At 51.2% G+C, this 247,731-nt stretch overlaps 4 protein-coding genes and 1 long non-coding RNA gene across 19 annotated transcripts; 2 read left to right on the top strand and 3 right to left on the bottom strand.

The window, feature by feature from the left end:
* Positions 1-25,994: 25,994 nt before the first annotated feature.
* On the top strand, positions 25,995-44,282 carry TXNL4A (thioredoxin like 4A). Of its 2 annotated transcripts, XM_054460432.2 has the most exons (4): positions 26,201-26,337; positions 27,817-27,965; positions 37,362-37,465; positions 41,196-44,282. In XM_054460432.2, the coding sequence occupies exons 2-4, from the start codon at positions 27,930-27,932 to the stop codon at positions 41,365-41,367; spliced, it is 312 nt and encodes a 103-aa protein (XP_054316407.1). In that variant the 5' UTR covers positions 26,201-26,337; positions 27,817-27,929; the 3' UTR covers positions 41,368-44,282. The 2 variants fall into 2 exon arrangements, with proteins under 2 accessions (XP_054316406.1, XP_054316407.1); XM_054460431.2 differs by lacking the exon at positions 27,817-27,965 and having other exon boundaries at positions 25,995-26,337.
* Positions 44,283-44,284: 2 nt separating this feature from the next.
* On the bottom strand, positions 44,285-50,223 carry HSBP1L1 (heat shock factor binding protein 1 like 1). Its single transcript, XM_054460433.2, has 4 exons — positions 49,978-50,223; positions 48,282-48,348; positions 46,725-46,819; positions 44,285-44,651 (listed from the first exon to the last, which is right to left on the bottom strand). Exons 1-4 carry the CDS (start codon positions 50,026-50,028, stop codon positions 44,640-44,642), a joined length of 225 nt encoding a protein of 74 aa, XP_054316408.1. The 5' UTR covers positions 50,029-50,223; the 3' UTR covers positions 44,285-44,639.
* Positions 50,224-58,338: 8,115 nt separating this feature from the next.
* Positions 58,339-61,586, bottom strand: LOC134738469 (uncharacterized). Its single transcript, XR_010124208.1, has 2 exons — positions 61,314-61,586; positions 58,339-61,117 (listed from the first exon to the last, which is right to left on the bottom strand). It is a non-coding gene; the product is annotated as an uncharacterized LOC134738469 (long non-coding RNA).
* Positions 61,587-62,672: 1,086 nt separating this feature from the next.
* Positions 62,673-115,139, top strand: SLC66A2 (solute carrier family 66 member 2). Of its 13 annotated transcripts, none has more exons than XM_054460417.2 (7): positions 62,673-62,746; positions 63,332-63,633; positions 71,183-71,316; positions 80,664-80,717; positions 93,129-93,345; positions 113,353-113,604; positions 113,805-115,139. In XM_054460417.2, exons 2-6 carry the CDS (start codon positions 63,431-63,433, stop codon positions 113,558-113,560), a joined length of 816 nt encoding a protein of 271 aa, XP_054316392.1. In that variant the 5' UTR covers positions 62,673-62,746; positions 63,332-63,430; the 3' UTR covers positions 113,561-113,604; positions 113,805-115,139. The 13 variants fall into 13 exon arrangements, 12 of the variants coding, with proteins under 12 accessions (XP_054316392.1, XP_054316398.1, XP_063509953.1 ...); XM_063653884.1 differs by lacking the exon at positions 62,673-62,746 and adding exons at positions 67,164-67,238; positions 70,935-70,998 and having other exon boundaries at positions 63,113-63,633; positions 113,353-115,139; XM_054460427.2 differs by lacking the exons at positions 62,673-62,746; positions 80,664-80,717 and adding exons at positions 67,164-67,238; positions 70,935-70,998 and having other exon boundaries at positions 63,120-63,633.
* A 2,381-nt stretch (positions 115,140-117,520) lies between these two features.
* KCNG2 (potassium voltage-gated channel modifier subfamily G member 2) lies at positions 117,521-223,365 on the bottom strand. Of its 2 annotated transcripts, XM_054461366.2 has the most exons (4): positions 223,296-223,365; positions 165,771-165,844; positions 157,796-158,473; positions 117,521-118,579 (listed from the first exon to the last, which is right to left on the bottom strand). In XM_054461366.2, the coding sequence occupies exons 3-4, from the start codon at positions 158,426-158,428 to the stop codon at positions 117,803-117,805; spliced, it is 1,410 nt and encodes a 469-aa protein (XP_054317341.2). In that variant the 5' UTR covers positions 158,429-158,473; positions 165,771-165,844; positions 223,296-223,365; the 3' UTR covers positions 117,521-117,802. The 2 variants fall into 2 exon arrangements, with proteins under 2 accessions (XP_054317341.2, XP_063509935.1); XM_063653865.1 differs by lacking the exons at positions 165,771-165,844; positions 223,296-223,365 and adding an exon at positions 194,770-200,037 and having other exon boundaries at positions 117,528-118,579.
* Positions 223,366-247,731: the final 24,366 nt, after the last annotated feature.

Genomic DNA, 247,731 nt, shown 5'->3' with positions numbered 1-247,731 from the left:
TTTAAAAGGGAAACAGAGCATAAAAGTTCAGAAAATTTGCAGCCTGATCAATGAAGTAGAAAAGAAAAGTCCATTTTTTTTAGGAGAAATTCAAGCTGGCTGTAGAAATCTGCATAAGTAACAAGGAGCCAAATGTTAGTCCCCAAGACAATGGGGAAAATGTCTCCAGGGCACGTCATAGGTCTTCATGGCGGCCTCTGCCATCACAGACCCAGAAGCCAAGGAGGAAAAAATGGTTTTGTGGGCTGGGCCCAGGGTCCCCTTGCTGTGTGCAGCCTAGGGACTTGGTGCCCTGTGTCCCAGCCACTCCAGCTGTGGCAGAAAGGGGCCAACATACAGCTTGGGCTGTGACTTCAGAGGCTGGAAGCCACAAACCTTGGCAGTTTCCATGTGGTGTTGAGCCTGTGAGCACACAGAAGTCAAGAACTGAAGTTTGGGAACCTCTGCCTAGATTTCAGAAGATGTGTGGAAACGCCTGGATGTCCAGTCAGAAGATGTGTGGAAACGCCTGGACGTCCAGTCAGAAGATGATGTGTGGAAACGCCTGGACGTCCAGTCAGAAGATGATGTGTGGAAACGCCTGGACGTCCAGTCAGAAGATGATGTGTGGAAACGCCTGGACGTCCAGTCAGAAGATGATGTGTGGAAACGCCTGGACGTCCAGTCAGAAGATGATGTGTGGAAACGCCTGGACGTCCAGTCAGAAGATGATGTGTGGAAACGCCTGGACGTCCAGTCAGAAGATGTGTGGAAACGCCTGGACGTCCAGTCAGAAGATGCGTGGAAACGCCTGGACGTCCAGTCAGAAGATGTGTGGAAACGCCTGGATGTCCAGTCAGAAGTTTGCTGCAGGGGCTGGGCGCTCATGGAGAACCTCTGCTAGGGCCGTGCAGATGGGAAATGTGGGGTCGGAGCCCCCACACAGAGTCCCTACTGGGGTACTGCCTAGTGGAACTGTGAGAAGAGGGCCACAATCCTCCAGACCCGAGAATGGTAGATCCACTGACAGTTTGCACCATGCACCTGGAAAACTAAACATGGCATGTAGCAGACACTCAACGCCAGCCCATAAAAGCAGCCTGGAGGGAGGCTGTACCCTGCAAAGCCACCAGGGTGGAGCTGCCCAAGACCATGGGAACCCACCTCTTGCATCAGTGTGACCTGGATGTGAGACCCGAAGTCAAAGGAGATCATTTTGGAGCCTTAATATTTGACTGCCCCACTGGATTTCAGACTTGCCTGGGCCCTGTAACCCCTTTGTTTTGGCCAGTTTCTCCCATTTGGAACGGCTGTATTTACCCAATACCTGTACCCTCATTGTGTATAGGAAGTAACTAGCTTGTTTTGATTTTACAGGCTCATAGGTAGAAAGGACTTGCCGTGTCTCTGAAGAGACTTTGGACTACAGACTTTTGGGGTAATTCTGAAATGAGTTAAGACTTTGGGGGACTGTTGGGAAGGCATGATTGGTTTTGAAATGTGAGGATATGAGATTTGGAGGGGCTGGGGAAGAATGATATGGCTTGGCTGTGTCCCCACCGAAATCTCAACATGAATTGTATCTCCCAGAATTCCTACATGTTGTGGGAGGGACCCAGGGGGAGGTAATTGAATCATGGGGGCTGGTCTTTCCTCTGCTAGTCTCAGGATAGTGAATAAGTCTCTTGAGAGCTGATGGGTTTATCAGGGCCTTCTGCTTTTGCTTCTTCCTCATTTTGTCTTGCTGCCACCATGTAAGAAGTGCCTTTCACCTCCCTGCCTGTTTCTGAGACCCGCCCCTGCTATGTGGAAATGTAAGTCTAATTAAGCCTTTTTGTTGTTGTTGTTCCTAGTTTCAGATACGTCTTTATCAGCAGCATGAAAACGAACTAATACAGTCCTTCCCAAAGATGCCCACACATGAAATCCCGGACCCTTGTATAATATTAAACAGTAGGCTGGGTGCAGTGGCTCACGCCTGTAATCCCAACACTTTGGGAGGCTGAGGTGGGTGGATCACGAGGTGAGGAGTTCGAGACCAGCCTGACCAAAATGGTGAAACCCCGTCTCTACTATAAATACAAAAAAAATAAAAAATTAGCCGGGCGTGGTGGCGCATGCCTATAATCCCAGCTTCTTGGGAGGCTGAGGCAGGAGAATCGCTTGAACCTGGGAGGTGGAGGTTGCAGTGAGTTGAGATCGCGCCACTGCACTCCAGCCTGGGTGACAGAGTGAGACTCCGTCTCAAAAATAATAATAATAAAATATTTAACGGGGCCAGGCGTGGTGGCTCACGCCTGTAATCCCAGCACTTTGAGAGGCCGAGGCGGGCGGATCATGAGGTCAGGAGATCGAGACCATCCTGGCTAACATGATGAAACCCCGTCTCTACTAAAAATACAAAAAATTAGCCGGGCATGGTGGCAGGCACCTATAGTCCCAGCTACTCAGGAGATTGAGGCAGGAGAATGGCGTGAACCCGGGAGGCGGAGCTTGCAGTGAGCCAAGATCGCGCACCACTGCGCTCCAGCCTGGGGGACAGAGCCAGACTCCATCTCAAAAAAAAAAAATTTAATGGAAGTAATCTGCAAATTTGTGGACTAACGGGATGTATAAACCAATAGACCCTGTAAAGAGGGTTGTCTAAGATACTGGCCAGGACCTACTGTGTCTCTAATTTTTCAAAACTCTATTTGCCAGAAAGATTCTTCCTACGCAGCATGTAAAGTTCCAAATGGTACTGTGGATAACTAGACTATGTATGGATATCCTTATCCTAAAGATATTACCATTAGATACAGGGAAGGCAACCTTATAAGGCCTGGACTAAATCTAGCTGAAACCCTCATAAACCACAACATAAAACCATCCCTTCAGGCAACAGGGCTTTACTTTCTCTATCGCTCCTGGGTACACTTAATCCTCCCCAGGCACTGGAGGGGAGCAGGCACTATAGTGGCGGTGGTGCCCAATGTGTTATTTTTAAACCCTACTGACACGGTAGCATTGTCAGGTAACATCCCTAATGTGGCCTCTTTTCTGGAAAGTGCATTCTCTCACACACCAAAACGGAAGGTCGCTTATCTCTATGCCATTATATGGAGATTTAACAGAAAAAACTTAAAAGGACATGCACACGAGAATCCTATATTAGAAAAACCAGGAATAGGACATGCAGTAGCCAAAGGCCTGTCTTGGTTTGGCGGTGTCCCCTTCTTAAGAAAATCAGTGCTTAATGTTTCTATCAGAAAGGCCGGGCGTGGTGGCTCACGCCTGTAATCCCAGCACTTTGGGAGGTCGAGGCGGGCGTATCACGAGGTCAGGAGATTGAGACCATCCTGACTAACATGGTGAAACCCCGTCTCTACTAAAAATACAAAAAAAAAATTAGCCAGGGGTGATGGCGGGCGCCTGTAGTCCCAGCTACTCTGGAGGCTGAGGCAGGAGAATCCCTTGAACCCGGGAGGCGGAGCTTGCAGTGAGCTGAGGTCGCGCCATTGCACTCCAGCCTGGGCGACAGAGCGAGACTCCGTCTCAAAAAAAAAAAAATATATATATATATATATATGTATTTCTATCAGAATTGTTGGGGAAACCAGCCCCACACTACCTGGTGGGTACCCCGAATCCAGCAGAGACAAAGGAGTTAGAAAGAGACAGAGTAAGAGTTTAAAAGGCGGGTCCAGAGCTCTTTAGCTCCACCTAATTTATTGGTTTACAAGCTCTTTGTTCTTAGGGCAGATGGGAGGGGGAGGAAGGGATGAGGAAAAGGATTAATCAGTGAAGGAGAACTTGTTAGTCACTCAATAAGATGTTTAGCAGTCTCGGGTTCTGTGAATTTCCTCGAGCAAAGGCGTGTGTCTAAACTACTTAAGATCTTTAACTTATCGGGACTGAAATAGGTGGGTGTGGGTTTCAGGAGGAGCCAAGATGTTTGATTATACTCCATTGCTTCAAGGGAGTGTTATCTCCCTGAGCCACCTGTGGAATGCCGTTGAGCGGTTGTGCTCTCCGGGCATAAAGACATGAAGGCAATAAGGAGACTTTTCTCCTCAGAGGCCGCCCATGGCTCCCCATGGGTGTCTCACACAGGGGAGACCAACTCATCTGGCGCCCCAGAAACTCTTTCCCACAATATTGCAGCAAGGGTGGAAGGCAACTGTTGCAGCCATAAAGGCACGACAATCCAAAATTCTGTAGCCTCAGTAGTGATGCAAAATAAACTCTCAATGTCCTTACAGCTGAAGTAGTGGGCGCCTGCGCACTCTTAAATAAAACATGCTGTTTCTGGATCAACACTTCCAGTCAGGTAGAGAAAAATTTACGAGTCCTTAAAAACCAAATTAAAATCACTAACAGATTAAGGGAAAATGCAAACTCCAGTCCTAGTTGGCTACAATCCCTTTTCAATAAATTCGAGTCTTGGTTTTGGACCTGGTTAGCTCCCCTACGAAAACCTCTTTTCCCTATATGTTTTATATTAGTGTTTGGCTCTTGCATACTCAATGCTGTAACCCAAATTGTTTCCTTTCCCGAGGAGCTAACAAGCACCAAATGGTAATGCAAATAAAACCACACATGGATGTGCCTTTCTTCCCAGGACCCTTAAACCAACCCCAGGAGGAACCCTAGCTGTTCTTCCCCCACACAATGCCCCTTTCCAGCAGGAAGTAGCCAAAAAAAAAAAAGCAATGCCCAACCTCGAGTCCCTGGAGAGCCCCCCAGCCTAAGGGTCAGAGCCTCATCCCCACATAAAATAGAAAGCAGCCTAGGGTGGGGGGAAATCAGGCTGCAGGAACCAATAAGGGAACTAGCACGTGGCGTTGTTCCTGGAGACATGCCCATGGCTACACAGATCGAAAAACCTCCACTTGGATAAAATCTTGCACAAACCTCCAACTCACTCAAATAAGGGAACAAGGCTGGGCATAAAAATGCCTTCGTCCTTTGTATAGACAGTGGGCTCCCAGGAAGATGTTTCTTCTCGTTTTGGGGCATGAGCACAGTGGGCTTCGGTGGGTTCCAGTGGACACTCTCCTTTCCTTTGTTTGGACTGTACGTCTGCCCTCTATGAATCATCACTTCAGCCTCTGGTTGGTCCCAGGCTGGGCTGTCACTTCAGCTCCTAATAGGTCCTGGGCCAGGCTAAGCAGCCTCTGTGAATCATCGCTTCATCTTCTAATTGGTGCCGGGCCAAGCTTTCCAACAGGTCCTGGGCCAAGGTCCTGGGCCAAGCTGAGTCACGTGTTCTCGAAGACAGCCTGCAGACTAAGCACCTTTCTTCCCCTTTCCAGTGCATAGAGAACCCAGAACGGGACTCATAGTGGCCACCCCATTCAGGACCCCCTCTCTGCTGGCAGAGAGCTTTCTTCTTTCGCTTATTAAACCTTCGCCCCAACTTCACCTTTGTGTCTGTACTCCTTAATCTTCTTGAAGGTAAAACAAAAGTCCAGTTATTATCTCAAACAACAAAAACTGTTACATCTTGGTGCATTGTGTAATAACTGGTCACAGCAGGAGCCAGGCAGAGGCCATCTCCCAAACAGACAGAAAATACCTGAAGCTGGTGATCAGCAGCCTGCTGATAAGACCTCAGGGGTTGGGTGAGTGGGCTCACGCATGGCACCAAGAGGCAAAATGGTGGAGTTTAACTGGTGTATGACCTTCCTCCAGGAACACTCAACTGATAAGGGAAAAATGCCTCAAGTGAGCATGCGTACAATTTCAGTAAACACTGTGCACACAGCCCCTCCCAAGCTCTGGCAGGACACCATGCAAGTGGACAGCCGGCTCCAAGGGAAGAATCAAGGGAGAAGAAACACAAAACCCCATAAAATGCCAAATCAAGGGTCAGACGGGACACTGATCTCTCAAGTTGCCTAGCGGGCCCTCTTCCAAGTGTACTTTACTTTCTTTCATTCTTGCTCTAAAACTTTGTAATAAACTCTCACTCTTGCTCTAAATCTGGCCTTGGTCTCTATCTCTGCCTTAAAACTACTTCTTCCCCTCAGCCAAATTCTTTACTCCAAGGAGGCAAGAATAAAGTTGCTGCAGACCCATAAAAACTTGCCACTGATAACGGCCCTGTTGGTGTCCTGTCCTGACAAACTTGAGAGGATCCACAGGCAGGGGCCTCCCAACAACAGGAGTGCACAGCTGAGCAGGTGTGTCATTAACCACCTGAATCTTGTGAAGTCGGAGGATAAACACCCCATGAAATATGGAAAAGTCGAAATGTTTACAGCTTTGCTTTTGCCCAACAGAGCGATAACTCAGGCACTGATGTTTCCTGACTGCTGTCTGCATTTTCCTCCTACCATTCCATCTGAGCTGCTAAAACAGTGAAAGGCATTTTCTTCTTGTAAGATGATTGCTTAATTTACCAAAAAAAAAGAGTATTACTTTCATTGAAATTGCCTTCAACAGACTCAAGGCTCTAAATACAGGATTGTCTTCCTTTAAAGCCCCTGGAAAATTGAGACCTAGAAAGAAAAATAAAGTAGGCCAGGCGCGGTGGCTTACACCTGTAATCCCAGCACTTTGGGAGGCTGAGGAGGGCGGATCACGAGGTCTAGGAGCTGGAGACCAGCCTGGCCAATATGGTGACACCTCGTCTCTACTAAAAATACAAAAATTAGCCGGGCGTGGTGGCTCGTGCCTGTAATCCCAGCTACTTGGGAGGCTGAGGCAGAAGAATCGCTTGAACGCAGGAGGCGGAGGTTGCAGTGAGCCAAGATCGTGCCACTGCACTCCAGCCTGGGGGATAGAGCAAGAATCCATCTCAAAAGAAAGAAAGAAAGAAGAATAAAGTAGAATGAACTTCCAACTGCTTCTTTCAAAGGAAAGTGAGACAGACTCATACAGTCCCAGGAGATGGATGTGACACCTCTGTACCACTCAGAATTGCCCGAAGTGGGGTGGGGTGGGGGAGAATGGGGGGAAGCACTCAGGTAAAAACACAAAGAGGGTGAACTTAATGCGGAGAAGACAGGAAGGGGGAGAGGAAGGGAACGTCATGAATATTAAAAACGGAACATAAAAACAATGCAACCAATTAAAATATTGTTTAGAGACAGACAAAAAGAGATACAATAAAGATGGGGTGAGAGAAGAAAAGATGACAAAAAGAGAGGACCAGGCATGAGAAGAGGAAGAGGAGAGTGCGGAGGAGGCTGCTTGCCTGCTGTGGGATGGATGGCAGGGGCACTTCCCCAGACTCACTTTTCTCAAATGTAAAACTAACCAGCCTTGTGCCACGGATGTGAAGATAGCCCCATAGAACTTAAAGAGCAGACCATAACTTCCAATGAATGAGAGCTACTAACATTTACATCTGAAAAACAATTTGGATATTTACCCAAGTCTCCAACGAACAAAGTCACACTGAAGCTGGAGAGCACATTCATAACACCCGGAAAAACTTTTTTTTTTTGAGACTCCATCTCCCAGGCTGGAGTGCAGAGGTGCAGTCATGGCTCATTACAACCCAGACTCCTGGGTTCAAGCGATCCTCCTGTCTCAGCCCCTCTGAGTAGCTGGGACCACAGGCATGTGCTGCCACACCCAGCTGATTTTGTATTTTTTGTACAGATGGGGGTCTTACTATGTTGCCCAGGCTGTGAGGAGGGCAAAAATCACCTGGTGACCATTGAACAGGCCCCAGAGACAAATCTTCTTACCTGGGCAATTCAGAAGGGAGCAGAGACCACCTGGTGACCATCAAACAGGCCATCTGGAGGCAAAACTCCTTATCTGGGGAATTTAGAAGTAATCAAACTTCCCTAGTATCTAAAGACGGCATCTGATTATGATACAGGAACTAAAAAGAAATCATTTAGGCAGTTGGTGAGGGTGAGGGAAGAGAGACACCCTCTCATATTGTTTATTTAGGCCGTTAGTGAGGGTGAGGGAAGAGAGAGACCCTCTCATATTGTTTTATATTGTTTTATACTCAGTACCTGTTTAAAAAAAAAACCAAGGAAGTGAAATCAAAGACAGGCAGCCCGGCGCCAGGCCCAAAACCAGGCCTGGGCCTGCCTGGCCTAAACCTAGTAGTTAAAAATCAACTCTTGACTTAGAACCCGATGTTACCCATAGATTTCAGGCATTGTACAGAAGAACACTGTGAAACTCCCTGCTCTGTTCTGTTTCTCTCCGACTCTCTCTGCATGACACCCCTGTTACGTATACCCTAGATTGCTCAATCAATCACGATCCTTTCATATGAAATCTCTAGTGTTGTGAGCCCTTAAAAAGGACAGAAATTGTGCATTCGGGGACCTCGGATTTTGAGACAGTAGCTTGCCGATGCTCCCAGCTGAATAAAGCGCTTCCTTCTACAACTCGGTGTCTGAGAGGTTTTGTCTGCGGCTCGTCCTGCTACAAGGGTAAGAGAGTCCTCAGTAAGGCTTTCCTTTTAACAAAAAGCAGCCCCCAAATTATTTCTTTTCTAACAAAGAGCAGCTCATAAAATCGAGCTGCAGACACAGATAAGCCAGCTGGAAGCCTGCATAGGTGAATGCCGGCAGCTGTGCCAATAGAAAAGGGATACCTGGAAGCCAAGTATGTTCAACATGGAGGTTCCCCTTCCTAAAAAAGCAGGCAACGTGGGGCCTGGCAGGTAGAGACCTCATTTGCATAAAAAGATTTGCATAATAAAAGGATGAGTTGGCCGCTTCTTCCAGTGCTATGTAAATGCCACACCTGGTCCAACCAATCCTCTGTGCCTATGTAAATCAGACACCGCCTTCTCAAGCTCATCTATAAAACCATCTCGTTGCGAAGGGGGAAATCCTCTCAGAACCCCCCTCACTCTGCACAAGGGAACTTTTCTCTTTTGCCTATTAAACTCCCGCTCTGAAACTCACTCGTTGTGTGTCTACGTCCTCAATTTCCTTGACGTGAGGCAACAAAACTCAGGTATTACCCCAGACAAATGACACCACTTCAATTCCAGGCCTCTTTCAACTTTTATAAGTAAATAAAATTTCTAAACATCTCTGGAGTGCCACGCTGAAACTCAGTTTACAACCCTGAGCTCCAGCCTTAAGGTCCATAAATGCTCCTACGGAAAATCCACCACTGGGCACTCAGTCCTCTCTCTGAGGCGCCCCACTGCACTCTGTTGCAGCATTCTTCCTAATAAACTTTCCTTTTTTTTTTGAGACAGAGTCTCACTCTGTCACCCAGGCTGGAGTGCAATGGCATGATCTTGGCTCACTGCAACCTCTGCCTCCTGGGTTCAAGCGATTCTCCTGCTTCAGCCTCCCAAGTAGCTAGGACTACAGGCACCTGCCACCACACCCGGCTAATTTTCATATTTTTAGTAGAGACGGGGTTTCACCATATTGGCCAGGCTGGTCTCGAACTCCTGATCTCGTGATCCGCCCGCCTCAGCCTCCCAAAGTGCTGGGATTACAGGCATGAGCCACCATGCCCAGCCTTGTTTATTTTTTAGAGACAAGGTCTATGTTGCCCAGGCTGGCCTCAAACCCCCAAGGTCAAGCGGTCCTCTTGCCTCAGCCTCCTGAGTACTTGGGACTACAAAATTGTGTCCCCACACTAGATAAAGCTGTTTTTGGAAAGTGCTTCTTCCTAGATATTTTTTCTTATTCTTTTTCTTTTTTCTTTTTTGAAACAGAGTCTTGCTCTGTCATCCAGGCTGGAGTGCAGTGGTGCAATCTTGGCTAACTGCAACCTCTGCCTCCCGGTTCAAGCAATTCTCCTGCCTCAGCCTCCCAAGTAGCTGGGATTACAGGCACGCACCATCATGCTGGCTAATTCTTGTACTTTTAGTAGAGACAGGGTTTTGCCATGTTGGCCAGGCTGGTCTTGAACTTCTGACCTCAAGTGATCTGCCCGCCTCAGCCTCCCAAAGTGTTGGGATTACAGATGTGAGCCACTGTGCGTGGCCAACATTTTTCAATATGGAGTTAAATAGCAAATAACACTGAGAAGCTCTGCTGTAAGCTCCCAGGAAAACTATTTTCCATATTCATTTATCCAGTAGGATTCTCTGTTACTAGGACAGAGAATGTATATTATTATTTTGTTCCTGAAAAACATATCCTAAAATAAAGGGTGCACATGTAGACATTTTAAATAATACAAAATGCATACCTACATAGGCACTGCCCACCCTAAGAAAGACAGCATAAGCAGCTGAGACACTCTTAACCTCTAATTCAATGGCTGTCATCTGGGGGCAATTTTTCTTCCCCCAGGGGAACTTGCCAAGTCTACAGACAGCCTGGTTGTCATCACAGGGACGGGCCACCACTGGCTTCTGGTGGGTGGCGGCCAGGGCCGCTGCTCAACACCCTTTGAGTCCAGAATGCCCCACTGGCCTCAGGTGTCACCAGGGCCTTCCCACTGCGTGCTGGTCCCCCAGGAGATCATCACAATCTCACGAGACTCTCGTGTTAACCAGCCCTTGCCCTTCCTCACAGTTCTACTGCACGTCTGTGTCTCTAGGTCACGTTTGGCTTTGCCTGTGTTTGAACTTCACACAAGTGGGCTCATTCAGTCCAGCCCTCTTAGCACTGCAGCTCTTTAGCTATGTCTAACCTTTTTAGCCAATTCATCCTGTTTCTAATGTTAGTTATCCTGATTTTCATTTCTGGGAGTTTCCCTGGCTTCTGTTCTGGACTCTTCAATAATTCTGATGCTTTCTCCTCCTCACTGCTTTGCACTCCTTTAAACACAGACGCACTCCTACTCTGGGTCTGATCATCTCAGGACCAGCAGCCGCTGTGCACTCGATGTTTTGTTTGTGGTTTCTTGGGACTCTGCTCAAGGCTCGTTTTCTCTGGTGATTTTCTCATGAGTTCTCAGAGCGTGCACATTCACTTCTGCATGGGTCAAAGCTAAAGTTCTAAATTCAATGTGTACACAGAGGAGTTCCATTGACCTGCCCACCCACCCCTTTCACGAAGCCGAGGGCCTGGCACTTACTTTCCTCTTCAACCAGCAAAGTAACTCAGAGCTCCTGCTGCAAGGAAGTGCGAATCCCCCGCCCAGATCGCTGGGATTTCTCAGGAACATGTCTCTGCCCTTCCACCCAGGCTCAGACAGGGAGCACTCAGTGCCTGCTTCAGGTTTCTGGCTTGAGAGATGCAGCCCCCTTCCTACCCACAGGTAAGGTGGGAGAGGCACCCACCTCTACCTACCTTTCTCTGAAGGGAGGGTTTCCCTGAGTTCATGCACTGAGAGCCACGCTCCCAGAGTCCAGGCTTTGGGTGGTGGTGTCAGGCCTCAGGCTGCCCTCAGGGCAGGCACATCAAACACCTGGCAGGCAACAGCCCTGGGGGAAACATAAGCCTTAGGGAATCCCTCTACTTACCTGCCAACCCTGCCCCCAAGGAATCCCTTAACTTTCCTTCCATGAGTCACTTAAGCCCCTTTCCTTTATGAATTACCTATTCTCAGGTGTTTCTTCATAGCAACATGAGAATGAACGAATACACCGTCTCCAATAAAATAATGCTTCTTAAAAGTAACTTTTAAAATATTTCTCCTGCTGTCCTAGAAATCACTGACCATGTAATCAGCCAGGTTCTGGAAACAGAAATTCCTAGCAGTTAATATTAACAACAAAAAAAAATTATAACTGAAGAGACAAGGAAAAGGAAAGAGAAAGAAGCTGTGGAAGGAAAATAGAATTTCAAGACCCCAAACTCACAATTCCAAAGGAAAACCAAGCTTGGGAACTAAGTCATGCAAAAACTGCTTCTCCTTTTGTTCCCAAAGAGACAGCTGTGATTTCACATGCTTGCCCTCCGGGTCCAGGCAGCAGGCACACACCCTGAAGTCACCTGGTGGGGTGTCACACTGCACAGGACCTTTGCTGGACACACCTTGAAGTACCCCTCAGGCCATTGCTGGGCCCATGGGCTCTTGAGGATGTAGCCAGCTGGATGGACATCCTAGGCCTATCCCAGCCACCCAGCGCTGGACCTGAGGAAATGTCCTCCACAGAGGATGAAATATGATGATGACCACCCAGGGGCCAAGACAGCAGAGAAAGCTGCACTCAGTGCGTGAGCCTAGCCAGGCTGAAGCTGGACAGACATGCCCATCTCCCAGGACAGCTCAAGGGTGACCAACTGGACAACAGGCCCCCTTCCCAGCAGTGGGCGTTCCTACTTGGACTCACCTGAGGACATCCTGGCCTCCCTCCCTGCCATCTTCCTGTCCCTCACCTGTTGCTGGAGGGTTCAAGAGGGTCTACCAATGCCTGTGAGATGCCAGCCACAGCTGGTGTCCAGGTTTTTGGCACCATAGTGAGAAAGAATTCAGGGCCGAGTCAATGAAGTGAAAAGCCAGGAGCTTTTATTGCAAAGCGAAAGCACACACTTAGGACGGAAGCCGTGCACAAAGGAGTTTGGGTTTCTAACTTTATGTGCCCTTCTAATTAGGGGGTGGAATAATCATGTGGTTTTCTAGGGAAAAGGCGGAGATTTCCTAGAATGGGGGTGCCATCCATTTTCATATTAATATGGGCATGCTCAGAGCTGCCATACGCCCAGCCTCATTTTAAAAATTGGTTCTTCTTACTCTGCAAAATTAATGGCTGAGTAATCATTCTTGGCAATCTCAATACCAGATTTGTTGGTGACAATGAAAGCCTTGAGGGACAAGGCCTTTTCTACATGAGTTTGGACTCTATAGGCAACTCTTCAGTGGCTTTTTGTTTTTAGCATTTTACTCACATCCTTACTTGGTGAACTGAACTGTAGATTGTGCCATACTTAACCCCTCTGCTTTCCCATTACCCTAGGAGGGCAGCCTGGATTTGGTGGAAAGTATTCTTATCAGCATGCACCTAGACACGAGGACCTAACAGATTAAGATGTGCCACAGGGCTTGCAGATTCCTTGACCATCTGTTTGCTGGTTCAGGACTGTTGAAATCTGTACTGTTTGCGTGTTTTGTGAGGCTTCTCCAGTCGCATGGTAGCAGGCAAGAGAGAATGAGAGCTACATGAAAGGGTTTCCCGTTATAAACCATCAGATCTTGTGAGATTTGTTCACTACCAGGAGAAAAGTACGGCGAAAAACTGCCCCCATGATTCAATTATCTCCCTCCAGATCCCTCCCAAAACACATGGAAATTATGAAAGCTATAATTCAAGATGAGATTTGGGTGGGGACACAGCCAAACAATACCATTCCATCCCTGGCCCCTCCCAAATCTCATGTCCTCATATTTCAAAAGCAATAATGCCTTCCCAACAGTGCCCCAAAGTCCTTTTAGCATTAACTCAAAAGTTCACAGTCCAAACTCTTATCTGAGACACAGCAAGTCCCTTCTGCCTATGAGCCTGTAAAATCAAAAGTAAGTTAGTTACTTCCTAGATACAATGGGGGTATAGTCATTGAGTAAATACAGCCATTCGAAATTAGAGAAATTAGCCAAAACGAAGGGACTAAAGGCCCATGCAAGCCTGAAATCCAGTGGGGCAGTCATTAAACCTTAAAGTTCCAAAATGACCTCCTTTGACACCATGTCTCATATCCAGGTCACACTAATGCAAAAGGTGGGCTTCCATGGCCTTGGGCAGCTCTGCCCTGTGGCTTTGCAGGGTATACCCCACTCTTGGCTGCTTTCATGGGCTGGAGTTGAGTGTCTGTGGCTCTTCCAGGGCCACAGAGCAAGCTGTTGATGGATCTACCAGTCTGGGGTTTGGAGGACAGTGGCCCTCTTCTCACAACTCCACTAGGCAGTGCCCTAGTGAGGACTCTGTGTGGGGGCTTCAACTTCACATTTTTCTTCTGCACTGCCCTAGCAGAGGTTCTCCATAAGGGCCCCAGCCCTGCAGCAAACTCCTGCCTGGACATCCATGCATTTCCATACATCCTCTGAAATCTAGGCAGAGGTTCCCAAACCTCAATTCTTGACTTCTGTGCACCCACAGGCTCCACATCACGTGGAAGCTGCCAAGGCTTAGAGCTTCCATTCTTTGAAGCCACAACCCAAGCTGTACCTTGGCCCCTTTTAGCCATGGCTGGAGTGGCTGGGACACAGGGCACCAAGTCCCTACTAGACTGCACACAGCAGGGGGCCCCTGGGCCAGGCACAAAAAACATTTTTTCCTACTAGGCCTCCAGGCCTGTGATGGGAGGGCTGCCATGAATGTCTCTGACATGCCCTGGAGACATTTTCGCATTGTCTTGGTGACTAACATTTGGCTCCTTGCTCACGCCTGTAATTCCAGCACTTTGGGAGGCCAAGGCAGGCAGATCACTTGAGATCAGGAGTTCGAGATCAGCCTGGCCAACATGGTGAAACCCCGTCTCTACTAAAAATACAAAAATTAGCTGGGAGTGGAGTCAGGCACTTGTAATCCCAGCCACTCAGGAGGCTGAGGCAGGAGAATCACTTGAACCCAAGAAGGGTGGTTGCGGTGAGCCGAGATCATGCCACTGCACTCCAGCCTAGGTGACAGAGGGAGACTCCGTCTCAAAAAAACAAAACAAACAAACAAAAAATTTGGCTCCTCATTACTTATGCAAATTTCTGCAACTGGCTTGAATTTCTCCACAGAAAATGGGTTTTCCTTTTCTATCTCATCGTTAGACTGCACATTTTCTGGACTTTTATGCTCTGTTTCCCTTCAAAAACTTAATCCTTTTAACAGCACCCAAGCCACCTCTTGAATGCTTTTCTTTACTTAGAAATTTCCTGCCAGATACCTAAATCATCTCCCTCAAGTTCAAAGTTTCACAGATGTCTAGGACAGGGGCAAAATGCCACCAGTCTCTTTGCTAAAACATAGCAAGAATCACCTTTATTCTAGTTCCCAACAAGTTCCTTCTCTCCATCTGAGACCACCTCAGCCTGGATTTCATTGTCCGTATCATTATCAGCATTTTGGTCAAATCCATTCAACAAGTCTTTAGGGAGTTCCAAACTTTCCCACATGTTCCTGTCTTCTTCTGAGCCCTCCAAACTGTTCCGACCTCTACCTGTTACCCAGTTCCAAAGTTACTTCCACATTTTTGGGTGTCTTTACAACACCACCCCACTCTACTGGTACCAAATTACTGTATTACTCCGTTTTCACACTACTGATAAAGACACACCCAAGACTGGGTAATTTATTAAGAAAAAGAGGTTTAATGGGCTTACAGTTTCACATGGCTGGGGAGGCCTCACAATCATGGTGGAAGGGGAAAGGAATATCTTACATGGCAGCAAGCAAGAGAGAATGGGAGCCAAGCAATAGGGATTTCCCCTTATAAAGTCATCAGATCTCATGAGACTTACTCACTACCATGAGAACAGCATGAGGGAAACTGCCCCCCATAATTCAATTATCTCCCACTGGGTCCCTCCCACAACATGTGAGAATTATGGGAGCTACAATTTAAGATAAGATTTGGGTGGGGACACAGCCAAACCATATCATATGTTTTTAAGTGTTTTGGGTTTTATGGTCATTTTCTGGATTGGGGCTGGTTCAAATGCTGCTCTTTTAGCTGTGGCGTCAGCCAGTTGGTTACCCTGAACTTCTGTGGTGTTTAATTTACAGTGCCCTGGGATTTTTATGGTTGCCAACTATTTTGGTTGTAGAATAGCTTTTTTTTTTTTTTTTTTTTGAGATGGAGTCTCACTCTTGTCACCCAGGGTGGAGTGCAGTGGCGTAATCTCGGCTCACTGTAACCTCCACCTCCCAGGTTCAAGCAATTCTCCTGCCTCAACCTCCCAAGTAGCTGGGATTACAGGCACCCGCCACCATGCCTGGCTAATTTTTGTATTTTTAGTAGAGACGGGGTTTCACCATGTCAGCCAGGTTGGTCTTGAACTCCTGACCTCATGTGATCCACCTGCCTCAGCCTCCCAAAGTGCTGGGATTACAGGCGTGAGTCACTGCACCCGGCCTAGAATAGCTTCTAACAGCTCTGATACTTGTTGTACATTTTTTATGGGTTGCCCTGAGGAGGCTAAATATCCTCTGTCTTTCCATAGCATCCCAAAGTCATGCAAACCCCAAAAGCATAGCAGCTGTCAGTATAAATGTTTGCAGCCTTGTATTTTGCCAATTGACAAGCTCGGGTCAGGGCAATCAACTCGGCCACTTGAGATGATCTGGCTTCGGGAACAGGACCGGGTTTAATTACCTCTAGTAAGGAAACCATAGCATATCCTGCTCCAAAATTTCCAACCTCTCCTCTTAAATAAGACCCATCTGTATACCATTCTATTTTAGCACGATCCAGTGGCATCTCTTGTAGGTCTGTCCTGGGGTGAGAAGTCAGTCAGTCATCAGAACACAGTCCCGAGGGGTCCTGTTGGAAGGGCCTGGCAACAGAGTAGCCAGATTAAGATTATTATACTGGAAGTAGTAATATTGGAAGATGGTACAAGCAAAATTTGATAAGAGGCTAACCGGTTGACAGACACACGTTGAGTATGATGAGAGTTTAGAAGGGTCTCAGGAGAATGTGGCACAGAAATGGTTAAGGGGGGAACCCATAATTATTTCTTCAACAGACTTGTACAGAAGGGCCATGGTTGCTATTGCTCTCACACAAGGAGGCAGCCCGTGTGCCACCGGGTCCAGGTGTTGGCTAAAATAGCCTATAGGTCTCTGATGATCACCGTGTTTCTGGATCAGTACCCTGGATGCAGTACCTCCAGTTCTGTGTATGGAAAGGGAGAAAAGCAGTTTGTAGTTTGGGTGCCCTAAGGCTGGGGCATTAGTTACAATTTCCTTTATTTGTTGTACAGCTGATTGTCCCTCAGGACTCCACAAGGCAGGATCAGGTTGTTCATTTTTTAGGTATGCATAGAGAAGTTGAGCCATAAGGAAGAAATTTGGTATCCAGTTTCTTTTTTTTTTTTTTTTGAGACAGAGTCTCGCTCTGTCGTTCAGGCTGGAGTGCAGTGGTGCGATCTCGGCTCACTGCAAGCTCTGCCTCCCGGGTCCACACCATTCTCCTGCCTCAGCCTCCAGAGTAGCTGGGACTACAGGCGCTGCCACCACACCTGGCTAATTTTTTTGTATTTTTAGTAGAGAGGGGGTTTCACCGTGTTAGCCAGGATGGTTTCGATCTTCTGCCATCGTGATCCTCCCGCCTCAGCCTCCCAAAGTGCTGGGATTACAGGCCTGAGCCACCGCGCCTGTCCACTGGTATCCAGTTTCTACAATAGCCAGCCAGGACCCAAAATCCTCTAAATTGTTTATTAGTGACAGACATTAGGAAAGCTAAAATTCCTCTCACTCTGTCAGGGTTAATACTCAGTACTTTGACTGAGATAATATGCCTCCAAATGCTTAACTTGCAGCAAGCATAGCTGAAGTTTGTCTTTGGACACTTTGTGTCCCTTGGTGGCTGTTTGAGTAAATATAGACTATCTTCCTGGGAGGAAGATAGTGTGTCTGAACAAAGGAGAAGGTCATCTACATACTGAATGAGTGTTGAGCCCTGGGGAAACATTAAATCCTCTAAATCAGCTTTTAATATTTGGGACTTTGTGTATAAGTGGGACTTTGTGTATACCCTTGAGGCATTACTGTCCACATATATTGCCCTTCTTTCCAAGTAAAGGTAAACAAATACTGGCTGTCTGGATCTACAGGAATACTAAAGAAGGCACTGCAGAGATCTGCAACTGAGAAATACTGGCTGATAGTGGGTGTAGTTGATACAAGGATATGTGGGTTGGGGATTATTGGGTGTCTGGGTATTGTGATATTATTTATTGCCCTCAAGTCCTGTACAAATCTCCATCCCCTCCTGCTTTTTTGTTTTTGTTTTTGTTTTACAAGGAATATGGGGCTGTTGCAGGGGCTCGTGCAGGGAATAGTTGAGCCCCTTTTTCAGTTAATCTTGTATGACAGGGGCGATTCCATCTGTAGCTTCCTGTCGGAGAGGATACTGTTTGAGGTTGGGTAGGGGGTTCTTCAGGTTTATCTCTACCTTTATTGGAGTAGCTGAGAATATTTTCCCTATATCTGTATTTGACTGAGACTATAAGTGGGAAGGGACATCCTTAAGCAAATGCTCCACTTCTGGAGTTAACAGGAAGACTGGGGAAGCTAAAAGGAGTTTTACTGTTTTCTGCTCTTTATTCCAATGTTCTCTCTTCTCTTCTAGTATTTCCTTTTCTGTCTCATTTCCCTTCCCCAGTCACAAAATGGTGTCTTAACATTACTAGTACTAAATTGTGGTACATTGTCAGGACTTGTTTTTTCTTTGTGAGATGGAGTCTCCCTCTGTCGCCCAGGCTGGAGTGCAGTGGCACAGTCTTGGCTCACTGCAACCTCCACCTCCTGGGTTCAAGTGATTTTCCTGCCTCAGCCTCCCAAGTAGCTGGGATTACAGGCATGCGCTACCACGCCCGGCTAATTTTTGTATTTTTACTAGAGACGAGGTTTCACCATGTTGGCCTGGCTGATCTCCAACTCCTAACTTCAAGTGAGCCACCTGCCTCGGCCTCCCAAAGTGCTGGGATTACAGGCATGAGTGACTGCGTCTGGCTGTCAGGATGTTTTCTAAGTTGATATTGTTGGTCCCTGGCTCCAATTCTAGAAGAAGTTCACCTTTCGATGAAAAAGAGATATGAGCATTATGCATGTTGAGATCACAGCCCAAAAGATTGACGGGGCTGCAGGGCACATTAGAAATACATGGGACCAACAGAGCATGTCACACTTAGAGCCCATGGTGGGGCATCTGAACCCAAAGAAATGTTAAGGTATAGGTTTAGACTTAAAACATGAGATAGTTTTATTAGACATACCCACCATGTTAATTCTTTCATTACTCTGAAGTATGGGGTTTCTAAATTAGGTGGGATTTATAACAGATATAGCCACTCCTGTGTCAAATTCAGGCAGTTGTAAGCTCATGGTTTATCATTATATCAATCTCTCTCAATTTGTCAGGATAGAATATTTGGAGCAGTGAAACCCTGTGCTTTCTCAGAGCACCCTAGTCTTCCTGAGCTGCATTTTCTTGTCTTTTCTTTCATTTCAGCCTAATGCAATCCCTCTTAAGGTGTCCTGGCCGTTTTTGTTTGTTTGTTTGTTTGTTTTTTTTGAGTCAGCGTTTCGCTCTGTCGCCCAGGCTGGAGTGCCGTGGCGCGACCTGGGCTCACTGCAAGCTCCGCCAACTAGGTTCACGCCATTCTCCTGCCTCAGCCTCCCAAGTAGCTGGGACTACAGGCGCCCGACACCATGCCCGGCTAATTTTTTTTGCGTTTTTAGTAGAGAAGGGGTTTCACCGTGTTAGCCAGGATGGTCTCGATCTCCTGACCTCCTGATCCGCCCGCCTCAGCCTCCCAAAGTTCTGGGATTACAGGCGTGAGCCACCGCGCCCGGCCAGTGTCCTGGTCTTTTACACTAGTAACAGACCGGGAGGGAAGAGTCCTCAGACCTAAGAGCTTAAAATCTTTCTGGGGCTGAGAGGTTTGAAAAGTTAATTGCTTTAACTGTAAATGCATAACTTGGGTAATCTTCTGTTTTTCCTTTTTATCACAGTGCAGGATAATTGGTCAGCTAACTATTTCATTAGTTCTGGCTGTGGCCCAATTTATCATGTGGCATTTTCTAAGGGTGGGTAAATCATCACCTAGTCTAATAAATTTGCATTTAATAATGTAGCATTTTTATTGTTTTCATAGCAATCAGCTCACATCCTGCAATATTGTCTAAAAGTTTTATCAAAACATGTGAAATAATCTAAAACCGATTCCTTTGTGCTCTGGCAGCATTGTTGGATTTTACTCCAATCCACAACCCTTTGGGACACTGAAGGAATGCTATTTAACAGAACAGTCATTCGTTCACGAGCATCTTTGCATCTGTCTTCAGGATTTGGGGCTGGCTGATTTAGCCTTCCTGGGCCTTTAGAGATCAGGTCTGCTACAATGTCTGACCACTGTGCCTTTTCTAGCCACTTAGCTTTAGCTTCTGAGACCAGTATGTGGACCAGCTGATAAAGGTCTGAATGACCCGGGTCATAGGTTCTGATAATGAGCTCAAACTCTTGGGCAAACCCAATTGGATCTTTATGGGAGGCAGGAAATTCTTTATGCCTCGCAACTCAGCGGTTAACCAGGGTTGACAGACAATCACAGGGGTTCCCCTCACTGTTAACAGTTGTTCCCGAAACGGGTTCATCATGAGAGAAGTCCCTATGGTGTCCCCCTTTTCCACGTCTTCCAGATGAAAGGCTGCCACTGGGGTTACCAGAGAAACGGCAGGAAGCAGGGTCTTGGAAGTTAGATTCCCTACGGCCTTCGGTTCAGTGAGTGGCAGGCAAGGAGGAGAAGAGGGTAGATTGGAACCTGAAGGAAAAGGAGGGGAGAGGTCTGGTCCAGGAAGTCCAGAGGGGTCAGGGTAGAGTGGGGGTGTAGGTGGAGGTAGGGGAGGCACTAAGGGGGAAGTAAGGGATTTGGAGGATTTCTTTAAGAGAGATAAAAGATTAGAGAGTTCTGGACTGGCAGTTCTAAGTTGTTTGTTGGCTTCCTGTAGGGAGGTAAGGTGACCTTTCCCCCGGGGAGGATTTCTTTAAGAGAGATAAAAGATTAGAGAGTTCTCGACTGGCAGTTCTAAGTTGTTTGTTGGCTTCCTGTAGGGAGATGAGGTGATCTTTCCCCGGCTCGCTACTCTCCAGGTACCATGAAAGTAGCTCTCCCATTCCGGTTTCTTAGTTTTTGTGCCCACATTTTCCATTCTGGTTCGCGGGTACACTAAATTGGGCATCTCAAAAGATCCCCATTTAGGCCATTGTAACTTAGAACCTACTTTGGTTATAGTGGTCCACTTGGTTAAATATTTGCATGACGATTTGCCTTAAGTATTTTGCATGTACCTGGCTGGAGTTTCTAAAGGTGGAACTTTATGTTCCTCAGCTGCTGGGGTTTTAGCTAATTTAGAGGCCTCATTCCCCATAATTTAAGGTTCCCCTTCGGATTCAACCAAGTTGGGATGTGTGTGAGACCCAAAGTGTGCTGCCTGGGGACCTGGCTCTTCAGGGCCATTATTCCTTGAACCACTTCAGTCCATCCTTGTCGCGGTCACCTGGTAAAGTGTGTCAGGGGCTCCAGGTGTGGGAAGGGTCAGCTCCTTATATGCACCCACCAGATGAGATTAGACCTTAAGTATGTTCTTCTGGGGAGAAAACCAGCTCAGAGCTGCTGTACATCTTAAGGAGCTTTCCTCCCAGACACCCTCACGTGATTCTCAGTTGCCTAAGAATGCCCCGAAAGGCTGAGGGGAGTAAAGTGCTCTTATTTCTTTAGAGAATTCCACACTCATAAGCTAGAGGGTTTGAAGTTGGTCAAATCCGGTAGCTGAAAGGACTGAAACACACACACAATCCAAGAAGACGGAAACAACAAACAGCTAGGCAAAACTAACAGTGATCATGCAAATTATATGATTTCTGAGCACTCAAGTGTAAGCAGAAATTAACACCAGCGGGTTGTTCATGCTAACTTTAGTCATTTAAAAAGAATTTGCAAGACAAAATCCCAAACCAGTTCCTTACCTAGTGATAGGAGCCCAAGCTGAAGAGTGCTCTCCACAGATGCAGAAGCAGACAGGCTGCCTTCCTTGATGGAAGCGAGTGGAAAATCCAGGAAAAAAGGAGATTTTTTTTTTTTAAACAGCAAATAAACCTCTGACCCCCAACTGAAAAACACTGGAAGATCAGGGATCCCTGGAAAAAAGAGGTCCAAGACTTCAGCAAATTGTCCTACTGGTTTGGGCTACAAGGTGCCCAGACCAGTACCAAGCACCAATAGGAGAGCTGCTGCAGGCTGGGCCACCTTCACCCAGGTTCCCTTAGTGGTTACCACATGTCAGTCGACAAAAATGATGAGACCAGTCTCGATCATTCCAGGAGGCTTATCTGCCAAAGGTAAGGACTCGTGCCTGGGAGACAGGTCTACGCCTTTTTCCAAAGATTATTTCGAGGGCTCCAAATTTAAAGGGGAAAGGGTGGGATATTGAGAAGTACACAAATCTCACATAAGAGGAGGGTAGGGAAAAAGTCATTCGTGCCTTTGGTTCAGTGAATTTGCATTTTTTTTTTTTTTTTTTTTTTACATAAGATGACATAGACAAATGGGGCAGAGGAATCTGCATTATTACATAAGGTAACAAACAAAACATAACAAAAGGGCAGGGGAACAATCAGATATGCATTTGTATCTGGTAGGCAGGGGGGTGACTGCATCTGTAAAGACAAGCTATCGATTTACATAACCATGGCGAAATTTTAACAGGAACACCTTAGGGTAGAAATCTTGGAGCTCACCAGGAATTTCCTTGTGGGCAAAATATGGGGGAGGCGTGTAGGTTTTCATCTTGCAGCCCTCTTATTTAGGAACCAAAAGGGGAGGCAGGTTTGCCCGACCCAGTTCCCAGCTTAACTTTTCCCTTTGGCTTAATGAGTTTGGGGTCGCAAGATTTATTTTCCTTTCACAGTATGTAAGCCCTGGGTCTGGGGGTGATGGTTGGGAATCCACCATCTTGTCTCACCACTGCCAGAGACACAGGTGTGGCTTCCGTTCATAAGTCCCTATTAAATGTTTCTGTCTAAAGAACTAGATTTGCCAGTCCCTTTCTTTGACGTCTCAGCTTCCTCTGACTTTGGGGCAGATTTGTATAAGCCTGGCCACTGAGGAACAATCACTAACCATTAGGAAAATGCAAATCAAAACCACAATATCATTTTATACCTACCAGTATGACCATAATACAAGGCTGTGAAAGGAAAGTATCTTGGGTCCCTTCAACCTGCCTCCCCTTCTAGTCAGTCATCCCTCTGCTCACTGAGACAGATGCACAGCTGACTGTTTCCTTTGGAAAGGCTGATCAGAAACTCACAAGAATGCAACTGTTCATCTCTCACATATCTGTGACCTGGAAGCCCCCTTCCCGCTGTGAGTCTTCCCGCCCTTGCTTCAATTGTCCCGCCTTTCCAGACTGAACCGATGTTCTTCTTACATATATTGATTGATGTCTCATGCCTCCCCAAAATGTATAAAACTAAGCTGTGCCCCGACCACCTCGGGCACATATCATCAGGACCTCCTGAGGCAGTGTCACGGATGCGTCCTCAACCTTGGAAAAATAAACTTTCTAAATTAATTGAGACCTGTCTCAGATTTTTGGGGTTCACGAGGCACATAAATAACAAGTATGGGCAAGAATGTGGAAAAATTGAAACCCTCACACATTCCTGGTGAGAATGTAAAATGGTGTAGCCAATTTGGAAAACAATTTAGCAATACTTAAAAATGTTAAACAGTTACCACATGAAAACTTAAGTCCACACAAAAGCTTGTACATGAATGTTCATAGCAGCATTACTCATAATAGTCAAAAAATGCAAACAACCCAAATGTCAATCAACTGATGGATAAAATGTAGTATATCCATATAAAGGAATAGTTTTAAATTTTATTTAATGAAATATTCATCAGCAATTAAAAAGAACTAGCTGCTGATGTCTGCTGTAATATGGACCTTGAGAACATTATGTTAAATGAAAGCAGTCACAAAAGACTCCATATTTTGTGTTTCCATGTATATGAAATGTCTAGAACAGGTAAATCTATAGAGGCAGAAAATAGTGATTGCCAGGGGCTGAGGGAATGGGAGGGAAATGGGAAATGAATGTTAATGGGTACAGGGTTTCTTTTTGGGGTGATAACATTCTCCTAAAATTAGATTGTGGTATTGGTTCCACAACACTGAAAAACCATCTCACCTTAAATTGGTGAATTTTATAGTACATGGATCAGATCTCAACAAAAGTTTTTATTAAAGAAAAGATTTATCTGGAGATGGATAGTGGTGATGGTTGCATAATATGAATGTACTTAATGTCCTTAAAAATTAAGGCGATAAATCTTGTTATAAGTAACACAATAAAAAATGAGTTTCAATAAATTATTTGGGGACATTTGAGTCTTATGCCTTAGCTTGGAACAACTCTCCTGTGAATAAAATGCTTGCGATGTGTTAAGCAACTGTGTTTGTATCTGAAATGAGTGACTACCAAAATGACGGTAAGGAATTTTTTGGAAGGCAAAAGCCTGACCTTAGTAAGGGCTCAGATTTCTCCAGTGTGTACCTTGTGCCAATGAAGTACAGGAGATTTTGTTTTATCATCCCATCTCACGGATGAGGAAACTGAAGTTTGTTGAGATAACTTATGCAAGGCACAGATGAACCTGAACACACTTTTATGTAACTAAAACCCTCACTGTTAACCACTATGCTTATATTCTGTGCCTCTCTGCTTTATTCAATTATAAAATGAAAGAGATTTAGATGATCTCTAATATCCTACCAACCTGAAATTCTTGTTTCATTACAATAAAGCATTTCGTATATAATTGGGAAATAATTCTGTATTATGTAAAAAGCTTAATCTGGCAGTGAGCTGCACTTGTGATTCTAATATTTAAATTGTGGGTGCATATTATCAAAGCACCTTATGGTGCTGTGTCCCAGAGGAAACCAAACTGGAACCCATTTCAATCCCCATGCCAGCAGGCTCCTCAGACTGTAGTTCTCACCATGCCACAGCCCATCTGAGAGACACCACAGCATCTGCACACTGATTTGTTGTTGTTTTTGAGATGGAGTCTCACTCTGTCACCCAGGCTGGAGTGAAGTGGTGCGATCTCAGCTCACTGCAACCTCCACCCCCTGGGTTCAAGCGATTCTCCTGCCTCAGCCTCCCGAGTAGCTGGGATTATAGGCGGGCGCCACCATGCCCAGGTAATTTTTTTTATTTTTAGTAGAGACGGGGTTTCACCATGTTGGCCAGACTGGTCTTGAACTCCCGACCACAGGCGATCCGCCGGTCTCGGCCTCCCAAAGTGCTGGGATTACAGGCGTGAGCCACCGCGCCCGGGCGTGATTTGTTTTAAATTTGTCATCCAAAGGATCACCAGGATAGCTAGATAGTAGACAAGAGTTTTACTATCAATATCAGTTTGCAAACCAGGGAGTCTCTAGCATGAACCCAAAGTGCTCTCAGAAGAACAGAGGTTAGAGATTTTATTTTAAAAAGAGAAATATTAACTTATTTCTCTTTGAGAAAGTTCATTGGCACTAGTAAGGGTTTGGGGAGCTCTGACTGGTGAGCGAAGCCAGGGGGCCAGATAAGTCCTGGAGGTGGAAGTTATGCTGAAGCTATGGAATAAAACTGGCTTCAGGTCGGGCGCGGTGGCTTCTTCCCGTAATTTCAGCGCTTTGGGAGGCCGAGGCGGGCGGATCACTTGAGGTCAGGAGTTCAAGACCAGCCTGGCCAACATGGTGAAACCCCGTCTCTACTAAGTACAAAAAAACACTAGCCGGGCTGAAGCCTGTAGTCCCAGCTTATGGGGAGGCTGAAGCAGGAGGAGCGCTTGAACCCGGGAGGCGGAGGCTGCAGTGGGCCAAGATCACGTCACTGCACGTCTCAAAAAAACAAAAATTTTTTTTCTTTATAAAAAGACAAATAAAAAAACCTGGTTTCAGGTTACAACAGGCAGCTCAGCAGCCGGCCGGATGGTGACATTCCTCAAGGACGGCCTGCCCAGTGCTTCCTCCCTACCCCGCCGCTCGACTCTGCTGTGGTTGGGTATGGCAACAACGACACATTTTTATGATCAAGTTTCACAAACGACACACATGAACTGTCTTAGTAACACACAGAAACAAGCACCAGAAAGGAAGAAAACGAGCCGCAGTGCCGGGCATTCCGGGCCTTTCTGGACGTCCCCATCCGTGGCTGGAGGACAGCCCGGGCGGCGGCGGGCGGCCTCGGGGCGGGTGCGTGGGGGCAGGGCACGGCCAGCCCGGGGCTTCTCAGGACCACCAGGCCGCCTGGACGCTGGGGAGGAACCCCCACTCCGACGGCTGCTAAGACGAAACCAACCGCGCTCCACGGTGGCCAGGTCGCCGCCGCTCCACCCGGCCAACTACACGCTCGCGCGGCGCCTATACGCACATGCCGTCAGCACGCACGGCGCTAGCGCGCGCATGCCGTCAGCACGCACGGCGTCGGTGCGTGCGCGCCGAGACGTTCCGCCGGGTGGCAGTCCCCTCGGAGTTTGCGGGTGCGGGCGGGACCGGGTTTCGTCCGCGGGCCCGGGGGCGGCGGGGGCCGCGGAGTGAGGGGCCGGCTGAGCCCACCTCGCTGGGCCCTCCCTGGCGCCCCGCGTTGGGCGGCGGCGAGCGCGCGGGCCGCCATGTCGTACATGCTCCCGCACCTGCACAACGGCTGGCAGGTGGACCAGGCCATCCTCTCGGAGGAGGACCGCGTGGTCGTCATCCGCTTCGGCCACGACTGGGACCCTACGTGCATGAAGATGGACGAGGTCCTGTACAGCATCGCCGAGAAGGTAGCGCGCCGGACCCTCCCGCCCTGCTGGCTGTGCTTCCGCAGCTGCCCCGCGCCTCTGCCCTGCCGGCGTCGCCTGGGGGCGCGAGCCGTTCCCCGAGGAGGGGCCGCGGCGCAGTCGTTCAGCCGATTCCTGCCCTCGCTGCGGGCGAGCGCTCTCGGGGACTGTGCCGGCGTTTCATGCCTTTTTCTGCGGGGAGCTCTTGTAGTTTTTCATATTTTAAAGGGTTTATGATCCCCCTCCTCTCAAATGAATTAATTATTTCTGTTGATAAGGCGTTTTTCCCAAACTTACAGTTCAGTGAACAAAATACACTTGCAGGTTTTATTGAGAGCGCGGATCCTTAATTTAAAAGGATGTCTTTTTTTGGTACTTTATTTATTTGTTGTATGCATAAAGCAGGACTTTCATGTTAATAGCATAAGAAATCCTGTTTTTCTGTGGGTATTGTTTTCTTTATCCCACCACGCTTTTTGTAAGTCATGCGGTTTACAGCTTAGAGTGATTAAGATGCAGTAAACATCAGGAGAAAACAGAAATATGCTTTGTTAGAACTAGTTTTCTGAATTTCTAATAGTACACTGAGTGGTCTTGGCATTTATTTGCTGACAATAAAAGTTGTAGGACACTATTTTATAACCAGGTTTCATTCTTTTTTTGTGGTTCCTCATAGCAATTTTAAGATGACTTTTATTTGGGTTTTGCAGCTGTAGCAATAGGGCACAGGGCACAAATACTAGGGTGTTAATAAAATATTTGCCATATTTTCCGTAAGTAATTTGAGAGATTATTCCTTTTAATGAAGAGTAAAAGTAACATTGAAGTTATCTTTTCTTTCACAGATGCTAAAGTAGGCCTGGGTTAAAATAACTCCTTTGAGTAAAGAATAACAGATGTAAGGACATATTTTATATTCAGGAAAGGAAAGACTATCTGGCCTGCCATTTATTAATTTTTGCTATTTCTTATTTAGTAGGAGAGGCATGAAGTTAGGAAATGTTGTTATATTTTAGTTATTACAAGAATCCCTTGGAGTGCTTACTAGAATGCATCTGTGATTCTGATTCTATGGGTATGGGGTGAAGTCCAGCAATGGCTTTTTAAAGAAGCCCCTCAGGGAATTCTGATGTGACTTGTGTCACCTTCCATGGGGTCAGGGACAGGTGGAGTAGCTTTAGTACCAGCCATCTCGCAGCCTCTTCCTCCTGGACACCAGGACACTGAGGACTTGAGGAGGTACCTAGGGAATTCAGGGGAGCAGCAGTTCTCTCCCACACTGGGGGTTCTGCCAGCCAGGGATTAGCGATGAGAGAGGCAGTGCCAACACATCAGTTTGTTATTGCTTGAGCTGTAGTGGACAAGGGCAGATACTGGAAATCCAGCGAAGAATTGACTGAGAGCAGTTTCCCAATAAGTAAATCACTGCTGTATTGACTTTGAGTTATGAATTCTAGAATCTTTCACTGTTCTACATTGCAGGTGGTGGCATAAACATCAGGTGGTGTTCAGATCCTGCTGCCGGCAGCTCGAGGCTAGGATGGCTGGAGATGTGAGGGCCTTTGTCTCATCACATCCGAGCAGAGCTCAGCAAGATGCTCTTAGCTAGGAAACAGATTTTATGTGTTAATGTAAGTGTTTAGGGTCTTTGCCAGATTTGCTTTTTTTTTTCCAATTCCTTTATGTCCAATTTCTTTGTTATTACAGAATGAATCACTGTATCACTAGTGGACACACATAGTGGACACACACTTAAGGACAGTTGAAATGGGCTCACTTTGGGGCATTTTTTTGGTCTTTTAAAATAGTCTGATTTTTGTTTTTGTCCACAAATTTAGATAGCTTTATTAATAAACTTTTAATGCAAATATTATAATATAGTTATTAAAAGTGCAAACCTAGGCCAGGCGCAGTAGTTCACGTCAGTAGTTCAGTAAAGCACTTTGGGAGGCCATTGTAGGCAGATCACTTGAGCCCAGGAATTCGAGACCAGCCTGGACAATATGGTGAAACCTCTTCTCTACTAAAAGTACAAATGCCGGGCGTGGTGGCACGTGCCTGTAGTCCCAGCTACTTGGGAGGCTGAGGTGGGAGAATCACCTGAGCCCGGGAAGTCAAGACTGCAGTGAGCCATGATTACACCACTGAACTCCAGCTTGGGCAACAGGAGTGAGACCCTGTCTCGAAAAAAAAAGTGCACACCTGAAATGCATTGAAAGAATATTCATGTTTTATTTTCTTCTTAGTCTATGGGCAAATATGACTTCCTAATTCTGGAAGCCCTTTTTGGAGAAGCTCAACAGAAATTTTTGAAATATAAGGTTTTAGTATAAAGAACAATATAACTATTTAAAAATTTTCCTGTGCAGAAATGGCAGATAATGGGGACTCTTCCTTATCTTGTTCTGAGTCCTGTCTGGATATCCCAGCTGTTTTAAAGTAAGAAACAGTTGCAAATGTTCAGGCTGGACTTGATATGATTTTTCCTAGATGTGTTGTATAGATTTGCTGCTTCCACAGGGCTCACTTGACTTCATGCGGGATTAGAACTGAGCTGTAAACTTCAGGAAGAAAATCAGTCTGGAAACAGCTATGCTTAAAAGATTTCACAGATGCCTAGAGTTTGCTAATAAGTGTGGGGCAATTCATTTGATAAAGTGATAATAATAAATAAAGTGTTCATCAGGCCCTGTATCCCACGCCTGTGGGAGGCCGAGGTGGGTGGTTCCCTTGAGCCCAGGAGTTCGAGAACAGCCCGGGTAACATGGTGAAACCTTGTCTATACAAAAAATGAAAACATTAGCTGGGCGTTGTGGCATGCGCCTGTGGTCCCAGCTACTCGGTAGGCCGAGGTGGGAGGATATGAGTCCAGGAGTTCAAGGCTGCGACAAGCTATGATTGCGCCACTGCATGCCAGCCTGGGTGACAGAGTGAGACCGTGTCTCAAAAACAAAAAAAGTTTTCTATTTAGCAGCTGATTTTATGCAGTTTTGAAGCGAGATAATTTCATGTACCTTTGAGCTGTCTCTCCATTTTGTAGGAACACCGTCACAGGAGACAATTTCATGTACCTTTGAGCTGTCTCTCCATTTTGTAGGAACACTGTCACGGGCGACAATTTCATGTACCTTTGAGCTGTCTCTCCATTTTGTAGGAACACTGTCACGGGCGACAATTTCATGTACCTTTGAGCTGTCTCTCCATTTTGTAGGAACACTGTCACGGGCGACAATTTCATGGACCTTTGAGCTGTCTTTCCGTTTCGTAGGAACACCATCACAGGAGACAATTTCATGGACCTTTGAGCTGTCTCTCCATTTTGTAGGAACACCGTCACGGGAGACAATTTCATGGACCTTTGAGCTGTCTCTCCATTTTGTAGGAACACCGTCACGGGAGACAATTTCATGGACCTTTGAGCTGTCTCTCCATTTTGTAGGAACACCGTCACGGGAGACAATTTCATGGACCTTTGAGCTGTCTCTCCATTTTGTAGGAACACCGTCACGGGAGACAATTTCATGGACCTTTGAGCTGTCTCTCCATTTTGTAGGAACACCGTCACGGGAGACAATTTCATGGACCTTTGAGCTGTCTTTCCATTTTGTAGGAACACCGTCACGGGAGACAATTTCATGGACCTTTGAGCTGTCTTTCCATTTTGTAGGAACACTCTCACGGGAGACAATTTCATGGACCTTTGAGCGTCTTTCCATTTTGTAGGAACACCGTCACGGGAGACAATTTCATGGACCTTTGAGCTGTCTTTCCATTTTGTAGGAACACCGTCACGGGAGACAATTTCATGGACCTTTGAGCTGTCTTTCCGTTTTGTAGGAACACTGTCACGGGCGACAATTTCATGTACCTTTGAGCTGTCTTTCCGTTTCGTAGGAACACTGTCACGGGCGACAATTTCATGTACCTTTGAGCTGCCTTTCCGTTTTGTAGGAGCACTGTCACAGGAGACAATTTCATGTACCTTTGAGCTGTCTGTCCATTTTGTAGGAGCACTGTCACAGGAGACGATTTCATGTACCTTTGAGCTGTCTTTCCATTTTGTAGGAACACTCAAACAGCAGTGCTGGGGGTTCACTGTTACCTGAATCCCATGATGGGTGAGAAGACTGAATGGGACTTACTTTTTGTGTTAAAAAGCCCACGCAGATAGAGTTTAAAATAGCCTCAGTGAGCTGGGCATTGTGGCACATGCCTGTAACCCCAGCTACTCAGGAGGCTAAGACGGAAGATGAGCTCAGGAGGTCAAGGCTGCAGTAAGCTATCATTGTGCCATTGCACTCCACCCTGGGTGACAGAGCGAGACCCCATCTCTAAAAACAAAAAAATTCCTCAGTAGTATTATTGACTCATGATAGCACATTTTTTGTTTGTTTGTTTGAGACAAGAGTCTTCTTGTGTTGTCCAGGCTGGAGTGCAGTGACATGATCTTGGCTCACTGCAACCTCAGCCTCCCGAGTAGCTGGGACTACAGGCCTGTACCACCACCACACCCTGCTAATTTTTGTATTTTTGGTAGAGATGGGGTTTTGCCATATTGGCCAGGCTGGTCTCAAACTCCTGTCCTCAAGTGAGCCAATCACCTCAGCCTCCCAAAATTCTGGGATTACAAGTGTAAGCCACCATGCCTGGCCCATGATAGTACATTCTAATAAATTGTGTATAAGGCAGATACATATTTATGGAACTTCATAGCAGCCATATTAGGGGGTGTATCTTAAGTATCACATTAAGGATCACAGAATGCCCATCGAACCGGTGAGAGTCAACACTAAGCTAGATGAGGAATCTTGTAGAAACAAACAATGGATATTTTTGGTGTTTCCTCTGGATTTTTGTCTCTGCATAAAAAACAGCCTTGTAGCTAGCCACAAGGTATGAGGGGTGGTGTTGAGTGGTGGTTGAGGGCGCAGACTCTAGCTAGGCTCTTGGCACTTCATTAATGCATGAGCGTTACGAACTTGGCCCTGTGCGTCATCTTACCTGTAAAAAGGGGATACTTGTGCCTAACTCATAGGGCTGTAGTGGGATTAATAAAGGTTTCTAGAGCACTCCTGTCACATAGGCAGTAATGCCACTGTTGTAACTGTGATTACTTCTCTCACATTACTAAGTTTGCAAGTTATTGTGAGAGCTGATTAAGGCAAACATTAATTTTAGAAAGTCAGGTTGTTCCGTTTTTTTTATGGCTTTGACATGAATTACCTAAAAATGTAAAAATCAACACTTCAGAAATTTGTTGTGCTAATCAACTTCCCAGAACACTTTTTCCGGAATTTTAGGTGTTTTCTTAGCTGGTTGAGGGACTCCATACAAAAGTGTAGAACAGTGGTTGGTATCATGTGCCAGCCTTTGGCCATGTGTTTTGCAGAGTTATTTCATTGTAACTTGGCAGGTGGACTTAGAGGCATGTGGAAGAACTGCTGAGCACTGTAATTGCTGACTTGCCTAAAGGAAAAGCATGCTTATGAGGTGTGTCGGCAACAGAGTTGGAAAAGATACTTACAATTGTAGGCAATCGAAGAATGTAAAAACAATTTGAGGCCAGCGCATGGCTTACACCTGTAATCCCAGCAGTTTGGGAAGCCGAGGTGGGCGGATCGTCTGAGGTCAGGAGTTCAAGACCAGCTTGGCCAACATGGTGAAACCCCATCTCTACTGAAAATACAAAACTTAGCCAGATGTGGTGGTGGGCGCCTGTAATCCCAGCTACTTGGGAGGCTGAGGTGGGAGGATCTCTTGAGGCTGAGAGACAGAGGTTGCAGTGAGCCGAGATCACGCCACTGCACTCCAGCCTAGGTGACAAAGTAAGATCCCATCTAAAAAAGAAAAGAAAAAGCTGCCTTTGTTGAGGAAGTCACGGGATGACTTGGCAGAGCAGTGTGGCCGCACTCACCCAGCTCCTCCTCCAAGCGCTTGGTTACCGTGGAAATGTCGCCACCAGCAGATGCTGCTGGATGTTTGCTGATGTTTGCCCTCAGCTCGTGCTCCTCCAGTCACCCCACAGATGCCATTTCACCAAGAAAAGAGGGGGGTGGGAGACTGGGGAGCTCCCCTCTGCCTGCCCCTTCCAGCCTCTCCTATCTCAACTCCCAAGTCCCATAGTAACTTCCCTCTCTCTCCATAGCCTCGACTTTTGAAAGTTGTCCACACTGAGGTCCTCTGTTCCTCAGTCCTTCAGCCCCTGCAGTGTCCCTGTCCCATATCGTCCCCTCTGGCAGCCTCTCTGAGGCACTCGGCACAGCTCCCCGGAGTCTCCTGCCTTGGTTTCTGAGACTGCCTCCTTGGCGTCCCTTTCCTGCCCCCAACTCTACAGTGGGCTTCTGCGCTCACTCCCAAGCCTTTCCTGGCACCTGCCACCCTGGCTGGGGTCACTGCTGGATGTAGGTGGCGGCGGTAAGGTAGCTCTCTCCAGCCCAGACTCCATTGTATGCTCCAGGCCAGTCACTACCTGGAGGGCCTTTTTCTCTGGATGTCCCTTAGTTTTCTCAAACTCAGTATGTACAAAACTGAACTCTTCAATTCTTGCTTTCTTAGAAATAAATACATGGCCCAGACTCTCAAGCGGAAAAGGTCCTCTGTGGGCCAGTCCACTTGCGCGTCCGTCCCCACCATCCTGCACCTCTGCTTCCTTGCCCTGATGCTGGATCTGAGACCTGGCTGCTGTTCTTGTGTCTTTCTCTTTACACATGGAATTCTCTAAGGACATATTTTTCCCTGCCACCCCGTGACCACGCCACCGCCCCTGTCTCCTGTGGGTAGGCTGATTCTGTCATCCAGAGTTCCGGCTTTGGAGCCAGACAGAGTGCATCTCCACCGTGCCCCTTCCCCGTGCGGCTGGGCATCACTCACGTGACCTTTCCGAGCCTGAATTCCATCACCTAAAACATCAGTGACATCTATTTAGAGGTGTTGAAAGAATTAGAATCCATGAGAGAGAAGTGCCTCATACATAGTACATTCTCAAATGTTCGTGAAACTTACCTGTGGTGAAATCAGAGGATGTTTAAGTTCTCGTGGCACGTGAGCTTTATGTGGTAGTTTGCTTCTGTTAGCATTCACGGGGTTAGATGCAGTGGGCCGGAGCTTGAAGGCAAAAGGAGAGTCACATTTGTATCTTTACAGTTACTCAGTTGCCCTCTGATTATTGTTGCTGTTGTTACTTTGAGAAGGAGCCTTGCTCTGTCCTTCAGGCTGGAGTGCAGTGGCATAATCTCAGCTCACTGCAATCTCCACATCCTGGGTTCAAGTGATTCTCCTGCCTCAGCCTCCCAAGTAGCTGGGATTACAGGCGTGCACCGCCACACCCAGCTAATTTTTGTGTTTTTAGTAGAGACACGGTTGCACCACATTGGCCAGGTTGGTCTCGAACTCCTGACCTCAAGTGATCCGCCCGCCTCAGCCTCCCAAAGTGCTGGGATTACAGGCGTGAGCCACCTCTCCCAGCCCTGCACTCTATTAAATGCCTACAAATTATTAAAAACCACAGATGGTTATAATATTTACTATTTTTTACATGCAAGAAAAGAGATGATAAAAAGTGTTGTGACCTTTCTTTTTTCTTAAATACACAATTTACAACTCTGTCCAAATGATATTTCAAGTAATTTATTATTTGCATGGTGATTCCGTAAGTTAATGTAATGTTACCGGTATTTATTGTATCTGTCCCTGAGCAAGGCATTGAAGGGATGATAATGAAATATTATTTTGACTTTCCTAATGCCTGTGACCATTTATTTTGTTGGTGTATTTATTTTAGCTTCTGTAGGGAAGTATTTTGTGTTTAAGTCAAATCAAAAGACAGTTTATTAGTTTACCATGAAAATAAAGCTGGATTCTGGCAACCTGACCAACACATTCTCACTGTGGACACTGCAGGAAACTAGAGTTTCAGAAATGGGCATTGTCAGAGTGACCGGACTCAGAGGGGCCCATGTGTAACGCAGGCATCACTTCGGGGTTTTGAAAGCACATGGATGGCGAGGCGCACGCTCCTGCAGTGGGCCCTGTGCTGGAGTTCTGATACGGTTTTCTTCACCAAAGCTGAAGGGCAGTGGAGTCTTTGTGAAGTGTGGGCTTTCCCACTCCCCCTCTCCCCGCCCTGCTCCATGGTTTACATTTCCATCTTAATTTTTTAAAAATATTTCCCAAAGTAGAGAATATAGTGAACCCCTCTGTTCCTATTGTTCCCCTTCAACAATTGTTGGTATTTTGCTGGTCTTGTGTTATCTAACCCCTCATTTTTTTAGGCTGTGTGTTTCATGCAAATCCCAGATATCATTATTTCACCTGTAAGTTACAGTCAGGTTGTAAAGATTTAGTTTTATATGAAGAAATGTTGTGCATATCCCATTGATTTCCCGTGACTGCTGTGAGAGGACACTGCAAGCTGAGGGGCTTAAAACAACAGAAACTTCTCTCACAATTCTGGATACCAGAAGTCCAGATCGAGGTGTTTTCCAGGCTGGGCTCTCTCTGAAACCTGCCAAGGAGAGTCCTCATGCTTCTCCCAGCTTCTGGTGCTGCCAGCAGCCTCTTGGAGCTCCTAGGCCTGTAGACATCTCTGCAGTCCTTGGTGCCCCCAGAGCCTCCTGTCGCTGTGTCTTCATGTGGCCATTTTCCTGTAAGGACACCAGTCACACCAGATTAGGGGCCCACCTACTCCAGTATGACCTCATCTTACCTTAACTAATTACGCCTGCAGTACTGTTTCCAAATAAGCTGTGCTGTCAGTTTGGGGGTTTAGGACTTCAACTGTTTTGGGGACACAGTTTAACTCGTAACACACATAAGTGGCTACAAGCTTCTAAAGGGCATTGAGTTAGTATTTATAAAGAGCCTTTAAAATGTCATATCCTTTGTTCCAGAATTTTAGGAATTTGTCCTTAGGAAATAATGAAGTATGTATACAAATTTAAGGGGGAAAATGTTCACAGATGAATAATATTAATGAACAATCAGAGAGTAACGGAAGAATGGTGTAGGAGGCTCTTCTCGCATTGCTATAAAGAAATACATGAGACCGGGTAACTTATGAGAAAATAGGTTTAATTGACTCACAGTTCTGCAGGCTGTACAGGAAGTGTGGTACTGGCTTTGCTTCTGGGGAGGCCTCAGGACCTTCCAATCATGGCAGAAGGCAAAGGGGAACAGGCATGTCACACGGTGAAAGCTGGGGCGGAGTGTCACACACTTGAACAACCTCAGCTCACTACCCTGAGGACAGCACCAAGAGGATGACGCTCAACTATTGATGAGAAATTCACCCCATAATCCAGTCGCCTCCCCCCAGGCCCCACCTGCAGCACTGGGAGTTAGTTTCAACCTGAGATTTGGGCAGGGACAAATATCCAAACTGTATCAAATGGTAAAGTAATGGCATAGCCATTTGATGAATCACGCAGCCATAGAAGTTTGCCATTTTTGGAAAGTAGGTAATGTATGTAAAAGAATGCTCATAACTGGCCGGTGCGGTGGCTCACGCCTGTAATCCCAGCACTTTGGGAGGCCGAGGTGGGTGGATCACCTGAGGTCAGGAGTTTGAGATCAGCCTGGCCAATATGGTGAAACCTTGTCTCTACTAAAAATAAAAAAATTAGCCAGATGCGGTGGCACACACCTGTAATCCCAGCTACACGAGAGGCTGAGGCTGGAGAATAGCTTGAACCTGGGAGGTGGAGGTTGCAGTGAGCCAAGATCATGCCACTGCACTCCAGACCGGGCGACAGATCGAGACTCCATTTCAAAAAAAAAGAAAAGAATGCTCATAATTAAAGCAGGATACAAAATATTGTAGTACGATCACAATATGACCATATTTTGCTATGTCTGAACAGAAATAGTATGAACAAATTAAAAAATATATATCTATAAGAAAGAGGGGAAAGAATATAGTAAAAGTATTGCCAGGCGTGGTGGCTCACGCCTGTAATCGCAGCACTTTGGGAGGCCAAGGCAGGCGTATCACTTGAGTCCAGGCGTTCAAGACCAGCCCGGGCAACATGGCAAAACCCTGTCTCTACAAAAAATACAAAAATTAGCCAGGTATGATGGTACATGCCTGTAGTCCCAGCTGCTTGGGAGGCTGATATGGGGGGATCGCTTGAGCTCAGGAGGCAGAGGTTGCAGTGGCCAAGATCTTGTCACTGCACTCCAGCCTGGGCAGCGGAACCAGACCCTGTCTCCGGAAAAAAGGTAACAGCAGTCACCCCTGGGTGTTGGGGGTGTTGGGATTGGAGGTGATCTTATTTTCTTTTTATTTTTCTGACTTTTCTAAATCTCTGATAAACTTGCAATTAAAGAAAAAATAACAGAAAATGTGTTACCTGCAGTATTATTGGGGGTACTATTAGTATTTGCAAGTGTTCAGACCTAATTGCGGGGAAATGATGGCGGGATTCTACAGGCATATTTTAGAGCAGTTGTGAGATGCATGTAACTATTTGTAAAGGTTCATATAGATGATTACTAGATCAGCATAAATAATATGTCTGTGGACGTTTTCTGCAGGACTTTCATAACTTGTTACCTGAGTGAAATTTAATTCCTAGGCGATTCTGGGAGATGGTAAAGTGAGGCGGAAGGATCCAGTGGCCAATTCCTGAACTATTCTGGGAAACGGTGGCGTGAGGCGGAAGGAACTGGTGGCCAAGGTCCCAGTAGTGTCACATGATCTTCCCACGTGCCCGCTGCATGGGGAAAAAACGTTGAAGAATTAGTTTGAAAATTGCCCTGTTGGCCGGGAGTGATGGCTCACTCCTGTAATCCCAGCACTTTGGGAGGCTGAGGTGGGAGGATAGCTTGAGCCTGGGAGGTCGAGGCTGCAGTGAGCTGATTGCACCATTGCACTCTGGTCTGGATGACAGAGTGAGACCCTGTCTCAAAAAAAAAAAACAAAAATTGCCCTAATCCACACAAATTCTTGGTTTTGTTTTTATAAATGTGCTTCTATAAAGTGAAAGCCAAAGTGTTCTGTTATTTCAGTTTTTTTTTTAATCTCCTTTTAGGTTAAAAATTTTGCAGTTATTTATCTTGTGGATATTACAGAAGTACCTGACTTCAACAAAATGTATGAGTTATACGATCCATGTACTGTCATGTTTTTCTTCAGGTATGTTATCTTAAAGTTGTTATTGAAATTGAATATTGTCAGTTTGGAAGCTTAATGTAATCAAGATCTCTTTAGATTATTTTATTTTGAAGGAAGTTGGTTGTACAGTCATGTCCCAAAATCGTTTGTATCACCAGGCAATCAGTGTGAATCTTTTAAATAATTTTCAAAGTAACAATTCTAGTTTTAGCATTTACTCAATAACAAATTACCCTTTTGAAATAACTTTGCGGGGAAACCTAGGTGAAGTGTAATTCAATGAAAGACGTTGTTACTGATATTTTAGATACCTGGAACTATAATCTGTTCATCAAAAATGTGTTGTAAAATCACAAATTTAGGCCGGGCATGGTGGCTCAAAGCGCCTGTAATCCCAGCACTTTGGGAGGCTGAGGTGGGTGGATCACAAGGTCAGGAGTTCGAGACCAGCTGGGCTAAGATGGTGAAACTGAGTCTCTACTAAAAATACAAAATTAGCCGGGCGTGGTGGTGCATGCCTGTAATCCTAGCTACTGGGAGGCTGAGGCAGGAGAATCGCTTGAACCCAGGAGGTGGAGGTTGCAGTGAGCTGAGATCACGCCACTGCACTCCAGCCTAGGCAACAAGAGCAAAACTCCGTCTCAAAAAAAAAAACACCAAAAACCTAATTTATTAAATATGTTATCATCAACTTCGGTGTCCTTTTTTATATCCAAGAGGAACACCTGAACTGAATTACTTTGCTTATAAATACAAGATTATTTTATCAGCTCAAAGATTTCATTATGGAAATTTAATGGGGAAAGAAATCACCATCTGATGCTGTTTTTACTTGTTTAGTTACCATAGAGGTTGGTGAATTAGCTACATGAGCATTAGACCATTCTCCAAAAGTGGAGCCTCCTACTTGGTAAGGAAGGTCAGGTGGGTTGTATAGGGTATGTATTAGTTTTATATTCTTTGTAACAAATTAGCACACATTGAGCAGCTTAAATCACCCCGCTTTTCTGAGCTCACAGCTCTGTAAGTCAGACATCCAGGCAGGGCCCGCTGGATTCCTGCTCAGGGTCTCACAAGGTCTGAACCATGGGCTGGGTGCTTATCTGGAGTGTTTGAGGGGCTTGTTTGGGTTGTGGGCCGAGTCCGGTTCTTTGTGGTGGTGGATCTGAGATCTGCTTCCTTGCTGCTGTTACCTGAGGCCACTCTGCTGCTAGAGACCCCGTCACCCTCAAAGCCAGCATTGGCATGCCGGCACATTGAGATCTTTTCACACAGGTTCTCTGACTTCCTGAAAAGTTCTGCCTGAGAAAATGCTCTGGTTTTAGAGGACTGTGATTAGATTAGACTTGCCCAAATAATCCAGGATAATCACCTTGTTTTATTTATTTATTGAGATGGAGTCTCACTCTCACCCAGGGTGGAGTGCAGTGGCACCATCACAGCAACCTTGAACTCCTGGCTTTGAGCCATCCTCCTGCCTCAGGCTGCCAACGCGTGAGGCACTGCCGCGGTTCTGGGCGTCGGGATACGCTCCCCTGGACATACCCTTGGCTTCCTAGGTGCCTCCTGTTAGGTCAAGAAGATCTATGAGGTGCACCCTGCATTTCTTGTGAAACTTTTGATCTTTCCTAGGTTTCAGCAAAGATTGCGGGGCTGACCTTCATCCTTTTCTCTACTGTGCGTTCAGCAGCCATTTCTGAATTTCAGCACCTTTGGCCATCCGGAGAGGCTAAAGAATTTATTCCTTTTGTTAACAGTTCTTAACACTAATTTGCCTCTTTCCTCTCTTGAAGGCAGCACCTCCGAGACTTTGCTTGGAAGTTTCCGCAGCTAAATATCCCAAGTGTGTTGCTTTTGAGCTCTGATTTCCTATAACTGCGGACCCCGTGTCCCTGTTCCTCGGCCACTCTGTAACGGGGTCCCCTTTTCTCCGTTTCCCAGTAACACACTCCTCACTTCCTTCCAGGCCCACACCAGGCATTCCTGAAGTCCATATTTCTGTGAACAGCCTGTTCGAGGCAATAGAGGCCTTTTCTATTTTGCCCCTCAAAATTCTTCAGGTGAGAACAGGGAGGGCCGTCTTAGGTCTCTGTCCCCTACAGTGTGCAGCGGAGGCCAGCCTGGGGCTGGAGATGCTGTGAGGGGCAAGGAGGCTGCAGGCAACAGCCTTGGGTGGTGGCAGTAGCCTACTTAGTGTAGTTTGATGTTTTTAGGACTGATGCTGTACTCAGAAAAGGAGATGAAACTTCCTTCTGCTGTTTCTGTGATTTAGAATTTTAAGACAAACGGTACTTCAGTTAACTTATGCACCAAACATGTATCAGGTTTGTGGTCTAGTGGTGGGGCCTAATGTCAGATAAGACAGGATTCCCACTCTCATAGGACGTTGTCTGATAGAAACAGCTGAGTAAATTAGCAGGGGGTACTGAAGAAGTGAAAGGAGGCAGGTGTTTCTGAGATGTAAATACCGAAGAAGTACACCCAAGTCAGATAGGGCTGCGGGGAGGGTGCTACGGGCAGCCCCCAGTCAGCGTAGAAGGAGCTTGGTGCATGCTGCATGCTGCAGCATGGAAAATGAGAGGGCGGCCAGAGGTGGGCTCCAGACCCTGATTAGATTTGCCTCTCCTGAACCAGAGACTTCACGGGGAATACTTTCTACGGAATAGTAGGTGGAAGCCAAATGCATGATCTTGTGGAAGTGAACGTTAAAAAACAGTCTTCAGGTGGGGCATGCCTGCAGCCCAGCCACTCTGCAGGCCGGAGTGGGACTGGAGCCAGGGGTTCGAGTCTGGCCTTAGCAACATAGATCGCATCTCTAAGAAAAGTAATCAGGCTGGCACAGTGGCTCACGTTTGTAATCCCAGCACTTTGGGAGGCCGAGGTGGGAGGATCACTTGAGGCCATGAGTTTGAGACCAGCCTGGCCAAGATGGGGACATCCCATCTCTACGAAAAACTAGAAATTTATCTGGGTGTGGTGGCTGATGCCTGTGGTCCCAGTTACTTAGAGGGCTGAGGTGCGAGGATCATCTGGGCCAGGAGGTTGATTTTGCCGCTATGCCGTAGCCCAGATGACAGTGAGACCCCGTCTCAAAAAGAAACTTCAACAAACCAGGATAAATTTCTGCCAGCACAACAAAGGGTTAATATCATTATCTTGTAAAGTGCACATAAGTATTCATGAGGAAAAGAACTAGTCTCTTGAAAGATAAGTAAAGAATTGTCTACTTCCCTAACCATAAACATGCAAAATGTCATCTTCATTTCATAGTTGAAGGGCTTTTCATACAATTTATATCATTGCTCATAAGAGCACCGTGAAAAACTTACACATTGCTTTTATCAGGTAAATTAGTACAAATTAGACGGGGGTCTTGTTTTGTTATCCATGTTGATCTCGGACTCTGGGCCTCAAGTGATCCTCCTGCCTCGGCCTCCCAAAGAGTTGGGATTACAGGCATGAGCCACTGCGCCTGCCCTCCTTTGGCCTTTTAATTTCCCCTTAGAATAATTGTCCTAAATAAATACAGAAAAATGCAGGAAAGAACGTGGTGGACAATGCATTGCATTTTTAAAAACACATTTAGGTGCTTCCTGTATTCGCCTGCATCATGGCTACACTCTCGATTTTACGCGTTCTTCAGTGACGTTAACAAGAGCTTGTAACAGTGGGAAAAATACGGCATTGTTTTCAAGGAATTCTTTTTTAAAGAGACTTTTATGAGAATGGATGCCCTTGTTTCTCTTTGCAGGAACAAGCACATCATGATTGACTTGGGGACTGGCAACAACAACAAGATTAACTGGGCCATGGAGGACAAGCAGGAGATGGTGGACATCATCGAGACCGTGTACCGCGGGGCCCGCAAAGGCCGCGGCCTGGTGGTGTCCCCCAAGGACTACTCCACCAAGTACCGCTACTGAGGCGCCCTCAGTCTGCGCGGATAGATGTCGTGGAGCCCTTTTTGTGTGGAAACGTTTTAAGCTATTTAAAGCCTTTGGAAAATACAGGAAGCTCCAGGGCTGGAGGACCTCTGAGATGGAATTGATTACATGGTCTTAACTCACCGAAATAAACAAGCACGTGGTGAGAGGAGCAGGCCTACTTGTTTGTTCTCAGGAAACTTAATGAATAGGTTACTGATTTTCCTAGTCAAAGTTAATTCTTATCCTTGGAGTAAAACGAAGGTGTTTATCCTGTGAGGTTGTGCATTTTGCATACTTGATTAGTTTGCTGGGGCTGCGGTGACAGCATGGCACGAGCTGGGCCTTAACAGAGATGTATGCTCTCATAGCTTTGCAGGCAGAGGGTCCGAGATCAGGACGTCGCAGGGTGGGTTACTACTGAGGCCGTGAGGGGAATCCGCTCAGGCCTCTCCCTGGCTTCTGGGGGCTGCTGGTAGTCTTTTCAGTTCCTTGTTGTGTGGATGCTTCGCCCCATCTCTGCCTTCACCTGTGTCCTCCCTGTGTGGGTGCTGGTGTCCAAAATTTCCCCTTTTCGTAATGACACCATCTGTGTTGGATTCGGGCCCACCCTGCTCCAGCATGGCCTAATCTTAACTAATTACATTTGCAAGGATCTTATGTCCACAAAAGTCACAGTCTGAGGTGCTGGGGGTTAGGACTTCAATATATAAATTTTGCGGTTACACAGTTCAATCCATGACAGAATCCAAAGGCTTACTCTTACTCTGGTTATAAAAACAGTACAATAAAATATTGTTTATAGCCTTCCCTGTAAGGAATAGGAGAGCTATTTTTTATTCTTCCCAAGATTGTATTTGATGTAAACATATTTTCTGTAGAAGCCATGGCCCTTCAGTTCATATAGTTAGAAAATTTCCTTATTGGCCAGGCACGATGGCTCACACCTGTAATCCCAACACTTTGGGAGGCCACGACGGGCAGATCAGGAAGTCAGGAGTTCGAGACCAGCCTGGCCAACATGGTGAAATCCCGTCTCTACTAAAAATACAAAAATTAGCTGGGCATGGTGGCGCGTGCCTGTAATCCCAGCTACTTGGAAGGCTGAGGCAGGAGAATTGCTTGAACCCGGGAGGTGGAGGTTTCAGTGAGCCAAGATTGCACCACTGCACGCCAGCCTGGGCAACAGAGCAAGACTCCGTCTCAAAAAAAGAAAAGAAAGAAAATGTCCTTATTACAGTCTCAGGTTTCTCTAGCCCTCTCTCATCCTAGCAGTGTGGATGATTGGTTGGGATCTTCGTGTCCCATCTCAGCACACTCACGCTCTGAAGTGAAATTGAGGAAGGGCAGGGATGGGGGCACCTGAGCACACCCTGGGCCCTCTGACCTCAGACCCTGGCTCTGCCCCACCAAGTGACCTTGGGCAGGGTACCTTCTCTGAGCTTCCGTTTCCTCCTTGGTAAAGGCGGATAATAGTGTCTGCCCTGCAGAGATTTGAACTTGGAAGCACATGGTGCCTACTGGGCACAGGAGTGGTGCACAGGGCTCACTGCTGTCGGGAGATTGATTGCTGTTGTGGAAACAGGAGGGTACTTACAGAATGAAGCACATTTTTTACATACACTACAAATGAGTGTGTGCTTTTTAAATGGATTTAAAATTCAAATGCAAATCTGCAGTTTAATCTCCCAAGTGCTGATTTTTCCATCTATAAAGTAGGAGAGTGTAACACCGCATCAGAGTGAGGGGCTAGGGAGAGCGTGTATGGGACCTCGAGTACCTGGCATGTAACAGACACTCAGTGTTACACTCCTGATATTTCTCCGGAGCAGGTGAAACAGACGGCCAGGAAGCACACGAAAAGACACTCAACATCACTGCTTGTTAAGGAAATGCAAATCAAAACCACAGTGAGACGCCACTTCACACCCACGAGTTCGGCTAGATACAAAAAGTAGATCACAACAAGCGTCTGCAAGGATGTGGAGAAATTGGAACCCTCACATACTGCTGGTGGCAAAGTGGTAACACAGGCAGGCAGGTCGTCAAAAAGTTAAACATGGGCCGGGTGCAGGTGTCTCAAGCCTGTAATCCCAGCACTTTGGAAGGCTGAGACAGGCAGATTGCTTGAGCCCAGGAGTTCACGACCAGCCTGGGCAACCTGGTGAGACCCTGTCTCTACAAGAAATACAGAACAATTAGCTGGGCATGGTGGTGCGTGCCTGTGGGCCCAGCTACTCGGGGGGCTGAGGCAGGAGGATCACTTAAGCCCCGGAGGTCAAGGCTGCAGTGAGCCATGGCTGTGCCACTGCGCTGCAGCCTGGGCAACTGAGCAAGACCCTGTCTCAAAAAAAAGAAAAGATAAACATGGTGTTACCGTTTGACCCAGCAGTTTCATACCCAGGAGAATTGAACGCATATGTCCACATAGAAACTATACACAGAAGCCAAAATGTGGAAACCCACGTGTCCATCAACAGATGAATGGTTAAACAAAATGTCCATCCATAGAATGGAATATTATTCAGTCATAAACAGAATGAAGTACTGACACATGCCACAACGCGGGTGAACGTTGAAATCAGTAGGTTAAGTGAAAAGCCGGTTACCACATACTGTGCAATTCCATTTATACGGAATTTCTAGAATAGGCACATCCATAGAGACATTAGTGGTTGCTTAAGACTGGGAGGAAGGGGGAAATAGGAGGTGACAGCTAATGGGCAGTTTTATTTTTGACGTAATGAAAATGTGCTTACATAAGCTGAGCAGGCATAAAAAGAAAAAGTGCCCTAAGATTGTGATAATGGTACAATTCTGTCAATTGCATCATTGGTGGATGATGTGTGAATTATGTCTCTTATGATAACAGCTTTACTGGCGTTACCAGAAAAAGATAAAACAATTACATTCCACATTTGTAAGTTTATTGTATTTATTGTAAATGTGTTGCATATTGTATTAGTCTGCCCAGGACTGCCATAACAAAATACTTCAGATTGGGTGGTTTAAACAACAGAAACTTGTCTTTTCACAGTTGTCTTTTCTGGAAGTCCCAGATCAAGGTGCTGGTCCGTGTGATTTCTGGGGAGGGCTCTCCTTGGCTTTCCGATGGCCCCCTTCTCTGATGCAGGCGCGGGGGAGAGCAGGCGAGCCCCTGGCGTCTCTTCTCAGAAGGACGAATCCTGCTGGATGAGGGCCCCACCCTCAGGACCCATGTAACCTTAATGACTTCTGTAGAGGCCCCATCTCCAAATACAGACATGCTGCAGTTAGGTCTTCAGCTATTTAGGGAGACATAAACGTTCAGGCCGTAACTCCTATCAGGTGTATTAAGTATGTTCACCCCTGATTTTAATAACGTTCTCACTGGTGCTTTGTGGCTGCAGTACAGTTGAAATCATAATGATTTAGACTCTGTATTTCAAGTTTATCTCATTATGTACCTACCGTCTACCTTGCCCTGACCTAAGTGCTTCTTTGCAATTTTCTCACATCCTTACAACCACTTACCAGGTAGATATTTGGCAGAGAAGAAAACTAAAGCTTAGATTTCCCCAGGTTACAGCCAGCAACAGAGGATAAGATTTGAAACCAAGGCCTGCATGGCTGCCAAGCCTTGCCTCGTCTGTGGCACTCTGGTGCTTTAATCAAGTTGGATTAACTAGTGGCTCTCTGGGTACCTAGTGAATTCTATTTCCCATCTTCCCAGGATGGCTTCTAGGCAAAGTCCAGAAATTACTTGTGGCAGCTAATGCAGGCGACAAGCCCCTAGGTACAGAATAACCAAGTCCCCTAGAGAAACTGGCAACGTGTACACAAAGAAGTAGACAAAAATAGTGCAGCATTGTTTGGAAACAATATTAGTCAAATATAAAGTAAATCATCAAGACTATTAGGCAGCAGTTAGCGACTGACCTAAAGCCACACGTGTCGACATGAATCTCAGTACTGAACAAAAAAGCAAGGGGCAGAAGACTCCAATAGAGTATGGGGCCACTGACACACTGCTGTAAGACTTTCAGAATAAACATCTGAAGGTTATGATGCCAGTGTGTCTGCAGGAAACTTGGTTAGGTGTCTGGGGGAAGACTGCCTCTGCTCTGAGCTCACGCAGAGAAGGGATGAGGACTTCAGTCCACCAGCAGAATCGGAGCACTGCCACCTCTGCCTACCTGAACAGACCACACCCAAAAATTACAATGCAGGGTGAATTCATGGCTCACCAGCTTTCTGACCTGGAGGTTCAGAGGATCCCTGGGGAGGCATCCGCATGGACGCAGGTGGGAGGACCTGCTCAACGTGGGCGCTATTCTGCATTGTTTTTTCTTTTTTTCTTTTTTTTTTTTTTAAGACGTTGTCTCGCTCTGTCGCCCAGGCCGGAGTGCCGTGGCGCAATCTCAGCTCACTGCAAGCTCCGCCTCCCGGCTTCAGGGCATTCTCCCGCCTCAGCCTCCCGAGTAGCTGGGACCACAGGTGCCTGCCACCACGCCCGGGTAATTTTTTTTTTTTTTTTGTATTTTTAGTAGAGACGGGGTTTCACCATTCACAGGATGGTCTCGATCTCCTGACCTCGTGATCCGCCCGCCTCAGCCTCCCAAAGTGCTGGGATTACAGGCTGAGCCACCGTGCCTGGCCTCTGAATCATTTTTTCTATGTCATTTTTACTAATGGCCTTAAACATGCCTCTGATCCTAGCATTCTTTTGTGGCATGTTTACATTCAGCATCAGAAGCTGTGAGAATGCCTACAGCGCCCTGATGAGGTTCGGGTGGCACTGGGTGGCCTGAGATACCCTGCAGAGGAGGCACTTTGGAAGGCCGAGGCGGGCGGATCACGAGGTCAGGAGTTCGAGACCAGCCTGGCCAACAAGGTGAAACTCCGTCTCTACTAAAAATACAAAAATTAGCTGGGTGTGGCCGGGCGTGGTGGCTCACGCCTGTAATCCCAGCACTGGGAGGCCAAGGTGGGTGGATCACCTGAGGTTGGGAGTTTGAGACCAGCCTGGCCAACACAGTGAAACCTCATCTGTACTAAAAATACAAAAATTAGCTGGACGTGGTGGTGCATGTCTGTAGTCCCAGCTACCTGGGAGGCTGAGGCAGGAGAATGGCTTGAACTCGGGAGGTGGAGTTTGCAGTGAGCCAAGATCATGCCATTGCACTCCAGCCTGGGCAACAGAGCAAGACTCCACCTCAAAAAAAGAAATGAGCATTTGGAAATTTATTCTCCTGAGCAGTTTTCATGCAGCACAGAGGCAGCAGTTCCCATAGTGAACAAATATGGGATTGTATGTTTCAAGAGGAAAGCGGTCAAAAGATATGCAAACGGTTGACATAGTTTCCTAATAACCTTACCATTTGTTCTTTAATAGAATTTTCAATGCCAGCTTGCACCATTAAGTCATTGACATTCTTCTGTAAGTCCTCAATGCGATTTCCCATTTCTTCCAGTACAGCGTTAAGGAGCTCTGCGTAGAGCTGGAGTCCAGAGCCGCCGAAGCACAGCCAGGATGTCCTCAGAGAGCCCACCTCCCATGGCACCTGCCATCACTGTGCTCATGGCAAAGCCATGGCAGATGCAACTTTTGAAAAGAGGGAACCAACGACAGGCCTAGTGTCCATGCAAATCAGCTTCTTTCCCTGAGTTTTCCTCAGTGTGTCCCTTTAACCTTTAAACCGTGAGCTTAGAAAACGTGGCTCCCCTTGCTTGGACATGGATTTGGGGACAGGAGATTGTCTGGTATATTTTAGTCAAACTCTGGGTGTGTAAAAATAAATATAATGGAAATTAACTCTTTTTTGTTTGTTCGTAGGGTCTTGCTCTTCCCCCAGGCTGGAGTGCAGCGGTGTGATCACAGCTCACTGCAGCCCTGAACTCCTGGGCTCAAGCCATCCTTCTGCCTCAGCCTCTTGAGTAGGTGGGACTATAGACTACCACCCAGCTGAAATTAACTCTTTAAAAAACTAACATTCGTATGGTTTAATTTTATGTTTAAGACTCATTTTTGTTCTGTGGGAGCCCATTTACAAAATCAAAAGTTGCAAGCACACAGTATTTAAGGAATATATTTAATTGTGTAGCATGAGCTCAAATTGGGCAAGTCTTGGGGCAGTTGTGACCCTTATCTAGATTTGCTCCAACTCCAAAAAAAATTCTATTCTCATTCTGTTTGATTTCATGTTTCTAAGACAAAACAGTGAGTTGATGAAGTTAAACTAAACAAAACAAAGTTTGGGAGAGCCGTATCTCGGATCCTGTGCTTCAGTGTTATGTTCTGTGGGGTCTATGGTCTAGGGTGCACTGTCCGGTTGGGGACTGATGGAAGCCCCACTGGGAAGTGTTACATGTTTGTGTTTTTGTCTTTTATACTTGCTGCACAAGACATCCTGTGTTGCCAGTCAAGCAAGAGGTAGAGCTTTTTTTTTTTTTTTTTTTTTTTTTTTGAGACGGACTCTCGCTCTGTCACCCAGGCTGGAGTGCAGTGGCGCGATCTCGGCTCACTGCAAGCTCCGCCTCCCGGGTTCATGCCATTCTCCTGCCTCAGCCTCCTGAGTAGTTGGGACTACAGGCACCAGCCACCACGCCTGCCACATTTTTTGTATTTTTAGTAGAGACGGGGTTTCACTGTGCTAGCCAGGATGGTCTCAATCTCCTGACCTTGTGATCCGCCCGCCTTGGCCTCCCAAAGTGCTGGATTACAGGCGTGAGCCACTGTGCCCAGCAGGAGGTAGAGCTTTTGCTACAGGTGAGGGGTAATTAACACATCAGGAAGCCACATAAAAGCACAGAAGTAAATACTGGGAAATCCTAAGTAAATTATTACCTACTACTAGCAGACAACAAAAAGATACTCCATGATAATCTACCAGTCCGAAAGAATCACAGCATTTGTTAAAGGTAGAAAAGGATATTTCTGAGGTTTAATGTTGCAGTCAGAGCTTGAAAATGTTCCTGAAGTTCCTGAAATAGATTTTCTGCCTGAAAAAATAAACCGTAAGACAATTGAATAAATATTTACTGTTGGCATATGAGTTGTTTTTTTTTTTTTCTGAGACGAAGTGTTCCTTTGTTGCCCAGGCTGGAATGCAATGGCGCAATCTCAGCTCACTACAACCTCCGCCTCCTGGATTCAAGTGATTCTCCCACCGCAGCCTCCAAGTAGCTGGGATTACAAGCGTGTGCCACCACGCCCAGCTAATTTTTTTACTTTTAGTAGAGACGGAGTTTCACCATGTTGGCCAGGCTGGTCTTGAACTCATGGCCTCAGGTGATCTGCCCACCCTGACCTCCCAAAGTGCTGGGATCACAGGCATGAGCCACCACACCTGGCCCACATATGACATTTTAAATATCATGGGATAAGCCCATCCATAAGTCTGTTGACTTCTGACAAAGGTGCTAAGGCCTTTGGATTCAGAGGGAAAGGAAAGTCTTTTCAACAAGCAGCCCGGGAACCATGAGAGGGCCACGTGCAGACAGGGCAGGGACCCATCCCCCTCCTCACACCACACACCATGAATGCAGGAGGATCACACACCTTGGCCCAGAGCCAAGAGCATAAAGCATGCAGAAGAGGACGCAGGACAAAATCTCGTGACCCTGCGCTCCTCAAGAATTCTTATGAAATTACTTACCAGGTCATACAGAAATATCACCATTGCTACTGAAAGCGTTTCCTGTTTATATACTGCTTTGTAGTTTACAGACTGACGTCCCACACCATTCATGGTGTAATCTACTCCTTACCCTGCAACTGTGTCCAGGGTGAGATGAGAACAGTGAGGCTGAGAAGCACAAAATTCTCCCAGCTGGGGGTTCAAGATCCCAGTGAGCCCCACGTACCGTGGTGTGAATCTAGAATCCCGTGGACATAGGAAGAGGCCCCGCCTCTGAACCATGCCAGGGCTTTCCACCTTTGTCAGGAAATTTACGTTGGGGCTTGCACAACGCCCAACACATTCCTTCAAATTCCAGGTCTCTTCCTCATAGCCAGTCCTCTTGTGGGCCTGGAACTCTCTTGGCAAGTAGGAAGGGCGGGGGGCGGGAGAATTTCCGGGAAGAGGCCGGAGCCCTGGGCGCTGCGACACTCGTGGGTCCCCTTTCGGGCACCCTTTGGCCCAGCTGTTTCCCCACCGACCTCGACCTCAATGCCCCCCAGTACTGCAGGGCTCCCCCCAGGACCTCAGGGCCCCCCGAGGACCGCAGGGTCCCCCAGGACAGCAGGGTTCCCCCTTGCACCTCAGGCCCCCCCAGGACCGCAGGGTCCCCAGGTCTTCAGGGCCCCCCCAGGACCACAGGCCTCCCAGGCACTCAGGACTCCTCAGGACCACAGGACTCCTCAGGACCGCAGGCCCCCCAGGAGCTCTGGGCCCCACGAAGACCGCAGGGCACCCCCAGCACCGCAGGCTCCCCCCCCCAGGACCTCAAAACCCCCCAGAACCGCAGGGGCGCCCCCAGCACCGCAGGCTCCCCCCCAGGACCTCAAAACCCCCCAGAACCGCAGGGGCGCCCCCAGCACCGCAGGCTCCCCCCCCAGGGCCTCAAAGCCCCCCAGAACCGCAGGGGCGCCCCCAGCCAGAGAGAAGCAGGAGTGGGGGAGGGGCTCACCGCGTCCCGCAGCGCGCGCCCGCCGGGGGCTTCAGGGCCCCGCACGTCCATGTGGACCGCGGGCCGGGGGCGTCAGGGGGGGTCCCGTGGGCCGCGCGGACCCGGCGCGAGGTGGCGACAGCTAAGCTCCGCGATTCCTGCGTGGGCCGCCGGGAGGCCTCGGGCGGAGCGCGCTGCGTTCCAGGGCGGAGGCGGAGCCGGAGCCGGAGCAGAGAAGGCGGGCGCTGCAGCTGCAGGGACGCGATGTCACTGAGGGGCCGCCTCGGAGGACTGGTCCGCGCCCCCAGGCTGCGTGGCTTCCCGAGCCGAGCCGAGGCCCCGGGACGGCCTCGGCGGAGCCGCCTTACTCAAGAGGGCCTGTGGGCGCCACCGGCCACCTACACCCCCAAAATGCTCCGCACGGGCAATGCATGGGCCTCGGTCACCCCTGCTGCGTTTTTCAGAGACGGGGGCTCGCTCTGTGGCCCAGGCTGGGGTGCGGTGGCGACTATGGCTCCCCGCAGCCTCGACTTCTCGAGCCCAAGCGATCCTCCTGCCTCGGCCAGGCCAGTAGCTGGGACCACGGGCGCGCGCCACCAGGTCCGGCTAATCTTTTTTATTTTTTGTAGAGACCAGATCTTACTATGTTGCCCAGGCTGGTCTCGAATTCCTGGGCACAAGTGATCCTCCTGCCTCGGCCTCCCAAAGTGCTGGGACCGCAGGCCTGGGCCACCACGCCGGGCCTTCCCTGGCCTCTTTCACACACCTGGGTTGTGGCTCGTCACCTTGTGGGTGACCTCCCAGGACGGTGTTTTAGGGTCACCGGTCTTGTTGCCGTGTCTGTACCCCTGTGCAGCGCTGTGGGAACAGGGCTGTGTCTGGTCACCGCAACATCCCTAGGGCACAGCCCAGTGACCACACCTGGAAGCTCTGGTGTCTAAATTGCGGATAAATAAAACACAGCCACCCAGCATCACCGCTGTGGCGTGACGGTTCCCACCAGGTTACTTCAGGGCGGATGCCTGTGGCCTGAACCCCAAAGCCAGGCGGTGAGTCCAGGCCACGGTGCCCAGCGAGGAGGAGCAGGTGTCCCTGAGAACCCAAACAGCCTGGAGGGGATGTGAGAACCAGCACAGAGAGCAGGCCCATCACACAGACGGCGCAAAGAGGCAGAAAATTAGCTCAAAAGCAGCTTAGGGACAGAAGCACGCTCATCTCTAGAGTTGTCCTGCTGCCCACGAGTGCCCCACATGTGAGTCCTAAAAAACTCACCTACTCACCAAGCTGGACTCTGCCCAGTCATTCTTTGGTCTCTCAGCAACTCCCACTTTAGGGTAAGGTTTTAAATGTGATTCTCGGTTTTTCTCATTACAACAGGTCATCAGGAAAACACAAACCAAAACCACAATGAGCTCCCACTGCACCCCACCAGCATGGCTAGAATCAGAGAGACAAACGTTAAGTCCGTGAAGCGTGTGGGGATTGTGGCCGCGCACCCAGCCGGTGGGCTGTGAAAGGCTGCAGTGCTGTGAAAAAGTCGGGTGGGTCCTCAAAAGTGAAGCAGTTTCCACAGGGCCCAGCCGCGCCACCCCTAGGCATATACCGAAAGAAACGAGCGCGAGTGCACCAATTCTACTGCAGCATCAGTAATGCTCAAAAGGTGGAAACCACCCAAACGTCCACCTCTGATAAGTGGGTAACAAAATGCAGATGATAGAATATTCCTCAGCCACACAAAGGAGTGAGGCGCTGACGCACGCTACGAAGCAGGTGGGCCTCAGCAACAACGCTGGGTGGCAGAGGCCAGGCGTGAAGACCCTGAGTGGTAAGTCCATGCGCGTGGAGAGTGGGAACAAGGTCACGAAAACGGAAAGTTGACTGCTGTTGGTGGGGGCTGCAGGGACGAGGGAGAGTGCGGAGAGACTTAGGAGATCTGGGGTTTCTTTGTGGCGGGACAAAAATGTTCTAAAATTAGATCGTAAGAAGGTTTCACAACCCTGTGAATATACTCAAAACTGTTGAATTATGCCCTTTAAATGGGTGGATTTTGTGGTATGTAAATTACATTTCAATGAAGCTGTTAAAATAATTTTTTAAAAGCATGGCCATTTTGCCACTTTTTGTGTGCTTTTAGCATCCTCCTCTTTTTTTCTGTCTCTGAGAGAGGCTGAGATACAACTTAGTTGTAGGGGCCAGTGTGGACGGCTGAGAAAGACGCGGTGTGGGTGGAAAGTGGCTGCTGTACTGTGGCTCCCGGCCCACTCCCGGGACCATTCTGGCCTAAGGAATCCTGCCGGGCGGCTTCTGGCTTCTCAGGAAAGCCAGTGTGGGTGGCTGCTGAGGAGGAGGAGGCGGGGCCAGAAGATGCCACAGTACAGGATGGATGGCCTGCACCCAGGAAAGCCTGCCTGGCATGGGAGGCAAGGAGTACAAGCCGGTGGTGTTTCCATCAGAAGCACACCTCAGTGTCAAGAACCAGAAGTCGCTCAAGCTAACTTAAGGGAAAAGCAGGAAATCACGCCTGTAGAGAAGAGGCAGACTGGTGTCAGCGGGCTGGTGTCAGCCCCTCCAGGCTCTTCAGAGAGTGCTCATCTCTGGAAGCGGAAGGAGATGGGCAGTGGTGCCCCACGGCAGGGCCACGACAGGGTTCCTCATCAGCCCACAGACAGCTTTCCTAACCACAGAGAGCTAAATGAGCAGGGAGCCAGTCAGACTGCCCTCCTTCCTCCCTTCCAGAAAGTTCTAGAACGTCCACTCTTCCCTTACTCTGCAGGCACTGAGCTCCCAGAAGCTTTACTCCAGGGACAGCCCAGCATCAAGCTCACGGCTTCAGGGGACGGCTCCCTCGTGGTGGGGGCAGGCGCAGACCCAAGGGCTTTCAGTGTCTCCAGGGCGGGGCTGCTCCTTGGCTGCTGCTCCCCCCTTATTCGGGCAGAGCAGGGGCCACAGAGCTCTTGACAGCACTGAGCTCACCAGTGATAAAGTACTTCGGACACCCGTGAAGGCAGACTGGCGTTGGGACTTTGGAGAGCTCGTGGGCACCCCGTGGAACCCGTTATCTCCAGATGTTGACTGGCTGACTCTGGGTGCAGGTTCAAGCTGGGCACCCTGTCCTCACGGGCTATGCGTTCCTAACCACAGACAGCTAAACGAGCAGGGAGCCCCAGCGGCCCACACGAGCCTGGAACTGGCCATGCAGAAGACGAGACGAGCCTGCCTCTGACCTGGGAACGCCTCTCTCCTCTGCAGCCGGCATCGGCCAGGCTCATATTGGGCCGTCCCTCCAGCCCTGGCTGCTTTTTCAGGTCAGGCTTCTGGGACAGCCCGAGTAGGACCACCCAGCATTGCTGCACACAGCAGCCCTAGGCCTCACCGAAATAGGCCGGGTGGTCTGGGGAGATGACAGGACTGTCTTTCTTTTTTTTGGGGGGATTGGGTCTTGCTGTGTTACCCAGGCTGGAGTGCAGTGGTGCAATCATAGCTCACTGTAGCCTTGAACTGGGCTCAAGGGATCCTCCTGCCTCAGCCTCCTGGGTAGGTGGGACTACAGAGGCACACCACCATGCCCGGCTACTATTTTTTATTATTTTTCTAGAGACAGGGATCTCCCTATGTTGCCAGGGCTGGTCTCAAACTCCTGGGCTCAAGTGATCCTCCCACCTCGGCCCCGCAAAACGCTGGACTTACAGGAATGAGGCCACACTGGCCAAGGACGGGCTTTCGAGCAAAGCTCTTCAGCTGGATCTGATGGAGACAACACAGTGAAGGGGTGGGTTGCCCCTCCACACCTGTGGGTGTTTCTCGTTAGGTGGAACGAGAGACTTGGAAAAGAAAGAGACACAAAAGTATAGAGAAACAAAAAGGGGGTCCAGGGGACCGGCGTTCAGCATACAGAGGATCCACGCCGGCACCGGCCTCTGAGTTCCCTTAGTATTTATTGATCATTATCGGGCATGGCAGGATAATAGGATAATAGTGGAGAGAAGGTCAGAAGGTAAATACGTGAACAAATGTCTCTGCATCATAAACAAGGTAAAGAAAAAAGTGCTGTGCTTTTGATGTGCATATACATAAACATCTCAATGCCTTAAGGAGCAGTATTGCTGCCAGCATGTCTCACCTCCATCCCTAAGGCGGTTTTCCCCTATCTCAGTAGATGGAATATACAATCGGCTTTACACCGAGACATTCCATTGCCCAGGGACGAGCAGGAGACAGAAGCCTTCCTCTTATCTCAACTGCAAAGAGACGTTCCTTCCTCTTTTACTAATCCTCCTCAGCAAAGACCCTTTACGGGTGTCGGGCTGGGGGACAGTCAGGTCTTTCCCTTCCCATGAGGCCATATTTCAGACTATCACATGGGGAGAAACCTTGGACAATACCTGGCTTTCCTAGGCAGAGGTCCCTGCGGCCTTCCGCAGTGTTTTGTGTCTCTGAGTACTTGAGATTAGGGAGTGGTTTGAGGTTAGGGAGTGGTGATGACTCTTAACAAGCATGCTGCCTTCAAGCATTTGTTTAACAAAGCATACCCTGCACAGCCCTTAATCCATTTAACCCTGAGTTGACACAGCACGTGTTTCAGGGAGCACAGAGTTGGCGGTAGGGTTACAGATTAACTGCATCTCAAGACAGAAGAATTTTTCTTAGTACAGAACAAAATGGCCCTCTGCTCAAATTCTAGAATGCCAGTATGGACTGCGGGTCTTCAAAGTGGTCTCCTCTACCTTAGGAACACAGCAAGAAAATGACGTGCATTCTTGATTTCACAGCTACTGGAGGAGTCATTGGCCAGATCGGCCTAGCAGTTGTTTCTTTTTGACCCGATAAAATTATTTTTAGAATAGCTCTCAGTTTTCCTGCTCATGTTTGGCTTAGGATAAATATAGAAATTGTGCCTTCCTCAGCATATGCTGCCTGGGTGGCGCATGAACTGACAAAAGAGAAACTGCTGAGCACTAGCCCAGGATGAATAATTGACCATGGGAATCTAAATATTAAAGAATATTAATATGTATTCTGAAGTTACAGAAATTAGCCAGTGTTTCCCTGGTGTGAGGACAGACAATTGGGAAGAAAACAGTCTGGGTAAGACTGAAATAGCTAATTACGAGAGCAAAGATGCAGACCACAAGAGCAGAATGTAGATATGAAACAAAGCTTTAAATTAGAAAACCAAAGTTTTATTTTGGATAGTTGAAAACATCCCAGTTCAACCAAGTGTAGGATGCAGCTGTCTTTATGAAGCATGGGTGCCCATGGAGGTGCCCAGTTGCCCCTCGGATCCAGTGTGAATGGCCTTGTTTCTAAGGCCTTAAATCTAAGATGCTGCTGATTTTAGGGTGCACTGTTATTACCAAGAAAGGGAGAAATGCTGCCAATTAAACTGTTAAGTTCAGTTTTTATTTTACACTGATTGAAAGAGCTCTTTTATAATTATTGATGCTGGTTGATGGATACATGCGTTTCATTGTGTTACTCTCTTTTGTGTTTGAAAAGTTGTATTTAAAAACTATATAAAAGGAGTTCTTTTGGGTATAGATTTGGGTATACAGATCTGAGTAAAGACTGTTGCTCCTTTCTTTTTTTGAGACAGGGTCTTGCTCTGTTGCCCAGGCTGGAGTGCAATGGCACAATTACGACTCACTGCAGCCTTGACCTCCTGGGCTCAGGTGATCCTCCCACCTCAGACCCCTGAGTAGCTGGGACTACAGATGCACACCACTGTTCCCCACTAATTTTTGTATTTTTAGTAGAGATGGGGGTCTCACTATGTTGACCAGGCTGGTCTTGAACTCCTGAGCTCAAGGGATCCACCCACCTGAGCCTCCCAAAGTCTTGGGATTATAGGTGTGAGCCACCACACCTGGCCCGCTCTGTTTTATTTATTCTAAAATAATTGCAGTATTTTCATAAGTTTAATTTTCATTGTTAATGCAATATCAACCAACTATTTTCTAATTCCACTAATTATTTACTATGCAATTCTGGCCGTGTTTGAGTAAGTGGTCTTTCCAAGAAGTCATGATTGTGGGTAATGAGGACCTCCTGGACTGTGTAGCTTTTGTGGGTGTGAATTTTAAAACAGTGGCTCTCAAATATGGCTACACATCAGAACTTCTGGGGAAGGCTTAGAAGGCTTACCTGACTGGCACAGTCCCCTTTATCAGTGCTCTGCGGGTGGGCCTGTGCACTTGAGCATTTGTGGTTTTAAAGCCGCCCAGAGGTTTCAGTGTGTGACCAAGTGGCTTAAGCTGTGGAATGTAATAGTTTTAGACCAGTGGTGGGGAGGGCAGCACAATGGAGGTATTTTACATCAGAAAAGTCCCGGCTCCTCCCACTGTCCCTTGTGACATTTTGTCCACAAGTTGTAATCACCCAGTACATTGTTACTTTATGGCTTTAAACAGTCGTCTTTAGACCAATTAAGAATAACGAGGTGGTTCACGCCTATAATCCCAGCACTCTGCAAGACTGAGATGGGTGGATTACCTGAGGACAGGAGTTCGAGACCAGCCCGGCGAACATGGCGAAACCCCGTCTCTACTAAAAATACAAAAAATTATAGGCCGGGCGCGGTGGCTCACGTCTGTAATCCCAGCATTTTGGAAGGCCAAGGTGGGCGGATCACGAGGTCAGGAGATCGAGACCATCCTGGCTAACACGGTGAAACCCCATCTCTACTAAAAATACAAAAAATTAGCCGGGCGTGGTGGCGGGCGCCTGTAGTTCCAGCTACCTGGGAGGCTGAGGCAGGAGAATGGCGTGAACCCAGGAGGCGGATCTTGCAGTGAGCTGATATTGTGCCACTGCACTCCAGCCTGGGCGACAGAGTGAGACTCCATCTCAAAAAAAAAAAAAAAAAAATTAGCTGGGCATGGTGGCATGTCCTTGTAAGCCAAGCTATTCAGGAAGCTGAGGCAGAATTGCTTGACCCGGGAGGCGGAGGTTGCAGTGAGCTGAGATTGCGCCATTGCACTCCAGCGTGGGCAACAAGAGCAAAACTCGTCTCAAAAAAAAAAAAAAGAAAAGAAAAACAAGAGACATTAATTCTCTTCATTTATTCTGCCTCTGATGCTTTTCCTTTCCTGATGTAGGTCTAAGCTTCTGACCTGTATCATCTTCCTTGTCTCTTCTCTAACATTTCTCACAGGGCAGGTCTACTGGCAATACATTCCCTCAGTTTTTGTTTTTCTGAAAAAGTCTTTATTTTTCCTGCACCTTAAGGATACTTTTGCTATATGGAATTCTAGGTGGGCAGATTTTTTTTTTTCAATTGCAACACTTTAAGGATTTCACGGCCAGGCGCGGTGGCTCACGCCTATAATCCCAGCACTTTGGGAGGCCGAGGCAGGCAGATCATGAGGTCAGGAGATCGAGACCATCCTGGCTAACACTGTGAAACCCCATCTCTACTAAAAATACAAAAAAATTAGCCGGATGTGGTGGCGGGTGCCTGTAGTCCCAGCTACTCGGGAGGCTGAGGCAGGAGAATGGTGTGAACCTGGGAGGCAGAGCTTGTAGTGAGCCGAGATTGCGCCACTACACTCCAGCCTGAACAACAGAGCGAGACTCTGTCTAAAAAAAAAAAAAAAAAGATTTCACTCCACCCTTTTCTTATCTGCATGATTTCTAACAAGAAGTCCACTGTCATTTTTATTCATATTCCTCTTGTTAACTTAAAAAATCACACAACACTGCATTTAGAAAAGGAGACATCCCACAAGACCAGACACAGGCCCTTCAGAGGAGGAGAGGGTGGGGCAGGAGCTTTATGCTGACTTGGTTGGCTAAACATACTTAACAGGTTACACGATGAGCTATGAATATTCATGAAGGGGGTCTTGCCATATGTATCATATGACCCGTGTTCACTTTGGGGTGGAGGTGTAACATTTAAATGTATTACAGTTAGTCCTTATACATCAAAAGGTCTTTCTAAGACCCAAAGGCACTTGGTGCACAGAGTTTTTAAACCAGCCGGGACCAGCCATGGTCAGTGGTCTCTTACCAAGAGTTACTGAAATCTGTCTCGTCTTGTCAGAGGTGTAGCTGTGGCTGGTGGAGGAGGGTTCAGTCAGGCAGGTTTATTCAGTTTGAATGTGACAAGCCTAGGTGTGGTTTTTGTTTTGTTTTGCTTTATGTTTTTTGTTATTTGTCCCGATGGATGTTCTGTATGTTTCCTGGATCTATGGTTTGGTGTCTGTCATTAATTTGGGGACATTCTTGCCATTCCACCATTTCTCCTGCCCCTTCTTCTCTTTCCTCCTTCTGATTCTCCCATTGTACCAATCATATCCTTTGATGTTGTTCTCGGATGGTGTCTTCTGTTGGTGTATTAGGCTGTTCTTGCATTGCTATAAAGAAATACCTGAGACAGAGTAATTTATAAAGAGAAGAGGTTTAATTGGCTCACAGTTCTTGCAGGCCATACCAGCATGGCACCAGCATCTGCTCAGCTTCTTGGGGGCCTCAGGGAACTTTTACTCATGGCGGAAGGCAAAGTGGGAGCAGGCATTTCACATGGTAAAAGCAGGAGCCGGAGAGAGAGAGTGAGGGGGTGGGTAGGTGCCAGACACTTTAAAGAAAAACAGATCTCGGGCAGGCGCGGTGGCTCATGCCTATAATCGCAGCACTTTGGGAGGCCGAGGTGGGTGGATCACAAGGTCAGGAGTTTGAGACCATCCTGGTCAACATGTTGAAACCCCATCTCTACTAAAAATACAATAAATTAGACAGGCATAGTGGCGCAAGCCTGTAATCCCAGCTACTTGGGAGACTGAGGCACAAGAATCACTTAAACCCAGGAGGTTGCAGTGAGCTGAGACTGTGCTGTGCCACTGCACTCCAGTCTGGGCAACAGAACGAGACTCCGTCTCAAAACAAAAACAAAAACAGATCTCACGTGAACTCAGAGTGAGAGCTTACTCATCACAAGGGGATGAAGGGATGGCGTAAGCCATTCATGAGGGACCCGCCCCCATGATCCAAACACCCCCTGCCAAGCCCCACCTCCAAAACTGGTGATTATAACTCAACATGAGATTTGGTGGGGACACACCCTCAAACTAGATCAGTTGATTTTTTTTTCATCCCCTTTTCTCCTTGCATTTCAGTTTGGGAAGTTTCTGTTGACTTATCTTCATATTCACTGATTCTTTCCTTCATTCTGTCTAGTCAACTAATGAGCATTCTTTATTTCCATTGTGTGTTTTTGACTTCTAGCATTTTTTTTTATTATTGTTTCCATCTCTGCTGACATTACCTATCTGGTCTTGCATGTTGTCTAATTTTTCTGCTAAAGCCAGTTTATCCAGGAGTTTCTGCTGTGGGTGAGCAGCTCTCAGGTGCTGTCTCTCCCTGGATGTGCCTGTCTCTTCAGAGCAGGGTGCCAGTTTGTCTGGCAGCCTTAGTTCTCTGATAGGCCCATGAAAGGCTGCTGGTTTGCCGTGTGCCCTGCTATTCTTTGCTGTAAGAATGGGGGTGGTGACTGCCAAGCATGTCACATGACACCAGTTGAACTTGCAGAACTTCTGAGCCAGGCTCCTTAAGTGAGACTTCCAATCCACCTTCTGTATAGGTTTCCTTAAAAAATGGGGTGCGCGACCAGCAAGGTGGCTCACTCCTGTAATCCCAGCACTTTGGGAGGCCTAGGTGAGAGGATCATTTGAAGCCAGGAGTTCAAAGACCAAACTGGCCAACATAGTGAGTCCCCCGTCTCTATAAAATAAATAAATAAAAAAAAAAAAGAAATAGGCTGAGTGAGAAACAGTGGCTCCAGTCTTCCTCTGATGTCCCAGCTCTCAGAACAAAGTTGCTTTGTTTGCTTTTCCTTTTATAAGCACCATGTGTTAGGCAACTTCTTAAGTGGTTCCCCGGGTATTCATGCTCCTACGTGACACCCTAATCTGCACTGGGCCAGCCCAGTGACCTGTTTCTCATGAGCAGAGCCTGGAAAGCATGAGGCACAGCTCTGCTTCCTCTGTGTCACAGCTCTGATCTTGTCAGTCACTCATTGGCTCCTGCAACAAATGACCACAGCTAAGTGGCTTTTACAACAGCAGAAGTTTATTCCTTCACAGCTCTGGAGGCCAGAAGTCCAAAATCACTTTTAATGTGCTGAAATCAAGGCATTGGCAGGGCCAGGCTCCCTCGCATGGCTCCTGGGGAGAATCTGCTCCTTGTTTCTGGAGCCTCTGGTGGCTCCGGCGTTACTTGGCTTGTGACTGCATCACGCCCACTTTCAAGGCCCCATCTTCCCATGGCCCTTTCTTCTGTGTGGCACCAAATTTCCTTCTGCCTCCCTCTTACAAAGATGCATGTGGCCAGGCACGCTGGCTCATGCCTGTCATCCCAGCACTTTGAGAGGCCAAGGCGGGAGGATCGCTTGAGGCCAGGAGTTCAAGACCAGCCTGGCCAACACAGAGACCCTGTCTCTGTTGTATTTATTTATTTTTGAGATAGGGTCTCACTTTGTCACCTAGGCTAGAGTGCAGTGGTGCGATCCTGGCTCACTGCTGCCTCAATCTCCTGGCCTCAAGCAATCCTTCCACCTCAGGAGTAGCTGGGACTACAGGTGCACACTACCATGCCCAGATAATTTTTCTATCTTTTGTAGAGACGAGGTCTCGCCATGTTGCTCAGGCTGGTCTCGAACTCCTGGGCTCAAGAGATTTACCCACCTCAGGCTCCCAAAGTGCTGGGATTACAGGTGTGAGCCACAGTGTTTAGGGCCCACCTGGATGATCCAGAACAATCTCTCTATCTTAAGATCCTTAATGACATTCGAAAAAAAAATTGTTTTCCCATACGAGGTAATATTTACAGGTTGCCTGGATTAGGACTTGATGGCTTTAGAAGGGCCATTTTCCAGCTGTGCATGGCTTGGTCGGCTTCTCGTTTGCAGGAAGCTATGTGACAAGCGCAGCACCTGCAATGAGCTGTGATTGGCTGATGTAGACTGGGGGTGGGAGCTCGGACCCCCGGCAGGTGGTGTTCGAAAAGATACAAACTCACTCTGCGGTCACCAACTCACCTTTCGGGGTGCCTCTGAGGTGTGAGGCCTGTGGGGTGAGGTCCGAGCATGCCGGATTTTGTCCACTGAGCCGGGCTCCTGGAGGTTCCAGGCTGCTGGCACAATTTGCCCCATATGTCTCCACAGCCTCTGGATTTAAGATAACCGAGGCTAGCGTCTGGGACCCCAGTGCTCCAGTGAGGGTCAAGGAAGCCCGGAGCTTACTCCAACCTCCAGGGCAGAGAGGACAGATGATCCCAAAGGCTGCTGGGCTCAGGATAGGGCGCGGCTGAGCAGGGGCAGCTGCTTTTTTTCTCCCGGGCTTCCTGCTGTGCCTTTTACTCACCTCTACGGTCCTGGTGCTGGGGCTCCTCAGCGCTGGCTTAAAGAAGTCCCAACGTCAGCCTGGGGGCGCAAGGCAGGAGCGCCCTGTTTCCTCGATCGTTGCGGATTTGCTCCTAGTTAGGTGGTGACTGTCCTTATGATCCCCCATAAAACCAGTCGGGCAGGGGGCAGGGGGCCGGGCTCGTGGAGAAGAGGCCGCGGCTGGCGGGGAAGCAACCCTCAGCGTGGACCCCTCAACCTCGCGGCTCGCGCCTTACCCGTGCACCCCTCACCTCACGCCCCCGCGCCCCTCACCCGCGCGCCCCTCACCCCTCACCCGCCCGCCCCTCACCCTACACACACCCGCCCGTCACTCACACACCCTTCACCCCTCACCCCCACCCGCGCGCCCATCACCCCTCACCCACGCACCCCTCACCCCTCACTCGCGCGTTCCTCACTCTTCACCCGCGCGCCCCTCATCCACGCGCCCCCCGCCCTCAGTCCTCACACGCGCGGGCCAAGAGGGTCCTGGGCGAGGGCAGCTCCCCGCGGGCGGGTGCGGGGCTCGGAGTTGGCTTGGCCTGCGAGGCCGGCAGCAGGGCCCGGGCTCCACGCACGCCTGGCTCCCGAGTCTGTCTTGAGGCTCAGGAGCTGCCTTTTCTGCAAATAGGCGCCCAACGGGTCAGCCCGGAGAACTGCACGGGGATGGGGAGAGGCCGCCCCGCGTTTCTGCAGCGACAGCGACCACGGCCCGGTGGTGACGGGCCACGGTGACGGCCCCGGCGCATCTGCTCGTGGGGCGCTTGCATCGGAGCGGAGACCCGCGGGGGTCGCTCCGTTTCCCGAGACCCCGGCCGCCTCCGGGCGCTGCAAACTCCGAGCCGGGTCCCCGGGTCTCCTGGGTCAGGACAGAGCTGGATGAGACTCGCCCCCGGGCGCCCCACATTCAGGACACGCGTGAGCGGGGCTTCCGGACCCTGCGCCCCCAGCCCTCCAGGACGACGCCCTCCGCTTGGATGGCCGCGCGCCGGGACAGCTGGAGACGGGTTAACGTGGGCGCCAGGCCTGAGGGGCCGGCCCCACCGGGCTGGTATTTCCCGACCGGGCGGGAGCAGGCACTCGCCCCCGCCGCCCGGACAGCCCCGCCTCGGCCCGCCCGGACAGCCCCGCCTCGGCCCGCCCGGACAGCCCCGCCTCGGCCCGCCCGGACAGCCCCGCCTCGGCCCGCCCGGACAGCCCCGCCTCGGCCCGCCCGGACAGCCCCGCCTCGGCCCGCCCGGACAGCCCCGCCTCGGCCCGCCCGGACAGCCCCGCCTCGGCCCGCCCGGCCCCGCGCGCTCTAGGACCCTGCGGCGCCGCCCCACAGCTCGGGCGTGGGCGGGGCCCGGCATTGTGACGTCACGGGGCGGGGTTTCCCGGCGCCTGAGCGGACGGACGCTGAGACGCGCGCTGGTAAGCGGCGCGGGGACGCGGGGCGCGGGGCGCGGGGCTGGGGGCGCAGGTAAGCGGCGCGGGGCGGCTTAGGGCTGCCGACAACGCAGGGCCGGGGCAGTTGGTCGCGGCCTCCAGTCCCCCGGCTTGGTCCTGTGGGGTCCCCGGCCCGGCACCTCCTCCCGCGAGCCGTGCGCCCCCATCCTGGGCCTGCGCCCCCTTCCCCCGAGCCGTGCGCCCCCATGCTAGGCCCCGTGACCCTCCCCCGAACCGTGCGCTCCCATCCTGGGCCCTGCGCCCCCTCCCCCGACCCCATCCCCGACCCGGCGCGTGGACCCCCGCCGGCTAAGCTCAGCCGGGCGGTGACCCCAGGGGCTTCGCTCGTCCTCGACCCCGGCCCTGGGACCCCTCCCCAGCCCCCGCCGGGAGCGTCTCGGGACCCCCAGACACCCCCACGTCCCAGGCAGGGGCCGCGCCTCGCGCGCCCCGGGCCCGGGTCGCCCTCGCTCTGCCTCGGGTCCTGCGGCCGGCGCGGGTCAGGTCGGGTCCGTCCGCGCCGCCCCAGCCTCCTTGGGCGGAACTCGAGCAGCTCCCCGCTCCCCGCAGGCCCCGAGGCCGCAGGAGCCCGCGGAGCGGCGATGAGCAGGCGACCGGTGGCCCGCGGGGCGCGGAGCCCGTGACAGCCTCGGCCAGGCGGGCGCTGCGATGGAGGCCGAGGGCCTGGACTGGCTCCTGGTGCCACTGCACCAGCTGGTGTCCTGGGGCGCGGCCGCGGCCATGGTCTTCGGAGGGGTGGTGCCCTACGTCCCGCAGTATCGGGACATTCGCAGGACGCAGAACGCCGACGGCTTCTCTACCTACGTGTGCCTGGTGCTGCTGGTGGCCAACATTTTGCGGATACTCTTCTGGTAAGTTGGGGGCTTGCTTTCCTGGGCTGCGCCCAGAGAAGAGGGTTTCTCCTTTGGGGTTTCTGGTTGAGGCCGGGGGAGCAGCAGGGTCCACACCTCCCGGCTGGGCCAGCGTCCCGCTCTGCCGTGGATGGGGTACGTGGCTGCAGGCGAGTCACTTCTTAGGGTGAGATTATTTTTCCAGAAAAACGGTGGGGTTGGAGCACAGAATCTCAGAGAAAATCTCCAGATCCGCCTCCTCGCATAATGTCCCACGTGGGTACTTAGCAGGGACCTCTCAGCTGGGCACTGGCCTAGGCCTGCCTGTGGAGAGGAGCCATTCCTGCCCGCCTTTTTCATATTGTATAGTTTTTCTTTATTGTTTTGAGAGAGGGTCTTGCTCTGTGGTCCAGGCTGAAGTGCATGATGTCATGACAGCTCACTGCAGTCTCCAGGTTCCTGGGCTCAGGTGATCCTCCCATCTCAGCCTCCCGAGTAGCTGGGACCACAGGCGCACCACCACACCGGGCTAATTGTTTTTTGTATTTTTTGTAGAGACGGGGGAGTGGGGCGGGGGGGGGGGGGTCTCACTTGTTGCCCAGGCTGGTCTCGAACTTCTGGCCTCAAGCATTCCTCCCCACTGGGTCTCTGAAAGGGCTGGGATTACAGGCCGGAGCCACGGCGCCTGGCCTGCCTTATTTAAATAGGAAGTCACTCTCTGGAGACTGTCTTGTTCCTCTCAGACCGACTTCCTCTTTGTATTTGTATTAGGCTAAGGAAATTGAAATTAATTTTAACAGTTGTTGAAGCCAGACGTAATTGGGAGAGTGAGTTTTCAGAGGAAATGAAGAGGTCTCATAGCTGCATTCTAAGGCCAAAAACGTCTGGAATTTTTCTTTCTTCCGGGTGATCCCAGCCTCTCTGTCCGGGCAGATTGGAAGGTGTCTGCTGCTCTTCCTATGAAGAGGGCCTGGTGGAGTGGTGGAGAGAAGGAGTCCAGGCAGCTGGTGTCAAGAACTCTGCTTCTGACTCTGGTCACTGAGTAATCACGTACCTGCTTCTTTGCCTGTTAGTTTTGGTTTTTTTTTTTTGAGACAGAGTCTCGCTCTGTCGCCAGGCTGGATGGAATGCAGTGGTACAATCTCGGCTCACTGCAGCCTCTGCCTCCTGGGTTCAAGTGATTCTCCTGCCTCAGCCTCCTGAGTAGCTGGGACTGCAGGCACCCGCCACCATACCCAGGTAATTTTTGTATTTTTAGTAGAGACCAGGTTTCACCATGTTGACCAGGATGGTCTCGATCTCTTGACCTCATGATCCACCCGCCTTGACCTCCCAAAGTGCTGGGATTACAGGCGTGAGCCACCGCGCCTGGCCCGCCTGTTAGTTTTTAAGTCAACCTTATTGAGGTGTGATTTGCATTCCATGAAATACACCCCTTTCGTGTCCATTTGATGAGTTCTGATGCTGGGGTGTCCCCTGTGTTCATGAGCTGGGGTGCTCCCTGCTCCGTGGCCTTCATCCCAGCCCTGGCCATGGGCAGCCATTGGTCCGCGTGTCCCTGGGTGTTAGTTTTGCCCCTGCCAGGGATTTTTAGGTGAGCGAGTGGGTTGGCTGCCTCTTCCCCAGAGCTGTCTCCGAGGCAGGGAGGTTTGTCCCCTGCAGCAACCTCGGAGGAGGATTTTGGGTCCGAGTCCTGTCTCGAGGTTTGTCTCTGGGCCAGCATCTGAGGGAGGTTCAGGGGTGCTCATTTTGGAGACTCCTTCCTTCTTTCCCATCTCCTGCTGTGGAGACAGTGGCTGGCGGTGCTGAAGTGGCCTCAGTGAGCGTAAGATTGACTGGAAGTAGGTTTCTAATTGTCTAATGCTGTTGTTTACTTTGAGTGCATGTTGTGGGGGTTGGGGAGACGCTGGTCGGCAGGCCACCTGCTACAGCCCCAGTTCACATGTGTGTGTTGTGAAGGAGCATTGCACTCATCTTTAGGGTTATAGAATAAATTTTCTCCAAAATAATAGAGGAAAATTGCCTGAGAGTGGATAACCATATGGGAAAGAAGTTCCACTTAGAGGTTTCCCTCCCCAGTATGCTCATAGTTCAAAGTTGCTAAAAGAAAATAAATTAGGTTGGGCACGGTGGCCCGCTCCTATAATTCCAGCACTTTTGGAGGCTGGGGTGGGAGGATCACTCGAGGCCAGGAGTTCAAGACCAACCAACGCAACATAGCAAGACCCTGACTCTACAAAAAATTGAAACATTAGCTTAGGTATGGGGGCATTACCTGTAGTCCTAGCTACTTGGGAGGCTGTGAAAGGAGGATCACTTAAGCCCAGGAATTCGAGGCTGCAGTGAGCTGTACTCCAGTCTGGCCAACAGAGAGAGACCCTGTCTCAAAAAAAAGAAAGAAAAGAATCTATCTAATGTCCATCTCAGTATCTGGTTTGGAGAAGTCAGAGATTAACCCAGTTTCCTGGTACCATCTTGTCATTGCCTCATGACCTAACTGGCACTTGACGTGAGGTTTGAAGCTGGGACTGGGAGTTCTTGCTTACAGGCCTTCGAGAGACACTTGAGCTCTTTCTTTGTGGAGCACAGGGCAGCCTTCCAGGGAATTCTGAACTTTGTCCATGGGTCTCTTCATAGAATCAACATCCTGGGCTGTCCTGGTCATGCATGGCTTCTGTGACCACTGAGTGCACACGCAGTTCCCCAGCGTGTTCCAGAAGATGGTGGGATGAAAGTGGGGAGAGCAGAGGGCGCTGGTCCCTGCTGGGCGTCCCTCCAGCCTGAGGATGCGCCATCCCTGCACTCCACACAGCGAAGCCCACCTCCCTACCTACCGCACATCCTCTTGTGCCCACCGGGTCCCCAGGTCCTGCTGTGCAGAGGGGGATGATGACTCCTTCTTTCTCTCTGGGGAGCCTCTTGTGACCCCCACTCCTGGCTTCCCCTCTCCAGGCTTTGTAGGTTCACAGCCTCTTTGATTTCATGGTTTGTAGGGCAGAGGATTTGTGCTTTAGCAGAAGTGACACGCGGGATGCATCACACACGACCCCAGCTCCACGCATGCGCACGCACACTTGGTGTTTGGGTTGGGGGTGGTGGGAGCGGGAGAGCAGAGGTAGGGCTGGGGCAGGCTCCGGTGAGAAGGGGCCGGGATGGGGGCGGAGAGCAGAGGTGGGGCTGGGCTGGGCTCTGGTGAGAAGGGGCCGGAGGGAGAGCAGAGGTGGGGCTGGGGCAGGCTCTGGTGAGAAGGGGCGGGGGTCTGGTGAGAAGGGGCCGGGGGGAGTGGGTGGGGGGGAAAGCAGAGGTGGGGCTGGGCTGGGCTGGGCTCTGGTGAGAAGGGCCGGGGTCCGCCAGCATAGTGGTGGAGTTAGTATCTTCATGCTTCCAAAGCTGCTGGGGCATGGTCCTCAGCTCCAGTCCCTCTGGGCAGCCCCCCGTTGGGGATTTGGGGTGCATGGCATATGGGGCTCTGCAGTCCTGCAGGGGCTGCTTTAACAGTACAAACCCAGGGATTCTGAAACATAGGTCACTCATGTTTTTGTTTCTTACAGTCCTTACTACCATTTTGCAAAACCAGCATTCAGCAGATCACACTCTGTGGAATGCCAACGTGCAGGATTTGGCAGGTTGGTGCCAGAAGCCAGGAGAAGGGCTAAATGATGCCTCATAGCTGGTGTTTGCTGGCTGTGCGTATGTGGAGGAAAAGCAGAGAGGCCAGGCGGGGATCAGGCCACACTGGGCTGCAGGGCCCTGGGAGCCTCAGCTCCACCCACAATAGCACCCAGGCTGGAGCACTCTTAGATGGAGGAATGAAAACATTGTATCAGAGAGGTCATAACATTTTGTTACTAAAGGTGATAGCTTTAGTGGTGCCTAAGAGTAGATACAAAGCTACAAAGCTTCTCTTCTGCTGGATTTTTTTTTTTTTTTTTTAAGACAAGAGTCTGGCTCTGTTGCCCAGGCTGGAGTGTAGTGGCACAATCTTTGCTCACTGCACCCTCCGCCTCCTGGGTTCAAGCAGTTCCCTGCCTCAGCCTTTCAAATAGCTGGGATTACAGGTGCCCGCTGCCACGCCCAGCTAATTTTTGTATTTTTAGTAGAGACGGGGTTTCACCATATTGGCCAGGCTGGTCTTGAACTCCTGACCTTGTGATCCACCTGCCTCGGCCTCCCAAAGTGCTGGGATTACAGGTGTGAGCCACTGTGCCCAGCCCTGCTTGAGTTTTTCTGTGAGATTTTGGAACATGGAGAAGTTTTTCTGTGGGCCTGGTCAGTTATGGGGCACTCTCTATACTGTCTCTCCCTGTGGATGGGCACCTGGGCATGATCACCTGCAGAGCCTACCTTAGACGAGGTATCTTGGTGCTTCCTGAGGAGCAGGCTCCTGCACCCCACACGTGGGCCGCCTGGCACCTGCTGTGAGAAGAGGCATGGGAGTCACGCCCTCGGGCAGGAGAGGAAACGTGCTCTCCTGAGTTCATGGCCAGCACAGACTGTTATCACTAAAGGAAGAAAAAGTTAAGTTGAGAAGTAAATGTGGCATCTATTTTAATTAGCTTTTAAAATTACTAATGCTGCTGGATTCTGTTTCGTTTTCATTTTGTTCCTTGTGCATCTTTTGTGGAACACTGTGCTTTTTGAGATTTTGTGTTTTTCTTTGTCTTCACCCTAAAATTAGTTTACTCTTCACCTCCGGGCACCCTCTCACTTCATTTTAAAAGGCCTCATTCTTAACTGTGCATATCGAGTTTCTCTAGATTTGATTTTTGATGTGTGGATTATGGGAAAGCTCAAACTTTGATTTGCCCGCCTCCTCCTTCGTCTGGTCATTCACTGCTTCTGTTAAACATTTTAAAAAATGCAGGTGGCCTTTCACACAGAGTGGCCAAAATGGCTCACGTGCAGCCTCATTGCTGGAGGTGAACGTGGTGTGAAGCGGCCTCCGTGTGTCCCAGGGGACTGGCCTATTTTAGATGCCTGCCCAGCGTCACCTCCTCAGCCTCAGGTCTCTGTGGGTGGGTTGACCGGCACCCAGGCCGCTTGGTAGCCAGTGGAGAACGGCCCTGGAAGTGATGGTGAGCTTGGCTGTATCCTCCAGCCTTGGGGGTTGCGATCTGTGCTTTATAGTGCAGAGGCTGAGGCCTGGAGGGGGCCGGTGTGGGGGCTGGAGCCAGCCTGTGGGCAGAGTGCCCGTGCCCCCTGCACTCCTGCTCCTACAGTGTCCCTGCACCTCCGGCCTGTGCCTCAGGCCCAGAAAACCCCGTTCAAGCTGCCTCTTTGCTGCCAGCCGTCCTCTAGGACCGGGCCCATCACCCTCCCTTCCTCTCTTTGCCTCTTAGTCTTGCCTTGTGTGTTTCTCAGAGGCTTCCTAGGGAAGCATCCAGTGAGGCAAGGGGATCGTGGTGGCCCCTGTTGACCTGGGTGATATTCCTGGAGCTACAGCTTGTGTGCCTGCCTGCCTGGCCCCCTGTCCACCCTGGGCCGGTGCTGCTGGCCTGGGTGAGATGCAGCTTGTCTGCCTGCCTGCCTGCCTGGCCCCCTGTCCACCCTGGGCCGTGGCTGCTGACCTGGGTGAGATGCAGCTTGTCTGCCTGCCTGCCTGCCTGGCCCCCTGTCCACCCTGGGCCGTGGCTGCTGACCTGGGTGAGATGCAGCTTGTCTGCCTGCCTGCCTGCCTGGCCCCCTGTCCACCCTGGGCCGTGGCTGCTGACCTGGGTGAGATGCAGCTTGTCTGCCTGCCTGCCTGCCTGGCCCCCTGTCCACCCTGGGCCGTGGCTGCTGACCTGGGTGAGATGCAGCTTGTCTGCTTGCCTGCCTGGCCCCCTGTCTGCCCCAGGCCTGGGCTGCTGTTTTCTCTGCCCTTCCCTCTGTTCCCTGAGTCTCTGTGACCTCAGGCAGCCCCTCCCTCTGCTGAAAAGCTCCCAGGAGACAGGGAAGGGCCTCGGCTCTGGAGCCAGCACACAGGGAATCAGCATGGCCACCCTCTGAGGACGGCATCCTGGCTCCCTGTCCTCCCAGGAGAACGTCTGTGGCTTTTTCCTGGTTGCTGTGGGAGCCTCACCTGCAAGTGGAACCTTCTCACCTGCTGAGGGGGCTGCGGGGTTCCCCCTGTTCCTGTTCTGTTGATAAGGGGGGGCTGTGGGGTTCCCCCTGCTTCTGCTCTGTGTTGATAAGGGGGTGCTAAGGGGCCTATGGGGTTCCCCCTCCTGCTCTGAGTTGATAAGGGGGTGCTGAGGGGGCTGCAGAGTTCCCCCTTCTTCTGCTTCGTGTTGTTAAGGGGGTGCTGCGTGGGAGCTGGAGAGAGGTGGGGGCTGTGGTGGTTGTTGCTAGGTCTTCCAGTTTTTCAGAAGTTGGGAAATTAGGCTGTTATGTAGGATCTCCTGACTTTGACATGTTGGTGACCAGTTCAAGTTTTGAAAATTCCCTTCAGGCCAAACTGCAGGCTGAGATTCCCACCCTGGAACAGTCAGGGGTTGGGGCTTTCTATGAGTGCGTTCCACACACAGCCCAGCCTTGGAGGTGGTGGCTCTGCAGGCACGTGTCCCAGCTCTGTGGTGACTCTGGGGAGGCAGAGACCGCAGGGCCTGCCAGTCATTGGCCTGTGGTTCTGCCCTGCAGAGGCTCCTAGCTGAGCTGATGAGATGCTCAACCCTGGTCAAAAGTCAGCAAGAAGGCCTGGGAGCCTGCAGCTAGAGGAGCACGGGGCCGGGGAGGCCTGGGGGTGGGGGTGGTGTAGAGCCTTGGCTGTCTTCTCTTCTGTGGGAGTGTGTGTGCATGTGGAAATTTCGCGTCTGGCCCACCAGCTGCTCTGCACACTGTCCCCACCTTCCCCAGGCAGGAAGCAGGGCTGCTGTGAGCTAGAAACTGGGCTTCTTGCCTGGTGGCAACCCGGAGGCTGCAGGGAGGGCCTGGGGCACCTGGGCTGAGCTGTGGGAGGGGACTCAGGACCACCAGACCCGGGTACCAGTGCCTGGGCCACTGGTTCTGGGGAGCGCCAGATGTGCTGAGGGGTCCCGAGTCAGGCTGTATGGGGGTCTTACGGCCCCTCCCTGGAGCCCCACCCCACCTGGAGTCTGGGAGATGGGCAACAGGTGCCTGGGCACTGTGGTGTTCGCCAACCCCGGGCTCCTTCCCCGGGATGCCGCTTGGGGCCTGGGAGAGGCGGAGTGGGTGGGCAGTCTTTCCTGCTGCAGGTTCAGGACTGGGTGAGGCAGCGTGGGTGGGCCTCCCTTCTGACCCGGGTCTTTCCTGCTGCAGGTTCAGGACTGGGAGAGGCGGCATGGGTGGGCCTCCCTCCTGACACAGGGTCTTTCCTGCTGCAGGTTCGGGACCAGGAGAGGCGGCATGGGTGGGCCTTCCTCCTGACCCAGGTGTCTCCCGCTGCAGGTTCGGGACTGGGAGAGGCGGTGTGGGTGGGCCTGACACAGGGTCTCTCCTGCTGCAGGTTCAGGACTGGGAGGGGCGGCATGGGTGGGCCTCCCTCCTGACCTGGGTCTCTCCCGCTGCAGGTTCAGGACTGGGAGAGGTGGCATGGGTGGACCTCCCTCCTGACACAGCGTCTCTCCCGCAGGTTTGGAAGGCGCTTTGAGTCCCCGCTGCTGTGGCAGAGCGCCATCATGATCCTGACCATGCTGCTGATGCTGAAGCTGTGCACCGAGGTCCGTGTGGCCAACGAGCTCAACGCCAGGCGCCGCTCCTTTGCAGGTTGGTGGCCGGCGCTTTGGAATAAAGTCCCAGGGAATCAGGGCGTAGGTGACTGTGGTGAAACAAAAGCCACTCTAATCTGTCCTGATCCAAGCGGCTTTCATTTCACCAACTGGTGCTGTTAGCGCCAACTGATAGACTTTAGTTAAACAGTTTATGACTTGAAACAATTCAAGATACTGGTTTCTTCACTGGAAGTTGGGTGAGGCCTTAACACATCTTCACGGTTCCTCTTGGCTGTGAGCGCCATCCCAGACGGTTTCTGTGTCAGAACAAGAAGTGCTCATCTGTGCCTGGCCCATCAGGTCAGATGGTGCCAGGTCAGGCGTTTCGTCTCTGTGTGCGTGGCCTGTACACAAAACACACCCTTTCAGTTTTGCTGTGACTCACGGCCTACCTTAGCCAGGGTCTTCCTCACAGACCTTGTTAAACAGACCCAGAGTCACCCCGCAGGGTCAGGCAACCCCTTTATCCGAAGCACACTGCAGGGTTGACAGCTGGGCAGGACCAATTACATGCTTAGCACACACGGCTCCTTAACCTTTGGCAGCTTAGAAAATAGAAAATACTTCTTCCAGTTTTTGCCTATTGCACAGTTTGTTCCAGTCTGAACTCTGTTTGAACATGCAGGCTGGCGGCTTCTTGTGTGCAAGAGGGTTAAATCCTTCCTTTTGTTTTTCTTTTAATTACTAAATCTAAGACAGCGCTCACTTTGGCTTTGAGAGAGAGATTGATCTCAGCTATCGCTTGGAGAAGAGTATCTTCCCAGAGGTTGTTTAGTTTGGGGCTTCTGTGGATTTGAGCTCTTGCCGGGGAGTTGTGTCTCTGTGTTTCTATTCCTGACACTATTTCTTCCTGTTGGAGAGGATTCCCACCTCTGCCTTTTTGTCTGCTTCTGTTTCTAGACTGAGGTGAATGTGTGCTGCTTTCAGCCTCTGTAGAAACCAGACCAGCCTCCAGCCAGTGTGACCTGGGCCAGTTAGTGTCATTGTGGCCACAAAGATGAGCGCCAGCGTCTTTTCTGCAGTGTTCTGTTCTTCCTCCCCATTCACACCATTCTCCTCTCCTCTGAGTCTCTGCTCTGTTCCCTTCTATTGTGATTTGGGTTTGAAATTACACCAGAGATAGTGCTGAGGATACCACAGATCTTGCCTAGAAAGCAGGCTTTTAAGAACCGGCCAGATTCCCCGCATGAGGAGCTGCGGTTTTACATTTCTGCTTAGGTGACTCGGTCTTGCTCCCCGCAGGGCTTTGCTCCTTCTCTGGACCTGAGCTCCTCATGGCATGTTCCCTGCCCCTTTGAACCTCAGTATTTAACTTGGAACAAGAATGTTGTCACTGTGGGAGGGCCGGCTGGCCGAGAGAACGGTTTGTGCCTAAGATGCCCAATGCGTTGCTGGGTGTTTCTGCTGTCCTCGGGCTCTGGACATTTGTGCCTAAGATGCCCAGTGCGTTGCCGGGTGTTTCTGCTGTCCTCGGGCTCTGGACATTTGTGCCTAAGATGCCCAGTGCGTTGCTGGGTGTTTCTGCCGTCCTCGGGCTCTGACATGAGGCCAGACCTTGTGACCTTGTTGACGATGGCTTGATGCGAGGTCCCAGAGACGGCACGTTGTGAGTGTCTAGGCAGAGCAGCCAGCGTGGGGTTTAATGTGAGTGTGTGTCGGAACACTGGGATACCCCCAGAAGCGGCATCGTAAGCTCCCCACCCGCATTCATTTTACCAGCAGGTGCAGGTTCAGGCTCATCTCATCAGAGGAGCGTTGGATAAGAAGGGAGTGGGATGGTAGATGCCTGGCGTTCTGTGTCACTTCTTCCAAAGGAGTACTTCTCTTCTGGTTACCCAGGATGAGTTAAAAATGTGAGTCCCAGTTTCCAGAGCTAGGCCTGGAATCTGAATTTTAAACACCCTCTGTGGGTGGGCAGAATAATGGCCCCCGGAGACGTCCGTGCCCTGATCCTGGGAACCTGTGACGTGCCACTGTACATGGTAGAGAGACTCTTGAGGGGGCTGGGCCTGGATTGTCCGGTGGCCTAACCTAATCCCAGGAGTCCTCAGACGTGAACAAGGGCTGCACAGGAGATGGTCAGGTGCTGGAGCTGAGGGCCTGGCTCTCTGCCATGGGTCAGCCATCGCTTTACAGGCAGCAGAGCCCCCGACCACAGGGAGCTGAGTTCTGCCCGTACTTGAATGAGTTGGAGACACAGCGTTGGTTTTAGTCCAGGAGACCACTGGGCCTCTGGCCTCCAGAATTAAGATAATCAGCCTGCGTTGTGGCTGCCATGTTTGCGGTACCTTGTTACGGAGGTGATAGGAAGCCGGGGCACCCTTTCCTCAAGGCCTGGAGTATTTGGGAAGCAGTCTCGGGCTGCCGCGAGGGGTTGAGGGCCGGGCTCCTCGGGTCAGCCTGGGTGACCTGTGCCTGCCCTCCCCCGGGGAGGACTGAGAACCAAGCTGCATGACTCCTGGGACCCAAATGACCTCAAGTGGGAAATCCCCTCCTGAGCTCTGTGTCCTGGGGTGTAGCTGTGTGTGTGAAAGAATTCTCAAGATGTACATCTGCAGCACTCTTAATATTGGAGTCCGGTTTGAGTTTATACATGTCCATGTCCCCTTGGTGGACAGGCCCAGGCCTGTTCCTACAGGGCGCCTTGATGAAAGGTGTGGGCTCATGTCCTCTCATCTGCCAGGAGAGGGGAGGCAAGGCAGGAACATCACTGGAGTTCAGACTGAAAGCTCTGGCTTCTGGCCATCCGATCTGTAGCTCCTGCAGCACAGCCGTGCCAAGCAAGGTGGCCAGCCTCGTCTTCCTGTCAGGGGCGTCACCTTGAAGGGAAGGTTGTTGGCTCTGAACATGTTGCGTTTTTTTGTTTGTTTGTTTGTTTTTTTAAGCTTTTAAGTTCAGGGGTACATGTGCAGGTTTGTTATATAGGTAAATTGCTTGTCACAGGGGTTTAGTGTACAGATTATTTCTCTAAGTCCTGAACTCCTGACCTCAAGTGACCCACCCACCTTGGCCTCCCAAAGTGCCGGCATTACAGGCGTGACCCACTGCGCCCGGCCAGTGTACAGATGATTTCATCACCCAGGTGTTAAGCCTAGTACCCATTGGTTATTTTTCCTAGTCCTCTCCCTCCTCCTGCTCTCCACCCCCCGACAGGCCCTAGTGGCTGTTGTTCCCCTCTATGTGTCCATGTGTTCTCATCATTTAGTTCCCACTTATACATGAGAACATGCGGCATTTGGTTTTCTGTTCCTGTGTTAGTTTGCTAAGGATGATGGCCTCCAGCTCCATCCATGTTCCTCTAAAGGATATGATCTTGTTCTCTTTTATGGCTGCATAGTATTCCATGGTGTATACGTACCACATTTTCTTCATCCAGAAGAAAATCTAGATGATTTTCATTGATGGGCATTTAGGTTAATTCCAAGTCTTTGCTCGTGTGAATAGTGCTGCAGTGAACATATGTGTGCCTGTGTCTATAGTAGAATGATTTATATTCCTGGGGTTTATACCGAGTAATGGGATTGTTGGGTTGAATGGTATTTCTGGTCTTTGAGGAATCACCACACCGTCTTCTGCAATGGTTGAACTAATTTACACTCCCACCAACAGTATGTAAGTGTTCCTTTTTCTTCACAACCCCACCAGCATCTGTTATTTTTTTTTATTAATAGCCATTCTGACTGGTATGAGATGGCATCTCATTGTGGTTTTGATTTGCGTTTCTCTAATGATCAGTAATGTTGAGCTTTTTTTCATATGCTTGTTGGCCGCATGTGTGTCTTCTTTTGAAAAGTGTTCATGTCCTTTGCCCACTTTTTAATGGGATTATTCATTTTTTTCTTGTAAATCTAAGTTCTTTATAGTTGCTGGATACTAGACCTTTGTCAAATGCATAGTTTGCAAAAATTTTCTCCCATCTGTAGGTTGTTTGCTCTGTTGATAGTTTCTTTTGCTATGCAGAAGCTCTTTAGTTTAATTAGATCCCATTTGTCAATTACTGCTTTTGCCAAGCACATTCTTGAGCCTCACCCTGAGGGTGAGGACATGCCAAGGGGGACCATGGGCCTTGAGAGGCACAATTCTTGGCAGACCGATGAGGACATGAAAATAACTTATGAGGAAATGTTTGAATAGCTGCATTTCACTGTGCTCATGGATAGTCAGACGACCTAATAAAATAAAAGCAGAAATGTTTTCCAGCTATCTTTTATAGGGATTTTAAGTTTTGAAGGTCACAAATTCAGTTTGAAAGTTAATATAAAAGAAACATAAGTGGTATTAAGAAAGAGTAGGTTACTTAAAAAATTAGATACATAATTTGTTGTCTGATTATAAAGAACAGTGCATGCTCATTTGGGGAAGACAGAATATAAAGTAAAACAGCTTCTGGCCGGGCGCAGCGGCTCACGCCTGTAATCCCAGCACTTTGAGAGGTTGAGGTGGGCGGATCATGAGGTCGGGAGTTTGAGACCAGCCTGGCCAACAGGTGAAACCCCGTCTCTACTAAAGATACAAAAAATTAGCTGGGCATGATGGCGCATGCCTGTAATCCCAGCTACTCAGAAGGCTGAGGTGGGAGAATCGCTTGAACCCTGAATGTGGAGGTTGCGGTGAACCAAAATTGGGCCATTGCATTCCAGCCTGGGCCACAGGGCGAGACTCCATCTTAAAAAACAAAACAAAACAAAACAAAACAAAAAGGCTTCTGCCCTACCCTCCAGAGGTGACTACTTTGAACGTCGTGGCATGCTTTCCAAGTCTCTTCCTTTTTTCTTCTATAGTCTCCTTTCACAAAATTGGCATAATTTTCAAAATTACCATCAGACTTTAAAAAGAAACCCTCATTCCACTGAGATGTTTTCCCAAGCCCTTGTCGCTGTGAGTCAGGGTCGGGGCCCCTCACTGGAGGGAGATGCCCCACAGGGCCCTGAGTGCCCAGCCTGAGGAAGGCAGGGCTGGCATCAGCACGGTGCCACCCATGGGCAGAGCTGAGCCTCTTCGGCCAGCCCATGGCTGACTGGTTGGGAGTGAGTGCACACCTGTCTCTCGTGTGCTGGGTTATTTCTTTTTACCTTTCACTTTGCATTATGGAGAATTTCAAGTGTTTACCAAGTAGGTAGGGTGGTATAAAGCCCTGAGGGTGATTGGACCCACAGTTGCATTCCGGTCTCCTTCCTGCAGGTTTTTCTTTTTTTTTTTTTTTTTGAGACAGGGTCTCACTCTGTTGCCCAGGCTGGAGTGCGGTGGTGTTATCAAAGCTCATCACTGCCTTGAATTCCTGGGTTCAAGCCGAGCGATCCTCCCACCTCAGCCTCCCAAAGCGTTGGGATTACAGGTGTGAGCCCCTGTGCCTGGCAGTATATACATTTTTGTTGTTTAAAAATCCGTGGGTTCTCCCTTAGCTCCTTTCAACTTTGCCTGTGGTCTGTATTAGCGGCATCAGCGCCACCTGCATTTTAACAAGATTGCTGAGTACTCCTGCAGGCTGAGTTTTGGAAAGCCCTACAGTGGAGATGGCACTCCTGGTGTTTCCTCGTGTCTTTATGTCCTTGGGATGTGGACAAAGACAAGGTGTTCTGTCCTTGGGTCTTTCTATGAAAGAGCATTTTAAAAAGATAGTGGACCCCGAGGCCTGATCGGATCCAGGTTTGGTTCTTGTGTTTCGCAGGATGGTTGCGTCGTTCCATCGGAGGCGCGTGTGGTCAGCGGCCACTGTGGGGCTCATGCTGAGGCCGTCAGCTCATCAGGGGCTGCAGGATGTTTGTTGTCTGTTAGCTGGAGCTCCTCTGCAGAGAAATGGGCGGGTAACCATTGTTCAGCTATCCACAAGTATAATTTATAAAGGAAATGCGGGTCTCTCTCTTTACCAGTTTTCAAAGTTGGTTCCCTAGCATCTTGCAATGACGAGTGCATGTTTCTGAGTCATTCTGAACATGTGAGTTGGATGTTTGGTGTGTTATTGGATTATTACGCTTGTTAACGCTCCAGTTGTTCCCTCTGGCCGGGGAGCTGCGTCAGGTGCTGCTGGGTCCTTTCGACCCAGCATGAGGGGTCTCATTTCTACACAGGATCCTGGTATAACAGGATGCTCATGTGGCGGCTACATCTCCTGCCCCAGACCTAGAATCTGTCATTTCTCCAAGGAGCTCTGGTATCTGGGACACAGTGTTTGGAGACCACAACCTAGGCATGTGTGAGGGTTGGCCTACAGGTTGATTTTTTGGCTTTTTCAGTGGATGGAGCTAGGGAGTTTTTTTGGTGAGGTGAAATACTTCATGAGTGGACACCAATTCCTTCCATTTGACTTCAAACCTCTAGGCTTGGCCGCGTCGCTTAGCCTGAGCTCTGCCTCCCTTCTGTCCCGTAGCAACTCCCTTCCTCAGGGACCCCACAAATAATGGAATGTGGCATCCTCATGCCTCCCTTAACCCTTTCTGTGCACGGCAGTCTGAGGGTCACCATGCTAGCGCCGGCCTCCCGGTCACTGAAAACGTTTGTTTTATTGGGGGTGGGGGTTTATATGCTCAGAATTGCACATCCTCAGGACACTTCCCGCTGGGGACGGAGGTCAGGTCGCTGCTGCATGTTACGTCACCAGGAAACAAACGCACCTTGTCAGGGGTACACCAGCAACTGGATACACGGGGTCATTTGTTTCATTTTAAATATTGCTTTTATAAAGTTTAACTTTGTTTTATCAGGTACTTTTTTCCCTTTAAGTTCCTCTTAGGGGTTATTTGAGAAATAATTGTCTGTGGCTCAAAGTCAGGTGGTTGAATTTACTTGAAATTTGTCCCAAATCTCAACACTCAGAGTTCCAAGCTGGAGGCCAGGGAGAGGGAGTGGCTGCTGGTTAGTCAAGGGTTTCTTTTTGGGGTGCTGAAGATGTCCTAAAATTAGATAGTGATGGTGTTTGCACAACTGTGGATATCCTAAAAACCATTGAATTGTACACTTTAAACAGGTGGGTTAGTTATAGTTCAAGAAAGCTGGAAAATGTGTTGTATGTAGGGGTCATGTGCCATCTTGCATGCATTTTCAGGGGTTTATTGAGATTCTTGGACGTCACATTAGGAATCCCTGTATCTGTCTGTGTACCTCCCATTGTGAGCTCGCCTGGGCCACTGTGATTATGTGCTCTTCCCTGGTCCCAGGCTGGCTGGCACCTCCCTGTCACTATCACCCCTGCACTCCCCATACACGCCGTACCGACAGGGTACAGTGCAAACCTTTCTTCATGTGCCAACAGCAGCGGTCTCCAGTGGTGACATGGACCAAAGTCCCAGGAAGCAGGTGATGGCCTTTGTGGCCCAGCCAGCCTCCTTCCTGCTGGCCATGTGGGACCATAACTTGTCCTGTCTCTCTTGTTCCAGTCTCTTTGGCTATTCCACAAGTCACCCTAAATCTTAGGACTTGGAAGGACAACGATTATTTTGCTTGTGAGTGCATTTTGGGCAGAGCTTGGCAAGAACAGCTGGTCTCTGCTGTCCTCAGTAGCATCTGGGGAGGCTCAAAGGCTAGGGCTGCAGCCCTTGAAGCTCATTCTCTTGCTTTTTCTCTCTCTCTCTCTCCCTCACTCGCTCTTTGGCATGGCTGGTGCTGGCCATCTGCTGGGACCTCCATCCAGGCTCTGCAGGGACGCCCACCAAGGCCTCCTCATGCGACCTGGGCTTCCTCACAACATGGCGGCCAGGTCCCAAGGGGGAGCTTCCTGGGAAGGCAGGTGGAAGCTGTATCTTTTTTATGACCTAAGTCTTGGAAATCGCAGCATTGCTTCTGTGGACTGGAGTGGTCACAAGCCCACCCGTGATCAAGGGGAGAAGACACTGACACCACCTCCTGATGCCGAGTGTCGAGGAAAAGGAAAATGTTGGTGGGCCTTTTTTGGATCCTGAGTGCCTGGTCTGGAGGACGTGTTCAGCACAGATTTGTGGAAGTGTGTGACTGTTGAAAATGTTCCTGGCAGCTCTCTCAGCGTCAGAACTCTGCATTCCGTCCTACACAAACGTGGATCTGATCACACTGCTTTCCAGGCAAGGAGCCTCAGGTAGCTTGAGGCTGTGCTCAGGACACAGCCCGGTGTGGGACGTGACTCTGCAGCCTGAACCATGCCTTCTTCCTCAGCCTGCCGGCTGGCTGCCTCCCACCATTGCCTGTTCACAGTCACACCTGGATATGAGAAGGGAAACAGTGTGGACCGAGCAGTCCTGCCTTGGGTGGTCCCTCCCTCCCTCCCAACCCTTGAGGATCTTGGTCTTTAGAAGAGGCACCCGTGGAGAGGGATGTTGTCTAAATCAAAGCAACAGAGAGGACGAGCTGAGGGACCCATAGAATCCAAGAGGGAGTGCTGGGGGAGGCTGGGGGAGGAGAGGAGACTGCACTTTGTATGCTGCATTGGTTTATGAAACCCTCAAATTTGGTAGAAATATTGCAGTTCCTGCCTTGTGAGTGGAACAACACTCTAAGTCCAAGTAGCAGAGGGCAGAGGTCAGAGGTCATCTCATATTTGCTTTTAGCTGTTCACTTGCAAAATTTCCGTTTTGAGTCTACATTGCCTGGGGCAGGCAAACACAACCTTTGATCCTACTTCTGCTTTCTGATCCCAGGACTCATTTGAGTCTCTTGTTTATCAACTGTCTTCAATCCCAAACCCCATGGGCCTTCCCAGGAGCCACCTAGAGGCCACACTGTTTTCCAGGACCTTGGCTGCTGTCTTGTTCTGGGGCTGCGCAGATAGGGAGGTTGGCTTATAACCTGTCATTGCCAGTGCTGGGCCCTGGAGGGTGCTGGGTCCCTGTCACATTGTCCCTGTGTCCGTGTCTGTGCAGAGGTGCTTGTCAAGTGCACGTGTGGAACCAGCTGTCCTTTTACAGCAGAGTGTACTCTGAAAACAGCTTTATCCGGCAGCCTTCTGAAGGGTTTTGACCTGGGGCAGCTATATTGCAACCGAAGCTTGCCTACAGATGAGTTTCTAGGAAAAGGGAAGCAGGATCTGCCTGGCTGCTTCCCATCAGCACAGCACGCTTGTGGTGGGCTCCATGCTGCCTTTCTCCTGAGAGATTAAATGGAAATGTGGTAACTTTCAATTTTTGGCTCAATTTTTCTCCCATTCTCCCCATTCACTTTTTTATGATATTGGAAGAGGTTAGGTTTGCAGAAAAATGGTTCAGAAAGTGGGTTTTCTAATGCACAAAAACCAAAATCTTGTGATCTTTCTGTTCTTGTTTTTTTTTTTTAAAGAAATGCAAAAAGTTCTGGGAACACAGCTGTTTACCCATGTTAAAACCAGTCTGTTTCTATCTTTTTCCCCTTTCTGTTTCTGTCTGCCTTTTTAACGTGTAGCTGCAGATAGCAAGGATGAAGAAGTCAAGGTCGCCCCCAGGCGGTCCTTCCTGGGTATGTACCCTGCGCGTGCACTGCCCGCAGCACGTTCCTTTTGCTTCATTCCTGCAGCTGTACTTCCTCCTGTCGTTGCTTCCATCCGTGCATGTGCGTGCATCATCTTTACCAAGCGTGGCCGAGTCTACAGCAAACTAATCAACCCCTAGCTCTGTTGTTTTCAAGCATGAAGTAGTTATTAGAAGCCTGTCCATGCTCTTCTTTGTGTGGGGAGATGGGGGTGGGAAGGGGAAGAGGGAGGGAGACAGGAAGGGAGGAGAAAAATTTAGATGACAAATTTTGGACTTTGTTAAATTTATTCCAAAATATTTTATCCTTTTTGATGCTATTGTAAATGGAATTGTTTTCTTAATTTCAGTTCTGCTTCTTCATTGCTACTTTATAGAAATGTAATTGATCATTGCATGTTGATCTTGTATCATGCAATTCTGCTGAACTGGTTTGTTCTAAGAGTTGTTTAGTAGATTCTCTATATATAATTCTGTCATTTGCAAATAGAGATAGTTTTAATTCTTCCTTACCAATTTAGTTGCTTTTATTTCTTTTTATTGTTTATCCTGGTTATAAGCGGTGAGAGTGGATGTACCTATCTTATTCTTCATTTTAGTGAGAAAGCATTCCATCTTTCATCACTAAGTAGATGTTAGTTAATGGATTTTCCATAGTTGCCCTTCATTAGGTTAAGGCAGTCCCTTTTATTCGAGTTTGTTGGGTGTTTTTATAATAAAAGTTAGAGTTTGCCAAATGCTTTTTGTGTCTGTTGAGATGATCATGTGGGTTTTGTTTTTTATTCTACTATGATGATGTACTACATTGATTGATTTTTCTGTGTTGAACCAACTTTGCATTCTTGGGATAAATCCATGTGGTCACGGTGTCTAACACTTTTTATCTGTTGCTGGATTTTATTTGCTAGTATTGTATTGGGGATTTTTTGTATCTGTATTCGTAAGACATAATGGTCTGTAGTTTTCTTGTGATGACTTTGTCCAGATTTAGTATTAGGATAATACTGGCCTTATAAAATAAGTTGGGAAATGTTTCCCTCCTTTTCTATCTTTTTAGAGTTTGCAGAGGGTTGATACTAATTCCTCTTTAAATATTTTTAAAGTTATCCAGTGAAGCCATCTGGGCTTGGGCTTTTCTTTGTGGGAAGTTTTAAAGTTACGAATTCAATCTCTTGTTATAAGTCTATTCAGATTTTTTGTTTCTTTGTAAGTCAGTTTTGGTAGTTTGTATTGGAATTTTTCCATTTCACCTAAGTTATCTAATTTGTTGACATATACTTTTTCTTAGTATTCCCTTGTAATCCTTTGTATTTCTGGAAAGTCACTAGTAATGGGTCCTCTTTTATTCCTGACTTACTCTAGTAATTTGATCTCATCTTTTCCTTTCTTTTTTTGGTCAGTCTAGCTAAAAATTTGTAAATTTTTTGTTCTGGTCAAATAAACAACTTTTTAAAAGGTGTTTCTTTTTCTTTTCTTTCTTTCTTTTTTTAACACAATACATCCACATTGCCCATCAAAGAACCAATTTTTGGTTTTGTTCATTTTCTTTATTGTTTTTCTATTCTCTGTTTTATTTTCACTCCAATATTCTTTCTTTCCTTATGCTTGCTTTGGGTTTAATTTACTCTTTTTCTTAAGGTGGAGGTTAGATCATTGATTTTCTTTCTTCCTTTTTTAATGTAGTTACTGACAGCCATAATGTCTCTCTAAGCAGGTGCTTTACCTGCATCCTGTACTTTGGTGTGTTGTGTTTTTGTTTTCATGCACCTAAAAGTATTTTAAAATTTACTCCAAGATTTCTTCATTGACCCATTTATTATTTAGGAATGTGTTAACTTCCACATATTTGTGAATATCCCAAAATGTCTTCTGTTAATTGATTTCAAATTTATTTCCATTATAATTGTAGAATATACTCTGTATTATTCCAGTACTTTTATTTATTTTTTTTTAATTTTGGAGACAGAGTCTTGCTCTGTTGGCTGTGGTGTGATCTTGGCTCACTGCAACCTCTGCCTCCTGGGTTCAAGCAATTCCCGTGCCTCAGCCTCCTGAGTAGCTGGGACTACAGGCACATGCCACCGTGCCTGGCCAATTTTTTTTGTATTTTTTGTAGAGACAGGGTTTTCACCATGTTGACCAGGCTGGTCTCGAATTCCTGAGCTCAAGGGACCCACCCACGCAGTCTCCCAAAGAGCTAGGATTACAGGCATGAGCAACCATTCCCAGCCAGATTCCAGTACTTTTAAATAGAGGCATATCTTATGGCCTAGCATATGATCTGTCCTGGAGAATATTCAGTGTGCATTTTGCTGTGGTTGGGTGAAGGTGGAGGGTTGTCTGTTAGGTCAAGTCTACGATTTCTTTATTGTTCTTCTGTGTAGTTGTTACGTCCATTACTAAATGTGGGTGTGGAAGTCTGTAACTATTTTTGAATTATATTTTTCTCTTTTCACTTCTGTCAGTTTTTGCTTGATGTATTTTGGGGCACTGTTGTTTGTTAGGGATGTATATGCACATTTTCTGTTTTGACGTCTGTTTCTTCTGATGTTAGTGTCACCACATGCACGTCTCCTGTGGTTGCCATTTGATATATTCTTTCCATTGTTTTACTTTTAACTTTTTTATATCTTTGAATTTAAAATGAGTCTTCTGTATACATACAATGGATCTTTTTAAAAAATCCATTCTGGCAATTCTGCCCTTTGATTTGATTATTTCATTCACACTTAATGTTATAATATGTTCAGATTTACATCTGCTACTTTACTTTTTGTTTTCTGTATATCCCCTGCCTTTTCCCCTTAGCTGTTGCTCCTTTGCAGCTTTCTTTTGTATTAAGTAAATATTTTCTAATGTAACATTTTATTTCTTTAAATAATGTTTTCTGAATTATTTTCTTAGTAGTTACTTGAAGGCTTACAATATGCATCTTATCAGAATCTACTTCAAATTTATACTAACTTAATTCCAGTGACAGGAACCTTACACCTACATGGTTCGATTTCCTCCTCCCTTTTTAAATGGTATGATTATTATACATATTATGTCTACATCTATTACAACCTAGCAATATATCTTTCTGATTGCTCCTTTATATACATTTTATGTCATTCAAGAACTTGAGAAAAGAAAGGAGAACAAACATATATTATGGAGTTATTATATTAACCTTATTTACCATTTGTGGTTCCTTTCATTTCTTTCTGAGACTGAGTTACCATCTACAGTCATTTTCTTTCTCTAATACAGTTTTGATCCCATCCATCTCATTTGTGCTATTAATATTATTGTCAAATATATTACATTTCTTTGCGTTAAAGGTCCCCAAACAATACCATGCATATTGTTTCATGCAGTTACTTTTTAAGTCAACTAAGAGAGGAAAGGAGAAGACATGTGACTGGTATCATCTTTTATAATAACTTACATCATTGTCTTTACCTGTACTCTTTTTTTATGTGGATTTGAATTGCATCTGATGTTACTTGTTTTCAGCATGAAAAACTTGTTTTCTGTAAGGTGTGCCTACTTAGCAACAGATTTTCTCAGTTCTTGTTTATCTGGGAATCTTTATTTTCCCCTTATTTTTTAAAAAAAGTTTTACTAGATATAAGAATCATGGTTGATGATTTTTTTTTCTTTTCAGTGCTTTGAATATGTTATTCCACTGCCCTCTGGACTCCATTGTTTCTGATGAGAAGTCAGCTGTTAATCTTATTGGGGTTTCCTTGTAAGTGATAAATTATTTTTCTCTTGCTACTTTCAAGATTTTGTCTTTGTTTTTTGGCATTCATCATTTAGACTGTGATGTGTCAGAGTGTGGATCTCTTTATCAGGCTTGCAATTTGTTGAGCTTCTTGGGTATGTGGATTAATATTTTCATCATATTTGGGAAGTTTTCAAAAGTCATTATTTCCTTGAGTGTTTTTTTCTGCTCCCCTCTCTCCTCTCCTCGATCTAACCCATTCTGCATGTGAAGGTGCCCTTTCCTGTCATCCCACCTTTCTTTGAGACTGTGTTCTTTTTTCTTAATTCTATTTTCTGTTTGTTCTTTAGGTTGCATAGTCTTTATTGATCTTTCTTTGAATTCACTGATTCTTCTGCCAGCTCAATCTATTGTTGAGCCCTTATAGTGAGTTTTAAAATTTTAGTTGTGCTTTGCAATGCCAGAATTTCCACTTGGTTCTTTTTTTAGAATTTTTGTCTCTTTATTGATAATCTGTATGTGATCAGTTGTTGTCATCATATTTTCTTTTATTTCTTTATGCATGGATCCCTTTAGTTATTTGAACATATTTATAATAGCTATTTTAAAGTCTTTTTCTACTGAGTCCAACACCTGTGCCTCTTCAAAAGCAGTTTGTGTCCTGCTTATTATTTCTTTCCTGTGTGAACCACACTTTTCTGTTTCTTTGTATAACTCATTTTGTTTTACTGTTGCAAGCTAGACATTTTAGGTAAACTATAGTAGCAGCTGTGGATACGGATTCCCCCATTGGGGGAAGGATGACTTATTGTTTGCTTGTTTGTTTTGTGATTTGGCTGGACTAGTGCAGTCTCTGGACCTCTTCTCCCTCAGATGTGGTGGTTCTGGCTGGCTGTGACCCTGATCTTCCTGTTAAGCTTCTGGTGGTCAAACCAGCTGTTGGCCTCCACTCATTGGTGGCTGCCGGCTGATTTGATGATGCCCTGGGGGATGTATTCCCCACAGCTGGGCAGGATGGCCATTGAGGCCAGTGTTTGGTGGTGGTTCTGTTCCCAGGAGGGCTCCTCTTGGTTGTCCTTTCTGGTTCTGTTTGATAAACTTTGAGATCATCATGGAGCTTCTAGCTCCTCTTAGTTTCTGGCTGCCGAGGTCTCTGTTGTTTTTGTTAGCATCCTTACACTTGAACTTGTACCTGCTCTAAGTAGGGAGTCCCTCTAGGGAGAGCTACGGAGCTCTCTATCCTGATACCACCATCCCCAGGACAGAACCTCTGGATCTCTGAGGGTGACATCTCTGCTCTGAGTGCTGCACAGGAAGTGAGTTGTTGCCTCTGGTCTTCTTAGTTTGCCCCTTCTTGTGTGGAACCTCTCCCAGTGAGCAAGCTGAGGCAGGGACAAGGGATGCTCAGTGTCCTCTGCCCCTGTGCCATGGGTGGGGGCTGAGTGGAGGAAGGGAGCCTGGGCAGACATGAGCTGAGCAGGCGATGAAGAGCTCGGGTGCCTGCCACTGCTGCAGTGGCACTGGGGGAGAGGGAGCCTGTCTTCTCGGTTGCCTGCTGGGAGTAGAGCTTTTGTCACATGGGGATGGGTAAGCAGGTCGTGGCCCAAGTGTCACAAAGTTGCTGTTCCTGCTGCCACTTAGGTGGTTTTCTTGGATAAGCATTTCTCCATTTGCCGTGTGTCCCTAAGACACGTTAGGGACTTTAAGTGGGTGCTGTTTGTAATGTTCACCACTGGCAGTGATGTTGCTGGAGAGGGTCTGTGGAGAACCTCACACTGCTGTTCTGGAAGAGCCTACTGCCTCTGTTGTTTCTGACCTGGCTGAAACCCTGTTGGCTGGAAGTATGAGGAATGTTTCAGGCTGGGAGAGCAATACTCGTGTGTTTCTGTTCAACGGCTGCATTGAGTAAACGCAGCAGCCAAGCATTCTCCGTGGGGTGTGTCACGGAGGAACTCCTGGAACTGTCCTGAAGTCCTTTTTAGAAGTAGGTAGCCCAAAACTTTCATTTTAAAGTGACTTGGGGAAAACTGTTTATTCCAGTGCCATCTGGGCTGGGGCCTTTCTGGACTGTTTCTGCTGTGTATGATGCTGCGTTTGTGTCCTGATTTTGGGCAGAAGCCGTTCAGGCCAGAGGGCCATGGCTCCCTTGGCTGCGGTGACAGCCCAGCCCCTCACCTCTCTCACCTGTCCGCCGTTGGGTGCCCCACTGAGCAGACTCTGAGCAAATGAGGCGCCCAGAGATGTCAATTAGGAAAAGGGGGGAAAAGGCTCCTGAAAATGAGAGGAGGCTGAGCAAGCAGGCAAGGCCGCCCGATGGGGCCCACCTGGCTCCTCTCTCCCAGGGCCTCCCTGGCTCTGGCTGAGGTGGCTGCAGGAGTGTGAGTCTCAGCAGCTGTTAGGGCAGTGCGGCGGTGAGCGCTTGTCTGTCTGTGCAGCCTTGGGTTGGGACGCGGACGCCTGTCTCAGCAGTTGCTTGATTTGTCCTTGCCGAGTGGGAGGGTGTTTGTTTCCCAGGGTCCTCTTTGGAAGCTGGCACGGCTGCCCTCTCCTGCTCTGGCCCTGGATGTGCTCAGTCCCCACTCAGCCTGTCCCACTCACCCGGGTTGGGGCGGGGGCTCTGTCACTCCCCGAGGGTCTCTGGTGTGGGTCTCTCTGCATTGTCCTCTGGCCCCAGCTGTGTCGTCTGCCTGTCCCTGTTGCCGCCTGCTGCACGGGTGGCAGGATTAGAGGGGTCAGCGAGGCCAGTGCCAGCGTCGAAGGCTAAGGGCATTTATACTCATTCTGCAGCAGGTGGTGTGGCCGTCTTTGTTAAAATCCTGTCGTGTCCCTGATCCTTAAGATAAAGTAAAAGTGGGCCCTGGTGGCTTCGGGGGCCTCCTGTCTGTGCTCTCCCGACTGTAGCCTGTGCCCCTCAGGTCCCTCCAGATGAGTCCCTGTGTGCCCGCCCGGGGTCCTGCTGAGCCCTGCCTGCAGCTCCGGGCCTGGGCAGTGCCTGTTTGTTCCCCTCTCAGGTGGCTGGGCCGTTTCCAAGGACAGGCTCTGCCTGCTCAGCTGCAGTGGGGTGGAGAAGCAGATGCAGCAGGTAGGGCTGGGACCTGCCCTGAAGGGCAGCTTGCAGGAGGCCAGGTGAGCCTGGACCAGGGATTTGAAGCAAGTGGGAAGTTTTTTCATTTTTTCATGGAGAGTCGATTTGTATTTTTAAAAATACTGAAACAGTCACAAAGTTAAAGTGGGATATGATACAGTTTAGCTGCTGGGAATGGCCGTCACTCCAGGGAGCGATAAAGTGCTTAAAAGAACAGTTTCTTTGCCAACACTTGCGGTCAGTAACCTGTAACAGAGCTACAACTAGGAACACTTGCGGTCAGTAACCTGTAACAGAGCTACAACTCTACAACTAGGAAAATCAGAGTGCTGGTAGTCACTTATTTAACAAGTCATTCAGGAAAGCAGCTGCACCGTCTGTACCTCTTAAGTAGCAAAGAAGCTGTTATAGTCTTCTGAAAACTATCACTATGAGTGCCATAATTCTGAATGTAATGTCTCTGAATTAGAATTCATACAAGAACCATAAAAAAAAAAAAGAGCAATTTCCTCCCCTCCAGAATGTTCCTGAGCAGTGTGGCCCAGGAGGCTCCATGGCCCGGTGAAAGGCACCCTGTGGCTCTGGGGCGGAGCTTGGCGTTACTGAGATGCCATTCACGTCCTGTGAGCACCCATGGAGTGTGCCATCTGTGGGTCCCGAGGGTGCCTGCAGGGGTCTGATGTGCCCAGGTTCATGCCGCATGGCAGTTCTCCGTTCAGTGTTCGAAACCAGTGCTGTGATGCCCTCCAGCCGTCCCAGTCCCAACACGAAGCTCTCTGGCATTCTCTGTCTCTCTCACGTTTATTACTGGAAAGGGCTCCCCACCCAGACCCCAGGAAAGGACTCTTGGGTCTCGCATAAGAGAGAATTTGAGGTGAATCCATAAAGTGAAAGCAAGTTTATTAGGGAAGTAAAGGAATAAGAGAATGGCTACTTCATAGGCAGAGGAGCCCCAAAGCTTGCTGGTTGCCCATTTTTATGGTTATTTCTTGATGATATGCTAAACAAGGGGTGGATTATTCATGCCTCCCCTTTTTAGACCATGTAGGGTAACTTCCTGATGTTGTCACAGCATCTGTAAACTGTCACGGTGCTGGTGGAAGTGTAGCAGTGAGGACGACCAGAGGTCACTCTTGTGGCCATCTTGGTTTTGGTGGGTTTTGTCCGGCTTCTTTACTGCAACCTGTTTTATCAGCAAGGTCTTTATGACCTGTATCTTGTGCCGACCTCCTGTCTCATCCTGCGATTAAGAATGCCTGACCGTCTGGGAACACAGCCCAGCGGGCCTCAGCCTCATCTTACCCAGCCCCTATTGACGGTGGAGTTGCTCTTGCTCCAATGCCTTGGACACGTTGGCCATTAGATCCTCTTACACCAGGCTCTCTCATGTGCTCCTGTAGACATGAAAACACGATCTGACGCGAAATTGGATCTTCCTTGCCCATTAGGAGACAGTCTCCTGGTGCACATTCCCCATGTGGTAAAATTGCTTTTTAATCCAGGAGCAGTTGGACTGGAGCTGGTCTGTTCCCATAAGGCTCCCCATGGGGGCTGCTGGAAGAGATCTGTGAGTTGAGGGCAGCCGTGCCCATGCGACGGAAGATTCTGAGGATCAGCTGTTCTCTGCAGGCAGCTGAGGGTCCCAAGAGCTCAGTGCATGCCAGGGCGGGCCTCTGGTGAGCCCCCCAAGCCTGGAAACATTCGTTCAGCATTAAATGCCTCATTTTCAAGCCTTATCTTTGGTGTCGCTATCTAGAAACACATCTCAGGAAGTCACGGTGTGAGTCTGCACTGCCGACTGTCAGCTGTTCTGTCAGCACCTTGCGTGACCATGGGTGTGAATCCTAATTGCGTTCTTGCCCTTTCCTTCTTGTTCTCAGAGCCCCTCCTCTCCCACAGCCACCTGCCCTCTTGGATTTCTGTCGGGCTCAGCAGTGCGGGGGCCTGGCTGCTTTGGAAAGGGGGGTGCCCTCCCCTCCCAGGTCCCTCGGAATAGGGCCAGCTCTTCTGGGAGGACTGCCAGGCGCCTCTCTCTTCTTTATTTGCTGATTTAAAAAACTATGAAAATCTTCTGACACAGGAATCTCTCAGAAGTGTAGAAAACGTTGTTTTCCACCTGACAGATCAGGAGTCACCATGTCCACCAGGTGTCCCCCGTGTCCTCCGACTTTTCCTGACTGAACTTGAGATCTCATTTCCCGCTGTCTGAGCCACCCCAAGTCAGCCTCAGCCAGTGTTTTCCTTACCCAGCTCCTCCCCGCCACCTGCTCCAATTCCCCAGCACATGTGAGCTGACAGCTAATGGTAGATGGCTGCTAAATTTATTTCAAATTGTTCTGGTTACAAATGACAGCACCTTAATTCCCAAACTTGGAGTTGAAGGAACTATTTTCAACTTCAGCATCAGAAAATGCTGAATAAGTATTTACTAATAAGTAGATGCTTATTAATAAAATAAGTAGATACTTACACCTGCATCTTTTGGTATAAGACAAGTCACATACATTAAAATTTTTTATTTTGTTATGCATTAAAATTAGAGATATACTTTACATAACATAAAATTCACAATTTTATCACCATTTAAAAGTGCACAATTCGGTGGTTTTTAGTATATTTACAGTTGTGCAGCCATCACCATGGTCTCATTAGGGAGCCTTTCATCACCCCCAAAGAAACCCCTTTGAACCAGTTTCCTTCTTTTTCCCAAGTTCCTTCTTCCCCCAGCCCCGACAGCCGCTCGTCTGCTGTCTGTGCACTCGCCTGTGCTGGACACTTCATGGGAACAGACTCATTAGCGTATGGTTCCTGTGTCTGGCTTCTGTCACTTGGTGTCCTGTTTCAGGGTCCATCTGTGTTGTTGCGTGAATCTGCCCTTTCTTCCTTTTTGTGGCTGAGTAATGCTCCACTGTGCACCAGGCCACGTTCTGTTTGGAAATCTGCCCCCATTTGCACCCGCGCATCTCAGCTGCCTCGCCTCGTGCCTCTCACCCTGCTGTCCCTCTGCCGCCCTCAGGAGCCCCTCCGCTGGCCCGTGAGTGGTAAATGCACGAATTGAGGGTGTTTGGGGTGTGCGGTTAAGCTCGCCAGTGCCTTTTTTTTTTTTTTTGAGACCAGGTCCCACTCTGTCACCCAGGCTGGAGTGCAGTGGCATAGCCATGGCTCACTACAGCCTTGAACTCCTGGGCTCAAGGGATCCTCCTGCTTCAGCCTCCCAAGTAGCTGGGTTCACAGGTGTGCACCACCACACCCTGCTAATTTTTTATTTTTTTTTGGTAAAGATGGAATCTCATTATGTTCGAGACCTCCTGGACTCAAGTGATTCTCCCACCTCAACCTCCCAAGGTGCTGGGATGACAGGTGTGAGCCACTGCGCCTGGCCATGTTTTAGATTTTGATGTCCAGTTTATCTTTTATTCTTCTTTTGTTGCCTGTGCTTTTGGTTTTACAGCTAAAAATTCATTGACAAATCCAGTGTCTTGAAGTGTTTCCTCATGTTTTCTTCTGAGAGTTTTAGTTTCAGGTCTTATTTTTAGGTTTTTGATCCGTTTTGAGTTAAATTTCGTATATGGTATAAGGTAAGCGTCCAGGTTCATTCTTTTCTCAGAAACTGTTTAGTGAGGATTTTCTGTTAGTCATTTGCCAATTGACTCCTTCCTGGGGAAACTAAAATAGGTCTCCCAGAGATGGACCTTAGACCTGGTTTTCCCAAGTCCCTTAAACCCTTACCTGGCGTCCTGTGTCCACAGCTCACCCATCCACAGCCTGCCCATCCATGACCCACCCGTCCACAGCCCCCCTGCCTGCCCGTCCACGGCCTGCCCGTCCACCACCCACCCATCCACCACCCACCTGTCCGTAGCCCACCTGTCCACCACCTGCGCATTCACGGCCCCCCGCCTGTCCGTCCACCTGCCCATCCACCACCCACCCATCCACAACCCACCTGTCCACCACCCGCCCGTCCACGGCCCCCTGCCTGCCCGTCCACGGCCTGCCCGTCCACCACCCGCCCGTCCACCACCCGCCCGTCCACCACCCGCCTGTCCACCACCCGCCCGTCCACAGCCCCCTGCCTGCCCGTCCACGGCCTGCCCGTCCACCACCCGCCCGTCCACCACCCGCCCGTCCACAGCCCCCTGCCTGCCCGTCCACGGCCTGCCCGTCCACCACCCGCCCGTCCACAGCCCCCCCCATCCACCCTCGCACTGTCCACAGCCCCACTGTCCACAGCCCATCCTGCTCAGCCCCCCTCACTGCAGCTGGGCTTCTTCATGAAATACACATGAGCCCACGCCCTGCTGTGTTCTGGGAGGTGCCGCATACCATGTCCATCTTTCCTCTGGCCTTGCTTCCTGTGCGGCCCCTTTCCAGCTCGGATGCTGAGCAGCGTCTCACTCAGAGTGAGAGAGGGTAGAGCAGGAAGTGGGGCGCAGATCTAGGGTCCAAGGGGATGGGGAGAAGGTGCACAGTCTGGCCACCCCTGCCCTCACTGCACTGCCAGCCCCACAGGCAGCCAGCCCCCGACACCCCTGGCCTCTCTGCCCTCTGATGCCTGCAAGCCCCCTAACCTCACCACACCCTAACCTCCCCAATCCCTCTATCCTCACCCCTCAGCACCCCCAACCCCCTCAACCTCACCGCCTCCCATCACCCCACCCCTGCTGCTGTAAGGACAGGTCAGGTGCGGGCCTTGCAGGCTTCTTGGCAGGTTTGTTTCGTTCACTTTTCCCTGCCGCTGTGTCCCCTGGACTGCACATGTCCACCTGCCTCCTTTAATTTGCTAATTAATGTCTGAGAGTGCTTATGAGTGTGGTTTCTATGGAATACATCATCTAGCAAATGACATCATGTAGGAGGGATATGGTACGGATTTACTGAGCCTCACCGTGGCCGAGGCGTGTTGTAGAACTCAAGATCAACTCGTTGAATCCCCAGAGTGTCCTAGGAGTGGTTCCTGTGTCTTCCTGGTAACATCTGAGGAACAGGAGACTGTGGTTAACCCAAGGCGGGCTGCGCCCCTAACCCAGGCATCAGATTCCAGTGCAGGGCACTCCCTGCACTGTACGGCTTCTCAGAGATTAAGATTAATTGGAAGGATTTTAGCTTTTTTTTTTTTTTTTTTCAAAGAGACAAGTGTCTCTGTGTTGCCTAAGCTGGCCTCAACTCCTGGGCTCAATCGATCCTCCCTCCTCGGCCCCTGAAGAGCGGGGACTATAGGTGCCCACTGCACCTGGCCTGATGTCAGCGTCTTTTACGTTGAGTTAATATTTGTACCAAGGCTCTTTCAGGGGGGCGTGATCAAGAACATGTAGCTCCTCCTCTGACTCTGACCTCTCGCTGGGGTTCGTCTCTCCCCACTGAGCTTGACTCTCCCTCGGTTCCGTCTCTCCTCCTCTGACCCTGATGATCCCTTGCTCGGTTCCCGTCTCTCGTCACTGACCCTGACCTGTTAGTTCCCATCTCTGCTCTGAGCTTGACTCCCTCGGTTCCGTCTCTCCTCCTCTGACCCTGATCCCTTGCTCGGTTCCCGTCTCTCGTCACTGAGCTTGACTCCTCACCTGGACCCTAAGCTGTGCTGAGGCTGCTTCTCCCTCTCGCCCTAGACTTCGACCCCCACCACTTCTGGCAGTGGAGCAGCTTCTCGGACTACGTGCAGTGCGTCCTGGCCTTCACGGGCGTGGCGGGCTACGTCACCTACCTGTCCATTGACTCCGCCCTGTTTGTGGAGACCCTGGGCTTCCTGGCCGTGCTGACCGAAGCCATGCTGGGCGTGCCGCAGCTTTACCGCAACCACCGCCACCAGTCCACGGAGGGCATGAGGTAGGCTGGGGATGCCGCCGCGGAAGCACCACTGCTCCAGAGGCACCACGTGGCTGCAGATTTGGTAAAAATCAGACACCTGTGTGTCTGGCTGTGTGTTTCCCATGTTGACCTGTGAAGCTGCCGGTTAAGGAATAGTCAGGTTTATAGGCCTTGGCCCCTCGACCTCGCGTTGGGGCAGATGAGCTCGTGTGGGCCGCTTGAGGGGCAGCCGAGACCCTCTTGCCGGCACACGACCTAGCAGGGGGTTGGGAGCTGCTCCTTCAGGGCCGTTGAGGCGGAACCTTCCAGTGGGAGGGATGTCCGAGTGCCTGGCCAGACGGGGCAGAGCAGGCTCGGCCCACCAAGCCAGGAGGAGTGCAGGGCAGCCAGCCTGGCCCAGGGTCAGGGCGGTCTGGTGGGGCAGGGAAGGTGGTCTGGGGGCTGCCTTGGACACTGTCCTCGGTCTTCCCCACTGGCCCCAGCACGGCCTCCGGCCTCTGAGGTATGTGGTAGAAGGCTGGGCAGGCTGACGATCGGAACCACAGACCATGCCTGGGCGCCCCGCGCCAGTGCGTGCCTGGACGCCCCCATGACCGCCAGAGGTAGGGCACAACGTGAGCAGCATGATTCCCACGGGCTCAGTCAAGGTCCTGGATGGAAACTGCATTGTAATAAAAACAGATCTGCTCGCTGTGGCAGGGGCAGAAAACTCTAGTCCCTCATATCTTCGACCCCCAGACCTGCTCCTCACTGAGGACCCCCCCGGTGCCCGCTCCTCACTGAGGACCCCCCCGGTGCCCGCTCCTCACTGAGGACCCCCCGGTGCCCGCTCCTCACTGAGGACCCCCCCGGTGCCCGCTCCTCACTGAGGACCCCCCGGTGCCCGCTCCTCACTGAGGAACCCCCGGTGCCCGCTCCTCACTGAGGACCCCCCGGTGCCTGCTCCTCACTGAGGACCCCCCGCCCGGTGCCTGCTCCTCACTGAGGACCCCCCCCCCGGTGCCCGCTCCTCACTGAGGACCCCCCCCGGTGCCCACTCCTCACTGAGGACCCCCCCCCGGTGCCCGCTTCTCACTGAGGACGCCCTGGGCCCCCACACTTTGCTTGAGTCTGGTCTCCGACACAGATGCTGAGGCTGTGATTTGGAGGGAATGTTATTCTTGGATTTGTTATTTGTGAGAAACAGCCTGGAAGAGAGGGGCTGGCGTGTTTTTGTGTTGGAGAACCGGTGCCCAGGGGCCACAGCACTCCCTTGAGTGCTTCCAGAGACCTCTGAGTATTTGCAGGTTTGGTGTGTGGGCAGAGGTGTGAGGGCCGGGGGTTGTGTGGGGTGTAGGTTCAGTTGCCAGTGATAGGTAAAGGTAGGAGGGCTTGTTGCAGGTGTGGGGTGGTGGTAGGGGGTGAGATGTAGGTACAGGTCAGGGTTATAGATGTGAGTTGCAGGTAGGGGTGTGTGTTGTAGGCACAGGTGTGGGGTGTAGGTACGGGTTGGGGTGTGGGGTATGGGGTGCAGATGTGGGTTGTAGGTATGGGTGTGGGTTGCAGTTATGGGTGTATGGTGTAGGTATGGGTGTGGGACGTAGGTACAGATGTGAAGTGTAGGTATGGGTTGGGGTGTGGGGTATGGAGTGCAGGTGTGGGGTGCTGGCATGGGTGTGAGGTATAGGTACGGGTTGGGGTGTGGGGTACAGATGTGGGTTGTAGGTAGGGATGTGCGTTGTAGGTATGGGTGTGGGGCATGGGTGTGGGTGTGGGGCGTATTAGGTGTGCGTTGTAGGTAGAGGTGTGGGGCCATGGGTCCAGGTGTGGGGTGCTGGCATGGGTGTGAGGTAGGTACAAGTTGGGGTGTGGTGTGGGGTGCAGGTGGGGATTGGGCTGCCCTGGTTGGTGTGATTACAGCGAATCAAGACCACGGGGGTTGCTGGGGTTTCTCAGGCGACGGTGCGTGGAGGCCTGAGAGGGTGTCCATGGCTGGAACAGGCTCCCTCACTGTTGGGTTGGGCAGTGGCAGCCCTGAGGGCTTTGGTGTGGGGCCCGAAAGGCAGGGATGCTCCCAGAGAGAAAGTGGGTCTCAGGGCAGGCGTTGTGTGTGGGCTCCCTGGCTGGATGTGGGCCTCGTCCGGCGGAATGTGGCGTCCCCAGCCACCCCACAGCTGGAGATCCTGTGGGCAGTGCCCGGGTGCCGAGCTTGCGACCTGGAGATCTGTGGGAGGTGCCTGGGTGCCGGGCCTGCGACCTGGAGATCTGTGGGAGGTGCCTGGGTGCCGGGCTTGCGACCTGGAGATCTGTGGGAGGTGCCTGGGTGCCGGGCTTGCGACCTGGAGATCTGTGGGAGGTGCCCGGGTGCCGAGCTTGCGACCTGGAGATCTGTGGGCAGTGCCCGGGTGCCGAGCTTGCGACCTGGAGATCTGTGGGCAGTGCCCGGGTGCCGAGCTTGCGACCTGGAGATCTGTGGGAGGTGCCTGGGTGCCGGGCTTGCGACCTGGAGATCCTGTGGGCAGTGCCCGGGTGCCGAGCTTGCGACCTGGAGATCTGTGGGAGGTGCCCGGGTGCCGGGCTTGCGACCTGGAGATCTGTGGGAGGTGCCCGGGTGCCGGGCTTGCGACCTGGAGATCTGTGGGAGGTGCCCGGGTGCCGAGCTTGCGACCTGGAGATCTGTGGGAGGTGCCCGGGTGCCGGGCTTGCGACCTGGAGATCCTGTGGGCAGTGCCCGGGTGCCGAGCTTGCGACCTGGAGATCTGTGGGAGGTGCCCGGGTGCCGAGCTTGCGACCTGGAGATCTGTGGGAGGTGCCCGGGTGCCGGGCCTGCGACCTGGAGATCTGTGGGAGGTGCCCGGGTGCCGAGCTTGCGACCTGGAGATCTGTGGGAGGTGCCTGGGTGCCGGGCCTGCGACCTGGAGATCTGTGGGAGGTGCCCGGGTGCCGGGCCTGCGACCTGGAGATCTGTGGGAGGTGCCCGGGTGCCGAGCCTGCGACCTGGAGATCTGTGGGAGGTGCCCGGGTGCCGGGCCTGCGACCTGGAGATCTGTGGGAGGTGCCCGGGTGCCGAGCTTGCGACCTGGAGATCTGTGGGAGGTGCCCGGGTGCCGGGCCTGCGACCTGGAGATCTGTGGGAGGTGCCTGGGTGCCGGGCCTGCGACCTGGAGATCTGTGGGAGGTGCCTGGGTGCCGAGCTTGCGACCTGGAGATCTGTGGGAGGTGCCCGGGTGCCGGGCCTGCGACCTGGAGATCTGTGGGAGGTGCCTGGGTGCCGGGCCTGTGACCTGGAGATCTGTGGGAGGTGCCCGGGTGCCGAGCTTGCGACCTGGAGATCTGTGGGAGGTGCCCGGGTGCCGGGCTTGCGACCTGGAGATCTGTGGGAGGTGCCTGGGTGCCGGGCTTGCGACCTGGAGATCTGTGGGAGGTGCCTGGGTGCCGGGCTTGCGACCTGGAGATCTGTGGGAGGTGCCCGGGTGCCGGGCTTGCGACCTGGAGATCTGTGGGAGGTGCCCGGGTGCCGGGCCTGCGACCTGGAGATCTGTGGGAGGTGCCCGGGTGCCGGGCCTGCGACCTGGAGATCTGTGGGAGGTGCCCGGGTGCCGGGCCTGCGACCTGGAGATCTGTGGGAGGTGCCCGGGTGCCGGGCTTGCGACCTGGAGATCTGTGGGAGGTGCCCGGGTGCCGGGCTTGCGACCTGGAGATCTGTGGGAGGTGCCCGGGTGCCGGGCTTGCGACCTGGAGATCTGTGGGAGGTGCCCGGGTGCCGGGCTTGCGACCTGGAGATCTGTGGGAGGTGCCCGGGTGCCGAGCTTGCGACCTGGAGATCTGTGGGAGGTGCCTGGGTGCCGAGCTTGCGACCTGGAGATCTGTGGGCAGTGCCTGGGTGCCGAGCTTGCGACCTGGAGATCCTGTGGGCAGTGCCCGGGTGCCGAGCTTGCGACCTGGAGATCTGTGGGAGGTGCCCGGGTGCCGAGCTTGCGACCTGGAGATCCTGTGGGCAGTGCCCGGGTGCCGAGCTTGCGACCTGGAGATCTGTGGGAGGTGCCCGGGTGCCGGGCTTGCGACCTGGAGATCCTGTGGGCAGTGCCCGGGTGCCGAGCTTGCGACCTGGAGATCTGTGGGAGGTGCCCGGGTGCCGAGCTTGCGACCTGGAGATCTGTGGGAGGTGCCCGGGTGCCGGGCCTGCGACCTGGAGATCTGTGGGAGGTGCCCGGGTGCCGAGCTTGCGACCTGGAGATCTGTGGGAGGTGCCTGGGTGCCGGGCCTGCGACCTGGAGATCTGTGGGAGGTGCCCGGGTGCCGGGCCTGCGACCTGGAGATCTGTGGGAGGTGCCCGGGTGCCGAGCCTGCGACCTGGAGATCTGTGGGAGGTGCCCGGGTGCCGAGCCTGCGACCTGGAGATCTGTGGGAGGTGCCCGGGTGCCGGGCCTGCGACCTGGAGATCTGTGGGAGGTGCCCGGGTGCCGGGCCTGCGACCTGGAGATCTGTGGGAGGTGCCTGGGTGCCGGGCCTGCGACCTGGAGATCTGTGGGAGGTGCCTGGGTGCCGAGCTTGCGACCTGGAGATCTGTGGGAGGTGCCTGGGTGCCGGGCCTGCGACCTGGAGATCTGTGGGAGGTGCCCGGGTGCCGGGCCTGCGACCTGGAGATCTGTGGGAGGTGCCTGGGTGCCGGGCCTGTGACCTGGAGATCTGTGGGAGGTGCCCGGGTGCCGAGCCTGCGACCTGGAGATCTGTGGGAGGTGCCCGGGTGCCGGGCCTGCGACCTGGAGATCTGTGGGAGGTGCCCGGGTGCCGAGCTTGCGACCTGGAGATCTGTGGGAGGTGCCCGGGTGCCGAGCTTGCGACCTGGAGATCTGTGGGAGGTGCCCGGGTGCCGAGCTTGCGACCTGGAGATCTGTGGGAGGTGCCCGGGTGCCGGGCCTGCGACCTGGAGATCTGTGGGAGGTGCCCGGGTGCCGGGCCTGCGACCTGGAGATCTGTGGGAGGTGCCCGGGTGCCGAGCTTGCGACCTGGAGATCTGTGGGAGGTGCCCGGGTGCCGGGCCTGCGACCTGGAGATCTGTGGGAGGTGCCCGGGTGCCGGGCCTGCGACCTGGAGATCTGTGGGAGGTGCCCGGGTGCCGGGCCTGCGACCTGGAGATCTGTGGGAGGTGCCCGGGTGCCGGGCCTGCGACCTGGAGATCTGTGGGAGGTGCCCGGGTGCCGGGCCTGCGACCTGGAGATCTGTGGGAGGTGCCTGGGTGCCGAGCTTGCGACCTGGAGATCTGTGGGAGGTGCCTGGGTGCCGGGCCTGTGACCTGGAGATCTGTGGGAGGTGCCTGGGTGCCGAGCTTGCGACCTGGAGATCTGTGGGAGGTGCCTGGGTGCCGGGCCTGCGACCTGGAGATCTGTGGGAGGTGCCCGGGTGCCGGGCCTGCGACCTGGAGATCTGTGGGAGGTGCCCGGGTGCCGAGCTTGCGACCTGGAGATCTGTGGGAGGTGCCTGGGTGCCGAGCTTGCGACCTGGAGATCTGTGGGAGGTGCCCGGGTGCCGAGCTTGCGACCTGGAGATCTGTGGGAGGTGCCCGGGTGCCGGGCCTGCGACCTGGAGATCTGTGGGAGGTGCCCGGGTGCCGAGCCTGCGACCTGGAGATCTGTGGGAGGTGCCTGGGTGCCGGGCCTGCGACCTGGAGATCTGTGGGAGGTGCCCGGGTGCCGAGCTTGCGACCTGGAGATCTGTGGGAGGTGCCCGGGTGCCGGGCTTGCGACCTGGAGATCTGTGGGAGGTGCCCGGGTGCCGGGCCTGCGACCTGGAGATCTGTGGGAGGTGCCCGGGTGCCGGGCCTGCGACCTGGAGATCTGTGGGAGGTGCCCGGGTGCCGGGCCTGCGACCTGGAGATCTGTGGGAGGTGCCCGGGTGCCGGGCCTGCGACCTGGAGATCTGTGGGAGGTGCCTGGGTGCCGAGCTTGCGACCTGGAGATCTGTGGGAGGTGCCTGGGTGCCGGGCCTGTGACCTGGAGATCTGTGGGAGGTGCCTGGGTGCCGAGCTTGCGACCTGGAGATCTGTGGGAGGTGCCTGGGTGCCGGGCCTGCGACCTGGAGATCTGTGGGAGGTGCCCGGGTGCCGGGCCTGCGACCTGGAGATCTGTGGGAGGTGCCCGGGTGCCGGGCCTGCGACCTGGAGATCTGTGGGAGGTGCCCGGGTGCCGAGCTTGCGACCTGGAGATCTGTGGGAGGTGCCTGGGTGCCGAGCTTGCGACCTGGAGATCTGTGGGAGGTGCCCGGGTGCCGAGCTTGCGACCTGGAGATCTGTGGGAGGTGCCCGGGTGCCGGGCCTGCGACCTGGAGATCTGTGGGAGGTGCCCGGGTGCCGAGCCTGCGACCTGGAGATCTGTGGGAGGTGCCCGGGTGCCGAGCTTGCGACCTGGAGATCTGTGGGAGGTGCCTGGGTGCCGGGCCTGCGACCTGGAGATCTGTGGGAGGTGCCCGGGTGCCGGGCCTGCGACCTGGAGATCTGTGGGAGGTGCCCGGGTGCCGGGCCTGCGACCTGGAGATCTGTGGGAGGTGCCCGGGTGCCGGGCCTGCGACCTGGAGATCTGTGGGAGGTGCCCGGGTGCCGAGCTTGCGACCTGGAGATCTGTGGGAGGTGCCCGGGTGCCGGGCCTGCGACCTGGAGATCTGTGGGAGGTGCCCGGGTGCCGGGCTTGCGACCTGGAGATCTGTGGGAGGTGCCTGGGTGCCGGGCCTGCGACCTGGAGATCTGTGGGAGGTGCCCGGGTGCCGGGCCTGCGACCTGGAGATCTGTGGGCGGTGCCCGGGTGCCGGGCTTGCGACCTGGAGATCTGTGGGAGGTGCCCGGGTGCCGGGCCTGTGACCTGGAGATCTGTGGGAGGTGCCTGGGTGCCGGGCCTGTGACCTGGAGATCTGTGGGAGGTGCCCGGGTGCCGGGCCTGCGACCTGGAGATCTGTGGGAGGTGCCCGGGTGCCGGGCCTCTGCCCTCCTGAGTGTCACCACAGCCTCATGGTGAGGGTCTAGCAGATCCGGACCCCACATGCCGGCCTCCTGGCCCCTCTCACGAGGAGCTGGCGGTGTGTGGCCTTGGCCTGGTGAGGCCTCTGAGGGGGCTGCTCACAGGGGCCCCGGGCTTGGCAGGAGCCGTTGCTCCCGATTCCAGGGGAGCGGGTTTTGCTGTTCAGCGCAGGCATGTTGTTCAAGGTCTCAGCCCAGGGGCTGCCCCGTCGGCTGGGGGGATGTGGGAATCCTCTTCAAACCCAAGTTTCCAGATGCTGGCCGAGGCGGCCGTGCAGGCAGGCCTGTCTTAGGCCCCGAGGTCTGCCCTTCTCTCACACGGGGAAGGCTCCAGAAATGCCTGTGGAAGGGGGGTCTGTGTGTGGAAGAAACACATTGGACGTGCTTTTCCTGTTCTCACTTCACAACAAGCAGCACACACGGGTGTGCAGCGGTGTGCGGGCTTCTCCCCAGCACCAAGCAGGCAGTCGGTCCTGCGGCGGGCACCGCTGGTTGTCCTGACCCAGAGACAGCGCAAGATGCCACCCACACTTAGACACCCATCACAAGTCTGGGCCTCTGGAACTTCTAGGCCATGTTAGGGTCCCATGACCCCTCCTTGGGCTCTGTCAGCTTGCTGGAGCGGCTCACAGAGCTCTGGGAAACACGGTTACTGATATTTTACAAAGAGCATTTTAAAGGACAGACATAAACCACCGAGTGAGGGGATACACAGAGGGAGCTGTGGAGGGGTCCCCAGGCAGGAGCTCGGTCTCGTGGATGGGGCTGCCGCCCTCCCGGCACACAGATGAGCTCCTATTCACCCTCCTGCCAGCTCCTGCAAATTCAGCTCTCCCCGGAGTCTCCCAAACCCTGTCTACTTGGGAGACCTCATTGGACAGGCGTGATGGACAATGGTGTTGAAATGTGATTGGACCTAAGGGTGCGACGTGAACCCAGCAGGGTCTGTTGAGATTCTTCTGGCCTCTTTGCAGGCTCCTTCCTCCAGGATGTGGGCAAGACCCTCTCTGGAATGAGGGTTAGAGTCCTGCCTGGGCAGGTGAACAGAGGGCAAAGGTCAGAGAGATTCTGTTTTCTGAGGCCTAAAGCACCCCAACGTCATGACAAGAGCTACAGAAGCACTGTGGGTACGGGAGCGCCGCGGGTACGGGAGCGCCGCGGGTACGGGAGCGCCGTGGGTACGGGAGCGCCGCGGGTACAGAAGCACTGTGGGAGTTACCAGCCTGGAACCGTGGATGAAAACCCGTGTGTGTGGGATGCGGATACACGTACACACATGTAAATAGTATCGAGGGTGCTGTGTGGGCGAGATGGGAGCCGGGGTCATGGGCCTTTGCCTGCACACTTGTTGGCTGCGGAACTCGGAATGTGTCTCAGGGATCCCAGGAGGTGCAGGTGTTCTACCTCTGAGTTTGCTCCGCCCCCTGGCTGAGCGCCAAGCCCCTGTGAGATCACCTGGGCTTCCTTCTGCTTTTATAAACCTCAGGCGTGGCTGGGGACAGGATGTCACAGGCACCCCATCTCCCAATCGGGCCGCGGGAGGCTTGGCCTCTGTCCCTGCTGGGAGGGCCAGGCAGAAGACGGGCGACCCACACAGCTGGCATGTTGAGGGCTTGGAGGGGGTCCTGAGGCTGAGGCTGAGGGAGGTGGAGCAGCCTCTGCGGAGCAAGTGGGCAGAGAGGTCAGCCAGCTTCAAGTGCGGGACCGCTGAGACCCTGTGCATCCTCGCTAGGAAGGGGGACCAGGAGCAGCAGCGTCCGGTCGGCTGGGAGTGATGGAGTGTGTGGTTGTAGTTACGTTAATGAGCCCTGGGGCAACCCCAGAGAGTCTCTGCTTTGAGGCCCTGGCCTGGCCCCGGGGGGATGGGGAGGGGGTGGGGCTGGCCCCGCCCGTGCTGCTCGCCATCCTGTGGCCCCATTCATCCGGTCTGCGCTTTTAAGAGTGACCATTGGATTAAGAAAATGTGGCACATATACACCATGGAATACTATGCAGCCATAAAAAATGATGAGTTCATGTCCTTTGTAGGGACATGGATGAAATTGGAAATCATCATTCTCAGTAAACTATCGCAAGAACAAAAAACCAAACACCGCATATTCTCACTCATAGGTGGGAACTGAACAATGAGAACACATGGACACAGGAAGGGGAACATCACACTTCGGGGACTGTTGTGGGGTGGGGGGAGGGGGGAGGGATAGCATTGGGAGATATACCTAATGCTAGATGACGAGTTGGTGGGTGCAGCGCACCAGCATGGCACATGTATACATATGTAACTTACCTGCACGTTGCGCACATGTACCATAAAACCTAAAGTATAATAATAATAAAAGAAAAAAAAAAAAGAGTGACCATTGGGCGGTTTTCCCACTGGAACACAGAAGGCGTTTGCCGCTAGAACACACAGCCAGCCTGACCCCATGCCTGGCTGGACGAGTCGGGGGTCTTGTGGGGACGTTGCCTCTGCATGGTCTGAAGGAAGGTTTTGGGAGGGTTCTCACTAAACGGGAAAGGGAACAAGACCACTCCAGGCCCAGCCTTTGTGCCGCACGTCCTTATTTCTGCTGCTCTGACGCCACGTTTCACCTTGGCCCTGGGTTTTAGCATCACCCGAGCATGAATTCTGGAGGCCCAGCAGCTGCCTTCCACAACCTGAGACGCCACGGGGTGTTGGCCCCCCATGTTCCACCTGGCAGCCTGGGGAAGGCAGGGCCTGCAGGACTAGAGCCGGCGACCTGGGGGCTGTTCCTGAGGCTCCCTCTGGGCAGGGCTGAGTCTGGAGCCAGCTCCGCTTGTGCGTCTGAAGCTCCATCTCTTTGGGCCTGTGGGCACAGGGTCTCCACCTCTGCCCCCCTTGCTGTGTGGTCTTCTGGCTTCTCCGCGTGGGTCCAGGCCACCGCTCCGTGGATCTTCAGCCCTCCCCGGCCTGGGTTCCACTCGCTCTCCAGACGCGGCTTGGGCAAGGGGGTGTCTCCCCTTTGCCACTTTCTGGGTGCTCCTGTGGTACCTGCCTGTTCCTCCCGGTCCACGGCAGCCTTGGGGTGGGCTGGAGTGACCCCCCACTTCCTGCTGTCAGACCGCCCCCCGTCTGGAGGCAGGTCAGAGATGTCTCAGGTTCCTGTGTGCTCCGACCTGCCTGATGGGGGCGTCGCGGTACCCCCAGCCCTGTCAGGATTTGTGATTCTTGACGCCATTGTGGGTAGTGGTTTCTGAACGCAGGTTTGATCGATCATGTGTGATTCCTGTATCATCTCCAGGGTCATGTTTAAGATGACGTATTTAAAATGTGCACACACACGTACTTACAGATACCTAAAAAACCAAGACTTTGGGCTGGGCGCGCTGGCTCACGCCTGTAATCCCAGCACTTTGGGAGGCCAGGGCAGGTGGATCACAAGGTTTGGAGTTCAAGACCAGCCTAGCCAAGATGGTGAAACCCCGTCTCTACTAAAAATGCAAAAATTAGCTAGGTGTAGTGGCAGGCGCCTGTAATCCCAGCTACTCAGGAGGCTGAGGCAGGAGAATCACTTGAACCTGGGGGGCGGAGGTTGCAGTGAGCCAAGATCGCGCCACTGCACTCCAGCCTGGGCAACAGAGACTCCATGAAAAAAAAAAAAAAAACAAGCAATCAAGACTTTGGTGGCGAATGGTGACATGAGCTTGAAACGTGACAGCCTGAACTTCAGCTCCTTTTCTCAGGGACCTGCTAGTGCCACTGCCCTAGGTGAGGGAGGCATAGATGCTGCCTGGAGTCTGCCGTGGGACCCGCAGCCTCAGCTCCACATTAAACCGAAGGTCTCTAGGATGTTTGATAGGAAGCGACTCAAGAACTCCCGAGTTGATCTCATAGCAGCCCTGCTTCTGGAAAGTCCTGCGTCTCATGTACTTGCACACACGTGCACAGGCCGGCATGCACAGTTGCCTCCATGCACACACACACACACACACACACACAGCCATGCACACACGGTTTCTACCTTGGAGCAACTGCCAGAGGCGTTTTTGAACAGTGACTTCCCTTTAGAAAATACTACGTGGTGTTGTAGGTTCTGAACCAGTAATGAGATGTGATAAAGCTTGAGAAACAGCTTTGCTAATTAACACAGCAGGCTCTGAAGGGCGGATTCTCTGAGAGTGTTTGCATTCCTCTTCCTCCAGTTTTTACTGGATTTGAAGACTGTTCCCTAACAAGGATTGGAGGGTGAGGTGGGTGTAGATGATGAGGGCAGTGGGGGTGCGTCGGTGTTGACAGATGGGGAGGAGCCTGAAATGCAGAATACAGACACCGTGGCTGTGGAAGAGCCTGGGCAGGTGCCTGTGCGGACCCCAACAGTGACCAGGCAGGCGTGGCATGGTGCCTGCGGCAGGTGAAGCTGAGGCTCAGGCCGCCCCGCAAGGAGAGGATTTGAACTACGTCAGTCCTCATCCCTTGAGGCTGCCCATGTCCAGCCAGGACATGGGCTGGATCCAGAAGCCGAGCTCTTACCCAAACTCTAGAGCAGGCTGTGTGGGTCCTCAGCCTCTGGGCGTGTGGCATGTCTCCCCTGGGGCCACGTCTTCATGACACTCGGACCCCCCCCCCCCCCACCCACTGTGCCTTTCCTTATGCCTTTGATGCAGAGCAGGCCCCTGCGGTTCCGAGTGGAGTGAGTGCTGCACAGGACGCCTGGGTTAACATGAAGCGAGCTCGGTGCACGCAGGCTGGCCCGTGTGACAGGAGGGTTCAGCGGAGGCTCTGGAACATTACAAAGTGTGACCCGCCTGAGATGTGACTCACATCACAGCATACTCACGGGGCCACCAAGCCAGCACCACGGTCTAACTCCAGAACATTTTCCGCACCCCAGGAAGCAACCCCGCGGCCACTGGCAGTCATTCCCACCACCCCAGCCTCCTCACCCCCACCGCCACTCCTCCACTTCCCATCTCCATGGGCCTTTCCGGACACGTCACATCAGTGGTGCCTGGTGACACGTGGCCTGGCGATGATACGTGGCCTTGTGCTTGGCTTCTTTCCCTGCACTTCGTGTTCTCAGGGTTCATCCATGCTGCAGAAGGCGTCAGTGTTTCTTTCCTTTTTGTGGTTGAAAAATGTTCCCTCCATAGATTTGCCACGTTTGCTCTTCCGTTCTTCAGCTGAGGGACATTTGGTTGTTTAATGTTTAGGCTGTTACATGCAGTGGACAACTCATGAACGAGTTTTTATGTGGACATAGTTTTCCCTTCTACCTGGGGGTGGAATCGCCGGTTGGATGTGACCCTGTTTAATAATTTGCAGAGCTGCGAGCCTGTTTCCCATCCCCTCACTGCTCCCATCCCCTCACTGCTCCCATCCCCTCACTGCTCCCATCCCCTCACTGCTCCCGTCCCCTCCCTGCTCCTCTCCCTGCTCCCGTCCCCTCCCTGCTCCCCTCCCTGCTCCTCTCCCTGCTCCCTCCCTGCTCCCGTCCCCTCCCTGTTCCCCTTCCTGCTCCTCTCCCTGCTCCCCTCCCTGCTCCTCTCCCTGCTCCCCTCCCTGCTCCTGTCCCCTCCCTGCTCCTGTCCCCTCCCTGCTCCTGTCCCCTCCCTGCTCCTGTCCCCTCCCTGCTCCTGTCCCCTCCCTGCTCCTGTCCCCCCGCGCCTGTCCCCTCCCTGCTGCCATCCCCTTCCTGCTCCCGTCCCCTCCCTGCTCCTGTCCCCCTCCCTGCTCCCGTCCCTTCCCTGTTCCCGTCCCCTCCCTGCTGCCATCCCCTGCCTGCTCCGTCCCCTCCCTGCTCCCCTGCCCTCTAAATGATGGAGCTAGGGGGGTGGGGGGTGGGGGGTGGCTGGGATTCCAGTCCCCATGCCATGGTGGTGGAGCCATCTTCTCTGACAGAGCGTCCCGGCAGCTGGAATGTCCCCGCAGCCAGCAGAGCCCAGACCAGTGATGGCTCCGTGCCTGCAGTTACCATGCTGCAGAGCGCACCTGTGTGTCAGGGCCCCGGGGACGCTAACAGTGAGGGCGCCGGGTGGTGACCTGGGGACAGGGACAGGTGGTCCTGGGATCAGGCTTCAGCTGCACGTCCTGCCGGCCCCCGTCTGACCAGGGCTGTGTCCTGGCTGGAACTCTGGAGCCCAGCATCTGCCTCTGTCTTTGTTGGTGTGTGCAGGCCTGAGCTCTGCCACTGCGGAATCCTCACGGGGGGTGGCCAGCCGCCTGCCTCCTGGCCTGCCTGGCTCCCTGGGGTTCTGTGTGTTGGAGGCGTCAGCAAGGAAGGGGACGGAAAGGAGGTGTCCAGGTCCCCACTGGCCCCTCAGGGCTAACCAGCCCCCTCCTACGGTGGACTCTGAATGGGCCTGGGGTCTCCCTGTGGTTGGGGCCTCAGGAGTGGCCCGGACCCCTGATTTCCCTCCGGACAGCAAAGCAGCCCAGGCTGTTCCAGGCTCTGCTCCTCCTTCCTGGGGGCCGGGCTCAGGCATCACCTTCCCACTTGTCCCCACCTGAGGCCGTGGTGTGGGTGCTGCAGTGAGCCTCTCAGCCCTTCCCCAGCCATACCTGGCAGCCGGGGGCGTTCCAAGTTGCAGACCACATGGCTTTACCTGATTTTACAATGGGAGCTAAAAGCTGTCTCTCTAGGTTTGGGTTGCTTGCTTTGACTGTTTCACTGAAGATAGTTTGAAAGTTGTTCACAGTTAACTTGTGTGGCCGCTCTGTGAGGAGGGACATTGTCTGTCAAAGCAGCCAAAGCAAACGGGCCCTGGCCTCCTCCGTCTACACTGGAACACGTGCCCTGGCCTCCTCCGTCTACACTGGAACACGCCCAGCCATATGGGAAACCCTGGGCAAAATAGACACAGTTGGCAGATTTGCAGGGTGCCACGTTTCTCTATTTTACACCTGTGCTTGGTCCTTTATATAGGATTTGTGTAGTTCGTATGGTCTCTTTTAGAATGAGAATGTTAAATTACAGCTTAAACGTGCCTTAAATTACAGCTTAGTTCATTCATGTGTGATGCGAAAAAAATGCTCAAATTTAGAAGACAGTGAACTAGAAAAGGTCTTGTGGTGAGGTGTGGGGAAGGCTGGGGACTCTGGCGAGGTGGTGGGGAAGGTTGGGGACTCTCGTGGCAATGTGGGGAAGGTTGGGGACTCTGTTGATGTTGTGGGGAAGGCTGGGGACTCTGGTGAGGGTGTGGGGAAGGCTGGGGACTCTGGTGAGATGGTGTGGAAGGCTGGGGACTCTGGTGACGGTGTGGGGAAGGTTGGGGACTCTGGTGAGGGTGTGGGGAAGGTTGGGGACTCTGGTGAGATGGTGGGGAAGGTTGGGGACTCCGTGGTGAGATGGTGTGGGGAAGGCTGGGGACTCTGGTGAGGTTGTGGGGAAGGCTGGGGACTCTGGTGAGATGGTGTGGAAGGCTGGGGACTCTGGTGAGGGTGTGTGGAAGGCTGGGGACTCTGTGGTGAGATGGTGTGGAAGGCTGGGGACTCTGGTGAGGGTGTGGGGAAGGCTGGGGACTCTGGTGAGATGGTGGGGAAGGCTGGGGACTCTGGTGAGATGGTGGGGAAGGCTGGGGACTCTGGTGAGGGTGTGGGGAAGGTTGGGGACTCTGGTACTCTGATGGGGAAGGTTGGGGACTCTGGTACTCTGATGGGGAAGGTTGGGGACTCTGGTGAGGTTGTGGGGAAGGTTGGGGACTCTGTGGTGAGGAAGACTGAGGACACTGTGGTGAAGTTTCTGGACTCACCCTTGAACTGCACATGCATAGATCTGGCCCTAAACTACATCCCAACAGCTTTGTGAACTCAGTGTCGTCCCAGTCTTGTCTCTGAGTGTTGCATATGAAGGACAGATCCAAAGAGCAAAAGGAAGGTTTTGAAATGGAGTTAAATTGAACTGCAGTCCGCCAAAAACAAGTCAGACCTCGCGCCCTGAATCTAACCACGTGAAGTGCTTGGTAGCAGGAAAAGCAACACTGTTGATAGAGCCATGGAAGACTCACATCTCACTGCATAATGTTCAGAATGTCCAAGATAAAAACCAAAGTTATGTATGAAGAGTTAGAGTTTCTCAGCTGCCAATGGAAATGACAGTCAATAGAAACCAACTCGGGCTGACAGATCAGAATTATCCAAGATTTTGAAGTCACTGTTGTAACTGTGCTCTAACGGATAAGAGCAAATGTTCTTGGAATGAGTGGGAAGACTGAACATCTCCACAGAGAAATAGAAGTTTAAAAAAAACCAAATAGATAATTTTAAATTGAAAAATACAATAATCTAAATAATAATGTATTTCACGGCACAACTGTAGAATGGAGATGAGAGGAAATAGTGAAGTTGAAGACAGATCAATAAAAAATGTCCATTCTGAACAGGAAGCAATTGAAAAACTAACAAAAACATGAACAGAGTCGGGGCAAATTCCAAAGGGTCTAATATTCCGTCATCTGAGCCTGGAGGAGAGGAGAAAGAGTGTGGCACAGAGGAAAAATAGCTGAAGAAATAAGAGCTGAAAACACTCAAAATTTGGTGAAAGACAAACATCGATATAAGAAGTTCAGTGAATCCCAGACATATCACATCACAATCAAACTGGTAAGAATCAAAGTCAAATAAAAAATGTCGAAAGCAGTCAGAGGAAAAGGATCCAAATTACTATGAGTTTCTCACCAGAAACGAGGGAGGTCAGAAGGAAGTGGCACATTTTTCAGATGCTGCAAGAAAAGAAAGTTTGACCCAGAATTCTGTATTCAGAAAAAAAAAAAAAAAAAAAAATCCTTTAGGAATCAAGGCAAAATAAAGACCTTCTCGAATGAAAGGAAACGAAGCGAAGTCATGGGCAGCAGTGCTACTCGACATGAAATACTGAAAAAAGTTCTTCCGCTGGAAGAGAGCAACTTGGGTCTCCAGGAATGAAGGAAAACCAACAGAAATGGCCAATATCTGGGTAAATATAATATATATATTTTTCTTCTTAAGTTATTTAAAATATGTGTGAAAGTTAGCAAAAAATATAACATTGTCTGGTGGGGTTTTTAGTGAACGTAGCTATACATGACAAGTACAATGTAAAAGAGGGAGACTATAGTGAACTTGGTGCTAAGACTTCTGCATTCCACTTAAACTAATATTGATCCTAAGGAGACTTTGACAAGTTAAATATATTATAGTCCCTAGAATAAGATTTTTCAACAGCAGCACTATTGATACTTTGAACTGGAGAATCCCTTATTGTGGGGGACTATCTTGGTATTACAGGATGTTTAACAGCATCCGTGGCTTCTACACACTAGATACCAGCAGTGTTCCTCCAGTTGTGACAACTAAAAATGTCTCCAGAAATTGCCAGATGTTTCCTTGGGCAGGGGTGTGAGGATGGGGTCATAATCACTCCCATTTGGGAACCAATGCCCTAGAGCAGTGAAAGAACTATACAGGCCAGGCACGGTGGCTCACGCCTGTAATCCTAGCACTTTGGGAGGCCGAGGCAGGTGGATTGGCTGAGCTCAGGAGTTTGAGACCAGGCTGGGCCACGTGGTGAAACCCGTCTTTACTAAAATACAAAACATTAGCTGAGCGTGGTGGCGAGCGCCTGTAGTCCCAGCTACTTGGGAGACTGAGGCAGAAGAATTGCTTGAACCGGGGATGCAGAGTTTTCAGTGAGCTGAGATTGCGCCACTGCACTCCAGCCTGGGCGACAGTGAGACTCCTTCTCCCAAAAAAAAAAAAAAAAAAAAAGAGATACAGTGAAAAATCAAATAGATAAATTAAAATGGGATATTTTAAACATTTCAAATAATCTAAAAGAAGGCAGGAATAAAACAGTAGGGACAAGCTGGGAACAAAAAAAATTAAAATGGTAGACCTAAATTCAAACATGTCAATAATAACATTCAATGTAAATGGCCTAATCATACCAATTAAAGGATAGCAGTGTTCAGATTAATTTAAAAGGAAACGCAAGACTCAGCTACCTACTGTTTACAGCAAACTCACTTTAGGTCTAATTACATCCATGGCGGATGCTGGGGTGCAGGGATGTATTGCCCAGGAGGCCATGTAGTGAGAGATGCATATATGAATCAGAGAAAGCTTGGAGTCGCTGTATTAATATCAGGCAAAGTAAAGGACATTTGCCTTGAATAAAAAAGGATGTTGCATCATGATAAACTGGTGAATTCACCAAGAAGATACAACAGTTCTGAGTGTGTATGCATGGAACCCCCAGAGCCTGGAAGTCCATAAGGCCAGAACTGATAGAGAAATGCAAAGACAAATCCCCAGTTGCACTTAGGGACTCCAGCTTTCCTCAGTAACTGATAGAAAAAGTAGACAAAGTTAGCAAGGGTATAGAAAATCTGAACACCATCAACAACCAGGTGAATGTACGCATTCTTTTCAGATGCCCATTGGGCATTCACCAAAACAGACCATATCCTGGGTCATGAGAATTTTTTTAAAAGAACTGAAATTGTCCAAAGTATTTTCTATGAATATAATTAAGCTAGAAATTAATAGCAGAAATAGATCTTAAGTCTCCAAAGATTTAGAAGCTAAACAACACACCTTTAAACAATCTGTTAAAGAGGATGTCGCAAAGCAAACTATTGAAAATATTTTGAACTGAAAAATACACCACCATATCAAAATTCGTGGGATGTAACTAAAGCAATGCTTAGAGTTAAATTTGTAGTATGAAATACTGATTTTAGAAAAGGAAAGTTCTCAAATCATCAGTCTAAGCTTAAGAAACTAGAAAATGAAATGCAAAGTTACCCCAAGCCAGCAGAAGGAAGGAAATAATGGAGCTAACACCAAGCAACAAAAATGAAAACAAAACTTCAGCAAATATAAAAAACCAAACCTAAAGCTGGTTCTTTGGAACAAATCATTAACTGATAAACCAGTGGCCAGAATGACAAAAAAGCACAGATCCCCAGTATTTGGTACGGAAGAGGATATTCTGTAGACCCCACAGTCATCAAAAGAGTACAATGAACAACCTCATGCCCATACATTTGAAAATTTGGATAAAATGGACCAATTCCTTTAACCCAAGAAGAAATAACTTGAATAACTCTTAAATTGATAACCCATATCTATGAAGGAAGTTTTAGATGCATAATCTAAAATCTGAAAAGGCTCTTTTTCAAGAGAAGCCAGAAATTGTGTGTGTCTGTGTGTGTGTGTGGGTGTGTGTGTGTTTACACAGTTATCAACTGATTAAAAACAAAGTGTTGAAACTCAAGTGTGAGCTGATGCTGCATGCCAAATACAGCCACGGGCTTTGTGTGGGAAGCAGCCCGTCCCTGAAGCAGGCGTGGTGGCTCTCAGGCCTTGAGTCTTGTTCGCAAGCACATCCTGGGAAATCTCAGCCGTGTGTGAAGGTCAGGCGAGCGCTCTGTTGCCCATCCTGGTGTGAGGGGTCAACCGGAAGCTGTGTGGGGCGAAGGTGACCGACGGCGGGTTCACTGCGCAATGCTCGGGTGCCTGCTGTGTGCATGGCTGGCGCCTTTGCACCGAGGCTGTGGTCCCAGGCTGGGAGCCCCACCCCAAGTCAGCTGTGCAGCCCTGCCCCGGCCTAAAGGAGGCAGGGGGGATTCCGAAGCCTGGGCTGACTGCTGGGGTGTGTGAGAGGCCGAGGGGCCCACACCACCTCCCCCTGGTGCTACCCAGGCACCACCCTGTCTTTTTGTCTGTGGAAGAGACTGGATTTTATGGAGCTGGAGCTGCATCCAGGGGAAGACACATCCCAGAGAATAAAAAATGGGAGGAAAATGTACTCTGTGGGTCACGGGAAAGCCTTGTAATTTAGCTAAACCGACCCAAGTGGAAACAGTCCCAAAGCCTCCTGGTTTTTCCCAGTGGGTGTCATGATAAAGCCAGATTTATGTTCTCAGAGGCCAACAAGACGCTCCAGAGCCGAGCACTGTGGGCTTGGGAGAGAGGAGGGGGTGCAGATGCCGGCTGTCTCCTGCGCGTTCCTAGCTCCAGCCCTGACCCACACACCTGGCCATGGCTGTGCCTGAAGACCCTCATGCAGGGCGGCTGTGGCACCCAGGTGCCCACCCTGGCTTAGCAGGACGGAGGCTCCAGGGTGGGGGACGGCTGTGTCCTGTCCTTTCTGTCCAGGCAGCGCTCCCCACCCAGGCTCTGCCTCTGGCTTCAGGAGCTGTGGAAGGGTCAGCGGCCGCTGATTTAAACATTTCACATGGGAAAGCGCAGCAGCACTCGTGCACTGCTAGGCAAGCCAGAGCATGAACACAGCGGTGGGGGAAGCGGGCTCGGACTAGGATGGTGGGTGGCGGCTACTCCCTGTTCGCTCCAGGAAAGGAAGGTTTGTGCCTATCACCAGGGAGGGAGGCCGGCAGAGACCCAAGAGCAGCTGCTCTGCTCCACTCTGCTGTGTGCCCGGGGGCGCAGATTTGCATCCTCAGCACCCTCCCAGGCCTGGCCCCTCCCAGAATCGCCACCGCCCACCAGGGGCCCTGACCTCAGCTGCTCGCCCTGCTGTCCCCTGTAGCCTCGAGCTGATCTCGCTGTCAGAGGCCCTGACCTCTGCCTCCCGCTGTAGCCTCGAGCTGCTCTCACTGTTCTTGGGCTTGCAGAGCCCCGGCCAGGCGGCAGCTCCTGAGGCCACAGAGAAGGGTGGGGGTTGCGTGGGACAGGCAGGGTCAGGGTGTGTCCTTTGGCCCCCTGGGGTGTCCCTGACCCCTTGGGGTCAGGCAGCACTCCCCACCCAGGCAGGCCCCAACCTCCCAGGGTATCCCCCTGACCCCCTGGGGTGTCCTTGACCCCCCTGGGTCGCCCTGCAGACTGCCTGGGTGTCCCCTCAGTCCCCTGGGTGCCCCCTGAGCCCCAGGCCTCCCGGCTGACTCAGCCCCAGGTTGCCGCCCCCACCACTGCTGACAGAGCCCTGGGCCTCCCCGCAGACTGCCTGGGTGACCCCTTAGTCCCCCCGGGTACCCCTGAGCCCCAGGTCTCCCCACTGACTGAGCCCCAGGCCTCTGAGCTAACTGAGCCCCAGGTCGCCGCCCTCCCCACCGCTGACCGCCTGCTTGTGTCTCCACAGCATCAAGATGGTGCTCATGTGGACCAGCGGTGACGCCTTCAAGACGGCCTACTTCCTGCTGAAGGGTGCGCCTCTGCAGTTCTCCGTGTGTGGCCTGCTGCAGGTGCTGGTGGACCTGGCCATCCTGGGGCAGGCCTACGCCTTCGCCCGCCACCCCCAGAAGCCGGTGCCCCACGCCGTGCATCCCGCTGGCACCAAGGCCCTCTGAGAGTGGGGAGGACGAGGATGTGGGACCGCCAGCCGCAGGCACTGGTGGGCTCTGGCCTCCCTGCGGGGAGGGTGGGTGCTGTGGCCCCTGCAGGTGTGGTGGAGACGGGATACGGGTGTTGGGGTCTCCATCAGCCTCTGTGGGGTGTGTCTGGGTGGGCGGTGGGGGTGGGGCTGGGACGCTGTTTGTGCTCAGCGGGGACAGCCAGCGTGGATCTGACCCCGAGGGTTTTGGATGTTTTTAGGGTGATATAAAAAGCAAGTGTTTTTCCCGTTTCCTCTCATGAAACACCGTCTGAGCCCAAGGTACACATAGGGCAGCGGAAGGTGGCCCGCAGGAACCTGCTCCAGGTGGACACGTGGGCCAGCAGCAGCGAACCTTGAAGCTGGGGTGACCTCAGGAGACCCTGCAAGGCCTGTGAGCAGAGCCCTCGACCCCGTGAGACCCTGGCCAGACACCCTGCTTGGACTAGGGTGGCCTCTGCTACCCAGGGGTCCGGCACAGGGGAGGGCCGGGGCTTCCTCTGCCTGGTACACATGGAAAGGAAGCTGTGCAGACGCAGGGTCACCGTGCTCCTGGTTTTCTGACAGTTGGTGTTTCCTGGGCCTTTGGAGCAGCTGCCAGGCCCGAACACCTCGTGGCTCCGCTGTGTCCAGCCCGGCTGAGCATCGCCAGGGCTAGCTCATGCTGCTCTTGTCAGCCTCTGGTTCTCCTCGAGTCCTTGGGGACGTGGCAGATGCCAGCGACCATCAGACAACGTGGAGGCCCTCATGGGCGAAGGCTGAGGGGGCCGGGCTGAGGCTGTGCACACGCAGCCCGCACGCCACTCTTGGGCTCTGCTGGCGGAGATCCCCCTCCTGGGTGCCGACTGCACCTCCGGATGCAGTTTTGATGTCCATCTTCCAGGAGAGAGACAGTCTCGGGTCCAGGGAGTGGAGGGGGCTGCCCCTGCCGTGCAGGTCCTGGCCGATGGCCCCTCACCCTGCTGCCCTGGGCTTTTGGCCTAAAGCAAATTCCTGAGTGGGGGGTGCCAGGGCCTGCCGCATCCTGTCCTGTCCACTGCCCACCCGTGTGCCGGTTCCCACAGTGGTGGCTGCAGTGGGAGCTGCCAGTCTGACCCTTGTCACCCCACGCTCTGCCCCCACCCCGTTTTCAGTTTAGCAAGAGGTCACACCGTGTCAGCAGCCTTGCACTGACTGCAGCCAGCCCCCAGGCCTCAGAGTTCTGGATGCTTCCATGCGGCTCCAACAGGCATCGTCTTCCCTTCCGCAGGCGGAGGGGCCGCTTCCTGCAGGCCTCTGAGCTCTATGCCGGGGCTGTGGCTGGGGCTGTGGCCATGGGAAGATGTTCCACGCTGCCTCCTCCTCCTGAGTTTTCCTCGGAAACACTCTTGAATGTCTGAGTGAGGGTCCTGCTTAGCTCTTTGGCCTGTGAGATGCTTTGAAAATTTTTATTTTTTTAAGATGAAGCAAGATGTCTGTAGCGGTAATTGCCTCACATTAAATGTCGCCAATTGCAGGCGCGGTGACTGCTGAATGTACCCTGTGTGGTGACTTGGAATCAATAAACCATTTGTGGATCCCGTGTGCTATGAGTTGGCCCTGGGCAGAGGGAAGGATCTGGCTGTGGTCCTGGCCTCTGCCCAGACACACCCTTGTATCCTGGGCCACCTTAGAAGGCCCCTTTGTGACCCAGGTTCCTCCAGGGCCCCAAACAGCCCAGCCCCCTCGACCTGTCACTGGTCTGTGCCTGTGGGCCGGCAGCCCAGGGGTCCTTTTGGCTCCTCACAGACGGGTCTGGCACTGCCTCCGGCTGCCCTGGCCACATCCGCCCTTCTCCCTCCCACCACCGAAGGCTTAGAGCATGGGAAGCGTCTCCTGTAAAGGCCAAGAGAAGTGTTTCCAGATTTGCGATCTTGGAGCAGCACATACAGATGGAGCTGTGTGCACAGCGATTTTTTTCTGTGCAGCTTACATTGAAGGCAAGATGTGAGTTTCTTTGTCCAGTAAAAAACCAGGTGTGTGGGTGCAGGGCAGGATTTGGGTTGAAGGGCCCATCTGGGTACTAGGAGATGGCAGAGGGCACAGGCCACGTCCAGGCAGCAGCCTGGGGGAAGAGTGGAGATGAAGGCCAGCGTGTCTGGAACGTCTCAGATGCAAGTCGCCCTCCTCAAGTGCTGGCGGGCGGTGCCAGATGAACCACAGATCTGGCGCAGGGATGGGGTTGTGTGTCTTCAGGGTGTGGAGACAGGCGGTTCTTGGGGACCACTCTGGGCCACCGGGTTTTAACAGGAAATGGGGAGCAAGGTCTCAGCTCCGCACTGCGAGGGCCATGGCAGGTGGGAGCAGCGGTGGAAATGGCTGTTTCTGAACTCTCAGGTCACTGCCACCCTGTGATGCCTTCTGATGGTTTTAAGCAACAAGCACCAGGGAAGCAGGAGGCCAAAGAGGGCTCCCAGTGAGGGCCCCTCTGTGGGAGAGAGAGGGTTGTGGGAGCCCGGGAAGTTCACGTTCCCCTCACCCTATGAGGAAACTGAGGCCTGCCCTGAGCCCCAGCCCTGTGCCCTTCCCAGGGGCTTGTGTGAGAGGGTGGCCCACTGGGCACCTGTAGAGTGAAAAGGACGCCCAGGGGCTGGGTGGGCCACTTGCTCAGGAGGAAATTACCCCCACCCCAGTCTCAGCACAACTGCCTGGCACCCCCATCCTGGTGACCCAGGGTGGCCTCTGGTGGGCCCTGGTCCTGGAGGGCTCTGGGATTCCCCTGCCGGACCCTGCAGCCCTGGGTGGGGAGGGGCAGGTCCGAGACCTATCCCCCATCATTCCCCACCTCTGACCTGGCCCTCACCTCTGACCTGACCCTCTGAGGAAAAACAACTTTTGTGTTCATTTCTGGGGGGTCTTTGTGGTGGTCAGCACCTCACCGCACAGGAGGAATCCTTTTGTCTTTGGGGGTCACCAGCAACGCTGGGACAAGCAGCAGAGGGTGGGGGGCACCAGCCTCGGCGTGTAGCCCCTCGGGCTGTCCTCCGCATGGGCCTCTCAGACCAGTCAAGCTCTGCTCATTCCTGAGCAACAGCCAAGGCTGTCACTGTGAGAGGAAGCCCTCAGTGCACAGCCAGTCCCCAGATCCCCCTGCGCTGTGTGCCTGGCGTCCCCAGACCCAGCTGTGTCGTGGGCACCTGGGGCACCAGCTGACCTGCCTGTCGGGGGAGGTGGGTCTGAGCCCCAGGTGGTCCTGGTGGGCTGCTGCCTGCCATGGAGAAGGGGCTGGGGCTTGCACTCAGGCACTCACCGGGGCCATGCACGTCTCCTGCCCTTTCTCCACACCTGCATCTCCTACAGACTCCTGCTGCCGTGTAATGGACAGTGGGACCCTCTGGTGAGGTGTCCCCCTCCTGCTTCCGGCTGCGGCCACCATGTCTCAGGTTTTCTGGATGAACTCATTAAAATGAAGGCGTATAGAGCAGCGCGATGTGGAAAGTTCCTTCCAGAAGAAGGAACTGCAGAGAGGCCCAGAAGAACAAGGCCATGCTCTGGGACAGGAGGGTCCCAGGGGAACAAGGCCGTGGAAGGGTTGCAATGCCACACGCAAACCTTGTGCAGAGGGAATGTTAGGAGGCCCCTGTCACTCTCCCGGAGGTCAAGCCTTGAAGATTCCCTAGGGAGGTGGTGTCAGGGGATGGAGGTTAGAGGTCAGGGCTGGAACCCTCTTCCCTGACCCCCGAAAGGGCAGTTGCTGGGGCGGCACTGGGGGTGCTGTGAGCATCGGCTCAAACCTCTGTCCCATCCCTGGGAAGGTGATGTGTCCTTGGGCAGAGGTGGATGTGGAGGGCCTCCTTCCGCAGGGACCTGCCCATTCCGGATGCCATGGGGGCCTGGCAGGGGCCGCGCTCCCTCCTCCCTGGCCGGAGGCAGGAAAAGTCAGAAGGGGGACGAAGTCATCCACAGCAAGCATGGAATTTCTGGGACTTACTAAATTTATTTTTAGCTAGGCATAGAAAATTAAAAATCCAACGAAAGGGGCGGGGCAGGAGGACACAGGCCAGTGACTTCGCCCAGCGCTGCCGCGGGGAGTCAGGCAGGGCTCCGCCAAGTTCTGGGGCTGCTCACGCACGAGGGCCGAGGACGCGGCCGGCAGGAGCCCTTCCCCCGGGCCAGACGCCCCCCACCCCTCGGCGCACCTCGGGGGTCCCGACCCTGCAGCTGGAGGGAGCAGAGGGTCTCTGTGCGGGCGGCGCAGGTGTCAGCGCCCTGCCCGCACCCACAGCGCGTCCGCAGAGTCGTCGGCCAGGCCCGCGCTGTCGGGGCCTTGCGAGCTGTCCTCGGTGGCTGTGGCCGAGCGCGTGCTGTCCTCCCGCAGGGCCGGCTCGGGGCTGGCCGCGCGCTGCTGCTGCTCCTTGAGCTCGGAGTAGGAGCGCGAGAAGGTGTGGAAGATAGAGGTGACCGGGAAGGCCATGAGCAGGATGCCGCTGAGGATGCTGCTGAGCGCCACCACCTGCCCGGGCAGGCTGCGCGGGACCATGTCGCCGTAGCCCACGGTGGTCATGGAGATGACGGCCCACCAGTAGCTGGCAGGCACGCTGGAGAAGTCGCGGCGCGCGCCCAGCTCGCGCTCGGCCAGGTGCACCAGTGGCGCGAAGAGCGCCATGGCCACGCAGAGGAACAGCAGCAGCAGCCCGAACTCGCGCGCGCAGCGGCGCACGGTCAGGCCCAGCGAGCGCAGCCCCAGTGAGTGGCGCGCCAGGCGCATCACGTAGAGCACGCGCAGCGCACGCAGCAGCCGCAGCACCAGCCCCGCGCGCTCCAGGAGCTTGGTCCCGCCCGGGCCCGCCGCCAGCCCCAGCAGCAGCGACACGTAGAACGGCAGGAGCGCCAGGATGTCGATGATGTTGAGCGGCGCGCGCAGGAAGGCGCACTTGCTCTCGGCCTGCAGGGAGCGCAGCAGGAACTCGAAGGAGAACCAGGCCACGCACACGGTCTCCAGCACGAACAGGCTGCGGCACTTGGGGGAGCACTCGCCCTGCGGGGAGAGGGGACGCGGGGTTGGCGCAGGCCTCCTGGAGGGCCGGGGGCGCCTTGCCCTTCCTTTCCCAGGACCAGAGGCATCCCCCAGGCCACCCTTCCCGCCCCAACCCACGGAAGTGGGTGCAAGGGATATTGACAAACAGGCCCAGTTCCTGTTGGAAAAACCCAAAAAACCAGCAAGATTTAATGGTGATCACTTCGGGCTTCAGAGCGGATGCGCTTAGCTGACCCAGGAAACTGGTGAAAATGTTAAAACCCCTGACCTTTTAAAGCCTTGGGAAATGGTCTTAAGAGCAAACAGCAAACGAAGAATCATCTATTTATATGTGAAAATTCTGTAAGAAAGGTGAGCATTTGTGGTATCTGTGTCAAGACTGCATCCTCCTCCTCAGCTTGGCCAGCGGGAGACTCCGCGTGGAATGGCTGCAGCCACGGACACAGCCCCCCACCCCCACCCCCGCCCCATCCACAGCTCCCAGTCGGGGGCTTCTTCCCTAGAAAGGGGCTGACATCAGCATCTCACATTCCGCCCTCAGCTCCTGGGGCTACGTCCTTGGGGAGTTCAGTGGAGGGGTGGGGCTCCCTCCTCCTGCCCAGTCCTCACTCTCGTGGGTGGGAGACTGGCCTTGGGTGTCGTGGGTGGGAGGCTGGCCTTGGGTGTGGCACACTGAGAAGACAGGGCCTGACTGTCCTTGCTGCAGTGATTCCAGGTCAGGAGAGGCCGATCGGGTCTCAGGGTGCTACGCCCCCATCAAGCTCTCAGCTCCTAGAGAGGGAAGGTGTCACTCACACTGAGGCTCGCCATTGTCCCCATCCCCCAAACCCCTGGCTCACTCTCAGCTCCTAGAGAGGGAGGGTATCATTCACACTGAGGCTCGCAGCTGTCCCCATCCCCCAAATCCGTGGCTCAGAGATTCCTGCCTGGAGGGAGATGAAGGAAGTAATCTCTTTTCAAAGGAACTGACTTCATTTGCAACGGAACACGAAGAAGTTTACACCAAAGGGCACTCTCAATGCTCCTGGAGGTGGTGGTGAAGGGAATTAGCAGATTCATGCCTAGACTGCAGGCTGGCTAAGATGCCGGGGAATGAGGGGAGAAGACAGCTGGCAGGAGCCCTCCTGGGGTCAGAACAATGTCAGTCAGGCACTCTCAGAAAGCAATGAGGAGGAGCTGCCATACGAGCAGGTTGTAAAGGAATAACAGAGCTCTCAGCTGGCTACTAGGAGTTTAACTACTGGGTGTGGTCAGTGAGACAGAGAAGAGGTTACTCCCCAAACCCTGTCATCCCAGGGTGACGGTGGCACACGGGTGCTGCTCCGACACAGAGACTGTTGCTGGGGAGGAAGAGGAGCACACAGGCTTCACGACAGTAACCCAGACAGTCACCAAAAGACTAAACCAGTGAATAACAGGCCCAGGATGGGGACCACCCAAAGGGCTAGAATATCTTGTCTAAAATGTCTATTTTCTAACAAAGAATGACGGGATATGTGGAGGAGGAGGAGGGAAGGAAGAAAAAGAAAAAGAAGGAAAGTATGACTCATACATTAGGAAGAAAGCAACAAAAACTACTGTGAGAGTGACCAAATGTCAAATTTAACAGAATGAGATTTCAAAGCAGCCACTATCAATATGTTCACAAAACTAAAGGACGCATAAATGAACATGCCACAAAAAGAGGCTGTTGGTAAAGAGATGGACATTTAAAAAAATACCCAAACGGAAATTCTGGAATTGAAAAGTGCAATAATTGAAATAAAATAATTTAAAAATCACTAGAAAAGCTTAACAGATTTTAACTGGCAGAAAAAAGAATTAGTAAACATGAAGATAGTTAGACAGGAATTATGTTGAAGAACAGAGAGAAAAAGAATAAAGCAAACAGCGCTTTGGGAAGTGTGGGACACCATTATATGCACCAATATATGCATAATGGGAATACCCAAGGAGAGGAGAGAAGGGAAAAGAAAAACTATGCAAAGAGATAATGCTGGAAAAAAAAAACAATTTTTTAAAAACAATAACCTACATATCCAGGAAGCTCAATGAATTCCAAGCAGGATAAACACAGAGACCTGCAGGTGGACACATCATAATACAAGTAATGAAGGTCAAAGACAAGGAAAAAGTATTGAAGTGGCAAGAGCAAAATGAAGATCACTTACAAGGGAACTTCACAGATAAACAGCTGACTTATCAGCAGAAACACTGCAAGCCAGAAGGCAGTGGGACAGCATATCCAAAGTGCTCAAAGGAAAAAAACCCTGCCAATCAAGAATCCTATATCCAGTAAAGTTACTGTTGAAAAATGAAAGTAAAAAATAAACACTTTCCCAGGTAAACAAAAATTGAGAGAATTCACTGCTAGCAGACCTGCCTCACAAGAAATACCAAAGAAAGTTCTTCAGGCTGAAAGCAGGTGACCCCAGATGATAATCTGGATCAACACAAAAAGTGTTAGTAAAGGTAATTATGTAATTAGAAAAGACACTATAAATGCGTTTTTTAACGGATTTGAATAGCAACTGTATAAAAATAAGATGTATATAATGTATTAAGCTTGCAGTATATAGAAATGTAATATATGTGCAATGTATTTGCCAATAAAAGCACAAAGGAGATGTGTGGGAGCACAGGTGTAATGGTCTAAGGAGATGACAGATAGTGAAGCAAAAGCAATAATTGTAACAATGTGTATCACAACAATCGCACCAAAAGGGAATACAGCTATATAGGCATAACATCTCCATCTCACTGGAATTACGCACAAACCTGAAGCAGGTTCTGACTATTTGTAGTAAATTCCAAAGCAACCACTAAAAGAAATAACTAAAAAAAATTTTTTTAAATATCATTAGTGGGCTGGGTGTGGTGGCTCATGCCTGTGGTCCCAGCACTTTGGGAGGCCAAGTCAGGTGGATCACCTGAGGTCAGGGGTTTGAGACCAGCCTGGCCAACATGGCAAAACCCAGTCTCTACTAAAAATACAAAAATTAGCTGGGTGTGGTTGCATGTGCCTATAATCCCAGCTACTTGGGAAGCTGAGGCAGGAGAATTGCTTGAACCCGGGAGGTGGAGACTGCAGTGAGCAGAGATTGTGCCACTGCACTCCAACCTGGGCGACAGAGTGAGACTCCATCTCAAAAAAAAAAAAAATATATATATATATATATAATTAGTGGAATTAAAATGCTCCATTAAAAAATATTCACGCCATACAAAAGAAAGCAGTTCAGGAAGGATACAGAAACAACGTGCTCCGTGAGGGGCATGAAACAGAAAATAAGATGTGGCAGACACAGACCCAACTATATCAATCATAACATTAGATGTGAATGGAGTGAACAACCCAATCAAAAGCAGACACAGACTCAACTATATTAATTGTAACATTACATGTGAATAGAGTGAACAACCCAATCAAAAGCAGTCACAGACCCAACTGTATCAATTGTTATGAATGGCGTGAACAACCCAAAAAAAGCAAACACAGACCCAACTATATCAATCATTATGAATGGAGTGAACAACCCAACCAAAAGGAGACACAGACCCAACTATACAAATCGTTATGAATGGAGTGAACAAAACAATCAAAAGCAGACTCAGACCCAACTATATGAATCATACCATTACATGTGAATGGAGTAAACAACCCAAACAAAAGCGGACATGGACCCATCTATATGAATGATAACATTAGATGTGAATGGAGTGAACAATCCAATTAAAAGCAGACACAGACCCAACTATATGAACCGTAACGTTAGATATGAATAGAGTGAACAACCCAATCAAAAGGAGACACAGACCCAGCTATATCAATCGAACCATTAGATGTGAATGGAGTGAACAACCCAATCAAAAGCGGACACGGACCCAACTATTATCAATCATAACACTAGATGGAAATGCAGTGAACAACCAATCAAAAGCAGACACAGACCCAGCTATATCAATCGTAACATTAGATGTGAATGGACTGAACAACCCAATCAAAAGACGACACAGACGCAACTATATCAATCGTTATGAATAGACTGAACAACCCAATCAAAAGCAGACACAGACCCAACTATATCAATCATTATGAATGGCATCAACAACCCAATCAAAAGCAGACAGAGATCCAACTATATAAATCATAACATTAGATATGAATGCAGTGAACAACCCAATCGAAAGCAGACACAGACCCAGCTATATCAATCATAACATTAGATGTGAATGGAGAAAACCACCCAATCAAAAGCAGACACGGACTCAACTATATCAATCGTAACATTAGATGTCAATGGAGTGAAAAACGAATCAAAAGCAGACACAGACCCAACTATACCAATCGTAACACTAGATGTGAATGCAGTGAGCAACCCAATCAAAAGTAGACACAGACCCAACTATATCAATCATAACATTAGATGTGAAAGGAGTGAACAACCCAATCAAAAGCAGACACAAACCCAACTATATCAATCGTTATTAATGGCATGAACAACCCAATCAAAGGCAAAGACCCAACTATATCAATCGTTATGAATGGAGTGAACAACCCAATCAAAAGCAGACACAAACCCAACTATCCCAATCATAACATTAGATGTGAATGGAGTGAACAACCCAATCCAAAGCAGACACAGACCCAGCTTTATCGATCGTAACATTAGACAAGAATGGAGTGAAAAACACAATCCAAAGCAGACACACACCCAGCTATATCAATCGTAACATTAGACGTGAATGGAGTGAACAACACAATCAAAAGTAGACACAGACCCAACTATATCAATCGTACCATTAGATGTGAATGTCGTGAACAACCCAATCAAAAGCAGACACAGACCCAACTATATCAGTCGTACCATTAGATGTCAATGGAGTGAACAACCCAATCAAAAGCAGACACAGACGCAACTATATCAATCATAATATCAGATGTAAATGGAGTGAACAGCCCAATCAAAAGCAGACACAGACCCAACTATATTAATCATATTAGATGTGCATGGAGTGAACAACCCAATACAAAGCAGACACAGACCCAACTATATTAATCATCATATTAGATGTGAACGGAGTGAACAACCCAATAAAAAGCAGACACAGACCCAACTATATTAATAGTAAGATTAGATGTGAATGCAGTGAACAACCCAATCAAATGCAGACACAGACCCAGCTATATCAATGGTAACATTAGATGTGAATGGAGTGAACAACCCAATCAAAAGCAGACACACACATAGCTATATCAATCATAACATTAGATGTGAATGGAGTGAACAACCCAATCAAAAGCAGACATGGACCCAACCAAATCAATCATTATGAATGGTGTGAACCACGCAATCAAAAGCAGACAGAGACCCAACTATATGAATTGTAACATTCGATGTGAATGGAGTGAACAACCCAATCAAAAGCAGACAAGGATCCAACCATATCAATCGTTATTAATGGCATGAACAACCCAATCAAAAGACACAGAACCAACTATATCAATGGTTAACATCAGATATGAATGGAGTGAACAATCCAATCAAAAGCAGACGCAGACTCAACTATATCAATCGTTATTAATGGCATGAACAACCCAATCAAAAGAAGACACAGACCCAACTACATCAATCATCATGAATGGAGTGAACAACCCAATCAAAAGCAGACACAGACCCAACTACATCAATCATTATGAATGGAGTGAACAACCCAATCAAAAGCAGACACAGACCGAACTATATCAATAGTACCATTAGATGTGAATGGAGTGAACAACCCAATCCAAAGCAGACACAGACCCAGCTATATCAATCGTAACATTAGATGTGAATGGAGTGAACAACCCAATCAAAAGCAGACACAGACCCAGCTATATCAATCGTAACATTCGATGTGAATGGAGTGAACAACCCAATCAAAAGCAGACACAGACCCAACTATATCAATAGTACCATTAGATGTGAATGGAGTGAACAACCCAGTCAAAAGCAGACACAGACCCAACTATATTAATCATCATATTAGATGTGAATGGAGTGAACAACTCAATCCAAAGCAGACACAGACCCAACTACATTAATCGTAAGATTAGATGTGAATGGAGTGAACAACCCAATCAAACGCAGACACAGACCCAGCTATATCAATCATAACATTAGATGTGAATGGAGTAAACAACCCAATCAAAAGCAGACAGACACACAGCTATATCAATCATAACATTTGATGTGAATGGAGTGAACAACCCAATCAAAAGCAGACACAGACATAACTATATCAATGGTTATGAATGGTGTGAACCACGCAATCAAAACCACACAGAGACCCAACTATATGAATCGTCACATTAGATGAGAATGGAGTGAACAACCCAATCAAAAGCAGACACGGACCCAACTATATCAATCGTTATGAATGGCGTGAACAACTCAATCAAAAGCAGACCCAGAACTAACTATATCAATGGTTAACATCAGATGTGAATGGAGTGAACAACCCAATCAAAAGCAGACGCAGACCCAACTATATCAATCGTTATTAATGGCATGAACAACCCAATCAAAAGAAGACACAGACCCAACTATATCAATCATTATGAATGGAGTGAACAACCCAATCAAAAGCAGACACAGACCGAACTATATCAATAGTACCATTAGATGTGAATGGAGTGAACAACCCAATCCAAAGCAGACACAGACCCAGCTATATCAATCGTAACATTAGATGTGAATGGAGTGAACAACCCAATAAAAAGCAGAGACCCTGCTATATCAATCGTACCATTAGATGTGAATGGAGTGAACAACCCAATCAAAAGCAGACAGAGCCAACTATATCAATCGTACCATTAGATCTGAATGGAGTGAACAACCAATCAAAAGCAGACACAGGCCCAACTATATCAATCATAACATTAGATGTGAATGGAGTGAACAACCCAATCAAAAGCAGACACAGACCCTGCTATATCAATCTTAACATTAGATGAGAATGTCGTGAACAACCCAAACCAAAGCAGACAGAGCCAACAATATCAATCGTACCATTAGATCTGAATGGAGTGAACAACCCAGTGAAAAGCAGACACAGACCCAACTATATCAATCATAACATTAGATGTGAATGGAGTGAACAACCCAATCAAAAGCAGACACAGACCCAGCTATATCAATCGTAACATTAGATGAGAATGGAGTGAACAACCCAATCAAAAACAGAGACCCTGCTATATCAATCGTATCATTAGATGTGAATGGAGTGAACAACCCAATCAAAAGCAGACACAGACCCAGCTATATCAATCGTACCATTAGATGTGAATGTCGTGAACAACCCAATCAAAAGCAGACACAGACCCAACTGTATCAATCGTACCATTAGATGTCAATGGAGTGAACAACTCAATCAAAAGCAGACAGACGCAACTATATGAATCATAACATTAGATGTAAATGGAGTGAACAACCAATCAAAAGCAGACACAGACCCAGCTATATCAATCGTAACATTAGATGTGAATGGACTGAACAACCCAATCAAAAGACGACACAGACGCAACTATATCAATCGTTATGAATAGACTGAACAACCCAATCAAAAGCAGACACAGACCCAACTATATCAATCATTATGAATGGCATCAACAACCCAATCAAAAGCAGAGATCCAACTATATAAATCATAACATTAGATATGAATGCAGTGAACAACCCAATCGAAAGCAGACACAGACCCAGCTATATCAATCATAACATTAGATGTGAATGGAGAAAACCACCCAATCAAAAGCAGACACGGACTCAACTATATCAATCGTAACATTAGATGTCAATGGAGTGAAAAACGAATCAAAAGCAGACACAGACCCAACTATACCAATCGTAACACTAGATGTGAATGCAGTGAGCAACCCAATCAAAAGTAGACACAGACCCAACTATATCAATCATAACATTAGATGTGAAAGGAGTGAACAACCCAATCAAAAGCAGACACAAACCCAACTATATCAATCGTTATTAATGGCATGAACAACCCAATCAAAGGCAAAGACCCAACTATATCAATCGTTATGAATGGAGTGAACAACCCAATCAAAAGCAGACACAAACCCAACTATCCCAATCATAACATTAGATGTGAATGGAGTGAACAACCCAATCCAAAGCAGACACAGACCCAGCTATATCGATCGTAACATTAGACAAGAATGGAGTGAAAAACACAATCCAAAGCAGACACACACCCAGCTATATCAATCGTAACATTAGACGTGAATGGAGTGAACAACACAATCAAAAGTAGACACCCAACTATATCAATCGTACCATTAGATGTGAATGTCGTGAACAACCCAATCAAAAGCAGACACAGACCCAACTATATCAGTCGTACCATTAGATGTCAATGGAGTGAACAACCCAATCAAAAGCAGACACAGACGCAACTATATCAATCATAATATCAGATGTAAATGGAGTGAACAGCCCAATCAAAAGCAGACACAGACCCAACTATATTAATCATCATATTAGATGTGAACGGAGTGAACAACCCAATACAAAGCAGACACAGACCCAACTATATTAATCATATTAGATGTGAACGGAGTGAACAACCCAATAAAAAGCAGACACAGACCCAACTATATTAATAGTAAGATTAGATGTGAATGCAGTGAACAACCCAATCAAATGCAGGCACAGACCCAGCTATATCAATGGTAACATTAGATGTGAATGGAGTGAACAACCCAATCAAAAGCAGACACACACATAGCTATATCAATCATAACATTAGATGTGAATGGAGTGAACAACCCAATCAAAAGCAGACATGGACCCAACCAAATCAATCATTATGAATGGTGTGAACCACGCAATCAAAAGCAGACAGAGACCCAACTATATGAATCGTAACATTCGATGTGAATGGAGTGAACAACCCAATCAAAAGCAGACAAGGATCCAACTATATCAATCGTTATTAATGGCATGAACAACCCAATCAAAAGAAGACACAGAACCAACTATATCAATGGTTAACATCAGATATGAATGGAGTGAACAATCCAATCAAAAGCAGACGCAGACCCAACTATATCAATCGTTATTAATGGCATGAACAACCCAATCAAAAGAAGACACAGACCCAACTACATCAATCATCATGAATGGAGTGAACAACCCAATCAAAAGCAGACACAGACCCAACTACATCAATCATTATGAATGGAGTGAACAACCCAATCAAAAGCAGACACAGACCGAACTATATCAATAGTACCATTAGATGTGAATGGAGTGAACAACCCAATCCAAAGCAGACACAGACCCAGCTATATCAATCGTAACATTAGATGTGAATGGAGTGAACAACCCAATCAAAAGCAGACACAGACCCAGCTATATCAATTGTAACATTCGATGTGAATGGAGTGAACAACCCAATCAAAAGCAGACACAGACCCAACTATATCAATAGTACCATTAGATGTGAATGGAGTGAACAACCCAGTCAAAAGCAGACACAGACCCAACTATATTAATCATCATATTAGATGTGAATGGAGTGAACAACCCAATCCAAAGCAGACACAGACCCAACTACATTAATCGTAAGATTAGATGTGAATGGAGTGAACAACCCAATCAAATGCAGACACAGACCCAGCTATATCAATCATAACATTAGATGTGAATGGAGTAAACAACCCAATCAAAAGCAGACAGACACACAGCTATATCAATCATAACATTTGATGTGAATGGAGTGAACAACCCAATCAAAAGCAGACACAGACATAACTATATCAATGGTTATGAATGGTGTGAACCACGCAATCAAAACCACACAGAGACCCAACTATATGAATCGTCACATTAGATGAGAATGGAGTGAACAACCCAATCAAAAGCAGACACGGACCCAACTATATCAATCGTTATGAATGGCGTGAACAACTCAATCAAAAGCAGACCCAGAACTAACTATATCAATGGTTAACATCAGATGTGAATGGAGTGAACAACCCAATCAAAAGCAGAGACGCAGACCCAACTATATCAATCGTTATTAATGGCATGAACAACCCAATCAAAAGAAGACACAGACCCAACTATATCAATCATTATGAATGGAGTGAACAACCCAATCAAAAGCAGACACAGACCGAACTATATCAATAGTACCATTAGATGTGAATGGAGTGAACAACCCAATCCAAAGCAGACACAGACCCAGCTATATCAATCGTAACATTAGATGTGAATGGAGTGAACAACCCAATAAAAAGCAGAGACCCTGCTATATCAATCGTACCATTAGATGTGAATGGAGTGAACAACCCAATCAAAAGCAGACAGAGCCAACTATATCAATCGTACCATTAGATCTGAATGGAGTGAACAACCAATCAAAAGCAGACACAGGCCCAACTATATCAATCATAACATTAGATGTGAATGGAGTGAACAACCCAATCAAAAGCAGACACAGACCCTGCTATATCAATCGTAACATTAGATGAGAATGTCGTGAACAACCCAAACCAAAGCAGACAGAGCCAACAATATCAATCGTACCATTAGATCTGAATGGAGTGAACAACCCAGTGAAAAGCAGACACAGACCCAACTATATCAATCATAACATTAGATGTGAATGGAGTGAACAACCCAATCAAAAGCAGACACAGACCCAGCTATATCAATCATAACATTAGATGAGAATGGAGTGAACAACCCAATCAAAAACAGAGACCCTGCTATATCAATCATATCATTAGATGTGAATGGAGTGAACAACCCAATCAAAAGCAGACACAGACCCAGCTATATCAATCGTACCATTAGATGTGAATGTCGTGAACAACCCAATCAAAAGCAGACACAGACCCAACTGTATCAATCGTACCATTAGATGTCAATGGAGTGAACAACTCAATCAAAAGCAGACAGACGCAACTATATGAATCATAACATTAGATGTGAATGGAGTGAACAACGCAATCAAAAGCAGACACAGACCCAACTATATCAATCATAACATTAGATGTGATTGGAATGAACAACCCAATCAAAAGCAGACACAGACACACCAATATCAATCATAACATTAGATGTGAATAGAGTGAACAACCCAATCCAAAGCAGACACAGACATAGCTATATCAATCGTAACATTAGATGTGAATGGAGTGAACAACCCAATCCAAAGCAGACACAGACACACCAATATCAATCATAACATTAGATGTGAATAGAGTGAACAACCAATCCAAAGCAGACACAGACATAGCTATATCAATCGTAACATTAGATGTGAATGGAGTGAACACCACAATCAAAAGCAGACAGGGACCCAACTATATCAATCGTTATGAATGGCGTGAACAACCCAATCAAAAGCAGACAGAGACCCAACTATATGAATTGTAACATTAGATGTGAATGGAGTGAACAACCCAATCAAAAGCAGACATGGACCCAACTATATCAATCGTTATGAATGGCATGAACAACCCAATCAAAAGCAGACACAGAACGAACTATATCAATGGGTAACATCAGATGTGAATGGAGTGAACAACCCAATCAAAAGCACACACAGACCCAACTATATCAATCGTTATTAATGGCATGAACAACCCGATTAAAAGAAGACACAGACCCAATTATATCAATCATTTTGAATGGAGTGAACAACCCAATCAAAAGCAGACACAGACCCAACTATATCAATAGTACCATTAGATGTGAATAGAGTGAACAACCCAATCAAAAGTCGACACAGACCCAGCTATATCAATCCTACCATTAGATGTGAATGGAGTGAACAACCCAATCCAAAGCAGACACAGACCCAGCTATATCAATCGTAACATTAGATGTGAATGGAGTGAACAACCCAATCAAAAGCAGACACGGACCCAACTATATCAATCATTATGAATGGTGTGAACAACCCAATCAAAAGCAGACACAGAACCAACTATATCAACGGTTAACATCAGATGGGAATGGAGTGAAGAACCCAATCAAAAGCAGACGCAGACCCAACTATATCAATCGTTATGAATGGAGTGAACAACCCAATCAAAAGCAGACACAGACCCAACTATATCAATCATAACATTAGATGTGAATGGAGTGAACAACCCAATCCAAAGCAGACACAGACCCAAGTATATGAATCATACCATTAGATGTGAATGGAGTGAAGAACCCAATCAAAAGCGGACACAGACCCAACTATATCAATCATAACATTAGATGTGAATGGCGTGAACAACCCAATAAAAAGCAGACACAGACCGAACTATATGAATCGTAACATTAGATGTCAATGGAGTGAACAACCCAATCAAAAGCAGACATGAACCCAACTATATCAGTCGTTATGAATGGCATGAACAACCCAATCAAAAGTAGACACAGACCCAACTATATCAATTGTAACATTAGATGTGAATGGAGTGAACAACCCAATCAAAAGCAGACACAGATCCATCTATATCAAGCATAACATTAGATGTGAATGGAGTGAACAACCGAGTCAAAAGCAGCCACAGACCCAACTATATCAATCGTTATGAATGGCTTGACAACCGAATCAAAAGCAGACACAGCCGCAACTATATCAATCATACCATTAGATGTGAATGGAGTGAACAACACAATCAAAAGGCAGACTGGGTTTTGAAAAATAGTTGAACTATATGTTGTCTACAGGAGACACACTTTAGATTCAAATACACAAATAGATACAATGTAAAAAGATGGGAAAAGATATATCATCCAAACAGCAACCACAGGAAAGCAGGAATGACTATACTAATAGACAAAGTGGACGTTAAAACAAAAAATATTATTAGAGATAATATGTAATGATCAACAGGTCAATCCATCAAGAAGATATAACAATTAAAATGTATGCACCAATAATACAGCAATAAGTAAATGAAGCAAAAACTGAACACAAACAGAAATTGAGAAAGAGACATTCCATAATAATAGTTGGAGACTTCAATACTGCCCTTTTTTTTTTTTTTTAAGATGGAGTCTTGCTCTGTCGTCCAGGCTGGAGTGCAGTGTTGTGATCTCGGCTCACTGCAACCTCTGCCTCCCAGGTTCAAGTGATTCTCCTGTCTCAGCCTCCTGAGTAGCTGGGACTACAGGCTTGCACCACTGTGCCCAGCTAATTAATACTGCACTTTCAATAATGGGTAGAACAAGTACACAGGAGAGTCAAGGAAACAGAAGGCGTGAACAACACCATAATCCAAATGGACCTCACAGACATCCGTAGAACACGTCACCGAACAACTCAATATACATTTTTTCAATGTGCACACGGAACAGACTCCAGAACAGGACACATACCAGGCCATAGAACCAACCTCAATACATTTAAAAGGATAGAAATAATACAAGTATACTCTCCATCCACAATAGAATATTAGAAATAACAGGAGAAAAATTGAGAACCTCACAAATATGTGGAAATTAAACGTATTCCCAGATAATCAAAGAGGCCAACCAAGAAATCAGAAGGGAGTCAGACTTGGAGATGAGTAAGAATGAAGACACAGCATATCCAAACTTATATAGTGCAGCTAAAGTAATGCTTAGAGGGCCAGTGCGGTGGCTCATGCCTGTAACCCCAGCATTTTGGGAGGCCGAGGCAGGAGGATCACTTAAGCTCAGGAGTTGGAGACCAGCCTGGGCAACACAGTGAAACCCCATCTCTACAAGACATACAAAAATTAGCTGGGTGTGGTGGTTCATGCCTGCAGTCCCAGCTACTCGGGGGGCTGAGATGGGAGGATCCCTTGAGTCTGAAAGGTTGTGGCTTCAGTGAGCCATGATGGTGCCACTGCACTCCAGCCTGGGTGACAGAGCGAGACCCTGTCTTGAAAAAAAATAAAAAATAAAGAAAGAAAAAGTAATGCTTAGAGGAAAATTTATAGCTGTCAATGCCTATAAGAAAGAAGAAAGATCTCAAATCAATAAGCTCACACTCCACCGTAAGACAACTGGGAATACAAAAGTAAATAAAACTTAAAGCAGGCGGGGGAAGGAAATAAGAAAGATGAGAGCAGGAATTAATGAAACAGAGAAGACAAAACCCATAGAGAAACCAATGAAGCCAAAGGCTGGTTCTTGGAAAAGATCAACAAAATCAACAAATCTTTAGCTCGTTTGAGCAGAAGAAAAAGAGAAAATTCCATTGACTAGAATCAGAAATGAAAGCGGAGATGTGATTCCTACTCTTACAGACATAAAAAGGGTGATAAAGCAGCACTGTGAATAATTGTGCACCATCACAGTAGATAACTTAGGTAAAATGGATCCATTCACAGAAAAACAAACTGCAGAAACAAGAAGAAACAGACTCTGCACAGACTAATCATCAGTGAAGAGACTCAGTCAGAAACCGTCAAACTACCCACAACAAAAGCCCAGGGCCAGATGCTTCACTGAATCCAAGCAAACAGTCAAAGGAGAATATCCACAGCCACAGAAAGAATGACGTCTTGTCCTCTGCAGCTGGAGGCCATTATCCTAAGCAAATTAACGCAGGAACAGAAGACCAAACACGGCATGTTCTCACTCGTAAGTGCGAGCGAAATGCTGGGTGCTTATGGACACAAAGAGGGCAAGAGCAGACACTGCAGACTGCCAGTGGGGAGCGGGAAGGAGCAAAGGCTGGAAACGTGCTGTTGGGTGCTGTGCTTGGTACCTGGGTGACAGGACCAATCCTACCCCAAACCTCAGCATCACACAATATGTCCGGGTAGCAGACCTGCACACATACCCCCGAACCTAAAATAAAACCTGAGATTATTAAACAATTTACAAAAATTTTATTCATAAAAAAGGAATTAATACCAATTCCTCACAAACTATTATGAAAATATAGAAGTGGAGAGAATGGTTCCCAGCTCATTCTATGAGGCCAACATCACCCTGATACAAAAACCAGATGAAGCATCACAAGAAAACCACATGTGAACACCAATGTTAAAAGATTCAACAAAATATCAACAAGCTGAATTCAGCAGTGTAGAAAAAGAATTAGACATCGGGACTGAGCGGGATTTATCCCAAGGACGCAAGGCAGGCTTAACATCTGAAAATCAATTAACGTGATACATCATATCCATATTATAGAAAAGAAAAATCACACAATCATGTCAACTGATGAAGAAAAAGCTTTTGACAAAATCCAACATCTTTTCATGACAGAAACACTCAACAGACAGGAAATCTCCTCAAAAAGGGCATCTATAGAAACCCCACAGCTAACATCACACGTGGTAACAAGACTCCGTGCTCCCTCCGTTCAGGAACGAGACGCCGACGCCTGTTCTCGTCGCTTCCAGTGGACTCTGTACTGGATGTTCCAGCCAGGGCGATCAGGCAGGTTAAACAGACGCCTATTAGGCCAATGAGAAGGTCATGTCATGTTGGTTCACAAATGACAGGACCTCTTATATAGAAAATCCTTAGGAATCCACTAAAAACATCCATTAAAACTAGTGAGTTCAACAAGGTTGTAGAATATGTGACAACAATCAATTTTATCCCTATACACTCGCAATGAACAATTAATGTAATTCCCTTCACAACAGCATCAAAAGGAATAAATGCATCAGAATAACAAAAGAACAAAAAAACTTATACTCTGATATCTACAAAACACTGTTGGAAGAAACTCTAAATTTTGACCATTTGATAGAGAAAGAACAATTCGTTATCAAGCAGTACTGGGGTGCCTGGATGTCCACACACAAAAGAATCCAGCTGAGCGCTTACCTGAACCATATGCAAAAATTAAGAAAAAACGGACCAAAGCTCAAAATGTGGGCGCTAAAGTTACAGAACTTTAGAAGCAGACTTGGGGTAAAATCTTCATGACAAAGGATTAGCCAAGGGCTATGAGATATGGCATCAAAAGCACAAAAAATTGATAAACCCAACTTTACAAAAATTAAAAACTTTTGTGCCTCAAAGGACAACAGCAAGAAAGTGAACAGACAACCCACACAATGGAAGGAAGTATTTGGAAATCAGATATTTGATAAGGGACTTGCATCCAGGATAGATAAGAAACTCTTACAGCTCAATAATAAAAAGACAACCCAATTTAAAATTGGGCAAAGGAGGGCCAGCATGGTGGCTCATGCTTGTAATCCCAGCACTTTGGGAGGCCAAGGTGGGCAGATCATTTGAGGTCAGGAGTTTGAGACCAGCCTGAGTAACATGGTGAAAACCTGTCTCCACTGAAAATACAAAAAAAAAAAAAAAAAAAAGCTGGGTGTGGTGGTGGACGTCTGTAATCCCAAGCTACTTGGGAGGCCGAGGCACGAGAATTGCTTGAACCTGGGAGGTGGAGATTGCAGTAAGCTGAGATCACCTGGGCGACAGAGCGAGACTCTCTTAAAAAAAAAAAAAAAAAAATTGGGCAAAAGGTCTGAATAGACATTCCTCAAAGAAGAGCTCTCAACTGTCAGGAAGGACACAAAAAGATGCTTGACATCACTGGTCATCAGGGAAATGGGACTGAGAACCGCACAGCGGCTTCAGGGGGAGGACGCCACTGTCCCAGCCCCACCGCAGCCTCATAAGGAGGACGCCACTGTCCTAGTCTCACTGCAGCCTCATAAGGAGGACACTGTTGTCCTAGTCTCACTGCAGCCTCATAAGGAGGACACTGCTGTCCTAGTCTCACTGCAGCCTCATAAGGAGGACACTGCTGTCCTAGTGTCACTGCAGCCTCATAAGGAGGACACTGCTGTCCTAGTCTCACTGCAGCCTCATAAGGAGGACACTGCTGTCCTAGTGTCACTGCAGCCTCATAAGGAGGACACTGTTGTCCTAGTCTCACTGCAGCCTCATAAGGAGGACACTGTTGTCCTAGTCTCACTGCAGCCTCATAAGGAGGACACTGTTGTCCTAGTCTCACTGCAGCCTCATAAGGAGGATGCCGCTGTCCCAGCCCCATTGCAGCCTCAGGGCCGACCCAGCCCCAGATGTGGGCTGGGGACCTTCTCAGGAGTCTGCAGCCTGTCGGCACAGCTGGTGGAAGCCCTGTGGACCGGTCCCAGCCACCCCACACGTGGTCCCCACCGCATGGACAGGGATGAATCTGGGCCTGGCGGGTGCTCCCCGCGGCCTCCTCCACCCCCCGAGGCCTAGGTCTGGGGCGTGGGTTTTGTCCTAGCATTTTAAAAACTGTGGTAAAATACATGTAACAAGACACCATCTGAACCGTTTTAAAGGGTGTTAAATGCATTTAGAATGTTGTGTGGCCTTCACCATCTGTCTCCAAGGCTATTACCCTGTGAGCCTGAGACGGTGGCCCCGTCAGATGTCCACTCCCTGTTCACCTCCCTCTGCAGCCTTCTCTGACCACGGACCACAGTGAAGTCTTGATTGACATTCAAGGTGGGTGGGCTGCTGCGTGGATCCCCGGCTCCAGTCCATTCCCGAACCTCACAGGCCCTGGGAAAAGTGGGGGAGCCACCCCCCGAGCCCTGATCCGTGCCCGAGGGAGCCCCTGCAGAGCCCCTCCCACCTGGCAACGTGTCCGGGTGCAGGAGGCTCGCGGGGCAGAGCTCAGGGGCCTAGGCACTCTGAACCACTGGGGCTGTGAGCCCTCGGGACGCCAGGCTTGGGCATCCACGGTGTGTGAGCCCCGGGGAGGCTGGATCCGGGTTTGAAACCCTGATGTGCCCAGCTGGGGGGGCATCGGGACTTGAGTGGTTAGAAAGTTCTCAGCTCAGGAGGTGCCCAGGCCGACTCCTCCCTCCCACGTCTGTCTCTGCGAGGCAGTGACCAGGAGGTGACAAATCAGGCCGGAGCTCAAGACCCGTGAACCTTGAGACACCTGCTGAGAGGAAGCAGCCTGGGGCATCTCAGCACAGGTCGGCCCCAAGGCAGCCCCGTGGCTCTGAGCCCAGTGTGTCCTGGAAACAGCCCCATGGCTTCTGGTCCAGGGCGGCCTCCGCCTCTGCTGTCTCAGCATTTCCATCCCTGTGTCCTGTCCCCATGTCCCCACAGGCATCTCCCTCATGTCCCCTCCCTGTGTCCCTGTCCCTGTGACCCTGTCCCCATCTGTCCCATGTCCCATGTCCCTGTGTCCCCATGTCCCTGTGACCCTATGTCCCCATGTCCCTGTCCCCATGTCCCTCCCTGTGTCCCTGTCCTTGTGTCCCCTTAGGCAGCTCTCATGTCCCTATGTCCCTGTCCCCATGGCCCTATGTCCCTGTCCTGTGTCCCCATGTCCCTGTCCCCATATCCCTATGTCCCTGTCCCTATGTCCCCATCCCATGTCCCCATGTCCCTGTCCCCGTCTCCCCACAGGCATCTCCCTCGTGTCCCCCGTGTGTCCCCATCCCATGTCCCCTGGGCAGGTCACCGGGTTGCATGCCCAGGACTGGAGCCAGGCAGGCTGGCCCCAGGGCACTGCCCTAACCACTGGTCAATGCTGCCTTCCACACAAGCCCTTCTGAGGAATCCTGTGTCCCTGGCCAGGCATGGGGACCAGCGGGGCAGGAGCGCCCGGGCTGAGTGTGTGTCCTGAGCGCCCCCCTGCCCACAACAAGGAGGGAACCGGTGCAGCTGCACCCACAGAGCCACAAACCGCCTGGACCGGGTCTGCCCGTGGTGAGAAAGAGAGCACCTGCGGAGCCACAGGTGGGACAGTCGGCGGGCACGTTTCCGGAACTTTCAACCCAGAAAACAGACCCTGATTGATCAGATTTGATGCACCTGGTGTACTTGGCCAACAATCAGGTCAGAAAAGAAGTCTACGTTCAGCCTGGCTCACCCAGCTTTGAGGCCCGCACCGCCACCGCCCTCTAGATTGTTTGGCTTTTTTTTGTGCATTTTAACAGACATTCAGGGTTTTCTGTGGGGTCCCAGGGCCGGCTCCTGCCTGCCCTGGCTGGGCAGGCACCTTCAGACTCTGCCCCACAGCCCTGGGCTGCTCCGCGATGTTCTGTGCTCTGAGCAGGCCCTACTGGCAGCTTCTGCCCTCTACTGTCAGGGTGGGGTCTGTGGTCTCGGGTTCAAGGGCTGGGGACTGTGAGGGGTGTGAACAGGACCCCGAGAGCTGGGCAAGCGCTTCTTTGGGGAGGGAAAGTGGACCCCACACTCAGAGATCAGCGTGGGCTTCCCAGTCCCGGTGTCAGGACGCTCCGATTATCACGTTTCAGGGATGGTGTCCTGGCTGCATCACCAACCCGCACGCTACTGTGTTTCTGTGAACGTGAAAAGCAAGTTTGCCCCCACGCACAGGAACCTGTGGGTAAACCGCTCCCCAGTTCCTGGGCCCCAGGATGAGCCCCGCCTGAGGAACACAGAGTCGGGTGGACCCCTGCCCCCGTGGCTCCCCATCACGAACCCACGTGTCTGTGGGCCTCGGGTGTGTCCGGTCTCTTTGGAAACCAAAAACATTTCTCAGCTCTAGGTAGAAAACACAAAGCAACGATGAAAGAAATCCCAGAATCTAGAATTCCTGCCCCATGGGCCTGGGGAGCTGCCACGCCCAGGCCCGGGCCCAGACCCAGACCCAGCCCTGCTCCCCCGCTGCATCGGGACATCACAGCCTGGCTCTCCCCCAGGGACCCAGTGGCCGGGGCTCCATCCCACTGGGGGAACCAAGGAGGGGAACCAGCCAGTCCCTGCCAGGCGGGGGCTGAGCACAGAGGTGCTCTCACCGGAGGACGGGAATCCAGCAGTGGTGGGGGCTGCAGAGCTGGGGGCCTCCTTGAAGGCCTGAGAATGCGAGTGTGTGTCATTAGGTGGGACCCAGATGGGGCGAATTCTCTTGGGGGTGCAGGTGTGGGGCCCGCAGGGAGGGGTGGGAGGAGGGCTGAGAACAGGGACATGAGGCATGGGGAGGGGCATGAGGACGGAGCCCCTGCAGCTTCTGTGCTGTGCTGGGGAGCTGAGCTCTGGCTTTGTGCTGGCAGAGAGAGGTCGGCCTGTGCCACGGAAATTGGAGGTGGGAGGCTGGTGGGAGAAGAGGGGTCAGCCTCCGGGAGGCACTGGGAGAAGAAAAGATGGCAGGGCGGGGGTTGGGATAGAAACGTCAGGACGTGGGGACTGGCTAGACGGGGGCGGGGGACGGTCCCCACCCAGGCACACCGGAGTTGGGGGTCAGTGGGCCGGGCTGCATGGAGCCCTCATGGACGTGCCTGTGGCGACACCGGTGCAAGTCTGTGCTAAATGGCAGAAGGGGCTGCAGCCACCATGACGGGCCCTGTAAACGGCATCATCCACTATCACCAAAGCAAAAACGAAAACACGCCTGCTGGGAACGCTGTGTGCTCACCGGCCAGCGTTTACCCAGGGTACCTGGAAGTGGAACAGCTGGCTTCTAAGACATATAAGCACATCCTCACCTTTACCAGACAGCCATGTCTTCACCTTTACCAGGCAGGCCCCTCCTCATCGTTTACTAGAAGCTGCTGAGTTGGTCCCTAAGCACCCACACAAATTCGGCCCCGTCCCCACCAGACAAGTGTCCCCTGGGTCACGGCCACAGCCAAGGTTCTGGGCCCAGGGTGGTCCAGGCGGGGCAGGGTATAAACTCGTAAAATTCTGCACTAATATATTTTAAAAGCCTTCAAAACTGTGTGCACTTTGACCTAGAAATTCTATTTTGGGGAGTTGTCAGGGAACGTCAGAAATGGGCCCAAAGATTTATGCAAAAGGACCTGCTCGCTCATCAGAGCTCAGCCTTATGGGTCTGGACAAATCACGGTCCTGGAACCACCACCATCGCGAAGACGCAGCGCGAAGACGCAGGACAGCTCCCCCAGCCCCCGGTTCCCTGCCTCACAGCCAGACCCCGCCCACCCAGCCCCCAGCACCGGCCCGGGCCCCGGCCCTCAACACCTGGCTTTCCCAGGTATCCCGTAGACGGGATCGCAGCGTGGCTTCCGGGCCTGGCCTCTCCCGCGTCAGGCCCTGCGAGATTCGTGCTGTCCCGGGCACCCACCCTTTGCTGCTTTTCACCGCGCACTGTGGATGCACCGGGGTTGATCTGGCACCGGCCGTCGCTGTCCCTGTCGGCTGCTTCCAGGCTGGGCTGTGATGAATAAAGCCGGCTGAACACTCGCTCTGTACGTGACACACGCTGTCCTTCCCGCGGGTACGTCCTGGGCGTGGGCGCTGCTGTGCGATGAGCGCAGGTGTACCCGGCCCCCGCCCTCCACGCGCAGGTGTACCCGCCCTCCGCGCTCCACGCGCAGGTGTACCCGGCCTCCGCGCTCCACGCGCAGGTGTACCCGGCCCCCGCCCTCCACGCGCAGGTGTACCCGCCCTCCGCGCTCCACGCGCAGGTGTACCCGGCCTCCGCGCTCCACGCGCAGGTGTACCCGGCCTCCGCCCTCCACGCGCAGGTGTACCCGGCCTCCGCGCTCCACGCGCAGGTGTACCCGGCCTCCGCGCTCCACGCGCAGGTGTACCCGGCCTCCGCCCCCCACGTGCAGGTGTACCCGGCCCCCGCGCTCCACGCGCAGGTGTACCCGGCCCCCGCCCTCCACGCGCAGGTGTACCCGGCCCCCGCGCTCCACGCGCAGGTGTACCCGGCCCCCGCGCTCCACGCGCAGGTGTACCCGGCCCCCGCCCTCCACGCGCAGGTGTACCCGGCCCCCGCGCTCCACGCGCAGGTGTACCCGGCCTCCGCGCTCCACAGCGGCCTCGCCACTCCACAGCCTGCAGGTCCTGAGCCTTGCCGGCCGCGCACCCTCCTTTGCGCTTGCTGCTCTCGGCTGGTTTTTAGATTAGGGCCCTTCTCATGTGAGTGACAGCTCCTGTGGCTTAACTTTGTATTTCCCTAATAATAGTTCAGCGCTGTATTTGCCATAGGCGCGTCTTCTTTGGTGAAGTGTCTGTTCAAAACTTTTGTCCCTTTTTAAATCAGGTTATTTTCTTACAGTTGAGTTTATACAGTTCTTTATGTAGTTTAATTACAAGTCCTTTGTTAGATATGTGATTTACAAATATTTTCTCCCAGTCTGAGGCTTGTCTTTTCATTCTCTTAACAGTCTTTTGTGGACAAAAGTCAAAAGAGTTTTTTTAATAGAGATGAGGGTCTCGCTATATTGCCCAGGCTGGTCGTGAACTCCTGGGCTGAAGTGATCTTCCTGCCTCGGCCTCTCAAAGTGTTAGGATTACAGGCATGAGCCCCTGGCTAGGCCAGGAGTTTTAGATTCTAATGACGTGAAGCCTATGCCTTTTCATATTTCATGAATCGTGCATCTGACGCCACGTCTGGGAACTCCTTCCTTACTCTCCGTTAGCAAGGCCACCTCTATGTTTTCTTCAAGTTTTATAGTTTTAAATGTTATGTTTTACGTTTAGGGCCATGGTCCATCTTGAGTTGAATTTTTGTATAAAACGTAAGGCATGGGTTGTTTTTTTAAAATATGGGAGTTCAGTTGTTGTAGCCCCATTTGTTGAAAAGACGATTCTTTCTCCGTGCCCGGCCTTTTCACTTTGCCAAATGCCGGCTGGCCCCATTCATGTGGTTCTATTCCTGGACTGAGTCCACGACCCCATGCCTGTCCTTTCCCCACACTGTCCGGCTGTTGGCTTCAGAGCAAATCTTGAAAGCAGGCAGTGTGAGTTCCAACTGCTGCTTTTTCAAAACGGTTCCTAGGCCTTTCCATAAAGATGTTAGAATCAGCTTGTAAATACTGCAGAAAATGGGATTCTGAATGGGATTTCACTGAATCTGGAGATGGACTACGGGGAGGGTGGACATCTTAGTCACACCGAGTCTTCAGCGCGTGAGCACCGCAGGCCTTCGTTGATTTCAGTCTTTATCAGTAATTATCAGCTGTATTTAGCTGTAATTATCAGCACGTAGATGGATCCTGGATCTAGGCTGTGAGACTTGCATGTAAGCAATTCATGGTTTTTGGTGCTATTAATGAATTTTTAAAAATTTGAATTCCAATAGTTCACTGCTAGCAACTCCCTTAATTTTTTTAAGCTTTTTTGTGGGTTTCCTGGGAATTTCTACATAGGCAGTTCTATTCTCTCGCTTTCCAATCGTACGGCTTCTATTTTCCTTGCTTCACTGCCCTCTCTGGGACTGCCAACAGGTGCTGAAGAGGAGTGGGGAGCAAGCATCCTTGGGTTGGTCTCAATCTTAGCGGGAAAACATTCAGTCTTTTGCTATGTATGTTGTTAGCTGTAGGGTTTTTTTTTTTTTTTTTTTTTTTGGTAGATGTTCTCTATCAGGAAAAGGAAATTCCCTTCTATTCCTAAATTGCTGAAAGTGCTGTTTTAAAAATCATGAATGGATACTGAATTTAGTCAAATGCTTTTTCTACATCTGTTGAGATGAACAGCCGGCATTTTTTCTTTGGTGCATTAATATTGTGAATTACATGGGTTGGTTTTGAATATCGAACCAAGTTTGCTTTCCTGAGAAAAACCTCAGTTGGTCGTGATGTGCTGTGCTTTTTATGTCTTTACCAACCCCGATTTACCGATGTTTTGTTGAGGAGTTTCACATGAGTTCGTGGGAGACACTGGTCTTTGTTTTTTCTTTTCTTGTCATGTCTCTGGTTTGGTATCAGAGGAGTATTGGCCTCTTGAAATGAGTTGGGAAGTGATCCCTCCTCTTGTATGTTTCTGGAAGAAACCATGTAGAATTGGTGTTATTTATTCCTTAAATTTTTGTTAGATTCACCAGTGAAACTACCTGGGCCTGGAATTTTCTTCCTGGAAGGTTTTAAACTATGAATTTAATTTCTTTAATTACCATAGGATTATGTTATTTGTTTCTTCTTGAGTGAATTTTGGTGACTGAGCATGTTTTTAACTTAATTTTTGTTTTATCAAAGTAATTGTCATATAATTTTTTTTTTTTTTTTTGAGATAGAGTCTCGCTCTGTCACCCAGGCTGGAGGGCAGTGGTGCGATCTCAGCTCATGTGATATTCAAAACCAACCCATGTAACTATCCCTACTTCTAAATGCTGATCCGGCCATTTATTGGTATATTAATGTTATACATTTTGGGTGACTTTGTGGAGTTGAGAATCTGGGTCTCCCACACACCCCACCTTCAACCACCATAACTGGAACCTCTTTCCTGCAGACATTGTTGCATCCCATTTTTGGGGTAAGATAACTCATGCGTGTTCACCGTGTTAAGAAAATGTGAACACACTCACTGCTGAGCCAAGTCGTGCTCTACGATTACATTTTTTTCTCATAGAATGTTTTGTTTCTCCTGAAGTTTTATGGTTTCATTCCAGAACTGCTTAGTGCCACCCGCCTACAACCCAGGGGGCCCGTTCCTGTTCTGCCTTTGGTGGGACCTTGTTTCTTTCCTGTTACCATGGAAGCTTTTAGAATATTCTTTTTTCCCTGAAGTTTCAGGATGAGACGCCTTGACACGCGTGCATTTCCATTCAGCCTTGGGGATTCGTGCACTGGTTGGGATAAGCCCGGTATCTTGAATTCTAAGCCAGTTCTGAGCCATAAAACCCTTTCTCATTCTCGCCTTTCTGGAACCCTGGTAGGCCAGAGCGGGACTTCTGGATTAACCTCCCAGCGATGCATCTTCCCCCTGCCTTTTCCTCTTTGTCTTTGAGTGGTATTTTCTTTCCTAAATGTGTACTACTACTTTTTTGATTAGAGTAATCCCATTTTTAACTTCTGAGAGATCCTCTTCACCCTCGGTTCCTTTTTCATGGTGTCTTGTTCTTGTTTCATGGACGCAGCCCTGCTCTGCCCTCTTGGCGTCCCTGATTATAACTCCTGATGTTTCCTGTGTTTCTCCAAGCCCCATGTCTATCCTTCTTTCAGGCTCCATTCTTTCCCAATGTGCCTCGCTTCCTCGAGACAGGGGCGCTAAACTGCTGCTTGGACGCCCTGTGGCCTGGGTGGGGCTTGCCAACCACTGGGTTCACTGTCAGTGTCCAGACAGTGCTGGCCTTCGTCAGGCCCTGCGCACTGGCTGATGCCATTCTCCCCTTTGAGGTGCCCAGTTCTGCCAAAGACAGGCCCTTTGGCTCCTGTGGGGGCTGGAGGTCTGGCTGTAGCCATCCTGGGCAGGGAGGGGTCCATGGGCAGGTTCTCCCTCAATGCCTCCTGCAGCCTGGCACGCTACCACCCTCCAGGGGCCTGACCCCCACATCCGGGTCTCCAGGGAGGCGGCATGGGGCCAGGGGCTGGTACAAAGGCGGGGGAGGCAGGAGCTGGGCTCACCACCCATTGTCATCCCCATTCCAGCCCCAGTTTCTCCCATAGTTGCTGGGATACCAGAAGCCTCCAGAGCGGCCCATGGTGGCCTGCCGGCATCTCCCACAGGTCTCGCTCCACAGCACAGCCGTCATCTTCCACAGCCATGGCCACTATCTTCCTTCGTGCGGAAAGCACCCATAGGTCACTGTGTCCATTCCTGCCTGCACCGTCCATGTGGATTTATACTCTTTTCTCCCTTTACAATCATTTCAGTTGGGTTCAAGAAGTTAGAGGAGGTCAACAGATGTAGCCAATCCATTACCTAATCAAAAGTCCAAGCATTATTTTTATTAGAAAAAAAAATCAGGAACTTAAATGTTCTGTATGAAAGGAGAGTAGGCTGAATAAATTACGGAATTGCCAAGGGGAGGAATGCAGCACAGCTGCGAGGAGGGCTGCCCTTGGGGAAGATTTGGGGCATCAAACATCCTCCGCACACTGTCACGTGGCCATCAAACGCCTTCCGCACTCTGCCACCCTCCACACACTGCCATGTAGGGCATCAAACGTCCCCCACACACTGCCACGTTGGCATCAAACGTCCTCCACACTCTGCCACCCTCCGCACACTGCCACGTTGGCATCAAACGTCCTCCACACACTGCCACGTTGGCATCAAACGTCCTCCACACACTGCCACGTGGGCATCAAACGTCCTCCACACTCTGCCATGTAGGGCATCAAACGTCCTCCACACACTGCCACGTGGGCATCAAACGTCCTCCACACTCTGCCATGTAGGGCATCAAACGTCCTCCACACTCTGCCACGTGGGCATCAAACATCCTCCACACTCTGCCACCCTCCACACACTGCCACGTTGGCATCAAACGTCCTCCACATACTGCCACGTGGGCATCAAACGTCCTCCACACTCTGCCACGTGGGCATCAAACATCCTCCACACTCTGCCACCCTCCGCACACTGCCACGTGGGCATCAAACGTCCTCCACATACTGCCACGTTGGCATCAAACGCCCTCCGCACACTGCCATGTGAAGCAGCCGGTCACCAGGCAGGATCTACACTGAAGTCTCAACTAGAAAATATGTGTCAATAGGAAAAGACCAGAAAGGCAGTCTCAGAACCCTTCCTGTGGCTCTCCGTGTGTAACGGGACTAGTGAGGGTTCAGCTTTTCCTCCCAGGCGTTTACACATTTCCTGGCACGTTCACACCACACGGCAGCGCCGGTGCCATCGGGAACCACGACGCAGGATGGGCACGTCCACACCACACGGCAGGAACGGGGCCATCGGGAACCACGACGCAGGACGGGCACGTCCACACCACACGGCAGCGCCGGTGCCATCGGGAACCACGACGCGGGACGGGCACGTCCACACCACACGGCAGCGCCGGTGCCATCGGGAACCACGACGCGGGACGGGCACGTCCACACCACACGGCAGCGCCGGTGCCATCGGGAACCACGACGCGGGACGGGCACGTCCACACCACACGGCAGCGCCGGTGCCATCGGGAACCACGACGCGGGACGGGCACGTCCACACCACACGGCAGCGCCGGTGCCATCGGGAACCACGACGCGGGACGGGCACGTCCACACCACACGGCAGCGCCGGTGCCATCGGGAACCACGACGCGGGACGGGCACGTCCACACCACACGGCAGCGCTGGTGCCATCGGGAACCACGACGCGGGACGGGCACGTCCACACCACACGGCAGCGCTGGTGCCATCGGGAACCACGACGCGGGACGGGCATGTCCACACCACATGGCAGGAACGGGGCCATCGGGAACCACGACGCAGGACGGGCACGTCCACACCGCGTGGCAGCGCCGGTGCCATTGGGAACCACGACGCAGGACGGGCACGTCCACACCACACGGCAGGAACGGGGCCATCGGGAACCACGACGCAGGACGGGCACGTCCACACCACACGGCAGGAACGGGGCCATCGGGAACCACGACGCAGGACGGGCACGTCCACACCACACGGCAGTGCCGGTGCCATCGGGAACCACGACGCAGGACGGGCATGTCCACACCACACGGCAGGAACGGGGCCATCGGGAACCATGACATGGGATGGGCATGTCCACACCACATGGCAGCGCTGATGCCACTGGGAACCGCAATGTGGGACGGACAGTGTGGCGACAGCTGTTCTGACAACAGTCTCAGGACATGGCCACAGGAACTTGGGTGCCAGGCGGAGCGGGCGTGCAGCCCGGTGGGCAAGGGCAGTGGAGGATGGAGTGGGGCCAGGCTGAGCAGGCACAGGGACCGTGACCAGCCACCTTTGAAAAATTAAGTGGGCTGGGAGCCCTTCTCAGAAGGCGAGGTCTCTGCTGACATGGTGTCCGCCCTGGCATCAACCTGCTTTTATTCCCTAGTGACAGTAAACAGAAGGACTGAGCCACATTCCCCCAATAACCACGGCTGCAGCTGCACTTGTCACCCCGACTGAGGCTCCAGAGATGCCAAGTGTGGGTGCTCCTGGGCCTCTGTTCTCAATTCAGAGCACAGAAGATCCCGCGGCTTCAGCCTGCCAGGAACAAGGCTGATTCTGAGTGCCGTGACTCTCGGGGGGGACGGGGGTGTGAGAACAAGGAGGTCGGGGAAGGCCGGGTGCACTTGTCCCCAACAGCGGGGGAGGGCTCAGCGTGCAGGGACCCTGTAGCTCGCGACTTTCCTGTTGGGGTCTGAGGTCTATTTAGTGTGTAGTCAAATCCTCAGCCTTCTGCGTCCCTTCGCTGCTGACTGTGTATCTTCGCGGCCTCCTGGAGAGGAGGGAGCGGAGACGCACCAGCTTCCACCTTGGAGACCCCAGCTGATGCCTCAAGGACAGAGCATGCCAAGCCCAAACCCAGCCTCAGAATGACCCGCAGACAGACGGCCGCCATCTGAACCCACGGGGAAGCTTATGCAGTAGGAGAGAATCAATTCTGGGGTGGGCCCCCCGCTTTGTACTTTTCTCTTTGTTCTCCAGAATCCACCGGCACATCTTCGTACACATTTCTCTAGATTTTAAAGATTATTTTGTGAGAGTCCAAAACACCCACTAGGACTCTGACTGAGGTGCAGTAAGTGTGTGTGTTAATTTGGGGAGTGGCTCCCCCCTCGGGGCAGGTGTGCCCCGTTCACTCCTTTCTTCGCCTCCGTGCTGCTCCCGGTAGACACAGAACCTCTCTTTCTGAGATTATTCCTAGGCCTTTCATATTTTTGTTATTAGGGTGACCAGAATAGTTTTTCTGTTAAGTTTTCTATGACTGATGGTGTAGAGGAAGGTGGCTGATGGCGGTGGCTATACAGCTTTTCTTCAATCGGCCAACAAAACAGTTCAGGAGCAGAATCCCCACCTCAGCCTGTGATGGGGAAAGGCAGGAGGAGCTGTGAGGGCCGAATGTGAGGGCCAAGGATTCCCGAGGCAGTCAGGAGACAGTGCCTGCCTGGCCTCTTGACCCCACGCTTGACCTGAGGCTGTAACTGGATCAGTTGTTCCCGCTGGGTTCTGGGGCAGGTGGCTGTCCTCAGGATGTCCCCGTCAAAGCCCGAAGTGGCCTGAAACGTGTCTCACTCTTCAGTGGCCTCAGCGTGAGCATGTCACTGACAAGGATGTCCCCTCAGCAGCGAGGCCGGCGCCTCTCACAGGCTGGACTTGGATGCCGCAGCCGCTGCCTTCTTTGGGCTAAATCCACTCCCCACCAAGTCCCAGGCGCCTCCCAGCCCAGTGCAGCAGCTCAGCGGACACTGTCGCCAGCTCTAACCACGGCTGCTCCGCAGCCTCCCCCGCTTTCCTCCCAGACTCCTGCTTTCCAAGTCGCAAAGTTCAGATGCCGCGAACAGACACTGAGGACACGGGGTGTGCCGGCTCCCAGGAAAACGCTCCCGTCCAGGGCTCACTGCCAGACAGCTAGGGCCGGCTCCCAAGAAAACGCTCCCGTCCAGGGCTCACGGCCGGAAAGCTAGGGCCGGCTCCCAGGAAAATGCTCCCGTCCAGGGCTCACAGCCGGACAGCTAGAGCTGGGCTCCCCGACGCCCCTTACAGCTGCATACAGGCCAAGCGCAGGCCTGGATGTGCTCAGAGGGGCCGGTGGCCGTGCAGAGGATCTGGGAAGACTGACAGGAGGTGGCTGGGGGGCAGGTGGCAGGAGCGGTGCCGTGGGCCAGCACGGGGAGTGACAGAGGGAACAGGAGTATGGGGGAGGCCTGGGGAGCGGGGAGCACACAGAAACCCCTGCAGGGCACAGAACTGAGAAAAACAACAGCCTGGGAGAAAACAAAGCCCACGAAGAGGAGAGGGGAAGTCTCCCAAGTGATACTGACGGGAGGCGAGAAACACTGGGTGCAGAGGGCGGTCCCTGGAGAGGGCCTCAAGCCAGGGACCGAGGCCCAAAGCGAGAACTCGCATTCCTGTTTTCCTGCTCGAGTGCTGCCTTTTCCAAAACCACCCTGCTGCCCATCCTGTCCCCAGGCCCCACCGGCAGAGCTACCTGGCTTCTTCCTAGCAGGTCCTTTTGTGAGCCTCCCGGCTATTTCAGCACACTGACCACTCCTGCTGTGTCATCAGAGGAGGACAGCGCACACCGGCTCCCAGAGGGGCGGTCCCCACCCCACAGACCCTCCCCACGGCCGCCACACAGGGGGCCACACAAGGCTTCGCTTCCCTTGTTTGCAAAAGGAGAGAGACCTCGCTGTGTGATTCTGTGTGCTGAGCACTGTCCAAAGCAAGGCACGTAAATTATTCAACTTAATCTCAACAGCTTTGAAGAATCTGCATTTGGTTGGTGAGGAAACAGGCTCAGAATGGAGAGAATGTTGCAAGCCCTGCCGCTGTCAGAGCCAGAGCTGGATGGGAGCGCCCGTCACACTCAGAGTCTGAGAACTAAGCCAGCCCGCAACTGCGCCTCGTACTGTGGCGAGAAAAGAGACCGGAGACCTGGCAGGGATTTTATGGAAAAAGAATTGGCCGGGCATGGTGCCTCCGCCTGTAATCCCAGCACTTTGGGAAGCCAAGGTGGGTGGATTACCTGAGGTCAGGAGTTCAAGGCCAGCCTGGCCAACATGGTGAAACCCCATCTCTACTAAAAATACACAAAATTTAGCCGGGCATGGTGGTGCATCTGTAATCCCAGCTACTTGGGAGGCTGAGGCAGGAGAATCACTTGAACCCGGGAGGTGGAGATTGCAGTGAGCCGCGATTGTGCCATTGCACTCCAGCCTTGGTGACAGAGACTCCATCTCAAAAAAAAAAATACCGAAGCTTTGAAGCTTTTATATCAGGGATTTTAACTTTTTTTTTTTTTTTGCCAGACTAAAGTGAAAATCCAAAACACAAATCTTCTATGTTTTCCCCATAAAATCTGTGCAGGAAGCAGAGCAGAGAACGCAGCCCGTTTTCTTCCTCCCCTGCCCAGGGGGTTTCCAGGCCCTGCCGTCTGCAGGCCTCCATGAGCCTCTGCAGGGTCTCTGATCCCTCCACAGGGGTGCTGAGGGTGCGGCCGGCCACACGCGCAGGAGCGCTGCCATCACTGGGCCCTGCCCGCCTCCCAGAGCTCGGTCCGGCGGCATCGTGCGGCCCCAGAGCAGCTGCCCCCGGTGACACATCTGCTGCGGGTTCTCACTCGGTGCTGGCAGGAGTTTGCTGCCAATGTCGCAGTGGCAGACGCTGCTGACTGGCACCTGCCTCCCTGGTAAGGAGCAGCCGCAGCTTTGCCCAGGCCTGTGGCCTCTGGTTTAGGATGTGACACCCGCCCCTCCGCGCTGCAGACGTCCAGGCCAATGGGACGCAGACGGACGCAGAGGCTCCGCCAACGCGTCACGGGGGCCGCCTTCCCCTCCCTCTACTGCCCCTGGGTGGAGACTGGTGGTGTGGGAGCCTCCCGGGACGCGGGGGGCCACCGGCTGGTCCTGCACTGCCCACTCGACTTGCTGCTGCAAGACGTCAGCCCTGCCTGACGTCCACCGAGATCCTCAAGTTTGGATCTGTTGTGGCCCTAACACAGCCCTTGTTATACCACATGGATGGGAAGGGGCCATGGCCCAGTGCAGCTGCCCTAGGAGCCCCACTGCCTGCTCTTTCTGAAGAAATCAGCTCTGAACGCAGAACCTGCCAGCTGGTGCTCAGGTCCAGGACAACTCTGCCTGCGGTTGTAGGGACAGGCCACACCCCACGTCCCGCCCACACCCCGTGTCCATCCTTGCCATGAGGCCGGTCAGGGCTCCAAGGGTCCCCCACAGGACAGGCTGCGACAGACGCAGCACATTTTGCACTGCCAGGAGGTGGGAGGTGCGATTTGTCAGCTCATAAGGCTTAGCCTCACGCAGGTGCAGGTGGACAGAACACCCTCACAGCAGACCCCGGAGGCCTGTGCCTGACATGAAGGCTGACTGACCCTCCCCAGCGCAAGGGACTCCTCCTGCCTGGCCGCAGGCTGGGACCTTTCTCCTGCCTCAGGCTCGACGGAAACCGCAGCTCTTCCTGGTCTCTCGGTGCTGGTCTTTGGGCTGGAACTCAGACCCAGGCTCTGCTGGTCTCCGGTGTACTGACTGCAGCATGGGGCCTCCAGCCTCCAGGACCGGGTGAGCTGATGCCTGCCAATCAGCCACACCCTTTCATCCTGCACCTCCGGAGAACCCTGATCAACACAACTCGGCATCCACAAAACTCGCTCTGAGCTGACACAACTCAGTGTCTGCGACGTCTGCCCACATGCAGAAGAAACTTGGCCACCAGCTTTTAAAGCTGTTGCAAAAATGTTCTCAGTGAATTCAATGCTTCAAATCCCAGTCATGAAATCTATAACTAATTATACTGGTCTTAATTTAATCATGTGAGTTTAAAAGAAAAAATCAATTCACAGAGCCAAAAATCAGCCTGAATGTACAAGGAAGCAATGGATTTTGAAAAACAACCTCCAGTCAGAAACCTCCACCAACAGCGGGCGGGCCAGCAGGCAGGTCTCCAGTGAGCAGACGCACAGTCTGTCCTGGCCTCCAGCCAGCCTGTGGGTGCTCACACCATCCAGGCCGCACAGCAGCCGCCCGGCGCAGAGAGAGCGCGCAGCTCTGCGGGCACGGAAACTGCCACCACCCATCCCTCCAAAGCACTCCGGATCCTCACGGTGGGCGTCACCGGGCCACGTCCACCAGCAGGAAGCCAACACTGGTGCAATCCTGACCACGAGAGCCCACAGGACCCCAAAACCACACCACGCCATTGCAATCATCAAGCCCTGTCGCCGTCAGAGACGGCAGGAGACACCGCTCCCTGCCGATTATTCCGCGGCCATCAGGGCCCACGGCAGCTGAAGCTCGTGATTCCGTCTGTATGTTCACAGGGCGCCTTTGGCGTGGGGGGCTCCGTCTGGGAGCAGACGGTAGGGAGCAGAGAGGTGGCTCGGCCTCCTCCACGTAGCTGTCCACAGTCTAAACTCCTGAAGGCCACAGACTCACTGGAGGTCCCATGAGGGCAAAGGGGCGCACAAGCGGTGCCCACCCCCAGGTGGCTGGGGGCCCAGAGGTGGGAGGTCCTGCCTGGCTGAGCCTCCGCCAGCTGGGAACCGGTGACAACTCCCACTCCAGGTCTGACCTCAGGCCCGTCTGTGTCTCTACAGCCTGGATTAAAACGTCCATGCCATGGCTGCGGGCCGTCCCGTGTGGTGGCGGCGGCTGAGGTGTCTGCAGGTGGTGACCACTGGTGACCTCTCCCAGGAACGATGGCGAGGCTGGGGGTGCAGCGGGTGTGTTTGGGGTTGGAATGTACTTTCTGGGGGTCAGAGAGTTCAGGATAACTCTTGGGGCCACAGATGTTTAGGGTTTGGTTTGTAACCTCTGTGGCCACAGGTAAGATAAACAGTTGAGCGAATCACCCTAACGCCTGGCCACGAAGATGCTGTGGGTTTGGGATAGAACGGATTTTCTCTCCTGGGAAAGGCCCAGCAATGGAGTGAATGATCCCACATGAGAAGGCAGAGGACAGAGCCTGCTTGGACAGCGCAGGGCGGGTCCAGGTGTCCACCTTCCGGTCCCCAGGGCCGTCCCAGCGCATCTGTGGGCCAGTGTGTCCCCTGTGGGCTCGGACTCAACAACTCCTCCCAGTCCAGGCAGCCCAGAGTCAAGCACACACTGACAAAACCGGGTTCTCAGGTTCTGAGCACTGCTGGGGACACACGGGCGTGTTCTGCTCATACATAACTGAGGCTTCCTATTTCTTCGGCACCCACTGTGTGCAGCGGACCAGGCGTTTCCGTGGTCCCTGAGCCGAGCCCTCCCCACAGGGAGCTACTGCCCCGTGCAGGTCACAGCCCAGGGGCGGAAGACTCAGTGCGGGGCGGGCACTGAAAGCAACCAGCACCCTGGGCTTCCCTCATTCTCCGAGGCACCCAGGAGACCCGGGAGGCTGTCCCGGCTGGACTCTGGCTCGGGGTCTCCCCAGAGTCTGCAGAGCTGTGTGTAGGGGCGCTCACGGCTCCTGCACCCCCACCCCTGCACCTGGGACAGCACAGTGTGCGCGGGAAACCCTGCGGAAGCCGACCCCTGTGGTGGCTGGACTCAGCCTCCCGCACACATCCCATCAGAGAGCTCACATTGTGTCAGTAACACCGACTCCTAGTTCTCAAGAACTCGTGTCCTGACAAACAGCACCAAAGCGCTCGCACCCACATGCTCTCCAGGGAGCACCGAGTTACCGTCCCACCGCCATCCCTCAGCGGCCAGCCTGGGATGGTCAACCAGGGACTTGGCTCATCTGAGGCTTGAGCTGGGCTGGGACTTGCACTGTCTGGGATTCAGCATGTATTTATTTAAGTGAGGCTGAGCGTCTTCTCACGGGAATCACCATCATTTTACGGTTCCCACATCCCATCAATCAAGTGGACAGAAGGTGACGTCCTTCACTAGCCCCCAGCTGGACGCTTGGAAGCGCCCTGGCTTCCGGTTTTGTTACGTCACCAACACGCCAATTCTCATGCTTTGAAATATTCTCTTAGGACAGGAGTGAGAACCACCTTTTCTTGGCTCTTCACCCACACAACCAAATCGCTTCCGAAAGAGACCTTCAGTCAGTCAGCAGCAGCTGCAATGCTCGGATACGGGTCACCAGGCCCCACGTGGAGGGCGACTGCTTCTTAACTGGACAAGTGATTTAGGGACATGTGCCAGGAGTATGAAGGGCTGGGTGCCACGGAGCCCAGCGTTGTCCCTGAGAGGATCTGGGGTTTTGGGGTGCACAGTAAGGGTTAGGGCTGGTGTTCCTGGGGTGACTTCTGTAGCTGGGGCAGCCCAAACTTCTATTCTCTAACGTGACACCAATGAATTTTCCCTCCTGGATATTCGACCGAGGACAGCCAAACACTCCAGCACCTTTTGGAAGCACGATCAGGACCTGGACCTCATGGGGACAACGGGGGAAGGCAGCCCGGATGCCAGACGCCCAGACTTGGGCCACGGGCTTGGGTCAGTTCAGCTCCTTGCTGTGCCCTTCAATGAGTGTCCCCCAGGTGGGCAGGGGCTCTGTGGTGCTGACGGTGGGTGCTCTGCCCCGAGGGGTGAAGGGGCCTCCACGCAGTCCAGGGAAGCCGGTGCCGAGGGGAGGGGTGCCCGACCCCCACCTGGTGGGGTGCTCTGCCTCCTGGTGTGGCCATCGGAAAATGCAGGGAGACTGTTTCAGGGCAACACTCAGCTACGCCCGTTCAGACACAGTCACAGCCCCTTCTCTGTGAATTTCACCACTCTGGAAACACAAACCCCCAGGCCCAGGGCCCGGAGCTCACAGTCCCTCCCCAGGACACGACACACGCCGAGCTCACGGTCCCCCCCCAGACACGACACACGCCGAGCTCACGGTCCCCCCACCAGACACGACACACGCCGAGCTCACGGTCCCCCCCCAGACACGACACACGCTGAGCTCATGGTCCCCCCCAGACATGACACACGCTGAGCTCACTCCCTCCCCAGACACAACACACGCTGAGCTCATGGTCCCCCCCCAGACACGACACACGCCGAGCTCACTCCCTCCCCAGACATGACACATGCTGAGCTCATGGTCCCCCCCCAAACACAACACACGCCGAGCTCACGGTCCTTCCCCAGACATGACACACACTGGCAAGCTTTCGCCTTCTCTTGCCTCCTCATGGTAACATAGGTTGACCCACAAGGACACACACTTCTGCGCAGGCCCTGTCAGGTTAGTGGGACAGGATGGATGGGGCAGGAAGTCTAAGACAGGGGCAGGAAGATCCATACCCAGATCTAGGCACCCAGATCTCTCAGCACCCAGACCTCTCAGCACCCAGACCTCGGTACCCAGACCTCGGCACACAACCTCTCAGCACCCAGACCTCAGCACTCAAATCTCTGAGAACACAGACCTCTCGGCACCCAGACCTCAGCACCCAGACCTCTCAGAAAACAGACCTCTCAGCACAGAGACCTCAGCACCCAGACCTCTCAGCACCCAGACCCCTCAGCACCCAGACCTCAGCACCCACACTCTCAGCACCCAGACTTCAGCACCCAGACCTCTTAGCACCCAAACCTCAGGACCACGACCTCTCAGCACCCAGACCTCAGGACCACGACCTCTCAACAGCCAGACCTCAGGACCACGACCTCTCAGCACCCAGACCTCAGCACCCAGATCTCTCAGCACACAGACCTCTCAGCACCCAGACCTCTCAGCACCCAAACCCCTCAGCACCCAGACCTCAGCACCCACACTCTCAGCACCCAGACTTCAGCGCCCAGACCTCTCAGCACCCAGACCTCTCAGCACCCAGACCTCAGGACCACGACCTCTCAGCACCCAGACCTCAGCACCTAGATCTCTCAGCACACAGACCTCTCAGCACCCAGACCTCAGCAACCAGACCTCTTAGCACCCAGACCTCTCAGCACCCAGACCCCTCAGCACCCAGACCTCAGCACCCACACTCTCAGCACCCAGACTTCAGCACCCAGACCTCCTAGCACCCAGACCTCTCAGCACCCAGACCTCAGGACCACGACCTCTCAGCACCCAGACCTCAGGACCACGACCTCTCAGCACCCAGACCTCAGGACCACGACCTCTCAGCACACAGACCTCAGCACCCAGACCTCTCAGCACCCAGATCTCTCAGCACCCAGATCTCTCAGCACCCAGACCTCTCAGCACCCAGACCTCAGCACCCAGACCTCTCAGCACCCAGACCTCAGGACCACGACCTCTCAACACCCAGACCTCAGGACCACGACCTCTCAGCACCTAGACCTCAGCACCCAGACCTCTCAGCACCCAGACCTCAGCACCCAGACCTCTCAGCACCCAGATCTCTCAGCACCCAGATCTCTCAGCACCCAGACCTCTCAGCACCCAGACCTCAGCACCCAGACCTCTCAGCACCCAGACCTCTCAGCACCCAGACCTCTCAGCAGACTTCTCAGCACCCACACTTCAGCACACAGACCTCTCAACAACCAGACCTCTCAGCACCCAGACCTCAGCACCCAGACCTCTCAGCACCCAGACCTCTCAGCACCCAGACCTTGGCACACAGTCCTCTCAGCACAGACCTCTCAGAACCCAGACCTCAGCGCCCAGACCACAGTACCCAGACCTCTCAGCACCCAGACTTCTCAGCACCCAGACCTCTCAACACCCAGACCTCAGAACACAGACCTCTCAGCACCCAGACCTCGGCACACAGTCCTCTCAGCACACAGACCTCTCAGCACACAGACCTCAGCACCCAGACCTCTCAGCACACAGACCTCTCAGCACCCAGACTTCTCAGCACACAGACCTCTCAGCACCCAGACCTCAGAACACAGACCTCTCAGCACACAGACCTCTCAGCACCCAGACCTCAGCACCCAGACCTCTCAGCACCCAGACCTCTCAGCACACAGACCTCTCAGCACCCAGACCTCAGCACTCAGACCTCTCAGCACCCAGACCTCTCAGCACCCAGACCTCAGCACCCAGACCTCTCAGCACACAGATCTCTCAGCACCCAGACTTCTCAGCACACAGACCTCTCAGCACACAGATCTCTCAGCACGCAGACCTCAGCACACAGATCTCTCAGCACGCAAACTTCTCAGAACACAGACCTCAGCACCCAAACTTCTCAGCACAGAGACCTCTCAACACCCAGACCTCAGCACACAGTCCTCTCAGCACACAGACCTCAGCACCCAGACTTCTCAGCACACAGATCTCTCAGCACACAGACCTCTCAGCACCCAGACTTTGGCACACAGAACTCAGCACCCAAACTTCTCAGCACACAGACCTCTCAGCACCCAGACCTCGGCACACAGTCCTCTCAGCACACAGACCTCAGCACCCAGAACTCAGCATCCAAACTTCTCAGCACACAGACCTCGGCACCCAGACCTCTCAGCACCCAGACCTCAGCACCCAGACCTCTCAGCACAGAGACCTCGGCACCCAGACCTCAGCACCCAGACCTCTCAGCACTCAGACCTCTCGGCACCCAGACCTCAGCACCCAGACCTCTCAGCAACCAGACGTCAGCACCCAGACCTCTCAGCACACAGACCTCTCAGCACCCAGACCTCGGCACACAGTCCTCTCAGCACACAGACCTCAGCACCCAGTACTCAGCACCCAAACTTCTCAGCACACAGACCTTGGCACCCAGACCTCAGCACCCAGACCTCAGCACCCAGACTTTGGCACACAGAACTCAGCACCCAAACTTCTCAGCACACAGACCTCTCAGCACCCAGACTTCGGCACACAGAACTCAACACCCAAACTTCTCAGCACACAGACCTCTCAGCACCCAGACTTCGGCACACAGAACTCAGCACCCAAACTTCTCAGCACACAGACTTCTCAGCACCCAGACCTTGGCACACAGTCCTCTCAGCACCCCAACCTCAGCACCGAGACTTCTCAGCACACAGATCTCTCAGCACCCAGACTTCTCGGCACCCAGACTTCTCAGCACCCAGACCTCTCAGCACACAGACCTCTCAGCACCCAGACCTCGGCACACAGTCCTCTCAGCACACAGACCTCAGCACCCAGTACTCAGCACCCAAACTTCTCAGCACACAGACCTTGGCACCCAGACCTCAGCACCCAGACCTCTCAGCACACAGACCTCTCAGCACCCAGACTTTGGCACACAGAACTCAGCACCCAAACTTCTCAGCACACAGACCTCTCAGCACCCAGACTTCGGCACACAGAACTCAGCACCCAAACTTCTCAGCACACAGACTTCTCAGCACCCAGACCTCGGCACACAGTCCTCTCAGCACCCCAACCTCAGCACCGAGACTTCTCAGCACACAGATCTCTCAGCACCCAGACTTCTCGGCACCCAAACTTCTCAGCACACAGACCTCTCAGCACCCAGACCTTGGCACCCAGACCTCTCAGCACACAGACCTCTCAGCACCCAGACCTTGGCACCCAGACCTCTCAGCACACAGACCTCAGTACCCAGACCTCTCAGCACACAGACCTCGGCACCCAGACCTCGGTTCCCTAGCCAGAAGCCTGCCTGGCCCTGGCACTGTCCCCCAGCCCTGAAACAATGCGGTTGGGTCTCCTTGGTCCAGAATGACCAAATGTCACACAATTCTCTAGGCCCCGGATACCCAGTATTTTAGCTCCACGTTGTCCAAACTTCGAAGGCCTGACGGGCTGAGCAGTTTCCGGCGGAGGCCTGTGGACCGGATGCTGCGTCTGGAAACCGAATGTAACTTGGAGCCTCTGTTGTCTCCCGCCGGGGGTGGGGGTTGGCCAAGACCACCATCAGCGGCGCTCCCTCAGCCCGGCCGCCTCCAGCCCGGCCCCGGCCCACCCCAGCCCCTGCAGCCCCCAGCCCGGTCCTAGGCCCGGCCACGGCTGCCCCCGCGCCCTTTCCCCACCCACCTCCCCGCAGCCCCAGCTCCGGCCCGGTCCCCGCCACCCCCGGCCGCGCTCACCCGCTCCTCCTCGGCGCGGATGTCCGGCATGGTGCTCAGGCAGAGGCCCACGGCCGTGACGGCCACGAAGGACACGGACACGCAGGCGAAGAGCTTGCCCGCCAGCCCCGAGTGCGGGTTGTCCACCACGTCGCGCAGGCGCCGCCGGCCGCGCTGCAGCCGCCCCCGAGGTCCCGGGGCGCGCGCCGGGCTCCCCTGCGCCCCGCGCTCCGTCGGCCCCGCGCGGGCCTCGGCCGCCTCCTCCTCGCGGCGGCGCAGGCGGCGCAGGCAGCAGCGCTCCAGGCGCGCCTCGTCGATGCCCCAGTAGGCCAGCTCGTCGCGGAAGGCCAGCGCGCACGGGCCCCGCAGCAGCCGCAGCTTCCCCGCGCGCAAAAGCGCCACGATGGCGCGGAAGGCGCACGGGCTGCGGTCGAAGAAGAACTCGTCGCGGCTCACGTCGTAGTCGTCGCACACGCGCAGCAGGTCGTCGTGGCCGCGGCAGGCGCGCAGGCGTTCCAGGCGCGCGAGGGGACATCGCGCCAGCGCGGCCCAGGCCAGGCGCACGCGGCAGCCGCCCACGTTGATGATGACGTGCCGGGCGCGGGTCCCGCCGCCGCCGCCGCCGCCGCCCGGGGAGCAGGGCCGTGGCTCCATGCGCGGGGCCGGACCGGACCGGACCGAGGGGCTCCCGCCGGGCTCCTGCAAAAGGAACGGAGCGCGTTAGGGCCGCGAGGGCTGAGCTGGGGGAGCGCGTCCGCCCGCGGGGATCCAGGGGCCGGGCCGGCACCGAACCCTCGGAGGTGAGCTCGGAGGCCCCTCCGCCCGCCCACTTCCCGCTCCTCCGCAGGCCCGACCTCTGCACCTGGTCCGCATGGGGGACCCTCAAGCGTCCGGCGGACCCCGCCAGGTGGCGACCCGCCTTGAGTTGGCACCGAGGGAACAGCCGGGTGCTCACACTAGGGGGCTTGGAACGAGGGGTCGAACGGAGCTTTCACAAATCGACGCAAACTCCAAAGAGCCAGATGTTTCAGGGCGGACCCCACCGACCGGTGAGGACGCCGTGATGTCTGGAGGGAGAGACGCAGTCCTAGCTTAGTTTCTCACGGTGTGTCCCGCGGACCAGCCACGTCAGAATCAGCCAGGGGACCTGCTGGAAAACGGCATTCCCGGCCCTACTCAGCATTCTGTGAGGCGGAGAAACTGCGGAGTAAGGAGCTCCAAAAGTCCATCCCTACCTTAACACAATGGAAAACCTGGTGAAAACTGTCAAGAGTCAACTTTTTTGGAACTCTGGAAAGTAACCAAAAGCTTGCACCAACCGTGGGGCACTGAGAAAGAACAGCTGAGTCTTCGTCACAACAATAAGCTTTGTCGCTCCCCAGCTCCGCGGGGACAGCAACAGCCTGCATTCCCGGTACCAGCACTGGAAGGAGAAGCTACAGGACTCTTTGACCAGGAATCGTAATTACTTTGGCTCCGTGGAAGACTGGCTCAAATTCCTGCCTTCATCTGCGGTGTCTTGGAACTCCGTCTGTGCAAAGGCAGCCACTTGGGGAGTGTGTGTCCAAAACATTGATAGGAAAGTGTTTTAGCCATTGCTGCCTGAGGCAATGGATTATAGTTGGCACCGCAGGCTAAACAAAAAGCTGGGGACGAAAGGCTGGGGAATGAGATGATTTAGGAAATAAGGGCTTGATAAAGTTCTAAGAGTTCCCGGGAATCTGGAATGCCACGCACATGCCTGGGCTGCGCACATGCCAGAAAAAACCCGAGAAGTCCCTGAAGTGCCTCCTCGGGCTGACCTTCAGATTCTGCGAGCAGGAGGTGATAAGACAGAGGCTTGACCAGCCTGGCTGAGTGCTGAAGGTGGCTCCAAGACACACAGAGCCCATCTGCAAAAACAAGTTTTAGTTTTCATTCCAGACGTTTAAGAATCTGTATGTCCCATCACTTGCTGCCCTCTAAGCTAATAGAACAGACATCAGTGGCCACATCAGACAAAGAATATGGACTTTACAAAATTAGTTCACAAAAGTTACTCAACAAACCACAGTAGCTACAAAAACTCCTTGGGAGAGGGGAGAGTCTAATTTCCAGAACTGCCACTTATTAAAAATTTCATTTTCAACAAAAAATTACAAGGCATACAAAGAATACAAGAATGTAGCTCACAGACAGGAAAAAGGAACTAAAACAGAATATCACTGAAGAAACACAGATATTGGACTCACCAGAAGAGACTTCACATAAGCTTATTTAATATCTTCAAAGAGCTAGAGGAATTTGTGAGAATGATGTCTCACCAAATAGAGAATATCAATAAAGAGACAGAAGTTATATTAAAAAAAGTGATAGAAATTCTGGTGTTGAAAGTGTAATAGCTGAAAGGAAAAGCTCATTAGAGGGTCTCAGCAGCAGCTATGAACACGCTGAAGAAATAATCAGAGAAACTGGAGATACGTCATTTGATGCTGTCCTACCTGAGGAGCAGAAAGAAAACGGAAGAAAACGGAACAGAGCCTAAGAGACCCGTGGGACCATCACGTGTACCAGCTTTTGCATAGTGAGAGTCCCGAAAGGAAAGAGGGAACAGGGAAGAAAGAATATTTGAAGAAATATGGTTTAAAAACCCTCCAAATTTGATGAAAAACATTAATCTACACATCTAAGAAACTCAACAAACTCCAAGTAAGATAAATTCAAAGACATCCACACTGACGCACCACAAACTGTCAAAGACCCGGCACAATGGCTTACGCCTGTAATCCCAGCACTTTGGGAGGCCGAGGCAGGTGGATCCTCTGAGGTCAGGAGTTTGAGACCAGCCTGGCCAACATAGCAAAAACTTGTCTCTACTAAAAATACAAAAATTAGCTGGGTGTGGTGGCAGGTGCCCGTAATCCCAGCTACTCGGGAGGCTGAGGCAGGGAGAATTGCCTGAACCTGGGAATGGAGGTTTCAGTGAGCCGAGATCACGCCACTGCAGTCCAGCCTGGGTAACAGAGTGAGACTCCATCTCAAAAAAAAAAAAAAAAAAAAAAAGAGAAAAGAAAACAGAAGCAGAAGCAAAAATCCTCCACAAAACACGAGCAAAATAAATCCAGCTTCATATTAAAAGGATTATACATGATGACCATTTGATCGTTTACCATAGAGATTCATCACAGGAATACAAGGGTGGCACAATACACAAAAATTAATATAATATGCTTATTTATAGGATGAAGGGAAAAATCATGCGATAATTTCAATAAATGCAGAAAAAGGATTTGACAAAGTCTAACATCCTTTCCAGATTAAACAAAAAACTCAATAACTAGGTCTAAAAGAGAACTTCCTCCCTATGACAAGGTCCACGTAGGAAAAACTCGCAGACTTCCTCCACATGACAAAGTCCACATAGGAAAAACTCACCGCTAACTTCATAGTCAACGGTGAAAGGCCAGATTCTTTTCCCCTAAGACCAGGAACAAGACTGAAATGCCTGCTCTCATCAGTTCTACTTAATATTGTACTGAAAATTATAGTCAGAAAAATTAGGCAAGAGAAAGAAATAAAAGGCATCCAGACTCAAAAGAAAAAAGTAAAACTATATTTTGAGATAACTTGATCTTATGATCTTATGTACAGAAAACCTTAAAGAACACACATGCACACACACACGCACACATACACACGTGCACACACACACACACCCACACCCACACACATACACACATACACACACATACACACATACACACACATACACATCACTATGAGAATGGGTTCAGCAAAATTGCAAGACATGAGATCAGTAAAAAAAATCAGTTGTATTTCTATACAAAAGCAATGAATAATCAGAAAAGGAAGTTAAAAAAATTCCATTTCTAAGAGCATCAGAAAGAATAAAATACTTAGGAATAAATTTAACCAAGGAGTGGAAACTGAAACCCACACTGAAAACTGAAAACTACAAACATTGGTGGGAGAAATTTTAAGACTAAATAAATGAAAAGACATTCCATGCTCATGTATTGGAAGACTTAATATTGTTAAGATGGCAATCTTCCCTAAGTTGATCAACAGAGTCAATCCAATCCATATGAAAATCCCAGTTACTTTTTTGAAAACATTGACAAGTTGAACCTAAAATTCTATTGGAAATGCAAGGTAGCCAAAACAATCTTGACAAAGAACAAAGTTGGAGGGCCCAAACTTACTTGATACCATTTTATTACATGCCTCCACCTACATCTTGTGTCGAAATGAGATCTGTTCGTTTAAAAGTGTGTGGTACCTACCCCCAACCTCGTTCTTGCTTTAACCATATAACAAGCCTGCTCCCCCTTTGCTTTCGGCCATAACTGGAAGCTTCCCAAAGCCTCCCCAGAAGCTTAGCAGACGTTGGCACCGTGCCTCCTTTACAGCCTGAAGAACCATGAGCGAATTAAACCTCTTTTCTTTATAAATGACCAAGTCTCAGGTATTCCTTTATAGGAATGCGAACATGGACTAGTACATTACTACTTACTCAAACTGAGTATAAAGCTACAGCAATCAAGAGTGTAGTACTAGCATAAAGAGAGACATAAAAATCAATGGAGCAGAATTGAAAGTCCAGAAATGAACCCATAAATCTACTGTCAGTTCATTTTTGACAAGGTCGTCAAGACTATTCAATGGTGAAATAATAGTGTCTCCAACAAATGGTTATCCACATGTAAAAAAATAAAGTTGGACCCTGCTATCGTTTGGATTTTGGCCTCCAAATCTTATATTGGAATTTGATACCCAATGTCGGAGGTGGGGCCTAATGGGAGGGGTTTGGGTCATGGGGGCGGATCCCTCACGCATGGCTGGGTGGTGTCTTCATGGTAATGAGTGAGTTCTCGCTCTATGAGTTCACTCCAGAGTTGGCTGTTGAACCCGCCTGGCACCCCTAGCCCTTGCTTCCTCCCTCTCCGTGTGGTCTCCGCAAACACCAGCTCCATGCCATCTTCTGCCATGACTGGAGCTGCCTGTGGCCTTCCTCAGATGCAGATGCCTGATCTTGAACTTTTCCAGACATCAGAATCATGATGACATCACAACCTTCTTTTTAAAATGAATTATCTGGCCTCAGGTATTCCTTTATAGCAACACTGAATGGACCAAGATGCCTACATCACACTATATATAAAAACTAATTCAAACTAGATCAAAGACCTTAATGTAAGAGCTAAAACTCTAAAACACACGTAGAAGAAAATAGAGTGTACATCTTCATGACCGTGGATGAGACATTGGTTTCTGAGACAGAATGCCAAAAGCACAAGCAACAAAAGAAAAAAAGATAAATTGGACTTCATTCCAATGAAACTCTTGTATATCAAAGAACAGGACCAGGAAAATGAATGACAAGTAACGGTGGGAAAAAAAGAGCTGCAAGTCACATATCTGATAAGAGTCCGGTATCCAGAATGTTAGGAACTCTTGGAGCTCAACAACAAATGACAAACAACCCAATTTAAACATGGGCAGAGGATCTGAATAGATATTTCTCCCAAGGAAATATGTGAATGGCTAATAAGCACATGAAAGGTGATCAATATCATTAGTCATTATGGAAACGTAAATTAAAACTACAAGATACCACTTCACATCCACTAGGGTAGTTATAATCAAACAAATGGAAAAAAAACCCAACAAGTGTTGGAGAGGATGTGGAAAAATTGGACCCCTGTACATTGCTGGTGGGAATATAAAATGTCACAGCCACAGTGGAAAACAGTCTGGCAGTTCCTCAAAAATTTAAACGTGGAGTTCTCATGTGACCCAGCGACCCCACTCCGAGATGTACACTCAAGACAAATGAAACCATGTGCTCACACAAAAACTTGTACATAAATGTTCACAGTGGCATTACTATAATAGCCAAAAACTGAAAACAACCCGAATTCCATCAACTGATAAATGGAGAAGCAAAATGTGGGCCTCCATACAGGAATGTTATGCAGCCACAAACAGGAACCACTTGCTGCTAATGCCACAGTGTGGATAAAGCCTGTGCTAAGAGAAAGAAGCCAGGCAGAAAAGGTCACATATAGTGGGAATCCGTTTATATAAAACGTCCGAGCCGGGCACGGTGGCTCACGCCTGTAATCCCAGCATTTTGGGAGGCTGAGGTGGGTGGATCACTTGAGGTCAGGAGTTTGAGACCAGCCTGGTCAACATGGCAAAACCCTGTCTCTACCAAAAAATAAAAAACTTAGCTGGGCGCGGTGGCGGGTACCTGTAGTCCCAGCTACTCGGGAGGCTGAGGCAGGAGAATCACTTGAACCCGGGAGTCAGAGGTTTCAGTGAAATAAGATCATGCCACTGCACTCCAGCCTGGGAGACAGAGGGAGACTGTCTCAAAAAATAAAATAAATAAAATAAAATATCCACGATAAGTAAATTCACAGAGACAGAAAGCCGGCGAGGGGGTTCCAGAGGATGAGAAGAGGGGCGATGGGGAGTGACTGCTAATGGCTCAGGGTTTCTTTTGGGACGATGAAAAGTCCTGGAATTAGACAGTGGTGATGGTTGGATAACATTGTTAATACAGTGAAAACCACTGAATCGTGCACATAAAAATGGTAAATATAACGTTACATGAATTTTATCTCAATTTATAAAAATCATTCTGAGTGAGTAGGTTTCAGGGGGGATCCAGTGACACACAAGCCTCATCGCTGAGGTTCGAGAGCCGCTGCCTTCCACTGTCAACGTCAAGCCCTTTTTCTGGTTGTTGCTGACAACTGTATCCTAGGACCTCTGCCAAGTAAAGCTTAAATCCACACTACGGCAACTCAGGAATCAGAGAAGAGGGGGGCGTGGTGGGTTTGCTCAGTGTAGCTCGCAGACTGAACGCTCGACCCAAGCGTGTGATTCACTCGAGATTTTAGGGGGGAAAAGTCAAATGAAAAGGAAGGAGGGAGGGAAAGACAGCCTAACAAAATGGCATTAGCTTGCCTGTAAGAGCTCAGCACCCCAGTGAAGAATTGCAGAAGTCGCTTCTGAATGGGAGAAAGCTCCTTGGACGGCTACTGCAATGGAGGCCAGAAGAGAAGCACTCAGTAATCACTGGGACCACGTGTGCTGTGACCTTCAGCGCCAAGTTCGCTGCATGAGAAGAGGGGGGACGTGGTCAGGATTCAAATGGTTATGTGTGCCTCTATGCCCCAAGGTTCACTCAGTGAACATGTGATCTAAACCTCTGTGCCAGACACCCCATGCCAAGGACATGGCCTGGAGCACAGATCTGAGGAACACAGACAAGTCCGATTCATCCAATACTACACAGGGCTGTGGGGGCGGCTGTGGGGGGCAGCTGTGGGGGTGGCTGTCAGGGGCGGATGTGGGGGGGCAGCTGTGGGGGGGCGGCTGTGGGGGGCAGGCAGAGAGGTCCACAAAGCAGGAGAGCTCCTCTGGGACGGAGGGCTGGCCCAGCAGAAGGGCTGGAGCAGGGCACCTGATTTTATTCAAAAGCAATCAGCTGCTTAGGTCATGGAAACCTGCTGTGGAGATTTCCCGAGCCCTACAAGTCAAGCGCTCTGGGGGATTAAAGCCTCTGAAGGTTCCAACCTGCCAGCCTCCCCAGGGCTCACAAGACGGAGCTTCCTAATGCGGCAGGAAGTCGTCTGAACGTGCTGCCTCAGAAACTGCCTGGAATAAGCAGCAACTGTCCCAGTTTGTCGAAGAAACCTAGTGTGCAAACCCAGCTGCTGGAGCCCTTTGTGGCGCAGCAGACGGCCCTGTGAGCTCCCCGGTCCTCTGCGGTCCCAGGCGGGGTTCAGAAGGGGCTGCGCCCAAGTTCTGGGCTGCCTGTGAGGCATGCCTTTGACAGGTGTGTGTCAACAGTCACCAGAGTCTCAGCTTCACCATCAGCAGGAGGCACAAGAACCCACCAAGAAGACCCTCTCTTGAAATGGAAAATGATAATCCCAGTACGACTTGAGGTTTCTTGCCCAATTCTGGCAGGTTCTGGGTTTACCTGGCTCTGTGAAGGTACAGGGTATTCTCTTTCAGGGAACCGGTGAAACCACAGCTGAGACCAGCGGCTTTGACCTGGAAAATGAACGTCCAGTTTCACCCTAAGGGACAGAGAGTCGCCTGCGTTATTACTGCGGAGCATCGTGGCTCTGACGCCCCACCCCTCCAGTCCCCGCGAGCACACACGCCAGGCTTGCAGGACAGGTTGACTTCCCTTGTAGCCAAATCCATTGCACACTCCATTTTTTGTAGGCAGGAATGAATAATTATTAAAATAAGTGGATAATCAGGTATAACCTGGAACTTTTGCTGTAAAAGGCTTTCTTCCTCCCAGAACATACATTTTAAAATATGGACGTAAGTTATATGCTACATTAGAAGTGTTCTAAAGCTAATTACTTGACTTAGGAGATTACAAAGTTACTTCCGAAAGCTCTGGAGTTCCTCCCCATTCTCTGCAAAACGTCAGAAAAAGAAAGACAACGCACAGCTCAATAGAAAAAATGGGCCAACTGACATAAAGTTCACATCAAAGGGGGAAAAGGCTTTCAACATATGAAAAAATGCTCAATTTCATTCATAAGAGCAAAAATAAGCATCTTGAATTGCCACAAGGTATTAGACTAGATCAACCAGTTTGACGACACTCTTGTCAAGAGCGTGGGGTCTGGTTCAGTGACGACAGAGGTGAACGGGAACGGCCATCACAGCACGAGGGCAGAGGCTGAACTGATCTAAGGAAAGCAGGGGCCGTGCAGGGTCCCCTCCACGGAGGATGATCGGGAAGGAAACCCACCAGCCAGTACCGGAAGGTTTCAAGGCCTCTCTGCTTGGCCAGGTCAAAAACAGTGCTGTGTGTCTACGAGCCTAGCATGCAGTGGGGTGAGGCTGGAATTTTGGTGGGTGATACAGCCAAGACATGATCACACACAAAGGTGGTTGCAGGCCAGCGATACCCCTGAAACTGACAGAACCAAGCAGAGAACCAGTCAGAGCGGCAGTTCCCAGCAGTGGGGGTGATTCTGCCCTGGGGCAGCCCGCAAGGTCTGCAGACATCTGTAATGGTCATGACTGCTGTGACTGGCGTCCAGTGGGTAGAAACCAGAGACACTGCCAACACCCTGCACAGGACGGGCCCCCAGAGCAAAGAAGTTTGCAGCCCAATGTCAGCAGGGCACTGGCCCGGAGGTACTCTCAGTTCAAGCCTCCTGGGATTCCCACAGACAAAGCCCCAGCCAGGACGAACTGAAACTAAAATGACAAACCACACACAGCAACAGTCCACCGTGAGCACACGCCAGCACACACCAGCACACACAGCCTCCTGGGAACTTTAGAAAATAGAATTATAAAAAATAATGAACGAAGGAATTAAAAACACTAGGGAAAGCAAAGACATTACAAAAAATAAAACAAACAAAAAACAAAACCCCCCCAGAGAATCTAAATAAGAAACAAAACTAGAAATGAAAAAGTACAGTCGGTAGACAAGATTGACATTAGAAAGGTCTCACACTGAGGACCGTCTCCCAGAGGCATTGGGGTCCACAGGAGGCAAATATTACAGAAAAGTCACACATGGAGGAGAAAGTAAAATCACCAAAAGTGGTTTACCAGGAAGCTCAGAAGGGGCAGGAATAAGCCAATGAGGCCGGGTGCGGTGGCTCACGCCTGTAATCCCAGCACTTTGGGAGGCCAAGGCGGGCAGATCACGAGGTCAGGAGATCGAGACCACAGTGAAACCTCGTCTCCACTAAAAATACAAAAAATTAGCCAGGCGTGGTGGCGGGTACCTGTAGTCCCAGCTACTCGGGAGGCTGAGGCAGGAGAATGGCGTGAACCTGGGGGAGGTGGAGCTTGCAGTGAGCCAAGATCACGCCACTGCACTCCAGCCTGGGCGACAGAGTGAGACTCCATCTCAAAAAAAAAAAAAAAAAAAGCCAAGGAAAGGCAATGTATAAAGACTTGGATTTTACCAGCCTTATGGAAGGCAGGAGGTCTATCATTAAAGGCTCTTTGAGGATGAGGAATCGTGCACCCCTGGGCCCTCCATGGGGACGGACCTCTGTAACATTTACTTTTAAAATAAACGTAGCCAGGGAAACTTGATGCCGAGCTTAGGGAATCGGAAAGCTCTTGTGTTTCTGCATGTGAGTGTTGTGATGGCACCCAGGCAGGACACGGCACCCAGGCAGGACACGGCACCCAGGCACACACGGCCACTGCTGCCCTCACACAGGGGCTGGGGGCTTGGGTGAACAGGGCTGGGCCAGTGAGGCTCTGCCGGGCGGTGACGGAAGCAGAAGGCCGGGCTCTGCTCTTCCTGTGGACAGGCAGCCCCCTGCCTTCCCTCCGGGGCCAGTCCTGGACGCCTGAGCCCACGACCAGGAAACAGCCGGAGGCACAGCCAGTGCTCCCCAGGGGCCGCCTGCAGAATGGGGTTGGAACCAGGCAGGGCTAGCCTGGACGTCGGCCCGCTCGATCCTCCCATGCGTGGTAGATTCCAGAGGAAACCGGTCTGTGCTGTTTCACAGGCTGGACCCCGAGGTTGGAAACCAGAGGGGGAAGCCCCCTGAGTCCGCTCCCCACTTGTCCCTGAGGCCTACAGGGTCGAGCCACCTGCCACTCAAGTAGTGCCTGCCCTGGGGTGGCGCCCGTGTCGGGGCCCGGAGGGAGCCGCATCTGTCCCCGGCGCGGGGCCACCCCCCAGCACAGATGTTGAGGCTTTGGGCCTGGCCTCTAGTCCCACTCAGGCCTTCCGCCAGAGTCCTTGGGGGTCACCCACAGCTACGCGCTGCTGACACCGGCTGCCTGGTATCTAGAAGCTCCTGACTCGCTGCAGCCTCTGCTCTGAGCTTCCTGTCCGCTGCACCCACAGCCCTAGCAGGTTCCCGCCTCCTCCTCTTGCCCTCTGTTCCCAGCTCAGCGACCAGAGGGGCCTCCTAACACCACACACCACCCTCTGCTCAAAACGCCAGAGCTCACAGCCCTAACTAGGCTGGTCTGTCCTGCCTCTCCTTGCTCCCCTGGGCACCCAGGCGAGTCCCACCTCAGGCCTCAGCACAGCCATTCCTCTGCCTGAACAGCTGCTCGGTGATGCCCACGGTGACCCCTCACGCTCGGCCTTTGCTCAAACCTGACCTCTCATCAGACTCACCTGCGCCACTTGGTTCACACTGAAGCCCAGGCTCACCTCACTTTGCTGCGTTCTTTCTTTTCTCCTCTAAAGGACTAAATGATTCACGCATTATTTTTACCCAGTGTTATTTTCTGTCCACTCCCGCTAGGATGTCAGTGTCTCAAGGACATGCCCACTGTCCGCTTTGCCACCCTCGTATTCCTGGGAACACTTCAGGGCACACACAAGTGACCAGGACGCATTGCCGCAGGGACAGACGAGGGAAGGAACGGTCTCAGGCTGCCCAGGATGCTCTCGGCGTCCAGCACACACGGGGCATCCACGCAGTGCCATGTCCAGCCCAGGGCCTGCCCCACGGTGGGAGTGGGTGGAACTGGTCTGCACTGACACAGGGAGCCCCAAAGAAATGACAAAGATTCTGCTAAGGTAGGAGGTTGCATCCTCACACGGACACGGCTTTGTACCAGAAAGAACCCTGAACCAGGCAGGAGGCCTGGACTTTAATTACGGTTCCGCCCCTGATTGGCCGGGAAGCTGGAGAAGCCACTTCCCCGTCGGTGGCTTCAAAGTCCAGCTCATCTCCAGAGGGCGGCCCATGACCGGGCGCAGACGCTGGTGAGCAGCCGTCCGCATGGACAACCGTGATCTTCGAGGAATGCGATCATCACTGTCGGGGCGAAGCCCAAGTGGTCCCAGGCACCTCAAAGGAGGCTGGAACTGGGCTCCCAGCGGCCCCTGTACTGAGATGCTCTCTGCGAGTGCAGGGGCTGAGATCTAAGGGAACGCTTCCCCCGCTTCCTTAATTAAAGTCGAAATCGCTTATGCACAATTAAATAGATTCTGACGGTGCACGGGCTCTTTAGACATGCTTTGATATTACAGACATAAAGCAAAGATTAATTTGAATACAAAATGTTCCTCATGGGGTTGAACTGTTCAGAGCAGGCATCGTTTGCGCTGCTGGAGATTGATGGTGCGTTATTGGAAATGACGATGCCAACGCCACGTTTTCCCCGGGGCGGGTGCTTGGGAAATGGGAGCGCGCTTCCCTGAAACAAGGTCATTGGAGGAGGGGGACCCTGCTGGCGGTAGTGAAGTGTCACTCATGCACACACAGCGCTTGCCATCCCCCCAATTCCAGCTCCAACCCGAGTCCTCACAGGATGTCTAACGAGCAGAGCCTCATTGCAGCGTTAACCATTAGAGCGAGCGCAGACGGACCCAGGTGAGAGCCGCGGCCCGCAAGGGCCAAACAGCCCTGAAAAGCCGACTTAATTTTGCTAAGCCTCAGATTCTGCATCTATAAAACGAAAATAAATCCTAATAGAATAGCACCTACCTTACAAGGCTGTTGTGAGGATTGACAGCCAATGTGGATGCCTAGAATAGTCCTGGTGCATAAGTCCTCACACGTGCACGTGCACACACACTCATATTCACACACACCCATTCACACACATGCACATTCACACACATTAACACACATTCACACATGCACACACACATTCACACACACGCGCGCATTCACACACATTCACACAATGCACATTCACACACAGTCTCACACACACATACATTCACACATTCATACACATGCACGTTCACACACATGCACGTTCACACACATTAACACATTCACACACATTCACTAACACTTGCACACTGTCTGCGCATACACACACACTCACTCTCACCGCACATGCAGACACACACAGCGTAGCTTGAAAAGGCTATCAGGTCACTTCCTTGAGATCAAGGGTAGTATCTGCAGTGTCTGCTCTTACTGGTTTAATATCATGTGCATCCTCTGAGTGTCGGAGGCATTCCAGCCAGAGCAACTCCATCTTGACTGAGGGCTGGAAAATGAGGCTGGGATTTGCTGGGCTGACTCCCAGGAAGTCGGGTATTCCTAGACTCTAGATGCTTATGGCTAAGGGAACAGATTGATAACGTTTACTAAACAGACCCAGACTTAGGAGTGTCCTGATATCCTGATATCTTGAGAACAGAAGCATTCCCAATTTTGCTTTAAAGATAATATTGATTCTTGCAAAATATACTAATAAAGAAAATTAATCCTTTATCACAAACCCTTGTAGCAGAGCACATCTCCCTATGATCTTTTTTTAATCTTATATATAAACAAGCATTGTACGCGTTCCTCCTCTTACTCTTGGGAACGTCCTGCTCTGTCTATGGAGCAGCTGCCGATTCACCTTTACTTTCTTAATAAACTTGCTTTTGCTGCACACGGCAGACATGCCCTGAATTCTTTCTTGCACATGCCCTGAATTCTTTCTTGCACCCCCCTCTCTGGGGGTCTGGATTGGGACCCCTTTCTGGTAACATGAGGACTCCGCGGATGTTCGGCGCGGGAGCTGGAACCGCAAGCTCCGTCCACTCTGTGCAGCCACCTGGTCTTGAACCACCTCCAGCGCCTGCCCTCGTGGGTACAAAAGCAACGTGCGTTTGAGTTCTTACTGGGCCATGATCTCTCCTAGTTTTATACAAAGAAACTCACAGAAAACGATTTACACTATGAAGCCTGTACACTTAGTAACTTTAAGAAGAAACTCATCATAGCTAAAAAATTTCAGAAGATTGTCTTACTGTGAAAACCCAAAGAAAGGCAGAGAGGCCAAAACCCATTCTCAAAACGATGAGCGGAGAAGGAAATAACAGCAGAATTGAGGGGAAAGAAGAGAAGGCTCAAATTTAAAAATGAGGATCAGAAAAGAGAGTAACGTCAGATCTGGTAGAGAAGAGAATGCCATGAGAAAACACTCTGGATGGCTTCATGCCAATAAAGACAATAAAACACGGACTACTAGAGCTGACTTAAGAAATAGGAACTCTGAATAAAACACGGACTACTAGAATTCACTTAAGAAATAGGAACTCTGAATAAAACACGGACTACTAGAACTGACTTAAGAAATAGGAACTCTGAATAAAACACGGACTACTAGAATTCACTTAAGAAATAGGAACTCTGAATAAAACACGGACTACTAGAACTGACTTAAGAAATAGGAACTCTGAATAAAACACGGACTACTAGAATTCACTTAAGAAATAGGAACTCTGAATAAATACAAAACTGCTAAAGAACTGAAAGAGTAATTACAAATCTCTTTTTCTTCTGAAAATCAAACTCAAATGACTTTATCAAGAGTTCTACCAGATATTCAAGGAACAGAATAATCCCAATTTTATGCAAACTTTAATCACCTCTGCATGGAGAGGAAGATGTGATTAGAGAGAGGGAGGGGCTTTGGCTGTATGAGTAAAGTTGATATTTATTTATATATCCATGTATCCATGTATGTGATTAGACAGAGGGAGGGGCTTCGGCTGTCTGGGTGAAGTTTATGTTTATGTCCATGTATCCACGTATGTGTGCACGTGTGTGCTGGGTACATGGATGACGGCAGCGGGGAGGCAGAAGGTCAGGAGAGCCAGGACCAGCGACCCCGGCGGGTTTTCACACGGCCCTGCCAGCCCTTTAGGTGCGCGGGACACTCCTCCCATGGCCAGGTGGGGTCTCGGCTCCCTCCCACTCAGCTTGGGTGGAGTCTCGGGTTCCTCCCACTGAGCCTGGGTGGGGTCTCGGGTTCCTCCCACTGAGCCTGGGTGGGGTCTCGGCTCCCTCCCACTCAGCCTGGGTGGGGTCTCAGGTTCCTCCCACTCAGCTTGGGTGGAGTCTCGGGTTCCTCCCACTGAGCCTGGGTGGGGTCTCGGGTTCCTCCCACTCATCTTGGGTGGGGTCTCGGGTTCCTCCCACTCAGCTTGGGTGGGGTCTCGGGTTCCTCCCACTGAGCCAGGTGGGGTCTCGGCTCCCTCCCACTCAGCCTGGGTGGGGTCTCGGGTTCCTCCCACTGAGCCTGGGTGGGGTCTCGGGTTCCTCCCACTCAGCCTGGGTGGGGTCTCGGCTCCCTCCCACTCAGCTTGGGTGGGGTCTCGGGTTCCTCCCACTCAGCCTGGGTGGGGTCTCGGCTCCCTCCCACTCAGCCTGGGTGGGGTCTCGGGTTCCTCCCACTGAGCCTGGGTGGGGTCTCGGGTTCCTCCCACTGAGCCTGGGTGGGGTCTCGGCTCCCTCCCACTCAGCCTGGGTGGGGTCTCGGCTCCCTCCCACTCAGCCTGGGTGGGGTCTCGGGTTCCTCCCACTAAACCACAGCGGACCTCTCACTGTGTGATTATGTGGGGGTCTCAGAGAGGCTGGGCCTTCCACGCGCTCCTGCTCCCAGGCCCCCCAGGGCGGCCGGCAGCCAGCATCAGCCCCCAGCCATGCGAGAACAAGGCTTCCAGTGGCTGCAGCCTCCGCTCTGCCTCCAGCTGAGGCCCAGACTTCACGCAGCAGAGAAACGCAAGCGTCCGCGCTGGGCCCTGAGAAATCCTGGCCCTCAGAAACCACGACAGCTAAGAAACAGCGGTTGTCGTTACCGCTGCGCGTGGTGTAACCCGCTGCCAGAACAGAAGGCTCCTACGCTGAGCAGGGGAAGGCGGGGAGGGGAGGCAGGTGCGGCCTGTCCAGATGCGGCTTCTGCTCGTGGGTGACCTTGCTCTGGGGTGAGGTCGGACGCACCTGCCCGAGCACAGGGCAGAGGATGTGGTCAGATGGGAGTGCAGGGCCCCAGCTTCTGAGCCAAGAGGGGCGCCTGTGCCCCCCAGAAGCTCAGCGCTCGGAGGGCGGGTTGCGTGTGATTTGTTTTCTGCTGCCCGGGACATCGCCTGCGCGTACTCAGCGCTCAGTGAGAACATTAGAATTCCGAATAAAGGAATCAGAGGCTAAGGATGGGACCACGCTCGGAGGCCCCTCTGGGGAGGCTGTGGAGGTTGAGGGGTCCAGGCTGCGAGGTCCAGGCTCCCCCTAAGGGAGGCTGACTGAAGACAGGGTGGGGCCGGCAGAGGGGCTCGATGTGGAGGTGGGGCCTGGCGTGCAGAGCGGCCGAGTGGCCTGCGTGGGAGGGAGAACTCGGGCCCAGGCGTCTCCTGTGTCCGCACGGATCCCGTGTCCAGGAAGCACTCATTATCCACGGCTCTTTTACTTTGTTGATTCAACAAACACAGAGAAATTCACAGGCGCCAGGCAGTCATTAACCCCTAACAGCCTACGCCGTGGGTACAAGGGCCCCATGCGGACCGAAGCACAGAGGGCTGAGGCCACTCCTCAGGGAGAGGGCAGTCTGGCTTCGCGGGAATGCTGCAGCCTCTGGGGAACGGATGCTCCCGGGGGAGGCGTGGCGACAGGATGCTTTTTCAGCGAAATACACAGCACAGTCCAGCTGTGCCCCAGCCCGTGGGCCACGGCCCCTGCCTCCTTCCCCCACGCGGCTGCTGCCCAAAGGCAGAGCTGTGGGTTCCACTGCGTCCCCGGGAGTGTGTGCGAGTCTCAGCCCCGGGACCTGTGAGACGGACTTCATGGGAAAACAGGGTCTTTTCGGATGTAGCTACGACAAGGTCTCTAGGGTGGGCCTGAGTCCAGGGACGGGCGTCCCCATAAAAGGGGAGAGGCCGACACTGAGGCCGTGGGATGCAGAGGCCGAGGTCACAGCCAAGGAGGGCTGAGGATGGCCGGTGCTGCAGGAGCCCCAGCGGCAACGCAGGCCCTTCCCCAGCCGTTCAGAGACAGCACAGGCCTGCGGACCCCTACTCTGCACTTGGGACTCCCGGGGTTGAGAGCATACATTTCTGGTGTTTTAAGCTGTGCGGCTCTAAGCAATGAATGCAGCGGGTTAGGGTGAAATAATTATAATATTTCCTTCCAAGCAAAAGGCAAACCCTACTTAGAAGCATATGCGTCACCATTAGCCCCAGGGATCCAGGACAGATAAGGTTCGGGTTCATCACTGGCCCCTGGCAGCTGCTGAGCCCACGCTGGGGTTGCAGACATTCTGCCTTCACCGGGAGAAGCTCTGCAAGTTCGCTGTGCTCAGGGTCCCAGCTCAGGGTCCATGCACCGCACCCTCACTCCCTGTTTGCCCAGGATTCCTCCCTGCCAATCCACTCCTTCAGTCCCAAGAAAAACAGTGACTATTTTGTTTAAATCTGGCTAAATACACGTAAATAAATGAAATGGACTCTCAAGCAGTTTAAATTGTGGCTTAACTGGACCACAAGCTTAGTGCCTCGGGCATTGTGTCGCCACAATCCCTGATCATGAGCCCCGCCCAGGGGACACGTGGCCCCACTGCCGCCAGCAAGCCAGGTGCCAGCCTCCAGGATGCCACAGCAAGTGCGGGTCTACATGCAACATGAGTGTGTGTCACCGGGAAAAGCTGCAACTGCCACTACCCAGAGTATCAGGATTTCTCAAATGTAATCAATAAGGAGAAGTCACTGGGATATAATAGTATTTACCATTCTGAGTTAAAATTAGAATCTCTGTAAGTGCTTACATACATGGATGAGGGCTCATGGGGCAGGTGCTTTGCAGTTAGTGGGGCTGTTAATCTACATGAGCAAGACCCACCAGGGTTTCCACAGGGAGCGTGGTCCGCACTGCCGAGTAAAGATCACTCAGCGTGGTTTCCAGACCAGGGCTTCTCGACTGGGATCCACTGCAACCCTCAGTTCCCATGGGGCACCTGGCAATGTCCAGTTTTGATTGTCTCGACTGGGGATGCCTGTCATGGAGGCATGGAGGCCAGGGATACTGTTCAACACCCACAGTGCCCAGGATGGCTCCCAGCAAAGCTATCTGACCCCAAATGTCCACAGTTCAGACAGAGAAGCCCCACATCCCAAGGCACCTGGGGGACCTTGTACCAGGCCAGGAGGGCTGACATCCGAGGAGGAGCAAAGCAAGGAGGAATCTCAGAGGATTTTTCACTGAAGCTCAGAAGCCAACTATTCAGGACTTAAAGCAATTGTCATGCAGTAGATGTTGCCAGATAATCCAGCCATTGCAGATAAAGGCTTTGATCAGCCGCTGCCTGCCTCTGTTCTGGCATCTTCACAAATTTGGTTCATGTGTCACTTACCTTCCCCATATCTTCTTACCACCGGCCGCCCTGTGGCCAAACGAGTTTGTTTGCAGGAAATGAGACCCCTGTGACCCACACACACCTTTCAGGAAGACGATTCTAGGCTCCTCCGTGGGGTCTTTTTCCAGATGCACACTTTGCCTTTCAGTTGGAACTGTTAACCTGGGCGGTGACACGGGTTCAGAGACAGGGCCATGCGGCAATTGGAAAAACCATCTAAATAAGATGACTTCTTCAACCAATCAGTGAGCATACTACTGCAGCTGAGAATTGTCTAAAATACAATGTATCTAACTTCAGTTCCAGGCTAATATTTAGTGTGCCAATGAATTTTTTATTTTTCAATTCTTACTTGTCCTATCAAGAAAAACATTAGGTGAATTAAGACTATAATCACCCATGGGTTAAAAAAAGCCAAACATAAATAATTTTGAATAAAATATGACTCAGGAGATTTTTGTTGTAAACTAAAGATGAGTAATATTAGCATCATTCCTGTAATCTCTTTCTGATACACATGAGTTCACATGTAAGTATCAACTATTTTGATTTGAAATACTTTTCTTTTCTTTCTTTTTTTTTTTTTTTGAGACACAGTCTCACTCTTTCGCCCAGGCTGGAGTGCAGTGGCACAATCTCGGCTCACTGCAAGCTCCACCTCCTGGGTTCACGCTATTCTCCTGCCTCAGCCTCCTGAGTAGCTGGGACTAGAGGCGCCCGCCACCATGCCCGGCTAATTTTTTTCTTTGTATTTTTTAGTAGAGACAGGGTTTCACTGTATTAGCCAGGATGGTCTCAATCTCCTGACCTCGTTATCCGCCTGCCTCGGCCTCCCAAAGTGTTGGGATTACAGGCATGAGCCACCGCACCCAGCCACTTTTATTTTCTATATGCCAAAGTTCCATAAATTATAAAAGGGTTCTATTTTTCATAAATACACACAAGTGTATAAAATGAAGTGTATAAGATCTAATTAGCAAGGTTTTGGTTATGTTCAGAAGAGAACTTGCTAATGAGATCCATTTTTAGCCATGTTTTTAACTGAGAAATTGACAATTATTTTTCAATTATGATTTATGGGACACAATCTCCGAGTCTATAATACATATAGAAATTTGGTAATTAATAACCCTTATCCACAAAGCAGGGTATGTACAGTAGAGCTGCATATAATTACTCCAAAAAGTTTCCAAATCAAATTTTGAGGTAATTGCAGATTCACATGCAGTTGTAAGAAACAATACAGGGGCACCCTTGCACCCTTTACTCAATTTTCCCCGTGGCAGCCTCCCCAAAACCGTGGAACGCCCTCTCCACCGGGACGCCGACAGGGACACATCCAGACACAGAGCTCTCCTCACACCAAGGTCCCTCCTGCGGATTCACAGCCACACCCCCTGCCTTCCCAGCCACCTCCTCCTGAACCCCTGGAAACTGTTAATCTGTTCTTCATCGTCATAATATTGTCATTTCAAGAATGCTATGAAAATTGAACCACACCCTATGTAACCTTTTAGGATTGGCTTTTTCCATGCAGAATAATTCCCTGGAGATTCATCTGGGTTGCTGAATACATCAGGAGTTCACCCCTTTTTATTGCAGAGTAGTATTCCACGGGATGGATGCACCAGAGTTTGTTTAACCACAAGTGGGAGAACATTTTGGTTGTTTCCAGGATTTGGCTGTATGAACACAGTGGCTATAAGCATTTCCACACAGGTTGCTTTTCCTCTCTGGGATAAAGGCTCTTCAGAGCAACAGGTTTTACTTTTGATAAAATTCAACTTATCCTTTTCCCCCTTACTGACTGGCTGGTTGCATATTTAGTTTTTAAAGAAATTGCCAAATTCTTTCTGGAGTGGTTGTACTACTTGACATTCCCACCAGCAATGTATTAGAGAAACAGTTTCTCAGCATCCTTGCCAGCATTTGATATCACCGTTTTTAATTTTAGGCATTCTGATAGTTGTGTGGTGACATCTCATTGTATTCATTTGTCCCACTTTATTGATGTCTAATTAAAGGTGCACACTGTGGTGTTTTCATATATGAATGCATTGTGCAATGATTACCACAATCAAGCTAATGAATATATCCATCACTTCGCACAGTTACCATTTTGTGTGTGGTGAGAACATTTAAGATCTACTCTCTTAGAAAAATTCAAGTATGCAATATAGTATTATTAGCTCTAGTCACCATGCTGCATGTTAGATCTCTGGAAGTGATTAATCTTATATAACTAAAACTTTGTACCCTTTGATCAACATCACTTCCTCCACCCCCAATCCCCTGGCAACCACCATTCTCTCTGCTTGTGAGTTCAACTTTCTTAGATTCCACATACGAGTGAGATCACACATTACTGTTTTTCTATGCCCGGCTTATTTCACTTAGCATAATATCCTCCAGGTTCATTACACATTTCTCAAGGCTGAATGATGTTCTGCTGTGTGTGTGTCTCTGTGTGTATATGTCAATAACATGTTCTTCAGCCACTCATCCATGAATGGGCACTCAGGTGGATTTCATATCTTGGCTATTGTGAATGATGCTACAATGATCATGAGAGTGCAGATAGATTTTGTCTGATATAAGTATAACCACCCCTGTTCTCTTTTGGTTACCATTTGCATGGAATATCTTTTTCTGTCTCTTCACTTTCAGCCTATGTATATCCTTAAAGCTAAAGCAAGTCTCTTGTAGGCAGCATAGGGCTGGATTTTATTTTAAAATCCATTCAGTGATTCTGTGTCTTTTGATTGGAGAATTTCAATCCATTTACATTTAAAGTAATTATTGATAGGTTAGAAATTACTACCACCATTTTGTTAATTGTTCTCAACTGTTTTGTAGTTCCTTCGATTCTTTTTTCCTCTTTTGCTGTCTTCTTTATGATGTGATAATTTTTTCAGTGTATGCTTTGATTCCTTTCTCTTTCTCTTTTGTGTATGTATTACAATTTTTTTCTTTTTAGTTACCATGAGGCATACATAAAATATCTTTTAGTTGTAACAGTTTATTTAAGCTGATAACAACTTAACTTCAACTGCAAACAAAAACTATACTTTTTCTTCTCCTCACACATTTTGTTATTGATGTCACAATTTACATTATATATTATGTATCCATTAACAAATTACAGTAGCTATACTTGTTTTTAATACTTTTGTCTTTCTACTTTTATGCTGGGGTTACAGGTGACTTATGACTCACCATTACAGTATTAGAACATTCTGAATTTGACTATATTCTTACCTTTACAGTAAGTTTTATCCTTTAATATTTTTTCATGCTATTAGTGAGCTTTCATTTCAATTTGAAGAACATTCAGCATTTCTGGTAAGGCAGATTTAGTGGTGATAAACTTCCTAAGCTTTTGTTTGTCCGGGAAAATCATTAACACTCCTTAATTTCTGGAGGACAGCTTTGCCAAGTATAATATTCTTGGTTGACATTTTTTTCCAGCACTTTGAATATATCATCCCACTCTCTCCTGGCCTGCAAGGTTTCTGCTGAGAAATATGCCAATATTCTTATGGGGAAGTTCCCTTATATGTGATAAATGGATTTCTTTGCTGCTTTCAAAATTCTCATTGTCCTTGACTTTTGAGAATTTTATTATAATGTGTCTTGGTAAATATCTCTTTATGTTTAATCTATTTGGGGTTCTTTGGGCTTCATGGATATGGATGTTTATTTCCCTCTCTAAATTTGGGAAGTTTTCCATCATTGTTTCTTTAAATAAGCTTTCTTCCCCTTTTTCATTCTCCACTCCTTCTGGAACACCTATAATGCATATATTGGTTTGCTTGCTGGCAGTCCATAAGTATCTAGGATTTCTTCACACTTTTTCTTGCTCTTCTGATTGAATAACTACAAATGTCCTATCTTTGAGATTGCTGATTCTTTCTTCTGTTTAATTGAGTCTACTGTTGAAATCTCTATGGATTTTTCAATTCAATCATGCGTGCTTTATCTCCAGAATTTCTGTTTGGGTCTTTTTTATGGTTTCTATCTCTTTGTTGTTGAACTTCTAATTTTGCTTATGTAGTATTTTCTTGATTTTTGTTTAGTTGTCTATTTGTGTTCTCTTGTAGCTCACTGAGCTTCTTTAAGATTATTATTTTGAATTATTTGTCAGGCTGTTTGTAGATCTCCATTTCTTTAGGTTTCATTATTGGTGCTTTATTTTGTGTATTTGGTGATGTCATGTTCCCTGATTATTCATGATCCTTGTGCCCTTGCATTGGTATCTGAGTATTTAAAGAAGTAAGCACCTTTTCCAGTCTTTATAAACTGGCTTTGGCAAGGAGAGCCCTTTATCAGTCAGCCCACCCAGAGATTCTTGGGGCAAGGGTGCTTCCATAGGAAGGCCTGCTGCTGGAGTCCTCAGGCAGGTTAGCTTGCTGCCTGGGTTTACAAGGGCCGGCTTGGGGCCTGGGTCCGTGGGACAGGCCTGGAATTTGGGTCTGCATGAGTAGGCGGTATCTGGGTCTGCAACGGCCAGCCTGGTACCTGGGCTGCAGAGGCCACCCTTGTGCTGGGGTAGGCCTGGAGCATGTGGCTGCGAGGACTTGCCTGGAGCTAGGATGGGCCTGGAGGCTAGGCCTGTAGCTGCAGTCCTGGCACCTGGGTCTGCAGGGGCCAGCCTGGCATCAAGGTTCACTCTGGGAAGGGGGAGGGACCTAGTATTGGGGTCCACAGTGAAGTTGAGTGCTCGCTTCGTTCTCCTTCCATGTGGAGAGTATCTCTCTCCATATTGTGCTATGTGGACTTGGGGGAAGAGTGGTATGAGTTAATGTGAAACCCTCCTTCCTTTTTCAATGAGTCTTTCCTTATTCCTGCGCTCCATTCAGGTGCTAATCTCTCACCTGGATTCCTTAGTTCTTGTGAAGGTATTTTTGTGTGTGGATGGTTGTTCAAACTGTTTCTCTAAGAGTATGAAAACTGGAAACTCTATTTTGCTATCTTGATGACACCACTCCTGTCTTTTAATTTGCATGTTCTTAATAGCTAGTGACATTGAAGACCTTTTAATGCACTTCTTTTTCATCTATTCTCTTTGGTGAAATATCTTTTCATGTGTTTTGCTCATTTTCTATTTGGATTGTTATTTTGCTGTTGAGTTTTGAGAGTTTTTAAATGCATTTTAATACTAGTACTTAGTTGGGTATGTAGTTTGCAAATATTTTCTCAAAGTCTACAGCTTATTTTTAAAACCTTCACACAAGGTCTTTTGCAGAGCAAAATATTTTAATTTTGATAAGGTCCAATTTATCCTTTTTTTCCTTTTATTGGCTGTGCTTTTGGTGTCAAGAATGATTTGCTTAGCCCAACATCTCAAAGGTTTTCTTCTGTTATTATTTATTTATTTATTATGAGATAGGGTCTTGCTCTGTCACCCAGGCAACACCAGTGCAATGGTGTGATCACAGCTTGCTGCAGTCTCTATCTAGCTCATTGCAGCCTTGATTTCCCAGGCTCAAGCAATCTTCCCACCTCAGTCTCCTGAGTAGCTGGGACTACAGGTGTGCACCACCATGCCTGGCTGACTTTTTTTACTTTTCATAGAGACAAGGCCTCACTATGTTGCTCAGGCTGGTCTCGAACTCCTGAGCTCAAGTAATCTACCCGCCTCAACCTCGAAAAGTGCTGGAATTACTGGCATCAGCCACCACAACCAGGCTTCTCTTGTTATTTTTGTAATGTTTATAGTTTTATATGTAAGTCATGATCCATTTTGAGTTAATTTTTGTATACGGTGTGGGATTAGGTCAAGATTCATTTTTTCTGGCTTATGGATGTCTTATTGTTTGTTGAAAAGGCTATATTTACTTTACTGAATCACTTTTGAACCTCTGTCAAAGTTAATCAGGAATTTTTTTGTGGATCTATTTTTGGGTTCTCTGTTCTATTCCACTGATCTATGTACATATCCCTCCATCAATACCACAAAGTGTCAATTATTATAGCTATATAACATGCCTTGAAATCAGGTGGATGGATTTTCCCCACTTTATTCTTATTTTCCAAATAATTTTACCTATTCTAGTTCCCTTGACTTTCCGTATAAATTTTAGAATAATCTCATCTATATATTTTTTAAATCACTGGGATTTTGATAAAAATTGTGCTTAACCTCAAATTTTTATATCAATTTGGGGAGAACTGACATTTTTAATAAGCTAATTCCATAAATGAACATGATACATCTCTCCATTTATTTAGATTGTTTATTTCTTTTATTTGCCTTTTGTAGTCTTCAGCATTAAAGTTCTATACGTGTATTGCTAGACTCATACCTAAGTATTTCATTTTGTTGAACAATTGTAAAGGGTATTATATTCTATGTTTAATTTTGATGTCCATGTGTCTTGCTAGTGTATTGATTTTGTATGTTTACCTTATGTCTTGCAATCTTGCTGAATTCATTTATTAGTTATAAGAGGTTTTTTTTTGGCTTTTTGTAGATTTCTTGGGATTTTCTGTGTATACAATCATGTAATTTGCAAATAGGGGCAGTCTTATTTCTTCCTTTCTGGCTTATATACATTTTGTTTCATTTTATCACCTACTGCAGTGACCAGAGCTTTCAGTTATACGTTGAATAAGAGTGATGAAAGTAAGCATTTTTGCCTTGTTCTCCATCTGAGGGGAAGAAAATTCAGTCTTTCACTATGAAGTGTAAGTCAGCTATAGGTTTTTGTAGATACTCTTTATCAAGTCAAGAAACTTCCCCTTGATTCCCATTTTCTGAGAGTTTTTATCAAAACAGGTGTTATTTAAAAAGTTTTTCACATCAACTGATATGATTATGTGATTTTTCTTTAGCCTGTTAATATGGTGCTTACATTGATTGAATTTAAATATTGAATCATCTTTGCATCCCTGGAATAAACTCTCCACTTGGCCATGGTGTATAACTCCTTTTATGTATTGCTGATTTCTATTTGCTAATATTTAATAAGGTTTTAATGTATATACATGAGGGATATTGGTCTGTAGTTTCCCTTTTTTATACTGCTTTGAATGGTTTTGGTATCAGAATAATACTAGTTTTATGAAATGAATTAGAAAATGTTCCCTCCTCTTCCATTTTTTGGAAAAGACAGTATAGATTGGTGTTAATTCTTCCTTAGATGTTTACTCAGAGGTTTAGTTGTTTAGATGTTCTCCAGTGAAACCATCTGGGCCTGGAGATTTCTTTTTCAGGAATTTTTAATTTACAAATTCAAGTTTATTAACAGTTATAGGACTATTCGCATGATCTATTTCACACTGGGTGAGTTGTGGTAGTGTGTATTTTCCAAGGAATTGGTCCAGTGGATCTGGGCTGTCAAATGTGCATGCAGAGCTGTTGGCAGTGTTCCCTTCTCACACTTTTGATGTCTGCAGGGTATGCAGTTATGTCCTCTATTTTGTTCCTGACGTTGGTAACGTGTGTCTTCTCTCTTCTTAATTTTGTGGAGCTTGCCAGGAATTATTTATTTATTTATGCATTTAGAGTCAGGGTCTTGCACTGTCGTCCAGGCTGGAGTGCAGTGGCATGATCATGGCTCACTGCAGCCTTGACCTGGGCTCAAGTGATCTTCTCCCTTCAGCCTCCCAAGTAGCTGGGACTACAGGCATGCGCCCACACATTCTGCTAATTTATTTTTAAATTTATATTTTTGTAGAGGTGGGGTCTTGTCCAGGCCGGTGTCGGATTCCTGACTCAAATGATCCTCCTGACTCGGCCTCTCAAAGTGCTGAGGTTACAGGTGTGAGCCACTGCATCTGGCCAAGTTTATTCTATTGATCCTTTCAAAGAGTCGGCTCTTTGTTTCACTGCTTTTCCCTATTGTTCTACTTGGCTAAGTGCCATTGACTTCTGCTCTTCATTATTTCATTCCTTCTACTTGCTTTGCTCTTCCTCTTCTAGGTACTGGAGGTGGGACCTGAGATTGTACATTGAGGTTTTTCCTTTTTTCTAATGTAATTTCCCTCTTGACACTGTATAGCTTTGTCTAACAAATTTTGATATGTTGTGTATATATTTTCATTCTGTTCAATGTATGTTTTGATTTCCCTTAAGACTTCCTCTTTGGGCCAGGCAAGGTGGCTCATGCCTGTAATCCCAACACTTTGAGAGGCTGAGGTGAGAGGATCACTTGAGCCCAGGAATTCAAGGCCAGACTGGGCAACACAGGGACACCCCATCTCTACAAAAAATTTAAAAATTAGCTGGGCATGGTGGTGCACACCTTTGGTCCCAGCTACTCAGGAGGCTGAGGTGGGAGGATTGCTGGAGCCCAGGAGGTCGAGGCTGCAATGAACCATGATCGCATCACTGCACTCAGCCTGGGCGACAGAGAGACACTGTCTCAGGAAAAAAAAAAAGACTTGTTTGGCCCAAGGATTATTTAGAAGTATGATTTAAATTTCCAGTGTTTGAAGATTATTCTATTATTGATTTCCAGTTTTATTCCATTATGGTCAGAGAACCACACTGAGAACACTTGTATGATTTCAGTTCTTTTAAATTTGTTGAGATTTGTTTTATGGTATACTTTTGATATGGTTTGGCTCTGTGTCCCCACCTAAATCTCATCTCGATTTGTAATCACCACATGTCAAGGGAGGGACCTGGTGGGAGGTGATTGGATTATGGGCTGGATCCCCCCTGCTGTTCTTGTGATAGTGAGTTCTCCTGAGATTTGATGGTTTAAAAGTGAGGCACTTTCCCTTCACTCACTCTTGCTTTCTCCTGGCTCCATGTGAAGAAGGTCTTGCTTCTCCTTCACCTTCTGCCATGATTGTAAGTTTCCTGAGGCCTCCCCAGCCATGTGGAACTGTGGGTCAGTTAAACCTTTTTTCTTCATAAATTACCCAGTCTCAGGTAGTTCTCTACAGGTGTGAAAATGGACTAATACAGAAAATTGGTACCTGGAGTGGGGCACGGCTACACAGATACTTGAAAATGTGGATGCAACTTTGGAACTGGGTAAAGGGCAGAGATTGGAAGAGTTTGGAGGGCTCAGAAGAAGACAGGAAGATGTGGGGAAGTTTGGAACATCCTAGAGACTTGTCGAATGGTTTTGACCAAAATACTGATAGTGATATGGACAATGAAGTCCAGGCTGAGGTGGTCTCAGATGGAGATGAGGAACTTATTAAGAACTGGAGTAGGGTCACTCTTATTATACTTTCACAAAGCGACTAGTGGCATTTTGCCCCTGCCGTAGAGATCTGTGGACCTTTGAACTTGAGAGAGATGATTTTTCTCTCATGGAAAATCTCTAGTAGAGTAAAGCAGAGGGGAAATGTAGGGTTGGAGCCCCACATAGAGTCCCCACTGGGGAACTGCCTAGTGGAGCTGTGAGAAGAGGGCCACTGTCCTCCAGACCCCAGAACGGTAGATCCTCCAACAGCTTGCACCATCTGCCTGGAAAAGCCACCATCACTCAGAGCCAGCAAGTGCAAGCAGCCATGGGGGCTGTGCCTGCAAAGCCACAGGGGCAGAGCTGCCCAAAGCCATGGGAGCCCACCTCTTGCATCAGTGTGACCTGGATGTGAGACATGGAGTCAAAGGAGACCATCTCAGAGCTTTAAGATTTAATGGCCAACCTGCTGGGTTTTGGATTTGCATGGGGCCTGTGGCCCCCTTTTATGGCCAATTTCTCCCATTTGGAATGGGAGCATTTACCCAATGTCTGTTCCTCCACTTTATCTTGGAAATACCTAACTTGCTTTTGATTTTACAGGTTCATAGGTGGGAGGGACTTGCCTTATTTCAGTTGAGACTTTGGACTTGGACTTTTGGGTTAATGCTGAAATGAGTTAAGACTTTGGGGGACTGTTTGGAAGCCATGATTGTGTTGAAATGTGAGGTCATGAGATTTGGGAGGGGCCAGGGCTGAAATTATATGGTTTGGCTCTGTGTCTCTACCCAAATCTCAGCTTGAATTGTCATCCTTATGTGTCGAAGGAGGGATCTGGTGGGAGGTGATTGGATTACGGGGGTGGTTTCCCTCATGCTGTTCTCATGATAGTGAGTGAGTTCTTACAAGGTCTCATGGTTTAAAAGTGTGGCACTTCCCCTTCACTTACTCTCTCTCTCCTGCAGCCATGTGAAGAAGGTCTTGCTTCTCCTTCACCTTCTGCCATGATTGTAAGTTTCCTGAGGCCTCCCCAGCCATGTGGAACTGTGAGTCAATTCAACCTTTTTTCTTCACAAATTACTCAGTCTCAGGTAGTTCTGTATAGCAGTGTGAAAATGGACTAACACAACTTTGGTATACGTTTCATGGGTACCTCAAGAAAAAGGAATATTCTCCTTTTGTTGAGTGAAGTATCCTTTAAATATCAAATAGATCTGTTGGATGATGATGTTACCTCCAACCACAACTGTGAATGTTTCTACTTTAAACTCTGTCATCCTTGGTTCACAATATTTTGCAGCTGTGTTGTTTGTGCATATACATTAGAATTGCTATGTCCTCTTAGATCCTTCATTTTTACATAATGTTTCTTCTCTGTCTCTGGTAACATTATTTTCCTTGAAGTCTACCTTATCAAATACAAATATAGCCACAACAACGTTCTTTTGATTAATGTTTACGTGACGTATCTTTTTGTCTCCTTTTATTTTCAACCTGCCTATATTGTTATATTTGAAGTGACTTTCTTGTGGACTGCTTATCGTTGGGTCATGCTTTTAAACCCACTCTGCCAATCTGTGTTTTTAGTTGATTTTTGTTTTGTTTACACAATTTACACCTACTAAAATTATTTGTACGTTAGGACTTTAATCTTCCATTTTGTACTGTTTTCTGTTCTCTGTTCTTTATTTCTGTCTTCTTTTTCATGTTTCCCTGTGGATTACTTCACTATTTCACAATTCTATTTTGATTTATCTCTTGGGTTTTTTGTATCTGTTCTAGGTATTACATTATATACAGACAACCTGTCATGGTCCACTGGTGTTATTTTACCAGTTCAAGTGAAGTGTAGAGCCATCACTTTCTTTTATATGTCCCACATCCCATCTATAAATAATAGTCTTAAACATTCCTCTACCTGCCTTAGAGCCACATCAGGAATTTTCACAGTCTTTACTCCCACCATAAGGAAAGTCTATCGCATTTCCTCACATTTTCCTCATCGTGTTTCCCCTCTACCATTCCACCTTCCAGTTCACTGATTCCTTTATACGTCCATTCTGTCTACCACTGAACCCATCCATTGAGTTTCCCATTCCATTTATTGTATTTTTACATCTAAAATTCCCATTTGGTTTTATTTTATATCTTCTATTCCTTTGCTGAGACTATTTCTCATCTGTTTCAAGCATGTTTGTAATTGTCCACTGAAGTAGTTTTACAACGGCTGTTTTAAAATCTGTGCCCAATAATTTCAACATTATTATCATCTTAGTGTTGGTGTCAGTGGCTGTTGACTGTCCCTTTTCACCAGATTCGAAATCTTTCTGGCTCTTGGTATGAGGGCTGATTTCCATGGAAACCTAGACATTTTGAGCCTCTCAGATGCTGGCTCTGCTGCGGCTGGCTTCCTTTGGCCCTGCTCTGGCAGGGGAGAGAGGGACAACACCTCTGCTGGCAGTGGGGACAGAAGTGCACACTCCCCACGAGGCTTCTGTTGACATCCATGGCGAAGGAGCGCTCCTCATTACTGGTGGGACGGGATGGGGGTTCCTACTCCCCACATCTCTCTACGGACACCTCCCTGGCTGGGAGGGGTGGGTGTGTCTTGTTACTGCTCCCCACATGGGTGGCCGACACCATGGGTGTGGGTGGCACAGACGGTTCTGTTTGACAGACTCAGTATAAACAAGAGGGAAATACTCCATTGGCCAGAGGACTGGATGTGAACACACCCAGCGTGGCTCCTGAGTTTATTCGGTGACGTGCCTTCTCCACTGAAGGTGCACTCAGCCTTCAGGAACCAGCTCTTCCTGCTCAAGAATGTTTCGTGTGGGAGAGTGGCTGACTCCTGACAAGGAAGTGTGCTGGGAGAAAAGTTGAGTGTTGGGAGAGAAGCTGAGGCAGGGCTTGCATGTCTGCTAGACTTGCTGGCTTCTTGCTTCTAGCACTCCCGTTATCTCAAGCAGCCACAGGTCTCTCATTCACTTGATACACTGTTTCCTTTTAAACCCCACATCCCCACCAGCTGTTTGTTTGTTTGTTTGAGTACCATTAAATAGCGTGGGCTCCCAGAGCTCGGTGGACCCCAGTCCCACTTTCTCTCTCAAACTGTCTTTTTCTCATTCCTTTGACTCCGCCAGACTTTGTCGCCCATGACCTGGTGTTGGGTCTGATCACCCCAACAAAGTCTGGGTGAGACCTGAGGCCTTGTACCAGAAATGATGGATGGGTGTGTGTCAGAAGGATGAGGCCAGCACAAAAGATGTCCTCCCGGAAACTGAGAGTCTAAAACCATAATGGCTGCAACCTATTGTAAAACATGAGTCAATAACAAAAGAAAGAAAACTCCCATTTGCCACGTCGGAGGACAGGATGTTTGCTCAGTGCCAGTGCCGCCGAGGCAAACAGGGCTTCATCAGGGTTCTGCAGCCTGATCTTTGGTCCGAGGCGCTCTGACGCTGGCTGGGGCTCTTGCTGCAGGTCACCAGCTCACCTTCACTGACACCGACCTGGACACACTTTAACGTGAAGGGGTTTTAAAGGTAAACCATGGGAAGCACCGCCCTCTGCCACTGCACTGGGTGGCCGCCTCAGCCCACCGTCCCCTGGCTGGAGAGGCACTGCCCTGCACGTTGCTGGCCTGGGCTGCCCTGTCTCAGGAGCTGTGCTGCCCAGAGCATCTGTGGCCAGATGTGCACAACCCTGACCCTCTAGCAAGGATCGCCACCCTCGGCCTTTCTCTTCCTGGCCCACTCAGCAGAACTGGCTCAGAGCAGAGTTTGGCCACACTTTGCCACAAAAGCCCAGGTTGCAGCTTGAACACACACAAACTCGCTGTTGCAACACTTCCCATCACAGCAGCCTGCCAGATGCTGCCACACTGGGCACCACCTAATTACTGATGTTCATTTGTTCATTATCCATGCGTTTAGACTACGTATTTGGACTTAGACTTGTTTATCCATGGAAATGATGTTGCAGCAAAGGTTTGTTCTTTGAAACTGTCACAGCCAAACAGATTTGGGCTTTGTTCTATAAACTTGCAGGTTTTGTTCTATGAACTTATACTTTCTGATTTCTCACTTCTCAGACATGATGCTAACAATGTGCAATTGAAAGAAAAACAATTAAAATCACAATTAAAATTACCAACAACTATAACAGTCAAATCAAACTGCAGCAAGTGGCGGGGTACGGTGGTTCATGCCCATAATCCCAGCACACTGGGAGGCTGAGGCAGGCATATCACTTGAGCCCAGGAGTTTGAGACCAGCCAGGGCAACATAGTGAGATTTTTGTCTCTACAAAAAAAAAAAAAAAAACACAAGAAATTAGCCAGGTGTGGTGGCACACACCTGTAGTCCCAGCTATTTGGGAGGCTGAGATGGGATTGCTTGAGCCCAGGACGTCAAGGCCGTAGTAAGCCAAGATCGCAGCACTGCACCCCAGCCCGGGTTACAGAGTGAGACACCATCTCAAAAAAACAAAAAAACCCCGTAGCAAGAGAGATTTAGGTTAGATAGTAAGACATTCTTAACTATAGAGCTTGAGGAACATTGAAGTAATAAGAAAAATTTATACAAATTTCAAAAAAAGTTATAAAATATCCTTCATTGCCAATTTTAAAGGAACCCAGGCTATTTTCCTTGGAGACTGGGTGCAGCCCAGGCTCACAGCAGGCGAGCAGACAGCAAGGACGTCCCAGCCATTTATACTCCAAGGCTCACCGTGATCTACCTTAAGGAGCCAGGGGCTTAAGGAGCAGACGCAGGAGCCCTCCCAGAGGAGCCAGAGGAGGGATCGTATCCACTTCTGAGAACACGTCGAAGCGTGTAACACTCTTCTAAGGCTGCTTAGCAGTGTGCAAAGAGGAGTCTTGCCATACAGGCTGGAAACGTCTGCGGCCCGAGGGTCCTGAGAGCAGGATCTGGCTGTGGCCTGGGCAGCCCCAGGTCTTCTCTGGAAATCAGGGTGAATGATCTGCATGGCCCTCCCAGTTCCAAGGTTTCATGAATACCAGAAAAGAGCGGAGAAGAAGGGAGGAGTGGGGTTTCGAAACACAGCAAAAAAGATTGGGGAGAAGATGAAGGAGGGAAGTAGAAGAGAAGGTTGAGAAGGAAGAGGCCTGGGCAGGTGAGGACGGACAGGTGAGGGCAGGTGAGGAAGGACAGGTGAGGTCTCACAGGTGAGGATGAGCAGGTGAGGAAGGACAGGTGAGGATGAGCAGGTGAGAGCAGGTGAGTGGAGGTGAGGACGGACAGGTGAAGGATGTGCAGGTGAGGGCAGGTGAAGAAGGGCAGGTGAGAGCAGGTGAGGACGGACAGGTGAGGTCTCACAGGTGAGGATAGACAGGTGAGAGCAGGTGAGGATTGGCAGGTGAGGACGGGCAGGTGAGGGCAGGTGAGGACGGACAGGTGAGGTCTCACAGGTGAGGATGAGCAGGTGAGGAAGGAGGGGTGAGAAAGGGCAGGTGAAGAAGGGCAGGTGAGGTCTCGTGGGTGAGGACGGGCACGCTATGAGCCGTGGATAGATGTACCTCGGAGTAGGCTGGGAACCAGGGGGTGGTGGGTGAGTGTGGGGAAGCCACGGACACCTGTTCTGCCCGGGGATGCCTAGCTATGGAGAAGCTTCTGGTGGGCATCCACCCAGCACTTTCTAGACATTTGCTCTGACGGCTGCTCCTTGCATTCCAGCTCCCAGGTGGAGGTCACAGTGAAGGAGAAGAGCCCAGGCTGGGATGCGAGTGCTGCTCCAAATCAGGGTTCTACAAAGCACCCAGGAGACAACCACCTCGGCCGCCCGCCAGGTAAGCGTGGGGGTGGGAGGACGGCACATCCTGAAGGAGGCTCTCCTCCTGACAAAGGCTCCATCCACAGGGAACCCTCCTGACAAAGGCTCCACCCGCAGGGAACCTTCCTGACAAAGGCTCCGTCCACAGGGAACCCTTCTGACAAAGGCTCCGTCCGCAGGGAACCCTCCTGACAAAGGCTCCGTCCGCAGCGAACCCTCCTGACAAAGGCTCCACCCGCAGGGAACCCTCCTGACAAAGGCTCCGTCCACAGGGAACCCTCCTGACAAAGGCTCCGTCCGCAGGGAACCCTCCTGACAAAGGCTCTGTATGCAGGGAATGCTCCTGACAAAGGCTCCGTCTGCAGGGAACCCTCCTGACAAAGGCTCTGTCTGCAGGGAACCCTCCTGACCAAGGCTGTGTAGGCAGGGAACGCTCAGGGGTCTCATCACTCAGGAGTCTCTTTGAGGCATCTCTCTCACTGGCCTCCGGAGCTGGGGTGGTTCTGGAGGGACCCATGGCCAAAAGCCCTTCCTTTGCTTCTTTCCCCACATTCCATCACCCTTCCTACTTTGAACACCACCTGTGGTTTATGTAAGCTGAGGAATAAATGTTTTTGCAGGTATCCGTGTTTTGAGATATTTTAAGTGTGACAGTTAAACTGGAAAAGATGATGTCCCAGTGAGCTCTGGCTGGAGGCCTCCCTTGCAGATGTGTTTCCTGCCCTCTATGGGGTGTCTGGCGTGGGGCTCGTCACAGGCGCCCCTTTCAAATGGTGCCATCCCGTAAGAGCCCTGCCAGCACTTCTCAAACCCCTGAAACAACACGTCACGTTCTGCTTTCAGGGGAGGTGTGTTGACCTGGGATGGACCATGAACCCTCAGCGGATGAACACGATTCATCTTTTCACAACAGGTCCACAACCACACACCTGGGTTCCACTGGGCTCCATGGAACCTGCAGAATCTACTCGTGGCCACATGGATCCACCAGTCCCAGGTTAAGAACTCCTACTTCAGGGGGAACACTTTCTATTTATTCCCATGACCAATTTAATCACAGCGTGATGGTCTGTGCCTTTTTCTCAGACAGCATCCCCTCTCTCCTCCACAAAAGCACAGAATCTCCAAGTGCAAGGCTTTGACAAGACAAATGAAAACATAATAGCTTCACAGAATTGGTTCCTTTTTTTAATCTCCTCTCTGCCTTCTCCTAAAAAGTTAGACAGATGGGAGTATCACACCCTAAAATGTAAGAACAACGACCTGGAGGCTCAGACACAAGGCCCCTGTCTTAAGGCCGACCAGGCTGCCCTGGGTGTGAACTGCCCCAGCACCAGCTTTCCACGCAGGCCCTGAGCCCGAGCAGAGCCCCCAAACAGCCAGTACAGTGTGGAGATGGAGGCAGAGGCCCACCAGACGCAGGAAAGCAGAGGCTGACCAGTGTGAGGCAGAGTCCGATCAGCTGTAGAGAGGCAGAGAAGGTCCGGTGTGAGGCAGAGACCCACCGGCCGTAGGGAGGCAGAGACGGACTGGTGTGAGGCAAAGACCCACGAGCCATAGGGAGGCAGAGGCTGACCAGCTACTTGACTCACTTCAAGTAAAAAACAATCACCTGAGAAACACGGGCCATGAATGATGCAACAGAGGAGGGGCAGGTACTTGGTCACCAGGGAGTGACACGTGCAGATACACACAGACACATACACACACAAGACACACACAGACACATGCAGACACACACACAGACACATGCACACACAGACACACGCAGACACATGTACACACAGACACGTTACACACACATGCACACATAGACACCCACACACAGACACATGCAGACACACACACAGACACATGCACACACAGACACACGCAGACACATGTACACACAGACACGTTACACACACATGCACACATAGACACCCACACACAGACACATGCACACATCATGGACGTGTTACATCCATGCACACAAATTCCTGTAGACGGACACACGCACACATAGACATGCACACACAGACACACACAGACATACACGCAGACACACGAATACATCATAGACACATTACACACATCCACACACCCACATGCAGACACATGCACACACAGACATGCACACACATAGACACACAGATGCACACACACAGACATGCACAGACATGTTACACACACTACACAGACTCATGTAGACAGACACATGCACACATTCATGCACACGCAGACACACACTTGCACACACACCACACACTTGCACACAGATGCACACAAACATGCACACACTGATACATGCAGACACATGCACACTAAGACACACACACACCTGCACACACAGACTCATGCACACACTGACACAGGCAGACACACAATGACGCACTGTGCACACACATACGCACACACACACCTGCACACACAGACTCATGCACACGCTGACACAGGCAGACACACAATGATGCACTGTGCACACACATACGCACACACACACACGCATGTCATGTCTTTATTCCTACATGTCTGTATGTCTAAGAGTTTTAAGAATATTATGTTGGGTGCAGTGGCTCATGCCTGTAATCCCAGCACTTTGGGAGGCCGAGGTGGGCGGATCACCTGAGGTTAGGAGTTCAAGACCAGCCTGGCCAACATGGTGAAACCCCATCTCTACAAAAGATACAAAGAATTAGCTGGGCGTGTTGGTGTGTGCCTGTAATCCCAGCTACTTGGGAGGCTGAGGCACAAGAATCACTTGAACCAGGGAGGCAGGGGTTGCAGTGAGCCGAGACAACGCCACTGCACTCCAGCCTGGGTGACAGAGAGAGACTACATCTCAAAAAAAAAAAAAAAAGAAAAAGAAAGAAAGAAAGAAAAAAGAATATTATGTTCCAGTATAATTCTAACTGCTAATTCTGTTTAAACATATAGGTAAAAGGATTATAATTGGTACATTGTTAAAACCGTTTTTGTCTCCCAAATAGTTATTTGCATCAGTATTTTTCCTGTGGAGCCACATGGAGAGACTTGGGTCCAGCCCACCAAGCTGCATTTCCAGAGCTGCGGCACTGGGTGGGCGGGTAATGAGCGGGGTTCCAGGGCCTGCATTCAGAGGAAGCGAAATCCAGGGGGGAGGCTGTGAGTCCCCGCTCTTCTCCCCGCGCTTCCCGCTCCATCCTGAGCCCCTCCTCTGCTGGCCTCTCAGACACTGGGACTCCAGGGCGTCTCCCACACCCTCTTCCTCCACGAACACAAGCTGCTGGAGGTCCTAAAAATTCCCAACACCACAAGTTTGAGAGCCGCTATGCTAAACTACCAGTCCCTAGGCCCTGCCCCACTGGTGGGGCCGAAACCCTGGCTGGGGCCAGATGACCTCTCCTGCCTAAGATACCATCTCACCTGGAACTCTGACCAAGGAACAGAACTCTTTAGAGGCACGATGCTGACACCGCCAGGGAAAACGAAAGGAGGCTTGGTTTGAAACCCTCACAGTTTCCTGCAGGGATCCCACCCACACCTCCTGCCCTGGGGGCTCCGGGGTGGACACAGGACCACTGAGGCCTCGAGGGTGTCGCTGGTCTGGCCCGAGCCCCAGCTCCATGACCATGTGGGGGGGCATCTGCTAAGCTTCAGTATCTAGGAGTCCCCAGCCTGTCCCCAGAGGGAGGCTTGAGGCCGTCACCACCCCATAGATGAGCAACAGAGGCTGGCGCGGCCCCTGCATCGCCGGGGGTGCCACGTCCTCTCAGGCACCAAGCAGCAAACTCGGCGTCCTGAACGGAAAGCGGGCAGAAACCAATGCGAATTTCCCAGAAACTGTAATTAAACTTTTACATTTTAATAATTATAATTTTTAGTTGGCAATTTCTTTTTCAATCAATTTTATCAAACAAGTGATTAATCACTCCCACACCTTCTTTCATTGAACGTAATGACGTAACGTGCCGAACTTACCTTCCGTGAGGAGCACTGTTCTTTCACTGAACGTAATGACGTAACGCGCCGAATGTAATCTTCCGTGAGGAGCTGCTCACTCAGTTCTTTCACTGAACGTAATGACGTAACGCGCCGAATTTAACCTTCCGTGAGGAGCTGCTCGCTCAGTTGTGAAGCTTCGTGCGGTGGCGTCTGCTGGGCAGGCCTGGGAAGGGAGGAGAACGGGCGCCGTCCCTGGAGCGCCTGGAGCCTGGCTCTGGAGGGGCCTCCACACATCTGCTTTCCCTGCAGCTCTGCCTGCCTCAGAAGGGAGCGGGACCCACCTTCCCAGAGCCAGGCCCTCCGTCCCCGTCTGACGCGAGCCTTCTCCCACGGAGGCCTTCCGCCCCAGATCACAGTTTCTGCTCGACTACCCGGGTTCCTGGCCTTGCCAACGGCCACAGAGCTCCCGGCCCTTCCTGTTGCCCACAACGTGTCGGCGCCCGCTTCCTCCAGGGTCAGGGCGGCCGCAGGGCACAGGCCCGACGCCGAGAGCTTCCTCTTAAGCTGCAGCCTCCGCCCAGGCCCACGTCTCGATGGGGGTCATGCCCTGGACACAACGTTTCAAAGAAAGGGCAGGTCCCAGAGCGGCCGAGAGGGCGACAGGTGTCCGCGCTCCCACCTCCCATCCACGGGCAGACGCATAAAGAAACTTCCGGAAGGAAGGCCACCGATAGGCTGACAGTGCACGGTCAGGTCAGGTGATTTTTACTTTCTTTTTTCTGTCCTCCTCCTGTATTTTCCCTCGGACGATACAGGTAATTTTAGTAACTGGAAAAATGAATAAAAACGATTCTAATTTTAGAGGGAAAATCACATCTGACAGGTTTTTACAGAAAGAAACTGAAGCCCTATGAAATGACAGCGTGATTGATCTACCTTCGTATTAATCCTTATTGACACTTCATCTCCTGAAGCTTGTGCCCCGTCAGTCAAGTTGATGTTCACCGACAGGGACTTGGTAAAACCTCCGTGGTTTCCTCCTCGCTGAGGGGAGCTTCTGTAACTCTCAGGCATTAAAGCTATTTTTAATGAAGAGGCAGTTCGTCAGCCAACAGCAGAAAAGGACAGGAAAGATGTTTTTATGGACCCAGACATCAGCGCATTCTTCGTAAACTGACGGTAAACACGAGTCTGTGATGTGCTGCTTTGAAAACAAGGCTTATAGCTGTAGGATGACTTAGGGATATTTTCCCATTCTTCAAGTGTCTTCCTTTTTCTTTTTTAAAGCCACATTATTATATTCAAGAAATGTAACGTTTGAAACAGACTGAACAATCAGAGGAGACACTGTGCAGTCCTCTATGCAAACACATTTGAAAACCCAGAGGAAGTGCAGATGTCCTCGGGAAACAGAGACACCAAAAACTGTCCCAGGAGAGTTAGAAACTTCAGCAGACCCATTTCCATTGAAGAAACAGAAAGTTACTACTGACTGTCCTATACAAAGCACTAAGCCCCAACAGGTTTACAGAGAATTCTCCCAAGATTATAAAGCCCAGATAGTCTCCATGCTCTACAAATTATTTCAGAACATTGAGAAGGAAGGAAAGCTCTCTAGTTCCTTTTATGAAGTAAGCAAACACTGATATTTAAACCAAATATAATAAGAAGAAAGAAAACTTAAGTTCAATATCGCTCATCAATACCAATGCAAAAATTCTAAACAGAATATTATTAAACAGAATCCAATGCCTCTTAAGAAAAAAAAATACTATAAAAAAGTAGAATTTGTTCCAGAAGGTGCAAAGTAGGTTCAGTGGTAGGAAATCCATTAACATCATGCACCATAATAACAAATTTAGGTGGAAAAGTCATGTGATCATCTCCATAGATACCAAGCAGCCTTTGATGAATACTCAGGGCGTTGACGGGTATTTCACCAGCACCGGCAGCCTGTGTTTTCTAAAGCCACTCTCTTAATGGAGAAACACTAGAGGCATTTCCATGGCAATCAGAAACAAGGATACCCACTACCTCTGATATATTTAACATTATACGAGAGGTATTAATGAATAAAACTAGACAGCAAAAATCAATCAGAAGCATAGAGCAGGTAAAGAAGGGGTGAAACCGTCTCTCTTTGCAGATAGGATCATCGTATACTTGGAAATACCAGAGAATCAATGACAAAACTTATTTATTGAATAAAAAAATTTAGAAAAGTAGCAGGCTATAAAATCAACAGCCTTCCTATACACAAACAATAAAGAACACAATCATTGAAAAAGTCCATTTATGGCCAAGCACCGAGGCTCACGCCTGTAATCCCACACTTTGGGAGGCCAAGGTGGGGGGATCGCTTGAGTCCAGGAGTTCAAGATCAGTTTGGGCAAAATGGCGAAACCCTGTCTCTACAAAAAATACACGAGTTAGCCGGATGTGGTGGTGCCTGTAGTCCCAGCTACTTGGGAGGCTGAGAGGTGGGAGGATCATCTGAGCCTGGGAGGCGGAGGCTGCAGTGAGCCAAGATTGTGCCACTGCACTCCGGCCTGGGTGACAGAGTGAGATCTTGTCTCAAAAACTAAATTAAATTGATAAAAAGAAAGAAAAAGTCCATTTACAATAGGAAAAAAAACATGTAGGAACAAATTTCACAAGGAATGTGTACTGTTTTTACAAGAACAAATTTAAAACACGAAAGTAAACATGAACAAATGGAAAGCGAGCCGTGCTCCCAGACAGGAGACTTGGCACTGTGGAGGTGGCTTCCTCTTGGTGTTAGCTCATCAGTTCCACTCAATCCCAGTAAACCAGGGTAAGCTATTTTATGGAGTTGGACATGTCGATACTAAGGTTCAAATGTGCATAAAGAGCTGGGCACACGTGGAAAAAGAAAAACAACAAGGGGAAAAACTCATATAGCATGAACTCTTAAACATCAGGGGGTGAAGGACCAAAAACCCCATCGAGAAATGGGGAAAAACATGAACAGGCCATTCACAAAAGATAAAAATGACTTCCACACATATGGAAAAAATGCTCAAGCACACTCGTAATCAGAGAAGTGCAGATTAAAACAATACTGAGATACCATTTCTCACCCATGAGACTGGCAAAAATTAAAAAATCCTACCACAACCCCTGGCCTGGCTGTGGGCAAACAGCGCTCGACACGGGGCACAGCTCTCAGGAGGGAGGAATGTGGCAACATCTGGCTGGCTACTGACCTCTGTGCAACCCCAATTCTGGGGGTCAACCCTGCAGAGATGAAAAGGTCCACATGTGGTGTTCACAGCAGCACAGGTGGAGATGGCAAAACCCTGGAAACAGCCCAGTGCCCGCACAGAGCAAGGTCGCTGAGTAAACGCGGGTGTCTACACGGTGGGGCACATGCCGGAAGGAGGAAGGTCTGTAAGGCCTGCCACGGGGTGACTTCCAGGACATTAAGTGAGAAGGCAAAGTGAGAAGAAAGGCAGAGATTTGCCACCCGTGGTGTAAGACAGGGGCCAGCTGAAATGCACAGGTGCCTGCCTGGCTGTGCAGGAGGAACAGAGGAGGATGAACAGAAACTAAGGCTGTCTCCCCATGGAGGGAGGTGGGAAGGGCCTTCCAGAGGCAGTGACTCCTAAAGCCTTGGGGTACCCCACATGCTCTTCACCTCTTCACATGCCACAAGTGAGCCACACCCACACGCAACACCAACGCCCACGATAAGCCCAGATGCCTCACAGGGAATCCACAACCCCACGGAAGTGTGGGGAGACAAGGGCTCTCCCAGGTAATTGTGGAAAATGTGTTTCCATGAAATCTGGGAGGCTAAAGACTAAAAGAACCACACGCAGCAGGCTCCAGTCTCTCGGGGTGAGCACAGCACACGTTTGAAGGCCCAGCACGGTGGCTCACACCTGTGATCTCAGCACTTTGGAGGCTGGGGTGGGTGGATCCCTTGAGGTCAGGAGTTCAAGACCTGCCTGGGCAACACAGCGAGACCCCCATCTCTACAAAAATTAGCCGGGCATGGTGGCTCATGCATGTGGCCCCAGCTACTTGGGAGGCTGAGGTGGGAAGATGCTTGAGCCCTGGAGGCTGAGGCTGCAGGGAGCCATGAGTGCACCACTACACTCCAGCCTGGGGGACAGAGCAAGACCCTATCTCAAAAAAATAATAATTTTAAAAAGTATCAATATTGTGAAAAACAAAAACAGAAAACAAACTGGAGAGCTGTTACAGATGGATGATAGGAATGATGGTGAGGGGCCCTGGACAGAACCGTGGCTCTAGTATGAAGAATGCGGTGACATCTGAGTGGGGTTTTAAAGCAGTGACCAGGGCAGGGCCAGTGGGAATCCCTGGTCTGGACCATTCTGCCAACACTGGAGGAAGCTGGGTGGGAGACACAGGAACCTCTACGAGTTCTGCAACTTTCCTATAAGTCTAAAAATCGTTCAAATAAAAAGCTTTTAAAAATCTAACATTTCCTGCTTAAACCCCAGGACAATGGTACGAAAGGCACCTTGAGTCTGAATTTGACAAGTTTTACTGAAGCCTTCACATCCCAGCCCCAAATATCAGTGCTGGGATTTCCTCACAACAAAGCCAACTGGCACATTCACTCAGCCCACTTCTAGAATGGCCTACAAAAATCTTAACAGTGCTTTTTTGCAGAAATGAAAAAGCCCATCCTAAAATTCATATGGAGTCTTAACGGACCACGAATAGTCAATACAATTTTGAAAAAGAAGGGCAATGATGGAGGCCTCACACTTCCAATCTCAAAGGTGCTGCCAAGCTATGGCGATCAAAATGCGTGGCCTGGCATGTGGACAGACGGGGCAGTTGAGGGTGGAGCAGGACGCCCAGAGATGAGCCCTACACCTATGATCAAGTGATTTTGGGAAAAGAGTGCCAGGACCATTTAATTCAGGAAGGAGGCCCTTCCTAATAAATGGCACCAGGAAGATGGGGACATGCTCACACAAAAGGGTGCAGCTGAACCCTACCCCACCCCATATACACAATTCAAGTAAAAGGCCAGGCGCGGTGGCTCATGCCTGTAATCCCAGCACTTTGGGAGGCTGAGGCGGGTGGACAACCTGAGGTCAGGAGTTTGAGACCAGCCTGGCCAACATGGTGAAACCCCGTCTCTACTAAAAATACATAAATTAGCTTGGTGTGGTGGTGGGTGCCAGTAATCTCAGCTACTTGGGAGGCTGAGGCAGGAGAATCATTTGAACCTGGGAGGCAGAGGTTGCCTTGAGCCAAGATTGCACCACTGCACTCCAGCCTGGGTGACAAGAGCCAGGCTCTGTCAAAAAAAAAAAAAAAAAAAGAAAAAATTCAAGTAAAAATGGGTTGATGGCCAAAATTTAACAGATAAAACTATAAAACTCTTAGAATAAAACATATGGTCAAATCTTCATGATGTTGGATTTGGCAATGGTTGCTTAAATGACATCAAAAGCACAGGCAACAAAATAAAAATAGATCAACTGAGCTTCATTCAAATTAAAAACTTCTGTGCATCCGAGGACACTATCAACAAAATGAAAGCCCACAGGCCGGGGGAAAATATTTGCAAATCACATATCTGATAAGAGCTTAATATCAAGAACATATAATGAGTTTCTCTAACTCAGTAACTAAAGACAAACAGCCAAATCTAAAAACGGGCAAAGGGGCCAGGCATGGTGGCTCACACCTGTAATCCCAGCACGTTGGGAGGCTGAGGTGGGAGGATGGCTTGAGTCCAGGAGTTTGAGATCAGCCTGGCAACATAGCGAGACCCTCTCTCTACAAAAAATACAAAAATTAGCTGGGTGTGGTGGTGCATGCCTGGAGTCCCAGCTGCTCCAGAGGCTGAGGTGGGAGGATTGCTTGAGCCTGGGAGGTTGAGGCTGATTGCACCTCTGCACTCCAGCTTGGACAACAGAGTGAGACCCTGTCTCTAAATAAATAAGTAAATAAAATGGGCAAAGAACTTGAATAGCCTTTTTTAAAAAATGTACATTGTACCCATTTGAACAGACTTTTCTCCAAAGAAGATGTACACATGCCCAGCAAGCAGATGAAAAGATGCTCAGCATCACTCATCATTAGGAAAATGCAGATATGAGCTATCGCTTCACAACTGCCAGGATGGCTGTAATAAGAAAGACAGACCATCCTAAGTGCTGGTGAGGATGGGAGATACTGGAGCCCTCAGGATTGCCGATGGGAAAATGGCTCAGCTGTTGTGGAAGTTTGGCAGATTCTCTAAAAGTTAAGCAGCAGCATCGGCATCTGGCTCAGCATTTCCCTCCTAAAAACATGCCTGGAGGAAGTGAAAACAGGAACTCAAACAGGATACACATGCTGATGTTCAGAGCCGCATCAGCCCCATTAGCCAAAAGGTGGGGAGGAAGTGAAAACAGGGACTCAAACAGAGGATACAAGCGCCGACGTTCAGAGCAGCATCAGTCCCATTAGCCAAATGGTGGGGACAGCCCCCTTGTCACCAACAGAGGGTGGACGCATACAGTGTGGGGTACCCTGCACCAGGGCACTGCCCAGACACAAAACAGAAGGAGGTTCTGACACGCACCTCCTTCCGAGAAGGAAGGAGCTCCTCCTCAGAGCGCAGCTGGAGCTGGAGAGCGTTATGCTGAGTGAGAGAAGCTGGACACTGGAGGACCAGCACTGTGTGATTCACCTACATGAAATCCCTAGAATAGCGGGGTTCACAGAGAAAGCAGAGTCGACCTTACCAGGGGTTGGAGGTGGCACTATGGGGGAGTTACTGCTTAGTGGTTACAGATTTCCTGTTGAGGGCAATGGAAGAATTTGGCAAAAAGTGGTGATGCCTGCACAGCACGGCAGATGGAATTCATGCTACTGAACTGTCCACTTGAAATAGTTAAAATGGAATACCTTAGGTGATGTGTATTTTACCCCAGTCACACTGAGGAGCCGTAGCGGAGGTGGACAGCCTTCATTGCAGCCTGCTGGCTATGAGGCCTGGCCGGGTCCTTGGCTGAGCGCTCAGCTCACCTGTAGGGAGGACGGGGCTCACACAAACCCCGCGGCATGAGCATTGTCCATGGGTGACACCCAGGCCCAACACAGCCCGATCTGAAGGGACACCGAGTGCCAGCTGCATGCCTCCTGCCAGGAGGGTCCGGTGCCCAGGGTGGTGCCAGGTGGGACAGATGCCGTGGGGACCCCAGGCCTGGCAGCAACAGCTCTCCCTAGAGACCCCCAAATCTGTGACCTGAGGCTCAGCCTCACCCGTACAGCCACCAGGAAGGGCCCCTCGGTTGGTGAGGCTGCCCTCCCTGTGCCAGCTGGGCTGAGGCTGGCCCGCCTGAGCTGCTCCGTGGTGTCCTGGGCTGCACCCGGGTAGGGCCTCCCTGGTGTCTCTGCAGGCTGCCGGCCTTCTCCCTCTGACACGTCCTGGGTGCCCTCGCCGGCCTCGGTGAGCAGTGAGAGGGGTCCTATCACCCCATAGCTACCGTGGAGCTGCTGCCTCCTCTGCTGTTGCGGAACGAGTCTCTCTGCTCTTTCTTCTTCCCTTATTTTTGTTTTTTTCATCTCCTGATGCTATTCTTAGATGTCTGTTTTCTCATTCAACACCCAAATGTTTGCAGAGCCCCTGGCAGAACTGGGCACTGTGCCGAGTCCTGATGCTTCTTGGACGTTAGTCACCAATGGCCGCATCTCACAGGCGAGCTCAGTGCTCAGCCAGACCTGCGGACCTTCGGCTCTTCATGGCTGCTGGGTGCTTCTGGTGGCTGGAGCTGCCAGGGGCCCCTCTTTGCTGCCTGGGAATGAGTCGCCCCTAAAGCAGCCCCAAAGCCCCCACGGAGCACCCTGTTGGAAAGTGCCTCCCAGTCATTTCTGCCTCAGGTCACGGACGTCTCCTGCAGGTACGAACTGATTTCTGGGCGGTTCCTTATTAATCCTAAATCTTCAGACCAGAGAGTGTCCAGCCCTTGAACGAGCAGTTTCCGCATCGGAGATGCTGGCGGGAGGGACTGTCATACATGGTGACCCTACTGATGGGCTGGGGTCATTTAATTTTTATATAATTTAACTGCGACAGACTTCTAAAAATAGCTTCATCACCTGTCTCAGGAACATAATTCTCAGTTAAGATAGTTTCCTGACGTGCTGTTGCTTATTTGCTAGAAAAATCGAGGGGGCCAGGCAGCAGGGGAGGAGGGAGGGGCAGCCCTGGGGCTGGCTGAGAGTCTGCAGTCAACCCTGGCGCATCTCTCACGGGCTGGCCGAGGTGGGCATGGGCCGGGCCTCCAGCCTCCACGCCCCTCTTGGGCTCCTCACCCGAGTGTGACCTGGTCTCTGGGGTCTCAGTCGGCCGTTTCCATCTGTGCCTCCTTCTGGGAGGAGGGTGGGGGGTGGTGTCTCCTGCTCTGATGAGTCGAGCTTCCTTATTAGATCTCATCGCCTCTCCCGGGTGGCCACAGCAGCCACACATGGATCCAGGACAGGCACCACACCCACCCTCTGTGGCTCGTTCTTCCTGGTCTGAAGGTGCTGCCTCAGGGTCTGTGCTCTGCCTAGGGCCTTGGCCGTCTGTCCTGGGGTGACGGGCAGGCTCCCGCCCACCTGGCGAGAGGCAGCACCCACCCTGAGCCCTTGGGTGGCAGGTCCAGTAGGGTGTCCCCTTTCTCTGCACCCATGCACCTCAGGAAAGAGCCCAACGCACCACCTCACAGCACCCTCAGGGCACCCCCACCCCGAGACCTGGGCTTCCACGGGCTCAAACCAGGAATGAGAAAGGGGTCCTCACAGTCAGGTCTGAGGGTCTGAGAGTGAGTGGGGAAGGCGATGTGGGGCCCACCAAAGCTGTGAGGCCACAGGAGGTTGCGGCCAAAAACCATGCTGTCCCACCGAGGGGCAGCTGAAGGTGGGAGGCGTGGAGGGAGGGCAGAATGGGGCCTGCTGCCCCTCCACTGAGTGTGCCCTCAGGGACAAGAGTGCAGCTGTGTGTGACATGCATGTGACAACCTGCGTGTGTGACAGCCAGGTGTGACAACTGCGTGACAACCATCTGTGTGAGAACTGGGTGTGCAAACCATGTGCACAAACCATGTGCAAACCACATGACAACCACATGTATGTGATAATCATGTGCAGCAACTGTGTGTGTGAGAACTGTGTGTGACACGTGTGTGACAACCATGTGTGTAACCGGGTGTGACAACCATGTGATGGCCATGTGACACTGTGTCTGACAAGCACATCTGATAACATGTTACAACCATGTGTGACAGCCAGGCATGACAACTGTGTGTGACATCTGTGTGACAACCATGTGACAGGCATGTGAGTGGTGGCCGTGTGGCAGCTGTGTGGCAGCCGTGTAACATCCATGTAGCAGCTGCATGACAGCCATGTGGCAGCCGTGTGACAACCATGTGACAGGCGTGTGAGTGGCAGCCGTGTGACAGCTGTATGACAGCTGTGTAACATCCATGTGGCAGCTGCGTGACAGCCGTGTGGCAGCCGTGTGACAACCATGTGACAGGCGTGTGAGTGGCAGCCGTGTGACAGCTGTATGACAGCCGTGTAACATCCATGTGGCAGCTGCGTGACAGCCATGTGACAGGCATGTGAGTGGCAGCCGTGTGACAGCTGTATGACAGCTGTGTAACATCCATGTGGCAGCTGCGTGACAGCCGTGTGGCAGCCGTGTGACAACCATGTGACAGGCGTGTGAGTGGCAGCCGTGTGACAGGCGTGTGACAGCCGTGCCTTTCAGGCCATGTAAAGGGATCTGAGGCCGCTGCGTCTTTTGCTGCCGCCTCCACACAGCCTCGAGGCACTGGTTCTGCTCAGTAACACAATCGGTGAGTTCTGGATTTGTGACCTGGAGCGTCTGGTCCCCAGTTTCTTTCTCTGCTCACCCCAGGCTGGGCCCTCCACACTGCGCCGTGGTTTCACTCAGGGATCAGCGAATGTTTCCCAATCTGCCACTCAGCCAGGTCGGCGAGAACATCGTCCCAGGAAAATTTCACATTTGTGAGAAACAGCAAATGACACGTTGCTCACACCATTTGCACGCCCTAATAGCCTTTTAATTCAATGTGAAATGGGCCCATTATCCATTTCTGGAAGAAAAACAGGGAGCTGGAATAACTCAAATGTCTCATTCCCACACCGTCCACATTTGGAAAACCAACTTTGAAGAAGTTTTATTAACAATCATCAAGGCATACAGGAAAGGGAAAAGAGCGCCCGTGCAGGGCTGGGGTGCCGCCCCAACCCAGAGCGGAGCCCCCAGAGGGCAGAGAAGGGGGAGGGGAGGGGAGGGGAGGGGGAGATGGGCAGCCGCTCCTCTGAGAACAGACGTGCTGGGTCCTCCGCCGTCAGGACCCTGCTACCAAGTCCCACACCACTATAGCTGCTGCAGAGTACCCCACGGCTGCCTCCTCTGAGGAGGGAACTCAGGGGCCGCCAAATACCCTGTCAGCAAGGACACCCCGAAATGCCGCAGAGTCCCTGAGCCGATTCTGAACAGTGTGGCCTCATGAGGATTAAAGCCCAGGTCAGGGCAGGGTATGTTTTGATGTTTCTTATTTTTCTCTACATCAGTTAATCTAAACGAGTCTTAGATGTTCATCTGCATAAAAAGCAATGTTCCAATTATAAAAGTAATCCGTGGAAAAATGGAAAATCAGACAGTACAATAAAAGCGAAGGAAAAAATACCCAATCCCACCACCAGAAACAGCCACCATACGTTTTGCAGGACGTCTTTCCCTCTCGTCTCTGCATAGTTTTATGTGGTCGCCAAATTCAGTGTTTGCTCAGCACTGTTGGCCGCCACCCCCCTATGGCAGCGCGGCTCAGCTCCAGGGCAGCGGGCGCCATCGGGGCACACAGGCCAGCGGGGAGCCCCGGACTCGGGTTAGAGCAGCTGCGTCAGGGAGTAGGGGACAGGGGACAGGACACTCACGCTGAAGGGCTTCCTCAGACCCCTTTCCTAACAGCCCCTCTTTTCTCCCTCCCCACGGGAAATCTGCTCCAGACAGAATGGTTTAGCAAGGGGGCAAGGTGGAGAAGTTGGGGGTTTGTGCTGTGGGCAGGGATAGCCGGGCACAGGGCTCTAGAGCAAGGTCACATCTTTGCTGAGCGGTGATTCCTTCACTGACCTCAGGAATCCAGCAGAAATAAAGTTTTGATTCTTCTTTGATTCCACTAGAAGCCATCACTGAACACTCCCCAACACTCTCATAAACCATTTAAGGATTTTTTTCTTTTTTTTTTTTTGAGGGAGGGTCTCACTCTGTCACCCTAGGGCTGGAGTGCAGTGGTGCAATCTCGGCTCACTGAAGCCGTGTCCTCCCAGGCTCAAGTGATCCTCCCACCTCAGCCTCCCAAGTAGCTGGACTACAGTGTCTGCCATCACACCCAGATAATTTTTTCTATTTTTTTGTAGAGACAGCATCTCACTATGTTGCCCAGGCTGATCTTGAACTCCTGGGCTCAAGCAATCCTACCACCTCTGCCTCCCAAATTGTTAGGATTACAGGCGTGAGCCACTGTGCCTGGATATAAGCATTTTGGTGGAAACTGCGTAATACCTCACCCTGAGGATGAATCTTAATGTACTTACATTTCCCTACTGTCAGACATTATTTTGATACTAAAGTTCCATGCTAGTTCATGAATACTGCAAAGAACATCCTTTTGCATATTAAATTCATTTTCTCTAGGAAGACTTCCTGACCCTAATCTGTTTATATTTGAAATAACACTACTAAAACAAATGTATTTTCATCGTTTAAAAAAAAAAAAAAGCACCTAGGGTAAAAGCACATGGCCATCCTCACCCTTCCCCCTTCAAAACAAATCCGCTCCCCACAGGTAACTACTTTTAAAGTGACTTATTTACCTAGAACTTCTACTAAGCCTTTATATATGTACATATACATTTTTAGAATTAAACCTTTTGAGATTAATAATAGATTAACATGCAGTTGCAAGAAACAATACAAAGGGATCCCCTGTACCCTTTACCCAGTTTCCACCAATGGTGGCCTCTTGCAAAACTGCAGTACAATCTCACCGCCAGGACTGATGCTGACCCACGCAGGCAGAGTCACTCCTGCCACCCCCTCCCAGCTCTGTAAAACCCTGGCAGCCCCTAATCTGCTCTCATCTCTATAAGCTTGTCCTTTCAAGAATGCCATGTAAATGGAATGGCAGAGTCTGATTATTTTGAGACTGGCTTTCTTCACGCAGCATAATTCCCTGGAGACTCATCCAAGCTGCTGTGTGTACCGATAATCCATCCCTTTCTACTGAGAGTATTCCGCAGTACAGAAGTGTGATCATCGAACTGTCACCTGTGGAAGGGTCTCTGGGACAATTCCAGTTTTTGGTTGTTAGTAATAACATTGTTATGAAAATTTGTTCTAGGTTTTTATGCGAATATATTTTCCATTTCTCTAGGATAAATGCCCAAGATCACAATTGCTGGGTCATATGGGAGTGACATGTTTAGTTTTATCAGAAACGGCCAAACTGTTTTCTAGAGTTGCTGAGCCATTTTACATTCCCAGCAAGGCATGAGAGGTCATTTCTCTGCATCTTTGTCAGCATTCGGTGTTGTCAATATTTTCTATTGATTTCAGCCACTCTGGTAGATGTCTAGGGGCACAGTGGTTTTAATTTGCATTTCCCTAAAGGCTGACGGTGCTGGGTGTCTTTGCACCTGCTTGTCTGCCTTCCGTGAGTTCTCCACAGTGAAAGGTCTGTGCACACACCTTGTACATGTCTAACTGGACATGTTTTGAATGTTTGTTTACCGGTGATTTAGAGAGTTCTTTATATATTCCAAATTTTGGTCCTTTAGTGAATACGTGGTTTGCAAATATTTTCTCCCATTCTGTAGTTTTACCCTTCATGCTCTTAAAATGTCTTTTGCAGGGCAGTTTTTAATTTTGATGAGGTCCAATTTATCAAGTTTACTTTTTATGGGTTATGCCTTTGTTGTCAAGTCTAAGAAGGCTTTGCCTACCCCTATGTCCCAATGAATTTCCCCTATCTTTTCTAGAACTCTTATGGTTTTATGTTTACATTTAAGTCTGTGATCTGCTTTGAGTTGATTTGTGTAGCAGGTGGAAGGTTTAGGATAAGCTTCTCCATCCTCCCCCCACCCCACCCCACCCATGGATGACCAACTGTACCTACATCATTTCTTGAAAAGGCTTCAGATGTGGATTTTTTGTGGATGTTCTTTATCAAATTGAGGATCTACTTCTAGTTTTCTGGGAGTTTTTATTGTAAGTAGATGTTGGATTTGTCAAAAGCTTTTCTGTATCAATTAATATGATTGTATATCTCTTCTGTTGATATGGTGGAGTATAGTGTTTGATTCTGAATGTTGAACCAGACTTGTGTGCCTGGATTAAATCTTATTTAGTGCAGCAACTTTATTCATTGCTGGATTCAATTTCCTAATATTTTGTTAAGGGTTCTGCATGTAAATTCGTGAAAGATACTGGTCTATAGCTTTCTTTTTTTATTTTTAAATTTATTTATTTATTTATTTTAAGATGGAGTCTCGCCCTCTCACCCAGGCTGGATTGCAATGGCGCGATCTCGGCTCACTGCAACCTCCCCCTCCTGGGTTCAAGCGATTCTCCTGCCTCAGCCTTGTGAGTAGCTGGGATTACAGGCACCTACCACCACACTCAGCTAATTTTGTATTTTTAGGAGAGATGAGGTTTCACCATGTTGGCCAGGCTGGTCTCGAACTCCTGACCTCATGATCCGCCCTCCTTGGCCTCCCAAAGTGCTGGAATTACAGGCATGAGCCACCGTGTCTGGCCTATTTACTTATTTTTGAGACAGAGTCTCGCTCTGTCACCCAGACTGGACTACAGTGGTGCAATCTCAGCTCAGTGCAACCTCTGCCTCCTGGGTTCAAGTGATTCTCGTGCCTCAGCCTCTTGAGTAGCTGGGAGTACAGGTGCGCACCACCACGCCTGGCTAATTTTTGTATTTTTAGTAAAGATGAGGTTTTGCCATGTTGGCCAGCTTGGTCTTGAACTCTGGGCCTCAAGTGATCTGCCTGTCTTGGCCTCCCAAAGTGATGGGATTACAGGCGTGAGCCACCGGGCCCGGCTTATAGTGTTCTAGTTTTCCTTTTTCATAATGTCTTTGTTTAATGTGGTCGCCAGGTATGGCTGACCTCATTAAACCTCACATTGAGTGAGGAAGGGTTCCCTTCTCTTCTTTGAATGTTTGGTAGAATGAATTCTTCTTTAAGTATTTGGTAGAATTTTCCAGTAAAATCAGCAGGTCTGGAGGTTTTTCAGGACTTTTTAAGAATTAATTCAATTTTGTAACATATTATTAATATTACTTTGAGATCTTTCGTCTCTTCTAATCTAAGCACTGGATGTTATAAACCTCCCCCAATAACTGTTCTGACTGTATCTCACATATGCTGCTCTGTTGTATTTTCACTTTCATTCAGTTCTATGTATTTCAAATTTCCCTTTGAGACTTCCTCTTTGACCCATAGATAATTTTAAGGCATGTTATTTAATTTCCAACTATCTGGAGATTTTCCTGTTGTCTTTCTGCTTCCCGAATCTGTAGATCTATGTCTTTTGCCAAATCTGGGAGGTTTTGGGGGCATTCTTTCTTCAAATACTTTTTCAGCCCCACTCTTTCTCCTCTTTCTGGGGCCTGATGATACAAGTATTAATACTTTTGTTATCGTCACACAACTCCCTGCGACTCTCTGCCCATGCTTTCCAGTCTTTCTTCTCTCTTCTGTTGATGTTGGGTAATTTCTGTGGGTCAGGTTCACTAATTCCATCCAGCGTGATCTCCCCTTTACTGTTCACCCCATGCAGTCAGAGTTTAAAAAACTGTTGTTATATGTTTCAGTTACGTGATTTCATTTTTTTCTTTCTTATATCTTTCATTTCTTTGCTAAGATTTTCTATTCCTTCATTTGTTTCAGGAAAATACATAATTGATTGGTGAAGCATTTTAAACCCATCGTTGTTTGGCGAAGCCTACTTTAAAATAGTAGTCATATAAACCAACATCTGATTCAGCTTGATGTTGGTGTCTATTAATTGTCTTTTTTCATTTATGTTTTGGTTTTCTTGGTTCTTGATGAGTGACTTTTTTTTAATTGTATCATGGACATTTTGGATATTTATTCTCTTGTATGTGGAATCCAGTTGTCCCAGCACCATCTGCTGAAGAGACTATTCTTTCTCCATTGCATGGTCCTGGCACTCTCATCAAAAGTCAGCTGACCATGGATGTATAGGTTTATTTCTAGAATCGCAATTGTATTCCATTGATCAATATGTCTCTCCTTATGCCAATACCACACTATTTTGCTTACTGTAGCTTTGTAGTCAGTTTTAATAAATAGTATGAGAACTCCAACTTTCTTCTTTTTTAAGATTTTTTCACTTACTTTGGTCCCTGGTAATTCCATATGAATTTTAGGATCAGCTTGTCCATTTCTGCAAAAAGTCATCTACGATTTTGATAGGAATTGTATTGAATCTATAGATCAGTTTGGGAGTATTGCCACCTTAACAATGTTGTCTTCTTATCCATGAACATGGGATGTCTTTCCATTTCTTTAGGTCTGTAATTTCTTTCAGCAATGTTCTGTAGTTCTCAGCATACAAGTCTTACACCTCATTGGTTACATTTCTTGCTAGGGGTTTTACTGTTTTTGATGCTATAGTAAATTGTCTTCCTAATTTCCTTTCCACGTTTTTCATTGCTAGTATACAACAACACGCTGAGTTTTGAGTATTGTTTGACTCTAAGTTCTGATTTGTTTTTGTTTTTGAGAAGAGCCTGACTCATGCTTCTAAGGTTGGACAGTCCTCATCATCCAGAGACTGTGCATATATTTACTTCTAGTTTTTTCTACGTTTTTTGGTTTGTTTTGTCTTTTTATACAGCGTCTCACTCTGTCACCCAGGCTGGAGTGTGACGGTGTGATCATAGCTCACTGCAGCTTCAAACTCCTGAGCTCAAGTGATGCTCCCACCTCAGCATCCCAAGTAGCTGCAACTACAGGCCTGTGCCAGCACACCTGGCTAATTCTTTTTTTTAGAGACAGGGTCTTGCTATGTTCCCCAAGCTGGTCTCAAACTTCTGAGGTGATCTTTCCACCTTAGCCTCCCACAGTGCTGGGATTCTAGGCATGAGCCACTGCATCTGGCTACTTTGTTTTTTAATTTTTGATTTCTACGTTTCCTGCCTTTACTCACCAGCACTCGGCATCAGTATTTGACATGAGATGGGACCAAAGCTGGGTTTGCCTGCCCTGTAGAGCTGTGCTGGGCAGCCCCCAGCAAACCCCGTCCGGGACTAGGCGTGGTGCTTCCCCCCTCCCCACTGATCAGAAATTCTCCAGTCTCATCTTGGTCCTCTTTGTCCACCCTCTCTTCTCTCTTTTCCAAGGCTTCCTTTTCAAGTTTCTCTTTTTGTCCCTTTCACCTCATTTTTTTCCTTTAGACTATTACCAAGTCCCCCGCCTCTATCTTCCCCGGCTTTTAAATCAGATTTTGCCTTTGCACATGAGAAGCCCAGCTGGGTGCTGACACAGGTTCTGAGGGATGCTCCCTCGGGGTTTCATCCTTACCGGCCCTTCCACCCAGGCTGAGCGTGATGGGCAGGCGGTTCCGCGAGGCTGGCCCTGTGGACTGCGCTGAGACCAGAACCCACAGCCAAATGCCAATGAGCACAGGACACCGCCCACCAGCCCCACAACCCCATGAGCCCCGGAAAGTTGGAGCGTCACGACAGTGGGAGGAGAAGCTTTAAAACCGGCAACAATGAAGGAGACGCAGAGGACAGCCGCGGGCATTTGGCCACATTCTTGTTTTTTCTGGATGAGGTGACCACAGCTCCTAGTGTGCAGTAGGACGCCTGGGCTGCACCATCTGAAAAGTATGTCTTGAGTGGGCGTGAATATCGCCTTCCTGGGAGCGAGGTTTAGAACCGAAAGCTGCATAAGCGACAGGTGCGCTGGGCGCCCGTAACGTGGAGTGTGTTCAGCGCGGCCCCGGCAGCTCCTCAGGCGCGGACTCTGGGCCCATAACGTGGAGTGTGGTCAGCGCGGCCCCGGCAGCTCCTCAGGCGCGGACTCTGGGCCCATAACGTGGAGTGTGGTCAGCGCGGCCCCGGCAGCTCCTCAGAGCACGGACTCTGGGCCCATAACGTGGAGTGTGGTCAGCGCGGCCCCGGCAGCTCCTCAGGCGCGGACTCTGGGCCCATAACGTGGAGTGTGGTCAGCGCGGCCCCGGCAGCTCCTCAGGCGCGGACTCTGCGCCCATAACGTGGAGTGTGTTCGTCGCGGCCCCGGCAGCTCCTCAGGCGCGGACTCTGCGCCCATAACGTGGAGTGTGTTCGTCGCGGCCCCGGCAGCTCCTCAGGCGCGGACTCTGCGCCCATAACGTGGAGTGTGTTCGGCGCGGCCCCGGCAGCTCCTCAGGCGCGGACTCTGCGCCCATAACGTGGAGTGTGTTCGTCGCGGCCCCGGCAGCTCCTCAGAGCGCGGACTCTGCGCCCATAACGTGGAGTGTGGTCAGCGCGGCCCCGGCAGCTCCTGAGAGCGCGGACTCTGGGCCCATAACGTGGAGTGTGTTCAGCGCGGCCCCGGCAGCTCCTCAGGCGCGGACTCTGGGCCCATAACGTGGTGTGTGGTCAGCGCGGCCCCGGCAGCTCCTCAGAGCGCGGACTCCGGGCCTATAACGTGCAGTGTATTCGGCGCGGCCCCGGCAGCTCCTCAGAGCGCGGACTCCGGGCCTATAACGTGGAGTGTGGTCAGCGCGGCCCCGGCAGCTCCTCAGAGCCCGGACTCTGCGCCCATAACGTGGAGTGTGTTCGGCGCGGCCCCGGCAGCTCCTCAGGCGCGGACTCTGCGCCCATAACGTGGAGTGTGTTCGGCGCGGCCCCGGCAGCTCCTGAGAGCGCGGACTCTGGGCCTATAACGTGGAGTGTGTTCGGCGCGGCCCCGGCAGCTCCTCAGGCGCGGACTCTGGGCCCATAACGTGGAGTGTGTTCAGCGCGGCCCTGGCAGCTCCTCAGGCGCAGACTCTGGGCCCATAACGTGGAGTGTGTTCAGCGCGGCCCCGGCAGCTCCTGAGAGCGCGGACTCTGGGCCCATAACGTGGAGTATGGTCAGCGCGGCCCCGGCAGCTCCTCAGGCGCGGACTCGGCCCATAACGTGGAGTGCCCATCGGTGAGGCCGGAGCAACTTCTCAGAGCGCGGACTCTGGGGCCGAGGCTGAGGTGGGGGCTTCACAGCTGGACTTGCTTCTTCAGTGTGTGCTGCGGCGGGAGGGAGGAAGGGTTGGCCCAGGCGTGAGAGCATTAAGAAGAGAGAATCAGTGAGCCTGGGCCACGTCCATGGGAGTCATGCCAGTTTCTCATCTGTAAAGTGGAGTGAACGCACGAGCGCAGAGGCGTTCTAAAAATCCCGGCGGGGTGACGTGTCAGAGCAGTCCGCGCCGTTGAGGGGGTCACTGAGCGCTTGCTTCTCTTGTGAGGGCGCTGGGTGCTTGGGCGTTTACGGTGGAGCAGAAAGGCTCATCGTCCATGTCCTGGGGCAGATGCAGGGAGCGTCGGCAACGTGAGGAAGTCGTGAGGTTTGCTCGCGGCACCCCAACACGAACAGGCTCAGACGGTGCATCTCCCTCAGAGGACCTCACTTTCATGCAAAAACATCAGACTACGCGACGAGCTCCCGGTATCCCTGACCCACCCACTCGGAACCCTCAGTCCATCTGCATAGTGTGACCCTGAGGTGCAGACAGATGCAGGCAGGCTGAGGTGGGTGCTGGCCCTCGCTGGCCAGACCAAACCCTCTCGGGGTCAGCTTTCTCCTCCACAGAGGTCTGTCCAGCTCAAAGGCGCCCCTGAGCTCTCTGCAGCCCAAGGCTTCAGGCTATTTCTAACATTTAAACATGAAGAAAGATGAGGAAGTTTGCCCCTGGTGGAAATCTGAGACCCCACACAGACCCTAGATCCATGAGTAAGGGTGGAAAGAAAATTCCATGTATGCATTTTCTCTTTCTAGCCTTAGGTCAATGCAGATTTTTGAAAACTGCCCTTGAAATGAAAAGGAAAGAATGTTATTTTCTTCTTTATTAATTTTGCCTGGAGTGGTTTTGAAGCCCTTAGTTCTGGTTTTATTTGAGAAAGAGTCACCATTACGGTCTAAAAAGGAAAGCTTCATGCATTAAAAAGGAGAGAAAGAGGCCAATTCATCAGTAAATCAAAACACCCTAAGGAAGAGTTAGAGAATCCATGTTCTGATGCTTCCTCCTAGCAAGTATTAATTTTACCAATATTTTTCTAAAAACCATCATTTGAGAGATAAAAGACAACCTCTGATTCTAAAATGCTTTCTTCTCAAGGCCTGGCTGGAGTTAAGTGAAGCATTTGAAGGATCCTAGAATAATTTCCATAACTCAGGGGCCCCCAGCAACCAGTGAGACCACGTCGCAGGCCATGCAGAGCACAGTTCAAGAAACACCCATGAGACCATCCACTAGAAACACTCACGGGGCTTGCTGATGGCCCCACGCCCCAACCCCCGACACAGTGGCCTTGCCTGAGACCACGAACGCTCCGGGGGCTTGCTGATGGCCCCACGCCCCAAACCCCAGCACCGCGGCCTTGCCTGAGATCACGAACGCTCCGGGGGCTTGCTGATGGCCCCACGCCCCAACCCCCAGCACCGCGGCCTTGCCTGAGACCACACAGTGGTTTCCATGTGAGCTTCGTGGGCTGGATGCCTGGCTCTCAGCCCCTTTGAATGAGGGACCACTGAGTCCCACTGGGTGAGATTGAGACCTGCTGTCCTGCGCCCTGGCAGGGAGAGGAAGACCCCAGGCAGAAACTCGTCCTAGAGACAGGCTCCCACCACCTGTGTGGGCTATCCCGGCCGCCTCTTTCCTCTGTCACCCTAACGTCCCAAAGCTCTGTGTGAACAGATGCAAGCTCGGGCCTGGCTGGATCAATCCACCTGTCACTCCCTGGGGCCTTCACTCCAGTCTCTCGTCATTTTCGTTTTCTTGGCCCTGCCCAGTCCCCTAGGCGCGTGTGTGTGCACACGTGTGTGTGTGTGTGCATGTGGGCCTGTGTCTGTCTATATTTCCTCCTCCCCCACAACTAGACTCTAGATTTTAGCAGGTGGAGACATTTTTCTAGCTCTAACTTAGCACAGAATCCATCTCACACTCAACTGAGAAACATCTGCTAATTTAACTTCCTCTGGCCCTGCAACCACACATGGTGGATGAGGCCATCAGGTGAAGAGGCTGCAGCCCTGCAGGGCGCCAGGGGGCACATGGCCATCAGGACCACAGTGAAGACCCGAAGGCCAGAAATGTGACAAACGGGAGACAGGAAGCCACTAAGATCATCACTGAGAAACAGACGATAGAAGAAAAAAAAAGGCAATGGAGAAAAACATTCAGCCTTAGCCAGACATCATCAACCACTGCGTTTTCTAGAAACTCGACCTGTAGCCAGTGCACCTTCGTGTGGGTGCAGCCAGTGGGGCCCAAGTCTGGAGGAAGCTCCGCAGGTGCCGGCCTCATCCCAAGTGTGCGGCAGGCCCTCCTCTTACCCCTCCTGCCACGCGTGTGTTTCCTAATGACCATATATCACTTTTACAACAAAAAGCCACGTATTTGGAAAATTGAGAAGAGGTTAAAGCGCTGAAACGCAGTGCGGTGAGGCGGAGAATGTGAAGGATGCATCTGGCACAGCTTTCCCGAGAAACGAGCTGGCATAATGTGTAAGACCTTAGTGTTTCTAACTTTTGACGATATGCAAAGTTTCTTCAAAGATGTATCTACAAATATGTCCATGACAGTGGTATTTGGAACATCAACAAACTGGAAACAACCTACATGGCCAATAACAGGAGGACACAGAAACAGAGTTTGATAAATCCAAACAAAAGGATGCTTTCAATATAACACGATATGAAATAACCCCAAACATGTATGAGAGCCTTTACCCGTGTGTGTGTGTGCATGTGTGTGGTCATTCTGTAAATACACATTGAAACTATCCTAATGTATTAGCAGCTATTACCTCTGGACAGTTGCAATCTTACGCAAGATTTTTTAAAAGTAATTTATACTTCTTTTTAATTTTCATTTCCAAGTCTTCTGTGATAAAAGTGTGCTGCTTTTAGAATGTGAGAAAAAGCAATAAAAGGCATTTTAAATTGCATTTGTTGTACCTGGAAGCCTGAAGAGGCCCTCCGCTTGTTCCCGTGGGGCTCACTGTTGGCTTCTTTTTGATGCCACATTCCCTTTGGTGTGAAATGATTTCTTCAGAGGCCGACAATCGCGGTTCACATCAAAGAGCATCAGCCCAGACTTGACTGAAGCACAGACTCCAGGAAGCAGTGGTGCGTCAGCAGCTCTGGGGCTGGGGTGTGTTTCTGCACCTTGGCTCAGGACCGGCCACGGGTGCACCTGAGCACCCATGGGAGGTCCCCCCACAGCCACAGCCTGTCAGGGGAAGGACCTGGGCCTCTGACGCAGCACTGACTCCAGCCAGGAGTCCCAGGTGTGTGGCCTGGGTGCTGAGTCCCCTCTGGAGCCTGGTGCAGCACTGGCCGGCAGGAGCTCAGCACACTGTGTGCATACCCCATGCAGTGATCAGTGGGTGCTGGCGGGCAGAGTCCAGCAGGGCCAGGGTCCAGCGGCTGTGGCTGGTGCCTTCCGGACTGGGCAAGAAGAACACGCTCTCAAATGCCCTTTTCTTGTGGCCTTTGGGAAACAAGTCACATAGGCCTGCAGTGAAGGTAGCCAGATTTAGGATGGGGTTGAGCAGTGCCTTTCCATGGGGCCTCGGTGCAGAGAACGGCATAGACCCTGAGGCGGCAGGTGCTCTGGCCACCCCATGATCGTGCTGCCAGGTCTGGAGGCATTCAGTGCCATGCAGCACTTTTAAAAGGAACAAGATCCCCATGTTGAGGAATAATCTGCCACCAGCAAAGGACGGGCCTGCTGCATGCTGGAGCTCCCTGAAGGTGAGATAGGAGTGACGTGGCCAGGCCAGGCCTAAGATTCTGATCCACCGGCACCAACCCCGGAGAAACCAACACGGAAGCCTCAGCATGGCCCCGGGGCCATCACAGTGAGGAGAAACTTGGAGGCAGCCCAGTCTTAGGCACCTGCTGGCATCCTGGAACCTTGGCCGGGACTGGGGCCTGTGGTCGGGAGACGCGGGAGGGCCCTGGCTGAGCTGTGAGGGCTCCTGGACAGGAGGGCGGGCTCCTGGACAGGAGGGCGGGCTCCTGGACAGGAGGTCAGGCTCCCTGCTGGGGTGGGATGGGAGAGATCGCCTCCTCCGTCAGCCCAGCAGAAGCTTCGGACCACAAGTGGTGAGAATCACAGCTGGCCCTGCAGGTTCTCAGGGAAGAAACACGACTGGAGCCCCCAGAATCACAGGCCCCCTTGTCGGTCCCCAGCACTGCGCACCCACGCCTAACCACTGTTTTCTTCACCCTAGAATGTTTCCGTTTCTAATTTGGCAAGTATTAAAGAAGCCAATGATACATATTTCCTATCTTCCCTCTTCTAGAAGATGTCTTTTCTTTTGGCAGAAAACAAGGGAAAATTAAATCAAGGAAATTTGTTCACAGTCAGAAACTGTCATCTTGAAGTGGCTGTGAACCTCCAGGAAGAAGAACTGGAGGCCTGGAGGTGAGGGGCCTGGCCCTGCCCTGTGACTGCAGAGGTGAAAGAGCTGGAGGCCTGGAGGTGAGGGGGCTGGCCCTGCACTGTGACTACAGAGGTGATCAGGCAACCTCATGAGTGTTAACTATTTTTTTTTTGAGACGGAGTCTTGCTCTGTCGTCCAGGCTGGAGTGCAGTGGCACGATCTCGGCTCACTGCAAGCTCTGCCTTCCAGGTTCAAGTGATTCTCCTGCCTCAGCCTCCTGAGTAGCTGGAATTACAGGTGCCTGCCACCACGCCCGGCTAATTTTTGTGTTTTATTAGAAATGAGGTTTCACCATGTTGACCAGGCTGGTCTCAAACTCCTGACCTCAGGTGATCTGCCCACCTCAGCCTCCCAAAGTGCTGGGATTACAAGCATGAGCCACCACACCCAGCCAAGCGTAAACTTTTAAGGCATTTTATTTCACCAAAGCATTTTCAGTCCACTGCATCAATTGCTATGATGTTAAATAAAATGTACCGATATAAAACTTGTCATAGAATTTTTTCCTGTTAATCTGCACACAAAGACATCCCCTCCAAAAGAACAGGAAAAAAAAAAAAAGCCAGGAACTCTCCTCCCAGCTGTAACAGATGCATGCTAGAGCCGCTGTACACTCAGAATCTGTTATCTGCCAGGTTGGGGGTGGCTCAGGGGTGCACACAGGTGTCAGTGCCAGGAAGGGTGTCCTTGGGGTGTGAACTTGAGCTGGAGAAGGAAGGCAGGGGAGCCAGCCAAGTGTCTGCTTAGCTGTGGGTGAAGAAGTTACAGCCGGGCCTACCCCACTAGTGCCGATGCTGCAGGGGCCGGGCTGGGACAGGTGTTGAGGCCAGGCTCTCCGGACCGGAGTGGCACGGCTGGGACAGGTGTCAAGGCCAGGCTGTCCGGACCGGAGCGGCACGGCTGGGAGAGCCGACCTTCACTGCTCCAGGGTCCCCAGACGCCCCTCCATGAGCCGTGTCCACCTGGTCTTCTAAGTGCTTTTTGAACATTTCTAAACCGCAGAGAAAAGGTGAAAGGATCCCTTTAGCTGTCTGTAGTTTGGGGAGCTCTTTCCATGATTTTAAAACCCACAGTGAGAAAAACATTTTATGCTGTGACCAGGAACACACAAAACTAACTGCACAGTGTATGAAATGCTCATATTTTCTGTCTATTCCATCTCACTACGAAAATGCAAATCACATCCACAAATCACCATTTCCAAAACTTCTCAGAGATGAACGTCATGTAGGATATGTGCTAAGAATCAATTCCAGGCCCACCCTGACCCACCACCTGGAACCCCTGGCGAAGGGGTCCCCCGAGTCCCTGGCTAAGTGGCTTCCCATCAACCAGGTGATGAGTGTGATGAGAAATGCGGGCAATGAATCCCTCCACGCAAGGGCGGAGACACGGGTGAGAGCACCCTGCTGGGGGCACAGGAGCCCCTCTGTGCGCCGCACCCAGGAGCTCAGCCAGGAACAACTAGGACCACACAGCCTTTGCCACTGCACTAATCCTATGCAAGAATACGTTTGCCTCTTCGAGCTGGAATTTAGTAAAAACTGCTGCCAGCCTGAACGTTTCCGAAGCTACACTGGGCCCCATAATTCTAGCCTTTGATTTCATGTGCTCACTACTCACGTCTAATCTAAGATTTAAACTCCATCACTTAACTATCTGAGAAGGTTAAAAATATCCAGAAGGCCTTTAAACTCTGGGAATTGCCTTGGAGGGCTCCCGGGCCCAGTGTGTGCGTCCCCTCCTTCCCGGGGCCTGGGTGAAGGGTGGGCGGTGTGGGGCAGGTGTAGCCCCTCCACAGGCCCCGGCTGAGGAAACCCAGCAGGGATGGAGGACCTGGACCTGCTGGACTAAGAGACGCGAGGATCCCCTCGGGGAGGAGGATGCAGAGCTGGCGAGGCCTGAGGCCTTCACAGGTACTGGTTCTCACACAGTCTCAGCTTCCTTAATTGACAAAGGCAACATAAAGGTCTTCTGTGCTGTTTTTATATTACATTTCAATTAGCCTTTTTTTAAACTCACAATCAAACTAAAGTAGTGCATGGTTTCTTTTTGAGGGAATGTATTACTGATTTTGACACAGGTCGGGGCGTCATCATCCAGTTCAACCCTCTCATCTGACGTGGCGGGGATCAGAGACCAGCAGTTAAAGCCCTGCCCAGCATCTCTCGGCCGCCCCGGACATCCGCATGGCTGTCTGCAGAGGGAGGCTGTCTGATAGTTCACAGTGCCTCAACAGCACGGAGCTCCTCGTGGCCAGACTGTCGGCAGCTGCCTGGCATGGTCTCCCATCACATGAAAAGGCTGAACTGGCTGTTGATAGGATTTCTGTTAGCAATTCCATGAGTCTGGGTGAACTCTTGGCCCCGCCGGGGACCTGTTTTGACTTGACATTTGCTTTGGGTGCTCCTCGCTGTGGTTCCCCAAGCAGACCTGTCCCTACAAACCAGCCTGCGGGTGAGCGGAGCCTGCGGGTGCCCGCGGGACACGCCAGGCCGACTGCAAGCATAGGCACCAGCCCACCTCCCGTCTGCTCAGCGCCGCCCGCCCGGGGAAGGAACTGCTGAGGCTCCTGCCGGAAAGCTGTGGCTGTGAAGGAGCCAGTGCTGTTTCTCCGACACCAGCGAGGACCCTGAGTGCCTCCCACACGGGAAGGCCGGCTACATGTCTCGTCAGAGGCAGGCTCTGATTCAGCCGGTTTAGGGGGCTGAGATCCTGCCTCCCAAGCCTCACCTGAGGAAGGGGGTCTTAAACACCCTCAGTCAACGCCCGCCCTCGTTGGGCTCCTGCCTACAGGCTGGGCCACCTGATGGCAGCACCCGTTTGTGTCTGAGCGACCTCACTGGCAGCAAGGGCCCCATGGCTCCTTTCCTTACCACGAAGAACATCCCTGACCAAGCGTTAGCCCTAAGATGTCCCCATTCATTACAAAATTACCCATCCGTGGACAGGTGCGCAGTACTCAGACACAGGTGGCCGTCCCTGGATGCCCTGCGCGTCCTCGTCCTGCAGGCCCTGCCACCCCTCCCGGCCCCCAGAGCTCATGCCTGTCGGCACAGCCCCATCTGCTCCCTTCACTCCCGCCCCCACGCCTGCCAGGGCTGCAGAGCGACGCGCCTCCCACGACAAGCAGCCCTCCGTTCGTGCTGCCCTCCAGGTGCCTGCCTGAGACCCACTTCTTCCGGAAAAGCAGCCCCCAACCATCAGACAAAAGAACAACAAAGCTGCGCAGATCCTCCCGAGACATTCAGAACCCAAGCACCTGCTTTTCACCAGGGCAAAACCCACCACGCTATCGTTTCTGACCAGCCTGTTCCTACCAGCATGACCCATGAGTGGAGGCACCTGCACCTGTGACTATAGCCATGCAACCCCAGCCGCACGCTGGGCAGAAACCCCGAATCACAGCTCGGCCACCCACCCCCCACATACTTCCTGTGCGCCTGGCACAAGCAGGGCTCAGCCAGGCGCTGAAAAGGGAAAGCTGAGCAGCCTCCTGCCTGTGGCAGCTGAGAACTCACTTCCCTCCTTTTCTTCTCATGCTACAAAAACACCAGTTTTCCCTTAAATTATCGAAATCTCAAGATTTAAAACACACTTTTGCAAAGTGGAATCTAACAACTGGCACTGGCCTTGGACAGACCTGGAAGTTGTTTTTGTCACCTCTTCCCAGGGAAGATTCGGACACAGCAACCCTTTGTGGCAACAGTGGATAGTCCCGAGAATGTGGCAGCCAAGGTGACCTCATCCCCAGAATGCACCACAATGCCCCCCCAAATTCCCTAAGAAAGCCGGGCAATCCCATCCCTCTGACTAGGAATTGCTAAGGAAGAACCTTCAATGGCCAACTGTGTACCCTGCACCATCCCAGAGCACGGGGTGGGGGAGGAGGGTCCCCTCTTCCGCGGTTCTGCTCGGGGTCTCGGGAAGCCTCCTGGACTCTCAGCAGAACGAAAACCACTCAGGGCTGAGTCCGTGCCCCTGTGGCATGTGGCCCGCGGAGTCACTCAGCTGCCTGGGCAGGGCTGAGGGTGGAACAGCCTCTCCGCTTAATCACTCCGAGATCTCCCAACTGGGTCAAAATCCATTATTTACAACCTGCCCTGCGCTCACCTTGAGCACACGCGGAAGCCAGAGGTCTCTGCAGCCAGAGAAGGGGGGACCCAGGAGGCTCCCGCAGGGAAAGGACTTCCTGGAATTCTCCAGGCAGGTCGAATTGCTCCCAGCCCCTTTGGAGGAGGTGACAGAGGGGTCCCCACAGCCCCTGCTGTGTGGGGAGACCCCGGGAGCCAGGCGCGCGGGCGGGGGCTCCACCGGTCACTCCAAAATCGCAGGACGCCCCAGGGTCTCCGGGACTCGTAGGTTTGGGAGAGCGTTCGGGACGTGGAGCGGGCCCAGTTCACCTGCCGGACGCCCCCTCCGTCCGTCCGAACCCGGGAGCCCCGCAGGAGGGACCCTCCTCGTCCCCAGTGACCACAGTCCGGACCCGGGCTGCGCTCGGCGGGCAAGGCTGGGAGCTCCCCAGGCGGGAGGACGGGGCGCATGGGCTCCGAGTTTGCAGAATTCGCGGCTGCGGGAGCTGGGTCTTCTCTCCCCCAGTTCGGGCCGCGCCCCGGCTGGTCAGAGGAGGCAGAGTGGGGGTGCGGCCGTGTGTCCGAGCGGGAGTGGGGCGTTCATCTCCCGGGAGAAGGGGGACCGGGAAAGGCGCGGCGCGCCGAGCATTCGCCCACTCCCCGCCCGCTCTCCGCGCGAGCCGGGTGCGCCCCCAACCGAACCAGGGCGGGCGCCGGTTGAGTCGGGTTTTCCCGAGACCCGCGCCCCTTCCTCGCCTTCGGCTCACCCGGGCTCCCGCAGGACCAGCGCGAACAGACGGGGCGATGCGCGGCCGAGACCTCCATCCACGCGCGCGGCGCGGCCAGACCGGCGAGCGCCTCCGGCCGGACGTCCCCCTCGACTCCCGGACTCTGGGCGCTGAGCAGGAGGGGGAGGCACCAGCCCCGCCCCGCCCCGAGCCGCCCTCGCCCCCTTGGCCCTAACAGGGGGATTCCAAGGTCCCCTTCGACCCTCCCGCGCCCGCGCGCACCGCACACCCGGAGAAGCTGCGCGCGGAACCATCGGACAGGAGCCCGCGCCCCCCGCCCCACCGCCCACTGCGGCCCCGGCTCCTTCGCTGCGGACCCCCCACCCCCAGCCCCACAGCGCGCTCAACTTTACCTGCAGTCCAGACTCCGCGAGCTCCGGGCTCCGCTTACCCGGCCGGCGGCCTCCTCGGGGCGGAGCGCCGCGTCTCTGGAGCCGGCATTCCGGACTCCGGCACCGCCCCGCGCACCGCCCCCGTCCCGGCCTTCAGTGGCGCGGCGCCCCCTCGCGACATCCGCGGGTCCCCAGGAGCGAGCTGACCCTCGGCTGGGTTTGGAGCCGGGGCCAAGTCCACTTGGAGGGAGCACGGAGCCCACCCAGCTGCCCTTGGGGGGCAGGAGGCCCAGGCCCCACTCTGCACACCGCACCCATCAAAGCACGCCCTAGCAGGGGCACACACGCTCACACTCACACAGGTGCACACTCACATCGGCAATCCGTGCAACTCACACTCACTGCCACACTCATAATCACACACATAGGTGCACACACATGGGCAATCCGTGCAACTCACACACTCACTGCCACACTCATAATCACACACAGGTGCACACTCACTCTCATAACCCCAGTCATTCATACGCACATGCATACACTCATAACCACATTCATCCAAGCACACATGGACACACTCATACACACACGCATGCACGCTCACACACAAACACTCACTGTGGTCATTCCAGAGGCACAGGCTGCCTCCTGCCTGCTGTGACCACTCTAAAGCAGACTTTGGGGTACAGGGGAAGAGATGAGGAACCCGGCCCAAGACTCTGGAAGGACAGGACTGTGGGTTTTGAGTCAACAGCCAAGGCACTTCTCGTCGAGCGGATCTCCAGGAGACGCCAGCTGTGAGGACTCCAGACGCTTCTGTGGGATGGATCCTGGAGCCGCAGCGGAGCCTCTAGTGAGCGGATGTTTCTCATTTGCATCCACAAAAAGGAAATGTTCCTCTCCAGCTCCAGCCAGAGCACCAGGCCTTGGAAGGGAGGCTTTTCTCCATGGAAACATCTACCGGATTCAGAGCAGGAGGTGCCTGCACTGCTGCCCCCGAAAGGGCAGAGGCTGCTTTTTTTGGCGGGCAGCTGGTGGTTAGCAGAGGCCTTTGAGGCTGAGCAGATCTGCCCCTGGGGACATTGCCCTGGGGATCCAGTGGACGTTTGCAGCTGCAGGAGGCTGAACCAGCCAGGACCCCTTTATCCCAGAAGCCCCTGTTAAATAGACTCATTAGAAAAGTAAACAAGATAACTCAGATCGCGCTGTCTGTGCTGGCACGCAGGGGTTGCCCCACAGCTGGTGGTTTGGACGTGGGGGTCTGAAGGGTTTCTCAGGCTGTGCATTCTCTGACGTCGGTCTGTTCTTCTTGGCCCGGTTCAGCCCTGGCTGCCTCTTTCAGACCCTGCACCTTGACCCAGTCTCTGGTGGCTGTGACCGTGCAGAGTGCAGTCAGCCCATCACCTCCCTTTTGCAGACTCTATACCTCTACTGATCCAACCAAAATGCTCACCAGCCTTTCCAGGCACCACATCACGTTTCAGACAGCCCTGGCTTGCTAGTGAAAGCTCTAGGTCTGTGCAGTTGTTGGGTTTTTTTCCCCCATGATTTTCAGTTACTTGATTCTTTAAAAGTCTAGGTATCGTATATTACAATTTGTCCCTAGTACATTTTCTTTCAGTAGTTTTTATTAGGTTAAACTTTTTCATGAGCCTTGTCAGATGTTTCAGAATCTTAATTCTGTTACACAGCTTATTAGCTTCCTTCTCATCTGAAGCCATTGGACAACTTCTCAGTCGAGCTGGGCCATCCAAGTCATCAGTATAATTCATGTTTCCAAAAAAAAGGGGTCACACCGGCAAGCCCGGGCCCCCGAGCACTGCCCGGACGCCAGCTGCGACTCCACGCCCACCCTGCTGATTCATTTCCCATTTTGTTTGGGAGGATGTCAGTGGAGACTTTCAGAAATCAAAATACAATGAATCAGGCATCCGAACTAGTAAACCTGCCAATATCACACAAAAAAAGACAACAAATAATGTGGTCTGTTTAATAAGTTTTTTTTAAAACTTATTAAAGATTTTTGGCTTTTTAATAAGATTTTGGCTCTTTTGGTGAACAGATTGGCTAATGTTCACCAATCTGGGGTGGGGGGGTGGTGCTGCATGGCCCCTGTTGGTCCTGGAGTGGGGAAGGTCTGTGTACCCTGGACCAAGGTCCTAACGCGTGGTGCCTCAGTTTCCTTGTCTATAACAGCAGAACGCACTTTGCTGTTTTACTAATTAAATGAGACAACGCTAGGACATGTCTGGCTCACGGCAAACAAACTAACAATGATCATCATTATTTTAGGTGCTTGCAAAACCTGTCACAATCTGGAATGTTTCCAGAATGCTGAAACACTGAACACATCTGCAAACTGAGTCTTGAAAATGGGACCCTGAATTTACAGCGAGGATGCAGTGCAGCATCCTGCCCAAAGGCAGTTCACAGCTGCACAGCATGCGAATGAAACACATCCCTTGACAGGCGATTTGTACAACCCAGTTCCTTCTCCCTGTGATCCTGTAAATCGGTCCCGTGTCTCTCAGATGTGGACAGGCCTCAAGTGTGTTTCCCACCCTCTGTGATCCCGTAAATCAGTCCCATGTCTCTCGGACGTGGGCAGGCCTCGTGTGTGTTTTTCTCCCCCTGTGATCCCGTAAATCAGTCCCGTGTCTCTCAGATGTGGACAGGCCTCGCATGTGTTTCCCTCCCGCTGCCATCTTGTAAATTGGTCCCATGTCTCTGGGACGGGGCCTCGTGCGTGTTCCTCATAACTCGTCTCTGTGCTCTTCTCGTCTCCCTAAGCCGCAGCCTTCCTTACTGTGTGCGTCTCCTGTGTGTGTCTCCTTCCCGTTCATGGTTCCTATTGCTCCGTCTCTGAACTTCGGATGTTTCACGTGTTCCCTTTCTTCTGATTGTTGTTGACTGCAGAGTTAGGCAGACACTGAGGGTGTTGGGCCTTCCAGATGCTCAGGTCCCGGGACCCCTGCACTGTGGTGTCCTAAGAAAGCACTGGTGATGGGCTGCAAGGACACAAGGATGCGGGGACAGGGCCACAGAGGGTGGGACTCGCTCCCGTTCATGCTCATGACCCCCCTTTCTAAATCACACACTCACTGTCACACTCACAATCACACACAGGTGCACACTCACATCAGCAATCCGGGCAACTCACACACCACCACACTCATGCACATGCATCTGCACATTCATAACCACATTCATCCAGGCACACATGGACACACTCATACACACACACGTGCACGCTCACAAACACTCTCGCACTGTGGTCATCCCAGAGGCACGGGTCCCAGGTGACGCACCTGCGCCTTCCTGTAGCTTCTCTTTTAGGAAAGGAACAAACATTTTAAGATGTTTTTTGTCTGTAACGCATGCTCATTGTAGAAAATGTATGAACTTTTTGTGGAAAACACAAATAAGAAAATAATAAATCACTTCTAACTCTCATCTTCATCATCCAAACTTATCCCTGTTAACATTTTGGCGCCTAAACACTTTGGTCTCTTTTTTTGTTGTTTTTGTTTTTGTTTTTTCTGAGACAGGGTCTTGTTCTGTGGCTCAGGCTAGAGTGCAATGGTGCGATCCTAGCACCTCCTGGGTTCAAGTGATCCTGCCACCTCAGCCTCCTGACTAGCTGGGACCACAGTTGTGCCACCACACTCAGAGAGTTTTGTTAATTTTTGGGGAGACACAGCCTCACTATGTCGCCCAGGCTGGTCTTGAACTCCTAGGCCCAAGCAATCCTTCTGCCTTAGCTTCCCAAAGTGCTGGCTTACAGGTATGAGCCACTGTGCCCGGCCTACTCTGGTAATTTTTTATGTAAAAATAAATTTGGTTTATTATACAAAAATCGCATCATAAATATACACTGGGCAGGGTATACACACTGCACAAAAGGAAATGCACACTTTTCATTTTTTCCAACACCATTTTAAATAGATCTCCATCCTGAGGATTAACTGAAACTCTATTATTTGACACTCATGTTTTCTCCAATTTTTCACTATCTTAAAATACTCTGCCATAAACATCTTCACAGACAAATCTTGACCCACTTTCTTGACTGTGGTGACATTGCTGAATCCCAACCAATGTATTATTAGAGGAAAATCCTTGGTGTGAACATTACAATTGAAATTTTATTTCTTCAAAAAAATAGACTAGGCACAGTGACTCCTTCTTGTAATCCCAGCATTTTGGGAGGCTGAGGCAGGAGGATTGTTTGAGCCCAGGATTTCAAGATCAACCTGGGCAATATAGCATAACCCTGTCACTACAAAAAGAAAATTGAAAAATTGGCTGAATGTGGTGGCATATCCCTGTAATATTAGCTACTTGGGAGGCTGAGGTGGGAGGATCAATTAAGCCCCAGGAGTTGGAGGCTACAGTGAGCTGTGATCACACCACTGGACATCAGCCTGGGTGACAGAGAGAGACCCTGTCTCAAAAAAAAAAAAAAAAAGAAAAGAAAAGGAATAGCGAGCCTGTGTGTCCACTGGCTTATCTGTCTTGGGTGCTAAGCCTCTTGGGCAGGGACACCTTCATATCTGTGTCCTTGGGCCTTGGCATGGGCCGGGCTCTGAAGTATGTTGTTGGCAAGCGTTCACTGAAGGTGGAAATGAGGAAGTGGATGGTACTGTCATAAACTTAGATGTCAAATTACTTTCTTTACTAGTATTTTCCAAATTAGTCATTCTCTTCTAAACATTTACTATAATTTTCATATCTTGGCTGATTTTCAAAATAAGATGATATATTCTGCAGCTTTTCCGAGATAGAACTGACACCATACAAGTCACCCATTTAAGTTGCACCATTCAGTGGTTTTCAGGTGATTCAGCGCGTGCAGCCGTTGCTACATCCATTTTAAAGCATTTCCACCACCCCACCGAGAAACCTGTGTCCCTCAGCCCTCCCGACCTCCGCCTGCTCCCTTCCCCATGAGTGGTACTGAGGGGACTCTGGAACTCACCTTCTGCAGTGTGGGAGGAGCTCCCATGGACGTCGGCCCCAGGGCTTCTGTCCGTCTTTCAGACACGTTCATTCTTCTGCACATCTGCCTGGCTCTCTGCTCTCTCCCTTTTTTTCTGTTCTTGTTCATGGGAGACAGGGGCCCATTTCTGGCACCTGCAGCCTCCCTCTCTGCATGCTGAGGGGAAGAGGCCACAGCGTGGCGGGGCTTCTGGGCCCCCACTGGGCCCAGCCACTGGGCGGCTGCTCGAATCGCTCGTCCTTCTGTTTCCAGTCCCTGATGTCTCGCCAGCGTTTATAGCGTCGTCTGTGTCCGTGCGGTTCCCCCAGGTGCCCGCAGGCCCATCCCTCTCCCAGGAGGTGTGTGCTGCCCCCGGTGCCTCTTCTCAGTGCCAACCGGCTTTGACAGCAGACGCTTCACCTCACAGGGAACACAGGGTCTCGCTGGAGCTTTCTCAGGCTTCCTCCTCTGTTCATTACTTTAATCTCTACCCTAAATTCCCTAACTCCACATTTACCGTTATTCTACTTCCTCATCTTAACTTGAGCTCCAGATGGGAAGCGGTCCACTGAAACCCGCACACGTTCACTCTGCGAGTCCCCGTCTGCCAAGCGCATTCTTGGCCAGGGAGACGACTCTGCTCTGGGGTCTCAGACCCATGTGTGGTGCAGAGGATAAGACCACCTTCCACTCGGCTAATAGATGTGCTCCTGAAATTTGTGTAAATTAAAACGTTGGAAGTGGATTCAAATGTAAACATGACTCTGGTGGGCTCTCTGATGAACAGCTCTTCATGCCAGATTCTTTTGTAATGTAAGCAGTTGCGTTCTTACTGAGCTGTTGGCAAGGGAGCAGTTTCATACGTTCAGTTATCTCAGCCCAGGGGGCATCCCAGCAGTGACCTGCACCTTCTGTGATCACTTCCTTCCCGCTTCCTGAAAGCAAGCTGCATGTGGTTGAGGCCAGCAAGCAATGCCGTGCGGTTTTTATATTTGTGAACATTCATAATCAGTGTCCTTAATGGACAGCTTACATAACACTTCCCGATAGTGCCTTTGCTATTATGAAACGTTCCTGATGCAGCAAGCAGCCAGCGCTTCCTCCGAGCGTCTCATCGTTTCATTTAAACCCACAGTGGAATGCAGACGTCCTTTCTGTCTCTGTCAATTTTGTGCTGTGAATGTAACATTCCATTTCACTACTGTCACAGTTCTGGGAAATGGCCTTGGATTTGATGAGAAAACCCCTGTAAGTTATTTGCACTGTCCAGCCCTGCACTGTGTGCTGTGAAAGGTTGTGGGTGACTGGGGCTTCCTTTTGCTCCCCAATTACATGTCATCCATGACATTCTCAACAGAGGTATTTCTCTTTTGTGAATGGAGTGGTTTACCTTTATGAAGTTCAATAAATATTTGTTCACATGTTGTGCTAAGCACCTACCCAGTGCTGTGTGCCAGTCGCTGCAGTGCCTGAACATGCACCAGACACAGCCTCTGCCCTGGAGAGGCTGGAAAACTCTGTGGAAGAAGACAACACCCTATGCAATTAGCTGCATTAAAAGCCACACTCGGGAATGATATGACGATAAGACCCAAGGCCTGGAGGTGCTGCTGTCATTGCTGAGGAAAGACAATGGCCTGACAGTGTCAGCTCATCCTGTAAAACATGCTTGAAATTCTACCAAAAACACAAGCTGCCCCCCGTCCCCGACTTTGATCTCCACAGAAAACTTGCTCCGATCATAGAGGCAGGAGGCAGCGCTGGGAAAGAGGAAGAATCAGAGGGAGAATGGCGGGAGAAAGTGCTAGACAGAATGAGAGAGAAGGAGAGAAAACCAGAGAGGGAGAGAGAGAGGGAGAGATGGGGTGGGGGCAGGGAGGGAGACAGAGGAGACAGAGACAGAGAGGGAGGGAGGGAAGGAAGCAGTCCCCTCTGTCCCCCAAACCCCGTCAGAACAAGGAGCCGTTCTCAGACAAATAACAAGCCACAGGCATCTTGGCCTGCCTTGGAAGCAGCCACCTTCCTGGTAACAAGTCAGTGCATCGGAGCAGGTGCATGGAGAGAACAGGTGTTTCCTGCAAGTGACAGTGAGGATGGCGCGGGAGCAGCTCAGTGGAACGGGTGAGGCAGAAAGTAAGGGACTCAGTGCCCACAACGGTGGTGGCCCAGCCTCCTGGGATGGGACTGGGTTTTGGGTCTGCATGTGGGGACCGGGTTTCAGGGTCTGTGTGGCTTCTCCCTAACTGGAAAAGACTTGCCTCCTTCCTCCACTCCCAAACTCTGGACACTCTGGGCCAGCACAGCAGCCCCCACAGGTCTGAGCTCGGTCTTCCCCTGTCTCCCGCCTCCTGTCCACCCCTTCAAACTCTCCAGCTTCTCCCAGAGGACGCCACTCCACGGCAGGTGCACAGTCCTTTGTGTTCTCATCTTTTAAACATATGCTGCCTCTCCCTCCATGAGTGGCAAGGCCGCTGCCTATAAGGACATGTGCATTTCAGGCAGAAACGCGCTTACGATGGGAGGCTTCCTCCATGCGCTGCCGCCTCGCACCGGTGCTAACAGCGCCCTTGCACCGCATCCTCAGAAGGCCCCGCCACGCTCTTGTGTCTCCTGCCCGTTCATTCTTGCAGGACAGCTCCGGCACCTGGGGCTTTTGGTGGTGCCCTGCTGGGGAGCGGGATCATTAGTCCCCGGGGCCCAGGGTGAACGCAGGAGTCCCCTGGTCTGACCACACCAGTCTACGGCCTTGCACCTGCCCATGGTGAGAACCGCAGCTCCACAGCGGGGGCCATGGAGCCGGGCTCCCCGGGACAAGGAGGGGCACGGACGTCCCTTTCTTTGGCACAGGAGGCACCTCTGAGCAATTTAGGAATTTCTGTACTTCTTATGAGACTAGAGTCTGGTCATGGCCTCTGGAACACCAAGGACAAGACGAGATCCCTGCGCAAAAAGCCTGGGGACCGGGAATTTCCCGCAGCGGCCCCTGTGGAGGCTCCTGTCTCCGCCAGCATCCAGCCCGTGAGCCCCGTTCCTCATTCTGCCTCTCGCGTGTGCACTGCGCTGTGCGCTCGCGGCTCGAAGGCCCGGTCCATGGATGGGCTGCTTTCCTTGCGGGGCGCCTGAGCTGGCCGGGCTCCAGGGCTTCCTGTGCCGCTCAGGGCAGTGCTTGGCCTGTTCACGTCCTGCCCCCGCGGCGGGGGGCGTGCGGGGCCGCCTGGGAGCAGCGGAGCCGTGGGGCTTCCGTCCTGGGAGGACACGGAGGTTCCGTGGGAGGTGCCTCGCTCAGATTCTGTGGTGAGCCCGCCCATGCTGCTGACTCACACCCGTGTGTGCCTGTGTGCCCAGGTCTGAGATGGGAGTGCGTGTGCAAGTGTGTGTGAGTGTGCATGTGTGCACGTGTGAGAGTGCGTGTGTGCACGTGTGTTAGTGTGTATGCATGTGTGTGCATGTGTGAGTGCATGCGTGAGTGTACATGAGTGTGCGTGCATGTGCATGGTGTGTGTGTGCATGAGAGTGCGTGCATGCACGTGGGTGTGGTGCATGTATGAGTCTGCATGCGTGTGAGTGTGCATGAACATGTGTGTGCACGTATGTGCGTGCATGTGTGTATGTGCCTGTGTGCATGTGTGCATACATATGTGTGTGGGTGCGTGTGTGCGTCCATGTGAGTGTGCATGAGCGTGTGTGAGTGTGCATGTGTGCGTGTGAGTGTGCATGTGCGTGTCTGAGTGTGCATATGTGTATGTCTGAGTGTACATATATGTGCGTGCTCTCTCACCCTGCCTCGCCCCAGAATGTGCAGCGCTGGAACCAGGCGCCCTCCCGAAGCCTGGGCTGGCGTTTGCGCGGTGCTGCTCTTGGGCGCTCCCAGAGCAAAGGCCACGCTGTCTGTGGGAGAAGCCCCGGGGCCTGCACCTGCCCTGTCCAACCACCGGGGCTCCGGTCCCCAGAACCCAGAGACCCTGAGCCGGGCCGACACAGCATCCCATGGGGACGCGGGGACCGCCGCCCGGGAGGGCCCATGAGGAGCAAAAGGCGAAGGAAGAGCAGCCCCTGCTCCTGGGGGTGGCCGGGAAGGGCAGGGCGGTTCCCTGCGCGGGGGGCCAAAGGGGGGCGGAGGTCATTCGCACAGGGCAGACCCACCTACGCCCTGGGTGCGACCCCGGGTGTTCCAAAGAAACGGATTAATTTTACCTTTCATTAGCAAACGTGCCATATTGTTTCCAAGGGGGCGGGGCTGCCGTCGGGATGTGAGCCAAATGTTTCTCTCCCTCGGGAAACTCCCGGGTGGACCCACTTTGACTCCCTTGGAAGGAGGAGCCCCCCCGCAGCGCCACCATGTAGAAGGGCTGGGTCCAGCGGCCCGCGGCGGAGCGGGGGGTGTGCGGGGTTCCACGCGCAGGGGCCCATCCACCCGAGGAAAAGGGGCTTCCGCAGAAAAACCCACAAAGGCAACGGGGGCGGCAGCTGAGCCTCGTCCGAGCTGGGCCTGCTGGACGCGAGCGCGGGGCAGGCGGGCAAAGGCCGTGCAGGCGCCGCGGAGGCAACGCGCCCCCTCTGCGTCCTGAAGCGGGTCCACCGGGCCGGCAGGGCCTGCGCTGGGCGCGAGGATCTTCTGCGCTCCGAGGACGCGGCTCGGGGGCGTCTGCGGCCCCCCTAGGAGGGACCCAGGAGGCCGCGGGTTGCGCCGGGCTCCCGCGTGGCGGCCCCGACTCTGAGCACTCGGGCGAGGCTTGTGCGCCGCGAAAATCGGGAGCGCCTCGGCCGTCAGAGGCTTCGCGACAGCCTCAGCCCGTGTCCCCCACACCCGGGACCCGCTCTCCCGGGGCGGCCTCCGCCTGCGTCCCGCCTCCCCCGGGTCCGGGAAGCGCGCGCCCCGCTGCGCAGACCCCGGCGTCTCCTCCCTGGCTGGGCCGCCTTGTCAGGATAAAATGTTCTAAATTAGCCTGTGCTCCGGGAATATTTGAGAGGCTCCTTCGCAGAGGACTAAAATAAAAGTGACAAAAAATGTAAATATCGAACATTTGAAAAAACTGTTCAAGCTCACTTATAATTAAAGAATGCAAATTAAAACAATGACACTTTTTCTATAAAATTAGGCAAGTATCTTCTAACTGCCCCAGCTATCCGGTTCTGAAATTCTCTCCTAAGGAAATAAACGAGAGCCGAAAAAGTATCGGTCCGGGAGTGTTAATAGGCATCACATCCACAATACTGAAAAACTGGGGACCGTGGAGATGTCCAGCCTCAGGGGGTTGGATGGAGTTCAGCCTTCTTCGGGGTTCAACCACGTGGTACACGCGGCCACTAGGGGGTCTCTGAAGACTGTTTCTGCACCGGGCACCGCTCGGGAGCTCAGGTGAAAGGCGGGACAAAACTGCGCATCACCGGATGCTGACCCTGGTCACCCACGCTCTGCTGTCCACCTGCGGCTCCACCTTGGAGAACCCACCTGGCTTTTCCGTAAGCTTCACACTCGTCCGAAACCCGGGATTTGTGCGATACGCGGCTGAGGGTTGCTGGATGCCTGGAGGCTTAGTGCCTCTCACACTCAACAGGAACGAGACAGAAAACAGGAGGCAAAGTTACACCGTCTCCACGTTGTATTTGAGGGATTCCGATTCCCCTTCCTGCTTCTTGGTATTTTCCATATTTTCTACAAACAACTTGTGTAACTTCAACAGTCATAAAACATGGAAAGCATATGACTTACAGAAAGGGGACCCTGGCCACTCTCTGGTCTCTGTCCCTGAAGCCACATTCGCTGGGATTGGAGGAGCCGCTCACCCACGTCAGACCTTTGGGGTTTAAGCTGTGAAAGCTGCTGATTTACCCCAGCGGCATTTTACAAGCAGGTTATTTCACGACTTTGTAAAATACTGAGAATTTAAAGTGCTGCTCCTGACCACAGAACAATTGAGTGAATAAAGTTAAACAGAAAGACCCTAAATTTCAGACTTCCTCACATAAAAAAAGGAAGGGGAAGGAAGGAAAAATAATTCTGGTTGATGTATTTCCAACTTCAGGTCAGATAAAAGAATCATAGGCTTTGCAAAAACACTTCCCATTCTCCTGGTAGGCTACTAGACAGTGATGATTTTACTTTTTTATTTCTATAGTTTGCCCCTTTACTTTGAGCCCCTGGCTCAAACCAGTCTGTGGGGCACATGCCCTCTCCCTGTGTCTGGCACTGCTGCCCCGTCCTGGCTCTGCCCCAGCAGGCGCTCATGCAGGGAGACAGAGGCCGATGGTTCCAGGCTCCATCTTAGTGGCTCCAGTGAAGAGAAGGTTCTGGCAAAACTCCCTGGCTGGTGTGGCTCAGGTGCCGTGTTCTTGAGGATGGCTATTGTGGCCAGAGGCACCAACGACCCTGACGAACCAGACTGAGATCTGGGGCAGTGGTGGTGAGGTCTGGCCGAGCCCCGTGCTGGGGGACCCCATGGGGAATAGCTGAGATCCGGGGCAGTGGTGGTGAGGTCTGGCCGAGCCCCGTGCTGGGGGACCCCATGGGGAATAGCTGAGATCCGGGGCAGTGATGGTGAGGTCTGGCTGAGCCCCATGCTGGGGGACCCCATGGGGAATAGCGCTGTGGCCTGTGACAGCTCAGTGCCAGGGACTTGACCCAGTGACAGCAGGCCGGGCTGTCCCGCCTCGGCACGGCACGTAGGCCTTTGGCTGGGCTGTCCCACCACAGCACGGCGCATGGGCCTTTGGCTGGGCTTCCCCACATGGGCGTCCTGTGTGTCTCGGGGTGCCAGCAGCAGGCCGGCCCCACTTGCTTGATGCCAGTGGGACCCCCTGCCATGCTGTGCAGTCAGAACTGCCTCTAGGCATTGCCAGTGCACCTGGGGTGGGATGAGGGCAGGGCTGACCTGAGGGGACCGTGCACCTGCATGTCCACCCCAAACTGTGTTAAAATAAAGAAAATCGAGCTGTTTTAGAGCTGAAATGAGATTTCAGTTGCTTCTACTTAATCTTAGAAGTTATCTGGTCCCTTCTCATTGCACAGGTGAGGAAGGTTTAGTAAGGCCTCAGATACAGTTTAGAGGAATAGAAAAGGCAAAACCCTGTTTATGTTCATTGTTTGGGGGCTGAATATTCATGGCCACGAAGGAGAATGTGATCCTGACAGGTTCAGAGGGTGCGGCCGGCTCACTGGAGAAAACAGGTTCAGAGGGTGCAGCTGGCTCAGGAGCTGCCGAGCAGCCCCCACCAGGCTCCCTGGCAGGCAGCGGCAGCCCCCAGAGTGAACGGGCTCTGACCACCCTCCAAATTCCCAGCCCCCAAAACGGGAATTGCAGGGGCTAAAAATAGAGATGTGGGCTGTTATGAACATAGCTCATCTCCTTTCTTCAAGCTGAATAATTCCAATTCTGTCAGCAATTTTTCAAGAGATTTATCTGCCAACACTTGAGTAATCCGTGTGGCTGTGGCCTCAGTCCACGCTGAGTGTTCCCACGCTGTTAAGTTGTGGGGTCCAGAGCGGGACCCAGCACTTAAAATTCTCGCAGCGTTACCGCCGGGGGCCCTGGGAGGGGAGCACGTGTTACTGCCGGGTGCTCTGGGAAGGGAACACACTTTACTGTTGGGTGCCCTGGGAAGGGAACACGCGTTTCTGTAGCATCTGCGTGCAGCGGATGCCGTCAGGAAGTGGGGAAGGGGAGTGTGCGGTGGCTCGGCCAGGGGCCACCCCTGCTCGTCCTTGCGGAGCCCAAGCCGATGCCCCAGCCGCTTTGACTCAGAGGTCAGCCAAGCCGCGAACCCGGGACGCTCTGCCTCACAGCACGCCGGGGGCTCAAACCCACCCTGGAAACACTGTTTGTCCACAGGGACACAGGTACCGGAGTTGTTTCCTATTATTGTAAAACGATTCACTTTCATTCACTGAAGAGCTTTCCCTAGTTACCCCCTCAGTCCATGGCCGTGTGCTGAGCTGTGACAAAGAGGGTCTCTGTGATCGAGATGTTTCCGCTAGTATGCGGGAGACGGCAGAGAGAGAGGTGACAGGCGTGACCACGCGGGAGACGGCAGAGAGAGAGGTGACAGGCGTGACCACGCGGGAGATGGCAGAGAGAGAGGTGACAGGCGTGACCGCGCGGGAGACGGCACAGAGACCGGTGACAGGCGTGACCGCGCGGGAGATGGCACAGAGACCGGTGACAGGTGTGACCGCGCGGGAGACGGCACAGAGAGAGGTGACAGGCGTGACCGCGCAGGAGACGGCACAGAGAGAGGTGACAGGCGTGAGGTGACAGGTGTGACCACGCGGGAGACGGCACAGAGAGAGGTGACAGGCGTGAGGTGACAGGTGTGACCACGCGGGAGATGGCACAGAGAGAGGTGACAGGCGTGACCACGCGGGAGACGGCACAGAGAGAGGTGACAGGCGTGAGGTGACAGGTGTGACCACACGGGAGATGGCACAGAGAGAGGTGACAGGCGTGACCACGCGGGAGACGGCACAGAGAGAGGTGACAGGCGTGAGGTGACAGGTGTGACCACGCGGGAGACGGCACAGAGAGAGGTGACAGGTGTGACCACGCGGGAGACCGCACAGAGAGAGGTGACAGGCGTGACCGCGTGGGAGACGGCACAGAGACCGGTGACAGGCGTGACCGCACGGGAGACGTTACAGAGACCGGTGACAGGTGTGACCGCGCGGCAGACGGCACAGAGAGAGGTGACAGGTGTGACCGCGCGGGAGACCGCACAGAGAGAGGTGACAGGCGTGACCGCGTGGGAGATGGCACAGAGACTGGTGACAGGCGTGACCGCGCGGGAGACGGCACAGAGAGAGGTGACAGGCGTGACCGCGCGGGAGACGGCACAGAGAGAGGTGACAGGTGTGACCGCGCGGGAGACGGCACAGAGACCGGTGACAGGCGTGACCGCGCGGGAGACGGCACAGAGAGAGGTGACAGGCGTGACCGCGCGGGAGACGGCACAGAGAGAGGTGACAGGTGTGCCCACGCGGGAGACGGCACAGAGAGAGGTGACAGATGTGACCGCGCAGGGAGGCGTGGCATGCACAGCAGCCAAGGGCAGGGCTGCGTCTGTCATTCACACCCTATGGGGGACTGGCCCCGGCGAGAGGCACAAAGCATTTAAAGGCAGCTTTGAACCCATACGTGGGGAAGGCTTCACTTCCAAATTCTTTCCTTTGGGTGAAGCAGTGGGAGGGAAAAGGGGTTGGTTTTCTGGAAACTCGGCTCCCGTTTGTCATTCCTTCCTCAGTCACTGAGTTCATCTTTTCTACACTTCAGCCCCAGCGCCCGTCTGTCACAGGCCCCAAAGTTACCAGGCTGCCATCAGCCTTGGCCCTGGTTCCCACCCAGGGCGCCAACTGTCTCCGCTTCTTCCCCTCCGCGTTGCCCCAGTGCCTCCACGTGATGTCGTGGGGCCGGTCGCCCTTTTGTAACCTACTTGTAGGATGCACTGGACAACGCCAAGTGCATAGACACTCTTCCCAAGTCTACGCCCCGGGTTGAAAGTGTCGTCATCTATGGGATGTCATCCTGTGTGATGTCATCCTGTGGAACAGGCATGTCACGGTGCCACGGACAGGCGCCACTGCTTGTGGGGGTCTGAGGATGCCACAGTTTGGCTGCAGGATGCTTTTGCTGCCCTTTGCCCCCTCTTCTCCCTCCCCCTCCTGTCCCAGCAGTGTGCATTTTCCCATCTATTATCAGAAGTGGGAAATGTAATCACCAGGTGAAGCATCACAAGGGCAAAGTTTTCCTTAGTAACTGGCAGGAATGCTAATTCTGAGTTTGCTTTGCATACAAATGTTTGCTTGTTGGATGGTAAGATAAATATCAACAAGAAGCAGCTTTAAAAGGACCCCTTTAGCTGGAGGGCATTTTTGAGGCTTCCCAGTATTCATCAGGTCTGAGGCATGAGCTTAGCTCCACGCAGGCCCCATGACACATGGACTCCCGGGTACCGCAGGAGCCACGCCTCGGAGACCTGGCTTCTCGCAGAGACGTGCGGTAGGAAGCTCAGGTGCATTTAGATGCCCAACAGAGATTTTATTTTTTCCTTTTTTTTTTTTTTTTTTTTTTTCAGACAGAGTCTCGCTCTGTGGCCTGGGCTGGAGTGCAGTGGCGCGATCTTGGCTCACTGCAAGCTCTGCCTTCCGGGTTGACGCCTTTCTCCTGCCTCAGCCTCCCGAGTAGCTGGGACTACAGGTGCCCGCCACCATGCCAGGCTAATTGTGTGTGTGTGTGTGTGTGTGTGTGTGTAGAAACGGGATTTCACCGTGTTAACCAGGATGGTCTCAATCTCCTGACCTCGTGATCTGCCCACCTTGGCCTCCCAAAGTGCTGGGATTACAGGCGTGAGCCACTGTGCCCGGCCGCCCAACAGAGATCTTCAAAGGGACCAAACCTTGCTGATCAGGCGGCACGCTGCTGCCCAGTGGGCTGGGTTATGGGTCTGAGCTTTCCCAGCAGGAGCAGCAGGGCCAGGCGGAGCTCATGGGGATGGCGCGGGAGCCACCTGCTAGCCCAGCCTGCAGCTCCCAGTAGGCGCCGGGTGGGAAACGGAGGACAGCCCCCACGCGCCACCCAGAGAGGGCGCTGCGCCCAAAGCACGGGGTCTCGTCCCACACGACTCAAGGGCAGAGTTCAGTTCCGTGCTGGCGCCAGGGACACGGGCTTGGAAAGCAGGAAGACCTGCCTGCGCCAGAGCCGAGAGGAGCCAGGCAGAGCCGCTCCATCACCCACCAGCCGACGGCACCCCAGGGTGGCTCTGAAGCCCAAGTCATTCACTGTACGTGTTTTGAAAGAGGAGACTTCTCTGAAGCATCACTTATTCAGAGGGACCACGATGGCCTCATCTGTCTGCTTGTCTGTTACAGTGAATGGGTATGAAGGGCCCATCCCGTGCCGGGCCTGGGGCTGCTTGCTGGGGGGCCGTGAGACCTCAGGGCATCTACACCCGGGCACAACACACACAGCTTGTAGAGAACAGGCAGGTTGACGTGACCACGGCCAACACCTGACTCTGGGAACAGTCACCTGGGGAGCAGTCGCCGGGCTGCAGAGTCGGCGTTTCAGCCTGAGAGGGAAGCTGCACGCTGGGGGGCAGACGCCCGGCATCTGAACTGTTCCCTGCCCACATATTTTACTATATTTCCTTACCCCTCAACACTTATGAACCAGAGATTATCACGACCAAAAATACAAAGGCTCCGCAGCTTTTCAAACAGGTATAGAGAGCGATGGTGGGTGCCGCGAGATGCTGGGGAGGGCTGCTGGGGAATCTCCAGGCAGGTGCAGCGGCCATGGAGATGTTTGCCACTGATGAGAAAAAATGCCAAATGCTACTATAGCTTTAAAATGTGGGTTTTTGTTGTTGTTGTTTTTGTTTTTTGTGTCAAATTGGACTCTGGCCAAGTTATAAAGGGGAACATTTGAATTTTAGAAGGAAATGCAACAGCCCTTTGGATCTAGAGAAACACCAGGGCTCGTGGGAGACAAGCATTGTTATGAAGCACGCAGAGGGAGAAGGTCCCTCCTAAGGTGACCTTTATACAGCCCTTTGGATCTAGAGAAACACCAGGGCTCGTGGGAGATGAGTGTTGTTGTGAAGCGCGCAGAGGAAGAAGGTCTCTCCTGAGATGCCCTTTGTACAAAACCCGAGCGGGATTTAAAGGTCCCTGCATTCCCGCGTCTGTTATGGTGGAAGACGCGCCCTGGAGTGCCACGTGCCCTGCCAGACAGCGGGGCCTGGGCCGCCATTGGTGCTCCCAGAGGTCTCCAGGCCTTTTCCTCAAGGATAAGCCTCATTGATGCTTAGCTGGGACTTCCTACCCTGGCGAGGAGGGCACCATGGGGGGATCAGGGATGCTGGGAGCCAGCCCCGGCTCTGCTTCCTCCTGGCCGCCCCCACCACCAGGCAGGCTCAACGTGCGGAGTTGGTGTGGAGGCTGGGGCTGCATGCTTGGGACACGATTGAGGAGAAAAGTCACAGAGGAGGTGGTGCACAGTTCTCAGTGCCCGGGCCTTGGCGAGATATCTCCAGACCAGCAGGGACAGGAGGTCACTTCATTTGCAAAGGCAACCTTAGAGCAGCTCCAGTTTTCAAGGACATGATATGTTTCATGCCACAAGGTGGCTGTTTATTCATTTCTGAAACCAGGGACCTTCTCATTGGATTAGCCCTGGCCGGGCACTTGGTGGCTGTGGTGTTAACTCCAGGGAGGGTGCAGGTTAAGCTGTGGTTATTTTGGAGCTGGGCCTAGCGCCTGCACAGTGGTGACACTGCTTTTCCTGCTTGACCTGTGAGTGATGGGTGGATTAATACACTCAAATGAAACCCTGAAGGAAAAACAGTCTGGAGGCTCAAGACTCTCAGGCTTGCCTGTTATAACTGGTTTGCACGTCTCATATCAGGTAATCACACGGCCAAATATTCTTGGGGAATTCTGTTTACGTGAGGATTTCTTTATAATCCTTTTACCGTTTGCCTAATACGCATGTGCGTGTGTGAGTATACTGGAAATACCTGAAAATGTGCAATAAGCTTCAGAGGGAGAAAAAGGAGGGCAAATTGAGATGCAGATGAGAGAAGGGGGGTCCGCCGCTCTTGCCTCCCTGCCTGGCCGTGAAACGTGGAACCGCGCCCAGTGCTCAGTGTCTTGCCTTTCATTTTGTTTATTTATTTATTTTTTTGACTCAGCATCTCACTCTGTCACTCAGGCTGGAGAGCAGTGAGGTGATCACAGCTCACTTCTGCCTCAAACTCCCAGGCTCGAGCAATCCTCCCACCTCAGCCTCCCAAGTAGTTGGGACTATATGCGTATACCACCACGCCCGGCTAACCTATTTAGTTTTTGTAGAGATGGAGTCTCACCATGTTGCCTGGGCTGGCCTTGAGCTCTTGGACTCAAGTGATCTGCCCGCTTTGGCCTCCCACGGTGCTGGGATTACAGGCGTGAACCACTGTGCATGGCTGGGACTTAGGATTTTTAAGTGACTAACAGGGTCCCAGTCCGGGAAGCCCCTGACTAGCATTAAAGGGCAGCCTCTGGAGGGTGGGGTCAGCAGGGCCTAAGATGCAGGAAGCAAAGTCCTGACTGGACCAGGGCAGACAGTGTGCACCGGCCAGCACTGATGTTCACAGGGGTCGCTGCTTCTTCCTCCCCAAGGCTGGATCCGGGGTGCTCCCTCCCAATCCTCCGGCTTCTTCAGTGCCCAGAGCTGAGTCCTCTCAGGCCACGGCCGGTGTCTGTGCTGGGCCTTCCTGGACGGCCTCTGGCTCCGGATTCTGGTGCCAGGTCAGGGCGGGCCCGCCCACACTTTGCACAGGTGACCCTTCCTTTTGTAAAGACCCACTTGGGTTTCCTCTCCTGCGCGTCTCCTCCGACCTCCGAGTCTGGGCCCGTGTGTGGGGGAGTGACGTCAGTTATTTTTCTTGCCCTAAACCGCCCCTTCTCATAGGACCAGCACCTCCCTTTGGAAATCACTTCTTCTCCATTAAACCACACGTTTTCAGTGGCAGAGGACTGTGATTGGCCCAAGGATGGCTGACAAAAGGCTTTTAAACCACGGCGGAGGCTGAGGCCCGGGGTTTTGGAGTCTGTGCGGGGACCTGACAACGTGCACTCCATGATGGGGTCTTCCGATGGCTACACGGCCTTGCGCGCCCCTGGGGGGCTCGTGGGTGGTGCGCGTTGGGTGATGACCAGGCAGATGCTTCCTTTTGGGGCCGGGGGCTCAGCCAGGCCGGCAGGGCGGCTGCTGGCTGCAGGCATTGTGCAACGTGGGCGCTGTTCCAGAGGGCTTCACTGTTGAAGGGGGTGTGGGCTGTTGCAACCCACCCACAGCACTTTTCTCAAGAGTTGGAGGAATTTCCATCAAGAACTCGAAATTAAGCCACACACGTATTTTCAGAGCCCATGGCGAGCGATCGGCCCACTGACCCCACGTGAGTGAACGGGAGAATGGCTGGGAACGTGTCATCCTGTTTTCCTCTAAGCCGAGGGGGATGTGGATCTCTTAAGACAACAACCACTCCGCACGCTGCACGTGGGGCCGGGTCCAGGAATAATCTTTTAAAAAGCACATATATATTTATAATGTAATATATGCAAACAAATTTAAGTTCCTATGTGCGTGGGTGTCATATTTGTGTCTTTTTCTGTTGCTGAAATGGAAAACCACAGCTAAATACATACATCTATGGCTTATGCTGTCTTCAGCATACACCTTTTTTTAATACCTGATCTCTTTGACATACTTCACATAACAGATTTTTTAAAGACAACGAACTTTGGAACAAGAACCCCTTATTGTTACCCTGTGTGCTGTTCTGATGAAGGTCCTCAGGTTTTCTTCTTTCTCCTTAGCTTCTGTTCTCAGACAGCTCCTGGGAGCTGCAGCCCTGAGGAGGCTTTGTCTCTGGACACTTGTTTTTGCACCGTCCCTGCAGGGGGTCCGGGGCCGCCCCACCCCCTCACTGTCTGACTAAACCACACAGAAGGTTAAGCAGCAAATTCGCCGCTCCCTCCTCAGAGATGCCTTTTTAAGACTCAGCGTACTCAGGCTGAGATCAGAGCCCCTGGGCCACGCGGCCGCGAGTGCTTCTTGGAGCCGGTGAGCACAGACTCGGCGTCATGGGATCGTGGAGCAGGCCTCTCCCTCTGCATCGGGACTCAGGGCTCAGCAGGGACAGGGAGCACAGCGGCTCCCCGAACGGCAGCAGGGCAACCGCGACCACTCCAGTGTAGAGAGCGCGGCCTCAGCCTCAGCCTCCGGCCCCTGCACGGCCTGTCAGCTGTGTGGACTCCTAATCATGTAAGAGTTGGAGAGTCAGGAATCCGGGAAGAAGAGCTCACGCCGCCTGCCTTCCTCTGGGCAGACCTGGAGCTGCTAATGCTTCAAAATGCTCGTGCCTCGAGGCAGCACCACCCTGGCCTCGGCAATGATGAGGCTGCCCAGCGGCACAGGGAGGCCACGGACCAGAGAGGTCACGGAGGGTAAGGCTGTGGAGAGCAGGAGAAATGAGAAGCATCTGGAGCAGGAGTTTCTCAAATCAGGAAGGGACAGCAGCATGGAGGAAGAAGAGCGGGAACTGGCAGAAAAAGAACCAAAGACAGACACAGCTGCAGACAGGTTTCGCCTCTGCACGCAGGTGCACAGCCTTTTCATTCCTGTCTTCATATTAAATATCATTTTCCCAGGCTATCCAACCCAGAGGACAGCTAACACCCGAATGTGAACGGCTGTGCAGTGTGAGGCTCACCGACACGGCACAGACCCCACCAACACTCCCCAAAATATCCACCACTCTCGGAAGTCTACAAGTCCCACTTGAATTTTTTTTAGATAACCTCATTTCCCGCTGCCTTCCCAACTGTGTGGGAGCCATTCAATACAATGGCTGTCACCATCCTCCAGGACAGTCCTCCACCCTAGAGCTGTCTCAATCCTCCAGGACAGTCCTCCACCCTAGAGCTGTCTCAATCCTTCAGCACAGTCCTCCACCCTAGAGCTCAACCCTCCAGGACAGTCCTTCATCTTAGAACTGTCTGCATCCTCCATGACAGTGCTCTACCCTAGAGCTGTCACCACCCTCCAGGACAGCCCTTCAACCTAGAGCTGTCACCACCCTCCAGGATAATTCCTCCACCCTAGAGCTGCCTCCATTCTCTATGACAGTCCACCCTAGAGCTATCTTCATCTTCCAGGACAGTCTTCCACCCTAGAGCTATTGCCATCCTTCATGACAGTCCTCTGCCCTAGAGCTATCGCCATGCTCCATGACGGTCCTCCGCCCTAGAGCTGTCACCATCCTCCAGGACAGTCCTCCACTCTAGAGCTGTCACCATCCTCCAGGACAGTCCACCCTAGAGCTATCTCCAACCTCCAGTACAGTCCTACACTCTAGAGGTGTCTCAATCCTCTATGACATTCCTCCACCCTAGAGCTGTCTCAATCCTCCAGGACAGTCCTCCACCCTAGAGCTGTCTCAATCCTCCAGGACAGTCCTCCATCCTAGAGCTGTCTCAATCCTTAGAGCTGTCTTCATCCTCCATGACAGTCCACTACCCTAGAGCTGTCTCCATCCTCCATGACAGTCCTACATCCTAGAGGTGTCTCAATCCTCCATGACAGTCCTCCACCCTAGAGCTGTCTCCATCCTCCATGACAGTCCACTACCCTAGAGCTGTCTCCATCCTCCATGACAGTCCACTACCCTAGAGCTGTCTCCATCCTCCATGACAGTCCTACATCCTAGAGGTGTCTCAATCCTCTGTGACAGTCCTCCACCCTAGAGCTGTCACCAACCTCCAGAACAGTCCTCCACCCTAGAGCTGTCTCCGTTGTCTACGACAGTGCACCGTAGAGCTGTCTCCATCATCCATGACAGTCCTCCACCATAGAGCTGTCTCCATCCTCCAGGACAGTCCTCTACCCTAGAGCTGTCTCCAGCTCACTGCAAGCTCCGCCTCCCGGGTTCATGCCATCCTCCTGCCTCAGCCTCCCGAGTAGCTGGGACTACAGGCGCCTGCCACCACGCCCGGATAGTTTTTTGTATTTTTAGTAGAGACGGGGTTTCACTGTGTTAGCCAGGACGGTCTCGATCTCCTGACCTTATGATCTGCCCACCTCAGCCTCCCAAAGTGCTGGGATTACAGGCGTGAGCCACCGCACCCGGCCAGGCTGTGCTCTCTTCTTCACTAAGGGGGGTGGCCGTGTCCTGAATGGGAATGAATGAGCTGAGCGGTGCGTTTCCAGGCTGCACAGAAGCTCTGGCCAGGCCGGGCTGCTCTCCACCTGTGTTTTTAAACAATTGGCTTTTTCAGCAAAAAAAGAAAAGACAATGTCGTGTGGTTTTTTTTTCTTCATTTTTGATGCCAAAAGTACCTGGTGAGTCACTTAGACCAGTGATATTTCAAACGTCCTCATTATTATAACAATGTTGTCATTATTACTACTTTTATCTATCAGGGAACCCCTTCCTCAATCCGAATCCTGTATGGAGATCCAGCCTGGATACCGACAGATGTGGGGGCCCCTTCGGGGATGGGTGTGCCGGGGGCACTGGAGCCCCACCTCCGATCTTCCTGGTCTTTCTGCACCCCCAGGCACCTGCGAAGGCCTCGTCCTGAGCCTGGAGCCCAGCAGGACCCTCTTGGATGGTTCCCCTGCTGTCTCCTGGAGCCAGAAGCGCCCGTTCTCAATGCTGCTGTCTCTTCTGCACCAGCCAGTAGACTCTGAGCGCCCGCTCTGTGCTGGGCCCCGTGACGGAGACAGGAAAGGCCGGGAGTGGGGGCTTCAGTGAGGCGCTTGGGAGTGCACAGGGAGAACGGAGCGCCAGAAACCTCAGGGGAGGGGTCGCAGCTACTACGCCAAGACAGTGGCTGCAGAAACAAAGGCTTGTCTCCGGTGAACCTGTGGGACGTGGAGCCACAGTGGGTCGCTGGGCTCCCCCTGGGCCCCGCCAATACCCCGGGGCTCCAGGACAGGCGCCCACGCCGGCGGCCTCGGCACAGGGACGCAGCTGTTTGTTTCTCTCTGAGACCTCCTGGTCGCGTCCCAAAGCTGAATGGTCCTTCTTGTCCCTGGCAAGTACCAGTTTTACATCGTGCAGCGTTCTGAGCAGGCGATAGAATCCATCCCGCTCTGCCCCACCCAGGAAGGGACCCGCCCCTCGCCCACACTGCAGGCACCCCTTGCCGTTGGTTGCTCAGGAGCCGTCTCAGTTGTCTGTCACGGTACCAAAGTGCTGGTGTTCAAGTGACCCTCATTTTGCTTAATAATGTTTGGCCCCAAAGCACAAGAGCAATGATGCTGGCAGTTCAGATCTGCCAAGGAGAAGCCGAAAGTGCTGTCTTTACGTGGAAAGGTCAAAGTTCTCAGCTCAGGAAAGACAGGAAAAAAGTCACATGCTGAGGTTGCTAAGAATCCACAAAAGAAGGAATCTTCTATTGGTTAAATTATTAACAAGGATAAAGAAATCAGTGCATAGCACACGTACCGGGCTTCTGGCATGTGTAGGGGCTCGGAATGTGTCCCCTGAGGACAGGGGCCACTGTGTTACTGACTCAAAGCATCCCCTCCCATGTAGCAGAAATGGGGTCCTTCCACCAACCTCTCCCCAGCCCCTCCGCACCCTGGAGCCCACCCTCCCACTCCTGCCTGAGTTTGACTTCTGTTGACTCCACGCGTGAGATCACGTGACGGGAACGGTGCGGGACACCTCCCTTTACAGGAACATTCAGGTGTTGATTGATGTGCCGGACTGAACACTCCACGCTCTGGAATAAGACCCTTTCTTTGTGACCTGAGATGGCCTTAAGGTTTGGGTTTAATGTCGCCTCCGCGGGCTCCGAAACACCATTGGGTTGATTTATCCAGGACCGGGTTGAGGGGGCTGCCCTCGCTTGGTACGTTTTAGAGGAACATGGTTTCTTTAAAAGTGTTCCGAGTATGATATCAGGCTGGGTTCAAAAAACCCCTTTGGGCCAGGTGCGGTGTTGTGCGTGCACCTGTAGTCCCAGCCAGCTGGGAGGCTGAGGCAGGAGGATCACTTGAGCCCAGGAGGTGGAGGCTGCAGTGAGCTGTGATCACAACACTGCACTCTAGCCTGGGCGACACAGCAAGATCCTGTCCCAAACAAAACAAAACCCCCACAAAAACCTAAAATGTAGTGGCTGACAACAGCAACGGCATCGTTTGCTCGGAATCTGCAGTCTGGGTAGGATGCGCTGGGCCGTGTGAAGCCTTGTACACACCACACCCGCTGACGGTGGGTGCCTGCACGGTCCTGAGTCGCCAGGCCACCCCTCCTCTCACCTGAGGCCACTGACCACGGCCACGCCCAGGGGGCTTGTCCGCTTCACCTGGTCGCCCGGGTGGGGGCCCACTGGCCGGGCCACAGGTATATGAGGTCCCTGCTGCAGGTGGCCGGTACCTGGGGCTCACTGCTGCTGCCGCCCCACCCGGCACCCTCGGCCGTGACCTCCACTGCTGGTGCAGCTTCGCCTCTTCACCCTTAGTCACCGTTTGCTGCTGTTGCTTTAACATTTTACCAAGGTGCAAACCTTCTTGACCCACAGACCTGCTGTGAATACAACTTCCTCTTTGACTCACAGTAACATCCAGGTCCATAACGTGGGGCCCAACAGACCCTGCAGAAACATTTGCACGTCCAAAATCACCCCGGGAATGCGGGCGGCTGCCCTGGGCTCCAGGGAGGACGGTTTCGCCAGATGCGACTCTTGGAGCTTCTTTTCTTTCGGTGCCTAAAAACAGTCCCACTTCCTTTGGGTCCCACGATTCAGATGGAAAACCCACTGCCACTTGAGCTGGGGTTCCCTGCAGGCCGTGCGTCCTTCCCCAGGCTATGCAAAGCGTTCGTCTTCATCTTTAGATTTTGGATGTTTAATTCTGGTGCGTCTGGGTTTGTCCTACTTGGCGCTGCAAGCTCCTTGGATCTGCAGGTTTCTGTATTTTGCCAAACGTGGTGAGTCTTGGCCACGACGTCCCCGACTGCTGTTTCAGCCTCATGTTCCTCCCCTTACCCTGGGACTCTGAAGATACACAAGTTGGATACGAATATCTGCGCATTTTCCTCAGCCTGCTTTCTCTGGGTTGTTCAGATGGGTAAATTCTGTGGGTCTTTCTCCTCCACTCTGCGATGAAACCCTTGCTGAGGAGCCCGGGAGAAAGAGTGCTCGTTCTTCCGAGATGTTCAACGCCTGCGGCTCTCCCCACAGGATCAACAATCAGAGCTCCTCCAGCAGCATCGGGCGTCCGTGCAGGGAAAGGACAGCCGAAGGGTTAATCAAAACCAAAAACGAATGCATTTTACACGTGATGTCGCCTGCAGATTGCAGGCCTGGGACGTGAGGCAAGTGCTTCGGGGAATGCAAGGGTGTGGGGAGCTTGTCTCCGTCCTAAACTTGGTTGCCAAATTCACTTTGCTCATGTGTTCTAACACTGAGACCAGGGAAGACACTGGAAGGATCGGAAACCATGCAATTCCAAGTGGGGTACGTTCTGCCTGTCGGAGACTGTGATGTCTGGAGAGTCAGGCCGAGTGCTGGTTTGGGAGAGGGGTCCGGCC

Source organism: Pongo pygmaeus, chromosome 17 (assembly GCF_028885625.2).
Source record: "Pongo pygmaeus isolate AG05252 chromosome 17, NHGRI_mPonPyg2-v2.0_pri, whole genome shotgun sequence".
Classification (NCBI taxonomy): Eukaryota; Metazoa; Chordata; class Mammalia; order Primates; family Hominidae; genus Pongo; species Pongo pygmaeus.
This window is presented reverse-complemented; position numbering and strand designations above follow the sequence as displayed.

Bases quoted from the DNA above. Each gene is read 5' to 3' on its own strand.
- TXNL4A (XM_054460431.2), top strand. From the start codon at position 26,185: ATGTCGTACATGCTCCCGCACCTGCACAACGGCTGGCAGGTGGACCAG. The intron at 26,338-37,361 runs GTAGCGCGCCGG...ATCTCCTTTTAG, and splicing joins TGTACAGCATCGCCGAGAAG to GTTAAAAATTTTGCAGTTAT. The intron at 37,466-41,195 runs GTATGTTATCTT...TTCTCTTTGCAG, and splicing joins ACTGTCATGTTTTTCTTCAG to GAACAAGCACATCATGATTG.
- HSBP1L1 (XM_054460433.2), bottom strand. From the start codon at position 50,028: ATGGACGTGCGGGGCCCTGAAGCCCCCGGCGGGCGCGCGCTGCGGGAC. The intron at 48,349-49,977 runs GTGAGCCCCTCC...TTATTTTTTCAG, and splicing joins GGCGCGCGCTGCGGGACGCG to GCAGAAAATCTATTTCAGGA. The intron at 46,820-48,281 runs ATATCCTTTTCT...TTAACGCTGTAC, and splicing joins TGCAACATTAAACCTCAGAA to TGGAAGAAATGGGAAATCGC.
- SLC66A2 (XM_054460417.2), top strand. From the start codon at position 63,431: ATGGAGGCCGAGGGCCTGGACTGGCTCCTGGTGCCACTGCACCAGCTG. The intron at 63,634-71,182 runs GTAAGTTGGGGG...TCTCTCCCGCAG, and splicing joins ATTTTGCGGATACTCTTCTG to GTTTGGAAGGCGCTTTGAGT. The intron at 71,317-80,663 runs GTTGGTGGCCGG...TTTAACGTGTAG, and splicing joins CAGGCGCCGCTCCTTTGCAG to CTGCAGATAGCAAGGATGAA.
- KCNG2 (XM_054461366.2), bottom strand. From the start codon at position 158,428: ATGGAGCCACGGCCCTGCTCCCCGGGCGGCGGCGGCGGCGGCGGCGGG. The intron at 118,580-157,795 runs GTGAGCGCGGCC...CTCTCCCCGCAG, and splicing joins TCCGCGCCGAGGAGGAGCGG to GGCGAGTGCTCCCCCAAGTG.